Raw genomic sequence first — 285,189 nt, forward strand, 5'->3', positions numbered from 1 at the left:
TTAAATATTAATCAGAGGTTAGAGTTAAAATGTCATCTTAGGCGTATTAACAGTCCTGCAGACACCATAAAAAGCTGTTATTAGATCTGCGGTGCACTAAAGTATAGAAGCTCCCATGAGAACGTGGACAACAATATTTTGTAATGAGTAACATTACCTCGTAGCGTGAGACCTTGCTGCTTTAACGAAGCAATGAAATGTAATGTCGCGCTAAAAAACCAGCTCTGCAGATCTGAGCTGAGTACGAGAGCGCGGCTGCCTCTGATGTTAAAAAACTGTACACTAAGTGTTTTAACTAATGAGGGCGCTTAATGAAATATTAATGCACTATTAAAATATGTGGTATGTGATAATAGAATCCACGACGCTCTATTAGTTCACTGATAAGTTTCATGAACTCTGACGCTGTCCGTGGACCTGAGCACTGCACCATAAATCCCACGCCACCGGGGGTCAGTAGGGGGGTTTGGCACCGACGAGAGCGCCGGAGAGCCAGAGTGAGCAATCGAGAAGCGATGGGTAACATGAATATAATGTGTCATTGAGCCATTAATCAAATCAATCCCCGGGTGGATGATTTGCACGGAATAAAAATGTAATATATTGAGCACGACAAAGACGGAGCTGGATGGAACACTCGCTCAAAATCATCAATTACAGCCGGCGCAGGTTGGACGTGACCCAAGAAACAGAGTGCACTTCCTTCAGTCAGCAGCACACGAGAAGAAGGGGGGGGAAGCATTTAGCAGTCGCACAATCAGGCTGTAGGAATAACTCACTTGTTGATGAGTCTTCGGAGCAGATGCAGGTCGAGCTGTTCCTCTGCTGGACAGTTCGGTTGGGATGTCTGAGAGCTTCAAGACGCTGTGTTGACTCGTGCTGCAGGAGAAATGGTCAGAGAACGAGGTTTGTGTGACGAGTGAATTCTAAGGAGCATCACTGTTACTTCTGTGACTCTGGAAAAATAACTGTGATGACGTCACGCTGGTGTCAACGGGGTGATCTTGAGTCGGGATTGAAAACCTGCGTTATAGATGGGAGACAACTGCTGGGTCTCAGTTCAGGGTCTGCATCCTTCAGAGGAGCATCTGAAGGCCAAATACGTCACTACGACACACAAAGCTCCTCCAGATGCTCCTTCTTTTCCCTCTTCTTTTCCCACCCAAAAAAGAAGAAAAAAAGAGAGAGGATGACGACATCGCGTGGCGTAGATCGTCACTTTCGGGAGCCTGGGTGGCAGAAATCCTGATGTAAAGGTAAAACATCTGGTGACGCAACCAGGAAATGCTCCAAAGGCGAGACCGTCCAAGGTCTCTCTGAAGGACTCGCTTTCAAAGGATGCAGACCTTGAATCGAGACACAGCAAATGACAAAATTAACTAGCAGGTAAGTTCTGATGAGGAAACTATTGCGTTGCGTTCTTGGAATTGGCTTGTGGAGTCTTGTTTCGGCATCACAAGACATTGCCAGCTTGTTTTTCATGGAGCCAGAAGTGACCATAACTCGAGGGGGTTGAACTGGGGTAGATATGTTTATTTATTGTCTGTTTCACTCTTGGTGGCACCATATTTTATAAAATAAACACCAAACTGGGTTTCAAGTCCTATAAATGTTGGGAATCTGACATATTGTCATCATTTCATCATTTCCTGATGGACAAACAAATGAAAAAGTGATGAATGATGAAAATCTGGAGCCATATTTCGAGGTTAAACAACATATTTGGTAACTAATTAGCTAAAGTTAGCATTCCAAATAAAAACAGCTGCTTCTACTGTCATGATCCCAGTGTTTTATATTCTCTTGTTTCCTGTTTTATTTTGAAAGTGTTGCCCTCATGTGTTGCGTCTTGCTTTTCACTTCCTCCTTCCGGTGTTCTTCCTGTTCCTTCCTCTCACCTGTCCTTTTTCCCGCCTCACTCCACCACCTGTACCTGATCGCCTCGTTAGTGTGTCTGTGTGTAGTCTTTGTGTTTGTCAGGTCGTGCTGTCTCCCTCTGTGATGCCACCCTGTGTCTCCCTCCTGTGTCTCCTTGTTGGTATGTTTCTGATTTTTTGCTCCTTGACTTTTCATCGATTTGTATGCTCTTGTATTTTCTGGATTCCTTGTTTTTTTTTAGTGTGTTCAGCGTTTGTTAAATATCTAAATTACAACTCTGACAGTCTTTAGAGGGAGTTTAGATGTGAGGCCCGTCTGTGGAGACGTAGACACTGTGACATAGACGTTATTCACCCGTTACAAGACGGCGCACAGTCAAAACGAATGCGTCTCTGTTACCTTGAGTTGCTTCGAGCGCCTCAGAAAGAAACAGACATTGTTCACTCTCCCTGCCGTCGGTCGAGCTGCCAAATGTCAGGGACTAAAGTTTTGAACCGGGCGACATTTTCCTGTTCGAGTTTATTTCACTGCGCTGAGAGGTTTCATTAACCGACGGGTCAACACATTTTCATAGCTTACAGCTTCCTTTTTAATTGAAGTGAGGAACTGAAAAATAACCACTGAAGAGCTTTTTTCCACCGGCGACGACTGAGGGCTCCGAATGAAAACGTTTTCAGCTCTGCAGGTTGTTTTGCGCGCATCGCCGGCCAACGACCTTGTGTTAGCGGACGGGTGAGAATCATCTTTTTTTTTTTTCTGTCGTTCTGTCTTCTTCCTCCCGCCTGCCTTTTGTCCTCCGCTGACTCAGTGGCATTTACACATGTAACTTTAATTTCGCAGCAGCTTTCATCTGTGAATGGAAATCTGCAGGAAAAAAAAAAAAAAAAATGATTTAATGCCGTGCACAGTGAGCTGCTTTCACTTGATCACGCAGGTCAACCCAACAGATATTGGAAGGATAAGGACGTGTTTTCTTCAGCTGTGAATTTTTCTTTTTCAAATTGAACGGGGAGGATGGCAAGGTAGCTGACGTACTTTGCTTGTGAATGAAGAAAAGAGAGTGTGTCTGAGATGTTGTGTGTTTAAATCGATGCGTTGGGGTCTTCTCCTCCTCGCCCGCCACCCTCTCACCTCTCCCGCCACATGCTCCGAAACAGAGAGAGTGCGTATTGATTCAGCAGCTAAAAAGGCATTTTCAATTCACATTCCATTTAAGCAGCCTTCCCCGACACTTTTCTTTTTCTTTTTTTTTTTTTTACTCCACCAATCCCATTAACCTCACCCTCCCCTCTGGCACCCATCACCCCTCTCGCTGTCTGTTAACCCCGGTCGCTTTATTCTCATCCCATCATTTCTGGTTCAGCTGAGGTGCGATCATTGCCTTTCCGCACACGTCTGTCTTTAGGCGCGATTGTGTGGTGAATATCAGCGTCATCTCCGAGTGTGTTGTGTAAAAAATAAAAAAACAGGATATCTACATCTACAGGACAGCGTCTCTGCCAGTGATCTGCTTTAACAAGCCCGTTCAGACTGTTATGGGCTCAGCTGGCAGCGGCCGATGCCATGCCACAAACAAAATAATCCAAGTCTGTTAAAGAAAAAGGTAAACCTCATTACAGCCTGTAAAAACTGACACCAGGGCGGTCCTGAACGGATGACGAGGCAGCTTTTAAACATGTTGAATACGTCAAACTGAAGAGCGCGAGGAAGAGGAAGCTCACAGAGAGGAAGGAAGGAGCAAGAGCAAAACAGAAAACCACGGCGAGTGCAGCGGTGTGATTTCCGAAGCTTTTTGCTTAGTATAAATTATGAGGCATATCTATCTCCCTGGCATTGTTAAGTGCACCTCCTCGGTATCTGATCTGCAGGGGGCTGTGAGCAGTTTATTAAAAATGGAAGTCATTCTAAATGAGCCTGTAATGCTCAACCCTTTCAGGAAATCTTAATGGATCCCAGCCTATCTCTGACAAGGTTAAATGCTGGAGGAGACGGCGAGAAACGTTAACAGACTAGATTATAAAGAGAGATGAATGCCAACCAGAACCGAGATGCAGACGAGCCGAGTGTGTTTACATGCAGCAGGAGATACGATCAGCTGCAGAACATGCCGAGCTCAAACTGTCGCCTTCACGTTATCGATTCCGTCTCCATGCCTCAATGTTAAAACCAGATTAGCAGACGCGAAATCTCACTGAGATTTACAGAAAAAGTCGCTCTATAACGAAAAAAAAACAAGCAAATGCAGAGAAACACTACAGACGTGAAACACAAGCACATAACAGGAAATATAACCAAATATATAAAACACAGGCAGGTGCAGTAAATAAATCTGGGACGTGTCATTTGTTGACATGGTTTGTGGCTCACGAAGTCAGACAGGATTGATTGATTGCCTGATTGATCCAGATATTATCGCAGATATTCGTTCAGAATCGTGACTCATCTTGGTTCTGTGTGTCTGTCCGACAGCGTTTGTTTGGTTTTGGTTGTATTTTCTGTATTTTCCTGACTTTGCAGTGCTTTTTGTTTTCCCTGAACGCTGTGCATGGGTTGTCAAATTGATGAAGATGTTTTATTCATTTACTTGTGTTTCGTCTATTTGCATGTGTCTCCTCGAGTTGCGGTGTGTTGCGCTCTCAGGGCCACCGTACCGCTCAGCATTTCAACTGAGCTGCACTTCTTCTTCTTCTTCTTCTTCTTCTTCTTCTTCTTCTTCTTCTTCTTCTTCTTCTTCTTCTTCTTCTTCTTCTTCTCCTCCTCAGCATGCTCACTGTACCTCCAAAGAAATCAAGGTGCGGTCCGGCCTGAAGTATCAGTGCTCACCGCTGCTGTTTTGAACTCTTTATTTATTAGTGCACGAAACAGAAACAAGTAGAATCCCGTCAGATCATCGGATCAGACAAACTGTAGGATTAACGTTCAAACAGGTCAAACAGAGTTAACGGACCCGAAGTACAAAATGCAAAATGTTCTACCGGGATGAACTGTCACTTCCGCTCCACGTGGACTACGTGTCCCCCCGATGACTCCACTCAGAGGATAAATTCAGCCTCATTAACTCTGAATAACTCAAAGCAGAGGAATTTGTGGTTCGGCTTGACGACATGAGATTATCTGAATAAAACATCGTCTTTGTTTGTTTTGCGAGGAGTGCCTTTAAAGTAAAGGGCTAAGCTATTCGTATTCATCTTTAATGTCGTGCTCACACGTCCCCATGTATAATGGATAAATGTAATCTGGATGTGCTCACAGAAGCCATGGAAACTGTGCCTAAGTTCACGTCCCGTTATGTGAGCACATCATCCGAGTATTTTTAGCTCGTAACTCCGATAAAACTGTCTGCGCGGCTTTCTGTGGATCTAATCTTCACATCGTCCAAAGTTTAAAAAAGACATTCGGAGGACATTTCTCTAAACGACCTCTTGAACTCTGCTGTGATCAGAAGTTTAAACTACGTTGGGATCTTAAAAGTTTCTAACGATGCCAAATATATGCCAAATATATTCTGAATCATCGTGTTATAGGAATAAAATGAGACACTGAAAACTTCCTGATGCTTCAGATTGGAGTGATTTGCTCACATGAATATACAGACGTGATGATCTGGTGTAGGGTGGGATTGAATCAACATGCAGTGAAATATAAAGAGAAACCCACATTACAGCAGGAGCAGACCCTTCTTTTGTCCGTCAGGGTATCAGACATGGATGCCGTGAATGGCCAGTCTGCCTTTCGGGACACGGGGGCCGCCTTTCAAAAGGACAACCTGTCATGCATTATCATGTCTATCTGTGATCTGGGTCAAGCCCTTGTAATGCATGAGTGCCTTTACAGGCGCACACACCAGGCCGACATGCAGCGCAGAGGATCACCGATCCAGAGGAAACACAATCGGCTCTATTGTGGAGCCGGCGCTGCTCTTTTTAACGGACGCTAAATCGCTCCGAGCTGATGTTTTAATGTGAACAGCTGAGCGCCGACAGCGACGACGTATTCACAGGACACACGTGCTGAAACACAAGACATGAAAAGCTTTCCTGATTCAGAGGCTGGATGCAGCAGGAGTTGTGTGTGTGTGTGTGTGTGTGTGTGTGTGTGTGTGTGTGTGTGTGTGTGTGTGTGTGTGTGTGTGTGGTGAGGCAGTTTGATAACGCACAATGATGGAAGAAATCTGTGTTGTGGTCGCTTCATCACTTATTTAGTTCCTCCTCCTCCTCGGTTGCCTCGCGGACACTCTCATGTATTGTTTCCGGCCTCGGTTGCATCTGATAGTGCAAACATCTTCTCGTGAGAGGCAAACTTTCCTCTGTGAGGCAGACGAGGACGTACGTTTAGTATTCAGTACCTTCAGTTTCCTCTGTTCCTGACCTGCCGTTGTCCTAATTGACGACAAATTCCGTGAAAGGCCTTGACGTGTCTCATTCCTCCGCGGCGTAGAGCTCTGTTGTTCCCCAAAAACTATTAAAAACACATTAATCAACCGCGCTGTCGCAGTCGAGGACTTGTTACTTTATTATGATCAACACAGGCGCTGAAGTTCAGTTTGAGCAGATCCCTAAAATACTTATATGGCACTAAATGTGAATTCATCCGCAGCTGAAAATAGTCCCACAAATCATAGTAACAGTACATTTAGCGACTTACAGTGATTCATACAGTCATACGCTGATGGCGGTGGCTGCAGGAGCAGTTTGGGGGATTCTGGGTATCTTACTCCAGGAAACTTCTACATGGGAATTGAACCAGCAGCCTTCTGATGATAACAAAACAGCAGAAGAAAGTCAGGTATAATAATGAGAGTTGGTTGACAATGTGTAAAATCTATAAACCAACAGCAGCCGTCTCTTTCAAAAGCTCTTGAAATGATCTCCAACTCTGACTTTGATGAAATCGTCCTTAATCATATTAATATGCCAGTTTAGCAAAGCCAGCAGTCGCTTGATTACAGCAAAAAAGGGTCATTTACTGTAAACTTCAGGTGTCAGAGAGACAACATCTGTCCCGCGTGACCTTTGTGATCCCGTGGAGATTCTGGCAGATGTTGCTGCGGACCGGACAGATGAGAAAGGTGTGACGGAAAATCAAACGACGGCAGCATCCAGCGCTGCTCTGCTCCGCCTGGCACCGAGCCATTTACTGCACCAGGGAGCCGGACGCAGCTCTGACCTCCTCGCAGACTCGAGAAAAAAGGTTTTCAGCCTCCTCCTGCCATAAAGCCATTTCATGCAGGTTAGTGGGATATAAAGGACTGTGCTGCACTTGTGACTCCCTGCCCACATGCAGAGCAGATCAGGGGATCGATAGCTGCCCTCAGTCTCCCTCCCAGAGGGCTCCTCCCGGGGAAGCGAGGCCTGTCAGCGCCACTGAAGCTGCTCCCTTAAATAACACCGTTTAAAGGCACCGAACATTTCTATCTCCTGCAGCCCCGAGAACCGTTTCACTGTTCAATTACAGATCGGCTTCCTGCCTCACACTTTACCCTCTCGTCTCTTTCCAGGTCAACTCATTAAATATGTATTTGTTCAGTTATTACCGACCACTTTGCTTCAGACTGCACAAAGCTATCTCACGATTTCTCGGCCCAAACATCAATTCTTATTTTTTAGAAATAAACAGCCAGACACATGAGATTATTATATGCAACAGAGCATCATTAATCATTAGCTAATCTATTTATTTATGTTTTATTTTTATGTTTTGTTGTTTTACGTTTTCCAGAGTTTTCAGCCACATCTTGGCAGATTAACCTGCTCAGATGTGTTACAACAGTGGATTTAATAACATTGCTATCATGTTTTTTCATATCACATCAATACAAACAGGAGCTCTGCAGTTTAAGGAGAAATATTTAATTTAAAGTTTCAGGTTCATCATTTATTTTTGGGTCACTATTAGAACAGGTTTAGCAGCTCTGTACTTCCCCTCAGTCCGTATCGTGTTTCAGCGCCTGTCTCTTTAAGGCCCCGCCCTCCTGAATACCCAGTCTGCTCTGATTGGTCGGTCCATACACGCCTGAGCCAGCACTGCTAACAACAACAGAGCAGCTGTGCTAATTTAACTCTTACGTGCTAAGCTAGCCATTAGACATAAATTATGCAAATACATAACGACTGACGAGGCGTTTAAGGAGCAGTGTTTTCTATGGGAGAGAGGAGCATCTGCTGGTGTGGACTTTGACCTTTTTAACTTTCAAGATCTTTTACATGCACAAGAACATTAAATACTGATGGAGAGGAGAAAAAAATCAAAAAGCACAACAGGCCTCCTTTAATATAAACATGTTACACGTATTTGAGGTGCACGCGGTTGCAGGTATTTTTTACTGAGGTGACACGTGAGGCTGCTGCTCCTGCAGAGAGAGAGAGAGAGATCACAACCTGCAGGTCTGACTGTACTGACAGGTGGTATCACACTCAGTCCTGTCAGACTGTGTTGAGGGCTGTGATGTGTCAGTCCTGTCAGACTACACTGAGGGCTGAGATGTATCATGTTGTCTTTGAGCTCTGTTTACTGTGGCGTGTCCGTCCAGCTCGGCTCCTGACGTCTATTTATTCCGACTGCTGACACCACCTTTAAAAAAAAAAAAAACAAAACAAACAAAAAAAAACCTCTGGAGCCATAAAGCGTGTTGTGTTACTATGGCAACCAGAGTTTTTCAACATGCTGATTATGACGTGTGGCTCCTCACAGTCTGTGAGGGTATAACATCGTTAGTGTAGCTAATTTTAATTTTTTTTTTTTAAAAGGTTGCCAAATGTCATAAAAACAAACAAAAAAAAAAGATAAATGAAAAAATGAGGTTTCGTGGTCCTGCCGGCTCGTCCTTAAGGCGTCCCAGGGTGCACCCGCTTTGTGAGCCGCCGATGTAGAGACTTAATGAGAACCGGAATCACTGGGTTTAATTCCAAATTGGAAGGAGCTCTAACTGTAATTGCGAGTTAACGAACCGTCGAGCCTGCAGGGGAGCAAACAACCAAATAAACAACAAAAAAAAATAAAATCAAAACGAATGATTACAATCTCTCTGTTTTAATGAGACACATCGTGGTGAAGCTGTACATGTTGTCCACGTGAGGAAGGTGCAGTCCAGGTGATGTATGAGGAGACTTCCTGTTAACATCCCCCTCAACAATATGCATCTGTGGTGATTTTGTCTCACTTCCCTGCCTCCAATATTTCTGTCCCGTATGTTGTGGGACGGAGTAAGTCAGCTCAGCGGTGTGGAAAATTAGATCATTAATTGGGAATCACCAATGAGGAATCTTTGATAAGTAATTTAGCGAGTCTTCAGCGGTTGTGGGGGACGAGCTTTATGCTGAGAATAACTCACCCTCCGCGGTCTATTAAAGGATGAGGCCGCCCATAATTTATATTTTGTTATTGTCAATAAATTCCGTGTAAGGACCAAACCGACGAAGCAGTTTCCTTCTTCTGGCTGTAGCTGGCTTTTGCAGTGCCACCTGATGTTTATCTGATGGAGACGGAGAAAAGAGATGTGAAGTCGCACATCGTTCACAACTTCATGCTATCAACCGCTAACGTTAGCAACCTGGGCGCCAAGTGCAGCACCTTCGCTCCAAACGGGGGGAACGCAACATTCGAGCTGTTATCCACCTTAGCGAGCTAGCTAGTTAGCTACTGAGACTTCAACAAACTGGTCCTGCTTGTTTCCATAGAAAGTCAGTAGGGAGACAGCGTCTTGTTACCGGAAAGGTCTCTGGTTCGATTCCGCTTGGTCTGCATGTCGTAGTGTCATTGGGCTCGATGTTGAACCCAAAACTGCTCCTGATGTAAAATCATCCCACGTCATCCCAGACATGCACGTGCAACATTGTGCCTAACTAATAACCTAAAACTTCTAGATGTCAAACAGGAGTAGGCCTTGCATTTGTTAAGGGACTATTTATATATGTGGATGAATACACACTTGGTGCACTAGTGAGTATTTACAGCAGCAGTTTGGATCGACTCAGAACCACAGCGCCCGTGTTCCTGGCACCCGGTGCAGCCGTGTGGCTCATTAATGGATTTTCAGCAGTGTTTCCCTTTTTAAACGCTGCAGCTCTGCGGAGATGAATCGGGCTCCAGCTCCACAAACAGCGCTTGTTAATGTCATCAGTTCATTGTTGGCTTTAGTCTTTTCGCTGGATTTGCTGAAGATAAGAAAAAACACGGAATATCAACAAGCCGCGTTCCCGCCGCCGTCGTCCCTCCGTCGTGCGGCGATGCTGTGCCCAGACGCCTACTTAACCCCGAGCCCCCCCTCTCTCTCTCTTCACCTCTCGGCTTCCTCCCTACCTCGCTCGCCCCGCTGTGCCAGGCCTGCTCGATGCCAAGAACGCTTCACATCTGCCTCTGCAGGGGTGCAAATGATGGCTGGCCATGTGGATTTAAGCAACGTGTGCTTCTGTAAATATTTGGCTGTGTCTCGGCGAGTCCCGCGGGGAGAATGCCACTTGGTATGGCGAAAAAATAACAGGAGGCCCGACTCTCTCTCTCTCTCTCTCTCTCTCTCTCTCTCTCTCTCCACTGTAATCTGAAGGAGTCCAGCCTGACAGTAATTCTTCTTCCTCTCCCCCCTCCGGCAGGAAGAGGATCCCCGGAGCATTTAGCGAAGCAGGAGCAACAAGGACAGACGAAAAGAGAGACGAGAGCAACACCGCTCGTATAAAAATATAATCAAATTACCCACAAGGACGGAGCCAATAAATCCAGCAGTTTGGGGTTTATTAGTTAGCAGGTCGTGTCATTTAAGTTGAATCCGACAGCTGCTTTGGGGTTTTTAGTCGAGCGGTCTGAGTCAGTTCATTTTGTCAGAATGACTGTTATCAGGCTGTAATGGATCAGTACCCTTTGCAGCGCGGTTAGACGCTCTGTTGATTGCATGAATAGAAAAAAGAAAAAAAGGGGGGTATTAAAGTCTGAAATGAACATTTTAACTCTTCCCTCGGGTATTTCCACGCCTCTTTATATCCAGTTTTATTATCCAGCATTAAAACGTATTTCCTTTCCCTCCTCTTCAGGTGCAGATTGACGCCGTGTACCCGACTACTGCCTGTTTTTTATGTTATTTCTTAGTTTCAGTTTCAGATGAAGGAAATGCAGCTGGATGAATAGTTTTAAAGGCAGAATGAGACGTCTGTGTGAATGACAGAGACGGGATGTGATTGTGTTTATAGTCTCTCAGAGAGGTGACACGGTCGGGAAGCACATCGTTATGGTTCCGACAAAAAGAAAAAAACAAGAAACAAAAACCCACTTACCGTCACGCGAATGTGAAATTTCCAGCGTCCTTTCAACGTTGCGTAATTTTCCCTGTTTTGTCTTGCTCGTTTACAATCACGTGATGTGACAGGTGGAGCAGTTTCAACTTCAGTGCTTTAATCTTTGCGCGGTCACAATTCTCCGTATGTAAATGTGTTTAAGACGAAGGAGGCTGTGAGGCGTTTGTAGTAAAACGGGGAGGCTGTGGCGAGATCACGCGCCGCAAACTAAATTTATTATCCACAAACGGTTCTGTGATTGGGTTTTATGAAGTTCTCATATCGGGTCTTGAGGGGTTTTTTTTTTTGTGGGAACTTCCTCCTGTGATGATTTATAACTTCTTCTTTTTTTACTGTGAAAAATATCAAGAAACAGCCCCCCCCCCCTTTAAAAAACTACATGCTTGTTTCCGATCCAGACAGAAGATTGATCCATCTCCCTCTCTACAGGGATCTAATGCTCCAGTTCGACGGGGACATCACACTCAGAACCAGCTGACGCCCGACATGAAGCGTCCTCGAGGTAATCTCTGCAGCGTTTGTTCCCACTTGGTTTAATTTCCTATTCATGTGGGAAACAGTGTGTTAAATGGTCAAACGTAATGTTCTGGTTCGAAACACTGAAGGCTGTGTGGAGCTTCTGTAAGAGAGCAAGACATCGTGCACCAGAAGGAACAGAACTGAACAAAGTCGAACCTGTGAGGGGGGGAAAGTGTTTTAAACCTTATTTCAGGGAAAATCAGACATTTCTCAGCATGAAGTAGCTGCCAAGATGGCCGCCGAGTTGCAAGACTTCCCTTGAAGGACTTTGTTTGGACTCTAGACAGATTTTAGCGACACAAGAATCAGAATCTGACGATTTCTTTCTGTTGCATATTTAGTCATCCGCTCTACATACCGCGAGGACCGGCAACAGAAATCAACTGTGGCCCAGATTTGGCGGCCACGTGGCCGAGCTCTGGCCCAGATCTGGCAAACGGGAACGGACCGCCCGAGTGCCGTCGCTCCACGTGGACTCTGGGCCACATGAGTGTGTCTGGTACATCTGGGAAGTGTTCAAACACGCATTTTAAATGAATAGATTGATTCTCTTGGAAATAACATCATGAATGAAGATGATTAAACTGTGTGACGTCCTGGTTTTCGACCCAAAAGTTCCACTAAACAAACATTCTGCTTCTGTACTGGTTCTGTAGGAGTGTAACGCCCAATAATGTTGAATATCTGAAATTCTCCGGGCTTTGTTGTTTTAGTTTGACATCATCCTGTTTGTCCCTTACTTTGCTTTCTGCTCTGTTTTAAAAACAAGATGACATCCAACAAGTTATTCCGTCCAGACTCAGAGCGAGTCACAGTCTCGTGGTCGTGTGTTGACTATTAGCGCACCAGAACAACCCGGTGATATCGTTTAGTCTGCCCTAATTACTGCGGAGACTTGCCAGATGAGCCGACGCGCTGCCAATTTTTGTGTGGTTTGACCGCTGACATGTGTGACCGGCGACAGATGCGGCCTATTTGCTGAAGTGCACATGTTCATTTCGATGGCGACTCCAGCCGCCGTCGCTCCGCGCGCTCTTCCTCCCCTCTTCATCGTAGATCTTCCTCCTCTCGCTTTGCACTCAGACTTCCTTTTATCTTTAATTAGCGTCTGCTGTAAATGATCTTTGTTTCCACACAGGACGAGTCCTCACACTCTTCGTCTGCCCCGGTGACTTTGACTCCTGCACCGCCACACTAATGGTCCCGTTAATGCTTTAGACTCTAATGTCGACTATCGAGGAAATTTAAGCTCATTTTAGCTTAAAAACGAGACGCAGTTTGTCTTCTGAGAGGCTAAATGAGCGAACGTAAATCAGGATCGTCCAGTTTGCGGAGGCCTTCAAGGTTTTACCATCATGACGAAGGCAAACAGAGTCCAGGAGGACGACACACTTTCATACTGTTTCACTTTGTTTATATGTGGCGGACCCTGCCACCTGGGGACCTTACCTCTGAGAACAGCTTGTTGATTGAATTTCCTTGACTTTCTTCTCCAAAGCCCCACAGATCCCCTTTAAAAGCCGACTCACTCGCTGTCTTCAACACATATTTTGCAGACGGGCCTCGACGGCGACATCTGATCCTCCTCTTCCATCTTCGCTCGCTCCTTGTTTCAAACTGCTGCATCGATACTGCGCTTTCACGTCGGGGACGGAGAGGCGTGTTGTCTGCGGCGGCTGCTGCTGCTGCAGTTCAGCGAGCAGTTTTTCCCGGTCGTCTTGACATAATTCTTTTGTTGCGGTCATTAAGGTTTTGTACCTTGCCTGACACCCCCCCGAAAAGTCAATAAGAACCATTGTAGCTGCTGCGAGGCGGCGGCGTGAGTGTAATCAATGCCAGCACTCTCACCGGTTGTTCACAGCTTTTAGAGAAAAAAAAACGAGGCCGATAAGTTAAGAAAACAGAGGCGTGAATGCACTTTTGGCCTGTTTGTGGTTTGTGGCTAAAACCCGGCTGGGAAACCTGTTTTACAAGGAGTGAAACACGTCGGTAAGTGAGAATTACTCTCTGATCACAGCGCTGATTAAACGACGGTGACGACAGTCCGCTGAACGCAGCTACGAACATCGTTCTGCGTCCTCTCCGTTAAACCTCTGCGTTCACCGCTGACGGCCTCTTACACGTCCGCGCGCCTTGTAGAAGTTGTAGCCGACTGTATTCAGTGATGTAGCGTCCATATGCTCCGTCTCTCTCTATCTGCTTCTCCTTCGTTTTCCCACAGGGCGGAGGAGCTATAAATTAAAGTGGGGAATTACTGCTAACTGTTGGAATAAATTAAGGCGCTTTTGCGTCTGTAAACACCGTCTGACTGCGTAATTACACTCCCACTCCCACTGAGACGCCGCGGAGAGGGAGGATAAGGAAAGAAAATGCGGCAGAGACGGAGTGCAGCGGCGGCGGGAGAGAGAAAAACATGAATGAAATGTCACGAGGGGGGTCACGAATTAGATCCACTCCCTCGCTGAGTCTCGATTGCTGGCCGGGCGCTCCGACAGAAGAAAGGTGGGGGGAAAAGGTGACTTTGACATTCATGATCTCAATCATCACACTGGTCGTTCCGTCCGCATGATATAAAGCTGCACAGTTACCTCTGAATAATCCTCCGAACTGCCGCAAACTGCAGCAGCTTCCTCTTCGAGCGGTTGGCCTCTCACTCAATCCTGCAAGTCTAATTACAACATGGCCCCCGTTAACGGCATATCACATTTAGCGGCACAATAGTTCAGTGGATGGACTAAGAGCCACTTTATCACAATAGGATCTTTAGCAGCTGGCCATAAACAAGAGCCGGACACGCAGCAAACCACAGAGTTAACCTGCGCTACGGCCGGCAGGTAAATTCAATCAGCGCTGTTTTTTTTGAAAATGCGAACACTTCTGTTACGCCCACACGAGCCGCTGACAGCGAGTCACGCACTCACACGCGGTCGTTGACATTAAACTGGTGGCCTTCAACACAGCTGCCGTGATAGTTCCTCTGTGCTCCACCGTGCAGCTCAACAAAGGAAGCCAAGCTCAGTCGACCCAGACGTCCGAATAAATGTTGTTTCTGCAAAAAAAAACAAAAAAAAACATGCAAGCTTTACTTTTGTCACGACGCAGCGCTCGTGCTCCGGTTAGCTTTGGGTACAAAAACCACGAGGTTAGATTGAGGAAGAGTTCGCTTCAGATAGCTGTTGTGGTCGATGCAAACACGGCTCTCGTTAAAGATATCCACCATCATCATCATCATCATCATCATCATCATCATCATCTCTGACACGCACACACAACCGTGATGAGAAACAGCCTGAATAAAACAATCAGCTGCAGGTTCTGTGTACAGCCAGAGAGCCGAGGGCGTCTTTTAGTCAAAATACTTTGTGAAATACTAATAAAGTGTTTGTTTTACTCCTTTAACGGTAACCGAGTGCTGCAGGGACGACGTATTTGGCCTCGCTCCCTCCACATGAAGCCTGCAGGATTTTTCCATTTGATCTTTGATTGTTGACGCCGTTTGACACACACTGTTCAGGCGCAGATGAACATTACGTTTGTGATTCTTGAGGCCTAAACGAAAACCGCCCGAAGCATCTGATGACACTTTACTAAGAACTGATCAGAGTTAAGAATCGTTTGCAACCAAAGTCGGACCAGTGAGACGATGCTGCCGTCCCTCGCCGCCTTTTTAAAGAGTGAGGTATTTACTCTTCGATGCCCGTTTGGTGGATAAAACATGATGGAGGGACTCTTCTGTACGCTGGTGCCCCTCGAACATCCAGACTCCACCACCGATTCAAGACATTCACCCAAAAACCTGCTGACTTAGAGACGAGGGAACCACCGGCTGATAAAACCTGCTGCTGTTACAGGTGTCTGCCTCACCTGAGCATCACTCCAGGACTCTGCGCTCTCTGCTCTCAGATCAGTTTCTCGGCACTGTAATGCTCTCAGATGTTACAGTAATCGTCTCCCAGAGAAACACTGACATATATTTGAAAAAAAAAATTACATCAAATGCACTGCGAAGCGCCGGAGTGCACGATGGCACACGGAGCAGTGAGTAGCTGCATTTTTCATTTTTCAAGGTCCTCCTGAATCATTAATGTTATACGCTGACGCTCTGCATCGCAATTACAGGAGCCACTGATCTCTGCTCGCCATTTCTGCCTCCTATGTAGAAATTTCTGCTTTTTCCACACAATTCAGACGCCCGGCACGTTACGGAACACGATCGCCGGGCGTAAAGACAATATCAGAAGTGTGGAGACGGCGTTTCTCACACCGACATGTGCAGATAAAGACGTGGAGACGAGGGGCCACACCTAATCACACCGGCTGATTCGTGGCGAGCTCTCCAGCTTGACAAGTGTCGGTTTTCTGATTCACGGCTGAGATGGAAGCAGCTGGTCGGAGTCTCGGCCCCACCGGTGGGATTCACAGCGCTCAAGCAGGCCCGGTTCCTCCCACGGCGGGCCGCCGTCCGCGCCCACTCTGGGGACCGGAACAGATGTCCAACCAATTTGAGGAGCACTTTGAAAAACACTCGACACTTGTCAGGGCTCGGACTAACGACGACCGTGATTGGACAGAAACGTAAACCAGAGCGACACGTGGCGAGGACCGGATCAGAGAGGAGCTGTCGTTATAAACACACACACACACAGAAACACACAGGACAACATGGAGGAGGGAGGTGAGACAGACAGAGAGACAGACAGACAGACAGACAGAGAGAGAGATGAAGAGAGTAACATCATCCATCAGTGAGACAGAGAGGAGGGGACAGTGAGACAGGTGTCTGTGTGTGGAGACAGACAGATGGATGGATGGACAGAGAGACAGACAGGCAGAGAGACAGACAGATGGATGGACAGAGAGACAGACAGGCAGAGAGACAGACAGATGGATGGACAGAGAGACAGACAGGCAGAGAGACAGACAGATGGATGGACAGAGAGACAGACAGGCAGAGAGACAGACAGATGAACAGGAAACAGCTGAGAGACAGTTCAGCTTCATGTCTCGCTGATATTCAAATGACAAACAGAGAAAAGGCTCCACAACTGTGCTCCCTCCTCCTCCTCCTCCTCTTTTAATCCTCTCCATCCTCTCCTACGCCTCAGTCTCTCTCTCCTCCTCCTCCTCTGCTCCCTCTCTCCCGCCTCAGACAGACAGACCGGACACATTCCCTCCCTCCTCCCTCCTCCCTCCCTCCTCTCTCTCTCTCTCTCTTTCTCTCTTCCTCTCGTTCAGAGGATAAACCGTCTCTCTGAGAGGACGCACGGATGCGCGGCCGCGGACCGGTCCGGCGACTAATTGCCATAATAAGGCGCACAAGTTCGCTGGAGAGCCAGGCACGTTTTATTCCTCCGTATTACCATGTAGCCAGTGCCGCAGCGGGGAGATAATCGGGCGGAGGGAGCAGTTACAGAGAGGAGAGAGGAGGAGGAGGAGGAGAGAGGAGGAGAGAGGAGCGGATCGCACCAGGCTCTCCAGTCAGCCATCAACCGGAGCGCTCATAATCGCGCTGGCGACAACATATGGGAATACAACAAGGCGAGATCTGTGGTCACACCTGCTCGTGGAGGACACCGGAGGACCCGAGCCGGGAGGAGGTGGAGGAGGTGGAGGAGGTGGTGGTGGTGGAGGAGGAGGAGGAGGAGGAGGAGGAAAGGCGGCCAGAACCGAGGAGGAGACCGCGCGTCGAAGCACCATCCGGTAGGTGAAGCTTTGATTGACGATATGCTCTCCATCATCCGACATGAGCCACATGATAAATACATATATAAATAAATAAAGGAGAGGAGGAGAAGAGGAGGAGGAGAGGAGGAGAGAGGGAGCACTCATCTGTGTTCCACTGCGCTGTTTAGTCCAACAAGTACCGGACTGGTTCGTGTTGTGTTCGAGGCTGATGATAAAGACGATTTACGACCTCTCTGTGCGTAAAGAAAACCCCCCCCCAAAAAACAAAAAACCCCAAAAATTGGATCCCGCGGAGACTCTGATGGAGGCTGCGTGTGTTCTCTGTCAGACTGTGTGAGCAGCAGCAGCGGTTCTGGTGTCGGAGGGGCCCAGTTCTGTTTCCTCTGGGTGTCAAATCAAACAAAGGGAGAAGACAAAAACACAAGACAGAGAGATTCACGGGCTGTGTGGCGCAGAGGGTTCACCCAAAGACACAGAAATTAATCAATTAATAAATAATTAAAAGATAAAATATGATACAGCCTGTTTAACAGGCTTCACAGCTGCAGTTTAGTCACAATCCGTCTTATTGTTTATTGATTTAAAGGCTTTACATGCTGCTCCAGATCTGACTGACAGACTGTAAAGTTAAGGTGAGCTGTGGATAACCTGGCAGCTCCTCCTCCTCCTCCTCCTCCTCCTCCTCCTCCTCCACTCACCAGGTTCCCATTGACTTATCTGACTTGTGGACTGAATTACTGCATATATTACTCCTGCAGCAGCAGCAGCAGCAGCAGCTCTGCCTCCCCTCCCTCCATGTATGCCCATTAAATTGCCATTAAGTTGCTCAAACAGCTGGATGTAATAAAGCAGAAATCAAACGCAACGTGCTGTAAATCTCAACACGTGAGACGGGAGGAAACGATGTAGATGTGGAGACTTTTTGCAGCCCAACGATTGAAAGCTTTCAGGGTCCGATTCTTTGTCCCGGCCTGCTCGAGTGCCGAGGACCACACGTGAATCCAGGAGCAATAAAAAGACACGTCTTGCTTTGCAATAACTCGATTCCTTCGCGATAGACAAACAGATGGCACCTCCCGAGGAAATTCATCTTGCTGAAAGTTGGATGAGATATTCTTGGAGCGACTTCCCCCCCCTTCCCCTCAGTGTGTGTGTGTGTGTGTGTGTGTGTGACTCGCTGGCACCGAGGCCTCTCGTCTGGCAGTAATGATGGCAGTGGTGGTGAATGGCCTTCGCTGATTATACGCCGTTGGGTCTTATGACTTTCTACCCGTGCGAGAGAAGAGATCTCTCTGTCGTGGCACGCTGTATCTCTGCTGCTGATGCTGCAGAGCGCCGCCGGATTGATCTGCAGGAGCTTCGACGACACGCGTCCAGAGATTGTGCCGTCGGGCGACGTCGAGCTCGGGGCACAATGGAGCCTTTAGTCTTTCAAGACGCTCGATCGTCGGCGTGGTTATTGATGAGCTTTGCTCTTCTTTCGGCGTGTTTGTTTGATTTGAAGTTGTCCTTGAATGCTGAGTGATTCTCAGAGCGCTGTCCTTTTTTTTTTTGTTGGCTTTTTGTTCGAGCCGGTCGCCGACGTTCTCTCCAGCTGCAGTCCTGCGCGGCTTCGTTAATTACTTGGTTGCATTAAAAGAAAAAAAACAAACATTTAAAATCGGTTCGCTGTGTCGGATGATTGATGTCGGCGGCGGCGAGCAGCTGTGTAATAAACAGAATAATGTATAGGGGAGCCATTCATGATTGCGTTTCCCCCTCGAGGCTTTACTCTCCGTAATGACCAGCTCTCTGTAAGTGTGCTTTACTTGGCAACCTGTAGCGAATCAGACGGCTGGCGTAGTTGTTGTTGTTGAATCATTACCGCTCGCTTCAAACTGGAAGCTGAAAGGTAGCTTCACTGACGGACGTTTGACTCATCGACGTTATCGACGTTCCGACTGATGTCCTGAATCTTTTGGTCCTGATTCCTGACAGATTAGCTTCAACGCGTCACGTGACGTCAGCGTGGCGCGACACGTTCAGACCTGCTTCCTCTCTCGTCTTTCTACCTCAGTCGCTCCCCCGTCTGTGCCAAGCTACACTGGGAATATGGGAACTTCCTGTCTATAAAACATAACAGCACAGCCATTATATTCATGACAGCACGGTCATTACAGGAACGACAGCCCCATTGTTGCCATTACATCTGAAAAAAATTGATGGTTCTTGCAGCGTCTGCTCCGGGCAGCAGGTGAGAACGTGTCAGAACAGACTGAAGGTGGATTATCCAGAAGACAAAACTCGCACGTAGGAAAGAATAAGTTCGGGTTGATTCTGACAGAAAGCACCTTTTTTTTTTTTTTTTTTTTTTAAGGGAGTCTATTGAGTGAGCTCGTTAATTACAAGGTAAGTCGTTCCAAGAATCCCAAACGTGTTATTTTCGGTGCCAAAGTGTTAAAACAACACTGATTGAGGAGACGCGTGAGCGGCAATTAGCGCCGACTACAAATGATGCGTGCGTAACAACGATAGGTGTAAAACTAAGACTAGAAAATAAATCGTCAAGGAGGAAACTGACCGACAGCTTTGGCTTTAAAGGTGCGATATGTATTTTTCTCTTTGTTTTCACAACTTTAAAAAACTGAATATATAAACTGACCTTTTAAAGGACAACAAAATGTCATGTTGTTGACTTTGTTGGCACGTGGCGGACCCTGCCACCTTCCCACAAGTTGACTTTACCTCACTGATATTGTAATTTCTGCTCCAAAACTACAGACTGCCCCTTTAAAGAAGAGGCAGATGATTTATGTTGTTTAGACTCTCCTCGGGCCGACGTACGTTAGAGCTTTTTAAGGAGTTTGTCATGTATTAAAAAGGGGTTTTTGCAACAGTTTTACTTGCCGACTTGCCTTTTTTTTTTTTCTTTTTTTTTCTGCAGCAGGAACACAAACACAGTCCTTCTCTTCTCCGGTGAAAAGCTTTAGAGGGGAGGAAGGGAAACGGAGAAGGAGAAGGAGAAGGAGGGCTTTTCTTTGGTGTTGTGCCCTCGCCACCGGCCCCGCGCCGAGCCGGACTGCCTTCATCGTTGGCCATGACCACCAATTAATTAGTCGAACATTTGCAGGATAAACAGCACGTTGAACTGCCGCTGACAGAACCGAGGGGGTCACTGGATCGGTGTTGGTCGGGCCCGGCTGAGGGGAGCAGCTCGTGTCAGGATGCGTCTCTTTGCCTTTTTAAGCTAACGGAGCAACTGCAACACCCGTCTCTCCACTTCCCCGCGTCGTAAAGTCTTTTAATTCTGACGCTACACGCTCATTAACCCAAATTACATGCAAATGAAGGCGTCGCATCATCTTCCCCATGTCGCCCCCAACCCTCCCTTTTTTTTTTTTGAGCAGCCATTAGCGTATTTCATTGGAGACGAATTGGCAACGGTGTCTTTTGTGGATTTATCCGGACATTTATTGTAAACTTCCTGCCCGTCCTGCGCAGCAGACGCCCGAGTTTTACGAGTGCTATTTATTTGGCAGGGTGGGAGAGCGGCGATATCAGCACATGCGCTCCAAAACGGAGTCCTTCCAAGGCAAATAAAACACAAATGGACATGTAAACATTTCCAATTGTTGCCTAATTGCCTCTGATTGTTGTAATGCTGATTGCAGAATTAGCATGAAATATTATACACCAACAAATCAATCAATTAGTATTATCCTCCTGGAAGTTATTATACCTTTAAACAGAGCGCAGTCTTCAGTGTGAGATGGAAATCCATATGATTAAAGGTTTGTCTAAAAATATTACACAATCACTTTAATCAATCTAAGTCAGCTTTTTTCTCTATATTATCGTTTCTCTCTGCAGTCGAGCAGGTAATCTAACAGCCACCTCACAGAACAACAAGTGTCTTCAGGTGCTGCGATGCGTGAAATGGGCATTCAAACATGTCATCTCACATTACACGTCCGGTAATGAAGTCGAGCGCTGAAAGCATACAAAGAGACCCGTAATGATCGTTAGTGATTACCTGTTACACAACGCTCGCTTTTCACCGGCGCCGGTGCTCCTTTGAGTCCCGCCATCTGTTTTGACATGAGAGCATCGGGTGTTTTTCAGAAAGATTGTAGCTCTGTGTTAAAAATAACAAACATGTTGATTTGATAATGCCGTCGAGCGCATGAAACTACTCAGAAAACACACAAGAAGAGAGACGTTGAAATAGTCGTCTAATAGTGAGTCGGTAGCTAAATAGCTGAAAGAGTTAGCTAAAAGTATTCGACTAAGTAGGCTAAATGGTGTGAAAAGTTGACTGAATGTGATGTTTTAATGGTTAAAATAATAAGCTGTGTATGTATAAATGCATGAAATAGTTAGCTTAAAGTAATAGGCTAGAATATTAGCTTAAAGTAGTCTAGTTTAAAAAGTGATGAATATATGTTTGAGACAGTTAGGCTAGCTAGCCAATAATTAGCTAGGTGCAATGCATAAATACATGAAACAGTTAGCTACAAGTTGTTGGCTAAAATGGTGAAATAGCTAAAAGGAGGCCAAGCCGAAAGGTTACATTTTTTAAATAGGCTAGTTAGATTAAAAGCTAACTCAAAGGTAAGCTAACTAACTAGAAACTGATGGATAAGTTAGCTTAAAGAAAAGATACGTGGTTATACAAATAAAAGTAATAGGCTCAATGGTTGAGGAAGTTGGCTTAAAGTAATAGGCTAGAATGTTAGCTAAAAGGAGGCCTAGCTTAATGATTAAACTCTAGTTAGCTTAATAAACGTTAGCTTAGAGTGAATGATTAGCTGAAACAATTAGCCTCAAAGTAATAGATGAATGGTTGTAATAATAAAAGTAATAGATCAATGGTTTAAATAGTTAGCTTAAAGTAATGGATACATGTTTTAAATAGGCTAGTTAGCTTAAATTGAAGGATAAGTATCTGAAATAGTGAGCTAAGCTAAATGTTAAAGTAATCGGTCGGCTAAATGGTTGAAATACTTAGCTAGCTATAATGAATACATTGGTTATATTCTCATGACACATTTCACTTTTATATACTTAATAATATGAAGTGCGCTCGTATAGATCCGACCAATCAAATCGCAGGCTGTGGCGAATATGAAACTGAGTTTGTGAGGTCTCGCCTCGCATTGTAAAATTGAATTTTTACGCCAGTGCAGGTGCAAAGACGAGAGACTTGACGATTTCATAACAGCAGCAGAGAGACAAGACAGGAAGCAACTCCCCTCCTCTGCTACGCTTCAGTCCTGCTGTGTGTGCAGAGCGTCTCCTCCCCTGATTACATCAGCTGTGGTGCTGATACAACCATTAGCTTTGGTTCCAGGCTGAAGAAATACGACTTCCTGCATTCATTTAGTCTGTTTGAACATTTGAATGTCTGAGTTTTTTGTTTTTTTTTTTAACAGAAGAAAAAAAATCTCTCTCAATGCCGTCGCCTTGAAAAACAGAAAGCTGTGTTAGCGTTGCGAGTTACCGGGTCGCTGCACTCGGACTGACCGGTTCATTCGTAGAAAATAAGCTGTGTGAGGATGTGCGGGTCACCATCGAATCATCCAATATGTGTCTTTTACTGTTGTTTTTTTTTTTTTTTTTTAAAAGCTGGCATCCTCGAGTCCCTGAATTGGATGTCGAATAACAATGCTGGTTGGAACAGACATCAATAGCTGGAAGCGGCTCGTGAGAGTCTGCCGAGCTGGAATGAAATCACAATTCTTCTGTCTCGAAAGAGCCTGTGTTGTTCTTCCACAGGCACAATATCATCCCCCCCCTTCATATATTATGCTGCCATGTTGAGAGAGCGAATGATGTTCTCACTCGATTTTCATTTGTCCTTCATTTTATGAACTCTGGCTCTCGGTCCACAGATACGTTGATTATGTTCAATGCAGAAATGGAAAAAAAAAATCAAACCTCCTGTTGGAAAGGTACCGAGAAAACACTGAATGAGACCCAAACCAACAAGTTTTAAACAATATATAGCTCGTAAGTGCTTTTAATATCACCATCTTTAAGTTCATCTGAATTAGAAATACATATTTTTGTGGAGTATGTCATTTTGGAGAAGAAATTTGAAGTCAGAATTTTAATATTTACAACACTGAGGTAATAAAACAAACTGAGCATCATCAGGCTGTTCTCAGAGGAAAATGAAGGTCCACAGAACACTGTTAGAGGCTAGAAAGGTGGCAGGGTCCGCCACACGTAAGCAAAGCACAACAGTATGAAACTGTGTGTCGTCCTTTTAAAGGTCAGTTTGTTTATGCAGTTATGGAAACAAAGAGGGTTTGTTTATTCGGTTTGCTTCGGCATGAAAATACACGTTTCAAATGTCTTCCCCGAAACTGCGTAGTGCACCTTTAAACTTCTACACACACACACACACACACACACACACACACACACACACACACACACACACGCTGGGTGGATTCGTGGCATATCGTTCATGTCAGTTAATTAAAAAAAAGAAGTTGTTGATTAATAAAACAAGTCGTGTCGTATAAGCAACGGTTGGAGGTCTAAGCGGCTCATAATTAACTATTTGCACGAGTGATTTTCTGAAAATGTAGAAAAAGCTGCAAGATTCAAAAAAGCTAAAAATGGCAAAACGAGAGCAGCTGATGTTGGTCGAGGATCCAAACGAGACGCTCTGAGGTCCAGAAGTGTCGACGTCGGTAAACACGGACAGTTTTCCACTCGTACGCTGTAAATCACAGAACACGAGCCGAAGCAATGCATGCTGGGGGGTGTGGTGTGTTGGTAATAGAGCCGTATCTGACGTTTGTGGACAAAAACATACACGCAAATTCAGATTCTGTCAGAATCAGGCGGGCTGCAGATCGCTGCGCGGCTGTAAACTGGTGTTCGGGTTGGAGGTATTAAATATTAACGTCTCCCACGAGGAGAAATATGAGCGAGTTGTATCTGCATGTGTCTCGCCCAAGTTGTGTAACATGAAAGGCTTCGAGAAATCTATTAATCTGCAAATCTGCTGCGGCAGCGAGGAGAACATCAAGTAACCGCATGTCAGATCCAATGTTCAGGACGGGCCGATGGACGGTACTTTGAGCCCGACGCTGCCGAATCCTTCTTTTTAGATCAACCGCTGAAACTCTCTCTGTGTGTGTCGGCGTCACGTGACCGCCGGTGTGATCGATGCTCACGAAGTCGGAGAGAGAAGTCGTGACATCACATTCTGAACAGTGCATTGTGTTGTTGTTGTGAGTCCGGCCGGTTCTATTAGAGGCTCACGACGGTCTTCATTCATCATCACAGGGAGAAGAAAACAAGCTTTTTTCTTCACAGCGGCGACGACTGATCGATTAGATGTCACGTATCCCGAATCGATTATCGGTTTGAGTCATTTTTGAGTGAAGACTCCCTGATCCTGGGAATTTTTGGGGAGTTGTGGCACAAAACACTGCAGCTCTGTACTCTCTGTTTAAGCTCCTGTCTCTTTAAGGCCCCGCCCCCTGAATACTCAGCCTCCTCTGATTGGTCGGCTCACACACGCCCGACTCAGCGGTGTTAACAACAACAACAGAGAGGCTGCGCTAATTTAATTCTCACGTCCCAACATGCCATTAATCATGCAGATATGTGACACGATGATGTCGTGTGATGTCACTGCTGACAAGGCGTTTGAGGAGCAGTGTTTTCTGTGGGAGAGAGGAGCGTCTGAACAAGAACAATACTGAAAAAACTAAACAAAATGATCAGCAGATTGTGTTTTTCTGCTTTTAATCCTAAAAAAAATCTGAATGAGTATTTACTCTCTCACAAACCAACATGTGGCATCAGCACTAAAACCTCTCTCGTTACATTTTCCGCTCAGCATGTTAGATTTTTATTCTCGCGCACCGTATGCATAAAACGCCACATTGTTGCACACGGTTAGCATCACGGCGAGCCTCAGGGTGCGTTCGCTTGGACCGCTGCATTAACAATCCTTCGTGTTGTTGCCTGCACACTTCGTAATGTTTTTGCCATGAACATGAAAAATGGTTCGACGCTCCTCTCCTCCCTCGCTTTTCTTCTCCTTAAGCGTCTCTGCTGATCCTCCTCTTTTTTCCCCTCTGATGTCGACCTCTCGTCTCTCGAGCTGCCATGTTTTTTGTTATCATCAGAGAGACAAATGAGAAACAAGAGAGGAAGAAAGCCTCGGGGCCCGTGTCCTCACATCATCGCCACCCCCTCCCTCCCTCCATCTCATTTTTTATCCTCCATCTTTCTGTCTTCCTGAGTGACAGCTGGCAGCCAGTAGGGTACAGTGGGCATGCCAACCCAAGTGCAGATATTTGCCAACTGACTTGAGAAAATACACATTTTGAACGTGACTGACTCATGCGTGCGTCTCCTATCGCTGCTCTTTTTTTTTTTTTTTCTTTCTTTCTTTCTCTGGACGGCTCGTGCAAACATGCAACACACATTACACTCCCCGCTGCCCACGCAGCTTTGTGGCCATTAAAACATGCAACAGTACGTCGTTCACAGACGGCCTGGAAATGGATCCGGTGGGACCGGCTCGGAGGCAGAGGCCACGCGTAAAAGAAAAAAAAAAAAAAGCAGCAGCACAAAGAGGAGGAATTGATCGGGAAGGAAACAATTTCACGTGGACTGATTCTATATTCACAGTGATTCATTAATCTTAAAAAATCATTTACCTATACGCGAATGTTTTATGATGAAGATGTTTGTGTTCGCTGGCCCAGGAAAGGCTCACTGCGATTATTCTGTCTACAGCAATAATTAAGTTCTGCTTTGTTGCTCGTGTGGCTTTTTTTTTTTTCTTTCATTCTCCTAAAAGAAGAAGAATAAGAGGCCGCAGTTCACCTTTAAATCCAGGAGCTTCAGAGCACCGAGCACAAAATAAAGGGAAGACATCTCCTGTAATGACTCTGCAATATGCAAACAGCCCTTTTATTATGCAAACAGCGAGTGCGGTCCTGCACCCTGCTGAGCGGAAAACACTCACATATGGATGTTCAGCTGATAGCGAGCCTGAATGTGTGACACTGAAGACGGGAGGGGCAGCAGTCACCGCGATAGTCTTCCATAATTTTCCACAATTTGTTATTTTTAAGATTTCCCCAGTGGCAGACAGCTATTTCACCCCTCTTCCTTCCTTCCTTCCTTCTTTCCTTCACTGTAAATGGGAAGTGACATTTGGGTCAGTTTCTCTGTAAAATCCAAGATCTGATTAGTGTTTTTTTCTGTTGTTTGTTTCTGGGAGCTGGATTGTAGAATTTAACGACAGTTTTGTGGTGGAGGTGCAGAGGTCAGCGATTGCAAAAGAGGGAAAATTACAAGGCACGAGATTAGATCAAATGTACAGAGAGAGCAAACGAAGACAAAATATATATACAAGCGTCCACGCACTCAATATCTGCTTGTAATCTGGGATTATTCTGGCACAGAGGGATGTCCAGCAGCGTGGAAATACAAGACAAATAGACAAAATAAAAAGAAATAGAGAACACACAGGGGCTCAGACTTTAACCTTCAGGGATAACGCAGGATAGGCATTAATGAAAAAAATCAGGGATCCGGAGATTTGTTGTTTTGCTTCGATGGCTGACACAGAAACACAAGCAGCAACAATCTGCAGGAGACGTCAGAGACATTTCTGTATAAATCTGAGATCTGCGTGAATGTTGGCACCAGTTAGACGTGTTAACATCCAGCCACTGAACGATGATTACTACCTTTTATACCATGACAGACGAGACGTTCATGCTGTCTGTTTTACTTCCTGTCTCTTTAAGGACTCCCACACAGGCTCCTCCTGATTGGTCAGCTGACACACGCCTGAGCCAGCATCGCTAACAACACCAGAGCAGCTAAGCTGACCAAATTTGTACGTGCCAAACAAGCAGATTTTTGTATTTTTCTGAATGTGTGACACGGTGATGTTGTGTGAAGCCGGGACGACTGATGAGGCGTTTAAGGAGCAGTGTTTTCTGTGAGAGAGGGGAGCTTCGGGTTGTTGCGCACTCTGGACGAGAACATATTTGAAAAAATGAAGGAAAGGACAAATGAAAAAGCTCCTTTAAGTCATTTATTGGTCTTCAGTGATGGTACAGTAAATGTCTTTGGGCATTAATCATGTGTTGGTTGCTGAGTTACTAATCTGCTGCCTCTTCAGTGAAGTGACAGATTCATCATCCCTCTCCCTTTCTTATTTCTTGTTATTCAGCCCCTCAGCTTGTGTCTTATACCACGAACACAAAGTAGCGAGGGTGATGGATGTCGTGATGCGTTTCCAGCCTGCACCAGTCGAGCACGCTCCGCCCGCCCTCAGTCATTTAAGTCACACTTAGGTTTCTGTGGTCATTGGGATTCCTTTTTTTTTTTTTTCTCGAGCCCAATGATCAATCAGTCCCGTAATTCAATCCCTCGGTCAATCACGCTCGAATGAATAATTCACAAACCGTCACAGGGAGCTGAGGGAGAAATGGCTCGCTGTTCTTTACACCGCGAGCAGAGCCGAATGGAATCAGCCCTGAAATAAAAACTGGACACGTTTTTTAAAAAAATGTATGAAATGAAACTGAGCGTGTGTGTGAGCGAGCAACACGATCCACATGTGACCAGAAATGTGAGCAACTGGAAGCAAACTGGTCGACACGGATCTGAATTTTGTTTTGACTCCGATCGATTTAACATGTCCGAGACGCCGATCACAGAAATAAAATGTGTCCTGGTGACGACGGAGGAGAAGACGCTGAACATTTAACTCCACTGTCGCTCAGTTCGAGTCGCCAGAATAAAATGTTTCATTCACATTTCTAAAGCGATGCACTTCAGATGACATGGATACAAGTTGGGAGGGAAAGATGACAACTAGATATCCTCCTATCATCTGTATTTGTGGACAAAAACCAAATATTTGAAGCTTAAGCATGATCTTTTCTGAACCCTCACCAAGTGTTTTTTTAAGACAAAGTCACAACATCACACTGAATATTGAAAAGTTAGGAAACGTGGGAAGAGGAAAGGTTTTATTAACATGTGAATCTGAAATCAGACATCAGAAAATACTTTATTAGTCCCACAAACGGGGAAACTTGTGCGTTACAGCAGCCAAAAAGACGGTTCAGTATAACAATAAACAATAATAATGGTCAAAAATAAACAGTTTAATAAAAAGGTAAGAAGAAGAGCTCGAGCAGAAATAGAAATATGATCTTATATACATAATATGTACAAATATAAACACAATCCTGCAGATGTGACACAGTCACGTGTGCAGACAACATTACTGAGTCCGGTTCTGGTCCAGTCGGGGACGAGATGTGCTGGTTTACCGTCCGTCTTCTCTCTCCACTCAGCTCTCTTCTGTCCACTATCAAAAAATAAAAACTCAAAGCTTCTCGGCTCTGTTGTCGTCTGCACAGCGAACAGGTTGCAGTTCTCTCCGACTGTCATCAGAAGAGCAGAAATATCAAAAGGTCCAGAAAGTTTCACTGTTCGACTGCGATCGATGGGTTCCTCACACGGACGTCTGGACAGTTTTCAGTTCTTCAGTTTTTTTTCCTCTCGCAGGTTTTTCAGAAGGTGACACAAAATATTTCTGTGCACCAATCAGGACTTAGCGCCACAGATTCTGGTTCTGTGCTGTCAGTCAGCTCCATCACCCACACAAACGTGTTTTTTTTCCTTTGATTTTTCAAGCATTTAACGTTGTACAGAATGCAAAGTTAGAACAGGAGAATAAGAGAAAGGTGGAGATGAAAATGACTGTAAATCGGTTGATGCTTGTGCCTCAGCGTCTTGTTTTCGGGAAGGTCGCTGGTTCAATTCCCCTGGTCTGCATGTTGAAGTGTCCTTGGCCAAGATAATGAAACCCCAAACCGCTCCTCGTGTGCTTGTCGGCCATCAGTGTATGAATTACTGTAAGTTGCTTTGGACAGAAGCGTCTGATAAACGCCCTAAAATATACATAAGTATATTATGATATTAATAAATGTGGTCTCAAAGTCAAACTGTATGTATATTTAATACCTGTTGTGCATCATAAGCGGTACAATCTTTGTCTCAGGACCATTCAGCCTCACATAATAACTTCCTGCAGCTTAATTTTTCTTGATGCCAAACATTCACCTCGATTTGCGACGGTAAAGCAGCAAAAAACATGAATTATTTGCCCCGTTTTAAAACTTTTTTTGTAGCTGCACAAGACCGGAACATAAAAGCAATCAGAGCAATCTGTTGCACCGCCCACGCTCGGCCAGCTCGCGGCGACACATCAGCCTCTCGCCGTGCGGACGCCCTGTCAGGGTGCAGCGACCGGCGGCCCACACAGACGGGCCGCAGATGGACAGGTTTACCGCTTCTGGTTTCCTTCCCCTCCTCCCGCCACCAGTCCCAGTCCTCTCCCCGCGCTTCAGGCCTCCGTGCTTTTGTGAAATGAAGTGCGATGATCAATTGCGCTGAAAATTTCTCAGAAGGGTTTAAAATGGAGCTCGGTGGCCCCGGTCTGCCTCCTGAATTTTTTAACTTTCCTCTTGCGCAGAAAGACAAATGGCTGCCCTTTGTGGAACAGCCTTAAGCAGTGTGATTGTTAATACTGTGGGTGTTTAATATTACAGAAGAGAGTTGTTAAATATATAAACACGCTACGGTGCATTTTTATGATTTATGAGCTTTTTTTCTTTTTTTGCATCAAACCCCCCCCCTTTTTTTTTTTTTTATAGATATCAGGTTCCTCTATTTTCTGAGTAATCAGCAGAAGCTTCTGACCCGCCGGGAGTCCTTCATGCGTATTTCTACAGTGTCACGGTCACAATCAGTCATATGGCAATGGACCTCTTCCAGAACACACACTCCCAGAGAATAAAGGAATGAATTGATCATAAAAAATAAAAAAAAACCTAAAATGCCAGGAAAACATAAAATTTCTTGACATTGAGGTTATTGGCTTTGTGACTGCAGAGAAGGTTTATGGCAGCAAAGCTCCTCAGAGGCTAAAAGGAGACAAAGGAAGCTAATCTCACTTAGAACGGTAAAATCTGCTATATAGCTAATGAAGTATTATACTGTGGTCAATGAGGTGGAGGCACTGCAGATAGCCTATGCAGTGTGTGTGTGTGTGCAGCAAGTGTGTGTGCTTCAGTGTGCAGAGTGGAGGTTTGTTTGTCGGGGGGGGGGGGAGGACTGCGGTGATAATGCCGCCATCAAGAAGTGAAGTCTTTCAAGGGAGAATGAACATTCGCACGTCAGGACAGAAAAGCGGCAGAGAGGTGAGACATCAGCGCAACAGAACGAGCTCAGGGAGGAAAAATGTGAGACCAGGAATAAGAAACAGAAAGATGGTGAGAAAGAGAAGAATTCCACCATGTGAGCTGCAGAGACAATTGAACTTTCGTTTCTAATGGCGGTCTATCGAGCGCCTCGAGCTGAGTAGCTTCAACATGCTGATGTTCAACATCTGAACCACTGTAGCTTTGTGCTCACATACTCATGTAGACGAAGTCCAGCTGTGGCCAGAACCAAACCAAAGGATCGGACAAATCTAAAATGTTTGCCTGATGACAGTCAGTGCATCATCAGAGTTAAGGTTGGGTATCACCAGGTACCTCGCGATACGATACTATCACGATATTTTGCCCATGATAACGATAATATCACGATACAGCGATTCTGTGATAATCGATGTATTGCAAGAATTTTCATCCTCTATACATCACGATATCTGTGTCGCCGAAGAAATTCAGAATTTATTGACAACACTGAATCCATTTCACGGGAATTACAAAACATTGTCAATCAATTTAACATGAATGACAGCCAAGTAAAACAAAGTGTATACTGCACAGTGGCTCGATAATGTACCTAAAGATGAAATATCGCGATATTTTGGTAATTAGAGTGGCGATCGTTGATCACATCGTCCATTGACCCTATTCTCATGGCGGCTGCATGTCATACTGCTGTGTTGCAGGATGCAAGTCGCATATAAATGAAGGGAATCGGACAAAATGTAATAATTTCACAAGTTCCTGATCGATCTGGAATTGAAAAGACGATGGAAAGTTACGATTCTGGAGGGACGTCAGACCATATTTCAGATTAAAACGTCATTTGATAACCTGTTGGCTAACTTTAGCATTCAGCTACTTCCTAGTTAACTTACTGCTTGATGGTGTTAAATGTAAATGAATTGGAAAATATTGATGCACATATACTTATGGACGCATTTATAGTAGCAGATGGGTTTTTAAACAATGTTGTTTTACCTTGAAATACGTTTGACGTCCCTCCAGGTTTTCACAGTCCCATATCTATTCAGTTGCTGATGCTAACAACGAGTCTCTACATTTAAACAACTTACAACCTGGAAAACAGAAGGATACTTTAAGTGTGATGTCAGGGGAACATGTCTGCTGTGTGAATGTGGTCTGTGGAGATCTACAAGGACACAGTTTTGGTTCTTCAGCCAGAAACCTTTTATAGTTCACTTCAGTTGTGGTTTTGAGCCACAGCAGGCTGCTCGTTTCAGAGATTAATCTCTTAAAACCGGCTGTACGCTACCTGCTCGGCGCCACATGGCAGACCGGCACAGTTAAGTATCGGCTGGGGAACACTGAGGAACATTTGGCCGTCTAAAGATCCAGATCTTTCACTCGAAGCAGTGGTGGAGATTAAGACAGAGCTGGAAAAAAAAAGGAGAGTGAATATTGGATTTGGATTCATCAAGTGGAGAGAAAACACGACTCCAAATGATTCTGATGTCGCTCAGTAAGTGCCGGACGTGTAAACAAACCTCTGTTTGCCACGTCGGCTTGAATGTGTTGTTTGGGTTCACAAAACAGGCAGCAGTCGTTAACGTTAAACTGATGTGACTTGTTTACAAAATAGAGTCTCTTGAAACTGAACCCTGCTGGGAAAAACCAGCATAGACCAGCACCCAAACACAACACATGCTGGTCTTGCTGGTGAACACCAGCACCCAAACACAACACATGCTGGTCTTGCTGGTGTTCACCAGCAAGACCAGCATGTGTTGTGTTTGGGTGCTGGTCTATGCTGGTAAGTACATGCCACTAAGATATTAAGTATAACTTATTATTTATTGACTGTATATTTAATCTTAAAGTGGCTCGAGGTAAGAATTTGTATTTGTTTACAGAAGTTAGCAAGCTGTCAAAGCGTCTTAGCTAGCAGTGTAAACGACAACAACCAGTCTGCACCGCCACCTGCACGGCTAACTGAACTAATAAGCTAACGCTAGCTACAGTTAGCGGATGCTGCATGCGTCCGCGCTGAAGTCCGCCATTAATCCCTCGACCGTATGTTTAATTCAGTGACATCTTTGCAGTGTGATGTCGGGACACGAGTCAAGGTGGAGAGTTGCTCAGTCGGCTCTGTGGAGTCAAGGACACAGTTTGAGAGATGACAACTGTATTTTTCTCAGCGGGAGAGCTCCTGTCATCGGTCCTGGAAATATAGCCGAGCAGCAGGTCTGAGGTCAGAGGTCACAGAGACGGTGTCCGCAGAGATTTTTAACCCCCCAGAAACTAAATGATGGTTGTGTGAAGACCAACCGTTTGAGGTGATTGTGATAAACACCTGGCTGACCCAACAGAGCACCTGGGACAAAATATATAGAATCCTTCTTGTTCAGTCGCCGCGGCTGTAGATGATTGACGTCCTCTCCTCTTTAGATGGATTCACGTCGGGCGACTGCGGCTCTTGAGGGTCCACGGATCACTCCTGAAGGCTTTTTCCATCAGCGTAGGAGTGGATGTGTGATCGGCCGAGCATTGAAATATCGTTGGGCTGCTTTTATTGTTGTCACTTCTGATGAGTGGGTTAGCTTTTTGCATGGCAGCCCATCAATGTATGAATGTGTGTGTGTGTGTGTGTGTGTGTGTGTGTGTGTGAATAGGTGAATGTGGTGAAGTGTTGTAAAAGAGCATTTTGAGTGGTTGGTAGTTGTGTTGTCACGATTCTTGAATTTCTCATTTCAGTACAATGCCATCAAAATCTGAGCACCATGTGCCGCAGGAACGGTACAATATAAATAAAGTTGTATTGGATGTTGGATTGAAATAAAATCAGTATTCATTGTGCTGTGTGTTGGGCATTAAACATTAAATTAGATTAGATTAAACTGAGTTGCGTGGCTGCACAATATATAGTTTCTGAACCGACGCTGCAACATGAGCGAGTGCAGTAGTCACATCACAGAAGCGTTGGGCTGATTTAAATATGTTCACACCAGTTTAATATGAGGCTTTAACACCTGACCTGACTGGTAATAAAGAATTCAATATAAAATATGTATATAAATACTACTAACTAAGAGGAACGTAACGAGAGCTGATGAACAGAGGCAGAATTACAGTCCATCATGTCAACTGTGATCCGACTTAACCAAGTCAGATGCACCACAGTGCCTCTGGAGCTGATCTGATTGGCTATCCTGGGACTCTTGCTAATGAGCCACATGCTGCTAGTTCTCTCTTCTCTGTTCACTTCTTGCTTCACCTGACAAACGCCGGCTCAGTCGGTCGGCACAAATCAAAAAAAAAAAAAAGCTCTGGCAAAAAACCGGAAACCTACCCAACCGTACACGGCAGGACGTGCGATGTCAAGTAAGGCAAATTAACTAAATTGTGCCGTGCTGCAGCTGTTTTTTTTTTTTTTCCTGCTCGGTACAATAGAAGAACTCACACTGTTTTCATTTTTCAGGACTCTAATCTACAACAAGTCTGTCTTATATAATGTGATTTTGTTCGATTTAAGGATTCTCAGATACACGGGAGCTTGTTGTCGTGAGTGACGTGCACTCCAGGCGAATTTATGCATCTTCATATCACGGAAAAACCCAAAATACCGCAATGTCAGTTTTCTTCAGTATCATGCAGCTCAGTGTGGGTCCCAGGGGCCATGTGAGGATACTCCAGAGGCTTTTTTTTCCCACCAAGAATAGAGGAAACCTTGCTAAAAAGCAACGTAAACCTCACCTCCTCTGTTCTTTTCCCTGTGTTCTGCCGTTCTCCATTTGTCAGGTCCTGCCGTATCATTTCATTCTTGACTTTCTTTTCCTGCTACTTCATGTACGGAGTGTACAACAGCCCACTGGGGGGTATGTCAGCATGCGGAGCCATTAAATTATTAGACCCTGTTTATTATGAACTGTGTGGCATACAGAACTGGCTGCCGCCTTTTTAATATTCATGCAGCATGACCGTTCCCAGCTGATGCTAACAGATTAATGCTGTCACATCCGCATGCAGAGCGAGGCATGCAACTACAACATGTGCGACACGTAGCGCTTTAATAATTAGCGCTGCCACGGGTCACGATGTTCCTTAAACATGTGAACGAATGCGCACACACGATCTTCAGATTCGACCGGCAGATAAAGTCTGTTGTTTCTGTGCTGCAGCCTGCTCAGATTGACGCGGCCAGTCGGATCAGCTCGGGCTATTTCTGTCTTTTCTTTCTGTTTTTTTTTTTTTTTTGGGTCCAAGCTCGCTGCGGGCAGGAGAGGTTGGAACACTGTCCGCTCGGCTGAGTGGTCGAGTGAGGGCGACCCGTCACGCAGCCGGGGAAGACTTTTCAGAGGAAAACATTTTTGGAAGGTGAACTGCGCCTCCTGAGAGCCGCAGGCCTCTGAATGACACGGATGAACAACAGACACAGCGCTCAAAACATAGAAAAAAACCATAAATAAATGCAGTTTGCTCCGTGATGAAACGATCTGTGTCTCCGTCGTTCATGCAGCTGTAAATTTGTCGTTAAACAGGCCATCCAGACGAGAACCATCTGTGAGATTAGTCTTTATTTTCCGCGTGCCCTCTGTCCCTCTCTATTCTTATCCTCGCCTAATTTCCTCTCCGTCTCACACGTTTTCTTTTTTACCCCTGCATGTTGACCTTGTCCCTTATTCCACCTCGTTCGATTGTGAGATAGCCCACGACGGTGTGTGTGTGTGTGTGTGTGTGTGTGTGTGTGAGCGAACAAAGAGGAAACACAGAGAGAGAGGGAGAGAGAGCAGTGAGGTGTCCAGCACTTAAATTGCCTGTTTATTTCCAGTCATTGCATCAATTACACTGATACGGCTTACAAATGAATGCACTGCGTGTGTGTGTGTGTGTGTGTGATGGGGGCGGTATAGAAAAACGATAGAGAATGATAGATATGGAAATGTTTTGTGCTGCGGTGTGCGTTTTTTCTGGTTTCCTGCAAGTCACAGAAAAAAAACACACACACACACAAGGGAAGTGTTTTTTGTCTTGTTACCAGGGAGAGCGAGGCAGAGAGAACTCACACTGTATTCTTTGATTGTGATCCGTCCGACAATCAGTGAATGCATAGTGTGAGTGTGTGTGTGTGTGTGTGACGTGGGGTCGGCTGGCGATCAGGAGTGTGATGGCCGCCTCCCTCCCCCTCTCTCTCCCGGGGGGGGGGTGAGGGCGTGTCCGTGACAGGCTGCAGTGATTCGTGGAGCACAGCGGACAGAATTTATCAGACTCAGCCGAGGCCGTGAAGCATTCCTGCCTGCAACTCTGCAATTTGTCTCCCACACTTGGCGTCACGTAACGGCCTGGATGCGGTTTTTGCGACATTCGTTTCTGGCTCTGATGTTTGCACGACGAGGCGTTTGTATGAACAGAATCACTTCCTTCAGTCCGTCCGTGACTTTGATTCGAACGTGTGTTGCGTTCAAAGACTTTCTCAGGAGATCTGCGTCTTTAAAAAACTGACCACTGAAGAAGTGCTGACACAGAACAGTCGATTAATCAATTAGTCAGATGTAGAGCTGCAACTAACGATAATTCTCATTATTGATCAAAACCTGCCGATTACATCCCAATAGGTAGTATATTGTCTCCACGTTGTAAGGAAATTAAAAGCCTGTTACTGATTTCTCACAGTCCGAGGTGTCTTCAGGCGTCCAAGTAATCTTGCAAATGTATTCCCTTTTCTACTGTGTAAGATATTATGTTGTAAAATTATTTTCATCAGTTGTTCGGTCCATAAAATGTCTGAAAATGGTTAAGGAGTCAAGACACCGAAAAAATATTAATTTAGAATGAATTTTACGTAAAAGTTACTGAAATCGATGAACAAAAACATTGGCAATAGATTTAATAGTGGACATCTAATCAAATTAATCGATTAATTGTTGCAGCTTTAGTCTAAAATAATGAAAAGCGTGAAATTCTGACATTTGACATCTGAGTTTTTTAGCTTAAACATTTACTAATGTAATGTCTTGTAACAAAGGTCAATGTTTTACTATCAAGTGTTGCATGCTGTATATTTTGGGGGATTATTAACGGTGATAGGAACAAACAAGTAACTTTAAAGTCTCGCTGAATTAAAATGAATAAAGTTTAATTAGCTCAAGATCAAGTGTTACAGCCCATTACTCTTATTTTGTACAATCTAGCCTTTCTTATCTAACTTACGAACATGATCGTACGTCGTCTCATGAATTCAGGAAGATAATTCTCTCACACTGTCACTTTGTTTTCAAAAAATATTGTTAATATAGAAATATTGTCGATAGGCGCTTCGATGCGTCACCTCGGCCTCCAGAATCCGTGATGGCATTTTCCCCACATTTAACATTTTAAAGCTGAAACAATCCGTGCATTAATCAAAAGATCAACCCAGAGACGAATTGCCAATGAAAAATAATTACTTCCATCGCTGTTATGAAGCCATTTGGTTCTCCTGCCGAAGAAATGTCAAAGTAAATCCGTGTATTAGAGGAAACTACTTTTAATCAGCCGCTGAGCAGCCAATCATACTGGCCCGGCTCATTACTGTCAGAGGCAGAGAGCATGAAAAACACGGGTGACAGATTTAGTGGCCCGCCTCCGTCCCTCTGGGATGCATACACAGTTTTTATGGTAAGGCAAACAATTCATCACGGGGGCAATTCATCAGTGGATAACTTTTAATTAATGTTCAAACGTGCAGACCTTTTAAAAACGCCAACCTCAGCTCGAGTGTCCGCTCTGTTTGCTTCGTCTCCTCAGCGTCCACCTTCGTCTTTCTCCTCCTCGTCCTCAAAGTGTGTTTGGTCTATTTACTCATCCGCTTCCACTTCAGCGCTGCCCCACTCTATTTTCTCAGCTCCTCTTCCCCCTCTCTCCACTCTATATTCCCTCCGTGTTTACATTAGTTTCACTGGCGAATCCTTGCGGCTCAGTCGCTGCCAATATTTGTGTTGTGGTGGATGCTGCCCCCTATTTCCAGCGTTTTATCATCTTAATATCTCCCCCCCCCCCCTCCAAACAGCTCATTTATTTCTTTACATCCTTTATATCCTCTCCTCTCCTATCGCTCCGCTCTCCTCTGCCCCAGAATTAGCAACATCAAGGCCGAGAATTAAAAGAAATGGCCGATCAGAGGAGCGCCGTGGAAGAGGAGACCATTGGAAAGGCTCAAAATGGAGCCGGCACCAGCAAATTGGACAGACATGAGCACGGCGGAAGACGTAGAAAAGTCCACATGAAAGGGAGAAGAAAAGAGAGTCGGACAGATTGATTCTGAATGAAATTAAAGAGGACGAGGGGGAGAATGAGATGAGTAAATTGAGCATTACATACTGCATTACAGTGTCTCTTAATTAGCCGTGTAAAAGCTTTCTTATTAGGACTGATGCACTCCTCGGCTAACGAGGGAAGAGAGAATGCTCTTTCAGTTGTCATTGAGACGGGCCTCCGAGGAAGAAGAAGTGAAACAGCGACGCACTGAATAGGAAAATGGCGAGAAACAACTCGGGGGACAATGATAAAGAAAAAAGTCCGAGCTAACTGTTCGTGTGTAATCATCTCACTTTTGCGCGCTTTGTCTCAATTATCTGTCATCTTTGTCATCTCCCCGGTCCACGCCGCCCTCCACCACCGCCCTGCCAGTGAATAGACATTATGTGCAGCTGCGTTGAGAGTCCGATCACATCGCAGGGTATCTGTGTGTGTGAGCGTCGAGTTGTGTGAATGTGTGTCGAATCACTTCAGCTTCAGGTTCTGCACCTTGGCTGTCGATCACCGCTAAATCACACTGAGGTATAAACAATTTACAGCGCGCACACACACACACACACTCATTTGAATCTTTTATTTACACTCAAACGGAAACAGTGTCGATAGTAGAGCTGCAGCAGCGCAGACAGAACGGAGACTGAACCTCGGCGTGGACACCTGATGTTTTATAGGCTGAATGTATCACTGTATAATTGTTCCCACAGCATGAAGTCACACAGGCTTTAATGAATAGTTAATGATTTGGTAAATACACATATATTGCTCTCGTAATGGAAGTAAGCTGAGAGGATTGATATAAATTTTATGCCGTGCGTTAAATTCCTGAAAGAATCTTTACTGTGGGTTTCATGCAAACCATCATTTGCACTGTGCAGCTTTGTGTTTTGTGATTTACAAGATCTAAGGACAGAATTACGGAGGACGAAATGTGCAGTGCCCTTAGAAAAAGCCTCTTTTCTTTCCCCTCATTGGTCCGCTGACGTAACATAGAGGAGTCTGTGTCCCTGAGCTCGCTACAGCGTACTGTACCGGAGATGTGGTGGTGTCTTCTCTCACTCGCTTTATTTTGCATTTCACTGGTTAAAACATTGTTGTGTTTGTTCGGTTTGTACAAATTCTAGATGTATTTTGTCATCCTGCAGGAAATGGCTTGAAAGCCCACTCTTAAATATAGTCCTTTTAATATTTCTGTTCATGTATAAGTTAAAATAAATATGAGACATTAAATAAATAAGTACGCTTTAGAGGTGCTGGTGTTTGTAATTAACTAAGAGACTGAGCAAGGCTAGCTGTTTCCCTCTGCTAATTGTTGTGTTTGTTCAGATTGTATAGATGGGCTAGAAAGTGTACAAACAACTGGAACATATTCTGTCATCCTGGAAGAATTAGCAAATTAAATAAGTACGTTTTTAGAGGTGTTGGTGTTGGTTTGTATTTAAACTTTAAGGTTGGGGGGGTTCACAAAAAAATAGCTAGAATATATGCAAAACAGAAGCTTAGTTTGTGCGAACATTACTGTTAAATAACATAGCATTAAATAATTAAATATATCCAGTGACTTACTATAAGACATGTAACTATCATAAACTAGTGTTTGTCAGAAAGCTTTTTTTTTTTTGACACATCCAAATGATCACACACACAGTCCAGGTTTCGTGATGTTTGGAGTAAAGCAGCTGTCCTCCTGGTAAATCCTGAGCTCCATCAGAGCCGTCTTAAAATATTTATCAGAAGTCTGAAAATTCTCTTTCCTCTGGATATTCTTCTGGCATTACATCATATTAGTTCTGTGTTATTTTAAAATATGATTGATGACATTTAAAATTCCAAGGTGTAATTTTGGCTACAGCCTCTAGAGGGTTCAGTGAGCCCTCTGAATGCAAACTGTGACATAGGAGTCACATCAATATTAACTAACTCTTGGGAGGACAGCATGTGTTTCATGAAAATCTTTACCTAATTAGCTTTAACATCTTGCTGGGATTTAGAGGAAAAGATTCATCCCTCTTATGTGCTGCCCACTAAGCTACAGCCAGGAGACAGTTAGCTTAGCTTAGCACAAAGACTGAAAACAGGGCAAATCACCAGAAGGCTTTGAAGTCAAAAATACGTTTCCCTGTTCTTCAATCTTTTCATGTTGCTGTCAGCGAGAAAGCAAATAAACTTCACAAAATAATAAATTTCACAGCATGTTGAGTTTTATTCATGTATTTTTGAAAGCCCAATTATAAAGTTCTATGAGTCAAAGTACAAAAGAGACAATAAACTGACTGGGAAATAATAGGAATAGGAATATCAGGAAATAATCATTTTTGTTGAATTCACAAATAATTTGCTGTTTGATTCTTGATTTTAGTCTGTAAATGTAAAATACTGGTAATATCGTGTAAATATATATTGATGTAAACACAATCAGTTCATGGAAAAGTACCACATGTAAGACCTGCATTCAGTGTATAACCACTCTTTTGTCTTAGTAATAGGAAACAAGGCCAAGTACACAGTGGAGTTTGGTTTGACAACTGTCTGGTGGCAGTTATTTTCAGGTTGCTCAGCCATATCGAAGCTGCAGCAGTCCAGATGGGAGACAAAAGAGTGTTTGCTCAAGCAACTGCGTCTGAGTCAGCAGATTTTACACACAGCAAATCTGCAATAGCGGCCGAAGCAGTTGGTTGTCTGAGATCAAACTAAGCGTCGGTCCGGGCGGGAGCGGCGGTGCGGGTGTCACGGTGATTGACGGCTCTTGTTAAGGGCAGGATTCCTGAGAGGAGAACAGCGGCTCAGCCTTGTCAAGGTCAATCGGGAGGTGTTTGGCAGGAATCCAATTGGAGATTTCAGCTAGAAAATTGGAGATATGCAACCCAACCTGTGTGTCAGAGCTGGGAATCAAAAGGTCAGTTAAGTGTCATCGCTATGATAGGAGGAATTATGGGATGCGGTGACAGAGCCAAGAGGTTTAGTGTGGTGAAAGATGATGGTTGTTGCTGGAACCCCGTTGGAGAGGAAGACTCTCTTTAACGATGGCTGTAACGCCACGATGTCTTCTGAAAGCACCGACCACCGGCTGGATGGATGGTGGCCGACACCACAGGCGGCAACTCTTCCAGCAATAAATCAGTTTTCTTGGATCGAGTGATTTATTAATGTCACAGGCCTTGTAGTCACCAGTCAGACAGAACCTGTCCCTGTTCTTCTTGCGAGAGAATCATTTCCAACTTCAACAAAAAATGTGCACTGTGGGGAAGTGCAGGGAAATAAGTTGAACTGTGTTTCATGTCTTGTTGCTTTGTTAGAGATTCTGTTAGAGTGTGTTATGATGAAAAAGTGTATTTGTGTGTGTGTGTGTGTGTTTGTTTGGCTCCGTCACAGGTGTGTGTTTGGGTTCCTTTCTCTGATACATCAACACCGTCTCATCAATCTGCAACAAATAACTCGACTATACGCTTTCAAATTGCGTGCAGTACGTACGCCAAGGGCCAATTATGCATGCAGGAGATTCACCAGTCTTTTCTGTTAGATTCTGTACTGTGCAGATCCATATTAGGCTGACCTTTGTTGTCATGGTAACAAAATCTAGTGCAATGACTGCAGATTGGTTCGGTTTAGGCTGCAAAACTACTCGGTTATAAAAGTTGATGTTATATTCATAAATTTGCAGACGAAAGGAGACATATCATGATCACTTTCAGGTTCATCATTTTATTTTGGGTTTCTGCTTGAACAGGTTTACATGCTTTAGTGCTCAATATGAACACGAGACGCTCTGTTTTAGCTCCTGTCGCTTTAAGACACGCCTCCTACTGAATACCCAGTCTGCTCTGATTGGTCAGCTCAAACACGCCTGACCCAGCAGCGCTACGAGCAACACAGCAGCTGTGCTGAATCAACATCCATGTGCCAAACTAGCTGCTACGCTTTAAATTATGCAAATGTGACGTGATGACATGGTGTGATGTCACAAAGTCGAGGAAATAAAGGTGGGGCTGCCTCCTTTAGACACGTCAATGCTGACCTTTGGTTTCACAGGAGACACAAACACCGTCCTCTTCTGATCTGATCATTCTTGTGTGTGATATTTGGACACATCTGTTTTTCCAAAGAAGTTAATGTGAAGGGGTGTATCACCTGCACACGCACCTGGACCTGGAAAGTCTAAAGTCGTGCTGTTAGGATACAGATTGAAGCAACTGGCCTGGATACATAAGTGGAACGTAAATACTAACCGGATCTTCATGTTGCCCCTGTGTGTCGGTGTGATCTGACTCAGTAGACCTTTGCTGCACCGACATCTGGCGCGCAAGATTGTTTAATCACAACCCAACCGTACGACCGAAGGTATGCTGGAATTAAATCTTAGACGAGCAGTGCTCTCTGCCCAACACCTACAGTAGTTATTTGGCAGCCGTTTCACATTTTTCATCTCCGGTTCAGTGCAGGTTTTCATCCACATCTGTGTTGAGTATTTATCTGCATCAGAGGTGTTCAGACTGTGAGGAGGTGAATGGGACAGGTGCATACAGGTAAACATAATGTAAAGTTAGGTAATGAAGCTGATTTGGGGGGATGCAGTCGCAAAACACAGTTGAGGCAGCAGTGATGGATGTGACACACATAACAAATAAGGTACTTGACAAACCTTAGAGTCCAATTGCTGCAAAAAATATTTAGATGCAGTCTGACACTTTCTGTTGATCTCATTCTCTCTGACTTCCATCCAGAATAACTGTCTGTAAATGTGCTTAACAACAAGAGAGAAAATAAGACCCTCCTTATAAGAACTTGCCTTAGAATTATTGCATTTTTAATGTTCTTTAGTATCAAAGTCATCCTGTGGTAGCTGTTCGTACATTTGTGCGTATACTGCAAACAGGAAGTGCTAATAACTGCTTCAGCGTATGTTTAATGATGCTGAATTGAACAGCAACGCATCCATCTTGAGTTTGTCTTGCTGGGGCTATTAATCTGTGTATTTTGAGTCAAGGTTTTCAGAAAATGTGGCATGAAACGATTGCAAGTGTGAGTTTGTTTGTTGTGGAGAATATTTGTAGAGAGCTCATTTGGAGGCAGCGTGCGCAAAAAGATTAAAGGATAAATGTTAAAGGAGCAAAAACTCCTCTGTAGTTTTTTTAGACGTCTGATCAGATGAGTTTCGCTTCCATGACAAGCGGCGTTAAGTCAAACTGACTGGGAGGAAGATGGCGTGCTGCTGTCTCGTGTCACAGAGCAGCCGCTGTTCGCTGCGAGGAACGAGACCTGATCGGCGTCGATGTGGAGGAGAGACGGCGAGATGAGAGCGGAGGAGGCCGCCGGCAGAGAGTCGAGGCCTCGTCTGGGAAAACAAGAGAGATGTTTGCTGGGGGTTGGAAGCTGGGGAGAGTCGTATCTCATTAACCATTTTTCTTTTCCAAGTATGTGACAAAGTCCTCAAAGGGGAGATTGATACCATTCTGTGAGCTTAGTTTGATTTAACAACCCAAACGACTGTCGCGGTGATACGATCGTCAACCGAGCAGAAAAGAGCCCAGCGTTAAATCTGACGGAAAATCAAAGGGGAAGGGAAGAGATTTTTCAAGTTTGCTGACTTTATACTTTCATAATTGGTATTAAAACCCCTTCAACAGCATGTTTAGTCTCATTTTTTTGATTAAATGGAGGACCAGATCTGATTTATTCGGGAAAATACGCGCAATAAAACTTAAATGAAGAATAAATCACTTAATCCTCTAACCAGGGTAGATTAAAGAAAAAAAAAAAAGTAATGAAAATAGAGGCAGAAAAAAAAAAAACAGCATTCATGATGACATACATTAACAACACGCGACAGTTCAGAGCCGTGCACGAAGATCTCTAATGCCATTACGGTTTCATCAGAGAATGTGACATTTGATTGGCGTCGATGGTCTGCTGCGTTCCCTCCTGATTTCTGTCTGTCACTCTCTCTCTCCACAGAGGACGGATCTGAAACCGCTGATGACGACTAATCGACATCAAAGCCGAGCATAAAAACACGGAGGACAGAGTCGTTCGTGAAGAATAAAGTGCGAACACATCCCTCCCGACGCACCGCCTACTGCATCAGAGTTTTTACGGACCACATCTAGACAAAAGCCGGAGTGGATCCAGTCTGCAGACGTTGAGGGAGTCGTGTTGGGAAAAGAAAAGAGCAAATGGTGCTGCGGCACGTCCTTCCCTGGAAGCCCCACTTCAAAAAGTGAGTATGTATTCGTCATGTAGTTGAAGCATTTGAAATATCCGAGCAGTCCGTTGCTTTTTGCTTAGTTAACCGTTGTTAAATCAAAGTATTTTCTCTGTCTACATTATTCTATTTTAACCCTGTTCTCCCACATATCACCATCACATGTGAGTCACAGGGCGAAGCATCCTCTCCTCTGAGAAAAACAGTTGATTACTTTTATTTTGGAAAATCTTTAGACTTTTATTCATCCCACATCGGGGAAATTCACTTGTGACAGTAGCAGGTAGACACATACAATAAGTACAGGACTTAAAAATACTAAAAAAGATTTAGATAAGAGAGAAAAGAAACGATATAGAAAGGACTATACACTGTGTGCATCATATACAGGAGGCAAAAATGTGAAATTATATACAAGCGTCAGTAAAGTGAGTATTGCCTGATTCTGTTTAAATTTCCACTGTTGAGGAATTCGCGGTTATCCTTGAAAAATCTGTGGTACAGCTCCGTTTTGATCGGAGTGGCTGAAGCTTCGGCTCCCCCGCAAAAAGAAAAAAGAAAAAAAGTGAAATAGGATGTTTGTAGATAGTTTGGATTCCAGACTACAGAATACCGGAAAGGTAAGATGGCCTCCAATTATTTGTCCTTTGTTTGAGCGAGGTCACACATCTCGTTCCTCAACAAAGAGCTTGACGACGGCTGCCGTGAGGGCGACAGTGGTTCAGGGGTAGACACAGCGTTTTGTTATCGGGAGGTTGCTGGTTCGGTTCCCTTGGTCTGCGTGTTGTAATGTCTCCTTTATCTCGGGCAAAAAAAAGCTGCACTCGCAAAGACGACAGCTGGCATCCATTTTGTGACCCCACTCTCGCTAATATAGCTGCTGCTAATTAAGAATACTTCTGATTATAAAGGTTGCAGCATGGTTGAGGCGGCGGAGAGAAAAGAAGGAGAAACTGCACCGAATGGGTGAAATCATGGAAGCCTCAGTGACGGGCTGAAAAGGATTTCCTGTTTCTGCACTGATCCGCTTTCAGCCCCGCAGCAGCCAATCGGAGCGATTTCTCTCACAGACGAGACGAATCTACAAACTGAACTGGTCAAAAAAGCCTCGACCCGGCGGTTCTGGACACAGTGTGTACGGGCCTGAAAGTGACAAACAAACTCCTTTAGGGATTTAATAATAATGAATCACTCAAACATCCTTCTCTACATTATAATCCGTGTTTAAAAATGACTTTATGTCTGTGTAAATGTGACCAACACATGCAGTTTTTAATATATGAACAAACTAAACAAACAAACAAAGTTAGGAGACCTTGAAGCTCCGGCGGATAGAAACCCGGCCAGAGAGGCACCTTGATGGGGGGCAGTAATTAAATTACGAGATAAATGATGCCATTAAACAAACTAACACCTATCAGTAGTTAAATAGTGAGCAGTAAAGCTTGATTATCCCCCCTCATTTTCTCCTTGTGGGCAGGAGGCCAAACAAAGCAATCGCTAAAGGTTACACTAAAAAGGCAGCGGACGTTAATGAAGCACGCTAACTAGCTGCTATCGGTCAGTTCTTTCAGCAGCAACAATGTCGGCCTCGTTTTGGTGAAGAGGGGCAGGATTTTATCTTATTTGGAGCCGGTCCGAGCAGATCTCAGGGTGAGAGCGAGCATCCTGCCGAGCTTCAAGTCGGCGAGTGAATCATTTTGGGATTCAGAGCGAACTTTTTGTCATGTCTCCTGTTTTTGTTCTTGTTTCTGGTTTTTGGTTTCTTGTATTTGATTTTCATCCTTGTATCTTGTCTTGTGTTATGTTTTGCTTTCTCCATGTCTTGTGTCTCGTTTTGCCTTCTCCATGTCTTGTGTCTCTTGTTTTGATCTTCCATGCCCTCATGTGTCCTTTAAGTTCTCCCCTCTGGCTCCCTCTGTCTGTTGTCTTGTTCCCTCCTGGTCTGTTCCTCTGTGCTCCTCCCCCTCATTATCACACCTGGTTTCCTTCCTCCTCTCTCCTCACCTGTGCCTCGTCATGTCGTTAGTGTGTGTGTATTTAGTCTCTGTGTTTCCTTCACTCCTCGCCCAGTCATTGTATTCTGTTTGTTGGATTCTGTCTTGTGGATTTTGTCTTGTGCTTTTTTGGATTCTGTCTTGTGTGTTTTGCTCCATGCTCCATGCTCCATGCTCCATGCTCCATGCTCCATGCTCCAGTCTTCAGTCCCGTTTTGGTATGTTTTGATTTTGAATTTGCCATGTTTAAGTTGAACTTTGAATCTTTGGTTTGTACTTTGTCTCGCTGTTTTCTTTTGCTACTTTGTCTGATGCTTGTTTGTTACTTGGTCTGATTTTTGTTTGCTACTTTGCCTTTGCTCTTTTTTGTCTGCCATTTGTTTTTGTATTCAGCTTTTTAATAAAGCTCGCCCTTTGTTTGTTCCCTTATCTTTGCCTCCTGAGTTCACTGCGTTGGGTCTACCATTCCCTTCCATAGTTTTCCCTTTTACCCCAACGTGACAGAATGACTGGGCCCCATAAAATGGACCCAGCAGTTAATGGCATTGAGATAATCCGTTGGTACCAGGACTTTGTTAATAACCCCACCAGCAGGGCTCGGCAGATAGCGGCTAGCAAACTTTTCTTTCAAGCCTACGACTCAGCCCATGCCTCAGCTCCAGCCTCAGCCCATGCCACAGCTCCAGCCTCAGTCCATGCCACAGCCGAAGTATCTCCTTTTTGGGGAACCCGGCTTGCCTTCAAAGTGCCCCCACCGAGAAAGCGACGAACCCGTCCACGTCCTGGCTCCCTGAAGTCAGGCTCAGGGGCCTCAGCCACAGCAAAGCTCCCAGCACAGGCCGCAGCCGCAGCCACAGCCCAAGCCACAGCCCAAGCCACAGCCCAAGCCACAGCCGCAGCCACAGCCGCAGCCACAGCCGAGCTTCCAGCCCAGGCCTCAGCCTCAGCTAAGCTCACAGCCCAGGCCGCAGCCACAGCCACAGCTAAGCACCCAGCCCAGGCCGCAGTCCCAGCCGTAGCCACAGCCGAGCTTCCAGCCCAGGCCACAGCCGAGCTTCCAGCCCAGGCCGCAGCCACAGCCGAGCTTCCAGTCCAGGCCACAGCCACAGCCGAGCTTCCAGCCCAGGTCGCAGCCACAGCCGAGCTTCCTGCCCAGGCCGCAGCTTCAGCCACAGCCGAGCTTCCTGCCCAGGCCGCAGCCTCAGCCACAGCCGAGCTCTCAGCCCAGGCCTCAGCCTCAGCCACAGCCGAGCTCCCAGTCCAGGCCTCAGTCTCAACCCCGTCGACACCAGCCAGTGGCCCCCAGTCCGCTGACCCCGCGTCACGAGCCAGTGGCCCCCAGTCGGCGGTCCGGTCGACACCAGCCAGTGGCCCCCAGTCGGCGGTCCGGTCGACACCAGCCAGTGGCCCCCAGTCGGCGGTCCGGTCGACACCAGCCAGTGGTTTTCAGTCGGCGGTCCAGATGAGGCCTGTACCTGCACCTCGGTCGGAGGACCGGCCGAGGCCTGTACCTGCACCTCGGTCGGAGGACCGGCCGAGGCCAGTTCCTGCACCTCGGTCGGAGGACCGGCCGAGGCCAGTTCCTGCACCTCGGTCGGAGGACCGGCCGAGGCCAGTTCATGCACCTCGGTCGGAGGACCGGCCGAGGCCCACGCCACGTCTTGTTCATGCACCTCGGTCGGAGGACCGGCCGAGGCCCACGCCACGTCTTGTTCATGCACCTCGGTCGGAGGACCGGCCGAGGCCCACGCCATGTCTTGTTCCTGCACCTCGGTCGGAGGACCGGCCGAGGCCCACGCCACGTCTTGTTCATGCACCTCGGTCGGAGGACCGGCCGAGGCCCACGCCACGTCTTGTTCATGCACCTCGGTCGGAGGACCGGCCGAGGCCCACGCCACGTCTTGTTCCTGCACCTCGGTCGGAGGACCGGCCGAGGCCTGAACCTGCACCTCGGTCGGAGGACCGGCCGAGGTCCACGCCAGGTCCAGCGCCTGTTCCTGCACCTCGGTCGGAGGACCGGCCGAGGCCCACGTCAGGTCCAGCGCCTGTTCCTGCTCCTCGGTCGGAGGACCGGCCGAGGCCCACGCCAGGTCCAGCGCCTGTTCCTGCACCTCGGTCGGAGGACCGGCCGAGGCCCACGTCAGGTCCAGCGCCTGTTCCTGCTCCTCGGTCGGAGGACCGGCCGAGGCCCACGCCAGGTCCAGCGCCTGTTCCTGCTCCTCGGTCGGAGGACCGGCCGAGGCCCACGCCAGGTCCAGCGCCTGCTCCTGCACCTCGGTCGGAGGCCCGGCCGAGTCCCACGCCAGGTCCAGCGCCTGCTCCTGCACCTCGGTCGGAGGCCCGGCCGAGTCCCACGCCAGGTCCTGCGCCTGCTCCTGCACCTCGGTCGGAGGCCCGGCCGAGTCCCACGCCAAGTCCTGCGCCTGCTCCTGCACCTCGGTCGGAGGCCCGGCCGAGTCCCATGCCAAGTCTTGTGTCTGCACCTCGGTCGGAGGCCTGGCCGAGTCCTACGTCAAGTCCAGTGCCTGCACCTCGGTCAGGGGTCCGGCCGAGGTCATTTATTGCCAGAGACCCTTCATCGGCTCCCAGGCCACCAGCTCCCGGCAAAACTCCGTCGGTGGTCTGGCCCAGGCCCTGGAGGGTTTCCCAGCCAGTGGTCTGGTCACCTGTGGGTCTCAGCCCACGCTTTTGCCGCCAGCCTCCAGCGGGTTCCAGCCCTCGCCTACGCCTGTGGTCCCCAGTCACCAGCCTCCAGCGCTTACGTCCTCGCCATCAGCCTCCAGCGAGTTCCAGGCAGCACCCACACCTTCGCCACCAGCTTTCAGTGGGTCTCAGCCCACGCCTTCGTCGCCAGCCTCCAGGGGGTCCCAGCCCGCATCTTCGCCTTCGTTACCAGCCTCCAGGGGGTCCCAGCCCGCATCTTCGCCTTCGTTACCAGCCTCCAGGGGGTTCCAGCCTGCACCTTCGCCTTCGCCGTCGTCGCCGGATTCCAGTGAGTTCCAGGCCGCGCCTACGCCTTCGTCGCCGTCCTCCGGCGAGTTCCAGGCCGTGCCTACGCCTTCGTCGTCGCCCTCCGGCCAGTTCAAGGCCGCGCCTACGTCTTCGTCGCCGCCCTCCGGCGAGTTCCAGGCCGCGCCTACGCCTTCGTCGCCGCCCTCCGGCGAGTTCCAGGCCGCGCCTACGCCTTCGTCGTCGCCCTCCGGCGAGTTCAAGACCACGCCTACGTCTTCGTCGTCGCCCTCCAGCAGGTTCAAGCCTGCGCCTTTGCCTTGGTCCCTGGACTCCAGTGGGCTCCAGTCCTCGCCTCCACCCTCATGTTTGTTTGACTCTGACCCTCCTCCTGACCCCCTCCACCCTCCCGGCTTCATTTGGACTTTGAACTCTAGTATTGAGGGACATCTGGGAGCTGTCCCTTAAGGGGGGGGTTCTGTCATGTCTCCTGTTTTTGTTCTTGTTTCTGGTTTTTGGTTTCTTGTATTTGATTTTCATCCTTGTATCTTGTCTTGTGTTATGTTTTGCTTTCTCCATGTCTTGTGTCTCGTTTTGCCTTCTCCATGTCTTGTGTCTCTTGTTTTGATCTTCCATGCCCTCATGTGTCCTTTAAGTTCTCCCCTCTGGCTCCCTCTGTCTGTTGTCTTGTTCCCTCCTGGTCTGTTCCTCTGTGCTCCTCCCCCTCATTATCACACCTGGTTTCCTTCCTCCTCTCTCCTCACCTGTGCCTCGTCATGTCGTTAGTGTGTGTGTATTTAGTCTCTGTGTTTCCTTCACTCCTCGCCCAGTCATTGTATTCTGTTTGTTGGATTCTGTCTTGTGGATTTTGTCTTGTGCTTTTTTGGATTCTGTCTTGTGTGTTTTGCTCCATGCTCCATGCTCCATGCTCCATGCTCCATGCTCCATGCTCCAGTCTTCAGTCCCGTTTTGGTATGTTTTGATTTTGAATTTGCCATGTTTAAGTTGAACTTTGAATCTTTGGTTTGTACTTTGTCTCGCTGTTTTCTTTTGCTACTTTGTCTGATGCTTGTTTGTTACTTGGTCTGATTTTTGTTTGCTACTTTGCCTTTGCTCTTTTTTGTCTGCCATTTGTTTTTGTATTCAGCTTTTTAATAAAGCTCGCCCTTTGTTTGTTCCCTTATCTTTGCCTCCTGAGTTCACTGCGTTGGGTCTACCATTCCCTTCCATAGTTTTCCCTTTTACCCCAACGTGACACTTTTTATTTGAGATCTAACAACTCCTACAGCTGATATTTCATGCGGGAGGAAAGAAAAAAAAAAACCCACACACTCAAGTGTGTTCAATGCACAGGATCTTTTCTGAGCCCCCGGAGGCGGCCTGCATCTATTTATCCACCCTGATTTCTCATATGGTGAAAGAGCAAAATGTACGTGGCTGCAGGAGCGATGACACAAGACCATATCTGCTTCATTATTAACAAAAGCCTTCTCAAAGCACGACTACATGTTTATCTCACATGAAAACCTTTAAATTAGATTTATTCCACGGCTCTGTTATTAGTTTCCTAAGTTGCATCACGGCGGTAAAAAGGGGACAAAAGGGGATTTTAACGGTTGCCAAACAAATGCAGTTTCAATCAGCCAAAGGAAAGACAAGTATTTATTTTGGCATTTTGAATTCTGTTTGGATGTAAAGACTGTTTAAAATGGGATTAAGCAAATGTCAGTGATTGTATGCCAGGGAATAGAAGAAATAGATAGAAAAGAACAAAAAAAAAATCGCAATGAAATTCAGTCGGCGCTGACGATTTGGCACATTTTGCAGACGTAACACAAACAAGCGACCGGCCAGACACGAGCGGAAGCTAGACGTGATTGCAGAGGGAGGTGTGATGATGAAGCAGGAAGAGAAACTGGGTCTCAGTCTCATTCAGCAGCACCAGAGACGCTCTGACAGGGAGAGCGAAGAAGGGGGAAGAAAAACAGAACCGCTTTTTGGTAAAATCAGTGCAGAATGAAATCGAGGCTGAGCGTTACGACGACGTGCACAAACGTGTTTTTGATCGTGGAAAGCGCGTGATCGTGATCTGACGTGTGAACCGCGGCGTGGAGGGCGTGAAGATCGCAGACAGGCGAGACGAGCGATGCTGAAGGTAGAGAGACAAACGAGCGTGTGACGGAAACTGATCTCAGATCAGCCCAAAATAAAATCAGCCAAACTGCCCTAAATGCAAATATTGTCAGCAGATTTTCAGCTTGTTCCCATTTCACTTTTTCCGAGACTGCATAAACAAGCTGTTTCTCAGAAGAAAAATAAGGATCCCCAGAAGACCGTTTGAAGCCAGAGAGGTGGCAGGGTCCGCCATGTATAAACAAAGTAACAACAGTGTGAAATTGTGTTGTTCTTTAAGGTCAGTTTGTTTATTAAGTTTACTCAGATGTGAAAACATAGAGAGAGGACAAAAAAATCAGTCCGTGAAGATTTTTTCCTCTCCTGATTTGAATTTCTTTCCCCAAAAACTACGTACTGCACCTTTTAAGCTGGATCTTGTCCTGATCTAGAGTCTGTAGTTCTCTTGAGATCAGCGTTACGCGACGTATATCACGTGATGGAGTCGTGTCAGACTCTCATCACGCCCGCCACACTGCCGGCTTCACTTCCTGCTGTAATTCCCTGTAATGGTGGTCGTAACGGTCTCGTTACCGAACGGAGACGACCGCTGCGTAATAATCGTCCCACGCTTGTTCATTCATTCGATAGGTTCATGGTGGAAAACGGCTCCGCGTGTCGATGAACGGCGGCCGATTACTCAACAGATCACTTTCAATTTCCACCGCTACTCGACTCCGACTTGCTTTTATTTTTTTGGTTTTTCCGTCAGCTAAAAAAGTTGCGGGTTGCGAATCTGGTGTCACCTCAAATTAGAAAAAAAGTATCCTGGTGTTAAAACTGGTTCCAGTCCGGTGAAGCTGAATCAAACCACACAACAGAACTCAAGCCAATCACAGCTGTTGTCGTCTCCACATGGTGCAGCTGATATTTTGAAATTTGAAGATCGATAACATTCAACATGAACATTCTCAGGTGAAGGTTATTGATACGTATCCCTCAGAACTGTTAAAGGTTCCATGTTATGCTCGTTTCCAGGTCCATACTTTTATTTTGGGCGTCTTCTAGACACTGTTTTTGTGTTTTGATGCTTAACAAAGACATTGTTTGCTCATACAGTCCAATCCTGCTGCACTTCTATTCATTCTATATCGTAACATGTTTATGTCCAGTCTGTAGTACAAGAAAGAAAGACAGAAAGAGAGACGGAGTATATTATAAAAGTCAGGGGAAGTAACTCGGATAACCAAGTTAAGTTTAACAGATCGTCCAGAATCTGTCAGGCTGGTGATGAAAAGCGACGACAGCAAGAAGCACTTTTCTGTTTACGATATCTGCAGTAAGCTAATGTCGGCTGATATCTCGCTCCAGCTCAAATCGAACCTCCGTAACCATAAATTAAGTGTTTTTTTTCTGTTTTGAAAATCTGTATATGAAAAGCCTTATTATAGTCCTGCTTTCCTGGACAAATTACCGTTATGATGTTAGAACCAAAAGCAATTTCTTGTCCTTGTGACAGCCGCCAGCCAGGTCACACAAAATAACAACTGTCTGGGTTCACAAATGGAAAAACGTTCCTTTTAACGCCAACGTGTCCGACACTTTCATCAAGATGCAGAGGACAGAAATACGGACACGATCGAAACATTAAACCTCTTTTTCTTTATAAGAGGCTCTGGCGCAACTTCTGCCTACAGAATATCGTTGAATACGAACGCGTCTCAAACAAAGGAGACGATGGAAGATGTCGTTTGCAGTGTGACTACGCCTCGACGAGCAGCTGCTGCTGACGCTGACGATGTGAAGTGAACGGATCGCTTTACACTCAAAACGCACGTATATATTTTTCACATCATTACGGCGACGGAGAGACGGTCGGCGTTCTCAGTTTGTCTGGCTGTCGGACCTGCGGTACGGCTGCCAGACGCAACATGACAGCCCCCGGTGAAGGTGTCGGGGAGGTTTTTCATTGATGTTATCTTTTCTGTTTTTGCTTTTCCTGATGCGAAGGTTAATTTTCACCCTGACAGCACAGTGCTGTCGTCTGACTCAGCCGCCCACAGCCCCGCGTCTGTTACTGCAACTCGTCAACCTTGAATTCAAGTTTAACCAATTAAGCTAACCAACCTCCTCTTTTCTCTCTGTCTCTCGTTTTCTCTCGCAAAAAAAAAAAAAAAAAAATCCAATCAGAGTCCCAGCTGAGGCGTGACTACCACAGGCCTGACTCCTCGACTTAAAGGCAGAAGATAAATTTGCCTTTATGAGTCCCCGTTTAAAATGATCAAGTGTGTTTTTTTTTCTCAGAACGGAGAGAGGCGAGACTCTTCCGGAGAATAAACTGCTTCCTCTATTTTATGTAGCACCAACATTACTGGAAAAAACAGCAACATTAAAGGCAGTGAAAGTGATTTCAGAAGCCAGCGAGAAGCTGATCAAAGACTGGATTATGACCGCCGACACAGACTGACACATCTGAAGTTTATTTCCAGCGAGTCTGCCAGGCCCGCGCTATCTCACCGCATCATGCACCAATGTGGCAGCACGGCAAACCTCCCATTTCATATCAAGACCTTTATTTTACACGGCTCCACAGATAACATCCAGAGGCACGTCGGCGAGGTCGGACGTCGTGCTGTTAATTCACAAACAGAGGCAGGGAAAGTTTTTGAGTCCGCTGATCGAGAGGCGACATTTTAAAACTCCAGCCGTGCTAGCAGCTTCATGCTAACAAGAGCAAGCTAACATGCTCACAATGATAAAGCAGACAGACTAGATGTTTAGCAGCACGTTAGCATGTGTGGCAAATTAGCGAGTGTTTGATTATTGATGAATATATTGGACAAATTCAAACTGTAACCTGATAGTTGCATAGATTTAAAATACAAACTACACGGTGTCCATTCAGTCCGGTGAGAGCGACTTGCGTTAGCGTAGCATTTCATAGATTATCTACGTTTTAACGACTTAAACAACCTGTAACGCAGCTGCATTACATCATGTTTCCTGTCCTGTTTCCTGTGATGTTGGAGGAAAATGGCCGCCGTGTGAATAAAGCATTAATTTTCATCTGTTTCCTTCAGCTGCTTACGTGGCTTCAAAAATCTGTTACTCGGGTTAATACTTTAGAAATTTGATGATTTTCCAGCAAAAACATATTGCCTCAAAACTTAATGGTGAAATTATGCAGTTCGATTCAATCAAGATGTTTTCCTTGAGCTACCTGCTGGATTACAGTATTGATCGCGGGGGTTGAGCATGCAGTACATTTGGAACATAACCCTCCCCTGCATCATGTGAGATTTGTTTTTACCCTCTCGCACACACACAGTGCTCGGAGCGTACTGCTGAGAGGGAGCTGCGGCCCCTCTTTGTTAACGCTGAAAGGATTTACCTGTAATCTCGCTGTCTGCAGAACAAAAAAAAAAAAACAAAAACACACACACAGAGCAGCTGAAGAGGATGCAGAGGGCCGCAGCAGCTGCAGTGGAGAGAGGAGAGGACGGGGGGAATTAGACCGGTGGCACGACAGAACGTATTATAGCGCTGTAAAAATAAAACATGTCAGGCTGCTGTAGAGCCGTATATCAAGTCACTTCAGGGCCCGGTGAGCTGCAAACCCACCGGCAAACAAAAACCCTCAGGATAACGGTACATCCCCAACCGTGAGTTATGTCAAGCACTCTATAGCTGCTGCACCGTCTCTATTACGGCTCACTTTAAAAGCTACAACATAGCACGATATGAAGCGGTAATTTCAGGGTCCAGCATTTCTGTTAGGTGCTTTATTTTGTTTCACGGACACTTTTTCTTTCCATATTTATGTTTTTTAAACAACTTGGTAGGTTTTTCTATGAAGCCCGTGTCTATAACACATTATTAATGTCGTCTGATGTGTTATAACCATAGTTACGAGCACTCATGGATATTTATAATGTCTATAACGCATTATAACCTGCAGTACAGTGGGTTGTATGATAACACCTGTTAATAAATACATTTTACAGCATTTTATGCGCTGTAATGTTATTCTTTTTCGCTCAATCTGAAGCAAACAATGATCAATTACAGTGATTAATAACCAGCTTTTACTTTATCACATCTCAGGGATTTTTATTACTTGATTTATAGCATCCAACGGCCACCTGCAATAACTTATAATCACATTATATTGCATTATAATAGTGATTATATTAATGAGAAAAGGAGTATTGATACTTAAGCTTGTAAGTCGTGATAAAATGCTTTTAATGTTCCTGTTATAAATCAATCTGAATATGTGAATGTCTTTAATTATAGATACACTGTAAGACATTATAAGTATGTGTATGTATAGAAAACAGTGTTATAATAAGATAAGATGTTCATTTATTGATCACACCTGGGAGAAAGTCTAAAAAAGAGACAAGACTGAGAGATATTGTAGAGAAAAAATAACAAGATAAACATATTATATATAGTAACTGTCGTTGTGACGTCTGATTGTTTTACAGCATCATCAGTATTAATGAGTACCCTTAACTATGATTAAGCAGCACTACAGGTGCATTATAAGTATGTTCTGAATGTGTTTTAATCCATTTATAGCTTCATGGAATGTTTTACCCCATTGGCCCAGTTTAAGTTCAGTGTTTTACAGTCAGTTTAATTCATTTAAAAAGGAATTTAATTTAATTCTCCGGTGTGTTTGTTCGTGTCATTGAAGAATTCAGGCTCGGTGGACGGTTCGTTTGCTTTCATAATTTGTTTTACAACAACAGAAAATACGCATCTCTTGTCATGCGAACGCTGATATAGACTATATGACAAACAGCAAGAACTTCATTTTCATCAGGAAACATAAATCTTTATATGTATCGCATAACGCCGCGGGTCTTGTGTCAGCAGCTCGGATGAAAAACTCCTGAGTGCAAATCCAATCACTCCTTCATGCCAGCGAATTGGTGCATAAACCAAGAAAAAAATCGAGGGAAGAATCCATCACTCATTAAAGCTTTTTCACATTTTATACGGCGCGGCTCTATAGGATATCTACATGGCATGATTTCGGGGAAGAGAAGATGTTTTTTTTAAAGGACGGTTGTGCTTCTGCACATCAAATAATTTGTAATTACAATTCATCATGAGCCACGTACGCAGGGAGACATCGAGTGGGAGACAATGTGCGGCGATGAATATACGTAGATGGCTTCATTCAGATCACTTGAACATCATGTGAGAGGGACGCGTCTTGTTTATATCTGCGCACGAGTGACAATGAAGATGATTTTCGTCTGTGAAAGAAGAAGCAAAGTGTGGAGAGCGGAATATTTCAGCGTGCGTATTCGTGTCTTGTTTGTTTCTTTTTGCGGATTAAAGTCTTATATTTTTTTGATCTCTTGAAGATTACGGTACATTATTGCAAAGAACATGGTCTCCCAGCAACCTCTGCGATTAAACAAATAAATAGTCCATGCTTTTACGGCCTCTCTTATTTTATTTATTTTTCTTTTTTTTTTTATCTCAGATCCCTCAATTTGTTCCTGTCATCGCCACATCATCATGTTTCCTGTCATCCTTTCACCCCCCTTTTTTTTTCTCCAATCGTTACATCTAAAACGCGACTCATGGACACGGCATGTAAGATAAGCTGTGGCCCACTATTATCTTTTCCCTGCCATCAGTAAAGTGGATTTCCTGATAGATCAGCAAACCCCTTCGGTCATCGCAAAATCCGTTTTTCCAGATTTCCCAGTCCCGTCCCTCTGCGGGGGTCTTAATGGGGGAGCTGGGAGTCAGAGGTCTCGCTCACAGCTGCTTTCTGTCACTCTCTGTTTTGTATGTAAATCGATCCAGTCTTGGGTTCCAGTATTAGATTGGGGGTTGTTTTGTGTACAGTTCTGTGCCCGAGGCGGCCGGCTGTCTGGTGAACACATTACCCCACATCCCTCCTCCTCCTCCTCCTCCTCCTCCTCCTCCTCCTCACCCCTCCACAGATAGCTGAAATGTAGACTGCGACCATATAGATTGTCCCCATATGGGTTAATGTTTTTTTGCGGTTGGATCGTGCATGAGTAGACAAACACACTCCGGTATGTCTGGAGCAGAAACATTCACAGGCACAGACACAAAAGGAGCAGCTCTTTGTGCTTTTGCATCATTATCTACTAGAAGAAAAAGAATAAAATGAGCATCCATGAGGCGGAAAAAAAAACCCCTGAAATGACCGTCCACCATTCTTTGTAGCACCTGCTTAATCCAGAGAATCACAGCTCAATATGCTCCATTAATCCCTCTGGCTCTGTGCACCACTTCAATCTCACACCACATCTATCTTGTTTTTTTTTTTTTTTAAAGGGCTGACCCAAATACCCCAGTGTTCAGACACTCCGCCGATGCTCCTGGGATTCAGAAGTCATCCATTCTTTAGCGCTGCTCAGCCTCACACAACCAACCAGCACTGAAAAACCTCCTCGTCTGCGGCGCGACACGGAGCCAGTTCTTCTCACTCGCGAGATGAATTCATGTCAAATTGCAAAGCGTTTAAACAATATCAGCTTTTCAATTTCAGGATTGATTTTTTAAATTTCTTTTTTCACTCTGTGGCTTCAGCTGAAGTGCTCTGACACCACTTCACTGTGTCGAGAGGTCGTCGGTAGAAACAGACACACGAACCGGATGTTTTAGTTGAAACCATCAATCTGAAATGAGGCGTGAACTTGAAAATAATGCAGTGACAAATGGTGACGTTCTTAATAATGGAGCCATGATGCATTTGTCCTCTACTGAAGCTATTAATCTGATGATGATATCCCAGGAAGACATATATATTAATCGTGGAGAACAGATCATCAGCATGTTTAATACAAATCTTACATGTAGAGTTCTGTAATAATAATAACCTTATCAGGGTTTTAAATGTAGAAGCAAATGAACAGTGGATAGAGGGAAAGAACGACAAAATGCTCTTTTATTTGATATTTTATAGCCTTTAATTTGAGATAAATGAAGTCTGCACACATTGTTTTTTAGTGCAAGTACCTGATGGTCATGACTAACAGCCATAAAGTTTTAATATTGGGTGATAACATGATAATTGCGTGTATATACTGTATATGGAAACAACTGCAGACAGCTAAGAGAAAAAAAACAAATGCAAGTGCAATAAAACTGTTTACTCAGTACCTCGAAATAATCCACAGAAACAAGGACCAGAAAACTGTCTGAACCAACAGACTAACAGTGGATGTGGCAGTGATCGGAGTCCAGAGAGGCTGAGGTCATACACCGGGAAACAAATACTGTATGGCAGGAATGTTAACCTACAAAGAGAAACTAAGACAATCCACCGAACAGGTGCTGAACAAGTCCTGAAAGGGCTGATTGAAGGTGATGAATGCAACTGGCAGGAAACGGAACAACGGCAGGAAGTCAAACAAACTGGCATGGTTGAGACGTTAACGAGAGTCGATGGGAGTCGTCACAACAACGGCTTTTGTAGCCGACGTATACGGACAATATAATAGTGTCCAGATAAGTTGGATCGTATGCTCCGGAAGTCCGATCTAATAATGGTGAAAAGGATCGAGATAAAATCATGATCGCATCAACACAAGATGAGGAATTTGTGCCAACAAGTGGTAATAAATCCTCCATTTCTCCGGTGTCAATTAGTCCTTCAAATGGTGATTTATCATACTTGAAAACCAGAAGGGTCCTCGGAGAGGGCAGACTTCAGCCAGAGCTAATCGTCCACTCCTCCATGATATTCAAATCTGGAAGCAAAACCACAGTTTGTGTCCAGATGTTTTTCCAAAACTATTATGTGAACATATGCTCGTGACAATCTGAAGCCTTTTCATCTCATCTCGGCTGTGCATTTATTATGTTCCTCTAAATTATACATATTTCACATACTTCATGTATTTATGATTTATGAGAATCATACCGATGTACAAATCAAATGCTTAGACTGAAATAATATCATCGACATGGCAGCTTTTTATCAAAAGCAGTTGTCACAGGGAAGAAATGTTTACTCAAGTCAAATTTAAATTTGCATATTGAAGAAATATAAGTAATCCTACTGATAAACAAACCTTTACAGAGGTAATGAGTGAAATGTCAACAAAGTTTGTCAACAAAACTTTCAATATCCCGGTAATGAATGTGCACACAGGCCGAACGATTAATGTTTGGAAATATATATCCAGCAAACTGAACTCCCGGCAGAGTTGTCATTTATTTGGTTAATTATCCTGCTGTCTAACTTTCACTCCTGGGAGTCCTGTAATCTGCATGAGAGCCGACTGGCTCTGGCAGATCACCTCGGATTTGTGAGAAAATCAATACTACAGTCTGACTGCGCTCGCTGCTGTGTGGGCCTTAACAGTTTGACTAATGGCCCTGGTTACCGAAGACTGTGATGGGCTCAAGTTGTCACTGTGTCGCAATTAACCAGTTTCCAAATCCCTGCAGTCAATTATGAACCTGCTGTTATGACACCCGATGCTTAATCAGTAAAAACAGCTAATTGCGATGCCAATCAAGTTTGTGCTTCCTGCAGCACAACTGTGGTGACTACAAATAGTTAATCCTGCTGCAGATGACGTCTTTCCATTAATTTGCATTTGGTTAAACCTTAACAAGACATGAAATAGAAATTTTAATGAAGTGTTATAGTGTCCAGTGCCATCTTGGCTGCCTGATGAAAATTTAGCTCTCGGAGACGATTTCTCTGAGCTGAAACATGTTCTTTGTAAACAATGTTCCGTCTTGATAATGAAAAGTATCTTCAGCGCTGTCTGGCTAATGCAGCCATCTGCCGGCAACTCCTGAAGGAGTTACGGAGCCTCTCAAGATCTCTTAAATAATTTATAGGTGGAGAATATTCTCATGACTTCACAAGGCTTAATTCTAAGTGTAGGATTGGATTTGTCAATTCCAGCGTGGCTTTAAGACTAAATATTCACTCTGCTTTGAACATTCAGTACAGGACACACTGAAGTTCAGTCTTATAACTGTCTCCAATCTTGGATGACTGTAATCACCTCTGCCTCTTTGTGTCTCTTTGGCTTGGAATTGATGGAGAATTTAAGAAGCTGTGATTGGGATTCTCACAGATGAATCCCTGCGTGCTCTTCTTCCTGATGATAACTAGAACACTGCAGTATAGACACAAGACAACACAGTGTAAAAGTGTGAAACTGAGCTCATTTAAATCTCACTGAAACCACCTGGGTTGTCTCATATCACGTGACCATTAACTAAGTCATCTGTGCATCAGCGCTGACTGTGATTTTCTCTTTCTTGCTCAGGGTGGAGGTCACAGGATTGCAGCCCACCGCAGCAGTTTGAGGATTACACACAGACCTGGAAAAGAGAGACAGTGCTAATGTTCACCATAATGGCACCTGTAGGTGTGGCTAAACTGCGGGCTCGGCTCTTTCTGCTGTTTCTTTGCCTGACACTACGTGCGGGCATGCTTCAGTTTGCTGCAGCCACGATACAAGGGTACATCGGAGACAGGGACATGATATGCCCATCTGTATGCAGGTGCGACGAGGACTTTATCTACTGTAACGATCGCGGCCTGAGCTCCATCCCTTCACTGCCTCCTACGGCGTCTGTCCTCTACCTTCAGAATAACCAGATAAACAACCCGGGTTTGCCCACCTCCTTAGAGCACCACCTCGCCGTCCGTGTGGTCTACCTCTATGACAATGAATTGGATGAATTCCCCCTGCACCTGCCACCTTCCGTTCGTGAACTGCATTTGCAAGACAACAACATACGCACTATTCCTCGTAGTGCACTGGCGCGGATGCCCTTGTTAGAGAAGCTCCACTTGGATGACAATTCTATTTCCACTGTCAGTATTGAGGACCAGGCCTTTGCTGACAATCCACGGTTGCGCCTACTTTTCCTTTCACGCAATCACCTGTCTAGTATCCCCTCAGGACTGCCTGCCTCGCTGGAAGAACTACGTTTGGATGACAACAGAATCTCCACAATCCCGACCCATGCCTTCCGAGGCCTCGCCTCACTTAGATGTCTTGTCCTGGATGGGAACCTTCTGGCAAACCAGCGCATTGCTGATGACACATTTTCCCGCCTTTCCAACTTGACCGAGTTGTCCCTAGTCCGCAACTCTCTCCAGACCCCACCTGTCAACCTGCCCAGCGCCCATCTGCAGCGCCTGTCTCTACAGGACAATGCCCTGACTCATATGCCACGTGGTTCCTTGGATGGCATGCGTCGGCTGCAGAGGCTGGACCTGTCAGGGAACAACCTGACCACCCTGCCGAGGGGACTGTTCAAAGACCTGGATAGCCTCGGTCAGCTGCTGGTGCGAGGCAATCCTTGGCACTGTGGCTGCAATATGCGCTGGCTGTACGACTGGCTGCAGGCCCGTGGTAACTCCATCACTGTGAGAGGTCTAACCTGCCATGGGCCTGACAGGGTGCGAGACATGCCTTTGACGGACCTCACAAGCGAGATGGAGGAATGCGAGGTGGTGAGGACAGCGGGGACCAGAGACAAAATAGGTGGAGGTGGTGTCGATAGCTCTACCACTCAAACCCCTCCACAGGGCTCTCTCTTCACCCTCCGCTCAAAACGACCTGGCCTGGGGCTTCCTGACTCCGGTTTAGACTACACTCTGAGCAGCAGTGGTGTGGGGAAGAGCCTGGCCCTCAACGTGAAGCCCCTCTCTCACAACAGTGTCCGTGTTACCTGGAGCGTGGCCCAGCCCAGCTCCTCCTTCAGGCTGAGCTGGCTGCGACTGGGGACAGGGAACGCCATGGGATCAATCACAGAGACTCTGGTCCGGGGTGACCGCCGGGAATACTTGCTTACCTCCCTGCAACCACGCTCCAGCTACATCATCTGCATGGTGCCCCTCCCTACCAGTTCAGAAAGCAAAGGACCAATTTCTGGGGATGTTGACTCTGATGAAGCTCTGGTGTGTGCAAAAGCTGAAACGACAGACCTCAGCCCATTGGAGGAGGAGGAGAAGGAAGACTCACAGCAGATGACAGTGTTGCCCTTGGCAGGAATTATTGGTGGGGCTTCTGCCATTGTATCTTTGGCTCTCATTTTTTGCGTCTTCTGTTGGTATGGACATAGGACTGGGCATTTGTGTCCCCGCGACCACTATACCCGCAGCAGCTCCCGAAAAAGCAAGACCTACGATGATTATATCGAGTCAGGCACCAAGAAGGACAATACTATCTTGGAGATCCGCGGACCGGGCTTCCAGATGACGCCTATGGCGGCTTGCCAGCCAATGCAGCCTAAACCCCTACGAGAGGATTACATCATTCATACCATATTCCCCTCTAATGGCACTGGCCTGTACAAAGGTGCCGACCATGTTTCCAATGCAGGACATGGCACCAACCGTGGTTATAGAGAAGGAGGAATCCCAGATATAGACTACTGTTACACATGATGTACTGTACCAGATCCTGTTCACAGTGTTGTTGGTAAACTGTATAGATGCACAATTTCCCTTCGCATGGACACTTCTGGAGCACCCCTCTGTGCCTTCTTCTTCTGGTCTCCCATTCCAAATGACCTGCTGTTCACTGCACTGAGAGAACTGTATGTGATTAAGTGGAACTGAAACCGTGTGGGAACAGTTCACTGCAGAAAGCAGCAGCCAGTGCCCCAGGTGTAAATGCACAGCTGACTGTTTCTTCACCATCTTAGTAATGGCCTGTGTATGTTTTCTTTTCTGCTCTTTCCCTGTGACATGTAAGCAAAGAATGTATACACTGCAGAAAGGTCAGACTTAGCGTAGGTGCAGGTAGAGTTTCTCTTTCACACACAGGAGCCACAGCAGTCAATTCAAAATGGATTAAGAAATAATAAGAAACTGACATTTATTTTATTTTATTTTTTTTGTATTCCTGCTCACCGTTCATACACAGTATGTAGTCTTTTCAACTCATTGTTCCAAATGCCTCAACTATATTGATGTGCCCTACCAGCTATCCAAGGAAAGGGCTTTGTAAAGCTGTGAATTGTTCTATTTCAAACGACCCAATAACCACATGTCTTAAAGTAGGCTTGTTATTACCTTATTCAGTAGTCGGCAGGGTGAAGATCTTATCAGGGCAGGTCGGCCTTGGTTATACCTCTGGAGATCGTTCACCTGAGAGCAGTATTGTAGTGCTGCATCAGATGAGATGCAGCACGAGTGTGTAGATAATTTCCTCCGATACCGACTGGGCTGTGTTTGAAAAATGCTTTGCTATTTTTATCAGTGGTTTGTTTAGTGATCAAATCCTGCACAGCTCTCTTTATTTATTTATTTTGTTCCTTATGTGATGTTTTCTGTCTCTGCTAAAATTGCTTTTTGTCTTATTTTCACCCTCATTTTTGTCACTACTGATGAATCCCAGCTTTGGTGAAGGATTTGTTTCATCTAAACGACGAAAATACGAGACGCCAAGATAAACATCCCGATGGCTGTCTCGAGGTTCATGTTTTCTTAAACACAGCAGAGTGAATTCTCGAGTGAGACTTTTTATAAAATGTCATCTGGAAAAATTAGACCCCACCCAAAGACTAGCATGTCAGTCAACTGAGACAGAAGAGACCAACCTCAATCCCTCGTCTCCCATTTGTGTGCTAAACTTGTGACTTCAGTTTTTGTGTTTCCTCCACGATCTAAAAGTGACGACGGCGTTCACAGAGAATCCAGACTGGACAAAAATACCAATGTGGAACCTCCTGAGTGAGGCAGACTCTTGTTAGTGAACCCCGAAGTTGGGGGCGAGAACTGTGAATGAAACCGAGGAGACTCAAACCGCAACACTGTTGACCTGCACTGTGGAGCAGCAGCCAAGCTGTGGGAGGGTGGATGGACTTGTGAGGGAGTTTGGGGGTGGGGGGTGGTGTGACTACTCAGTGAGGTGAGTTCATTGATGTTTGTTTTAGAAATGGTAAAGGGCCTCAACTCATTCCACCTCTTTTATTACTGAGCAGCACTAAAAGTGTAAATGTATTAGCACTTAGCAGAGAGCAGGGATAAATGTAATGACAGGCGGGGGGACGGAGGGTAGAGAAACATCTCCAGGCACCGAGAAGGATACAGAATTGATGGCTCTGGCACGGTGGAGTTCACCCATGCATAAATCTGTTTGTCATACTCAGCTTCTCCCCTTGGGTTTATTATTGTCCATCAGTTGTTTACCACTGTGTTGCTTCCAAAGGGGAAACCAATCGTGCTTCCTTGACTGTTCTGCCCGCTAGAATTTTACACTGGCTGCAGACAATAAGTCAGTGGAATGTATATTTTATCTTGCACCCGAAATCACTGGCTTAGACAAACAACATCCTACTGGCCTGGTTAATTCTGTTTTTTGGGGAATGTTGATATAGTGTAATTACTGTTTTACAGTGGGTCGATTCAAGACACGTACTTCCTCATCATTTGTATAAATAAAACCATGGCCACAGCCACATGAATATTTTTTTCTGGTGAAATTATAGAAAGTAATGGTGCCATAACTTTGCGTAAAAAAAAAAAAAAAAAAAATGTGAACCTGAGATATGTGTGGAATTTGCTTTATGAATTCATCTTCAGAGGGGATCAATAAAAAGTTTTATAATCTTGTTATTACTGCAACCTCTCATTTCACCTCATGCTGGAGGAGAGTTTTTCTTTTTTATATCTCATAAGAGAAGTTTTAGTATGGGGGATAAAATCCGTCCCTAAGAAACCAGCGTTCAAAGAAAAGACCTATATAGTGTTTTCATCTGACGGACATCCTGAGTAGCACTGGAATAAACGGTGCAGACTACTTCCTGAGGCCAGACACTTGGATACTAGGTCAGATGGAGCTCAGGCTTCCAAATGAACATCTTCATCAAGACACTTAAGATGAAATAGAGTAATCTGCCTGTGCTGGGTTGAAAAGTCAGCCAAGTTGACGTCTGTGCCTGAGCGACAGCTGGATACACTTCTGACAGAGCCACTTGAGAGACTGAGCGATGCTCGCTGATGGTGTGCAGATCGATGTGGAAATATTGATACTTACAAATCAAAACATTTCTGTTCTAGTATTGCTTTTCACATTAAAAGATTGATATCTAAACTCAATCATTTGGGTTAATTTGTTTCTCTCATCAACAGGGACACAGAAGAAAGTAATTATGCTATCACCAGGATCTAGTCTGAATAGTGCCCACTTGATAGGGAGTACTTTTCCTTCCGCTGTGTCATAAACATATGCAAACTATGGCTCTATGTAGTACAGTGCCACTGTCAGGATAGTTGACGATGTCGATGGCTGACGCAGACGTGTGTGGAGCTTTTTTCAGTTCTCAGAACAACAACAGCTGTTTATGATGTGTGGTGGATCTATGATGTTCTGTGGCAGCAACACAAACCTTCTTTAGCATCTTGAGATTTAATCACAGCAAAGAATATGATGAGGTAATTCAGGAGCAGTCTGAGGAAGAGGAGAAGAAAAGTGCTGCTCGGGCTGCACAGACTTTATTCGCTGAGTCTTTTGGCAGTGGAAAGCTTTTTCCAGGTACAGAGAAGCGAGGGTGTGGCCTTGGTTCAAGTCCAAATCGCTGTTCTATCAAATAAAAGTCTAAAAAGACACACATGATAATAATATTAACGTACTGTCCAGTGTTGAAGCTCTGTATCTCCCCTCTGTCTAAGGACCGCCCTCCCGAAAAACACCGTCTGCTCTGATTGGTTGTCTCACACATGCCTGACCCTGCACTGCTAACAACAACAGAGCGTCAAAAAGAGCGTTCAAAATCAATTCTTACCTGCCAAACTAGCAACATATTATGCAAATATGTGACATGATGACATAGTGTGATGTCACAAAGTCACGGACTTAAAGGTGGGGCTAGTGAAGAGGCAGTTTGAGGAGCAGTGTTTTCTGTGGGAGAGAGGAGTTTCTTAATAAGAATGTTGACTTTGACCTTTTTAACGTTCATGGTGTTTTATATGCACAAGAGCTTTTATAAAAAGAAAAGGCATAATAGATCTCTTGTGAAATGCCATTTTATTAAGCTTTTGTACAAAGTATCAGTACCGTATTGGTATCACTGTTACCAGCTCGGTTTTTTACTTGGTACTATACATCGCTAATGCTGGAATTTAAAGGGTCAATTTGTAGGATGGCAGTTTCAATTCTGTGTCACTTCTAACCACGTTCAGCCTCACTAAGTGGACTGATGGCATATTTTGTACTGACATACGCCTGAGCATACATCTACATCTCTGCAGTGAGTTTAAACGACTGGTCCGCAAACCAGGACTTTTCTCTCAGGCGTTAAGTTACTTTTTCATTAAACTAAGACACAAATCCTTGCAGATGTACAATGGATTAAGAAGTATGCCCACTAGCTTGTTTTGAACGTGGTACCCTCGAGCTCACCCCCAAAAAACAGTTGAATTTGTTGATTACATTATTACAAGCTGTGGACACAGAAGCAACGCCTCACATTTATCTCCTTTGCTTGTAAACAGTGAAAATTGATTGTGTAGTGATTCAGAATCCAACTGGCAGCCTTTTGTGTTTCCACAGGGCTGTTGTGTTTGGCTGCGTCAGAGGAGAGCTTACTCCCAACGTCTGCGGTCTGAACAGTGGTATTATACCGGGTGTTGGACTGATTACGCATTCAAGACAACCACCAACTGTTAACTTGAGGTACAAAATGAAGAAAGTCCAGAAGGAAGACAGCCTCCGTTTGTTACCATGCTACCGTTGTTTAGTTTTGTCTCGTTTTCCTTCTTTAACGCAACTTGTCACCACACATTTGATGACCACAGAGGTGAAACTGACACGCTATTCTTTTTCTGTCTATGCTCATTAGAGTGTGGTGTTGTAAAGTACTGTGAGCAGCTGATCTTCCCTTGCAGAAGTCGACAGGATTATCTTCACCTCGACATACCGGAGCTGCTGAGTCCAGCCAGCGCCTCATTAAATCTTTACTTCCTCCAGCAACTCCTTTTGGCTTTTGGCTAGTTATGGTTGAAGGAAAAAAAAAGATGAAAAAGCACATGAATCCATTTGGTCAGTAAAGAAGGCGCCAAAGGTGTTAAAGAAACAAGAACACATGGATCTCAAAGGACGTTATCTCTGGTTTTCCTGCATCTATTTTCAGAAATCAGCAGCGTTACATCCAGCTATTAGGCTGGAAAATCTCAATCTCAAATCGTCACTCCTTTAGCACTTTGCTTCAAGACGAGGGTTATAGTGTCCAGCTTCTTGTTGGGATAGAGGGGATGGCCACATTAATGTAAGAAAAGTCAACACAGCTGGAGAGATTGGCCAGTCACGACTGATAACTTATAAGGGTCTTGAACAGTTATCCCATTTTATACGGGGGAGATTTCAACCACCAACCCTTGTAACTCTGTTCTGGTGGACAAGAGGGCACAAACTGAGGCGCAGGGGTAAAAAATTGGGAAGAAGTGGAGCACCTGAACTGGTAGATGGTCAAGAAAGATCAATCATTGCCAAATGCATCCTTTGACTGAAGGAAAGCCTCCCTGCCAGCAGTACATATGTCTCTGATAGTGCTTGACATTAAAGTCTTCGTCTCAAGCACCTTTTGTGCAAACAGGGATGAAAGAGTATATCCTATTGTCATGGTCAGTCGGATCACAACTCAAATAACCGTGGCCTGGATGGTGGGCAGTAACCTATTCCTTGCCTCGCATCGAGGATGATTTAATACCACCCCCCCTGTAAATCTCATTGTGCAGAAAGTAAAGAATGAAATATGTGAAATACAATATTGGAAATGAAGCCAAAGGACGGATATTGCAGAGAAACAGATCGGGAAGATGTTGGCAGCGTGAGTTGTTTCAGAGTCTCACAGCAGATGGGCTTGCATGGTTTTCTAACGCAGATGGTTTGATAATGTTTTTCCAAGATTTCAACAGTTAAGGGTTGATAAGCTGGCAGACTGATCATCTTGGATAAGCGTAATGTTATGCATGAATTTTTGGAAGGAACGCCTTGTCTGATCCCCGAAGATCCCGAGGAGCCTGCAACGGCCACATTCACAACACAATTGCTAAAAGTAGAGACAAACTGTATTGGTGGCACCCTGCAGGGAAAATCCCAAAGACGTTATTAAGTTTTCTTTTCTGAGCAGTCACAACGGACTTATCCCAGACCTCAAAGAAGTAGCTGCAACTCATTACCGAATATCAGTTAAGACCTTTTCTTTCCTCTCGTTGTTTCATCTGTCGTCACGAAATCCAATCGAATAGCTCAGAGCCCTGCGGTACAAACACAGAGAAACAGTCCACGGTGGCAAAAATACCATCTGTACCTCTGTAGGTGATTGTGCACAGAGAGGTAACATAAAAGATACAAAGCCAGAGAACATGCTGCACACCTTGCATCAAGCTGATTGTGTTGTGGTACAGAAGTAAACGCCTGTCATGATGCCGACGCAAGAAAAGCCTGAATCGTTTCTCTCTTGGAACTCGCCGTTTCACCCTCGACACAGACCGTGGGCTAACATCTCTGCGATGTACAAACAAGGGAAAGGCCACAACTGCAGATCTGGAGCCAGACGTAATCCTCGTCCCCGAGAGACGGTGCTGGAGCTCACTGGTCTGACTGTGGTGTGATACTGGAACAACACAGAGCTGCTCCTTGTTTAAAAATTAAAACCACAGTCATTGATGCTTTAATCCACTCGAACAATGTAGTGACGTATTTCCCCTTTCTCAGTGTTTTTTCCTCTGTAACTTAGTTCAAATACTTAACTTTGCATTGATAATAGTTTAGTTTATCATGTTCTGAACATGTTTGATCCTTAAGATACACCGACACAGACACTGTTTGCCAAAGCTTTTGATCATTTAGATTGTCATGTGGGATTTTTCAGCTAGGAAGGCTAGCCCGTCAGCTAGCCTAGCTGATTACCTAAAAGCTCTGCATATACACATAACAATGACATAGTGGTAGAACCAGTCAACCTCCTTTATGTCACTTTTTTAAATTCTTTGCAGCTCTTAGCATGTGTCTAGCCAGCTAATGTTTATTAATCTTTCTAGAGGATTAAAAGTGCTAAAAACTCTTTTACAAAAATGCACCGTAAACTATTAACAATAAATACAATGTGAACTGTTAAAATGAAGTATTTTAACTATGTTAGGGATGAAAAAGCACTGTGGACGAACACTGTACAATTACAGAAGGAAAAGGACGCGCAAGCAGATTTAAGATGTTATTACTGAACAACTGCTGAGTCCTTCAAACCATCTGCCTGTTTCGAGGACTCAGCTTTAACCTTCGTGCTAGTCGTCTTCTCTTGATTTGCTAATATTAGCTTGTGTTCTTTTTTTTCTTTTTCTTTCTGACGAGTTAAAGTAGGAGAGAAATAATGGAGACGGTGTTTGTGTGGGCGGGAGCGCTTCTCTCAGACAGCGGTTTGAAGCAGAGTGTTACCAAAGGAAGAATCTGTGCAGCACAAATCTACTGTACGCTCCCTGACATCTGTATGAAGTGCGCTATTTATTCTGAAGTGGTAGTAATCACCGTGATGTGGCTCAAATTACTGAGGTGCTGCTCCAGACTGGAATAAAATTACGTTTTGTAAACCAATTTAGTCTTGCTGTTTTACAATTAGATCAGGCGGGGGGGTATTACTGACGCGGTGGTTCTGGATGGGCTCGGATAGTAAATACATTCCACAGGAGTCATTTAATAAAAACTAATACCATTAAGAAAAAAAAGCTTATGTGCATGCTGGCTGTGTTTGAGCAGCTTGGACCCTCTTTGTGGACAGGTGGTGTGTGTGTGTGTGTGTGTGTGTGTGTGTGTGTTTCGTGCTCAAACTTGGTCGGGATATGAAATAAACGACGGTGCTGGAATGTGATTCTGGGCAGATTGTGCTCATCAGTGTTATCATCAAATCTTCCTCGCTGCCAATCCAGCATGTGATTTTAATTTCAGTTTTCAGTCAGACAGGTTTTTTTAAAAAAAAAAAAAAAGAATTTTGAGTAAAAAAATAAATGAATAAAATTAGAAATAGCTTGCCTACTCGGCTGTTATCAGGAAGGAATCATTTAATCGTATTTCATTCGGTGTAGTTGTAAATGGCTGCCTCTGAGTGATCACACCCTTCCTTTGTTGGACAGCCTGCTGAAGGGAAAAATAAATGTTTCCTAGAGAAGGACGTCTCGTTGCTATGTGATTAAAATATGCGCTGTGGGACGGAAAGGAAAAGTAAATTTTGCTCCCTCGACAGGATGCGCTCGTTTTGTTCAGAACACAGTTTTTATTATAAAAAATTACTCGAAATTCAAAGTTCAGCGCCGATAAAACTCTTTAAAGCTGCTGGTTTGTAGCCGTGCTAGCAGCATTGCTCTGGGGATGCGAGTACACACGCCTCATTACTTTACACGCTGTGGTTTTAGTCATTCATGCATCGAGTCTGATCGCCAGCTTTCGTGGTTGGCAGGCAGAACACATCACCCTCATTAAAATGAAACAATAAAACAAATTTAAATCTGGATGGTTACATCAGTACTTTCCGAGACGGACCACAACAACCAATCAACTCTATATTTATTTATATAGCCCAAAATCACAATCACATTGCCTCAGTGGGTTTTACAATTTGTACACTGAACCCTCGATTAGAGTGAGGGAAAATAAAAACTAAACCTTTTAACAGGGAAGAAGTAAAAGATGGAAGAAACCTCACGAAGAGCCACGTCATGACAATTTGCAATTTGCACTGACAGAGTATCTGATACAAATGATATATATCTGCCAATGAGAACATCCCAGAGCGACGACTGTAAACATTTTAGCCCTTGAGCTCACATATAATGTGCTAACTAACCTCCAGTGGTCTCTGAGGAGGAGGAGGTCCTTGAGGAGGTTACAGAGGTGATTTACAGCGGCTCTGACCACGATGATGAAACAAGGACTGTTTATGTGAGCTTTTAATTCATGTCCAGTGTGTTTGGCGATGAGTTAACGAGGAAACTAAGCTGGTGTATGTCTGTATTATTAATTTTAGCATGGAAATTTTGTGGTCTTATTTTATGAATGTATCACGCTAACATCTCGTACGTATCTGATGGCTGAAGCGAGGGTACAGAGTTGTATTCTGAGACTTGGGGCTGGCTGGACAACATAAAATTCTGGTCGTATCTAACAAATTGCTTCCTATAATACCTGCTCGCTGCTGACCCAGTTTACCAAAACAGTTTTTGTCCAGAACAAGTGCTTTGCAGAAGAAGAAGAAGGAGGACAACAATGAAAGGAGTGGGTGTTTGCGATAGAATAACACCCTCATAAGATGAAGCTGAGTTTGTAAGCTATTTAATTCTGGTCCTGGGCGGAATAACACCCAACACCCAACTGGATATCTAAAAGAAGGCAACACTCTGCATTTTCAAGTCCTTTACTTGAATTAATAAATTAAGAACAACTCTTGAGCCACTGGCCCACTTTTTGAAAACCCGTCCTGTTCAGTGGGATCTAAATCTGCTCCGTCTCAGGTTGGTTTGTCTTTCGGCAGTTTCATCTTTGAGAAATCTCAGTGGATGAGCTGTTACCAGGCCACGAGTCACAGAAATTGTTATGACAAATTCACAGCGACTGCTCATCTTAACATCAAGAGTTATTCTCTCTCCACGACAGATCCGGTGCAGTGCTCGCGTTTAATCATTCGAGACTCTGAGCGGCGCTCTGATATTGTTGACAAAGCCATTCTGATCAAACACCTCAAAGGTAGGTGGTACTGACACATCACTTTAACGGTTCATCTCCCTTCACACTGACTGAACGTATCCATTACACGGATCAGAACATTGTCATCGACTGCGCTAAACAGTTTGGCGTTGACTCCACAGTCGTGAAGGAGCCGAGGACATTTAACATCCAAGCAAGTGTACACGGTTTTATTATGACAGTCTTTAGTGTTTGTTGACTTGGCTCTGACATTGAAAGGTCGAGTGCAATCTAAGTGCAGTTGAATCAGATACCACAGATGGCTCTGTGGCTCTCAGACAGCTGCTGGACGTTACGACGGCCCCCGAGAGTTCACAGATCACAGCCATCAAAGATCTGCATTCAGTCTCCGTCCACAGAGGTTTTAACAGCAGTGGATCAATAGCATCCATCACTCTTCTTTCCTCTTCAGTCATGAGAAACGGTGACGGATCTGCTAAAAATGGGCTCAAACTGTTAGTCAGCAATGTTTCAGAGGCAGAAACAGCCAGCAGTGGGCTGATAGCAGATCTGATTTTATCAAGCACGCTGGTTTCCAGAGGGTGAGTCAGTACTCGTCATGAGCCACGGCTAAATAAGACATCTCTGAAAAAATGTTGACCATCTGCCTGCCTCAGTGGAAAGTGAGACTCAAACATTTTGAAGCCAATTTTAAAGGGAAATGGGCTTTTAATTTGGTGTTTTTGGGATACAGAAGTCGTTCTTTGGAAGCAGCGACTGGCTTCTCTGCTGGTACACTTGGAAGATAAGAGGTGCTGAAGGTTAACGGCCAGCTGCTGGACACAGAGAGACAAAACGTGATTCATCCGGCCGAATTAACACCATGAAGGTTTTTACTGTCATTCATGGTCTCCAGAGGATGAATCCGGATTACTCAGGTTGATGTTTTGGCCTTTAGTGACCATGTCAATGACGTTTTCAGTGTTTATGTCTGGACGGATGGATAAATCGACGTTAGCTTAGCCACCAGCTGATGAGTATACAGTCTATTTCCTGTTCACATCGTCATGCACATGCTTGGTGCTCGGCAGGGGCCATGAAATATGTGTTTTCAGGTGTGTTAGTATGAGATTATTCCTGAAATGTTGCTGAATCGCTGGTCTGGGCGGATGTTGTTTCTGGTTAAAAAGCATGTTTCAGAGGATGTCTATTTACACATTGACGGGGCCTTAGTCGTGTTATTATAACCTCAATCAACTGATTATTGGTGGGCTTTCTTTTAACGAGCATCGGTGATATCGCGAAGGAACGAGAAGCCAGCAGAGCAGCTTCTCTTCTCAGGCTGTGAGACTCAACACTTCACCACGAGTAGTGTATTTTTATGACCTGTGTTGCAAAGTGACAATTAATTTCATCTTGAATCGTGACCAGATGATGGTGGTCAGACATTTACTGATGACGCCCTGCTGCACCGTCAAAGTGTCTCAGCAACCAGTTGTTATTGTGTTTTATTCCCCTTCTGTTCCGTTAACAATCAATCACAGTCGGAGGGGCGGGTGGAGCCCTCGCCGTGACACCTTCCACAAGGTTTCCAACATTTCCTGGTCCATCATTAGATCTTCAGGGGAGCTTTATCTCGTACTCACCCGAGGATCTCACATTGGGGGAGTGTCAGTTTAATTTACTGTCTCATAAAGCGGGGCCCTGTGAGATTTTAATGGTGATTGCAGGCCATCCCGAGGACCAATAACAGCTGAGTGCTGAGATGGGGAGGGTACCTTCATCCTCTGCACAGCTTCACTCCCTTTCAGCCGCTTGATCCTTGAGCTGCATTCTCTCTCTGTCTTCACGGTTGAAGCTCCACTTCGTCTGATCCGGGCTGCTATTGTGATGTCCCCTTCTCTTCATTTCACAGGAAGGACAGGGGCCAAAAAATTACATTTATTATTACCTGCAGAGCTTGCATCTTCACTTCCTCTCCCTGGATAATTGAACTTTGGACTGATGTGGTTGTAATGTATGCACTTCGGATCTGAATCAAGCCATGCTGGGGGGGGGGGGGGTGGTTTTCTTTCTAATTGGCAGAAGATGTGTATGGAAATGTTTTCAATCTTAAACGGCAGGAAGAACCAATAATAAGACTGCCCGGGGGAGGGGAGGGTGAATCCCAGGTGGAATATAACACATTTTAGATGATTAATAGAAACTTTGGAGGATTCTCTGCTGGGAAAAAACGCGTTTCTCGAAGCAATATACAGTAGAGAGCGGGCATCTGTCAAAGAAATGATTCGTTTAGAAGATGCTGGTGTCTTTTCTTTGTCCGCGGATGTGTGTTCGTGTGCGCTCACAGCGAGCGAGTGGGAGAGAGCGACTGAGTGAGCCATTCATTTTTATTGTTATAGTTATTTTATGCAGAGGTGCTCTCATTTGTTAGCACAAGGAAAAGCTTGTGCCCAGTTACGCTTTATATGCACGTTATACTCTCGAACCTGAGGACGCGTGTGTCACTCGTGCAGCCGCCGCGGTGATGTTCCATCTCGTACTTTCCTCGCCGAGCTCAGTGGCGAGGACGGTCTCAGTCTAAGTGCTCCAGACCTCTCAGGCTTTTATTGGGTTACGGGCTCCAAAATTAAATAGAGGCATGTGCAAAGGTTGGGAGGCCAGGGAGGGAAGTCAGACAGGGCCGAGGTAATGTCACTGTGTTTCTGATCCTTATTGGAAGCGACACAAACACAACCTCCCTCCCTCCCTCACACACACACACACACACACACACACACACACGTGCATTTCCCCGTATTGATTAGTTGGATATAAAAAGGGTTGAGGTCAGCAGGCATACGTCTGAATTTCTTTCTCTCTGTCTCTCACACATTTATCTCTGTCTGATTCAATACTCTGCTTCCCTCAGCAGGAGGCCATGCTTCATCCATACATCTCCGACTATCTCCCCCGCCCGACCCGCTCTCCCACTCTGTGTTTTTTTCTCTCTCTCTCTCTCTTTGTGTCCAACTCTTTGCCCTTCACTTGACATACATAAATCAATCAGTCAATCCAATTTCATTCAGACCGAAGCCCGATGGATTCGCTCCTGAGCCGCCGTCCTGACAAAGTAACAGTATCTGCGCTGTAATTACATTCCAAATTAGATGATGTGGTTATGACCGTGGATTTGATTCTGCTCCGTTTTCAGTTATCACACACACAAAAAAGTACAAGGGGAACAAGAAAACACATACGGACGTCTGCAACTGTCCGCATGCGTCCGTATAAAAAAAAAAATTGGCAGCTAAGTTGGTGTAGCATGTACAGAGGCCGTGTCCTCGCCAGGCTTCCAATCCGACCTGTGGACCTTTGCTGTCACTCTAATACTGTCATATCAATACAGCTGAGAGAAAATAGTTCTGACAGACTGGGTCACCCCTTCAGAAGCCTCACAGGGATTTGGTCCACTGCCTCCCAACCCTGGACTCCCACATACGTTGGCGTCCCGATCGTGTTCGCTAACTTAAACACAGGATACGTCTGACATTTAATCCTACAGTTCAATAGAACATTTACAGTTTTAACCGGACTGCATTTCAGCTCAAGGTTGAATCTTTTGCTGGTATAACCGTTTATTCAGCTTCTCCTCATTCAGCAGTACTTTCTGGCAGCACCATCTGTGTTTGTCTGTTGTCGCTCCCAACAGTGAAACAATATATTCGCCCCATGGGTTTGTGATTGTTTCAGGTTCTTGAGATGACTATGGGACAAGGACTTTAGGCTACATTTTGTGTTTTCATCATATTCTTCCAACAGATAATTGCAAATTTAGATGCAAACTCTTAACACGGTTTTCACTGCAGGACTTTATGAGGACCGAACACTAAAATCCATGTGTTTCCTCAAATACTTAGAAAAAACACATTCACATCAGCTCAAATCTTCAGAACCTTCAGAAATGTCTTTACATCTGACAGACTGGACAACCAAGCCTTTCGGTTTCATGACCACGGATGAAAAGAAAGGGTTGATAAATGAAGTGAATCAAGAGCGTGCGGTGCGTTTATGTGTTAGTGTGAACGTGTGAATTAGTGTGAAAGTCGTCACCAAATGTGCAAGGCTTGTAATGAAGCTGAGACTTGTAAACATGACATGACATGTGGAGATTCATCCTCCCAAGTTGTAGACGGTGACGTCTCGCCCACGTGACCGACCTGATTCATCCCTGGCACACTAAAACAAACCGACCGACTGAATTAAACTCCATGTTGTAGACACCGTCTTCTTTTCGCAGCACAGTAGATGAAGCAGGTCTCTTCAGCGCCCTGTCTGATTTAGGGCCAATCCCTTTACAGTAACATCAGGGAGCCGATTCATTAAACAAGCCACAGCTGAACTGAATCTTAACGCTTTCCCTCACAGATGGAGCTGATAGCTGATCAATAGTTGCCAGACTCAATCAATCAGTGACCCACCCCCCCCACTCCCCTCTGCCCCAGCCCGACAACCTCTCCGGTCACTCCCCAGCCCGGCTGCCTCGGCTCCAGGGCTGATTTGTCCTCCAGCGTCTCTGTCGTTTGTCTTTAGATTTCCCTTCCATCTGATAGCGCGACGCTTTTCAAATGCCCTTTGCACATGTCCTCGCCCCCTGTCAGTGATTTATACGCGTCCCTGCTCATCACAGAGGACGCTGCAAGTTCACGCTCATTTGCACAAAGTAATTTAGTGGCATATTCATTTTGTAAGACATTAAACAATTTACCAATGAGGGTGAAATGATGCAGCATTTAATCTGGAGTTGTTTTAAGTGTGCTGTTTTTTTTTTAAAAAGTGCCCATAAAAACATAAAATGTCTTGTAACAGAGAGAGAGAGAGAGAGAGAGAGAGAGACGGCTCTGCTGCTGAAATGATACGGTCCACTCATTTGTTACATTTAACTTTAATAAAAGAATAAGAGCGGCTAAATTCAATTGCAAATGTGCATTTAATTCCACTTTAAAAACTCAAGGCTTTTACACTCAACGCCACATTAAACAACTTCTTATTTCATGCATGATAATGTGATTGAGCTCTTCAGGCCGTCTCAGATGCGCAGAGCCTCCCTCCGTCCTTTTCCTTCGCACATCTCGGACTGCTGCTGTTCTGTCTTTTTTTTTTTTTTTTTGCTTTTTCATTTTCTCATTTGACTCTTGTCGCTTTCCCTCTACAGGCAATTCCCATGTGCAGCAAACTGTGAACGAAAAAAAATAATAATTTCTACCTTCACTCTCAAATGTATGCATGGCCATTTACATACACAAGCATACATGCATACTGTGAAGACAAAAAGTCATTATTATACATGAGCGGGCAGCATCGATGCTGTAGTCATGAATTTATATATGTAACAAACTGCTTGTCATGGCTGGATTGTGAGTTATCGCGGCTGCCACGTGCTTTTTAATGCAGCAACTCTGCTGAGTTAGTGTAACACTGTCGATGAGGTTTTTATGACAGTGACTGCCAACATTTGCAGTCTCTGATTATCTTTACATCTTTCTACATCCACATTAATGTCATTCTTTGCCAGACACACTCAATTGTTGCTCATTAAGAACACAAATGATCAATCAAATCATCCCACTGATATCTTAATCAAGCGCAAGAGAGAAAAAACTACAATAGACTTTTATAACATCTGTTGTTCTCCGTCTTTTAGTACTTCAGTCGTCTCAATGCAGTAATTCAAAAAGCTTACGTGCAATCATTGATCATCTATTTAAAAAGATCTACACATACAAACAGACGATCTGATATAACTGCATTTCAGGGTCTGTTCTCCCGATGAAAGGTTAATATCTTCATCAGCACAGACAGTGCCGGCTGGTGAGTGATTGAACCCAGCATTCTGTGTACTTTGAGTAAAAAAAAAAAACTAAAAAAAAAAGCTAATACTTTATTGGCTCGATCAGCTTGTACACCATCTGCTGACAAAACATGCTCACTGCAATCTGACAACATCCTGCCAAGTACAAAAAGGCAGACGCCCAGCAAAAACAAGGAGCCTTTCTTTTTAAAAAAAAAATCTTTTTCTGCTGTCTTGCATGGAGGAGAAAAAAAGGTGAATTTGTTTCAGACACTACATGAAAAATGTGTGACTTTATTAATCTATACTTGCATTTGTACAATGTCATGGTTGTACAATAACCATAACATCTCTGTTTACTTCCCTATAAGCTTCAGTCTCACTGTGCTTTTCTGTTTACCACCAGGGCACGAAATCTCCCGGGAGAACGAATTACAGACGAAATGAATTAATAAACTCGTGTTTTGTCCTGTTGGCTGTTGTTTCTCCGAGGAAAACACCAGCCAACAATAAAACCACTTGGAATCGCCCATGGGGGGAGAAAGGAGTTGTCTGTTTCCACTTGAATTCAGTTCATTTTCAGGGTAACAGTATTAAAAACCTTTGCCAAAAAACTCCACAGCAAAACATTTTTGTAATTTTAGATATACAAAGCAACATAACAGAAGTTGGACGGTTTTATTACAGTTTTAATTCATGTGCTGGACTATAATTCTAATATAGGAATAGTAGTTACAATCCTATTTCTATTTCTGCTCTAGCTCTTCTTCTTCTTATGTTGTTTATTTATTTATTTTTTACTGTTATTATTGTTTATTGTTATAATGAACTGTCCTTTGACTGCTGTGACACACACAGTTTTGTGAACTGTGCTTCAAGGCTAAATAAAAAAGGACGGGGTGATGGGATGTGTTACGAAGAGTAATGACCAGTTAAAGGTGTATAAATCACACGGCAGCGTGCATCATTAACGGGATCCTGATACGAGAGAGACATGTGCTGTGGTGGATAAAGAAGAATTCCCGCCTCCCTTCATAAGTGATCATAAATCTTTCTGTGCCACAAAATGTCACACAGGTAACACATAATTCATGCAATTCACATGTCAGTGTGGTGCAGACAGACTGGAACAAGGAGCCTCTTCTGCAGGATGAAGCTCCCTCCTCACTGATTTAGGATGTACAATTTAAAAAAGAGAAGAAGAAGAAAAACAAAATGGCGGCGGTTATTGATTAAAACAGCTAAAATACCTCCTATACGAAGATTAACCATGTATCATATGTCTAATATCTTTGATTAATATCTTTCCCTTATGTGCATTATTACATGTGACTTACCAAACAGAAAGAAAACGCCCATTTTGAGAAAGGGGATCTGAAGGGAGCGGCACCCCGGAACAGAAGATGGCGCCATGGATCCGACGGTTGGTTACAAAAAAAAAAAAAAAAAAAAAACACACGAAGAAGACGCAGAAGCGGAAGAGACGTGGCACATATAAACATAGAGGAAGGAAACCAGCTAGCAGCATTCCCAAGTTTTGCCTATGACAGCTCCTGGAGCCGCTTTCCATGGGTATCTGACAGGGACGCATAAATGACAATCGAACAACTCAACCTGAAACGAACGGGACCCGATTAAAGTCCGTGTGTCAGGTAACGTGGGTTTATTCGTCATGTTTGCGTCGGAAACTTCCTCAACTCCAGCAGCTAGCTAGATTAGCTTGCTAACGTCACCTCAACCTGATAACTTCCATAGCTAAGGTAGCAGCTAATGTTAGCTCAGATGAGTGTTGGCTGTTAAAAAAAGGTGACAGCTGGGCGAGTTAGTTGGTATGTAAACATGATTTTTATACCGGATAAACAGACGCATAAACATGTACGATAAATTGTGTCAAGTTTGCTGTAACAACAGCATTCAGCTACAGAAGTGTTCATCACGTCATCAGGTAGTGTGAGTAGCATTTTGCTTGAACCTACTAGCTGTTAGCCTTGTTTGGGACAGTCACACCCATTCATTGAGACTGACAGTAGTGAAACAGTTATCAAGTGTACAAGATGCCTTTAAAAAAAACATTTCATAATTACTTTCACCAAGATGGAACTAAAAACTTCAGAAAATATCTTGTATTCATAATAACATAGGCATATAACCATAATAATACCATAATTTCAGGTAAAGGTAACATACTATATCATGATTTGGACAATTTGAAGATAATATGGCTAAAATGCTGTATGTAACTATTGCAGTAAATCTGGTTGAGGTCAGTTCTTTGGGAGAATAAACTGAGAAACTGTAAACAGTAAAAGCGCAAAAGAAGGCCTGTATGTGGCTGAACTAGAGAATTAAATACCTGACAAATATATTTGCAACATTGCCCACAATGGCCAAATACAGTCAGAGATGTCAGGACATGCATACAGAATACATTGTAGAGATGGGCCGACACCATGATGATGAAAGACACTCACAGTGATTTGTTTGTGCTGAATTTTCATCATCAGGATGATGTTGAATCGAGATAATAGTCCTCACAAATCCTCACATTAATGACTTGGGGAAAAAAGTTGTCTATCATGGACATACAGTCCTATAAATGTCTCCTGCCTCATTTTTAATTGCCTAAGCCTATCGCCACAGCTGAAGGGTTACACATAGTATCCCCCACTAAAACAAGATAAATTGGATGTCTGTAATAGTGTTGTCAAAAATAATTGAAATATCGAAACAATATATATATATGAGTATTATTAATATACTGTTTCAATACCCCTTTTCCATATCATCAGTGCTGTACTGTCTCAATCTCTTTTGTTTGTGACAGCAAATCGACACACACCACCACAGTGCCCATGAAGGCAAACCTCTTCACACCCCCTGACTATGTTTAGAAATCATTTGTCTTAAATACTGTTGTGTTTAGTACACAATTTCGAAACCTTGTTATATTTGTATTTTATTAAAAATCTAAAAATGTTTGCCCTCAATGTTGTCAATCTTTCTTTCTATATTTTTCAAGGTACTATTCATCTACCTTTATCTGTACTGGGGGAGTACTTATTTAAGATTCTTTGATTTTATTGATAATATTGCTATCATTGTTCAACACTTAAAAGGGAGGAAGCTTATTACACTCAGTGTTCACAAGCAGAACATGTGCCTACAGCCTACAGTGTGTCTGGACAAAGGAAATTGAGAAAGTCTTCATCTGTATTCTTCTGTTCTTGTCTGTGTATGAGAGAACATAATGATTCATCGATCCAGTAAATGAAGACACATTCCTCTTGCTCCTGCTCATAAACAGGTGGATGGTCTATAATTTACAGAAACCCAACATGTGATTGTTTGTTGTCAACACAGCGCAGGTGACTATGGGTCTCTGCAAGTGTCCCAAGAGAAAGGTGACCAACTTATTCTGCTTCGAGCATCGTGTAAATGTGTGCGAGCATTGCCTCGTCTCCAACCACAACAAGGTCAGTGGGTGAAAAAGTATCACACGATTTTGTACGTAACTTGAGCACTGCATTAAAAATCTGTTTTTCCACTTTCTGCCCTTCAGTGTATCGTGCAGTCATATCTGCAATGGCTTCAGGACAGCGATTACAACCCCAACTGCACTCTGTGTAATACTCCACTGACTTCTCATGACACTGTCAGGCTCGTCTGCTATGGTAAGATTCCTGAGGTTCTGTTTATTATACACTCGTCTGGAATAAATCATCACTTCTGTCAAGCAGATCCTTCAAACTTTAAAGGGGACAGTTCAGCTCAATGACAAAAAACATTTTCCACCAGCTGTATCTGGAAACGCACGACAATTGAGATTAATGTAATTTTGTTTGCTCTCATCCCTGTTGCTGTGGATTTAAATATTTTTTCTGCTTCCACAGATGTATTTCACTGGTCCTGTCTTAATAACTTGGCATCTCGGCTGCCCCTCCATACGGCTCCAGCGGGATACCAATGTCCCGCCTGCCAGGGTCCACTGTTTCCCCCTTCCAACCTGGCCAGCCCAATTGCTGATGTGCTGAAAGAGCAGCTGTCATCTGTTAACTGGGCGAGAGCTGGTTTGGGGCTGCCGCTGGTAAGGGCCTGTTACAGATAAATCCCTAATTGGTGATCTCCATTCATGACAACCATTAGACAGCCTTCCTGAAAACAGTTCACATTCAGAACTGTGTTTTCTGGTTGTGTTTAAAAGGCTAATTATGCAAATGTTTACAAATGTAATGGAACAAAATGTCATCTTGTCCTGACAGATTGAAGAGCCCGTCGGGGTTCTTGAGGAGACCTCAGCTGCTGATGTCACCGATTATACAGACTGGTCAACATTTGATGGTGAGCGCTGATGTTTCCAACATGAACATATTTAAGAGAACTTGTACTGAAGTGGTTTAATCATCTCTTTTCCTCCGTCGACAGCACAAGAACAAAGTAACGTTTACCCCAGTCAGTCTTACAACACCAGCTTCAGCCCACCACCGAGCTCTGTGCCCCCTCCAGCACAGGAAGACATCGGAGGTCCTCGTAAAAATGGGGATCCAAATACGCAGGAGCATGCCGTGGTCAACTTTACTGCTGCTAACACCCGCGACACAATTACAATACACACAGGTAACACTTTCTGCGTTCTTAGGTCAGCTTTGTGCACATACTGAATATCTGACAAACTGTGTTCAGGGTTCACACTGACTGGATGTCCCTGAAAACACTTGAATTTCAATGGTGTTTTCAAGGTTTTAATAGTGCATTGATTTATTATTTTACAGTCCTTGAAACTGCTTGAATTCATGACTGCATAAGATTCATATTAAATTACTATCTGAATTAACAGTTCCCTTTTTAGATAAGGAAATATGTCAGAGCGTAAATTATGAATGTATTTGAATCATTGAGTCTTTGGTGGGAGCCAGACATGTGCAGGATAGCTAGTTGAATTAAAAATGCTTATTTTCAACCCAAGTGCTGAAAATATTTGAAAAGTGTTTGAATTTGACCAATGGAAAAGTGTAACCTGTTTGTTGAAAGATTGCTTAATTAATTAAGATTAACACAATCTTTTTTTGTTATTCTCTAGCATCGTCACCGAGGAAGATCTACGACACTCGGGACATCAGTCACAGCTCTGTCACACAGATCGACTTTGACGATGACAAGTACCGAAGACGACCAGCGTTGAGCTGGTTTGCTCAAATTCTCAAGTTAGTATTGTGATCCACTGTGGAGCTGGGGACTCTTTTACTGTTTTGTCACAAGTCATAAATCACTTAACATTTTGATCTCTCTTCATAACGCCTTTTTATTTTCTCTTGTTTTTAGAAATCGCACAGGTGGAAAGCGGACGTCTTTCTCCTGGAAGCAGCGCGTCTTCATGCTTCTTCTGGTCGGAGTTCTGGGATTCTTTACATTGATAATCATCATGGCTAAACTTGGACGTGCCTCTGCTGGCTCGGACCCAAATTTAGATCCTCTTCTTAACCCCCACATCCGTGTGGGCAAAAACTGATGACAAGCATCGATTCCTTCTTCCCCCCTGTGTTACACAATGTATAAAGCTGTGTAGATGGAGCTGAAATGGGACTGTCCACCGCAGGGTTAGCCCAGCAGAGGGAGCTGTTTACCCAGCTTGAATGGAATAGAGAAAGAGACGCTCCATCTCCGGCTCTCCACAGACACAGACACTAAAAATTTCATAACATTCAGGAGCAACCCACAAACTCCGAGGGTGACCAACGCCTGGTGAATTCTTTTATTGTTGCTTTGAAAAGCTAATGATGGAGAGAGAGGTAGTATTTATATTTACAATTCCAGCTAACATTATCAGTGATCTTTTGAAGTTGTCCAAGTTTTTCTTTTTTTTTTTTAAGTTCAGTAGAAACTAAACAAACACTGTCGATGTTGGAAGAAAACATCTTTTGCTGGCAGATTAGTCAGAATGTAAATAATTGGCAACGAAAACATTCAGTAGCGTCTTTCTAAACTGAATCCACTCTCTGATTTGATTTGAGGCCGTGTGTGTTTGTCCTTTCAGATTTGAGGTGGCCAGAACTGGAATCAAATACAGCCCACACATAACTAATACATAACTATTTATGGGTGTTTGCATTACTTCTGAAATTGAGTGTATTGCTTTTAGATTTGCCATACGAGCTCCGTGTACATTTTCTTCATGTTTTTTGACTGTCCATTAAACAGGAATATTACAGAACTTCAGTATTATGTTTTTAAACATCTATCATGACCGCCATCATTTATTCTAAAATCAAAGTCACTTTCTGAAATATCATCTTCAATAAGAATAAATATGAGAAGATAAGAACTGCAGGGGTGTCTGCATGTGACCAATCACTGAAAGGATAGTTTCACCCATAAATGAAGATTCAGTCATTATCAGTTCACCCTTGTGAGGATGGAAAAGTCAGGGGAAGTTTAGTTTGTGTTTGCTTGGTCAAATCAGCAGCACCTTTTTTTTTGCAAATGCTCTAACGTTTACGGTAATCGTAATGATCGATAACGCTCTGAAGAGCTGCTGGTAGTGACTGTGGGTCGGACTGCAGTCTCACAATCAGAACCATGAAACATACGAAACTTTTACAGTAATTATTCCTGGTAATAAACTGAAGGTATCGCATAGGTTTCCTTCTGGATTTAAAAGTAAAGCAAGACTTGAGAAAAACAAAACAAAAAAAAAACATTGTCTCCAGAAGTAGTCCAAGATTCATATCCTGCTGAACTCAGTACTTTCTAGACTACTTGCATGCATAATATGAATTACTTTTACTGTCTACTTTTCAAATAATATTTTACCACAATCCTTACAGGAGAACAATAATAATTATTTTTTACTACTAATGGAAAGTAAATTTTTTATTCCACATCAAAGTTGGGCGAAAATAATTATTTTTGTTCTCTGGTGAGGATTTTGATGAGGTATTACTCGAAAAGTACTTCATATTATGCATGCAATTAGTCTATAAAGTACTGAGTTAATTTTTTAATGAGTACTTTTGACTCTTTTTCATCGTGTAACTGTGACAAGATGCTACGTACATGTAGTTTATTCTGAACAATAATTCAGTTTGCACCACTGTAAAATGGTTTCAGTCCAATGCGTTAAGCTCAGACCACCTCTGAATCTTAAATCTTGAAGCTTCAGGTGTTTATACAGCATGTGAGTCATTGCTGTGACATGGATCTCTCTGTTAACGTGAATAACAGGTTTCATAATGACTCACTTGTTGTTAAGATCTTGTTAGTTTGGGGAAAGGTCAGCCCAGCCTGCACTTGAAGTTCTTCTAACTGGTCCGGTTGCATTTATTTGGACAAATATGGAGCTTAATTGAATATTTTGTGCGTTATGTCGTTATCTCATTTACTCAAAGGGTGAGGAATGGACTCTGAATCAAGAAAACTTGGACTGTAGACAAACAGAACATGAAGTAGTTTTTCGTCAGACTGGAAAAGAGGCAGTCGTGTCTCTTAGATCAAACCTGATGAATGGATTCACTGTGATGTTCAGCCATGAAGCAATCCTACAGATATCCTGAACGCTGCTCCCTCTGGTGGTGCTGCTAGCTCCCTGCTAACATCCTGTAAAGAGTAAGTGAGCTCAGTGACCATCAGGTTTGTTCATTGATTGACATTAACTTCATCAATTGTCTACGTGAACTTACACTGGCTGTATATACTCACGTACAACAATTAGTTCAAAAGTTAATGCTTCATACTACATTGTCACCTTCATTCTATTAGAAATATGAACCTTTGTAGCATATTAATAGTCAGCTCTTCACATGAAACAAGATTTGTACTGCTTTGTGTTTTCTGCCTTCTCTCACTCAAAGACGGTTGATATTAACAACTTAGAATATAATTAATTGTGCTTAGAAAATCTTGTAATAACCCTCTTAGAGAGCAGATAACGCTGTTATAAACTCTAACTTCTGCATTCAAACGTTGGCATGTGAGTGTTGGTTGCCTCCTCTGACTTTCCATTACGTTTGCCAAACTGTCACAGCAGTGGGGGGTTCGCCATTGATTGTCAGTGGATCTGAGCCATATTAGATTGATTCGGGGAAAAGCTGCCGACGGCAATAAAGATACACGCTGCAAAATGACAGCGAGGACAACAGATCGGGCGCTTGTGTTCACTGCAGAGTCGTGTTCTGTGTTGTCGGATATATTCCCTGACTTATGAAAATGGTTTTTAGTCGTGAGGGGGTTTAATATAACATCAGGATGTCTTGGGATGTGTAATTGCTTCTGTCACTCTATTGGAGTTCAATGCATTTCTCAGTAGGTCTGAGTTATTAGAGTGCCCATCGCACTGACATAATAGGGACATCCTGGTCAATAGCTTCACACTTTGTAGTTAACATGGATACTGTGAGCAGCATTTGTTGTTCTGTCGCTGCGCCGCACTCGTGTCGACAGTCGTGGTTAGAGAATTATCCTCCCGATCTGTTGACATTTAGGCTGATTTATCCTGACAAATGTTTCATATTCTAAACCTTAACAGATCAGTTTTGACCTTAGAGCTCTCTCATAACAAGTGTCTACACCAGATTCTGAATTCGATGTGCATTAAAAAATATCTTCTATCATGTAAAATCAGGTTCTATTTTACCTAAGATATAAAAACATAACAGGGGTTTATGAAATAAACCATTACAACCATCAGTTACTGCTCATTATGACTATATTGGGGGAGAAAAACCTCTTAACTACTTAAATATAACTATTAAGAATTGATTTAGATTTAACCAATAAAACAGAACTATAGAATGAAAGACCAGATCAATGACCTCTTGGTCAAACCTAAAATATTTTGAGGTCTTCAACAAAAAAAGGTTAAACATTAATTTAGTCGCTCCTTCTCCGAGGTAGTAACATTTTTCTTCTGATCAGTCGTCCATGTAAACGCAGCAACAGAGGTCGCAGCTCCAATACTTTTACAGTCTTACCCCTCATTTGATCTATGTTGGTTAGCTGGTAATTGACGGGTTTGACATTCAGTTTATTCTGAGGTTATTTTGTGACATTGCAGGTGTTTTCGCTCTTTGCAGGTGCACCCTATGACGTCTGTTCGTTACGCGCACCATATGATCACGCCAAGATTCCCCCCGGTGACACTTTGAAGACCAACAGATGTGTTGATGGGAACGCAGGCAGTTCTCATGACAAGGTCAAGAGCCCCCCTTGAAATATAAAACTACAGCCGGCAGATACAGTTACACAGTTTCAAGATTCCCCAAAACTACATTTTTTCTTGATTTGAGACCATATGAATAAGAAGATAGTGGGTGACATCTGACATCCGCCAACAATCACGCCTGAAGTTAAACAGGCTGACAGCTGCAGCGAGACTTCTGACATTTTCTTTCTCTGCTGTAACTACTCTTGATGTGTTGCACTGAATGAACCCCTGTGCAAGATGAGGAATGAATGCTGGAAGCTGGTGTTTTTGTATTAAGATGTCCATCTACAGTGTCATCATGTGCTCAAGGCATCGTCGACAGAAAAATATATCTGAGATGTTCTGAGATCATCTGAAAACCAAACTGTGTTGGCTCATTAATGTTTGGCAGTTTGAGTAGTTTACTGAAGGTGCAATATGTAAGAATCTTAGTTGCAAACATTCAAAAATGAACAAAAGTTATAGATAGATTTGTCATTATGTCACACTGTGTTGCAGAAATGTCTAACTTGCTAACCTGCTCTCCTCAGTCTGTCCCGGTCCAACGCTTCAGTGCTCCGAGCTCCCAGTCAGGGCTGCTAGCTGCACAGCTAATTGAGCTAACTCGCTAACAGCCGCTGCAGTTAGCAGCAGTTAGCAGCAGTTAGCAGTTGCTCTGGTGATATGCAGGTGAAAATGAAAATAGTCATGAGTAGATTTCATGTTAATTTGGGATAGTTTCCATATTTTTTGTAGCCTTTTTTCTTGTCTAGGTTTTATATATATGAACACTTTGCTCTTTTATACTTGTGTTTTTTTTATATTATTAATGTGGGAAGTTTCTAGGAGCTGCACAGAAAATGCCATTTTAAAACTGTGCACATTTAATATAAATGTACAGTATAGTTGTGGTTGATGTTGATCACATTACAGTGTGTTAATTAGTCATGCTGTTATCTCTAAAATTCATGCATTAACACAGACCAGCATACAGTAGAGTGTTAATAAAGGTCAAAGTAGCTGCATGCAACAGCTGGGCCTCATGTTGTTGAAGGGCGAATGATATTGATGTGTGACTGGGATTCACATGTGCTCCCAGTTCAATTAGAAGGCACATCAGAGGGAGAGAGAGTCATTGTGTTTCAATGAACACCACTGTCCACTTCATTCCTGTGGCGGCAGTCAGAAGGTAAGTACAGATGTCGGCTCTCTGGTAGATTACAGACAAATATCTGAATTAACTTCTCTGAATTAACATTAACTTAACTTGTGTTATTATATTTGCTTTTTACCTTACGAAGATCGATTTTGCACAAACAAGTTTGCAAGTTTCAGAGCTCATTTATTTTCTATTTGCCTTTTCACTGCATGCAGTGCTGCTTTCAGTATGTTCTATAGTTTATTTCTATTCACACTTTTGTTCCACAGTTCATAAACATAGAATTAATCACAGAATTACTGTTACTGTTGTCCAGTATAGTTTGATGAGGTATTAAATCTGTGATGTCTAATCAAAATATTTTTCCGTATTAGCAATGTATGACTTAAAAATGTTATAATGTTCTTATTTTAAAGGAACCTTTGTTAACTTTTGTTCAGGTTAAAAATTAGGATAAATAAACAGACATGACAGACTGAACTATGTGTTATTATGCCTAAAGAAGGAAAATATTTTCCCAGGAATCAACATCGTGCTGGTTTCTGAGGACGACTTTCAGCTGCAGCACCAGTTGATGGAGAAATATTTCCGAACTGTTCATCCTCAGGACAGCAGAGGCGTCAAAAGTCGAAAGTCTGAAATGTGCGACCATAAAGAAAAAGACCACAAGCGTGGAAAGACTGCTAACTCAAAAACTCCAGAAATTAAGCACTTTCACCAAAACCAGGGCCATCACCGTCATCGCAACCAGCAGAGCATACATCAGTCAGATGATGACAGTCATGAGTAAGTTTGGAAATGCCTGTCATCATGTATGGAATCTGTGCATGACTTCAAAATAGTCCAAGATATTGAAACTTTCTATATGTTTCTTACTTTAATTTTTAAGTAAGGAGAATTACTAATTATTGATTTGAGAAAAATGATAATTATCGTTAGCTATCATGAGCCTCAGAGAAGCAACCAGTGTGTTATTAACACCCATGTTTTCTTTTTAAAATAGCACCCAGTCAACAGCAGACGACAGCATTTTCAGCGATCATCACCTCGACCATCGACATGAGTATGATGAAGTCAAGACTCATCATTCTCACGCTCACCATCACCATCCCAAGCAAAACCATCGCCATCATTCTCTTCCAGAAACGGCCTTGATTTCCTCAAGTGGTTCTTCATCATCCTCCTCTTCTCCTTCTTCTTCTTCTTCCTCTTCATCCTCTTCATCAACATCCTCCTCCTCGTCCTCCTCCTCATCCTCTTCTTCTTCTTCCTCGTCCTCTTCCTTTTCTTCTTCCGCTTCCACGTCTACCTCTAGCCTGTCTTCTGACTCTAGCCGTGAGAATTTATTACCACTCAAGAAGTCCCAGCATTCACAGTCCTGCACTGACATTTCCAGGAAGCAGAAGTACTTTGAAGGAGACGACACAGCCCCTTTGATAGATAAAACCGGTTGTCCAAATAGGCTCCCCGCCAAACAGGAACGAGAGAAGGGCAAGTCCTCTCACAGTGGCACCCTGAAGAACACTCGGAGGATCACAAGAGGCGCAGGAAATGATGTCCGTAAAGCCAAATCAATGGAGGCTCTCACCAGACCCAAAGACAAAGAATGGCATGGAGATGAGGATGGAAAGGAACCAGAGCAGAAAAAAGGTGAAGCCGTGAAGAGCTTAATGAAGGAAAAAATGAAGTTCTCTGCCTTCCTGAATGAGATCACTCGGCAGGTGCTCAGCCCGAACAGGCTCACCACTCTCGGGGTTACTGATGTTAAAAGACCCAGCAGTCCGGGGCAGGCCTCCATCAGATCCCGTAAGGTGAGCAGCAGCATTGAGAAACTCCGACAGCAGAGAAGTCGACCTGCCAGCGCAGACTCAACAAGCTCCAGCAGGCGCTCCCAAACCAGCAAGCACTCGTCTGGAATTTCTCACTCGAGGTCTTTCCACCACCATCAAAGTCGTCGTTCTGCAGACTCGGCCCATCACATGCACCGAAAGCCCAAAAGCTGCGGCGACATTAGCTGTTTGGAAAGAAGTCACTCCTGGTCTCAAAGTCATCATAGTCGCTCTCGTTCTTCTTCTTACAAGCAACACCACCACCAGCCTCACCAAGGTGACCATCACAGTTCTGGTCACCATCATCACCACAGACGCCACCACAGTTCCGCCTCTCACCATGGAGATCACCATAGTCCCTCTCATCACCATAGGGACCACAGCGACACATCCCATCACCATCGCTATGGAGACCACCATCATAGAGACCACCACAGCCCAGCTCATCACCACCGCCATGGAGACCACCATGGTCAGGGTCATCACCATGGAGGACGTCATAGTGATGCTTATCACCATCCCCATGGACACCATCATGGTCATGCTCATCACCATGGAGATCACCATATTCATCACCATCATGAGCACCACAACAGTCCAGGCCATCATCATAAACATGAGCACCACAATCCAGGCCACCATCATCATCACCATCATCATCATGAAGACCACCACGGAGAATCTCGTCATCACCAGCATGGAGACCACCACAATCCTGGCCATCATCATCACCACGAAGACCACCATAGTTTGAGCCATCAGCATCACCATGAAGATGGCCACAGTCCAGGCCATCATCACCATCATGAGGACCACCACAGTCCAGGTCATCATCACCATCATGAAGACGACCACAGTCCAGGCCATCATCACCATCATGAAGACCACCACAGTCCTGGTCATCATCAACATGAAGACCACCCCAGTGAACCGCATCATCACCAGCATGGAGACCACCACAGTCCAGGCCATCATCACCATCATGAAGACCACCACAGTCCAGGCCATCATCACCATCATGAAGACCACCACAGTCCAGGCCATCATCACCATCATGAAGACCACCACAGTCCAGGTCATCATCAGCATGAAGACCACCACAGTGAAGCGCATCATCACCATCATGAAGACCACCACAGTCCAGGCCATCATCACCATCATGAAGACCACCACAGTCCAGGCCATCATCACCATCATGAAGACCACCACAGTCCAGGCCATCACAACCACGAAGACCACCACAGTCCAGGCCATCACCACCACGAAGACCACCACGGTCCAGGCCATCACCAACAGGGAGACCACCACAGTCCAGGCCATCACCAACATGGAGACCACCACAGTCCAGGTCATCACCAACATGGAGACCACCACAGTCCAGGCCATCACCATCACCAGGACACTTACCATAGTACTAATTCAAAGGCTCACACTGCTGTCAGTCCACATTCCCGCAGGAAACTGGAGTCTCTTTCCAGCAAGGTGGATTCTCCCCGGACTATTGGCAGCCCTTCCAGTCAGGACGAGGAGCAGACGAGCTTCAGTGGCCCGACGTTACATAAAGTACGAAACTTCTCTTATTACTGTACGTCCATAAAGTAATTATTGGCAGGTCAATAGTTGCCAGTGTTATACACGGCTGATTAACTGGTTATGTAACGATGTTCCAACTAATTTGCCTTCCTATTGATTTGGGCACCAGTGTTGGCATCAGATTAGTTACTGGAGAACAATAGATTACTAATCCTGTACATATTTAATGGTGATCAAATTGACATTCCGAATCGTTGTCCTTCGATCTTCTTTCATCCTTTTTTTTGGAAACACTTTGTATTTAAGTCCAAGTCTGTTGGCCATTAAAAGTCTTCATGAGATCATTAACTTATCAACATTGATAAGACATTGTAGTGTAAACAACAGGCTTGCAATTTAACAATAAACACATTTATGATTCTGTTATTAAGTTTATTATGTCTGAAGAGTCTTTAAGCACTTATACTGGCCTTATTACCTATTTACTAACACTTAAACATGACTTAAATATAATTATTACCCCTTTTTTGACTTATAATATTATTTCTGAATGTCATTTGTCTTATCAAAAATCATTTTGTTCCCTTTCATACAGGAGAAGAAGAATGAGCTTGGTACAATCATGTAAGTGTCAGACCATTTTTTCAGTTTTGATTAATAGTAAAAGTCTAAATCCAAGAGACCATCGCCATGATTGTTCTTAGATTCATTGGTTACACAGTTATATCATGGAAAATATTCTTTATCTTGTGTGTAACTGTTCGATCAGGATTCTTCAGGAGCAGAATGCAGGACTGCATCAGAGTCTGCTGAAGACGGCGGTGAGGATGGAGTGTTTGGGAGAGGAGTTCATGAGCAGCCAGAAGCTTCTGGAGGCAGAACTTCAGAGGACACGTATGGAGCTGAGCAGCCTCACGGAGAGGTTTAAAAGGTAAAGACGCCATAAAAACATCTTGTTTCAACCTCCTCCAGTAACATGATACACACTCATACTTTGCAGACACTTGACTCAGAAAATTAGGCTGTCATGAAAATGTCACTAAATGTATGGTACTATTATAGCTTTCTCTCCGTCTGTGCCTTGTTTCAGACTACACGACAACTGCTCCTCCACACAACAGAATAACAGTCTTCTCGAACAAAAGCTTCATTCAGTGGTGAGACTGGAGGCTTTTTTCTACACTTCTTATTTTCGAGCCATAAATATGACACAAAAAATGCTATAAAAACAAGTTATGGGACATGTAGGAGCATATTCCTACAGATTTATTAAGGCAGGCTGAGCGGTAAAAACTCTTGGGGGTGAACATCTTATTTAATATTTCACTTTACTGAAGGTTTATCTGTGGTAACTGTGCCCCCTGTACTTCCTGTCAGACTCAGAGTATGGAAGGAGAACGTGAGAGGCTGAACCATCGTATCTCAGCGTTGACGGAGAAGCTCGCTGATGCGAAGTTCGCCAACAGCGTGGAAGCGTTCACCGTAAGAGCTTTCACCATTCTCCATTTTAAACTCCAAGCAGAGGCTTTTCTAAACATTTTAATAAGTAGGGGAGGGGGGACAGGAAAGGGTGGTGCCACAATGACTGGATTGTATTACTTATGATTTCTGTGGGTATGTAAAGACAAGACCAAAAAATACAAATGAAAGCTCTTCTTCATTTTTAATCAATAAACTAATCAGTTTGTAACCTCTACTTACTGTAGGTAACATCACTGCTACACAAAACCGATCTACATTTTCAGTCAGATGATGGCATTAATCAGGTGGTTCTCCCCATTGCTCCCCCTCCGGCTCAGTTCATGGACAACCACAACTATGGAAAGGCCACAGCCGGTGGGCAAGACCAATCTCTGGGCTCGGTTCCAGAGGAGGAGGAATCGGACTGGTCTGAGATGGGAGAAGATACCCCGCAATTCATAATGACAGGGTCAAACAGAGGGCAAGTGTGGAGAAACCGGGTGGGAGACATGGACAAAGACAGCGAGTCAGGGGGTGATGAAATATTCAGACCACACTCTCCACGCCCGCTGCAGATACCTCACCTCCAGTTCACCATCCATAATGAGAATCTGTCCGATGGCATGACAGGTGATGGCAGGATCTCCACAAGTCCGACCCACGGCAACGCCATCCTTATCCGGTCAGCGAGCCTGGAGGAAATCCCTTTGGCACGCCATCACATGCAGAAGGAGCTCAGGGGCACGGAGGCCATGATGGACCTCCACCACCGAGGGGGCGTAGGCATCGAGGATTTAGATAACGAGATCATTCACCACTGGAGGGCAGGCAACGGCAGGGACACGACTATGGAGAGCATGAGGTCCGAGGCAGAAGGCAGCTTCGCCAATCTGCAGACAGCCGAGCGGATTCTCAACCATTTCATATGCGAACAGCAGCCGGGTGAAGGCAAAGGTCAGAGCAGGGCTGAGATGCACGGCTGGATGGGAGGGCTCCCAGAAGAAGTGCTGCAAGGAGAGCGAACTCAGCTCTGACAGAAACACAAGTGCACCGTTCACTGTGTCTGACATCATAATTTACTCTGATCTTAATGAACTCGGAAAAGTTCAACGACGTTCTGTTTCAGTGGCTCGGTGGTTCAGCCTCTCCAATTAACATGAGGTTTGAGGAGAGCTGACCTTTGAATTCAAACTGTAAGATTTACTTTAATTGCCTGTCTCCAATTAACTTTTTACTTTTTTTTTTTTTTCAGAAAGCATAGCTGGCTCCCTCATTTGTTCCGTGATAAAAAGAAAAGTTATCTGAAATGAATAGCCTAATTGCATTACATAACCTTAACCTTAAAAATCAATACAATCAACATTTGCCAAGATAAACCTTTATTAGTCCCACAGTGGGGAAATTGGAGGCAGATTAAATAATATATATATTTAAACATTATGTGTACCTTGAAACTTACTCTGCAGCTTAGATTTGGTCATGTAATATTAAAGTGTAAATGTAATTTTGATGCATAAATGCAGATGTAGCTGTATTTCCTTTCCTGTTCTTTCATTTCCACAGATATAAAAAGTAGTTATTCTGTTTATTTGTTTGCTGTATTGCATGAAACATTATGTATTCATATAAGGTGTACTTCTTTGTGTAGGTAGCCATAATTATGTGTCGGTGATTGCTAGTTTAATGCTACATAACTGTGTTAAGCACAATCTTAAAATCAGCAACCGTTTTCCTGTTAATTAGTCTGGTTAGCATTTAATAAATGACATAATGTAAACTTACAAAACAGTTATGAAGTAGCTTTTAAATGTATATTTTCCAAAAGCGTTGTCCCGTCTTTGTGTGAAACTTTAATTTCCTCTGATACCAATAATTACACCTGCCGAAAGAAATTAAACTAATTTCTCAACCTTGAGTAGCCGTCATCCATGTAACTCATGTAACATCTAATAAAATGAAAACTGACAACATTTCTTGTATTTCTGATCAACTTCTATTGAAAGGGGATATGTATTGATAAAGATTGATCTAAGGAGGAGTTCTAGGATTAATAATCTCTTTAATGTTCTTACAGTTTGTGTTGTGTTAAGACTGCAGAAAGAAGCAACAGTGAGCTACATTTAGAACGTATCCCACCAAAAATGCCAGCAATAACATTAGCAAGGAAGCAAGCTAATTTTAGCCAATTAGCCTCAGCTTCATTAGCCTGCATGTATCTGGCATTGGTTGCTTTGTCATGTTAGCTGAATGATGAAATGAATTAGCTGGTGTTATCCAGTCAAGACAGTATTTTGCTACATTAGCTAGTCAGCAGTTCGTCTCTGTTAGCAAGCAAGCTAATGTAAGCTAACATTAGCCGGCTAAAACCAGCTTTTTAATATGGTTTACTCTCTAAATTTAAATTTGTTGTCTATAATACCAGCTGATACCTGCTAATACCCTGCTGCACAAGGGCTTAGTGCTAGTTAGCGTAAATGTTAGTATGTTAATTAGTGCATTTAGTTCAGAGCTCAGCTGTGCCGCCTCACAGAGCTGCTAGTATAACAAGACTTGCGTTTTCTGTTTTCTGTGAGTGGACTGTAATGAATATTGGACAGAATCCTACAATGTAGTTTCAGATACAGGACGTGGACTACATCTCCCAAACAGGCTACTAAAGGAAGCTGCCCTGAAGCTGACCTGAATAAGCAGAGGGAAAAGGAAGTGATGGGTCCTGAATCTCATTTTTTAAATACAGGTGTCGGGGGCCTCGTGCTGTCCTGCAGGTTTTAGATGTTTTCCCGCTGCAACACACCTGATTCAGATGAACAGGTCGTTATCAGGCTTTGGTGAAGCTTGATGAGGAGCTAAAACAACAACCTCATGCTCGGCACATGAGCTTTGAATGGTGAATTATTCTGTTTTCATCCCTCTGAGCTCCTCGTGGATATTGTAGGAATTACACCTCTGCGAATATATTACAATTGATCACAGACAATATCATTTTTTTAAATTCACACATATTACAAGAAGCAAAATGGAAACTAAATAAGATGTTTGAATATAAAGTATTCCTGTCGAATAAATGGCTCATCTTAAGTACATATCTCTATTTAAGTTGTGTTGTGAGGGGAAAGTTAATGGCTCATAACAGTATCCGCCTCCCTGTCAGCTTCAATTTGTGTTGTCATCTGTGTCCCTCTGCGTGAGTGATGGGTGCTGAGCAGACAATGGCCTGGATTCACAGACCAGTTTAATAGGATAGGTAGGCATTAGAGGTAAGTCGCTCCCAGCATCCAGGTTTGCCAAATCCAGTGTGCCAAATCCACTGTGGCACAGTGGATGGTACACAGTGGTCGGTGGAGATATCTGGACTTTTTTTCACCACTTTTTGGGGCGACAAATAAGGTGAACTTTGACGCACTACTTGAGATGTGACGCTCTGAAACTTTATTCTCAAGGGATTTGGCACCAAACCTCTCCGACTACAACCGTTGTTGGATTTAACATTAGTTCAAACAAAGCTATTATCATTGCGTTTTTTAAATTTTTTTAATGGCGCTTGCTTTGTTGCTACTGATTTTCAGATTCTGTGGTGAATTTCACTTTGCTCCTCTTCCTCTCTGAGTCTTCAGAGTCATGCCTCTCACCTCTGCTTCTTCCTCACAGACAGAGCACAGCATCACCCCTCATCGCCTCGTCGTTCTCCTTCCCCTATTCCCCCGGTAAAAGGCTCAGATTCCCCTCGCTGCAACCATGGTGGTGATGAAGATGAAGTTCCCCTTCGAGAAAAGGGTGAAGCTAGCCCAGGGACTGTGGCTCCTCTCCTGGAGCGCCACAGTGGCCGGAGCTTTGACCTTCAGCCTGGGATGCATCCTAAAGACCGAGCTCCGAAGGAGGGCAGAGGTATCGCTCACGTTTTACCTGTTAGGTCTATGAACCTCATAATTCTCTGACTTTGCTGGTTTTGACAATTTTTTACATGCAAGTTACCGATAAATTACAAACTAACTAATTACAACTAAAGCTGTAGTTGCTTGCAGTTTGATTGCAAAAGCGAGTAACATGTAATGATTTTGTTTCAAGGTGCAGCTACACATTGTTCCACTACACCTACATACAGTCGGAAGATAATCAATACTCCTATTCACCTTGATTATCCTTATATACATAGATCCTGTTAATATCTACTCTCGGGCCTCTTTGGTAGTTACCAGTCAAATATTGGCACAATCTTTTTGGACAAAACGTGAAAATGTAACAAAGTGTCTTGTAATGTGTCTTGGTACCGTTAAAGAAATGTCCTCATTAATTGGAGGCCAATAAGAGGTTGATAAACTGGTGACCCGGTTTGGACCCTGACTCATCTTTTAATAACCAGGCTCTGTCAATCTTAATTAGCCTGATCGCTTCGGATATTTGAAGCTTAAAATATGTTGACATTTCTCTGTATGTTTATCACTTTATAGTTCACACCACTGATTTTCATCCCATTTTGCACTAAAGGAAACTCAGTGAAATGCATGTTTTGGTTGTTATCCTGACACTAAAAAGAGTTTTTCCACAAATACTTGGTCTGGTCTTTAAAATTTCCATTTTTGCTAAAAATCAACCACAAATCTCTGTTTGTGTAGGAATTCTACTGGGAAAATCTGGATTAAATAAGTGAATGAAATGTTAGGGTTAGGGTTAGGCTGTGATTATTATCTGGTTGGGTTCAGGCACAAACAGCACTTGGTTAGCATGAGGAAGAGATCAAAGTTTGAGTTAAAATATCAGTTTTAATCACCTCAAAAATGACTGAACACAGTTCCGTGAAAAAATACAACAAAAACATCTGCAATTTCCCAACGTCTTGCTAAATAACCCAATCTCTTCATTCAGTGTACAAACATGGCCAAGCCCAGTTTTGCTTACAGACAACTTGTCCATAGTCAGGTGTCTTTTGTCATCATGGTAACAGAAATACGTACTACGTAACACGTAACAGTCTGGTTACGTTATGCAACTAAACCACTTGGTTAGGTTAAGTAGAAAAAAGGTAAATGAAGTTAGTTAAATACATCATTCTGTTAACTTTCAGACATCAGTTAAAACAAGTCAGTGTTGACTTTTGGTTTCACTTTTTATACTTATAATATTGTCACCTGACATCTCTTGCTGCACATGGTGTTAGAATGAAGGTATTTTCCTCAGAGCTTATTAGAAAGATTGGCTTCGGCTTATGTTCATAGTTCTGAAAGTCTAACATCATGTTGTTTGTACGGAAGTTGCAGGCAACCAGGGTGCAACTATCTCTTCACAGCTATCTCGGCATCTTGTCACCACCATCTAACATAGACTGCATCTGAACTACATCACCCAGCCTGTGTTGAGACATAAATGAATCCATGATTCGCAGGAACATACAATGCAAACATTTAATTCTGGCTCTACCGGTCCATTTTAGCTGCAGGCACTGTGCAGAAGGTGTCCTTGAGCAGGACAGCTGAGCCTCATCGGCTTGAAATGAGCCGCTCATTATGCTACTGATTAAACAGAGTTGCTCTTAATTCTGAATTATTACATGGGTGACTGTAATGCTGATGATGAAAAAAACATCACACGTGCATTTTGCAGACCTCAGGTTTACAAATAAATGTTTTTTGTTCATGAGAATAACTTTAGATTCAGGTAAATTCTGCCTCGTGTACTTACAGCCAACACACAGAAGTTATACTGACTTCTGTTGCTGTGATTTACTTACAGGTGATGGATAACTCCGACATACACATTGTGCCCAACACCCTCATGATTGTTGGTCTGGCCTCCTTGGGTATCAACTACTTTGCGTCAAAGATCTGTCAGGATGCTCTGGATGCCGGGCGATTTCCCCGCTGGAAGAACTTCTTGAAGCCCTACTTTGCCGTCTCTTGTTTCTTCACCGTCCTCATGCTGCTGGCCATCATCATGAGCTATGCGATGAAGGGCACTCTGGAGTCGTCTCTGAAGGTCGGCCTGAGGAACGGCATCCGCTTCTACAAGGACACGGACACCCCCGGGCGCTGCTTCCAGAAACAGAACATCGACCGGCTGCAGATGGAGTTCCAGTGCTGCGGAAACAACGACTTCAGGGACTGGTTTGAGGTCCAGTGGATCAGCAACCGCTACCTTGACTTCAGCTCGACGGAAGTGAAAAAGTAAGTTGACGTCTGACTACAACACAACGTCATAAAGTAACATGCTGGAGATCTTATATTCCGTCTGTTTCCTCAGCCGCATCAAGAGCAACGTGGACGGCCGTTACTTGGTCGACGGAGTCCCGTTCAGCTGCTGCAACCCGAGCTCTCCACGCCCGTGCATCCAGTACCAGCTCACCAACAACTCGGCACACTATAACTATGACTACCAGACCGAGGAGCTCAACATCTACCTCCGAGGCTGCCGAGAGGCCCTGGTCAACTACTACATGGGCCTGATGAACACCATCGGTGCTGGAGTCCTGTCAGTCTTCCTCTTACAGGTAAATTATAAGAAGGACTGTGGTGGTTTCAGGCAGTGAGTTTTTATACAGAGAACTATAGGAGTTTCAGGGATGGAACAGCTGGCACGATGTTGTGAAAAGACGCTAAATTTACAATAGACCATATATTTACATGGCAGCCATTTTCTTCTGGAGTCACGCCCAGGGTGGGAAGCCCATATGTCGTACTGTCAAAGTCAAATTATCGTCAGGAATCTGGCAAATTGTCTCATTTCACCTCGACCTGATTAATCAGCAACTGAAAGGATAATACAAAGTGAAAATACGAGGGGACACTGGGCCATAATTCAAGGTAATAAAGACATACTGACAACATGTTAGCTTCCGTTAGACAACAGCTAATGTTATGACTCAAACTGAACTTGCTAGCTAACGATGATAATGATAATCAGTTATGTTGTTTTACCTTGAAATATGGCCCCGATGACCCTCCAGGTTTTTCCAGTCCGTCATCCTTTCAGTTGCTGATCAGTAGATAACAATTCCCTACTTTTATAAAACTTGCAATCTGGAACACAGAAGTTTATCACAATCCCAGAATTTGATCTTCCCACCCTGACGGAGGAAAATGTCCACTGTGTGAAAAGAAAAATTCAATTCTTGCAGTTTTTGTAGCTCAACGATTTCATCATTGAGAATTCTGGCCAGATTCTGAGCATACATCAACCATTTCCTGGTTCATTTATTGCGTCTCATGTGGCACAATTGTTTACAAATTCCACCAATCACCACTTACATCTAAACTTCTCCACCGTCCTCCTCCGCAGGGCTCTGTGCTGGTGAGCCTGCGCTTCCTGCAGACCTCCATGGACGCCGTGGCAGGGAATGAGAACACGGAGATTGAGACCGAAGGGTACCTGCTGGAGAAAGGCGTGAAGGAGACCATCATGGAGTACCTGGACCCTGTGCTCACGTTCTTCCTGCTTAAAAACCAGGTGGAGGAGGGAGACGCACCTGCTGCCCCGGCAACCACCTAAACCACCAACGATGTACACACATGTAAATACTTTTTACAGAGAGAGGGCAACTATTAAATTATTTGATTTTTAAAACACAATATTAATCAGAACATTTCTATGAATTTCACAGATTTTAGGGTTCATGTTTTTTATTGTCAGACGCAAAAGTAACGTACATGAATGAATTCTACATTACTGTTCTGTCCCATTCAAATCCCCTAAGCTGAACTGATTTAACCATGTATTGTAAAACATTTGTTAGCCAAAGTCACGCTGTGTGATCCTCAGGTCACACACAGAAGTTATAAATCCGTCAACACTCCTCAAAATAAATATGCTCAAAACCCCGGAGCACGTTCTTTATTTTTTATTACCGCTCAGTCTCATCTCCCCTGTTATTTACACAAATTAAAACCCTTTTGTTATATTTGTTTCTGCAAAAAAATGACTCCATTCATAACATTTGCGTTGCTACTTGCATTCTCATGAGCCTGTGTCAAAAGCAATAACACGATCACCAAATGAAACAGAAATTTGTGAAGCGGTGTACACAATTTTTCCTTTTTTTTTTTTTTTGTTTGGTCTTACAAAAGCATGAATGTAAAGCTGACTGTAGAGAGACGTGAAGCACAACGGCACTATGACACAACATAACATTTGACTTATTAAAGTTTGAGTTTACTAATTGGAGTGGAGTGACTTATTGCTTCTTCTTACATGCAGACGTTAAACACTGAACTCCTCATGTCAGGCGTCACCCTCCATAACAGGCACCCCGAGTGTCTAACCTCCCCTGAAGCTCTCCTCTCCCTGCCAGTGAAAGGAATGGGATTATGAAGATTGATTAATCTGTGTCGGTAATGCCGTGAAAGCCATCAAGTGTGTCCTTTGTTCTGACACCTTTGCGAAAGCTTTTAATCCAATTTGTTAATACTCGACCTGCTGAGCCTCGCAGTTAGACACCTGCGTCAGGTGGATGTAAGATGCAGAGACACCATGCTGAGGCTTTGTTCGCTTGTAAAACTATAAATACTGAAGTACTAAACACAAAGTGATGGATTTATGTCCCTGATAAGTTCATTAAATTAAAAAAAAGACTTTTATTTTACACCAGAAACAAACAAATAGGTTCATCTTTGAAATCCATTTGTAATGTCAACCCATGTGAATAGTTTTATTAAAGGTCCTTTTAAAAACACGGCTGTGTCTTGAGTGACTTTCTTGGAACAGAAGCGCTTCATTGTAGACGCAGAATTAAACATAAAAAGAATCAGTCACGCTAGTTTTCTCCACGGGACCTTATTTCAGAAAATCATAGTGAATGGAGAAAGAAAAATAATGTTTTGATTCAGTCGTATTGTGACATGAATTAGACATATGATGTCTGTCAATATGAAAGATGATTTTTGATAGGAGAAACTTGCAGTTTGTCATAAAACTAAAGAAATAATGTCACAAAAACTTGTAACAAAAATTGCAGCACTGCGCCTGGATATAATCTCGTTTGCAGAACTGACAAACTCTCAATTTACAAAACTGATTTATTGTCCGTTTTTTTAACCTTTTCTAGTAGCTTTTCTGTGCAGAGTTGGTGGCCATGTTGGTGTTGGTGACGTGTGTAGTTCACTGAGCGGTTTAACACAAAACAAGAAGATATTTTGCTTGAATTATGACTGTGACTCTTCACAAACATCATGTTGTTCTATATTTCTAGATTCATTAAAAATCTCCGTATTGAGAGTTTAACAATCAGTATTTGTTATAATTTTGATTCCCAGGTTTATAACAGCTGTTATTCATGCTATATCTTTTCATTTTGAAGGTGTGGTGTTTAATCTCACCACTAGATGTCTAATATTTCCATATTTTCAGTTGGATATACTGTATAACAATGAGGGTTATTCAGGACTGTAGGTTTAAACTGTATGAAAATATATAACACACTTGATCATTATATATTTCTATATAGTGTCAGGGTACAAACCCCTTAAACTGATACATAATTTAGTAATACAAATTGAGCAATGTCAGACCTACTGTAGGTCACAACTGTGCAATAACTTTAACTTTTGGGAAGGTTAGTGTGTAGTTTTTGTTGAGTGTGTCACAAAGACATGCTGGTTAATGATCATTTTTGAGGCTTTAGCTGACAACAACCTTTACATATTGCTTTAACTGAGTGCATTAGAGTTAACAGGTATTTCTACTCACCTTGTCTGCATTATAATAACAACAAGGATGTAATTATGGCACAATAACACCTTGTTGAGGGACTTTGAACACTGCCACATTCTCAGCTGATTAAATTGTGGTTTATTTGGTTATTCTTTTTTATTTTGTCATTCAGCTGTGAGTCAGTGTCTCTCTGTCTACACTTTAAAATTCTAACAAAAAAACAAATAAAAGTGGTTTGAATTAAGCTGCAAACTATCAGCAGCAGCCTCCAGAGCAGATGAATAAAATTAATCTGCTGTCTGAGCACTTACAGATGCGATGACGTCACGTGATCACGTGGCGCGAAGACGACGCGCTCTCACATATTCGAATCTTTCTCTGACTCGTTCTCGGGATCCGACCATTTTGAACCTGTCCCGGAAAAGGATCGTTCAGAACGCACACAGTCCTGTCGGTCATCGTAATGTCTAACGATCTCGAAACAAACACGTTGGATTATTTGCTCTTAGCCGTTGAACATGTCGTTTTATCCATAAATACAAGGTTTAGAAAGTGGGGTTCGAATCTTTCCCGAGTGGCTGTCACGCCCAGTGAAGAGTCGTTCAAAGTGAGCGAATCATCCGCGGGTCGCACACTCTAACTGTTGCAGCTGCCCGGAAAGCTAGTTTTAGACAACTGGCTAGCCGTAGCCAGGGAAATAACAGCGAAACGTTGACTAGCTGATGTATTTAGCTACAGTATTTACAGAATTAGCAGGATAACATCCAGACAATCGGCTGCAAGTGGAGGGAAATCTACCACAGCTGGCAGGTAGGTGGACGCCGGACACATTGTGTTCCCTCACTTGTTATGAACAGTGTTTTGGGCTGTTGGGTAAACACCGAAAGATAAAATAAGTTAGCTGACAAACCACTTCGAGGGACAAACTTGTCGTCAGCCGGTGACTGGATGTGTATTATTGTGTCTTAAAGTTTCGCAGTAACCCGTTAGTGACACTCTGTTAGCTAGCTAGCACGGTCGCTTGTCTTGCCCTTTTAGCTAACCATATCTAATTAAGTGTCGTTGAATAGTTCCCTGGTATGTTAGCAGCAACCATTGTTTCCGTTTGTTTGGGAATGTGTAGGACAACTTGGGTAGCTAGCTGGTTAGCCCTTGTCCCACGGGCCTCGGGTTATTATGTCTCTGTATTTACCGCCTCTAAAATGTTGGGATATCATTATTCAAACCCTGTTGTTATGTAAATTTTGCTGAATAACAGTGACATGCTGGGGCTAAATCACAACTGTAGTTCAGCAGGGTGAGGTCAGCAGGAGTCGGCTGGGATGTTCTGGTCGTTCAGGGTCTTTGGTACCACTTAGTGGCGCTGGTGCACACTGAGACAGGGGCTAAATTAGCCTGATTACCTGTTTATAGAACCATGACTAAAGGATGTGGATGAGGTTGCATAATGTCAGTGAGGATCCTAATGTTGGTAGTAACTGTCCAGTCATCTCTGAAGCAGTTATTGACTCTTTATTTTAAGATATATTAGGCTAATGTTACTATGAGCACCATACAAACACATGCACATCATCATAGGCCACTCAGGTGAGAGAGTTGTACATAATGTAGATGATTGGATTATAAAAAGTTTTAAATGAAGAAATAGCACATGTCTGTAGGTGTCCCATACCATCACACATGTAGATCAAGCATATAGGATGTATTCTGCATGGATAGATTAGATGGTTGATAATTATAAGGATGCATTCACCCCCAAACTAAAGTCAGGTTAAGTTTTAATGTCCACAAATCATTTCTGGAGCTGTAAAGCAAAACAGCGTTGCAGCGTTCTCCTAAACACCTGAACTATACGGGGACTTAAACATATGATATTCAGAGTTCCCATGTGAAATATCTGATAACACTTATCTTTCCCTGGTCTCCTTTTCCAGTCCAGATGCACAGACTTATTCTGCCTGTCAAAACACATTGAAATATACGGTACAGTTTGTGTTATGTTATTGTGTATTGTGGCTGATTTCGTGTTTGTTCATTGTGTTTCAGATTAGAGATGGAAGGAGATGACTGCAGTTTCCAGCCAGATTCATCGGACGACCACTCGCAAAGAGGAAGTGTTGCTTCCTCTGCGACACTTTCCCGCGGTACGGTGCAGCAAATGATGACAAAGACACAACATGGAGGACCAAATAACTCCTCAGTGTTTCCAAATGTGCATTGTTTGTTTTTGTAGCAAACTGACTTTCCACTTTGAAGTGGTTTTGTTTCCATTGGCTTACTCGTCTTTGTAATATTACTATTTGTGTGTTCTCACAGCTCAAGATGTGCTCATATACCTGTTTGGGGACAGCGCAGTACACCTAACAGTGGAAGGACTTGGCACTGTCAACGTGCAGGAGTTGAGCCGCAGTGTTCGTGATGCTCTTAATATTCCCGAGTCTGTACAGGATGCCTTCGCCCTCTGGCTCTGTTCTCCTCTGCTCGGTAAGAACGTTTCCCTAGACTTTTACAAATGTTGTGTAAATGCTGCAAGTCTTGATCTTTGGCACGATATGTGTCCAGTTGCTTGAACAAGTGATATAGCCTTAATACATAACTGTACTATGTAAACACTATGTACTATGTACTATGTGTTACTCTGTAACATTTGCCTTCTTGTTATTCCCCAGATTTGCAGTTGAAGGCAAGGCATCAGCCATACAAACTGTGCCGGCAGTGGCAGGACCTGCTGTATCGCTTCACTGAGGCCTCAGAGGATGACATATCACAAGGTGAGGGTTCAGTCTGTGTGTCCATGTGTGGACAAGCACTAAAAATTGTACAATTTCGTCGTTTCATACAGAAAGATTTCTGCTGGAGAATCACAAATTGTTGACCATGTATCCACTGACAGAAGAGACACGTGGGCGGCAATAGCAGTGCAAAGCAATAAAAAGACAGATTGTTAGTTGTGTGTCAACACGTCTCTATCAGCTGAACAGTAGATTATTTGTACAAACGATTATACAGTTAAATGAAGTATGGCTCGATGACTACTGTCCCTCATATGAAAAACTCCAACAAAAAACAATGAAACAAAGTCTTCATCCTCTTCAGTCTGCGCCATGATAAACTTTATCCACTACTGAATGCCAGCTTTGGTTAAGATAAACAGTGTTGTGTAAGAGATAACCATGATTACCTCCAAGCTGTGTGTAAATGTCAGTTTATCATAGTGAGAACACAGGAAATGCATTCTCTGATGCTCTCCCCTTCCCAGTAACCTGGTTTCTCAACAGCATGTGAGTCTAAAGCCAAGCACAGGCAGTTCTCTGCAGCTGTTCCCTGTGGATTTACAGCTTTCATATAAATTGCTGGTGCTTAGTGGTTTACTCGGGGTAAATAAAGGTTAAAATGCTGTCAGGTTTGTGAGGAATAAATAAAAGTTAAAGGAGGGAGTTTGCATTGTAAGTAATAAACTCCCACAACAGAACAAGTAAAGTAAAAAGGATGAAACACCTTGAAAATCAAACAACACGAGGAGAGACCACTTGGAGAGAACAAGCCGTCACTGCATGTGAAGTGATATAACTGGACACTTCCCACATTTATTTAGACCACATCAGATTTTTTAAAGTAAAGGACAGATCTGTTGGCTCTTAACACCTCGATCTTCATACAGATAGTATTCAGGATGAGGGATGTTCAGTGAACTCGACCAGGCAGCGTGTAGCTGTGTCAATAATATGGTGACCATTTTATGACATTATATAAAAGTGTTAGTTGATCAATAAAATCATCTGAAGATTTGATTGGTAATGGAACTAATGGTCATTTACAGGCCTCAATGTAAGATTAAATCAAAGCTTCACAGTTTTTCAAGTCTGTCTCCAAACTAAACTCGCTGCCTGTGTGTGTGTGTGTGTGTGTTTGTGTGTGTGTGTGTGTGTGTGTGTGTGATCAAACTATTTTTACTATGATGTTGTAATTGTTCCTCCTGTTCACACTGGCTGTGAAAAGCTTCCTTTCTAATGTGAACTGGAAGGTGACAAAATCCACAGTCCTCATTCTGTATAAAAAATGTGTCATCTGAAAAAGTTCATCTGAAGCTCTTACAGACCTTTCAGAGATGATATTTGTCGTGTCCCTCCACTAAAAATCACACAAAGCAGAATTTGTATGAAAAAAGACAATAGAAATGTACGAACATATCCTCAGTGTGCTGCAACATGAATCTCCCATCTGTAAAGTGTAGCAGATGTGTAATCTATTCATGCATAATGTATTGATAGGGATGCTATAAACACTCATAATGTTACAGTGTCATATAGCAGCAGATATAAAGCTCTACAAGTATGATCGTAAACATCAGTGATCACATTTTATGACCATGAGGAATAACAATTGATATTTTCATCTGCTTAGGATGTTCTTATCGAGGATTACAGCAACTGTCATGATGCAGTGATTTAGACATGGGTTACACAGAACACCATGTAGTTCAGTACTGATGAAGGAATACTGGATGTAAGAAAAGTTGAAATATTCAACTTCCTGTTAATTGGGAGAAGACAAAAGTATGTGGAAGTGTTGGCTGTTGCTCTGTCAGAAGTGTTCGCCACAAAGGACTGCTGGTGAAATGTAACACAGTTTTGATGAGTTGTAAATGAGGTGTCAGGCTCTGACTCAGAGTCTGGTGTTGTTTGTCATCGCTGACAGTCAAAGTAAAACAGCCCACACTTGATTGTTTGTGGTGTGTCGGGTCCTGGCATCACTGCTGCCAAAAAAAACACAACAGTGAGAGCTTAATATTATGGGGAAAAAAAAAGAAAGAAAGGTACCACCGTCTGTCATCAGTATTGCATAATCCCTCGCATGTCGTTATGTTTTGTGAGTGGGCGGGGCTTCCACTGACAGTACAGGATGATGAGTGGGTTGGAGGGAGCTACCACAGCTCTCTCATCCAGTGATGACTGGACACACTTAATATACAATAACTGTATATAATATAATATGGTGCCTGATCCTAACATGTCCTTGTCCTCTCTCTGCTTTCCCCCCCAGATGAACCATATCTCCAGTTCCGTCGGAACGTGTTTTATCCCAAATCTAAAGAGCTGCAGGTACAATTAACCCGAATTTTCTGCAAGAGCATTCATCAGTGTTAGATACGAGTGAATTATTGGGAACTTGGGAGTTTTAGTCAAACTGGTGGCGCACACTTAACTCAGATTGGGCTTTTAGTACATTTTCCCATTAACTGTTGGATAATTGTTGTCATTGTCTCCCTCCTGAGCAGATAGAGGACGAGGCGGTGCTGAGGCTTCTGTACGAGGAGGCCAGAAGCCACATTCTCACAGGTCGATACCCCTCCGACCCCGAACACTGGACGGCTCTCGGAGCTTTGTCTCTAGCTCTCGATGAGGGACCTAATCTTGACAGCCAACAATTTACTACCACTATAAGGTGAGTTAGAAACAAGTCTGCATGTTGGTTTTGGTATTCAAACCTATAATTGAAATAGAAACTGAAAAAAGCACATGTTTTTTTTAAGATATAATTATGGTTTATCTATAGCCACATTAACTTGTTCTCGTTCATTCACACAGTTGTGTGCCATTATTCTGGTTGATCATTAACACATGATCCTGCTTCACCTTCTGTTCTTGCTTGGAGAGCTTTTTGTGAAGTTCACAGTTGTCTTGGTTTCAGTTCGCCTTTTTAGAAAATGAAGAAGGATGTAACGGCCCTGGCTATTATTTTGTCAAATGGTGAAAGGACGCCTCGCTTCAACTTATTGTACGAAAGAAACAAACCGCATGACCAAACTCACAACCCTCAACCTACATATTCTAAAGGGCAGCTGGTAGACTGAGGAGCTCCGAGTGCTGCGGCACAATCAGCGACAACAGGTTGTAATTTGATGAAAATCTAGAGACATTGTGAAAAAGGTCAGCAGTGCTCCTTTTGTTCCATGGGGCTTTGTTTTTCTTTTAGATGTGATGAGAACACTCATTGTGCCATGGCAGTGTTTTACAATTGCTCGTTAGTTTGTGAGTGGTATGTGGAAGAATGCAGAAAACACCGTTTTTGATTGGAGGGAGATGATCACGGCAGCGCGTCAAAGAGACTTGACAAAGACTTGATTGTAATTAAAGGGCTGACAATTATGAATACTTCACAGGACCTACATCTGCACAAAGGAGTGTAGACACTCTTCTTATTCAGGTTACTCTTGACACACATTGCAGGTTGCTATAGTTATTAACATACTTCTAGATAGATATTTATATATTTAAGAGGAAGTGTTTGTTTGCTGACAGTGTTGTCATAATGTCTTAGTGTTTGTCTGTTGTGTCCACTTCCCTTTAACTGCTGTACATCATCCTGAAAATATAATCTTCCTCATTTACTTGTTGCTTAGCCAAAATAGACTATTCAATGTCTGCACTTCATCAAAACAAACAGAATTAGGACTTCATCCCTAAAGTACACGAGTAGTCACATAAATGACATGATGATGGACATGTCCTGAATACAGTCGAATCACATCCTCAGGATATGATGTGATTGGATCACTGAGGAGAAGAACAACACAGATAGCACTTGATAATCTTGGTATCTAGCTGCAGATTGCCAGATCTCTAGGTAATGATCAGTTGACGTCATTTATGACTGAATTGTCCCACTTAGACGGATATTTTTATATTGTGGCATGAGTGGGTGTTATTGAGGAGATAAACATCTTTCAATTAAGCGATTGTGGAAAGGAAAATAATCTGCAGTGTAGAGTTTTTGCAAAATCTGCAAGATTGAAGAAAACGGATGCCTTAAGGAGAAATGTAGAGAATATAGTTGCACACACAAGCAGATTGCACTTCTGCCGGCGTCCTCTTAATTATAAAGAAGGCGCAAACAAAGCAAAGGATTAAACCGTAAATGTTAACAAAACAAATATGAACTGAATATGACAAAGATAGATTGGCAGATATAAGATGCTCTAAATCCAAAACAGCGTAACCTGATTTCATCTCCACAGAGAAAAGAAGCTGTCTTCTTTTCTGCCGGCTCACGTTGCGATGGGGAGCGGAGGTTTGTTCTCCACTCTGAGAGGGAAGTCGAGCCGCCAGGCGGGGCTGGAGCAGAGCCTCCTGGAGGCGTACAAGAAGATCAGCACATCTGCTGGAGACACTCCGGAGCCCACACAGCTCCTACACCAGTACCTCAACACATGTCACACTCTGCCTTACTATGGGTAAGGACTTGAATAATAAGCCCTTTATACTCTGATATTGTTCCATCGAAGTTAGGTTTTGGTTCAATTAATTCACATATCTTCCATCACTTTATGTTTATTTGGTTTTATCTTACCTGAACCACACATACAGGTGCGCTTTCTTCCTGGGGGAGATTGACAAACCAGCACAAGGGATTCTTCAAAGGGGAAAACGCAAAGCTGTGAATGTTGGCATCTGCCTGGAAGGCGTTTATGTGATGGATGTCAAAGAGAAGGTGAGCAGCTGTGTTAGCAGCTCTCTAAATCAACAACACTAAGTGTCTCTCTTCATGCGTGTGCTTACTTGTATAATCATCGTGCACTCTGGAGAAATGTTAGAGGCAGTTGTCTTTTCTCCTCATGATATCTATCCTGATTTCGTCTTGTTGAACACGTTTCCTTGCAGCACGTGTTGCTCGGCCTGCGTTTCAGCGAGCTTTCCTGGGACCACAGCTACCCAGAGGAGGAGGGGGACTCACACATTCTGTGGCTGGAGTTCGACGGAGAGGAAGACGGCACTCCTGTGAACAAGTTACTAAAAATCTACTCAAAACAAGTAAGTAAATGTCTGTGAGATCATGTTAAATTCATAAATCGCATGACAGGATTATACTTCAAATTTAACCACCAATTTTATATATTATGCCCCTTTTCCACTGGTCAACTTAAACCGTCTAAGATCCTGCTTTTGTGAGATGGGAATGTGTAAACTCAATAGAGGCTGTCTCAACTTTGATCTAAACATAAGACCGAGGTGAACACGCTAAATTCTGACGCGTTGTTAACATCCGGTGGTTACGCCTGAATAAAAGGAAGAAGAATGTGTGGAGTAAAAGAGGTGAAATCTTATTTTGAGTGCAAAACTTTGTGCCAACATTACCCATAATCCAATTTAGCCACTGAGTGACATCACAGAAGCAGTTCATCATGTTATATGCAGCTTTCATTTGGAGCCACAAAAGACTTTTTTGAAGACCTGTAAACAGACTTTAATTTGTGGAGGTACCCTTTAACATCTGTATGTTGTCATCAACCAGCATACTTGAATTGCCTCAGACCTGTTGAGTTCATTGTGTCGATTGGCTGTTGATGAGTCATGCCTGTCGTGGTTGACCTCCACTGTTGTTTGAACATCAGTTTAAGAAACATCTTGCTGCTGGAGCGTTTGGTGCCAGGTGTAGTCCTGTTATGAGTGTCTCGCTTCAAATAAGGATACGCAGCGATCTCTAGAGATCACACTGCACCTGGTGTCTGTGAGAGCAAATAAGCCCATTTGTCCTCAAAGGAGCTTAAAACTTGATATTTAAGGTTGAAATCGAACAGTTTTTTTAGCTCACGTGTGCATCATCCTGACTCGATAATTGTTAGGTTGAAAATGAGGGTATGAGCCGCCAGATGGTGAAGAGATGTTATTATGTAACATAGAGACAGTCATAGATAATCACACCAGGCCCTAATCCAAGCCTGATGCACCATCACAAAGTAAAGTCGAGTTTTTCATTATGTGTACCAGACTTAATCAGACTTAATCATTTGTTTGTTTTTTTTCTCCTCTCGACCAGGCCGAGCTCATGAGTGGGTTCATCGAGTTCTGTGTGGAGCTGAAGTCTGCGTCAGAGGTTGGAGCTGCAGCTGGAATGGACGGCGAGGTGAGTCAGTCTCAGCAGCCGGCAGGACAAGAGGGCAGCAAGAAGAACGGGCGTGGAGGACGGCGCGGGATGCTGAGCAGGCAGAACAGTGTCGTGTGCAATCGGGTGCATTCACTCAACACCATCAGCTACGTGGACAATGGTGAGTTTAAAGGTCACATTAACACCTACGTTGTAACATTTCTGGAGTGAGCTTCTTGGAGTAATTTAACAATATTTGTCTTCTAGGAAAAGAAATCAAGCGCTTGAAGCCGAAAAGAGCTGCGTCCTTCTTCACCCGACAGGCGTCTGCGCCCTTGTACTCCGCCGTGCAGGTGACGGAGAGTCTGGAGCAGGGTTAGTCCCTCCGCTCAGCTCGGCCCCCCGCGCCTCTCAGAGACCAAACCTGAACATTTTACACTGAGATTTAAAGACTCGAGACATTTAACTGATAATATATGAACAAGAAAAGGACCAAGCGAGGGATCTAAGTGTGAGTGACAATATTTATCTTTTTGAAGTTGTGTATATTAAGAAGAGTACAGTAATGTGAAAAACAAAACTATTAACAGCGATGCTTCCAAGGTTGAACTGAAGTGGCTATTCGTTAGGTGATTTGTAATTCAAGCCTTAGAGGAATCCTCAGACGGTGACTCCATCATTGACTGTATATCATATCATGACCTTATTGACCCTCCTCCAGCACTCCGGAGCTGTGTACACTGCAAATACTCAAATATGTTAAACCTCATTTGACTATAACCACTGCATTACCTCTTTTTACTTCATGTTTGTTGGAGGTTTAACATCAAGAACACCTCGATATATATATATATATATCCCCATATGACATTAGACGTTTTTGTAACTTCTCCTCATAACACACATACGAGTTGCCACAAACTCTTTACAGTCAGCATGACAAACAGTTTCAGGGGGCCGATCTAAAGGGCGTGTTCCCGACTATTCTGCTTTCTCAAAACTGCCAGTGCCTTGTTCTCGTGAAAGGGTGAAGACACTTTAGAAAAGTAGAGTTAGAATAGTTTAGCGGGTGGTGTTGCAGATCATCAGGAGTCCATATGGGAGCACACTGTCTGGGATGTGGGAGTTTCTTGTAAGTACACTCGTTTTAAGATGTCGACATGATTAATAGGTTCAGCTGGTTATCGTGGAAAGAAAGTGCAGATGTCACGGATAGCTTCTTTTTTTTATTTGTAAAAAGTGAAATGGTGTTACTGTAGTCAAAAACGTGTACAATAATAGGACGTTTTGGTTACACATCCTCAGCTGGGGAGCGTGAATCGATCTGCACCATCAAAATAATCAGATTCAAGGAAATAAACAGCCAAACCATAAACAAAGTTGTAGAAGAGTTAATCTGATAAAAACTCTTTCAAAGTGGATATCCGTGTTCAGATCTTGACATAACTCATCATTTGCTCGGTCAGACCTGAATTTCAAGATTGAACCGATGCAATTCTGCACTTGTGCAACTTTTGACACGAACGAGACTAAAAATATCCTGTTTATTGGTTCTGCTTTAACTGACAGAATCAACAACTCGACTAAACTGCAGCCTACATGTCTGTATTTCCACGTGAAATGATTGTTTTGATTGCAAATACAATCACTCATTATTATTTTCATTGTAACACTATACCGCCGTCATCGTTAAATACTCCTGTGGGTTTTTTTTTTTAAAGGAGCACTATGTCGTTTTTGGAGAAGAAATTCACACTCGTTTACTGAATAAACCAGCTGTTCTCAGAGGAAAATATTGACTCTAAAAAAGGTGGCAGGGTCCGCCAAATATAAACAAAGTAAAACAGTATGAAGTTTTGTTGTTGTCCTTTTTAAGGTCAGTTTGTTTATTCAGTCATGAAAACAAAGAGAGTTTGTTTATTTAGTTTAACACGTTATACATTTCAAGTAAAGGAACATTAGAGGTCCAGTGTGAAGGATTTGTTGGCAAAAATGTAATATAATGCGCACAATTATGTCTTCATTTGTGTGTAATCACCTGAAATGAAGAACCTTTGTGTTGTTGTTACATTAGGATGAGCCTTTTGTCTTCTTGTAGAGGGAGCAGATCCTCTGTTGCACCACCTTGTTTCTACAGTAGCCCAGAACGGACAAATCAGAAGCTGAGAGAGGGGTGTTTAGCTAGTTACGTCTGCAAACTTTACCCACTAGATGCCTCTAAAACCTACACACTGGTTCTTTCAATGCTTCAGTTCATCTGCATAATCAAAAACCACCAAATTCTGAGATGTATGGTCTTCACGGGTTAGCGACGATGTGCTCTGTGTGGATGCTGAAGCCGAACTGATGGAGAACCGCTGTTTGAATCTCAGCCTGTACACCAAAGCAATCCTGTCTATCATGCTGCAGCACAGTTTGCTACCTTAACAACCGAGACGGACGTCTGTATCCGCCATGCGACGTCTCTCTGAACGTCACCCTAATGCTGATACAAGGCAGTTTTTTGTCTTTGCTGCACATTTAAACAAACGAGCTCACCTCACTAATAGCCATGAGAGGAGGTGTACATCTTTCTAATACCGCCTTCCACTTGAACGTTAACGTCCCCGACCTGAGATGTGGTGGCATTATGTATATTCTTCCTGACTTCTCCTGAGCATGATTGTTTTTACCTTTCTATGCTTCGACTTGTTTATACGTCAGCTACAGTCTGTAACCTAACCACGGCAGCAGCAGTCCAATATATTGTTGCTAACTTACACTATGCATGTCACATTGTAGAATAGCCATTCCGACAGACTACACACCATGTGATACTGCACTATTAATATTAAGACACTGTTTATAAATCTTGTACGTCTGCAGATGTTTTTGTATCGTTTGTTAGCTTTTACGAGAGGATATTTTTACTTTCATTTTCATATACTCGTCAGTGTTTGTACACAGTGAAGTGAAGAAGTAGGTCATTTTAAGCATTTTCCAATCAAGCAATCACTTTTTAGAAGCATTAAGTGCCTTTTTTTTTGTTTGTACTAAGTTGTCATCTGAATGACTGTTTTATGAACCAGGAATGGACATTTTCTGTTGTATCTATGGTTTAAAAAAAATACTGAATTGTGTTTTTTGTAATATATTTCACACATTTTTAAGTAGACCATGCATTTCACCTTTTCCTAGCTGATGTGAGTGTATTGATATACTGGATAACTACACTGGGCTGCTGTTGAACAGTGTATTGTGGTTCCTTCTGCCTTCATCAAGACATGTCTGATGCTTTTTTTTTTTTTTTTTAAATAAATGGATGCAAATGGGCCCATTTCTCTGAACATATGTGACAACATGTGTTTACTACTTCACTACCTGAAGCCACACTGAAGTTATACATATTGTCACTGTTGGTACATTGTGTGTGATGGTATAGAGCCAGTAGGTTTTTACCTTTTTACCTATAATACTCACACTTTAGCCAGCCAGCATCATACAATGCTTATTTAACCTTGTGATGACATTGTGATGACAATGCATCTGTTGTTCAAGTTCATTTCATTGGTCAGTATCAGTTCTGACAATCTACAGCCATCAATACAAACGTTCATATAAAGGGGCACTATGCAATTTTGATATTTACACTATGAATTACGTAATAATACAAACTCAGAAATATTTATTTTTTCCATAACTGGTTAAAGAAGTTGTTTTCAGAGAAAAATAACGATCAGAGAACACTGTTTGAAGGTACATAAATGCATATAGCACATGTAAACACAGTAAAACAGTCTTAAACTGTATTTTCCTTTAAGGTCAGTTTGTTTATTTAACCATTAAAACAAAGAGTTCGTATATTTAGTTTGTTTAGCCACAAATTAAATGCCAATGAAATCTTTGTCGCGCATCTTTGATAAGCGCTCATTTAGTTGCTGTATCGCACAGTGACATGCGCAGTGGCACACTTCCGGGCTTATCTGAAAGCCCTACAGCAATCCTCACTTGTATGAGTAGTCATCTCTCTTGGCGACACACACTCTTTGGTGACGCAGCACCAATAGGCTGCAAACCCGGAAATAGTTACGTTGCTAGCTGCTGTGTTGTTGGGAGGAAAAAAGGAGCATTTTTCTCATAACTATCGTAAAAACCCTTCTTATTAAAAGTAGACAGCTGAAACATTAGCCTGTCAGTGACTTTGGAGGTAGACATTTACGTTTCCAGGCAGTAGTTGCCAGTTTTCTGCTGCCAATTGGACGCTCGTCATCTTTGTTTATCGCCGTTTCATCAGTTCGTTTCTCAGCCGGCCGCTGTGCAGAATGGACGATGAGGCCGGCGGCTCGGTGGCGGTGGCGGGGGACGGCGACCCCAGCAGGAGGCGGAGGGTGCACGGCATGCTGAAGCTCTACTACGGCCTGAACGAGGAAGGAAAAGCCGAGGAGCAGCCGGAGTCCCTGGATCCCTGCGACATCAACGGGCCGCATTTCGACCCCGAGCATTTCCTCAACAAGGTGAGAGACCAACAGTGACCAACATGTCACCTGTGTTACCTGTTCACCACAGCGACACAGCTCACATAACGACCCCTGTCCTGTGAGACATACTGCTAACACTGCTGTCAATACCAATTATGATATTTGAATCGTAGTACAATTACAGATGCATCTGAAGATCACTTTGGAATAAAAACACAAAATTGAATGGGATTATAATTCATTTTTAATACTAAACAGTGGAAACATCAACCAGCACTACTTCAGCTAGTGCCGATGGAATTTAATCCACATTTATCTACAACAAATTACCATTAAACATACAATAACTTATATTATGAAAACAGTTTTTGGAGGGGAAATTGATCAAATCCACTGTATTTTATTGCCTCAATTGGCTTTACAATTTCGATTAGATTAGAATAAGGAAAAATTTAACCCCTCTCCCAGGATGGAGCAACATATTATTTTTGACTTTACAGATTTTATTCACAAAATATCAACTTAGAAGAAAGCTGCTTTATGAAAAGTTATACCCAGCAGTGTTTAATTTGACTTTGTGAAGTGTGACGATGATGTTTTCTGTGCCGTGCTGCAGCTCAGACGGGAGTGCTCCCTCGCGGAGCTGATGGACCAGGAGACCTGCATGGTGAAGCAGATCCGCTCTCTGGACAGTGACATGCAGACGCTGGTGTATGAGAACTACAACAAGTTCATATCTGCTACAGGTGAGCGAGCATCTCACTCGGTGCATGTTTGGTGGAAATTGTGCGTATCTGGATTTATTCACCCATCTGTCCATGTTTTTTTTTTTCCAGACACTATAAGAAAGATGAAGAACGACTTCAAAAAGATGGAGGACGAGATGGATTGCCTGTCCGCCAACATGGCAGCAATCACTGAGTTCAGCGCCAGCATCAGTGGAACGCTTCAAGACCAGCACGCACAGATTACGAAACTCTCAGGTGAGACTTAAACAGGTAGTTTGTTGTTGTGGGACTGTCATGGTGGTTATTGTTTTTGTTTTTTTTGACATTTTAATCTCTGCATGTTTAATTTCAGGCGTTCACACTCTGTTAAGGAAGCTGCAGTTTCTGTTTGAGCTGCCTGCTAGATTAAACAAGTGTCTGGAGCTGCAGGCCTACGCTCAGGCGGTGAGATCGCACCGCCGTGCCCGCTGTGTGCTGCAGCAGTACAGCCACCTGCCCTCCTTCAAGGGAATTCAGGACGACTGCCACGCCATCATGGACAAGCTGGCGCAGGAGCTGCGACAAAAGTTCAGGTGGGAATCGCTCAACCTCACATCAGATTGGAGACACAGTGAGAGATTTGTTTGGGTCTGATTTTCACTATTTTCTTATTTCTGCCTGTTTTGTTGTTGTCCTACAGGGATGGTGGCTCAAGTGCCAAAGATTTATCCGAGTGTGTGGAGCTGCTGCTACAGCTGGATGAGCCGGCAGAAGAGCTCTGTGATAAATTTCTGAGCCATGCGCGGTCTCGACTGGAGTCGGACCTCCAGGGTCTGGAAGCAGAGATAAGACCGTACCCGTCCACCTTAGCCCCGAAAGATGCCACGGCACGCAGCTCGTCATCTGCTGCGGCCCCCGGATCTCCAACTGGTACCTCCCCTAAAACGAGCGCCGTGCCATCTCCCTCCTCAAACACTGACATCCTGGAATTCATTGACAGAGGCTGCAATGAATTTGTCAGCAGCTTATGTTTAGTCATCACATCCTATCAGGAACTTTTCATCAACCATGCTCAGAAAGGCGAGCTGGCATCCAAAAATATTCCCCAGATGGCAAATGGGAAGTTGCACGCCTTTGTGGACGATCTGGCTGCTCGGTATTTCTCGCTCGTGGAGCGGAGGATACAAGAGGAGAAAGGGGTCGCAGATAACTCGCTCCTGGTCCGAGCACTCGACCGCTTCCACCGCAGACTTCAGGCTGTGGCCAAGCTGCTGCCAGGCTCCGCCGTGCCGAACCAGGGGACGGGGATTGTGATCCGGGCGGCAACAGAGCGAGTCAAGCAGTACCTCGCTGCCCTGCAGAGCTTCTACATGGACAGCCTGACGGATGTGAGGCAGGCACTGGCCACACCTCGGCTCTCTGTGGCCAGCGCCTCAGTGGCTGCAGGCGGATCTCTTCTAGGGGGGGCAGCCTCTGGTAGAGATGCTCCGACCAGCCTGCCGGAGCTGCTCTCCTCACTGTCCGCCTCGATTCTCAATCAGATTAAGTCAGTGCTCGCATCTGTGCATCTTTTCACAGCTAAGGACATAACATTCTCCAACAAGCCGTACTTCAAGGTGAATAGATTTTGTGTACCTGGCAGTAAATTAACAGATTTCCCCCAAAAGTCAGGAAGTGTTTAAATAATGGTGTGAACGATTCCTTTAATTCATGACATCCTGAACCATGACAGCGTGCTGTTTCTCTTTGTAGGGTGAATTCTGCAGTCAGGGTGTGCGTGAGAGTCTGGTGGTGAGCTTCATAAAGTTTGTGTGCCAGTCTTCTCGCCAGTTCTGCGAGAGCGCAGGAGACAAGGGAGGCTCGACTCCTCCGGCCCTTCTGCTGCTGCTTTCTCGCCTCTGCCTGGACTACGAAACTTCAACCATCTCTTACATACTCACTCTCACAGACGAACAGTTCCTTGCGCAGGTAAATGGCACGTCACCTAAGATCGCTGTAAAAATACAGTATTTAATACATTTCACTGCCGAGCATATCTAACTTTTTGTACTTTCTCAGCATCACAGTCCAGTAACACCCGTCACAACTTTATGCGCTGAAGCCAGGGAGGCAGCACAGAAACTCCTGAACCATTATGTAAAAGTAAGTTTTCTCCTTCAACAGACACTGACTTACTTTTTTTACTGAGAGAAATCAGAGATATCAATGCAGGAAAAATCTGCTACTGTTTTTGCAGGTTCAGGGTCTGATAATCTCCCAAATGTTGAGAAAGAGCGTGGAGACACGAGACTGGGTGAACACCATCGAGCCGCGAAACGTCCGTGCTGTGATGAAGAGAGTGGTGGAGGACACAACCTCCATTGATGTGCAGGTGACAGTTCGTCCTCACGTTTTTCAGTGTTTTACATTTTAGGGCATTTAGCAGACTTATAGTAATTCATACACTGGCGGTGGCTGCCATGTGAGGTGTCAACCAGCACATCAGTTTTGAGGTTTAGTATCTTTCCCAAGAACACTTCAACATGCGGGGCGGCTGTAGCTCAGCGGGTAGAGCAGGTCGACTAGTGATCGAAAGGTCGCTAGTTCAAATCCCGGCTGTCGAAGTGTCTTTGAGCAAGATACTGAACCCCCCATTGCTCACTAGTGAGGGCCCTGCGATGAGCTGGCGACTTGCCCAGGGAGTACCCTGCCCTCGCCCTGAGACAAGGCTGGGATTGGCTCCAGCAGCAACACCCCGTGACCCCATGGAAAGGGATAAGCGGTTACGGATAATGACATGACATGACACTTCAACATGCAGACCAGGGGAATCGAACCAGCGACCTTCTGATAACTGGCTCCACCCCTGAGCTTCAGCCGCCCTAATGAACTCTCTTTGCTCCGCTGTAGGTCGGTTTTCTATATGAGGAAGGTGTGAGGAAGGCGCACAGCAGCGACTCCAGCAAGAGGACTTTTTCTGTTTACAGCAGCTCGAGGCAACAAGCTCGCTACGCTGCCAGCTACACTCCAAGGTAACTCAGACACAAATAGAACAGAGAGGTGATGAAACAAAGTGCGGCTCTCTCACAGCATTGTGTTTGTTTGGTTTAATGACGGCATTCTATTATAATTACATCGTATCAGACTGTGTCAAGGATAGAAGAAACAAGTCTTGGACTGAATTTGAGTGATTTTAATCATATTAGTTTGGCTTCAAATTTTTATTCTGTTAACAGAAACCATGTGAGGCTGAAAATGAGACACAATACATTCTCATAAACCGCATACAATGTAAAATAGTTGTCTATTGTACACAAACATTGGAGTGATTTAATTATTGAAGTACTAAGCAACACAAACTTAACTGTTAAAGTGAAGCACCGACAGTCTAAATATCTGACAGATCGATCATTAAAGCTTCTGTCTTGTATTTCTTTTCTCCACGTTTGACTTTTAATGTGTTTGAATTTATTTATCAGCAGATTTATATACAGCAGCAAACTAATACGAAGCTGATTTACATGAGAATTTATGTAAAATGGATGTTGATCCTTGAATAGAAATAATAGATTGTATATCATTTTCTAGTGTCATGATTAAAACAACGAACTAAAACATGGTCTGATAACATTTGAATACACTGAAGCTGATCTGACAGGACGTGAGTGTGTCTGTGACGTCCTCTACAGACAGAAGTCTGCTGGAAAACTGTTTTTCATCGCTGCCCGCTGCTGCTTGTCTGCTTTCCAGCCGAGGCACAGTTCATCTCAAACATGCCTGCTGCGTGTGACAAGCATAAACAACCAGACACATGCAGCTAATCTGTATTACCTCATTCGGTTCCACAACAGGAGAGGCGGTTGTTGACTTTAATTATAACAATAAGGTTGTTGTTTTTTAATTTCGGATTCAATGGAGTGGTTTCTCCTCTGTCTGCCTGCAGTGCTCCCATGGATACTAATCTGCTGAGCAACATACACAAGTTGTTTTCTGAGAGGATTGACATCTTCAGTTCAGTGGAGTTCAACAAGGTGAGTGCAGGTATTCGTCAGTCTTCGATGAAAGTCATCTGTTACGTACAGTACACTCACTCACTCACCTCTCTACTGTCCCAGGTCTCTGTGATGACCGGAATCATCAAAATCAGTTTAAAGACATTCCTGGAATGCGTCCGCCTGCGCACCTTCGGTCGTTATGGGCTGCAGCAGATCCAGGTGGACTGCCACTACCTGCAGATGTACCTGTGGCGCTTCGTCTCCGACGAGAACCTCGTGCACTTCCTGCTGGATGAGATAGTGGGGAGCTCCGCCCACCGCTGCCTGGATCCGTCCCCGATGGAGCAGAGCGTGATCGAGGTCATCTGTGAGCGAGGCTGAAGCTCAAAGTGCAGCTCTGTCAGCTAGTGTGTGCTCCAAACACCATATCATAAATACAGATACACTGTAATCATGTATCAAAATTAAAACAGTCTCATAATTACTGTTAAATGTTGAATTTATTGATATAGATTCAAATCAAACTGTAAAATGCTTATAAATATCTGTGGCGATCTCAAAACAATGCATTAAGTCATGTTTCTTGTGTTGGGGAAGAGGAAGAGCACTTTGGTTACTGTAAAAACATGAATAAATTGTACAACTTGAATGTGAATTTGGGACAGATCTCTTGATATTCTAGGCATTTGCATTACAAAGTGCACATGATCTTAAAATATGAGTAGAGAAACCCCTCTCATCTCCTTTATCTGCAAAGAGAGACATAATTTAAATTGACATGATTCAAGATAAACATTTGTCCCCCTTGAAGGATTTGTTTTATTAATGTGAATACAGAATCTGAAGGAGAGAAGTTGTGTCCTGTCGAAATCTTGTGTATTAATAAGTCCTTTGATGAGTCTTTTTGCTGAATTATTTGCAATCTGAACATAATCTGATTATGTAATCTATAACACTAACAGTGACTACAGCAGCTGTGTTTTGCCTTCTTAGTTTGCTGATTCTCTTGTTTCCTGTGCATGTCTTCACAGATAAACTATGTTTTGCAATGGTTTAAACATCTACAATAAAAGTGTATGAATGTGAGAATCAAAATGTGTGTTCTTCCTTCATAAAACCAGTCTAATTCGAAATAAATATGTAGTTTTAATTACTTTAATAAGTAAATTCAGGTGTGTTTCACAACATCTGCCAGCCAGCCCTCTGTGCAGCATGCGTGCGACTGTCGCCACCTGATGAGCTCGTCTGATTGGCTGAGCCCTCTTGTCTCCACCCTCTTCTGATGACCGCGGAGGAATCTGATTGGCCGAGAGGTCGTTTCCAGCCGTTAGACGTCCCATCGGGGGGCGTATCCGCGAGCGAGGCTGCTGGATGGATGCACCGCAGTAATCTGAGCAGTCCCGTCAACACCTCCGTGCTAAACACCGGTAAGACACCGTATTTACTGTGTTACAAGACAAACAGTTAATTATTCATGACATACGTCGTATTTATATTACAAAAGCGTTTTATTTTTGTTGTATTTCAGCCTGTTTTCAGTTTATTTTCGCGCCGGCAGGTAACCAGACTAGCTAACAGCAGCTCGAGCTGAACTTTGTCTCGGTTTATCTGTGACAGCAGGGTTAATATTACAACACTAACAGGCCATTTAAAATGATTAAATAAACGATTTAAACATATTTTTCATCATTTCTGACGACAGTGAAACAGTCACATCGCCAGTTCGATCCCATTCTTTAACATTCATTGTTATATTTGTCATTTTTTGGCCTGTGACAGAATATTTGTCTCTTCTGGTCACTGATAAAAAAAAACTCAAAATAAGAAATACTATGATGTACTGTAGACTTTTCCATTCAAAGTTCCACCAAAGTAAAAGTAGGCTACCTAAAGTATCACAAGTGGCAGATTGGCTTGTGTAACTGTTCTCCAAACCATTTTCTAACCTGTCCAGTTGCCACCTGTCTCACTGTCCTGTTAAAAAAAAATCCTCTTTTAAAGGACAGTTTGGTTTCTTCATGTAAATCCCTGCACAACTCTAAACTCAGGAGGAACAGATATAAGCATTAGAAACACCTGTGTGGAGGTGCAGGGCCCTTTAATCTATGATACTGCATTATGTTATACACTCTAAAAACTGATTACATGTCACTAATGTAAAGACAGAGTCACCGGTGGAAGATGTAGCTGTTCAATAAATGTAGTGGTGTCAAGGTGAGGACAACAAAGTAAGCTTAAATTAAACAAAGCTGAATTAATACAAAAAACCAAGTGTTCCAGATAAACCAAAAGACAAAGTAACAACCAAAAGGGCTAAAGAAAAGTGCACATCAATCAAAACTCAAGGAGCAAAAAACTGAAAAGGCGTGACATGAGGAGACGCTGGTGGGAAATTCAGGGTGGCATCACGGAGGAAGGCGGAACGAACTGACCAAGACATGATGAGTGACAAAGGCTAAATACACAGACACACTAAAGGGGGGATCAGGTACAGGTGAGGAGGGAAAAGGACTGGAAGGAGGAACTGAAAAGCAAGACAAGACACATGAGAGCAACATGTCAAAATAAAACAGGGAACAAGAGAAATGAAAAAACTTGGATCCTAACAAGTGGAGTGAAAAGAACATAGCATAAATTTGGAGAATATAGGACAAAGTATAAATGCCTCATGGTTGTATATAAGCTTGCTGCATCAACTATTTTTATTGGCCAATATATTGTCCCAAAGATAACTGCAATAAAGAGACTATTATCATTTTAATACCCTTTGATGCAAGTGTTATAATGACAATCAAATATTAATTTAAGTACACCCTTTCAAAGAGCAATGAAAATTGTAATTCTTAATAATCAGGCATGTGGACAATACTGAAATATCCTAAATAAATTATTATTTTTTTTAAATGAAGCCATGATAGGGGAAACCCCGCAGTTATTCTGGCCTTATATTATCACATTGACTAAAACCTTCAAACGTGTGGGAACACAGCGCGCTATATCAGGTTCAGTGAAACTAATCAAGGTCATGTACATATATTGATAAGTCAAAAAGATAAGATATGCATGATAAGTTGATCTGTAATTATCAAGACAGGCAACACCATTCACCCTTTTACAAGAGACCGTACCATCAAAATGATTTAGACGCTGTTATTTTAAGGTAATAAAATTATATAACATTGCTGTAAGTACATGAATGTAAATGTAGTGACTTTTTACCACTTCTCTTAAAAATGATTTGTGTTAATTTGTAATGAGACTCATACTGTGCTGAGATAAAAGGTCACAATTAAACCTTTAAGAGGGGACTCTTGGTATTAATATGTAAGATTCAGAGGTTAATTGCGGTACGTTTTACTGCAGATTATCACAAGGATTATTCTAAGTGTTGGATAGGATTCATTCCAGAAAGTGTTACAAATAAAAGTTTGTCATCGTCTCATTGGCTTTAACCCACGGCCATGTAATTACTGCTACATGTTTGTTCCTCACATGTATCTACGTGTATACTTTAACAGGAAAGCAACAATGAGGCCCAACAGTCAAGGACTCAAACACAAATCCTCACATGACACAGAGAGGGAGTTCGGAGGAACCCTGGGTGAGTTGCCACAGAGCCGGACCAGCCTTACTTTACATCACTGTGCATCCACTGTCATTTTATGTAAGATGCTTTGCCCTTTATGTAACCATGAACTACACATTGTATAGCAGAAAGTGCTACTAAATTCACCCAAGCACAAAGACCTTCTCTTCATTTCTTCACGTACTGCTCTCTGGTGATTCTTGTTCTCACCTCTCGGCACGAAAAATCACTGTCATGTTGTTGTTGTTGTTAGATTCATTTGGTCAAGTCTGGTATTTCTTTCCAGGCCGCTTTGGTGTGATTAAACTTCTGCCACAATAGAAGAGTAATACGATGGCAACACTTGCCGCAGTAAAGATCCCTCATTTCCCAGCACAGGACTTTTCATTACAGCCCTAATTGAGAATCATCCCAACTGAGATTTGTCATCGTAGATAGGACGTAAAATGAGACGACAAATACTTCACAGCTTCTTCTGCTAGTGTGTGTGATTGAGAGCATCTCCTGCTTTGTTCTCCACTTGTTTTAAAAGTAAAATCATGTTTTGAACGCAACAGCTGAACTCTCAGCAGACGGCAGATGTGACAATACTTAAGTGAACCCCCAGTGTTGTTGCTTCCATACTGACTGTTAACATAATTGTTTCGCTGCTACACAGTTTATGTCAAATGCTTAATTTTCCCTGTTAACATACATTTTGCAATGCTCTGGCTGCTTCTGAGTGTCTAAACATTCGCTGTTACCTGTACTCGTCTCTCAGGTGCCATATGCATCCCTGTTTTTCTTCCGTTGACGGTGCTGTTCCTGATATCTGTGAGTCGATGCCCTGAGGCCAGTGTGCTCAAGTGGCCCCCTTCCCTCCCCTCCACTGACCATCTGTGGGACCCTCTGGCCCTCGTGGTTCTGCTGGGCTGGATCTCTCTGCATGCCCTCCTCTATTTGATGCCATTAGGAAAGGTAAGACACGTTCATCAGGCTGGTAGACGTTAAAATGACATCAAAACCAGCTGTGGTGACGACTGCGCCAAAGAGATGCTGTTTTCTGAGAGCGCATTTTGAACACACTCTGATGAAATAATAATAATTATCATCTTGCAGCCTTCTGTGGAATTGTGATGCGATGATTAGACTGTGTAAACACTGATTGTTTGAATGAATGACTGGGAGCATATTCTAATTAAAAACAAACTAAGTTGTTGAAGCATATTTTTTTGCTGAAGAGCATCTACTGTGTACAACAAGATAATGACACTTATGACAAATGTGCCTTAATTTCCCGAAGCTGCCTTGAGTCAGCTGCTTTAAAGGAATAGTTTGACTTTTTGGAAATGTGCTTGTTAGCTTTTGTGTTGGAGGAGAAGATTGATACCAGCTAGCTTAGCTTGTCAACTAGACTGGAAAGGGAAACAGCTAGTCTAGCTGCACAAATGTTGCACAGTCCCCTAAGCAACATCTCTGAAGCTACATGAATTATTTAAGATTACATCTCGTTTGTTTAATTAGTACAACAGCTTAGGTGCTTTGCTGTTTTGCTGGGTGTGCTGTGCCAAACTTGGAGCAGAACCCAGGTAACCAGCAACCGGAGACTACAGCGAGTTACTCTTTTGCAGCATTACAACAAAAGATGTAATGTGATAATTAGTGAACATCAGATGGATTTATCACCTTAGGACAAAGCCAGGCGAGCTGTTTCTCTCTGTTGTGAAAGTTGTGTCGATCACCTCAGATCTCTGCAAGAAAGCAAATAAGTGTATTTCCCAAAATGCAATGTGTCAGGTTTATCTGTGACACGCTAAAAAGAGGTGTAAAAGGAGTACGAGTGGAAACAAGAGAAAAAAAAAACACTTCAAGAAGTCAGAATTAATATTCCAGACCAAAAGAGACTGGGGCTGCAGAGATCCTGAGTGTAATGAATTGAACATTTAATTTCTTTATGAATATATGCACAGGACAAGTTGTTCTGTGTTCAGATCCATAATGAGTTTCTTCATCTGCAGGTGTCTGAAGGATTAGTGCTGAGGGATGGAACGCGTCTCAAGTATCCCATAAATGGTATCGTTGGCTTCTGTTTTTTATCATTAATGAACATCTTGCTTAGTTTGTGCTGTGAGTAATGGAGGATAATTCTGCTTATTGACAGTAGTGTTCATAGTACTGTAGCACTATTGAGTAAAACTATAGTTGCGGTAATATTTCACAGCTGCTCTCGAGTTTTACTCTCAGCTCTCTACTACGTTTGAGTGCGAACACCTTTTTCACATTTGCCCACTGTTGTAAAATTCACCGCCGTGACTTCTTTTATTTTTAGTTTAACCTCGACACCTTCTGCCTGATCTAAAGTTTACTTAAGTTACACAATCTAAAGTTCCACCTCTTCTAACTTTTACCTCTTTTTATAGCAGCCCGTGTCTTCCTGCTTATCTCTGTCCCCCAGGCAACAGCATTTACCTTTGTTTGTTTGTCTCCCTCAGGTTTTCACAGCCTGTGCATCAGTGGTGTGTTGCTGCTGCTGTTAGTGGGGCTCGGGGCTCCTCTGGGGTATCTGTTTGAGCTGCTGGTGCCTCTGGCAGTGTGTGCAATAGCAGTGTCATTCCTGTTCTCCGTCTACCTCTACATCCGCTCTTTCTGGGCTCCTTCTCATGCACTTGCTTTGGGGGGCAACACAGGTGAGACTGGAGGTTCATCATTAAAGGAAGATGCCACCCTGAAACACAGTTTTCAGCAGAGTTCATGGCGTATTGTCCATTTGTAGGCCTGTTTTAATGTTCGGTTTAGGGTTTTGGTATTCCTGTGGGTAATTATCTAACAGCAGCGCTCTTCTGGAGCCTGCAGGCAGCAGGAACACTCTTTTCAAGTAAGCTGACCCTGCTCGGCTGCTTCAATGCGCTCGGCTGCATCGAAAAAGACAGAAACCTGAGAGCGCCCAGCATTATGATTCAGCTCCTGCTCGCTGATGAATATGTTCGTCCTAGTTTGTGAAAAGGAAAAAAAAATAAATAAAAGGAGCACGCTGCAACAGCATGTTGTTTCCAGCACCTCACTCTAAAATTTAACAGCAAAACGGTAACCTAGTGATTCAGTTAAATTCATAAAGGTAACATGTAAGACAGCCACGACACACATGTATAATACACTGACAACTGATGCCTGTTGTATGAGATTATGTGAGAACCAGGCAGTCGTTAATTAAGCTAACAGACAAACAGCTTTGGAATACAAATGCTGATTAGTTGATAGATATTAAAGGATTAACACAGTTACTGATGAAGCCAATGATATGACGGACTAATATCAACTGTAAACACAATCTTAATTCACTTTCACTTTTAGCTACAGTAAACTGAATACCTGTAAAGCGCAGTTACAGTAATTTGTAATAAAAAGTAATTGAAATCTCTGTCAATATTGAATGTAACAGAAAGTACAGTTCACCCAAATACTGAACTTAAGAATCTGCTTTTTGCTACTTTATACTTCCTCTCCTCTACATTTATTTGATAACTTTACTTATAAGAGATTCAGATTTTTAGTGTTGATAGGCTACTATCGATGGCTACGATCTTCCTGTGGAGTTTCTTGTTAATGCATTAATCTCTCTGTCCCGTCCAGGGAACCCACTCTATGACTTCTTCATCGGGCGGGAGCTAAACCCACGGATCGGAAACTTCGACCTTAAATATTTCTGTGAGCTCAGACCGGGTCTGATTGGCTGGGTGAGTGAACCTGCAGGCATAGACCGGTGCATGCATGTATTGTGGCTTTTTCTCATACAAAGAAGAAATAATGCAGTAAAAGAAAAGAGTTAAATTTGAAAGCTAAAGGAATAAATATGTAACATCATTAATGTGTATTAAAACTTAAAACTGTTGTTACATGTGGAGTGCTGCTTGACAATCTACTTTTTTAATCTTCAGTCTGTAACACTGAATAATTCAATTTACTTGTGAACATTAATCAACACCGACGTTGATCTTTGTCGGAAAACCCAACACGACCAACAGGTGGCGATGTTGCTCTCCCCTGATCGGTCTTTATAATATGCTGTCTTACTTTGACACACTGAGAGTCAGAAACTTTTCTCCCTCCTGACATGACCCAGTGAGACATTTGTTGGAGGACAGGGGTGTTTTCATTATCTGTGTCTGAGACAGAAATACAGATTTTCCAGTAATAACTACAAATGAGGTTCTCCAAATTACACAAGGTTGTTAAGATCCTCATAGAAACAGAAAAAGGATAGAGACATAGAGGAAAGTGTTAGTGTAATGAGTTCTTTCTTTATTTTTTGCAGGTGTATGTATATTTTTTTTTATTTTTTATTTACAGTAAAACCTTTTGCACATCTGAATGCTTTAAAGAGAGGTGCGTGGGAGAGGACAGAAAAAGCTCCCACCAACTGGCTACAGACAGTGTGTGGGAGCTTTTTGCTTCCTGTTGAATGTTCAAACTATTTTCCTTTACTGTCAACATCTTACAGTTGCTGCTGATGTCCCAGATAATGAACATTTTAAGGGTTAATCCAGTGAGGTAAACAGGATGTTGCTTTTATATACTCACTGAACAATCAAACTTTACTGACCTTGACTTCTAAACTCAAGTATTAAATACATTAGGAGGTAAAATTCACACAAAATAACCTGGTTATGTAAATACAGTTTATATAGACGTACATGTAGTGTTAGTTGGTGTTTGTGTCCAATAAACCATCTACTGAATTTATCTACCAATATCTTGAAAGTGCAGGTAAAACATGTTGCCTAAATTCGTGATGTGAGTCACTTCACTCCACCTGTTATCGTCTCAGGTGGTCATAAACCTCGGCATGCTGATGAAGGAGGTGGAGCTTCGTGGTTCCCCCTCACTCGCCATGATACTGGTCAACTGTTTCCAGCTGCTGTACGTGGCAGATGCTCTGTGGAACGAGGTGAGTGGGCCACAGAGTCACAGTTAAAGATTACTTTAGTTTCAAATGTCAGCCCCATAGAATTTTGCAATTGGCCCCTTGTGTTAACGCTAATTATGTTTTGTTTTGTGACTTAATCTGGTGCACTGTGGTGTTACAACAGGAGGCCGTACTGACGACTATGGACATTGTGCATGATGGTTTTGGCTTCATGCTGGTCTTTGGGGATCTGGCCTGGGTCCCCTTCACATACAGCCTGCAGGCTGCCTTCCTGGTTGTGCACCCACAGGCACTAAGTTTCCTCGGAGCCGCCGCTATAATTGCACTCAATGGTAATTATGAGTCAGCTCTTTCCCATTAGGCTGTAATATGTTGTGTCTTATGGTTAAAGATGGCGATGTTAATATTTTTCCCTTCCCCGTCAGGTGTTGGATATTATATTTTCAGAAAATCCAACTCACAGAAGAACCAGTTCAGACGAGACCCTTCACATCCAAGTGTTGCAAGTCAGTCATCTTTCAACTTTTCTTATGAGTGTTTTTAATGTCTTCTCTAAGTGAAGACACATATTCTGTCTTACAGTCTCTCACATCTGATTTCTAGAGATCTGTCTCAGCTTGTGCTGAATATGTGAAGAGGAGGAAACTACATTTCCTCTTTCTGTCAGAATGAAGTGGGAGACTTGAGGGATTTGATCTGAAGTGACATGCACTTTTTTATCGACGACTACTTGCAGGACTTGAGACCATTGCCACAGCAACGGGGAAGAGGCTGCTGGTCTCTGGCTGGTGGGGTCTCGTTCGTCATCCCAATTACCTCGGTGACCTCCTCATGGCCCTGGCGTGGTCCCTGCCATGTGGTAAGACAGCTTGAGAGCCACGGAAAGGCTTGTTGTACATGCAGGTCACAGTTAGTCTTCATTTAAAATGTGGATGAAGTCATAGTTATGAAATCATGTCATGCTGAGTATTAATCACACTCGGGCATATTTATTGTTAGAATTAATGGATGCGTTGGTGATTTAAATGATACGAGTCACAAATCAAAAGCAGCGCTGTACACGGATATTTCATCTACCTACAGTCCATCTGAAGTATGACACAGTTTAAAACATGTACTTTCACCTCTGTGAGAATCTTACTGTGATTAATGGGCGGACAAAATAATAGAAACACCTCAAAGTACAATCCCAGCCTGAGCCCTGCAGTAAATACCAGCAATATTTCAGTCACTCTGTCAGATGTGTTGATTAATGGCAGATTCAAGGTTAACACTTTAATCAAAGGGGTGCGCATAGAACATGACACTGAATCCCATCATGAGCATGTAGAACTCTATATGGTTGTTTTTAGTTGAGTTTAGCCTCCTTAGCTTACTTTAACAACACCTTTAAGTTTTAGTTAGCTTACTTTAACAAGTAAAAATCCCCAGATCACCTTAATGTTAACACAAAAAGCTAAATCATTTCTTCAAGCTTGATTATTAGGTCTGTTAAGTTGTCAGAATATAGACATCTCAACCAGTGTTAACTTTGTATTAAAGGTGATGTAGTTGATCGAATGACATTAAGATTTATAAAGAGCTTTTCAGTTTGTAGCATTGTGAAATACATTTTAATACATTATGGTATCTTTTTCTGATACAGTGCCTGAGTTTTTGGATCAGTACCAAAACTAAACTTAAACAAAAAAGGAGCTCAAGTTCGCTGATGTTACATGTCATCCAAACTCATCACTAACACTGTCCGCCTGCTGTTTGGTGCTCAGAAGGTAGCGAAGTGTTTTTTTTAGAGCTTTTCGATGACCACCAGCTGCCTGATGCAAACACTCACATCACACATCATCGGAGCAGTGAGACGAAATCTAAACACAAAGCTTCAGGCTGGAAAACCGAAACAAGGAGCTCAGAAAGACTAGAAAGCTCTGGAGAGCCGAGGGGAACTATAGAGTCCTTTCATAATTACCTACAGAGCTAAATTATCATTAAATCCGAAATTACAATAACTGACAGATTCCAAAACTCTGTGCTAACAAAACATTTTTGTTGCTTCCAGAAGTATTATATTTGATGTATTGTGATTCTTTGTGGTTTTCATTCCTGTCCGTTTTGGATAATTATACAGTGTTTGTGACTGATGCCGAAGCAATAAAGGCAGCAACAGTCTGTCGTCTTTGTTCCTCTGTAAGCTGCCTTATGTTCCTCTGAAAAACTCACTTCCTAAAATGGTGACTGTCAGACTTTTGTTACAGATGACACATTCTGCTCATTGCTATTCAGGCTTTTTCGTGACTCAGCTTGTGTCGCTCGCCTTTGTAATTGAGATGTACTGTAGTTTTCCGCTATAATTGCTGCTGCAAAAAGTCACAAACCGCTAAATTATGCATTCAGAAAGAGTCATGATGGCGTACTGGAGACGGATGAGACGGAGGAACAGTGGGCACATCCAGGCCTTTTACTGAAGTCACACTGACTGAGAGACAAAAAGCTGTTTGTTCAGAACCACTACAGAGTGCGGTCGCAAAAAATTACCACCGAGATGAATCAGCAGCGGCAACATTAGAGGCTCAATCTGACTGGTATTCACTGCAGGGGCTTTTATTGAATATATATGAGAAGGAAATATACGGCTGTTAGCAGAGGAGGATGGATTCTTGGTTATAGCTTGTGAATATTTACATCAGTAAGAGAAGAAAGTATTATATTTATGGTTTATACTTATAATGGTTACTACAGCTTACAGTCTGCGTCTCTTCTCTTTAGGATTCTCACATCTTCTGCCTTACTTCTACGTCATATATTTCACCATCTTGCTGATTCACCGAGAGGACCGCGACGAGAGACAGTGCCGGGCCAAATACGGACTAGCGTGGGACACCTACTGCCGACGTGTCCCCTACAGGATCTTCCCTTACGTATACTGAAGGGGTGAAACAGACGGTTTTATATACGGGACCAAAACTGTCACACAGTATCCTCCTGACTCTCCACACATACTCAGCAATAATGGAAATCCTTTTTCAGTCGCACAAGTAATATCTGGTGCTCATTTGCAGGAAGCTCACGATTAAATCAGTCTTCAATGTTTTAGAAGCTGTAAGGAATCTGATGTAAGTGGAGTCAGTCTGTATTACATGTGTCTTCTGTTTCCTTGTTTGTAAAGCTGAAACATTCCAGTACAAGAGGCAAAAAACATCTTATTTTACTGGGAAAGTACTTGATTAGTGGTTTAATTGATTTGCTGATTGAAAGGAAATAAGTTGCTAACTATTTCAACAGTAAATTGATTGTTTCAGTCATTGAAAGTCAAATATTTGCTGGTTACAGCTTCTTAAGAATTATCTGCTTTTATTTGTCATTTATGACAGTAGATGATGAGTCTTTCAGTCTTTCTGTCACATCTGGCTCTGGGAAATTGTGATTTTTAGCACTGTCACAATTTTTATCACAACTTTTTATAGGCTATAAGATTAATCACGAAGATAATTGTCAGATTGATCAATAATGAAAGTAATCTTCAATTTGCAGCTCTATTACACACCAGTGCCTTTTTTTTCATTAAGTGACTGACTCACAGCATTTTTACCATGTTTGTGTTTTTACAATGTCTCCTGTTTATTGTTTTTTTTTTAAATGTGTCATTATCTGGTAAATACATTTGAAATAAAAAACAAAACAGACACTCGGTCATGAAGCTCGACTGCATTTATTGGACAAACGGTTGTTTGAATCTTTTTCGGGCCGCGTGGGAGAAAACAAAATAACATTCCATTAAAAATGTGAGCTACAGAAAACTGAATTATTCCTTTTGAATCTACACTTTGCAAGCATGATGGAGACAGTTAATAGCTATTAGCTGCCACCTTCTCAAGCCTGTGAAGATGAGAGCTAATAGCTGTCAGTTTTATAATAACCTTTTCCAGCCTGTTATCAGCGTGTTGAGATGGATTTGTCTCGTTCACCAATCCTGTGGGCTTCTTTAAAGTCTGTCAGGCTTCAGCTCTGAATGCACTCTGCTCCAAATTACTCTGAGGGAACAAACGGGTTGTATTAAGTGAACGCAGTCCGAGGCTCCTGAAAAATGGCCTCAATCACCATGAAAGCAGTGTTCTTTCTTAGAGCATCATTCAGAGGAGGTTGATTCACTGTGGAGGTCACAGGTGGCTGTTTTGTTACCAAACTGTGTGTTTTTTATTTTTTAATGCCACATTTTGAAAAAGGTCTATTCTCTTTCTCTGTTAGCAGCTAATGTAGTTTGTAAAAAAAAAAAAAAAAAACCTGTGCATGCATCAGCGTTGTCCTTTTCAATTATAAATCACCCTGCCACAAATACCGTTCCTCTCATGCTCAGTGAGGTGTGCAGCAGACGACAGCACTCTGCAGATGCACACCTTCATTTTTCACCTTTGGAGCCCATTTACAGTACAGCTGGCCTCGGGTCTCGCCTACACAGCACTCAAGCTACTTTGTGGTGTTTTTCATATGCAAATTGGGGAAGTGCTTGTATAATGGCATGGCTGTGTACGTAGTGGCTGCATTTATGCTATACTAATAAAAGCTTTTTGGGTTTATGTATTTGTACTGCACGAACGTTTACAATCATTTACTCTTGTACAACTCCGTCACTTTGTTCAGAAAAGGGCACGATGAAGTGTTATACTTTTATTCTCATATAAGATTAGTCATTTGATTATTGGCGTGTTTTCTATCTAACTTCACTTCAAATGTCATCCCACATTTTATTTGACAACCGGCAAATAAAGACAATTCACTAATATTTCATTTTTACACTGAAAATCATGAAATATTCAATACTATTTTTATTTACTTTAATGCTAACAAACAATATTCCTCACATGGCAATGCAACTTTTTTGCCATGCTGCCTTTCTGAAGCATGAGTAACGTGTTTTATCTAAACCAATTCAACCACTTCAGAGCGTCCTGAACACAAACCAACTTTATTATAACTGCCCGGAACTTGACCGACACTTACTGCTAACCAGGAGCCATAAGAACAGAGCTAAACACCAGAGTTAGCATACAAGCTAGATTTAGCAACAAGCTACGTAGCTCGACTGCAACATGGGAGTATTACTGTAACCGCCGCCATCTTAGCCTTGTGTTTAACATGTGGGATTAAACATATCAAGCAGGAGTCCTTACCTGTCCAACAGGAAAGCAGCTAACTCTGCGTCGCTCTCAGTTCTCACGAATCCAGCAGCTCCTCCACCTCTGAGATGACGCTCTGGCTCGGTCCAATTCTTTGTTTTTACTCTGCTTTCCTTGGTCAGTCTTCTTATTTCTTCTCTTTAACATGAGCAGTGGTGGAGCATTTCTCTGCTGTTGCCTCTCAGCCATTGTTTACAGTTTGAATTTGGGCTTGAAGGTGTCTGACCAGGTAAGAGCAGGCACTGCGCCTGCGCAGGGGAGGGGGCTTCTCAGACACGCCCCTTGGCTCTGATTGGCTGTGTTGGTCTGGGAGCAGTGTGGGGGCGGAGCTACAGACAGCTGACCTGTATGTTATTCTACTGGCAGATCATAACAGACAGTTTCAGCAAATATAACAAAAAGATAGTTACAGACTACAACTTTAATAACTTTAATTGTAATTCATCCTAAATTAGAGGGAAAAACAAGACCGCACAATATAAATGTTTTGGTAAAGGAACAAGAACCAATAACTAATTGCTCATTAGCTTAGCATATTCTGAGCATATTGGCTATTTATTAGTCATTTCAAAATACTTTTTAATGTCTTATTCTACAACTATTGATTAAGAGTTTTCCCTCAATAATCTCCTGCTGCTTATTTATGGTAGGCAAGAAAGTTGTTGTACATAAAATAACAATAAAGTAACTAATAACAAAAGTTGAATAAACTCTAAATGTAGCAATTATTATAAAGTGTATATTAACACATATTTTTTGTATTAATCTAAGAATGTTATATTTAATAAAGCTTCAGGGGATAATTTTTGCTGCTCTTATACTTTTTTACACACTACTGTACTTTTACTTAATATCTTGGGTATACTCTACTATTACTTGATAGCTAAGAAATTTGGATAAAAGTCATGATGCAAAGCAGTTAAATGTGTCTCAGTTTGATACTGATGTCACATCCAGACAGTGAGACAAGCTGCTGCTACCTTTCCTCCTCATGTCAAGTTATAATGATCTTTTAAGTATTTAACCTCCGTTATAATCAATATTTTAGTAGTCTGTCATCAGGGGTAAAATTAGACACCGTCATGATCATTACAATCAGGAGCAGAGTAGAAACTTCACATATAAAAGCCTCAGGGCCTCATTCATAAAACATAGACTGTGATCCGACCTGAAACTTTAATCTTAAAGTTAGTGGTGAGCTGAGCTGTTCATTCAAAAGAGCATTAAAATGTGATAAAGTAACCTGAAAAGCGTCTCAGGAAATTGACCACATATCAATAACCTCGACCAGAAACAGCAGCAAGGCTCCAGACACATTCATGGTTTATTAATAACAGCATTCACTTTGTTTTTTTTTAGCAGAAGCACATTTTTGAAGGTCACTCCTAATTTTTTTTTTTTTTTCAGAGCACTTTGCACATAATCGACAAACACAAAATGTCACGATTTGTTTGAAGTAGAGGCGTTTAATTGAAAGCGAACTCGGTACTTTAGTTGCGGACGAATGCGGCGGATATTTTCACAAGAGTAGACGGCAGCTGACAGAGTGAGTCACGCTCGAGTCTCTGTCTGGACAGACGATCCAACGACTCCAAATAAAAACACGAGTGTGAACAGGTTCTGACTCGTTCCTGGACTCAAAACAGCCACCGGTGAAGACGACACATCTGCTTCAGCTTCAGGAGGAGAGAAAGCAAAACACGACGTCTTCATTTTGTAATGACAAAACAGAGATGATGCTGTTATATATTTAAAAAAAATTTTTTAGAAAAAATGGATTTAATGAGTGGAGTTAAGTTGTGAGTGAGGCGGTTATTCTCTTCTCTCACGTCTGTTTACAGGATGATTAAAGAAATCTGCTACAGGCCAACACAGCAACTATTACCTTTTTTAATTAAATGTTCTAATTACATAATTAACGCCTGAGTTAAGCTCTCTTTAGCCTTCCTGTACTGTCACTGTCAGTATCGTCAGCTACATGTTTAAGTGCACCATCCTAACCTGCTGTGCGTCCTTATGGTTTCCATGTATCTGCATCTTCTCAGCCATAATAATAATAATAATAATAATAATAATAATAATAATAATAATAATAATAATAATAATATGCAACATCCCCAGACTGCCTTGCATAATAATGAATGAGCAATGAGTGTGTGTGTGTGTGTGTGTGTGTGTGTGTGTGTGTGTGTGTGTGTGTGTGTGTGTGTGTGTGTGTGTGAGACGTTTGGGGCCCCATCAGTTTGTAGCCAGTTTCCATGGCAACCCCTCAGAGTGCGAGAGAGAGGAGGGGAGAGGAGCCGAGACAATTATGGGGGTGGAGGGGGTGCTGGGAAAAAAAAGGAAGAGCCCGGGATGATGAGTGTGTGTGTGGGTGTGTGTGTGTGTGTGTGATAAGCAGGTGTCGCTTACCTAGAAACACCGGGGTCGCCGGGTTGCCACGACAACACGAGAAACTGTTGGATGTTAATGTAGATGTGCTTTTTTTTTTTTTTTTTGCCTCGGGCATCTGTGAAGCCTCGACTCAAAAAAATAAAATGTGTGTGTTGGTGTGTGTGTGTGTGTGTGTGCGTGTGTGTGTGTGTGTGTGTGTGTGTTTTCTGAGTGAGAAGCCTCAGAGTGAGTCAACAGGAATCACTAATACAATTTAGTTTCCATGGTGACAGCGGGGGAACGATATGTCCTTTTTTTTTTTTCTTTTTTCCAAACAAGAGGGGAAGACGCCAGATCCATTGTGGCTCTTTTTCTGCTTTCCTCCGCCTGAATCATTATTTAGACAAAGCGATAACCTGGCAAACCTCACAGAACCGACAAACGGGTCCCGCCGAGCCGCCTCAGAGACCCGCTCAGCACGTCTCTGCTCACTGCTTGAAAACAGAAGAAACGACTGAATCTCAACATCAAAAATGACAGAACATGTTGAATGTGTTGCAGCTTTTTCAGCATTTTCATCTTCAACTTTCTTTTGTTTTTTTTAGTCCCCTGGCTTCTATAATTTCAGTACATCGACTTGCTGCCTCTCCAGCAGCAGCTCTTCTCACATCAGCGAGACATTTTCAGGGTGTTCAGTTATTTCTGCCTGAACGTCTCTGAAGCCACTTCTAAATGCAGCTGTTTTTTTTCTCTCTCCGTGTGGCACTTCGCCTCCTAATGCACCACTCAGTCGCCCCCTGCTTTTCAAATTCCTCTCGTCGCCCCTCAGGGTCGTATTTTTCTCTCCTCTGGGCACGTCTGCATGCCTCCTCCTCCTCCTCCTCCTCCTCCTCACAGATGGGGGGAAGAAGGAGAAGTAGAAAAAGAAGTGACCCTCAGCAGAAACAGGAAACAAAGAAAAACACTTTGCACTCATCTTTTTTTTTTGTTTGTTTTTTGGCATTACTGTTTTATTAGAATATGGCATGAGAATCGCTGTTTTTATTAACTGTACATCAGAGTGTGTGACCTAATAAATATAAAGAAATCCACCAAGTTTTTACTGTAGCGTACATTGATGATAAATGTATAAAAGACAGATACAAATAGATATACTTAAATACAGTTTTTTTTTTCTAAAATGCTTCGTTTAGAACGACTACATAATGACATTCAACCGAGCTGCGTTTTCCTCCTCGTGTTTCCTGTGCTTTAATAGTGATTGTCCCGACTCGACACACTCACATTTTAGTTGGCAGCGCTCTGAGGTCTCAGTGTCCTGCGATTATTGTACTGGGAACATGATTTTGGCACAACATGTCCTGTGTCTCTTACACCGACAGACTATTAAAAGTGGCCTCGGACGAAAGTAAAACGCGGCAGTCTGGTTGAGATTCAGAGCTCTGAAACTCTCGTTAGTATCAAAGTGACGTGAAAAGGACCGTGATTGACGTAAAGTGTGTGTGTGTGTGTGTGTGTGTGTGTGTGTGTGTGTGTGTGTGTGTGCAGCAGTGAGGACAAAATGTTTTTTTTTAAAACTTGAACATTTTCTGCACTGAAGCTGTAATCTGACATTTTAAACAGAATAACCTGTTGACCTTGCCTGATATCTCTGACTAACTGGTGTTGTGCTTTTTACGCAACGTAGTTAAATGTGTTTGTTTGTTTGAGCTGTGTCGATATTTCTAATGGTTTTGTTTTTTTTGAAAATTTACAGGATGCTCTTTGTCTGGTTGTCCACGGCAGAGCGGCCATGTGGACAAAAGGACAAAAACTGAGTGGAGGAGTTTTATTTTTTCATTTTGCATTTCAAGAATAAAGTCGACATTTCAAGATTGGAGGTCGACCGTCTGAGACGACATCAAACATTTGACAGCCTCGAGCAGATGAACTGGTGAAACTGTAAATTATTTCTGTTTCACACTATGGAGTATTGGAGTTTAAAGAGATCGCGCCGAAAACTTTGTCTGTTCGGAACGAAAAACCACGCGAGCATGAAGAGGTGTCCACACTCCTGCAAGCTGTCTCGACATTTCAACTTTTTTCCTGAAGTACATAATGAAAAAAATTAAAAAATAAAACGTCTCCCTCTCATTTTTTCTCCCCTCATCCGTGGCCCAAATACTCTTCGGTAGGTTGTCAGACTTCCTGTCTGGTTCTGTGCAAATCGACGCGTTCGCTCTCGTCAAAAATAGACTCGGGGAGTATTTTTGTCGCTGCAGACAGATTTCTGTGACGTTAAACACCTGGTGGAAGAAGCGCCAGGAAACTATGAAGCCAACTTTCATAACTGTGTCCTTCCATCATCACGTGATGCTTTGGGGCTCAAAAATACTTTGTCCAGCAGCTTACTTTGTGAAAGAAGCTGCTGGAAAACAGTGGAGACACTTTTTGAGCAGCGTTATTTAATAATTTTGTCTCTATTCAAGTTAGCCGGGCACTAAACCAGAAGTTAGCCGGCATAATTCTCCAGTCACACAACATGCAAGATCGTGGTAATCTAACTTGTTTGGCTTCATGTGTCACTGAGCAGCTTTAACAGAAATTATCCAGGTTTTAATGTAACATACTCGGGTCGGGTGGAACCGGGAGCGTTTTCTAGAACGTCCGCCATTAATCGGTCACTGCGCAATTTTTGAAAGCGACGTATGAATCATTTAAAACAGTTTCAGAGTGGGAATTTATTCAAAGGATGAGACGGATTTATACGTTATAATTTTTTCTTACTGTCAACAAACCTGCGAAAAACAGCAGAACCAGTGCAGCCTGTGAAACTAATGTAGATACTCACTAGTGTAGCAAACGTTTATTCATCCGCCGCTGAAAATAGTCCCAGAGAAAAACACCATTTTCTCGTTTGTACAGAATTTGCTAAAAAACTACAACGTCCAGCTGTTTAAGGAAATTATTTAGGCTATCTTAAAACTCTATCAATATATTTGTGATTAGTTTTTAATACTTATATAGGCCGTGGTTGGTTATAGTCTCATTATCCTACAGAACTGCTATTTGATTCACATTGATAATATTTATATTTATGTGTGTATCTGTATTTTGTGATGTTTATTTAAATCTCCAGGTGTTATTTTTCCTGTTTTATAAAGGTGCAACATGTAAGAATTTCATTTATATTACTCATACTTTATTTAACGTTAAAATAATGATCTAAAAGTATTAAAAGAATGTAAAGAAATAATAGCTTTGATGTTATGATGTATACGTGTTGTGAAGCTAGCATGCTAACTAGACACACAGCTAACTGAGCTAACTGAGCTAACGGCAGCTACACCCAGTGGTTGGTGATGTTTGTTTTGAGCCAGGTGGCTAATTCTTACTTATTGCACCTTTAAAATTAAATGTAAATCAGACCTGATCATCAGAGTATTTGTCGTTGTTGACTTATCAGAAGCTACTTCAATAGGCTGCAGTATTCGAGACATATTTTCCTCAGTGAGTCTCGCAGTTGATTCACCAAACGTGTCATCACCAACCATTTAGTACACTTCGGAGCCGACGTACGTAGCTCCGTCTACCGATGTTAAAATCACACATTTGAACCATCACTTATCTACAAATAGATCAAACTAATGAACACATGACAGCAAAGGCAGCACCATCTCAGGAAAAAAAAAAGGCTTTTGCTGTTTACACGTCTCGGTCATCGTCGGCGACATGAATCTGTTCCTCCTGTGAAACCGTATGATTGCACTGAGACGACTTCACACTCGGGGGAATAACTTAAACATCGTCATAAATCATTAATCGTCTACGTCTGCCACTCGCTTCCCACTCGCTGTTATTACATACACTGAACACCGCCGCGTCGTCGTGACTCATGAATCATATCACATTGCTAGTTTGCTGTTTTTTAATTGCTTTTTGTACATGATAATTTCTATATTCTACCTCGGATCAGAGAAAAAAGTTGCTGTGCTAAAACGACTAGAGTATAGATGCAGATGAGTAAGAGTAAACTTCACGGGAAATAAGGCGCTCCCTGCACACTAAGAATACAACAGAACTAACTATTTTCTCAAGGAACAAAAACATTGTGCCAAAATAAAACAAAAAGAAAGAAAAAGGCCTCACGAAACTCGGAGGTGAAGCGAGCACTTTTCTTTTCTTTTTTCTTTTCTGCTGCTTGATTTTGGCACAACGTTTCTCCAGATATAAACTTTTGGCTTTTATATGTATGTTTTGAGCGTGAGGCTCTTTGGAAAGCATGAACCTAGCATGTAGCACAAAAATACGTCCTTACAGCTACGGACATACTTATTCTGAATGCACACTACAAGCACTGACCCTCCGAGTCAAACTTACATGATGAATTCCCTTGTCGTGTTTTGTTACGGTGTGAAATTTGAGTTTTCTGCAGAGGCTGGCGTCGAGTCCACCGCCCTGTTTTATTATTTCCCCTCCGCTTTTCTTACAGTACGGGAAAAAGTTCTCCTCTACATTTCACATTTCAGCCTGTGTCGTAACAGTTTCACGTACTTTGCTATCAGAGGTGACGCTCGTCTTAAATACATGGAATGATATCAGATAACAATCCTGCTTTTTAAGAGTTTTCAGAGAATTACAGACGTATTGTTTTCCAGCCCCTTTAGTGTTTTCGGAGATTCACAGTGAGTTGAGCGACTGGATCGGTTAAGAGCAGCATGGGGGAAACTCCAGCCCTTCAGAATATATATTGTTATTTCATACAATGGGGGGGTCAAAGGCAACACAAACACCTGCTGCGTCTCTCCTCTTTCCTTTTTTCCACTTTCATTTCAGTCCTTCCATAAGGATGCGTCCAGCCGTCCGACAGCAGTATCTGGGATAAAGCGATATCTAATGGAGCGGAGGCGACCTTTACATTCACATTATCACTCAGACTGGTCTTCTGGTTTTTGCCCCAAAAGTTAGTAGATCGTTTGAAAAAACCCGCGCCGGTGATCGGAGGAAGGATACGTGGAGTGAGGAAGAGCTGACGTCTCCATCTATTCTGTTAATTAGTCTTTCTTGTAGTTTCCTTCCTTTCTGTTCCTCCAGGTCTCCCGTCTGCTGTTAGAAGCTCACCAAGGCGTAGACCATACTTCATCAGGCAAAACAGATGGGGAGAACAGGGAGAAAACACTGATTCCACTGCTTTTCTGTGTCTTTTAAAGGTTCTTTCAACGTCACAACGCGTGTAAATTGCATCGCTGAAACCCAACCAAGCAGCGGTAAAATGATAAGATTGTGAATTTGCACTTACCTGTAGAGATAATAGAAGAAAGAGAGCAGGTAGAAGCCCAGTTTGCACCAGGACTCCTTCTGGCAGTAATTGAGGATGTCGGCGTTCATCACGCTGACGGGATCGTACATGACCTCTGACCCGTCAGCCGGCCGGTGAAAGAACCTGAAAAAAAAAGAAAAAAAGGAAGCAGATCTTTGGCTCGAGCTCACACTGGCGCAACGGAAGCTGCTTCACCAGACATCTGTTATGGGACCGTACCTCCACAGATGGTAGAAGAGCAGCGGGATATTTAGGCCAAGTGTGACCCACTCTCCGGCACACATGAACATCAGGCAGAAGAGCCCGTGGATGGAGTACTCCGGTACCACCAGCTGAAACAGAGCAGACGCAGACAGTCGGCTTATAGAAACTGAGCAGATTTTTTTATTCGCACTGCAACAAACAACTCCTGGAAAACACTGTGCTGTAACTACTTTCACAGAGAAGGTGTGAATGTTACTCGTGGCTCTCCGCCGCTACAAATATAGTTTCCAACACGTTCAGACAGGATTTTAGATGTCAGCAGAAGCTGATGTGGTTTGAGACTTATGCTTCAGGTTGATCCGATCGCTTGCTTGCCTGCAGACCTCTGAATCAACGAGCTGTGAACACAACACTGACATATCATCACCTGTTGAAAGCTAATTTTCAGGTTTTTGTGTGCATGCTTTAATGTTAAAAACCTTGTATTTCAGTGGCTGTCTCTTTAAAAGGTGCAACATGCGAGAGTTCAGGGAGCAGCATATCGCCAGAGCAACCGCTAACTGTAGCTGCTGTTAGCTAGTTAGCTTGGTTAGGCGTGCATCTAGTGGTCTGGGCAGGAGCAGGGCTAGCTGGTTAGCATGCTAGCTTCTGTACATATCTTAGAAGTCATAACTGTTATATCTTTGCATTCATGTGATTATTTCAGTTCATTTTTGAATGATTCAAATACAATTCCTATAAAGCACCCCTCCTAAAAAGTCAAGTCTGCTGTGATTGGTCAGCTCTCACAGGCCCAAGCATGCTCCGCCCACTGTGTTTCCACGTGAGCTCTGACTCTGACAGTCACTGCTCAGTTGTGACTTTACAACCTTCAGTCCTGCAGCTCGTTTGAGTCTCCGAGTATCTGCGTGAATTGAATTTTTGTAACTTCCACAGCTATAGATGCTGTGGAAGTTACAAAAATGCTTTATATGCCCTGCTTTATAATTTAAAAAGACGGGATAAAATCACTTTCTACAGAACTCCTGTGAGAGAAATGTGCTTTATTTAAGCTGATAAATTCTCCACTCTGAACAGCAGCTAGTTGCTAACTCCATCAGCTGAGGGTGCTCTTCTCTACGGAAGAGTGTCAGGTTCAGGGGTGATGAAAAAAATAAAATAGGCTGGAGGAAGTCCTTTTTATTTCCATCATGCACTTCCAGAAAAAAGTCTAAATGTCAAGATTAAAGTCGACCTTGTGAGACGACATCACAAAGCTCAAATGCCTCGTGTAGATGAACTGGTGAAACTACTTCAGAGTCCACTTCAGAAACAAAGACATTATCTCTCCTTCTGCTCATAAACACAGTGAAGTTGTCAGTTTGAGGACTTTGAAGCGATTGTGCCGAAAACTTTGTCAGTTCAGAAGGAAAAGCCACGTAAGCATGAAGAGGTGGCCGTAATAATGGAAGCTGAAATTGAGACGACGTAGTAACAACAGAGCAGAGCTGTCAGTCGCCCCCATAACTGGATTTGAGGGACCAGAAAAGTCGACTTCATTCTCAAAATGATACATTTTGTTCCTCATCCCTGGCCTTAATACTCCTCCGTAATTCTCTGTATGTTCATAGATCAGAATTCGTAATGTGGAAATGTTGATTATAGCCACTTAAAATAAACATCTTTATCAATATCGTCGACGGAGCAGATGCGTCACCTCTTATCAGGCGGGGGACATAAAACCCTCTGGGCAGAGAACAAAATGTCAAACTGAATAATGTCGTGGAAACAAAATGGCAGCTTTAGTCTGGTTGCAGGACGGGACTGATCACCTCTGGATTTAAAACGTTTCCTCTCTATTTGCTTCCTGCTCTGCGTTTGTGGGCGACTTCTCTGCACCTTATCTTCCTCTGCAGCAATTAAAACTAATTGAAACTATATTTTGCAGTATGGAAATCATGGCAAACAAACATGCGTCATCAGATCGGATGTTTAGAAAATGCACAACTTCTGCTCTGATACATCGTCCTCGTTGTAATCTGATACAATCAAACGCGCCGGAGTGGAAGTATGACGCAGCAAAAAAATGGGAATACTCAAGTTAAGTACAAACACCTCAAAGAAGTACTCGAGTAAATGTACTTTTCCAACACACACATGTTCAAACATGGCCTCTGTAAATGTCACATTTCATGGGAACAGTCCGTTCGTTTCTGTCTGACATCCTTAAACTACGTGGCGAGTGTGTCGACAGTGTTCCTCGGTCGCTGTGCGGCTGCAGAGCTGTGATGGTGGGCTACATGTGAAGTGAATCAGCGTGCGTCACAATGCCGAGAAAGAGAGACGGACGGTCGTTTCTGTCAGAAGCACCTCAGGTTCTCTCATCCAGCCGCAGCAGCAGCAGCAGGTGAACATCGACAATTACTCACCCGGCGAAGAAGGTTGCAGATTCTCTCGATATTGAGGATCCGTTCCCTCTGCGGACGCAAAGAAAACGTCTGATTAACAGTTTCTTCTCACTAATCTTGTCAAAAAATCGTGCAGCAATATATGTTTATAATCTGTATATGAAATACCCAAAGTAAAACATCTACATGTTGAACTTTTATACAGTATTTTATGCTGTTAAGTTAACAATATAAATGTAGTTCAGTTATGTAAAGATACAAGTTTATCACAAATATGAAATACTTTTAATAAAATGTGGATATTACACATTTATACAAGTATATATTTATATGTTTACATGATTATATATGTGATTTATGCCAGCACGTGTTATTTACATACATAAACATACATATTTGTCTATGTACATTTATTTTATATATAATTTAATGTATATTTATTTGTGTATGCAATGTCACATACCTATTAACTGTCTGTTTAGCCAATTTCACCTGTTATAGTTAAATATATTCTTGAATCCGAACATGTAAAATTAACTCTGCGCCGTAGAGAAAAAGATTTAAAGCTCTGAGGACAGCGATGATTTGCACTTTGAGTCCTCACTGTGCTTTTTGTAGAAATGAAATACGTCCATCTTCGTCTGTTTCGCCTCGTTAGCAGCCAGCGGCCTCGACGCTGATGTTTTATTTAAGTTCCTATTGATTATCCGGCAAGACAAACGAGATGCTCGTGCTTTCGTTGCCTCACCTTTATTAATCAGCTGACAGAGGTGATAAATAAAAGGAACCAGTATCCAGATAAATCACTGACAGATTTTTAATCAGTTTCGCTTCGTATATCATACAATATTTGAAGTGGATGAGCAGAAATGCTGGTGTTTGTTTCCTTTGTGTGTACTGAAGCATCAACACTACTTGTAGTTTCAGTATAAAGGACCTTGTGACGTCAGGCTGCACCTTTCATGAATCTGTGCACATAAATTCAAACTCAGTGAGCTGAATCTACAACATCCAGCCTCTCTGGGTCATTCTCCTTTTTGTTTTTCTTGCTTTGTGCACCTTAATGTAAAGAAACACTCGGCGGATGCTTCAGCTGAGCTTAAATACGCCGCACGGTTTCGTAATTGCACCAGTAAATTCTGCTTGGATTTTATCGACTCGAGCCGCTCTAAAGTGCCCTAATTAGTGTGAGGTCATCCGGGTTTCACGCTGAATATTTAATCATCACAAATAAGGAGACGCGACTGCAGACGTGAATTAAAGGCGGTGGAGACTTTTCACAAAAATTTAGAGCACATGGAAGCGACAGGAAGTGGGAGGTGAGAGCGGAGGCCATTAGCCAATCACGATGCATCAATCAAAAGCAACATGTCTCCCTTTCAGACTGTAACTGTGATTAATGCTTCAGAGACACATGTTCTGTCTCCTCCGTTAGGTCCTCTCTTTCTCCTGATTTCTCTCCCGCTGACAAATATTTACAGCGTGTGTCTTTTTCTCTCTCCGGCAGCAGGTGAGCACACACACGGCGCCGCTCTCTGAAATAATTGCTGTTTATTTTTCAAAAGGCCGTCGCCGTGTTGTTTGTTCTCCTCTTGTTTGTGCAGTTTATTGATTTTTTTTTTTTTTTTTTTGTGGTGGTGGTGGAAGACTTGGCGGCATCACATCACATCCCGGCTGATTTGTGTTTCTGTCTGAACGTATCTGACAAGCTGACGTCGGTGACGATGAAGCTCGTTATCGATTGAAAAAAAAAAAGAAACACCTGTACAATTTAAATCCCCCAGAGAAGCCTCGATACAAATCCTGCTGTCACAAATCCCCTCATCACCACCTGAAGAGGGAAAACAACACGTCCACTGTGCACTGAACGCTCACGACACGATGCGACTGGATTGCATTATATTTTACAGGTGTTGCCGTTATTGTGTCCACCCCCCCCTCCCTGCTTTGTAAGCTGGCGTGCCTCCACACTCCCACAGTCGGCTTTCACAGCTTCCTCTCCCACTCCTCATCGCTCTGCAGTTCAGATGCAGAGGTCACATGATCGCTAGAACATTAGCTCACTTGTGAAAAAGACACTCAGCTGCTGCTAACTCGTTAAACTGAACGAAGGCCAATTAATGCATCGACGACACTCCGCCAGAAAATCTTATTATGTGCAACATGCGCAGATTTTAGTTTTGAAGGGACACTGTGTAGTTTGTATTTAGGAAACAAAACAAAATGAATAAACAAACTGTTCTCAGAGTTTTGAAGCTAGAAAGGTGGCAGGGTCCGCCACACGTAAACAAAGCGAAACAGTATGAAGCTGTGTCGTCCTTTAAAGGTCATTCTGTTTATTCAGTCGTGAAAATAAAAAGGCATAAAAACAATGAATAATGCACCTACAACGCTGCTTTGGGTCGTTCAGTTACACGTTCAGAAGACTGTTTGTGTAGTTAGAAGGGTGGCAGGGTCCGCCACATGTAAACAAAGTAACACAGTATGAAGCTGTTTTGTCCTTTAAGATCAGTTTGTTAACTCAAGCATGAAAACAAATAATTTGTTCATTTACTTTATTTAGGCACAACATGAAATGTGTCAATAAAAATCTTTGGCTTCTAATTTTAAATTTCAAAATTTCAAAACTTATTTACAGTTATGTGAGGGAACAAGAGTCATAATGTTTTCTAAAAGATGTCTATGGAGTGCGTTGCAGAGATATTTACTGATGCTAGCATGCTAACCAGCTAGCCACGCTCATAATTACCAAAACAAGCTGCACAGCTAACTGAGCTAACTGAGCTAACGGCAGCTACACTTACGTACGAATTCAAGAGGTGGCCAACTCTTACGTATTGCACCTTGAAATTAATATAAACAGCTTTTTAAGTTCCATATTTCACTTTTAAATGATTCATCACTTTGGGTATTTTGTGACAGAGTATCTAGAGAACTTGCTGAACCTGAATCTTCCTCAGGTGAACATGTTTGCGCTCATCACTCTGAGGTGAAGCCTCGTATCTGCGACGGCTCGGTGTCTCTTTGTGTAAACGGCGGGTTCATTTGCATCAATCTCTTCTAATTGATTGAGCCGAAACGAGCCGCCGTCTTTTTGTGGAAGGTTGATTGCTTCAATCTGCATGCAGATGAAGCGATCGAGGCAAAGCGCTGCCCGTGGATGCTGCTGTGTGGACGGAAGCGGGAAGTGTTTCTTCAAAGAAGTGCAAATATTTGATGTTGATGATCTAACGGAGGGGCTAAACCTAAAAAAAAATGACATGCAGTGATGCCGTTACAGCCGTGAAACGACACTGTTCTGTTTTTTGTTTAATTATGGGCTCTTTTTTAGGGGGATTTCTGCTTCTGACTGATATGTTTGGGGTCACGTGAGACATGTCTGGATGGGAACCCCCCCAGTTTGTACTGAGCCTTCATGTGCAGATCAGTGAGTGGATCTTCTTGGAGCTGAACAGAAGAGATTCCTGCGTGCACGTCGAGGTTTGATCACGGTTGAAAAGAAAGGAAACAGCAGGGCTTCTTACCGCTCTGGTGGGATTGCTCTGATCAATCGGGTTTTTGAAGTCTGTGCGAAGCTCATCAAACGCGATGATCTGAAAAAAACAAAAAACAACAGACGTGTGAGTTTAGTTACCTTCAGAACAGCAGCGAGAGCACATAACTGTGACGTAAATACAGTAAATGGAATAAACACGAGACGTTCTTGTTGTGTAATCCTGTTTGCACTCGAACTCGGAGCTGCTTGCTGGCTGCAACTCGTTACAGCTGCATCTCGAGCACACATGGTGATTAAATGTTGAATGAGAACATGTATAATTACTGACAGCCCTGCTCTTTTCTCCTGACACTGTATATAAGCTCTGATTGTGCTCGCACCATGAGTCATTACGAAGCTTTTTTTTTTTTTATCTCTCCGGAGCTGAAAAATCCTGGATTTGAACGCCACTGACGCAGCCCTGATTAAATAAATCGGGCGCATTAAGGCGGCTGGTGTCTTCGAGCGAGAGCAATCTGGTGCCGAACCAAATTTAGAAGCTGGATGGAGGAGATTTAAATCAATAAACTAATTAAATATCCTTTATTTCATATTGCATTAGGCTTGATTAAATTAAAAGTGGCACCGCTGGGCCTTGTTAGAGGCACGCACCATTTCTAGTTTCAAAATTTGTACCAGTCTCTTAATGGAGTTCACATCTGAGGGACCCTGCAGGCATAAAAAAAGCTGTCAAGGTTACTTGTTTTTAATAATATCTAGAAATCTCTCCTCTGATTAATTTTACTAAATCATTTTTTTTTTTATCATGCACTTGAGGGAACATCAATCAACCTGCTGTGCTTTTTCATATCTGCTGCTGCAAATCAACTCTTTATTTACGTAATCACAACCTTTTCCTTTAAGTTTGCCATATATGCAACAAAATAAATGTTCTGTTGAGTTTATCCTGTGCAGTCTTCAGAGGATTTTGAGCTGAAGACACCAGAGGAGAAAACAACCGTCGCCGTCTCTTCGGCTCGCCGTGATCGTTTCTCTCAGCAGCTCCCTGATTAATAGCTCCATTAAAAACACTAATAATTGTCAGTGTGAAAACGCCTCCTGCTGCGCTCATCATCACTTCAGCCTCTAAAACAGCTCTGCTTCACTTTGACGGCTCGTTGAAGAGCAATAAAAATAAAATAAAAAAAACAACAACAACAAAAAAAAAACCCGCAGACATTATTCTCAGATAAGTGAGCGTCTGACTGACACGGTGAGACTCCGCCGGTCCTCCTTCACACGTTGTAAACAGATGCAGTTTCCATGGAGACATGGTGAGCCCCCTCAGCGGGCGCCATGGTTACTATAGCAGTGAACAAGCGCCCTGATTGGTCGAGAGCCGCATGGAATCGGGGTGCTGTGCCCGTGGGTGGGTGGGAGGCAGACTGAGGGAGCAGAATCGGTTTGATATGCGTTTTCAATCACATGGTCGAGTTGCCGAGCCAGACGCCGATTCTCCCCCCATCTCTCTCTCTCTCTCTCTCCCGCAGACACACCGACTGACTCATACGTCGTCTCACCCACTTAGTCAGTCGGTACGTTAGTCATTTCAAGTCTTATGTTCATAATGATACGTTACGTGTTTCACTTTTCCCAGGGAGGGGAGGGGGAGATCGAACGTTAAAGGGAGGGAAAAAGGATCGAGGCACCAACTGCTTGTTTGTTGACTCGCCACACAGAAAACGTCGCCTGTGTGATATCTGTGCAAATTCCAACCCCAGAATGCCTCGGGGCGCACGGATTTCTGAGACTGAGTCTGGCAGCGAAATGTATGATCGCTTGTGTTTTCGCTGCCTCCCTGTTCTCGTTTAGTGAACCTGTGACAAGGTGTTCGAGGAAGCGTTTGTTTGTCGGCTCTCTGGGAGCTCGGGTTCGGCTGGGAGTCTGTGGTTAAAGAGTTGTTTTAAAGGGGTCAGAAAAGGTCATGCGGCGCTTTTTCCAGGTTTCGTTCGCCCCCCCCTGCGAGTCGAGCGAGGTCAGAAATGTTCCTTTTATCAGCTGCAGGGGAACAAAAAGTGTCACTCGGTTGGCTTTTGAGAGCCGATTCAAAACGTCAGTCACACAGAAGTACAATTACACGGAGGAGGTTTTTTTTTTCTTTGACTGACATATTTATGCATGTTGTTACCTCAAGAGGACCTGAGCCAGGTGTGTGTGTGTGTGTGTGTGTGTGTGTGTGTGTGTAGGTGGATGTATTCGTCTGCCTGTGTGGGATGAAGTGTGGACATTTTTTTGAGTTTTCTGAGTGAGTGAGTGTGTGTGTGTGTGTGTGTGTGTGTGTGTGTGTGTGTGTGTGCGTGCGTGCAGTGTTTACGCCGCCACTCACCTGCCAGATGACGAAGAAGATGAGGGCAGCGCACAGCACCAAGGTGAGCATGTAGCAGAAGGCCGCAAAGGTGAACGCCATGGCCGTGCCAGCCAGCCTGACGACGGGATGGGTCGAGAGAGAGGAAGGGAACCTTCGCCCCTGCTCTCTGCCTCTCAGGTGGCCGATGCCCTCCTTCTCCCTCCTTCTGTTGGAGGTGGTTATCGTCTGTGTTCGGCCCCCCCGACGCGAGCTGACTTCTGTGTCGTCCAGGCAGGTAAAGCACAGTTTTAGCAACAATCAATAATCAGCGTGAGCGGCGGCTCCACTCGCTTCCCCTCTCTTTGTGTCCTGTTGTGCAGCTCACAGCAGGACGACCTCCCTCTTCTTCTTCTTTTTCTCTCTGGCTTTTTCTTTTTTTTTTTTTAGGAAGCACTTATATGTTTCTGTTCACAGCCACATTTGTCTGTTGTCGCTCCTCTTCCTTCAGTCTCTGACAGGCAAAATGTCTGTCTCCTCCTCCTCCTCCTCCATGTAGTTTCTCTTTAGACAAAGCCTACACATTTTTTTTTTTAAATCTTTCTCGCAACAAAACCACAAAGTGTCTGATGGCCGACAACAGCAGAAGCGCAGGACTCTCGTCGACACTAAGAGCACAAGACAGCGAGGATCATTATCGTCTACGATGGTTTTTATGGCTTGTGATAGTTGAGTAGTTGTTTTTTTTTTTTTTGTCTTATGGCTTTCAGTTCATCTGTTGCTCCGGATCATCGATGACACACATTTTCTAACATCACATTTAACACACTTGTAAACAAAGCCACAGTTTAGCAGATTTAAATTGTTGTTATTTACACGGACGGTCTCAATTCATAGACGATTCATCTGCACATCGATCCGATCACGTGCTGAAGATTCAAGGTGTTGCTTTTTTTTTTCTTTTTTTTTTTGCGTTTTTACACGTATTATTCTGGCAAAGCAAAAAACATTAACTGGATGCTGCTTTCTTAGAATAAAACAACACAAAAACACAGCAAATCAGATTTTTTCTTTTAAATAAAGCAACTATTTACACATCTACGAGGGACTTTGAGCACAAACACCTGATGGTAGTTTTGAGTCAGCCTGGATCTTAATATCGAGGAGAGAATACCTGCGTCTGGCCGGAGACTCTGTGCCTGCTGCCACCGAACAGTCCGCTCTGTCCTCGTCTCTGTCAATTCGGGTCGGCACCATGTCAGAACTATTCTCTGCTCTGCATGTTTCCCCTCAGACGTCTCCGGGAAAGCATCTTGATCTGACATGCAGGGGTGAGATTATTTCATTCTGGGAGAAGAAGAACAAGAAGAAGAAGAGGAGGAGGAGGTAAAAGAAAAAAGAAACAGGGGAGGGAGATTTTCAAGCAGAAGGCTGCAGGACATCTACATGTTGAGCCGCACTTATTCTGAATTTTAAAATCACTCCGGTTAAAAGGGAATAAATCTCCGCAGCCCCTCAGAAGTCATAAGTTAATTAGTCCTCCTCGTCTGTGAGTCTTTTCAACAAAAACAGAACCTGAATGTGTTTTTTTTTCCTGAGTCTGCCTCTCCTGTCTGTCTCATCCTCTATTTCTTAGACTGCGAGAGGAATATTTCTATCACGCTTGATGTGAAAACGCTCGACCAATAGCGTCGCTCCCTCCTCCTCCTCCTCCTCCTCTCTCCTCCTCCCTGTCTGTCAGTCTCCCTCCTCTCTTTGCATTTTATACATTTCCATAATCCCTTGTTCCCCCCAGAGAGTGATGATGAGGGGGCAGGGCAGGCTGGAAAATGTTTTGTTTCTTTTTTCTTCTCCTTTTGTCTGCATCTCTCTCGCTCTCCTCCCTCGTTCCCTCGCTCACCAAAAAAGCCTTCAGTCACCCGTCATCTCGTGAAATGTAAGTCTGATTCCTTCGAGGGTGTTGCTCTCAATCAGCTGTCATTTCTCTCAGTTCACGTCTCTGTGAGCTCTCCGCCCGGCGTCCATTAAATAGCTCAATTTCACTCTTTGTTCCGTCTCATTTTTGTGCCTTTATAAGCCACCGAGCAGCCACATCTTATAATATTTTTAAAAAAATTTAAATATCACTTATGCTCCATGATGATCTGTACAAAAGTCTGTGAGGATCAACTGCCCACATGAATACTTCAGCAGTGTCTCGTACTTTCTGTGCTGTTTAAATGGAAATGTCAGGACAGGAGGGATGATGTAATGCAGCGGTGTCTGTCTGACACAACCACAGTCCTGTAAGATGAGCTCACCTGTGCTTTTAAAATGGATAATGAACCTGTTAGTCAACGTTATACAAAAGTGTTTTTCCTCTGAGAACAAAACTAAACAGTACTTCAGCAACTATTTGTCTTTTAACAACTTTTAGCACTTTTAACTGTTTATTCGTTACATTCAGCTGGTTGTTAACAAACCCTGATCTATTACTTTTAGCTAATTATTTCCTTTTTCTGTAAGGATGATTGGCAGCACACATAAAATCATGTTCACCCCAATTTGCTAATCGTAATGTCCTCCTTAGTGGAAGTATGAAAAACTATGAATCACCATGTCTATTTACTTGAGGCAAGAGGTGTTATAATGATTGATTTTTATTTGTTTACCCCCCGGCAAATGCAGGCGTGCTCTCTGGGGTGAAAGTAACCTGGTTGGGAAGAAGAATTTAATCGATGTCTTTAAGTCTCGTCAGCTCCTGCACACCTTTCCTGGTAAAAAGTGTGTCCTGTTCTACCATGACAACACGCTGCTACTTCTCACCTTGACCACGAAGGTGACACTACTCTATAGAGTGTATAGTATAGAGCCGAGTATCTGTAGTTTATAGTATGGAGACTCAAGACGAAGCTGACTGAGAGAAAAAGATGCATTAACAAGTCGAGTTGATACTTCAGCACCACGGACAGCAACATGGATTCATCAGAACGCAGCACAGTCGATATCTCAGCGCCGCGGTCGGAGCTGTGGATTTTCTAATTTGCACAAACCTCAGTCAAGATAAAGGATCAATGACTCAGGCGGATAGACCGACATATTCAGATGAACTCCTCGAGCCCCTGCTGTCTCTCTGCTTCTAGGGGGATGTGGGAAGGGAGATGGATGGATTCATCAGATGTAAACAAAATCTCTACAAACCGACCGAAATGGATGAAAGAAAAGGCCGTTATGCTACACATGTCTCTCTGGATCTGCCAGCCTCTCTCAGTCTGGTCTGCTGTTACATGACTGTACATACATAGCCTGGATCCAGACCTCTGAATCACCGCCCACGTACTTAAAGTGAAAAAAAAAAAAGCCGGTTCCCTGTGATTATCAGACTCGTGTATACAGCAGCGAGCTGAGCATGAAGCTGACGGCTCGTCATGGTGCGAAAGAATTCAATCTGGGTTACAGCACAAAGCTTTGATTGGGGGGGGGAGTCTTCAGCAATCTGGGTTAGTTTGATGTAGCCATCAAATAGTTAAGCAGAGGTCCCGGGTCTATTTTAGTTCACTGTGTTGTCGGGGATTCCCTGCAGTCTGGTCAAACTGTGTCAAGATATTATTATTAATGTCAGTTTCTTTCTAAAACAGTTTGGGTTGTCGCACCACACAGTTAATGAGAGACATAAATGCTATGTTCACAGTGAGTTACCAGTTTTTTTTTTTGTTTTTTGTTTAGTTGAGTCATGTAGTTAAATGAACTGCAGTTAGCTGCCACAGGAGCTGAAGGCTGCCAGACTGAGAAGTCCTGGCTCGGAGAATCACTAACGCCAAACATGAAGAGTGTCTGGACCCAAAACCACCAGAAGAAATCCAAGAGGTTCGTCCCCTGGCTGTCAGGGTGAGCGCTTAAATTCCCTCCATTTGCTCTCATTAAAAAAAAAAAAAAAACTTTTACTCTTAATTGATGTTCAGCCACATGAGATTAATAACTTCTGCACACTGAGTTAGAAAAGTGCAGCAGCGTAAATGTATTCTGAATGAGTTTGCTGCTTTCTTTAGGAAGTTACAATCAAATCTAAAGATAAACCTGTTCCTTTCTACATTATTCAAGCTGCCTATAGGAAGTATTCCATCTTCTGTACTCCCAGGTGATGAGGTCAAGTTTTTTAATCCAGTTAAAGTTGCAATATGTAAGAATTGTGCTCATAAATAGAAGTTTTGTTTTATGTTTCAGAGAGATCTACTAAAGTTAGCATGCTAGCCATGTCTATGCTGTGTAAACACCAACGCTGCCCTGTTCCTTGTGCTCCCTCAGTCTAAACCGCTGGCTGCACGGCTAACTGAGCTAACTAGCTGTGTGCAGCTATGGTTAGCAGCAGTTAGCGGTTGCCCTGACGATAGGGGCAATGTTAGGTTAGGTCAAAGTTAAAAATTGCTTGAGGTCATACGTCGATATTTAGAGATGAAAGATTGAACATGAACATTCGGAGAAGTTAGCTGGACTGTCATATGTATACTTTGTGTTTACTGTAGGTTTCTGTATCAATCAAGTACTACAGTGATCTATTGGTCACATGACAGGACTGATCAGCAGACTGTTTTACACCTGAAGTGAAAATAACCACAAACGTCACCCTGGAAACAAAAGACTGATCAAGAGAAGGATGAAACGCCCTCAGTGATCAGCAGCATTCACTGCATGCACAGACTGATGTGTTACTCGGTAATCAAACCTCTTGTTGAATCCTGAGGAGAGGCTTCATCTCTTCACACCATCAGTCTGCAGACGTGCTGCTGGTGTCTCATCGGTGGCACAAGACTTCCCACTAGTGGAGACACTTAGTGGCTGCAGCGGCTGATGGACTTCATGTCTGTCACACTGCAAATTGCATTACATGAAAAAGACCAAATACTTCACAACATGGCTGAATACATACGTTGCAGTGTGGCTTGATGTTCTTGATGCCATTTTTTAGATTTCAGTGATAGCAAACTCTCTCAAGATGTATGCAGCTGCTAACTGTAGCTGACAAATACGTGAAGAAGAATGAAATGAATGCATTAAATAAAATGTAACTCTCCCTCGTTATGATCATGTAAATCTAATTGTAGCTTCTCCGCCAGTTAAGCAGATCTCAGAATAATGATAATGGTTTTACATTGGTCTGGCTTGAGTTGAGTGCCGGACTCAGGCAACAGCTGGTTTGACACATAAGCTTTACAATAATATACATTGCTTTGTAATAAATCTGTTGGGTGAGGTGGATTTTTGCAGCCGCTGCAACGACGAAGAGACTGACACCGTAACTCACTCGTCAGGTTCGAAATCTGCATGTGAAATTTCCATGAACATTTCTTTTTTAATTGGTGCATCACTGCTAAATGAGGACGGACAGATTTTAAATTGTCCACAAGATGGCAACATATGATGAGCGGCAGCAGCAGCGGCGGCAGCAACAGATGGCCAGATTAGGTGTCTTTAACGGCAGAGATGATTTAGAAATGATTCACACTCTAAAATCCCTCCAGTGATTTCACCGTGTTTTCGCACATGTTGGCTTTAAAAAAACACCTGTGTTTTTGATGGAGGGGGTCGCCTCAAATCCTCATGAGTGAGCTGAGGATCTAATGTTAGGCATAAAAGAAAAAAAAAAAGTAATTCCTTCTGCATGTAGAGTCGATGATCTACTGGTATGATTGCAGGCTGGACTGATGACTCATTAACCTCAGTCACAGTAACAGCTTGGTGAAGTGAACAGCTGAGGGCAGTGTTTAACGGGATATCACATCTATTACCAGATAGCAGCGCCATCCTCCAGGGGACGGACGGGCGTTTAAGCCATCAGATATGCCACCAGTGCGCTAAGAAAACGAGATGGGGTCGATTGAATGCGTCCTGACCTGCCGCCCAGTGGGTGTAAATGAAAGGGGTTTGTTTTTTTCCTGACAGCTTTATCGATCACCTCGTCAATGCCAAAAAAAAAGCAACAGAGCAGCCATAGGACGGTACAGGGTGTGTGGCACGGAGACGTTAAAAGCTAATGCATAAATTTCAGACTACAGCGCCCCACTGACAAGTTTACGATACCAAACAGCTTTTTTCTTTTCATTGTGGTGAAGAAGAAGTTGTTGGGAATCAAAAGAAAAGCTCCTGGAGTTTCTCGTCAAACAGGAGGCAGTTTGTCCTGATCAGACTCCGGACAATCTGTTCAATACACAGCTCACTCATCAGGTATACAGATGACACCCTTTTGGTTTGTTGTGTCACACGAATAAATGCGTTTCTATTGTGGCCTAATGGCAGGAAGGAGACCAACACTAATACTCCATTTTGTTAACTTTGATGTTTGCATCTCTGTGGGATCAATAAGGAATTAAATCCTCAGTTGCTGTCGTATTAATGATGTAAAGCAAACACGGAACACTATCACATTTTTTGATTAAGCTAAAAATACACGTACAAGTGTCTGCCAAAGAGAAACGCTCAGCAGGACCACCACCGCCATAAAGATGTCCTTAACATCCACGGATACACCAACAGTTACCATAGCAACCACAATAAATCTGGTAAAAACGGTTTTGCTTCTTTTCAGTCCACAAACGAGAACATTTGTCTTGTGTGCCCTTTTAAATGCAGGTCAAATAATCCTCAAAGACATGTTTTCTTTTTTTTGTTTTTGTTTTTTCATGGAAGTAACCGGTTGCTTTGCATTAACTCTTTAGCATGAAGTATCACTGGATATTGATTTTGAAAAGGCGTTAACAAAGAGCGACTCGAGGGCTGATATTGTTTTATGTGGAACAGTTGTCTCCTATTTAAGAAGTGCGTTCACTAACATCTGAATTGAGACACCATGTATATCATAGCAATGTGTGTGTTTTGATTAATACCTTCAACTACTTGTCTGACTTTTGAATTATTAACACACAGCAGAAAACACTTCTGTTCTGTTTTTTAAGGGTTGTGCTGTTCTGCAGCCACCTGTTGCCATCTTCATGTGTAGAGTTATATTTTGGGCTTCTTTCTGAAGATTTTGTAATTATGGCTTTGAATCAAATCATTGTTTTGTTGTCTACTTGGACAAAGGTCACTTTTGACTGCTTAATCATCAAACAGGACTTAAGAGAAGATGAATGATAAAGTAAATTCATAAAACTGAAAATCACAAACTGAAGCAAACACCTACCAGAAACAAACAAAAATACTGTGAGAAGATGTTGTAGGGATCCACTTTTTGGGATATTTTTTACATGTTTATTGTTCACCAGAGTTTTGCAGAAGATCAAATATCTCAGTGAGAAACTCAACCATCCTCAGCATCATTTAATTATCTGTGATCCAATGAACAACCCAACAAATTGCATCGAAGTCCTTGATTCCATGACTAGAGGGCCCAGCTGGAGAGGAAATCTCAGAGGACCAAGTGGCTGTTTTTCAGGACATAACTGACAAAAGGTCTGGCTTCTCGCTGCAAAATGGATTTCTCTGATGTCACATCGGAAAGCTGGTATCCAACTACTGTGGTCTTGTCTCGCAGAAGACCAAGGACACTTGTTCTCACTAATAATGTCATGGGAGTTAATTATGAGTGATAAGCTAATTAGTCACATGATGACACCTGAGCTGAGTTCAGTTTACTGATGGAGATGGTGAGATGTAGTTTAAAGCTCAGGAAGAAGGTAAAAATAATCAATGTACAGTGTAACGTAATCCAACACAAAAGCTTTGCCGTAAAGTCTACTTTTAAAGATTCCCATATTGTTCGGTTTTTGTTGACATTGTCACTATGCTGTTAATTTGTTTATATGTTTTAGCACTGAGGTCATGGCTAGTGGAAGGACAAAGGATTTCAGGATATATTTTATATTATGTCAATAACTGTACTAACCCTAACTGCTGACAAGTTTCTTATAAGTGCTTACAAATGTCTTTATCTAATGTATTTAATGTATTCACAATACTATTATTTACACTAATATAATCTAATTAACACATATAACTGGAAACATCACAAACAGCTCAGGACAAGAAGGATCTACAGCGGCCAACTTAAACTGCCCAGAACATCACAAATACTCATCTCTTTTACCCTGCTGCTATCTGGCAAAAGATACAGAAGTATATACTGCTGTACCACCAGACTACAGAGCAGCTTCACTCCTCGGACTACACAGCAGCTTCACTCCTCGGACTACGAAGCAACTTCACTCCCCGGACTATGGAGCAGCTTCACTCCCTGGACTACACAGCAGCTTCACTCCTCGGACTACACAGCAGCTTCACTCCCCAGACTACACAGCAGCTTCACTCCCCGGACTACACAGCAGCTTCACTCCCCGGACTACACAGCAGCTTCACTCGCCGGACTACACAGCAGCTTCACTCCCTGGACTACACAGCAGCTTCACTCCCTGGACTACACAGCAGCTTCACTCGCCGGACTACACAGCAGCTTCACTCCTCGGACTATGGAGCAGATTCACTCCTCGGACTACGGAGCAGCTTCACTCCTTCAGGCTGTGAGACTCCTGAACTCATCCTCAATATTATTTAAAATAGATGTAGCAGGACTCAGGGACTCACTCATTATTTCCTAAAATAAATGTACTTTGTATGACAGTGTGAATTAACATCTTTTAAGGCCTTAAAGGGACCTTATTACCAGTTAACTAATGCTTATTGCAAGGACCTTGATACAAAGCAATACCCATATAATTCTATTAACACATTTCACCGAACAAGCTCTGTAAATATAAATCTTACTAGTATGTCAGTTCTAACTAATGTTACTCATTCTGTCATCTGTTATTCAGTGTTGAAGACGATCTGAGGTGCTGTCCCTGGTGCTGTCTGATGGATAGTGACATTATTCAAGCTGACTGGTCCGTGACTGACATATCTGCTAATTTGAAGACAATGTGACGTGATGTAAGTGTGGAGGGTCCATCAACATCATGGCTTACACTGAGCAGCACCTCCTCTCATAAGCTATAGGAACATAGTGTACTGTACATCCCCATCTGCCAACACTTACAATTAGTAAATAAGCAAGCTACAGTGGTGGTATTTAGTGTTATATAAGATAGATTGTGCTAAGATTTAAAGGGAAGGATAAGCAGCACTAATAGTCGTTAAGTGTTTTCACTTGAAAGATCACATTTATTTTTTTATATAAACTCATGCTATTTAATCTGATATTTGAGTGTTTATTCAAATTCATTTAAGCATTTGGCTGCAACTCACACACCTCAAAACTCGAAGAAGAGGGTCAATCACTTGACATTAGCGAGGGTGAGTTATGTTTTACGGGTTGTGTCAGCGTTGCAGGACAGATACGCCAGAAAGTCAAGTGGGACAGTTACTCATGTGTTGTGTAACGATGGTATGAACACAAAGCTGTAAATGACTTATTTCATGTGAAGTATCTCCACAGGCAATAGCGCAACAGCTCTTCCTCTCATTAAACCGAGTTTCCAATGTGCTGCACCTCCGCATGATGTTGGGGGTGTGTCCCCTCCCCCGGTGCTTTCTCTCCTCCAGATCGCAGTCTAATCTCTTTTATTTCTCTCTAAGGTTTGCGATAATCATCCCTTCAGGTGGGGGGAATCTACAGCTTCCACTCCTTATTACAGGCAATCATCCACCAATAAAAACTAAATGAATTTTATCCAAATGAAAGCTATATTTTTAGCTTTGCTACCAGTGTGGCTCTGGTGAAATCGTTCTGTCAGTCAGTTGCTCAACACTTCAGGAGTCAATGATTAGTATGCGCTGATAAACTGATGTCAGGTTTACATGTACAACAGAGAATGTGAGGGTAATAAGTGTAATATGTTAATGTCACATGATAAAGGTCAACATGTTCACATTGAATAATTGTAAACATGCCTGTTGACACGTTACCTGCTGGCATGTCAGCGTTCTAACATCAGGATTCAGCTGAAAGCTCTTTTAGCTCACAATCAGCACTAATGGATAATGGAGGTTGAGCCACGTCCACATAGGATAATTACTTTTTTTTATAGATTAAGATCCTGCCTGTCACTTCTGCACTTACGCTTTAGGAGACACGTGAGACGGATTTTTGAAAGAAAACACTGGTCAACATCTGTGCAGCGGTGGTCAGGATATCCTGACTTTTAGCCACCTAAAAGCTGGATACTACAAATCCCAAAATGCAACTCAGTCGCATCTTTCCTTAGTCTTTCATGCTGTTACAAAGTCAACACATACATATATCTAAACAAAACAACATACATCATTGTTCCCAGAACAACATGGCTGCTGCAGTATACCAGCGACAGGAGAACCGGACCTTGCATGTGGCGATCAGACTTTGGTTTGGAACCTCAGATGGTCAAACTACGTGGTTAGGTTTAGGTAAACATGGTGGTTTGGCTTTAAATAACTATAATAGATATATAAATTTCAGTTACGTAATGCGGACAAGGCAACTTAACTATGTTAGTAAGTTAAAATAATGGACCGTTGTCTTTTGTCCTCACACCAAACAAGAACAGAAGTCTCTGGAGTGAAAGTTGTCCTTCGAATGCAGACCTTGTTGCTATTCATGGCTGACTGCCTTTACAGCAACTACGAAGAAGAGGTACAAGAAGAAGACTCAAGACAACTAAAGTCACTACAACGTCATCAGGATTGTTTTCTCAGCCCTCTTAGTGCTATAGAAGATACCTTACAACCATTTTCCCTGGCTGAGAAGAACTCCGAGTAGTAGTAGACTGACCTTTATGTTTTAAAATTGGTGGCTTTTACTGCGACTACACCCCGAAGGCCAAGCTCCTTATCTTGTTTGACCACACCAGCGGTTAAGACTTGGATGGCGAAGATGTTCCCTCCATTTTTCACCTGCTCTGGAATCTCGTTTGCTGGTGAGTGATGAGAATAGAGCACCGCAGGGTTGACATCGCCGTGGTTCCTGTGACAAAAAGCCGACGGGAACTTTTAAATTGGATTTTGCATTATCGCCCAAAATAAGCTCAGTGGCAAACACGAGTTCATTATGATTACAAACACTGTTCAGCAGGATAATCTTCATAAATCAATGACACTTTTAGATATTTTTAGGCGTCAAAAGCTCACATTGGGCTGTTAATGACGGCATGACTTTAACATTATAACCACAAAAAGACATAAAAAGACGGAGTAGTGAGAAGACAGTAGGATGTTTGAGGCGTCTCTGCGTGTCTTTTTTTAAGATAAGTAAATGCTCAGCAATTCAAACTGACATGTTTTGTGTTGTAGAACATATCTTGAGCTTGTGATAAGGGTTTTACATAGCATTGAGCAGTTATAATGTTTATATTGGCCACGTGAAAAACAAGACCTTCCCCGTGTCTCATGGCTGCCCTTACAAGCATGTGGACGATTTGATCAGTGCTGCTGGACTGTGGACGTCTTTACGAAAGACTCTGGTCTAATATTTTCCGCGACAGCCCAACTGGTTGTGACTATGTACACATTCTTGAGTTCGTCTCTGTGCCGCTAATAGAAAGCAACTTTAGCTGACGTTAGCTTAGAAATAGACGTCCGTCCTCCAACACAACAGAAGTTCTGCAGAACACCTTTAAAATGAAAACCTCATCAGAACCAACTAACTTTGAGACGAGGGAAACAGAAGCACAGATGTTAACTTATTTTCAGGTTTTAGGGCTCGTTCCTGAACGAACGCGTGCTGAAGTCACACCCCTTCAGTTGGACCTCATGGGACCTTATTTCGTAACAAGTGATTGTAGAGAGACAAATATTTATTTGATCCTGCTTGAACCATGTCATGAATCACACATATGATGTTTGTCAATTTAAAAAGATCATTTTTTCAAGTCAAGAAAGTCATCTATGTTTGTGTTAAACCACTCAGTGAACTACGTCGTCTCGCTCAACACTGCCGTGGCCGCCATCTGCACAGAAAAGCTTCTAACAAAAGATAAAAACCACAATAAATCTGCTCATATTGGCGACTGCAGTTACGGAGAGGTTAACGTGTTGTTTCTGCGAGATGCTAATACACAGGAGACGACGTCACTGACGCGACTGTTGGGTGTGTCGTCTTTATACGTATTTAAGTCTTATGTTTTACAACAAACTGCGTCTTTCTCATCTCATTCACACACAATTCAAACGGGATCAAAAACACAAAGTTGAGGGGGGAATAGAAAAGGGGGCGTGGCTTCAGCTCTACTAGACTTTTAGCCTAGTTTAGATTGTTTCTGTTCCCCCAAATGAAAACAACCATTAACCCAGAGTTCTAATATTACAGCGTGTGTGTGTGTGTGTGTGTGTGTTTAATCTCCTCATCGTCCTCTATGTCTATCAGCATCTAGACTACAGCAATAAAAAAAAAATAAAAAAATACAAATAAAATCCAACCAGCAGCCCACAACACACCTACAGGCATCTCCGAGTCTTAACACCTTTTCCGTCTCCTTCTTCCCTCAGCTGACAGCAGGTCATGTGTGCAGGTGGGCTGATGACGATAATGAGCAAATTATGATCATTCAGTGTTTGAGGCGGTCATTTCATCCCGGACTCCTGATGCGCAGTCAGTCAGTCAGGAGGAACCAGCCGTGCGTGTAGCGCGGTGTGTGAACGTCTCCTCCCCTGTTTCTGCAGTGTTACTGCTTTTTTTCTCCTCTCCTCTCCGCTCATCGTTTTTTTTGTGCCAATGCTGCCCACCGCCAGAGTAAGAGACAAGACTTTCCATTTGCATAACACCAACACTCCTCTCTTTCTTTCTGTTCTTTTCCATCCCTTTCCTTGCTTGATATCCATCTTGTCCTGATCCGTGTGCTTTTTCTGCGTCCTCTCTAAATCCCTCTCCATTCATTCACGCCTACTCTCATGTGCGGTCCTGTTTTTTTGGAGGGGGGGGGGTTCTGTGCGCAGACAGAAGAAACAAGAAGAGAGATTGAGTGTCTTTCTCACTCAGTTTCATCCCTCAGATTGACAGTTTGACTGACTGAGACGAGCGGGACGAGGAGAGACTCAGTAATCTAATTTATTTATTTATTTTTACGCATCAACAATCGCACGTCGCCTGGAGAGGATGAAGCTGGAAACGCATTGTGGAAGAAAGAAAGGTGTCGCCTCGGTGTGAAGAAGAAGAAGAAGAGGAAGAAGAAGAGGGGGTCTGATAACTAATCCCCACAGTGTTAAGTTTGCTGAGGTAGGGTAACCTGTCGGGAGGGGGGGAGAATACCGGAGGAGCACCGGTGGAAAAGCTACGCGTCATCTCCAAAGACAGGCAGCGCAACAAGCCAACACCATTACGCCAGCCAGTGTGGATGGCACACGGGGTTGTCTTCTTCTTCTTCTTCTGTTGATCTGGTGCAGGGGGCAGCCACGCTGAGAACAGAGTCCAGCTGAGATCCAGGGCTTTTCTTTTTCCTGTGAGTATCTGTAGGACTGCTGTGCGCACACCGAACGGACCCGTCATGCTCAGCCTACTGATGGGATAATCGGCTTTTTTTTTCTTCTTCTTCTTTTTCTCCCCATCTCTCCCTCTTCGCTCTTGCATCTGTTAAACATTTTCACTTGTCTCCTGTGTGCAACAGTGATGTCTCACCTTAGTGTTTCTACTCTCTCTGCTTCTGCTCCCCAACATATCCGGATTTTAATGAGCTTCTTAGAAAACTCTCTCCTGCTGAATCTGTTCTGCTGGTTTTCATGCTGATTATGGAAACTCTCCTTTTTTTTCTTCTACAGAGCGATATGAAAGATAAGTTCATCTCCTGAGGCCACAACTTCCAACCCAGCACCGACATCTGAACCCAGGTGAGTGCTGCACTTTGGGTGGAACATATTTACCAAGAGATGAAGTGTATTCCTGCATGAGCATCTTTGTTTTCTTCTCCCTCCATTGTGTTGAGGCTCTGCAGACAGAAAAAAAAAGCTTTTCATTTCTGGCTTTCAATTGTGTCTTTTTCAAAACACAAGGTCTCAAAGAAGTCGTGTCACCAGTCGGTGTCTGTTTACACGTCGTCTCTGCTTCACTTTCCCCTCTTGTTTGGTATTTTTATGACTTTTTTTTAATTCCCAAGACGGCAAAGAAATGACATTTATGATGAGTCTCATTACAAGTTGAGTCTGCCATCATTTGAAACAAACAAACAAACAAAAAAAAACTCCTCCATCGCTCATAAAACGAGAGAGTGCTGCCATCAAAGTGTGACTCATTATGTACAAGTGTTTACTTGCCAACCTGAGACCTCTGCTTACCAAACAGGGATTAAATCCTCATAATTCTGTGTGGGTCAGGTTATTCTTTTAAAGATTTTCTGGATGAAGTTTGAGAATCATGAAAGGTTAAATGACAAACTGCGAGATGGTAAAAAGAGGCATCCTGTTGGGTTTTTAATCAAGATATTCGTTTTGAAGATCAGCAGAGAATCTGATTTTTTTTTTTTGTCCCAGCTGGAGGTTTTGCATCCTTGGAATCTATTAAATGTCTTTTGATATGACTCAAAGATTTGCATATTATCACAGGAAGGTGAACGTTTATTTTGCCTTTGTTTGGTGTGTATCTTGTATTCCTCAGGGAAACAAGTACCGTTAAGTTCGGTTAAGCTTGTTGCCCCCCTGCTGATTTTGAGAGAGGAATGTACGTAAGCACGTACGCGAGAACATAAAAAATATGCAGTCAGCTCTCGTCTCTATAGTATTGACAAAAAAAACCATGTTTTATTCCTGTATTCCCACCAGTTGGAGAGCTCGCGTTTACCATAGAAACGTCACCCACTCAAAATTTGTGCAGGGTTGTGTGCCAGAGAAGGCAATATCATATCATATCATATCATATCATATCATATCATATCATATCATATCATATCATATCATGTTGTCACAGTGTGGTCAAATATTCGATCCTCTCTAAATTACATCAAGTGTACGATCATCTACTTGTTTTTTAAGAGCTTCAAACCAGTGGCGGAAGCAGGATGTTTGAGTGGAAGGGCTGAGAAAATAAAAAAATGGAGCACCACATGTGTGCAACGGCATCCAAGAGGCGTTAGCAGCATCGTTTCGAATAAATCCTCCCCTCAAACTCCCTGCAGAGAAATCATTATCATTATTTGGATTAATCGATTACATTTTAGGGCATTTAGGAGACGACTTACAAGTAATTCATACACTGATGGCGGTGATGGATGTCAGGTGCAGTTTGGGGTTCAGTATCTTGCCCAAGGTAACTTCAACATGCAGCCCAGGGGAATCGAACCAACGACCTTCTGATAACAAGACGCTGGTTCTGCCCAGTGAGCCTCGCCGCCACATTGGAAACAGCTGCCTCTTTCCAAGAAGTAAACTAAATCTATCTACGGGTGCCTGGAAAGCTCAATAATCAGCTTGATGAGTTTAATAACAAGATGCTGGCTCTTGTAAGTAATTGTCGAGTATTCTGATTATCGATTAATCAGCTTGAGTAGGAAAGAAAAAAGCTAAATTGTCTGATTCCAGCAGCTTAAATTTGTCCGACTGTGTGCAAACAGGACATTTAAGAACATCATCTTGAGCTTTCATCCACAATTTTCGGCGTTTTTCCGACCAAACAACTTTCAGATCGATGAGGAAAAAAAACATCCAACAATGGACGAACCGACATATCCAACAAGGGTCACGTTTCTCTTCTATTGCTGTGATCCGAACGTCAGTATTCGCTGACCTTGCTTGATGTTTTTCTCAGATCTGATCAGCAGACAGGTTGCATGAAGCTGGTGCGCAAAATCAATCTGTCATTTATTTTCTAAAACCAAAACACGACAGCTTAATTTCTTCATCGGCGCTGCGCTGCCTCACCATCAAACGTAGCCTCGATTGAGCAGCTCGGAGGGAAGATTGCAGCTTTTTTTTTTTTTCCCTCTCTTGCTGCATGTCAATGAGAGCATGTGCTGTACGTAAAGCATTGTCAAATCTCCTCCGGCTGGAGGTAGGCAACCCACTTTTTGAGATGGAGATGGGTCTTAAAATTTTAATTAGGAAGCACCCGATTACACTCCTTGGCGTTTTTTTTCTTTTTTTCCCCTCTCTCCCTCCCCACCGTTCACACCGATGCAGATGTTGATCCTCTGGACAGCCTCGACGCTGCACTCTCGCCCAAGATGTTGATGGCCGTGCTGCTGCCAAGAAGAAAACCACTGTGAAATTATTTTAAGTTGTCCCCTGACATAGTTTAAACAGCTTACGTAAGAGGAAAAAAAAAAGGGTTTACTACATTTCTTTTAAAGCATTAAAACAATATATTGAGGAGATTGAGAGGCGTGCTGAGCTTCCACGAGAGAGCAGGATTGTTTTTCTCCTTTGAATAATCTTATAGTATTTATATCAGTTGGTCTGGGCTTTCTAAGAACAACTGTTCTTCTTTTGTTATGCACGTTGTCAGAGAAGATTATTTTTGGACTCCTACCTAACCTCACAGTACCGGGTGGACTGAGTCACCTTTTCCCTCAATACTACAGGTGCAGAGGGTTACGTTTCTACTGCCGCTTCACACAGAATGACCACATTACGTGTGTGGGAGTGTGACAGGGTAGTTCAATGCCAATGACTCAACTATTAGTAGGTGCCAATATTTCTGGCTTTCCAAACCTCGGAACGAGCAAACTGTTGGATCCCACATCATTTACATACAAAAGAGTTACGACTGCGAGGACTTTTGTGATGTAAACCTTTGCTTGTGGAGGTTATTTCAAGAGCATCTGACGTAGTTAATGTGACGATCTCATCCTCCACACGAATTTGTTTTTCTCTTTTCTCTTTCAGAGGCTTGTGTTAGACCTCCACATGTGATGTGGATTGAACTCCGGCATCAGGAGACTCCGAGCACCGTCCCGCCGCCATGTTTCTGCCCAAGCGCATCTTGAATCTCACGCCATCTTTCACACCATGTATGTTCATGTCCGTCCTGCTGGTTCTGCTCCCAGGAGTCACCCATTTCTCCCAGGGCAGCGCCAGCCACGACGATGCCAACAGCACGCCGGGCAACTGCTCCAGCGAAGGCAACTGCTCCGATGGCGTGGTGCTGCCCATGTGGAACCCCCAGAACCCCGCGGTGGGTGACAAGGTGGCGCGCGCCATTGTTTACTTTGCGGCCCTCATCTACATGTTCCTGGGAATGTCCATCATCGCAGACCGCTTCATGTCGTCCATCGAGGTGATCACCTCTCAGGAAAAGGAGATCACCATCAAGAAGCCCAACGGTGAGACGACGACGACAACCGTGCGCATCTGGAATGAGACGGTATCTAACCTGACCCTGATGGCCCTGGGCTCGTCGGCGCCGGAGATCCTGCTGTCCGTCATTGAAGTGGTCGGCCATAATTTTGAGGCTGGAGCTTTGGGCCCCAGCACCATTGTGGGCAGTGCCGCGTTCAACATGTTCATCATCATCGCGATCTGCGTCTACGTGGTGCCAGAGAATGAAACCCGCAAGATAAAGCACCTGCGGGTGTTCTTCGTCACCGCCGCCTGGAGCATGTTCGCCTACGTCTGGCTGTATCTCATCCTGTCAGTGTTCTCACCCGGAGAGGTGCAAGTTTGGGAGGCCGTCCTCACTTTCTTCTTCTTCCCTCTCTGTGTGCTGCAAGCTTGGATTGCGGATCGCCGCCTGCTCTTCTACAAGTACGTCCATAAGCGCTACCGTGCCGACAAGACCCGAGGCATCATCATCGAGTCAGAGGGAGACGCCATGTTCACCAAAATGGACTTGGAAATGGACGGCCAGGGTGTGAACTCCCACACTCATCCCAAAGAGGCTTTGGATGGGATGCTGGAAGGAGTGGAGGAAGGCGGAGGGATGAGCGCAGAGCAAGACCAAGAAGAAGAAGCCAGACGGGAGATGGCTCGCACGCTGAAGGATTTAAAACAGAGGCACCCGGAGAAGGACATGGAGCAGCTGATCGAGATGGCCAACTACCAAGTGCTGGTCCAACAGCAGAAGAGTCGCGCTTTCTATCGCATTCAAGCCACGCGCATGATGATCGGAGCCGGGAACATCTTGAAGAAGCATGCCGCCGACCAGGCCAGGAAGGTGGTGAGCTGTCACGAAGCCAGCGGTCAAGAGGAGGATCCCAACACCATCTACCTGCAGTTCGAGCACTCTCACTACCAGTGTTTCGAGAACTGTGGCTCACTCAAGCTGGCGGTGACGAGGCATGGAGGGGAAAGCGGCTGCACTGTGAAGGTAAGACGAAGTAATAATAGGAATACGGTAAACACTCAGGGTCAATTTAAAAATCATCCTTCAGCAGCTTGAGGTGTTGAGAACATTAATAATTCAGACTTTTATTTTTCACTCCATCCATTGAATATTTTATAAAGCCTCGTTCTCTGTTTGTGGCCCACAGGTAGATTACCGCACGGAGGATGCGACTGCTAATGCCGGATCAGACTACGAGTTCGCGGAGGGTACTCTGGTCTTCAAGCCCGGCGAGACGACGAAAGAGTTCACCGTCGGTGTCATCGATGATGACATTTTTGAAGAGGATGAGCACTTCTACGTTCGCCTTAGTAATCCACGCATCGTGCACCGAGCTGAGGTCTCGGTCCTGGAGCCGAGCTCCATCACCTCCAGCAACAGTACGGTAGGCCTCTCCCCCCACGTCCCTCCAAAGGCGGCCCTGGGGAGCGCTCACACCGCCACGGTTACCATCTACGATGACGACCACGCTGGCATTTTTACATTTGAGAGTAACTCCATGAGGGTGAGCGAGAGCATCGGCAACATGCAGGTGAAGGTTCACCGGACGTCCGGGGCGAGGGGGAAGGTGGCGGTGCCCTACCACACCGTCGAGAGCACCGCCAAGGCAGGGGAGGACTACGAGGAGGTGTCGGGCAAGCTGGAGTTCCAGAACGATGAGACCATGTGAGTGACGCATCTTCTTCCTCTTCTTCTTCTTCGATGTTGTGTCTTGTTGCTGCTTCTCATCACTTGATCAAACATCACAGCCCACACGCTGTTATGTTAAATAGTCCTTCTAGATTACAGTACGTTATCTATTCTGATAAAGATAAAAGGACTATTTTCATGAGTCATAGATACGTTCACAGCGAGAAGTTTAGATCTGACGTGGGAGGATTAGAGGATATAATTGTGAGGCAGATAATGAAACATTGCGGCTGATGTAAAAAGGAGGAGAAGAAGAAGAAGAAGAAGAAGAAGAAGAAGAAGCTGCTTTCTGTGAATGAATTAACATGAAGCCATCTGGGAAATCTTTGGAGGTTATATGGGAGTTCATTGTCATGCAGAGCAAATGAGAACTCCAGAGCAGAAAACAAAGGGGAGTGTAGGTTAGCGGGAAACGCTGGAGGAAATAAAATAAGACAGGTGACACGCACAGCAGCACGGAGGGGGTGAGGGCTGAGCAGCGGCTGAAACAGGCGCATGTGATGAAGCCTGCGTGATAATCTTCAACAAAAGGATTCATGGATGCACCAGCGGAGAGAAGCAGATAAAAAAGAGAGAGAAAGCGGTGAAAGTGCGATGTGTTTCTCTTGAACGCCGTGTTGAAGGTTCGGTAGGATGACGAGTGCGCTTGTAGTGTTTGTTTTTTTTATGAACCTGGCAATTATCAACAGCAGCGTTTTGATATTTTTTTTTAGCTTTGAAAAAAAGAAAATGCCCGCAACCGTATCAAGCGCATCGCAGAACGATTCACAGCGAGCAGAGGACAAAACAAAAGGAATAAAAATGTGTCAGATGAATCCGTCTGTGCGAGGAGGATTTCAGGGCTTCGTGTGGAGGCGTATTGTGTAGGTCGGCTTGAGTGGGAGGAGAGGCAGGTGAATACATGGTGTCAAAGAGAACGCAGATCTCCCTATTTGTCTTTTTGTGCAGTGCAGGTGCGATTTGAATATATTTGTCCGTGTTTGTCAGCGCGGTTGAGCACGTTTATCTGCACCTTCGTCTGAGTGTTTCTTGTGTGTGCGTCTAACCCACTTTAAACCCACATCAAACAAAATGTTGCTCCGAAGGGGGAAAACTGGAAAGAGCTCCTTGAGCATCCAGTGTAATTAAAGGGAGTGAAGAGGGGTTAAAGGAGTCCCAAAAGTTCTCAGCGTAGCGCCAGCAGCTACAGAAGATGCAGTTAATGAGACGGCGGTGTACAGTGAAACAATGTGAACTGAGAGGCTGGCAGCTCGTGTCTGCATTCATACGGAGAGACTCGAGCATTCGATAAAATCCCTCACCTACCAGAGCCAAGACTCTGCTCATCTGACCGTAACGAGCTGACAGGAACACAAGCATCTGCACACTTTATATTATCTGGAGTCATGCTTCCCCCAGACAGTCGGCATCCACGCAGGAAGGGAAGGACGGACTGTGGCGATACGGCAGAGTGGCACAGTCTGCCAGCACAGAACCGGAGAAAACCCAAACATAGCGGAAAAAATGCCAAAGCTGTCTTCAGCTGCTGCGGCGCTGCTTTGAATAACAAGGACTCAGTGGCTCAATGTGTATGAGATTTGGTTTAAAATATTAGAAAAAAAAAATACTGAAATCATAAATAGAATGTGAAAAGGCAATGCTAACCAGCTAGCCGCGGTCATGACAAGGCATTTCTTCTAGCTCCTGTGCTAGCGGTGTAAACGCCAATACTCCGTCCGTCTAGCTGCACTGCTAGTCGTGCTAACACGCTAACAACATGTTAACAACAGTCATTATAAATGATGTAAACAGACTAGCAGTTAGCAGCTTCTCCGGTGATATGTTTGTCCTTATTTGTTGGGTGTTTGAATTCAACAGACGCCCACAGTTCTCACACGCTGCACCTTTAAAAGCAAAAATATCCCAGACTTGATTTATTTATTTATTTTTCTCTTCTGGCACCCCGTCAGTGATTCAGTCCGATGTACATCGACCTGGACATCTTTTCGTTTAATTGTGATCACATTATTCATTATCAAAAACTAGCAATCAACAATTTTGCTTGCGTAGCCAAACATCTCGTAAATGTGACAAGACATAAACGTAGCAAGCTAGCTAATATTACTTAAGTTCAACAGCAGAAAGTCCAGCTCAGCATCTGTCTTTAAGACTTTTATTTCCTGAAATTCTTGCATTAGAGATTTAAGCCCAATCCTAATACACCTCTTGCCTCAACCATTAAGCCCTACCCCTCTATTTTGCACTTCATTCCCAGGAACAGGGTGTCCAGATTCTTGTCAGTGCTAAATGGCCGTAAAACAGACATTAAGTCACATTTTTATCGCTCATTTGTGCTTATCAACTCCATATTTTTTAGGTATTTAATGTTATGTGACGCCCGAAATGTATTTGAAGTCAAGCAGCTGAGTTGCTGCACTTGGCACCGTTTAGCTCGCTGTGCTAACTACAGCAGCAGTTTACTACAGACAGTTTACAGCAGTTAGCCATTAGTTTAGCAATAATTAATGGCCGTTGTGTCGGTCAGGAGTATCTGTAAATCAGCAGAGCGGCCGCAGCACTTACACTCACCAGTCGACCATCGGTATGAATTTGAAGCTGCAGAATAAAAAGGTTGCTTTAAAGTCAAATGCAGGAGGAGCACTCTGATCTGGAGTGAAGGAGATTTGACTTGGATCTGGAGTCACAGTTGACGGGTCCAGTTTGGGTCAAGTCACAGCAGCTTACTTATCTTTTTGGCCAGCTGAAATTTTTTTAATCTGCGACACCTGCTGCCAGAAGGTCAGAGAAGAAGACGTTTTTTATCGTGGAAGACGGCAGCACTCATCTCGACTCGACTCACATAGATGTTTATCAAAGTTTGTGTCAAGTCATTGAAGCCAAAGTTTTCCAACTGAGGAGAAGTCTTTTCTAAAAGATGACATTCTGTTCGTGCTCGACGCTGCTCGGATGCTCGAGTCGGACTGAATTTTTCATGAGGTTGTTTAATTTGGAGGGCTCAGTCGGTCCTGTTAAAGACGGAGCCGAAACCCCCATCAGCGTGCCTTTTTGAGCTGTCATCTGACAAGCTTTTTCAGCTTTTGGTAGGTGCGTATCTGTGTATGTATTCGTGTTTTCCGAGCAGCTGAGCTTGCAAACGCTCCGTGTTAAATGTGTGTCTCTGCTCCGTGGTGCTCAGCAGGCTGCCAAAGTTCATCCCTCAAAAAAACAGAGCTGGCTTTTCTTACCCGAGTGTTTCCCTGGGCGCTCGGGACAAAGAGCTGACACTCGGCAGCAGGCCTCCAGGCAGCCCGATGTGTGTGTGTGTTTGTCACAGCGTCTCTGGCTTTGTGTGTCTTTGTGTCTGTGTTGCATCTTGCCTATCGATGTTTGAGAATGCAGAGGAGCCAGAGGAGGAGGAAAGGCAAGTTTGTAAAGCTTCTGACGTGGAGCCAGGAAGAAACGGTTTTAAATTCCAGGCGTGCAGTTAAAATAATAATTCACCATCTCAGCTCTGCACTGCAGTAAATAGATTATGATGTACAGACACAAACCTCAGAGCCAAAATAAACAGGCTTGACACAGAGAACCATTTTACATTTCAGTGTGCTCGGATTAGAGGAAGAAGATCTGCACAGACCCTTTGATGCTTCCTCCTGTATCTGTTTTTGTTTAGCGCCTCTAAATGTGTGGCACTAAACACACCAGTTGAGGCTGAGGTGGAGAACGGGGGCAGTTACATAAGCAAAGATAAAAAAAAAAAAAAAAGAGATGTGAGGAGATCACCGGGAAGAAATAGGGGAAATCAATACCTTGATATTCTTTATTTCTCACTCTTAATGCAGTCCGGGATCAGTAACACGCTGAACTTCCTCGCAAAACATGGATGAAAGCGGAGCGGCAGAGAAAAGGTCCGACACAGATGAGATGCTCCCTGTTGTGAAAAAACATCCAATCTCGTATTTAATCATCATGTCTCGTTGTATCTCTTGATATTATTAGGCTGTTGCTTTTTAGCCAGCGGTGTGTCTCTGGGGAAGGAAGCGTCTGTCACTTGTGTTGGTCCCACACTTGGGTCCAGACTGAAATAACTCAGCAACTACTGGATGGATATTGTGCCGATAGATTTGTTCCTGACTCTCCCCTCTAGCGCCCCAAGCAGGTCGAAGGTTTGGATCTGTACACTTCAAACCTTTTAGATCGGATCAGCACAAACATTTTACCGCTGTCGCTCTCACATCTCTGTGGGTCTCCAGGCAGGAGCACACCGGCCCAAACGCTGGACGTCTGAAACATTCGGGGAGACTCAGACGAGCTCGGGAACAAATCTGTTCGGTGTGTCTAAGCGCTGTGTGTGGGCGGGGCAGAAGTGACGATGGTCTGCACTCCATTCCATCATTTCTTGTTTTCATGAGACTTACTGCATCTCTTGCAAACGCAGAACGTACACGCTGCTGTGTAGTTAGCAGTAGTCGAGGCGCTATGTAACCAAACTCTTGGGTTCGGCTAACTGGGCAGGTCAAGTGTCAGCATGTCATACTGGATTAATGGATCCTTCACAGGACTCTGATGGGGGTGATGAGAGTTTGAATACCAGGTACAGTCAGATTTTTTCACTGGGATTTGATTTAAGACTCGGTGAAGTTATTTTCTTCAGGTGTTTTTAATAAAATATTCAGTTGCAGTTTGGTTTAGGCAAAAAAAAACTACTTGGTTAGGTTCAGGAGAAGATCCAGGGACATGAAATAAATCTGTTTGAAGATATAATCAGGAACATGACACTGACTGACGCAGGACGTAAGGTGTTGTGAAATATGTTTACGAGGTGAATCCCTAACTACCTGGAGACGTGAGAGCTTCAATCATAGGTTCAAACCCCGGCTCCTTGTCTTGCCTACTGCACATTTGGCCAATCACAGCGTGAAAATGGACTCAAATGTGATTATCACTCTCAGAAATGGACATGTTCGGACGCTCTTCAACCATCTGATGCTCAGTCTGAGGTCGCTGGTTGCCTCTTCAGTCTTGTTGTGCTATTTATTGCTTTTCCTCTCATCTCACTCGTCTCCTCCTCCCCCCTCGGCGCTCATTAGTTCAGATATCATTAAGCAGCCGTTCGCGGCTAGTTGCCACACAATATCTGCAAGTTATCACAGATAAGATCGTATATCATTATTAGTGTCGAAAAGCTTTTGTGCTATATAAATATCCTGTAAATAATAATAATAATACTTAATATTTTATCCTCTGTTGTGATGGGAAACATATCTCTGGGTGCTGCTGCTGCTTTTCTTCCCTCGCAGTCAGTCTGGTAGATCCAATACTTTGCTCAAGGACACTTCAGCAAGGCAAATACATGCTGGCACACAGGTTTGATCTATAGCTCTGTATCTGAAAGGCAGTGAGGACATTTGACACTCTGTCAAGCACGTATGCGTTCACTCACTCACTCTTCCCAGCTGGCTTTCGTGTCTTTTTTTTCCTTGTCAGGGCTCTCAGGAGGGCTGGAGAATATCCCAGCAACAGAGACTCTCTCCCAGGGTGAACAAAAAAAAAAAAAAAATCACTCGCACTCATACCTGTAGACAGTCAGGAGCCTCCGTTTCTCATGACTTACTGGACCGACTTCTGCCTGTGGGAGGAAACCGGAGCATCCTTAACAAACCAACGCAGGATGTGGAGGAGAGGGAAACTCCAAATGAAAAAAGGGTCACAGCTGCCTGGTCCTTTTTTTAAAATTATTTCTAGGAGGTGACAGTCTCACCTGCGCCTTTTCTTAGCTTTTATATAACAGGTTAATCCGAGTTAATGAAACCTACACTTCCTCTGCAGTCACCAGGCAGCGAGACACTGACGCCTTCTCCATTTTTATTCTGACGTTAAAAGAGCCAGCCAGACTTTTCTTCAGCGTATTCCACGCACGCAGCAGATATTAGCATTGTTTCAGGTGGAACAGCGATCAGATAATACAGTCCACGCCTTCACACTCGTGCGTGACGGATACGATATCACGGTGTCTCAGAAACTGTCCCAGGAATGGAGCTGGCGGGCAGCACACAGCGAGGTGTGATGAGCAGCAAAAACGAGGACTTTTCTGTCTTGATAGAATCTTGTAATGAGAGTTTACATTGACCTGCAGAGATACGGAGGGCTCAGGAGGCAGAACCGGGTGGTGCTGATAACCCGATTCTTTACCAGAAGACCATTTTTAAACTCACATGCAGGGGAAACAAACACATGCAACCCATGAAACCGTCAACATTTGTAAAGGATAGCAATATCAATATGGTTCGAACAGAAACTCCCCCAAAACTCTTCGTTTTCACATTTGTGTTTGTGTAATAAAACACAAAAAAACATGCAGGATGCCTTCTAAAGTCCTGTCTGACGCTCTAACTTTCAAAAAAGATAACGTACCAACTGGAACACTCCTTCTACAAGAGCTTATCAACATGGCCGCTCTGGCTGCCAGCTAGCAGTGAGCTAACGTTACCCACACAAACAGCTCACTCGTCTCTGCTGACCGCTCTGCCGGTCCGGATTGTTCGGCTGCAGGAGGTTCTGGTGGCCAAAGGTTTTTTACTTTTGGTCGGAGCCATGCAAGCTGTTCTTCTCTTTTCTTCAGTCTTTACGCTAAGCTAAGCCAGCAGAGTGCTCAGGCTAGTTTTGTAGTTGGGAATAAAACTAGTTTTTTAACTAGTCTGTTAGCTCGTTAGCAAGTAGCTAGTGATCTTGGTCTGAGAAGCCACGTGGAAGTATTGTTGTAAAGTTTAAAAAGGGGTTCTGTGGAAACTTCTGTGTTGTGCTGGAAGCCGTCGTTAATTTACGTTAGCGGACTCCATTTTTTAAATTAACGTTAGCTAATGTCGCTCTCTGAAAGGGGTAAAAAACAAGCTACTCCACAACATACAGCATCACGTCCTTTGGACTGTCGTAGTCTTTTTTTTTTTTTTTTAAATAAAAGTTTTAATAAGACCTTCAACCTTTTAGCAGGTCGTGTTAAAGCCAAAGACATTAGTAGTTGGAGGCGGAGCGTGCTCTCCCTCCTCATCACCACACTTTCACTCCTTTTGTCTTCTTCCTCTTTCTCTTTTCGTCACCGGGAGCACCGGGTTTGGTAGCTTTCCCTGCTCCAGCATTGCCAGTAAACAGAAGCATCCTGCGTTCACACATTAATGAGCAGCAGGAGGAGGAGGAGGGACATGAGGTCACTAACCAAACACTCTAAATGAAGATAAAATGCTCGATGATGAGGCGCTTTACTTTTCTACGAATCAGATTCTTCAGCTTCCCAGGCAGCTGCTCGTTAGCGGCGATTCAACCAGGTCGCTTGTTAATCTCACTTCAGTCGTCTCTCTGTCGCCGAGTTTTGATTTATTCCCTCTCTGTGTTGTTATCACCCACCTTCTGTCTGAAACGAGTGCAAATGAGCATCAGACTCAGAGGTTGAGCTCTAAATTGCCACCTAATCAGCCTAATTCAGTCTCTGAATCGACTCCCCTGCTGCCACTGCTTGTTTTTGTTTTTTTTTTGACAGCGTTTCATTTCTGGCTTCTTCTTCTTCTTCTTCTTCTTCAGGTTTCTCTGGAAATGTAAATGTTTGCGAGCGGCTGCATCCGTCTTGATGCGCTCAAAAGCAGGACGTTCAGTATCTGCCCGAAGTGTGATTTAATATCAAAAGTGTCTGCTGCTGCTGCTGCTGCTGCCTGAACGCGGTCCATAGCAACTGGAACCATCACACTTTATTTTAAGGCTTTAAAAAGGGAAACTTACTTGTGTTCCCGCACATATCGCACTTCAAACACCATCTCGTTTTAAAAAAGATAAACTATTTTGCGCCCATCGTAAGAAGAGGACTCTAGGCTAAACTGCGATTCCCTTTTTTTTTTGTTTTATCCCCCCCTCATCCTCCTCCTCCTCGCTCCCACAGGCATGACTCTCCCTGACATTAGACAGCCGATGACGCGCCATTTCGTGTATTAAAATAAACTTCTTCTCTTCTTGCGAGCGAAAGAGCTCTGCCTGCATGTTGTTGAATCCTGAGTGTATAAGTGTAGACAGAAATAGACAGCCACCCACATATCATTAGGGAGATGGAGAGAGAGAGAGTGAGGCAGAGAAAGACTGGCGGTGACAGCGGAGGAGAACGAAGCAGGGTTGAGGCAAATATGTCGGTCAGAGCTCCGACACCGCCGTCCTGCAGGGGCGCCTCAGATCTGAAGGGGCGCCTCGACTTTAAAGCGTCTCCCTTTAACCTGCCTGCATTCACACACAGGGAGCCGCGTTAATTTCCACGGAGAAACCAGATAATATTCCCTGTGACTTCTAACTTGGAGTGTGTGGGAGGGGTGTGGGCTACTTCACTCCTCATCTCTTGTGCTCTAATGGAATTAATGGTGTAGAGGGAGTCCGCCCTCTTGTGGGGTGCAGGGAAATATATATATATATATTTAATGTTTTTTTTAATTTTTTGCTGTACTACATTTGTAAATCTGTTTTTTTTTAAAAGATCTCCAGCTTCCATCTGCTTATCTAACAGCCCTGATTCATTGTGTAGGCAGGCTACCTCTTGGCTACGCTGTTTTTTTAAGCCGCTCTCGCCGGTCGCCCGGGATCTATTTTGTGATTTAATTCCAGGTTTACTCATATTGGAAAAGCTACCAATGTGCTGACACGAGTTGATTCATCCATCTCTCTTTCCAACCCGTCATCCTCTCCTCTCTCTGTTGTTCCTTCACCCCTTTTCCAGGAAGCTGCTGAACGTGAAGATCATCGATGACGAGGAGTACGAGAAGAACAAGTGTTTCATGATCGTGTTGGAGGAGCCCATCCTGCTGGAGGTGGGACAGCGACACGGTGAGCTGAGGACACAGACGCCTGATTATTCTCTTTCCCGGCTCAAAAAAAAACAAACAAAAAAAATACATATTGCATCGCTTCCACTCTCCACTTTATGTTTTATTTAAATTCTTGTGCAAAAGCAGTTTGTATCCATTGAAAGAAACTCATCGGGATTAGATCGGATGCTTGTGGTCCCTCCGGTGTGTGTGACGCCCTTTAAAATATCTTGGGATGAAATAATTAAATCAAGATTGGAGCTAAAAGGGAAAAAAAAAGGGCCTAATTGAGTTAATGTTCTGTATTTCTTCACACAGCTGCAGATTAATCATATTTTCTTAAAAGTACTTTGACAACATTACAAAAGGAAAATAAAAGTATGATTTCAGATTTGGTATTTTGTCTCCCTCCCTAAGTGTTACGCCTCCTTGGCCCATATAAATCCAAGCTTTTATTATTATTATTTATATCAGTATTCATATGAGGGGCACCCTGAGCATTTTGTAATCAGATTCTGATAACAAGCATGACTTTATCTGTCACAGCGACACGATAATCAAACTGGTCACGCAGCACGTTTTTTTGGATGCAAACGTACAAAAAGCTTGTTTTAAAAAAAACTACCTGAAATCTTGTAAAATTAATCCTGATGTCACCTGTGAACTTTTACCAGGAGACACCAACGACAACAAGACGAAGATGGAGCCGGAGGACGTGTCAAAGATGGGCTGCCCCTGTCTGGGCGAGCACACCAAGCTGGAGGTCGTCATCGAGGAGTCGTATGAATTCAAGGTAAAACTTTAATTACACGCAGTTTGTGGAGCGGCCAACGCGACATCATCATTATCCCCCAGTGGGGAGCGTTGTTTCAGTACGCTACACTAATTAGAGCTGCAGGAAGGGAGGCTGTTCGAGGGACGAGGGCACAAAAACGATCTGTGCAACCCCGACACTTTGTAGTAAAACACACAGGGAACTATTAACTGTTTAATAATTTAGAGGCAACTAAAGGTCGACTTACTTTACAGCATGCAGCGCAGCCTCGTCTCCCACAGGGGGCGTCCACGGTTGAACTCGTGCAGCGTTCGTGGTCAAAGATCAAAACACACGACCAATATTAGTCACATCACAATATTTTGGGGTTTGAATGTAAGACATGAATATTTAAGCTAACAAGGAATGTGTAATAAATTATTAGTGCCGTGCTCGTCAGGAGAAGCTCTGCCAGTGGAGTCATTCACTCGTCACTTGTCATCAAGTTTAAAATCGTCTCACTTAGCCGCACTGCAGCTTTTTGTAGGGATACAACGCTGATTATTTTTTGCACTTCATGTCTGTAAAAGTCAAAGGTTTTGGTTTTTGAGAGACAGATCAAAACAGAAACGCTCAAAATCGATGCAGCCGAGGCCGAGATATCCCCGAGCCATGTTTCCCCACAGCACAGCTCAAGGATGTCTATCTGAACACGCTGCCTGCCTCTTAAATATCCATGTATTTTAAAAGGCTGCAGCCGCTGTAACCTCCCCAGTTTTTTCTGGAGCGCAGGCTTGAGATAACACTGATAACATCACTGTGACAAGACTCCCGTCAGACCCACCGACGACGACGACATTTTCCAATTTTGTGCGGTAATCTTCTCTCTAAACTGAAATGTTGGTCGGGTGCCCCTTTAAGACCAATTCTAAGCCGTAATGTGATATTGCACTGATACTCTGGGCTCCAGTTTCATGTGCTGATACTTGCAGCTCTTCTTTCTGCGCTGGTGTGAGGCAGCTTTATGCTGGCTGCGTGCCTTTTCATCCTGAGGGATCGTGGGGTTTTGTGCTCCCCTGCATCTGTTGTGGTGACTCATTGTGCACCAGTGGCGGGAGGAGGGACACATTTGATCGTATCTCGAAGTATCATTATGTAAGAATGTATTATTTTTGTGGTTTGGCGGCCCGACCTGGCATAAATATGCCCAGAAATGACCAGAAACTTCAAATATTGCATACTTGGCCTCGCCTCTTCCCTTTTGCATGGGTCCTCTTCTCTTCTTAGCTTCCACCATCAGCATCTGGTCAGGGGGAGTCAGTTAGCTGCATGGCTAACTGAGCTAACTGAGCTAATTGAGCTAACGGCCACTACAGTTAGCAGCCGGAGCAGCAAGTAGAGCATCTGTCCATCAGGAGAGTTGAAGTAGAGCAGCTGAAAGGACATCGACGGGAAAACCAGAAGACATTTTCTCCACAAAATATGATCCGATTTCAAAGATTTAGTTGGTGATGTGTGACTTGGTGCCGTGACTTCTTGCAGGATGTTGCGCCCAAGTCAGTCGGTGCAAGTGAGCGTTGCATTAAAAGTTTATTTTTGCCGTCGGTGTCTCTGCAGAGCACGGTGGACAAGCTGATCAAGAAGACGAACCTGGCGCTGGTGGTGGGGAGCAGCAGCTGGAGGGAGCAGTTTGTTAGCGCCGTCACTGTCAGTGCAGGTGAGTCGCGGCATCCTGAGATGTCTCATCAGTTCATCCCTCTGTGACCGGACTGGAGGAAGATTGAGCCTGCAGCCCGATCTGGATCCCACCAGCTGCGTCTCACCAGCTCAGCTGTCGAGCTGCTTCTCCTTCTTTTTTTTTCTTTATAAACTTCCTTTTAATAAAATGCCTTCGTTTGACATTGACTGAATTTTTAAAAAAGCCTGAGTTAACCAGTAACGAATGAAAAAGCTCACACAAACTCAGCCTGCAGCCTTTTTTAATCCAGGTTCATAAAAAGTGCACGATGTGGTGAATTCCTCTTGTGGCTCACCCGCTAAATTAATGGCTCTGAAGAATTTAGGTAGATGCACCAAGTATGGTGAACCCTTTTTAATTTGCCCTTTCGAAAAGCCGCTCGCTTAGCTTCGTGAACCTTTTATACATGCACCGGAGCACAAAGCATTTTTGGCTAACAGCTGCCTCAGAAACACCAGAGATGTGTCGATTTACGCTCATTTCTCTCATTTTTTCTCTCTGCGGTTGCGTTCAGATGTTCATGCAGAGAAGCGTGTTATATATATATAAATAGAAAGGACGCTTCCGGCCCGTATGCATGTCTCATACAGTGAGTCATCGCTATATTTACAGATTAAATGTAATGATTTGAAAAGGTTAGCTCCCACACACTCGTCAAGTGGCGTAAATGCAGCCGTCTGAGATGTTGTCCAAGTTGGTGTAAAAGTATTGTTGTGGTTTGTGCGCCTTTTTAAATGAACTGAGATGATACTTGAGCATCTGATTCTCTGAAACAAGGCTCACATTCGGCTTTCTTTCCTCAGGATGTCAGCGGAGGAGGGCCTACACTCATGTTTTCTGTCTGTTCCAGGCGACGACGACGAGGAAGAGAGCGGAGAGGAGCGCCTGCCGTCCTGCTTCGATTACATCATGCACTTCCTGACAGTTTTCTGGAAAGTCCTCTTCGCTTTCGTCCCGCCCACCGAGTACTGGAACGGTTGGGCCTGCTTCTTCGTGTCCATCTCCCTTATCGGCGTGCTGACAGCCGTGACCGGGGACCTGGCCTCTCACTTCGGCTGCACCGTCGGTCTCAAAGACTCCGTCACCGCCGTGGTGTTCGTGGCCCTCGGCACCTCTGTTCCAGGTGGGCGTCTGTCGGACGAGCCCTGAGATTCCTCTGGGTTTTTTTTTTGTTTTTTTTTTGCTCGTGCGGTGGAAGCAGCTGCTTGGGGAGACTTGTGTAACCTCAGCTTCAACCTGTGCTGTCAGTGAATCTCCCCAGAGCTTCTGCCCCGAGCATTAACACGTTGTAAACTAAAGAGAGCGCTGTCTCAATTGTTTGTTTTCTCTCTGTGCTGCCTAATTGTATTCCCACTTCACGGAGGGCTCTGAACAATGCCACAGAGATACACAAATGAGAATATGAAAATGAGTTCTTCACAGTTCGTAGCCCCACACGAACACATTCTCTCCTTTAAGTGTGCAGATGTGTTGTGCCTCACATGAATAAGTTAGAGGTTGATGATCAGGAGCATCCACAGGTCGGGGGGGCGTATCAGAGGACATGCGTTCACACTGGTGGGCAGAGAGCATACGAGGTCGGAGGAAAGGAAACGTGACAGGAAACAGGAAAGTGAGATGACGAATGAGATGAAAGGAAAGAAATGAACAAATGAAGTGAACTACCAAGAGTGAAGGGCGTCAGAGGAGGAGCTTCAGCCGCTGTTATGTTTTTATTATCATCTCTAAATCTCTTAAATGTTACTGCAGCGCTACCGTTACATTAGCTGATCCAACTGGGCTCCTGATAACTACATGAGGTTATTACATTTATTCAATAAAGAGCAGTGAAAGCGCAGAACCCCTTAAGTCATTGTTGGTGGGTTAATGTTATATTCATCTAGATATTTTTAGATGTGTTGGATTTGAAGTTAATTGCTCTGTAAAATGTAAGCAAATGTGTATTTTGAACCCGAAAACAGTCTATATATCAAAAGGACTGTGCCACAAAGCCATTATGAAAAGATCATCAAATGAATTTTTTATACTTTTAGCTTTTTAATATCTTCAAATATGTGAACCGGATGAAATTACAAATGTGCACATGATCTTTCTCATGCTAGTTGATCCAGATAAAAGCCCCAGTCCATGAAGCTAAAAGGAACCAGAATACAGGAAATGGCGTCATTTAAAAATGACAATTTGCCGTTTCGCAGAAGGTTACATGTCAAGACTGTTTATTGATTGGACAGTCTGGGCTCGTTACCTGGTCAGAGTCGAGCCAGCTAACGTGTCACCATGATTGACAGCTTGCTGCTCGACCCACCGAACAACAAACCCAACAATCGTCTCCAGCTGCCTTTAGCTTAGGGAGCAACAAAGCACATATATTAGTCTTGATTTACAAATTTGCCTAACTCTACATCAGAAAGCAAATACGAAAGTGTATTTCTCTGTGTGTCACACTCACTGGCTGTTAAAAAAAACACTGCAGAAGGAGCCCGGGTGATGTCACCCATATGTTTCTGGAGAGCCGAATGTAAATCTCGATGTGGGCGGATCCGGTCGTTGCCATCTTGGCGCCGCCTGACTCTGCTTAACTGCAGCTAATCCAAAAGCGGGCAAAGAGATGAAGCGTGGGTGGAGCTGAGGTGAGCCGAATGAAGCCTGGCCACTAGAAAACACGTCCACCTAGCTGGAAGCCGCCAAGCTAGCGTGCTAGCTTCATTCGCACGGCTAAAGAGATGCTAATTCCACCTAGCGTCGTCTGTTGAGTCTCTGGTGAGTGCTAACTTTAGTCAGAGGCTGAAGTGAACCCGGAACAGAACAGCAGGCACCAGCTGGCAGACCGGAACCAACTGAATACCCCCCGTGCCTCACTGTGGTGGTCGCTAATGACATAAAAAGCCCTCTCTAAAGCCAGTGGTTTGTTTTGTCCATTCTGGGCTACTGTAGAAACATGGCCATCACATTTTAAAGATGTTTGACACCTTCATGTTCATGTATGTTTTATAAACCCTGATGTCTGTGTTGTTGTTTCATTAACTTCTCTCCTTCCTCCGCAGACACGTTTGCGAGTAAAGTGGCGGCCATCCAGGATCAATACGCCGACGCCTCCATCGGCAACGTGACGGGCAGCAACGCGGTGAACGTCTTCCTGGGCATCGGCGTGGCGTGGACCATCGCGTCCGTTTACTGGCACACCAAGGGCAAGGTGTTCAAGGTGGACCCGGGCTCGCTGGCCTTCTCCGTCACCGTCTTCACCATCATGGCGCTGGTGTGCGTGCTGGTGCTGCTCTACCGCCGGCGTCCCAGCGTGTCGGGCGGGGAGCTCGGGGGCCCACGGACACCCAAGCTGATCACCTTCACTATGTTCCTCTGCCTCTGGTTCGTCTACATCCTGTTGTCGTCGCTGGAGGCGTACTGCCACATGCCTGGCTTCTGAGACTGAGGACGGCGCACAGACACGACTCCTCTCCTGGTTTTTACAGTCTACCGAATGTGTTTTCTCTCTGTTTTTTGTCTATTTTCACAACAAACAAAAAAAAAAGGTTTATAACTATTTGTATCATTAGTTATTATTGATACCGCACAATATCTGAAAATTGTCAGACGTTGGAACTTTGCTGCCACCCTCCCACACTATGCTGTGAAGTTTAGCTTTAGCCACTGAAATTGAACCTCTTTCTCAGCTCTTCTTCCTTTTTGGGTTTTCTTCCTTTTGTTCCACGGGACATTTATCTAAATCATTGCTAATCGGCGTCCATACTTTCTGTCACTTAACACGTTAAACAAAACAAAAAAACAAAACAAAAAAAAAAAAACCTTCTGGCATCACGTGTCCTCTGTGTGTGGACAACTATTTGAGTTATTCAGTGTGAAGGAAAGCACAAGATTAAAAGACGGTGGTGCATGGGGCGACATTATACTCGACATTTACACGGAATCGAAAAAGGCTGAGGTGACGTGTTACAAAAACATATACGTGTGTTGATATTTATTACTCGATCTATACATTAATTATTCATTGTGCATCACGTAGAAGATGAACATCGTGCGTGGGAGTTTTGTGAACGAGTAGGTGTGTTTAATTTCTTGCACGTTAATCAGATTTAAGAGTTTTCTTGGTAATTTTTTTTATTATTATTATTTTTTTTAAAGAAAAAAGTACTGTATGTAATATTTTTGACATGGCTGTTGACGTGTTGACGTGTTCCCGTACATGTGAATCACAGCTGTGACATGATATTTTCACTGCCTGGTCCCTTTTTTTCCACCCCACGACGCTTTTTTCTCAGTCGGTATCACGTTCGACACAGCTGGGGTTAAAAAAAAAAAAGACTTCTTTCTCTTTAGTTTTTTTTTTTTACATAATGGAGCAGAGTGCCAATTTTAACTTGTACAATGATGAATTAACTCTTGAACACATTTATGATTTTTGTGTGTGTGTGTGTGTGTGTGTGTGTGTGTGTGATACTCTGCCCTTCAGCACAAATTTGGCGAAAGGCAACTGTGTCGCTGGTCTGAGCGCGGACACGATAACAAACACCAGTTTTTCTAAATCTGTCATTCTGACACTGTGACATTTTCTTTTTTTTCCCAACATCACTTTTAGAGAAAAAGCACAGCAGGAGAGCCGAAAGTGGGGAGAGGGGGGGGAGGGGCCACTTCCACAGACGACCGACTGTACGAAAGGTTATTAGGTCGCGATCGGATCAGAGCACAATCACCGGCGAACAGGTGATCCATCGTGTTTTGGATGTGCTAAAAAAAAAAGAAACAAAAAAAAAAGAGAAGACGTGTATTTCAGTATTTCCTGAGTGTCTCCTTTGTGTCGCACAGCAGTTGTTGATATGAAGTTTTGTTTTTATTTAACCTAGAAAAATCTTGTAGAGCCATATTTATTGTAACAGTATTACAGTAGAGGTATTTATATGATTCATTTTAGTTTTATTGATATGCACGTTTAATGTATTAAAAGAAAAAAAAAAAGTGGAAATAAATGTTGCTGATTTATGATGCCGAAAGTTGTCGTCTTAATTCTGTTCGCGTGACCTCAAACTGATTGAACTGCTGGATGGTTGAAAAGTGAACAAACACCTGAGCAAAACACACAAAAACAGGATGTTCTGATGATAAAACGCAACCCACGGCAACAACTCTCAGTCCTCAGACGAGTAGCAACAATACTGCTCACAAGTTAAAGGATAAGTTCACCCAGAAATGAGAATTCGGTCATTATCTTACTCACCCTCATGCTGATGGAAAGTCCGGTTAAGTTTCATTTCTGCAGCATTTTTCCCTGAACAGCTCCAGCAGACGGGGACTGAAAACAAAACATAACACGGCTCCAAGTGGCTCTGTGAGGCGTGATCCAAGTTTTTTCAGGGAAAACCCAGAGATCCCAGACAAAACGTTTGCAGCATTGTGTTGTTTTCTGGACTGATTGCAGTGGATTCAGATCACCTGTGTGCAGCTCAGGTTGTTCCCCTCTCAGCCAATCAGGGTGTGACGACGCCCCCTTTTGTGGAGGTTTGAAGACAGGTAAGAATGACGCCACTCTCGCTTCATTCTAGATGAGTGAACTTCTGTTTATTCTTCAGCCCAGCTGAGCGACAACAAAACTCACCTGTCAGCTCGGCTGGTTTATCTTTCTGAACCTGTTTAAACTCGAGCCCCTGTACACCTTAATCTTTATTCCTACACATTATTAACACACTTTTTAAAGATTCAATCATCACTGTAGCTTCTAAGACTGCACGTCAGGGGTGTAAATAATGTCTTTTTTTATGCTAATATGGGATCTTGGGGCTTCCAGAGACTTTGAATACATCAGGCGAGCTCTATGTTTTTGGGTTTTTTGCAGCAATCCTGTTTTTGTGGACTTCACTTTACTTACTTTCAATCAGCATATGAACTGATTTAGTTGAAAGAAAGCTGGTTTTGAAACTGTCTCATGTCCCAGATGTGAGCGAAACACAATACAGGTGCTCTTCATCACCTTCCCTTCACCTTCTTTGCCTCCATCCGCCCAGTTTTTCTCTTTTCCCAGTTGTTACCTGAGGATAGTGACCGCCTCGTCTTGTCCTGATGGCAGATGCACAATGATGCCTTCACTCTGCAGCCCGATGGCAGAACCGCATGGCGCAGTAAAAAGCCGGGCTTACAGGAAATGAACCTGCACCCAGATGGAGCCGTTCGCCTTCAGCCTTCACGCTGTGCAGCCGGCATTTTTCTCCAGCGAAGCTAAAAAGTCGACGACTGCAGAAGTGAACGTGCTCACCTGATGTGTGACAGGTGTGGGCCAAGAGGATTTCTGAAGCTATTTGATCACCTGACAAGCCGTTCTGACGGAATTCTGCAGAAAAAAAGTGCTAACCGTCAGTGATGTATTATGTATAAGTTCAGATTAATATTTCATACGGTGCGTGTGGTTTTCCTCCAGTGCCCTCTAACGAAAGGGTCAAACGATAAGTCAGTAAGTTTTGAGATAACTAATGAGGGTTGGAAAGTTAAAAAAGGAAACACACACACACACACACAAGGCTTTGCTGCACACATTTATAATTCACTTTGTGCACTTTTCTTTCTATATTAAATATTGAGGTTGACTATCATCAAAGTGCAGCGTTAAGGGAGGACGGAGCTCCACTAACGAGGCGCGTCAGCGGAGAAAACGACCTCTGAGCGCCGTCACGCTTGACGTTTGTTTCGCCTGGCGACAGATTACACAAAATCATCCGAGAGAGCAGGGAAAAAAAGAAAGTTTTGACGTATGAAAATCACTTTCCCTCTTTTATTGCACTAATTCCAAACACATCATCTGGGAAATGAAGCCCAGCTGTGACCGAATTATCTTTATTTCTTTGTACTTCTGTCGTTTGTTCGATTACTCTGCGCAGGATAAGTTATTTTTCATTCTGCTTCGTTTGCAGGGTCACTCCTGAGGACGAAACGCGGGTCAGAACAGAACTTCTTGTCTTGATTTCCTGTCGTTAGCATCAGTTTGACAAGAACACCGAGTCACACTGCCTAATACTGAGTCATAGAGACATTGTGCCTAAAAAAACCTAATTATTTCTGATATACATTTACATTATAATCATCATTTCTGTCTCAAAACGTAATAAATATGCTAATAGTCTCCGGTGAGTGAAGTGTTCGCACCAGCCTGGTCACATCTAACAGCATTTTTAATAAAGGCTGGCTCGTCTAAATTATTGTTCTGTTTACAAAGATCTCTTCGTACGAGCCGTTCGTTTCATCAAGGCTCACAAATACTGGATTATTATTTGTCATCCATATTTCCCAGCTCTCCCATTTTGCTGTATCGAGCGGGAAATGAGCCATGGACTTAATATGCGTGCACACGCTGAGGCTGGATGTTTTTTTTTGTTTTGTACTCGCTGCCAAGCATGCTGGGAAACGCTCCAGCCCCCTCAGAAGGAACAAGCAGGTAAAGACACCGGCTGATGACGAATTTGTTAAAAAATATGTGTGAAGATGAACTGATCCTGTGGTTTGTTTGTTTTTTTGTCTTGTTCGGGGTCATTTATACAGCAGCAGTCTGAGTTCCGGGTTGTTTTTGTTAAACTCTTTTTCCAGATGAGATGAGACAAGTTGTAGGAGGAGAATTGTTTGGAATAACTGCAAAGTATTGGGTCAGATTAATGCAGAATAAGAGGTTTAGTTGGTAATTATACAGGCAGTAAGCTAACAAGCATTTAGCATTTGTACCCCTTTATTGCATCGTTAAGTCGGGCTAACCCGTAATTACTTTGTTCCACTGGCTGTAAATTGCAGAGTGCATTGTTTCTTTGAATCCTGTGGGTAGTTTCAGCAGAAATAAGAGAAGTGTAATAAGATCTTTAGTCTTTAATTAATGTTCCACGGCCCGTGTAGCCTGTCCGGTCACCTTTAAACAGTTAGTTTCCACATATCCAGTGAGGAGCTGGTTAATACAGGGGAAGTTCACCTTTATCAAGCCTGATATTACACATAAAATCACAGAATATATTCAAAGTATGTGCACGAAATACTGCTATATTATCATGAAAGTATGTTTACAGGTTTTAGTTGAAAATGTTATTTAAAGGTGTTAGTTGCTCTGGAGGAAGCTGCATGTAATCTGACAAACTACCTCCAGAGGATATGTCCATAATGAACATATTGCCCACATTACCCACAATGCAATTTAGCAATTGAGTGACGTCACTTGGGGCAATTCATCAAATTACCTGCAGCGTCCTCTGGAGCCACAACAGAGTTTAGTTTGGCGGAGTTATCCTTTAATTTTGCGTTCATGTTCCCATGCCAAATCATACAAAATACCAATTTCTACATAATGTTGCTTTTAAAGGATTGAACAAACGAGACATATCAAGTTGATTACTGAGCTTTAGACGAGGCCGTAGATAGATTTAGTTAGGCAGCTGTTTCCAATATGGCAGCTGTGGGTCACAGGGTAGAGCTAGCATCTTGTTATCAGAGGGTTGCTGGTCCGATTCCCCAGGTCTGCATGTTGAAGCGTCCTTGGGCAACCTCCAAACTGTTCCTAATGCGCTGGTCGGCACCTTGCACGGCCATCAGTGTATGAAAGTGTGTCTGACATGAGTCGCTTTGGACAAACGCTAAATCCCGTCATGCAGTGTTTGTGCTAAGCTGAGCTAAGCTAAGGGCTAAGCTAGGGGCTGTTAGCATTATCTCACGGTGCACTCGAGCAGCAGGTGCTCAAGGAACCAGGACCAACACACTCTGCAGCACACGTCTTTCTTACGCTCAGAAAATCCTCAGCAGAGTCTCCAGGCTTCCCTTCGCCGCTTCAGCCGGCTCAGAGGTGTCACTTTGCTCCTCCTGGGAACGGAGGGAGTCAACACAAGTCTGGCGGCCGATCGTGAGGTAACCTCCTAATCAGACATAAAGAGGTGAGAGCAGCACATTGAAATTCAACGCTGTCCCTCCACGGCTGCCTGACCTGCTCTGAAAATGAAGGCGAGTGTGTGCACCAGTGTGAAAACCTCCTCGTAATGAAACCTCTGCTGTACAAGACACGTCAGGGCGAGATAAAAACTCTGTCAAATCATTTCAGCACCGGAGAGAATGGGTCATTAAGACGGATTACATAAAGGACACGAGCTCTTTGTGCGATCGCAGGTCATTTCTGCTGGATCACAGTCATCGCCACGGTGTTTAACGGTGACGCGTTAAGAGCTTTACAGATGTTTTCGCTCACACTGTCTCATTTTACGCCGCAGGTGTCGAACGCGATAACTCACCTCATCAGATATACACGTCGTGACATTACCAAGTGTTAGCCGGCGCTGGTGGATCTGAGCTGTTGTTGTTGTCTTGGCTCACGCTGTTTAATTGCAAAATTTTTTACACATGAGATTCCCCCCAGCTGTGGATTTGAGCCCAGTGGGTGAAGCGTTTTCCGGCGAGTGGACGAATGTGTCAGGAAGTCGTGGCAGCGGCGGGATGAAGAGGGATGACTCTTGTCGGCGTGGAGGCTGCGAGACATTTCAGATGGTTGCATGGAGATTTACTCTTATCGGGCACAAGCTTTTGGTGATCAGAGGGGTCGACGCAGAGGTTTGCATGGGGTGGGCCGACCCGAGAGACCCTCAGCCAGGGCTTTTATCCAAAGGCTGCAACCGGGCACGGGCCATCAAAGTACCGGCTGGTTAGCATACGGTTTTTGTGCCAAGTGGCTGTTTGGCACCGGCTGGTTGACGTCTTTGTCGGAACGGAAGCAGCATCTATGGGAATCTTGGTTTTTTTTTTTATGAGGGCCCAAAAATGACTCGGGGAAATGAAATGTGCCGGTGTCAGAACAGAGAACAGACGGCAGGTGAAGGCTGGACTGTGCTGGTGCCGGTCCGATAGATAAGGTCTTTTTCTGGAAGGCCGTTAGAGATAAAAAGCATGCTGGGAAATATGAGGGGAAACAAACACAGGCTGCACGTTTCTGCTGCCACGTTTCTCTAACTGCTGAAGAGTTGAGTGGCTCGGTTCGGCCCGATTGAGTTCATACAATAAGAAGATAATTTGTGGTCAGCGTGACGTCTCGTCGCCTTGTGAAGAGAGAAAAGAGAGAAACGACTTTGGAAATAAGATCTCATACAGTTAATAACACCAGTGTGAGTGTTTTAGAGTGACTTCTAATGGTTAAATGAATTAATTCGTTAATTAAGAGCCGAGAAAATACAAATTGCAACACTTGAACACAAGTGTACACATACCTGCCAATATTATCTTCATTGTTGCTAATTAATTAAAGAACTGATTTTTTGTAATAGATTAATGTATTAATCTATTTATTCATTATTTACTTTTTAGATTACTTTGGTATGTAATAAACTGTCACTGACATTTATCAACAGCTATGAAACATTTTAAAATCATGCTTAAATCATCATGCATCAGTAATAATATCCCAAAAATATAATAACAATGATCATGTTTTTATTAATTTACACACTACCAGGTACAAATCATGATAAACTACAGTGACAGAAATGTAATGTTTATATGAGAAGAACATATTTCCGTTATGTTTCTGAGTACTCGGATCATTTAATTGAGTAATAATAGCAATAATCAAACACAGTAAAACTATAATTATGTTTTCTTTGGGGCCGTGTACACACACAACAAACAACACGACTTAACGGCCACATGTTTGTTATTATGCTCATTAATTTAGTCCGGTATTTATTTAAGTGTATCTAACACAATATTCCACAATTAATTTGACTATTTGTGTCTCCACTTCCTCACATTTAGATATTTAAATAGAAAACTTTAACATTTACAGATTCTTCCTCCAGACTTTCGACACCACCGAGATCCTTTTTTTTCCGGCACACTGACACTAATGATGTCACGAATCAATAAATGAAGACGTTTCTCTTCAACGTGTCTTTAAAAATATGTTAAATACACTATATTACCAAAAGTATTCGCTCACCTGCCTTTACTCATTCTATGAACTGAAGTGCCATCCCATTCCTAACTCATAGAATTCAATATGATGTCGGTCCACCTTTTGCAGCTATTACAGCTTCAACTCTTCTGGGAAGACTGTCCACAAGGTTGAGGAGAGTGTTTATAGGAATTTTTGACCATTCTTCCAAAAGCGCATTGGTGAGGTCACACACTGATGTTGGTCGAGAAGGCCTGGCTCTCAGTCTCCGCTCTAATTCATCCCAAAGGTGTTCTATCGGGTTCAGGTCAGGACTCTGTGCAGGCCAGTCAAGTTCATCCACACCAGACTCTGTCATCCACGTCTTTATGGACCTTGCTTTGTGCACTGGTGCACAGTCATGTTGGAAGAGGAAGGGGCCCGCTCCAAACTGTTCCCACAAGGTTGGGAGCATGGAATTGTCCAAAATGTTTTGGTATCCTGAAGCATTCAATGTTCCTTTCACTGGAACTAAGGGGCCAAGCCCAGCTCCTGAAAAACAACCCCATACCATAATTCCTCCTCCACCAAATTTCACAGTTGGCACAATGCAATCTGAAATGTACCGTTCTCCTGGCAACCTCCAAACCCAGACTCGTCCATCAGATTGCCAGATGGAAAAGCGTGATTCATCACTCCAGAGAACGCGTCTCCACTGCTCTAGAGGCCAGTGACGGCGTGCTTTACACCATTGCATCCGACGCCTTGCATTGCACTTGGTGATGTGTGGCTTGGCTGCAGCTGCTCGGCCATGGAAACCCATTCCATGAAGCTCTCTGCGTACTGTACTTGGGCTAATCTGAAGGTCACATGAAGTTTGTAGCTCTCTAGCAATTGACTGTGCAGAAAGCCGGCGACCTCTTTGCACTATGCGCTTCAGCATCCGCTGACCCCTCTCCGTCACTTTACGTGGCCTACCACTTCGTGGCTGAGTTGCTGTTGTTCCCAAACGCTTCCATTTTGTTATAATAGAGCTGACAGTTGACTGTGGAATATTTAGGAGCGAGGAAATTTCACGACTGGATTTGTTGCACAAGTGGCATCCTATGACAGTTCCACGCTGGAATTCACTGAGCTCCTGAGAGCGGCCCATTCTTTCACAAATGTCTTGTTTCACAGTCTGCATGCCTGAGTGCTTGAATTTATACACCTGGGGCCAGGCCAAGTGATTAGAACACCTGATTCTGATCATTTGAATGGGTGAGCGAATACTTTTGGTAATATAGTGTATGATTTAATGAAGGCAGCTGATGTTCTTGTTTCTCTCTGTCTGGCCCTCTAGTGGCAGGGAGGCAGTATGGACGTATCCAGGACTCCTGTACCTGGATCCAGGCCCGGGTACTGGACCTGGTTTCAGTTCACCTGAGACGACTGAAATCTTTTGGTGTCAGAGTCACGACGACAACATTCGTATGAACAGCCGCTCTGCTTCTGCTACGACTGCGTGGAGAGAAGGGGGGTGTTTTTCTCCCTCACATCAGCTATTTATTATATAAATGTTATTATTTATTAGTTCCTGTACTGAACAGTAATCTGGATTAACGACCTTTGCTCTGTTTTATCTGGATAATTAACAGAGTCGACTGAAAGTTGACTCACTGGCATCAGTGGAGCAATAAGAAAACTGTGACGTGTGATTTTAAGTTTTTATAACATGGTTGTATTTTCTTTTTTTAATACCTTATCGAACTTATTCACTCAAATGCATCTATAAACATCTATTTGCATCTATTTCCTTTTACAGATTTTAACATAATATTATTGTATTTTCATCATAATTTTCACACCGATATCAACAACGTATTTTATTTCTTCTCTTTGATTATTATATTTCTGTCGTCACCAGGACCATTTTAATTTTTACACCAATTTCTTTAACTGTATTTTATTCTGTACTCACTCGTTAATTAGACCATGATCTCAATGTGACCTCCCAGATTACATATATAAAGTATTGTGTTTAATAACTTTAGCTGTTAGAATTATATGTAATGGAATAAAAAAGAACAACCTCAAACTTTGTCAATGTCATTATTATTATTATTATTATTATTATTATTATTATTGTTGTTGTTGTTGTTGTTGTTGTTATGGCTGTTGTCATTATTATTATTATTATTATTATTTTTATTATTATTATTTTGCAGTGTTGTTGTTTCAGCACCTCTTCTTCTTCTTCTTCTTCTTCTTCTTCTTCTTCTTCTTCTTCTTCTTCTTCCTCCTCCTCCTTCTTCCCCACCAGCCCGCACGTGCTGCGTGCTCGCCCCTGAGCCCCTTCCTCTCGTGCGTTTCGCCATTGGTCTGGGATGATGTCATCCACAGTGAAGACAATAGAGCCCACCTCCCCCCCGTCAGTGTCTCCTCACACGCGCACCGCCGCTCGGAGTGACACACGCGCCGACGTGACGCCCGCTGAGTGAGACAAGCACTCCTGATGATGACATGTTTGTATTTACCTGCCGACCACTCTGACACTCCTGCAGAGCTGCTTCCACCGACCGAACCAGCTTCTTCGTCCTTTGGTTTTAATAAATAACAATAATAATAACAGTGATAATAATAGATGGAGGAGAGCAGCAGGCGGGGAAGGTGTTACACATCTGGATCGTACCAACGCGTCGGGTCGCTCCAGACGCGAGGATCTGTCCTCCGCTGCGCATGAATAATGGATTCACTACAGGACTGCCGCTGTTGATGTAAGTCACCTTTTTTTTTAAAACATTCTTTTTCACTGTCGTTACTTATCGTTGTGGTCGCTCCGCTCGGCCTGTGACTCCCCTCCTCCACCTCCTCCTCCATCATCAGCTCTGAATCTGCAACATTTACGCGTTAAATCCGTCCGAGCGCGGATCCTCGTGTGTCACCCAGCGCTGCACGAAGGAGGTCAAGCTTTTTTATTCACTGCTGCCGTGATATTAATATTAATAATAATTATAACAATAATAATAAAGCGTGCAGGCGGTTTATTCATGTGCTGCAGCCGAGTGTGGACGAACAGATGAGCTGCACGTCCAGAACCGGATCACAGAGAGTGACTGAGTGAGTGGACGGACCGGCCTGCTGCTGCTGCTGCTGCTGGGCCCTGCCGCACACACACACACACACACACACACACACACACATCAGCTTCACATCTCATCATGGTAAAGATTCAAAGAATGTGCAACGAAAGACGCGATTAGAAATTTAAAAAAAAAATACAGATAAATCCGGATGTGCGCCATCTAGCGACGGTGGCGCTCATAGATTTTCCACCACTGGCCCTGCAGAGCAACAATGCAGAGGAAGAGTGTGAATATTAATAACTGTGGTTCTGGTTTTGGTTCTGCGGAGACGCCGTGCAGCAGAATGTGAGTGTTTGTCAGTCAGATGTGCAGAACCGCCTGTCAGATTAAAGAAAAAAACAAACTGAAAAAGGCAGGAACGTTGCAGAGGATGCGTCTGTCATGGACGTCCGGCATGCTGAATCAAACACACGGCGCACTGACTGATGGAGCGCAACGATTTGTTTTTGACACTCAGCTACAGAAAAAAAAAAAACATGAGCCGTGATCAGACGACAGCAGGTGTTTAACGTAGAGAAGAGTCACTGCAGAGACGTGTAGGAAAACATTTTTAAACTGTGTTGTTTGGGAGAAGAAATCCAAACTTGTATCGTAAATATTCACAACATCAATAAAGGAAGAGCTCCTAAGGACGGTGTTTGAGGCTAGAGAGGTGGCGGGGTCCGCCAAACGGCGTGAAGTTACCCCGCTGAGGTCAGTTTGTTTGTTTAGTTTTGTTCAGGCACGAACAAATCAAGTCAAACAAGATCTGTCTCTTCTCATTAAAAACCCCCCGTCCCCTGGACGTCCAACCCAGCAGAGTTCTGGATGTTATTCTGGTTCTGTTTGCCCCCACTGAGACTAATCATGCAGCTCACAGTTTGAAGCTGCTCTGAGGTCAGATGTTGGTTATTTCCCGGCCTGGATTTATACAGTAGACAGAGTTGACTCACTCTTCTCGTCTGCAGCCATTACCGGGCCACGGTGTCGCGTTTCAACGTACCGAACGGATGAAATCGAGTTTGATCTTCCCCACTGACAGAGAGACTGAGATCTTACAGACTACATGACTGCAAAGATACGATTTAAAAAAAACATACAAACACTAAACTGATTAACTCTGGATCAGTCAATTGAGAGTGAAACAGGGTGATGACTCATGACGATGTACAAACTAAACTGCTGACGTCATCTTCTAACAACAACAAGTTTGAGTCCTTGTTTCCTGTTTCCTGGTCAAAACATTAAAGAAATCGTGGGAAAAAAGATCCGCCGTGACGCCCTGAAGCCACATTAACTTAAGGCCGAGTTGACGTCTCCGCATGTCAGGAGCAGTAAAACTCCGAGACGTGACTGTTCATCCGTCAGACGAACGGTGACGTCTCTTTCGCCCGCTGCACGATGAGATCTGAGTCTCTGACGGCTGATGGATCAGACGGAGCAGGTGGACAGTGGATGCATTATTCAGGGTTAGAAAGCGATCTGTCATTAATTATACAACGAGCTACATGTAACTAATGCAGTGTAAATGTGAGTGTCATCCGCGTACGTGAGCGATTAACGGTGATTGCTGATGTTACATGTGCTCACAGATCTTAACTGTCATAACACACCAGTTCCTGTTTTAAGGCGTTAGCTGCTCTCGCTAAGCAGGCTAAGCAATAATAATAGTTAATCTGTGAGTGGATGCTCCTCCCAAGTGTGTTTTTATAAAGGGTTAATAAACCAGAGGTGTTTGTTACAACAGGTAAATATCCAACAGGGATGAAGGTGGTGTTCTGATGTTTGGAAATGTTAGCTTGTTTGTTAGAAATGGCCAGAATAAACTGGGGAAATTAAAGATCTGCTGAAGAAGAGAGGAGCCCATTTTAGATGGGAAAGGAAGGTAAAGGCAGCAATGTGCCGTCTTGTGTTTCTAAAACGGAGGTGTAATATTCCTTCTTTGCCAAAAAGCCGCTGCTCGGGTAGGTGTAAACATGTGACATGACGTGAAGCACAAAGTTGGGCGTGAACAGTGAAGCAGGTCGAATTTGTCTTCAAAATAAGAGCTTTACATTGCACCCCATTGGAGTTTAGAGCCGGGTTCTTAGCGGGGGGGGCTTTTAATTTGAAATTAGCGACCGTTAGCAGCTCGCCGCTACAACAAGCTACAGAGACCGAGGAGACGCTGCATCTCCTGGATCTTGACGTCTGCGGATGAAGTGATGGACTGACTGCTGTGATCAGCTGTTTCCTGGTTTTAAAACTCCCCCGGCTGTTCACTCGATTAAAGTATCCAAACTAGATGTTTACGAACGAAGGATACGCCGTACCAAGTGCCAGTCTTGGAGAAATGACAAGAAGGAAAAGTGTCAAAGTTATTGTTTTTTTAGAGTTCGCCATTTGTAAACTGAACAAAAATAAATCACCAACCAAATAAAATCCCAAACTATCACTTAGCAACACACAAGTAACAATTCAGATTAACACAGCAACTTTGAAATTGATTCAAATTCTACTGTTTTTTTTTTACGTTAGTCCAACAAATTCCCGTTTAAGTGCTTGTTAAAGAGTCGAGACGCTGCTTTAAGTCAGTATTTAGTGTGTCGGCCTCCTGAGATCACAACAAGCTCCTGGATGTTAAAACATGAAATAATAAAACATGTCACCAGGGCTTTTTTTTTTGTGTGTGTGTTGTTCTTTTCAGACAAAAACCTCAATTACCCCGAACATTAATAATGATCATTTCATTAAGCGTCCTTTTTCTTCTCGATGTTGATGCTGCGGGCCGACTGCGGCGCTGAGGGAGACGCCGTCACATCCTCGGGTGTCTTTCTTTCTCTCTTTCTTTCTTGTGTTGTTGTTGTTTTCATGCGCAGTCATACTTTCTTTTTGTTGTTTTGTTTTTTTTTCCAAAGATATGAAGATGGTCTGGCGTCGGATCCAGAGGGGGAATAGAAACAGACTGTTGTTTTTCCGCGCTGCGCACTAAACAGATGTTGCTGTTGATTTCTTTTGTTCGAGTTGAGCAAACCGCTGTCGAACAGAATTATTGTTTTCATGTTAAGGTGGTTTTGGGCCCGGATACACATTTTTATAAAGAGCTGGACCTGCGTGGCGCTTGATTCCCTCGCCTGCGTGTCTCAGGAGGGCAGAAACCGGAGCTCAGAATACACGGTGTAGTTTTCATGCTGTAATATTAGACCTCGTTTGTACAACGATTACGTTTATTACTGCACGTCTGTGTTTGTTTGTGTCCTCAGTCGTGGTGGACAGGAAGAGGGTTTTGGCACGAGCATCCAGCTGCATTGAGATTTAGGATTTTCCAGTGAGAGCTGATTGGAGCCATCACTAACCATGACAGTGCGCTTTTTCTTTCTTTCTTTTTTTTTTTTTAAAGTCTTCAAAGAGTTTTAAAATATATTCAAGGCATAATACTGTTCCCTCTTATCTGTTTTTGACAGAGGGCTCAAATCCTCCGCCGAGCACAAAACCTTTCTCTCTAAGCTGCTTTTGTCGGTTTCTATTCTCGGCTCTCTATTTTTAATAAATTGGAGGTCTCACTTTTTTTTACATTATTGTGGCATTAATAGAAACGGCGGAGCTGATAGAGGAGATTTCTGTAACTGATTAGCTTCGTTCCCTCATTAAAAGATTAGATTTTTCTCGGTCAGGAATTTAAAACGTTGCCCTGCAGCCAAAGTGCCAACAATCCCCCTTTTTTGTTTCTACCTATGAAATCATAAAATGGCAGCTGTGAAGGGTTTTAGATGCTTTGTATCCTTTTAAAAAAAAGCATTTGTCTTGAGCTGAATAGTAAAAGGGAAAGAAAGAAATGGCTGAATGTCTCACGCTGCTCTCCGATTGGCCGGTTTGCGTCCGTCGCTTCCTGTCCGCTGACTGTGGCGATTAGATGATGTGATTATTCTGACTTCGCCCTCAGCAGCCTGTAGTGGTGCGAGCTCTGATGAGACACTGAAACAAAGCAGATTACAGTATTTTTAAAAGAAAAGCAAATTCAGCCACATGCTAACGTTCATTAGCAGTCGTCTTAAAATCCTTAAAAAATTACCTCACAAGACAACCTACAGTTATTTTACACGGTTTGATAATGACGTAAATCAACACGTCGCTCGTCCTCGTGTGTCATTATTGTCGCTGTTATCACGGCGTCGATGACAAAACTCGCTGAGTCACGACCGAGTCATCGCACGCAGCGGGAATCATTTCCCTTTTGTCCCGAGTTAATCTGACATCATTAGACGTGTAAAGTAATCCTGATTATCCTCTGAGTCACGATGACATAATTCCGCTTTCTGTCGCCGTTACGACGCTGAGCGATCCTTTTGTTTTCTTCTTCTGCTGTCTCACTCCACTACAGGGCAACTTTAAAGGTGCACTGCGTAGTTTTGGAGAGAAAGATTTTTTTTTTTATGCCTAAAATAAACAAACTGTCTTTGTTCACGCAACTGAATCAACAAACCCAAACAAACACAAGTTCCTACTGCTTTACTTTGTTTACATGTGGTGGACCCTGCCATCATTCCACCTTCAGACAGTGTCCTGGGGACCTTATTTTCCTCTGAGAGCATCATGTTTATTCAGTTATGGGGGAAAAAAAACATTTCTTCATCTATATTGTTGTAAATATTAAAATCCTGAGTTTGAATTTCTTCTCCAGGAGTTTTGATGTTAACTGAAAGACGTCTGTATCTTGTGCTGCAGAGGTATCTGTTAGAGCTAGCATGCTAACCAGTTACAAACTCCCAGTCTGGACCACTAGCTGCACGGCTAACTGCGCTAACAAGCTAATGGCGGCCACACATAGCAGCAATTAATATTCCAACCCTTATGAGTTATTACAGTTGACATGTAAACATTAAATATGTGCTTCAGATCTTGTGATACAGCAACATTTGTATTGATTTTATGATGTTTTATGATATACATGTAAATTATTGTACATTTCAATGAGCCTGAAGGTTTAAATGTTATATGGGTAATAGGAAAATTAGTCAATCCAACTATTTTGACAGCCGATGAATCATTTCAGACATTTTTAAAGCAACTTCTGCTGCTTTCAGACTGCTGGTTGGACAAAATCAGCTATTTGAAGATGTCAGTTTGGGCTCTGGGACGTTGTAATGACATTTTATGAACTTAACCATTAATCTATTAATCATGAAAGTAATCAGCAGCAGTTAATCGATCGTGAAACTGAGACGAATATGAGCTCACGATGACTCATGTTCTTGCTGCTGGTAACTGAGTGACTCCCGTTAATAGAAGTTAGAGGTTGAATATCTCATTAAAATGTGATTTTCTCCCAGTTTGGCGAGCGGCCATCTGTACGGGGTGCTCTTCTCGTCATTATCATTCATATTTGTGCTTCACTCGCTGCTTCTTCCCTCTACAACTCATTCTGCTGCTTTTACAATTAATATTTCCACCCCGGTGGATGTTGAAGGGGAGACCCAACATGTTTCTTTAACACCCGTGTCAAGACGCTTTGTGTTTCTCTCGAACAGACTTTAACCTACAGAGCGAATGTATTTTTTAGTGTTCAGCACCAGAGCGTCTGTGTTCTGATGCCTTAACTTGTTAAAATTAAATCCCAGATCGCGCCTGAATGTTTAATAATGTTCGGTCTTTAATAATTTCCTGCTTCTCTCTGATGATTTGTGAATAAAAAGCCTGTTTTTGATATCGACATCTGTGCAGGCCGAGCAAACTCATTTATTCCCCTCGTAGCATTTACAGTAATTTACCTAAATCTGTTTTATGTGTCAGCATTAAATCTGAGTACGATGAAAGCATAACTATAAAGAAGAAACTGACTCAAGACAGCTCACACAGGCTGTTTGCTGGTAAAAGAAAGATAATAAACATCTTACATAAACCATATATAAATATGTGTTTTAGCACAAAAGAAAGGTCAACACGTCTTTACAAACAGCTCGGTCTGCTGCAGAGCTGATGTAGTGGATTACTTTTTGTTTGTTTGTACATTTAAAGAATGAAAACAGTTATTTTTTTGAATCCAAATTTAAAAGGAACAGTTCAGCATGTAGGAAAATCTGCTTGTGAGCTGAGAAGACTGACACCTCCAGGAAACGGTTAGCTTAGCTTAGCATAAAGACCGAAGGCGGGCAGAAAACAGGTCAAAACCTCTAGAGCTCGTTAATTTACCTGTGAGGTGATGTGACTGTGAGCTTGACTATATGAGGATGATGCGTCTCTGTAGGCTAACCAGGAAGTAGCATCGCCTCGGATCCCTCGATAAAAACTCTCCTATAAACTGATTAATTTGCAGCCGATAAATTCAGACTTGTGTTCGGTTTAAAGACGTTTAATGTCCCCGACAACCTCTATAGTCTCATGTTGCCGCTTGTGAATGACGGATGTAGGTATTTACTGACACACGTCGTAGAAGAAAACGTCTGAAACTCTTCAGCTGTGTGTTAACAGCTGTGTTTATTTCAGGCGTTAAACCAAAAACATGTTAATTTCAAGACGAGGGAACTGAAAGTGTGAAGACGCTGACTGATTTCTGGGTTTGTAGGGACTCATTCCAGACCGTCACGTCTCCTAATATAGAGTAAAATTCTTTATATTATCAAACTGTTCCTTTAATATGACTTGTGATAGCATCAGACATTGTTTACTCTGAGTGAAAAAACCTGCTCATTGATTTTCAGTCACATCAGCAGCTCCTGTGTGTGGATGTGCATCCGTCAGACTCTGTACCACCAACTGTGTCGCCCTTAAAGCTGCTATTATTATTATTATTATTATTATTATTATTATTATTATTATTATTATTATCATGAACATTAGAGTTCTCCTTTTCGCGCCCGTAGCTCTTGTCTCCATCTGTCAGTTCGGTTAAGTGTGCGGACCACCATATAAAGAGAGAAGCCGACTGGCCCTTTCTGTCATTTTGTGGCGACTCAGAGCAAAAACACGAGTGAAAAGATGGAGAAAAAAAAAAAGTGGGGATGCGGATTGTCCTCTGACAGAAGCGGCCTGCACATCAGCCTCTGGGGAAAAAAAACAAGTGACTCAGACGACTAATTTTTTTTCCTCCTCCTCTCGTCCACAATGTAGAAAAACCTGTTTGACTCTCTCGTGCAGCAGAGGACGGCAGATTTTTTTGTTTTTTTTGTTTTTTTTGCTGGTGTCGTCCACTCTGCTTGCGTGGGTTGTTTTAGCTGTCAGGTGCCTCTTTTTATTTTGATGAAGGAGCCGCATACAGCCGGGGTGGACACAGAGAGAGAGAGAGAGAGAGAGAGAGAGGGGGAATGGAATAGTCTGCCATCAATCTTGCACAGCCAGACAACCATCTGCTCCCAAAAAACACCACCAGCCCCCTCAACAGCTTGTTTCCCCCCTCGCTGCATCAACTCTGCAGCTGGAGACTGACTGTACCGAACACCACGCGGCCCAAAACCTACGCTGCGATAATCTTTATAGTCTGCTTTCGGCATTAATTCCTCCCCCGGCGCTCTGCTCGCTTCCTGTTCTCCTTTTGAGGACGCGATTAATGAGTTTTTATTATCACCGCACAGGTCACAGGTGTGAGGAAAAGTGTTTGCTGTGCTGCAGGTTTTTTTTTTTGTTTTTTTTTTCCCTGCTCAGGTGTTTAAGGAAAGTGTTAAATCATCTGGAAGAAACAACATTAGTATGTGAGCCGCTCTCTCTCTGTCTCTGTCTCTCTGTCTCTCTTCTCGCCGCCTCTCATGCCCGCGAGAGGTAAAGCTGTTATCTTTACTCTGCTGGTGGGGAACCGGCGGGTCGAGGGAGGCCGTGATGATCTCCTGCTGTAGGCTCAGGCAGCGCTCGCTTACGGGAACCGAGCGGCACAACTTCTTCTTCTGCTTCTTCTCATTCTTCTTCTTCTTCTCCTCCTCATTCTTCTTCTTCTGCTTCTTCTCATTCTTCTTCTTCTTCTTCTTCTTCTCCTCCTCATTCTTCTTCTTCTTCTTCTTCTCCTCCTCCTCATTCTTCTTCTTCTTCTTCTTCTTCTCCTCCTCCTTCTTCTTCGTCTTCTTCTTCTTCTTCTTGTCCTTCTCCTTCTTCTCATTCTTCCTCTTCTTCTTCTTTTTGTCCTTCTTCTTCCTCCTCTTCTTGTTTTGTTTTTTTTTTCGTGGATTTGTTGCTGTTTTGTTCATTTGTTGGTTTCGTGTTTGTGTTTTTCCTTCTTTGCTTTCTTGGTTGTTCAGTGCTGCTGATGCACTTCTGATTTTGAGAAAAAATGTGATAATTTTAAATCAAAGTCTCCTTCTTCTCCTCCTGCTCCTCCTCCTTCTTCTTCTTTCCTCCCACTGCCTCAACTTCTTACCTCGACTCATTACACTTTCATGTGCTCGACGTTCTGAAGCGCCCGTCGTGATTGTAAATCTGAGCGTTCAATCCCTCAAATGTTAATACTCACCTAATCATGCTCGTACATTAACATGTGCCTCTCTCGCCTTCATCCATTCTGCAGCGTTCGTTCGCTCAGCCTGCTGTCTAGGAGCGAATGCTGTCAAAAACATTCCTCACAGGAGCCTCGGTGGCTGTTCTGCCTTCGGTTTCTCCCTCAAACGAGGGTTCATAACTTATTCACAGGTTACCGTCGTCCTCTGGAGTCATGTATGCCGAGCAGATGTATTATGCAATCTCACATACGGATACGAGCGCTGCACCTGGGTCTTGGCTGTGATTCTTACAAAAAGGGGGATGAGCGACGTATCAACGCGAAGGTGTAGGAGTTTATTATTGTGCCTGGCTGTCATGTGCAATATCTCACATTTACAGATCGTCTGATGGTCCGTGAGACATCAGTGTGGGCCACTAAATTGAGTTACTTTATTAATTTTTCCTTTAGTCACCGCTGAGCTCGTTTTCGTTCGTCTGCTCTGCTCTGTGTTGTTCACAGCTGTCACATCGGCTGATCTGGGATCTGGAAAGTGAAGCTATTAACAAGACGGCCATTATTGTGAAAAAAAAAAAAAAAAAAACCTGTCAAATCACAAAAAAAAAAAAAAAAAAAAGAACAAGTCTGTGTCTTTGATCAAGCGAGCAACAGCTTCCTCCGTTTGACAGTTTTGTTCATTTTGTACCGTTTGGCTGTTAAAAGACGGTCGCTGCGAACGCACAACGGCACTCAGCGTTTGTGTGTCGGCAGAGCGAGTCGCTCGCAGCCTTTCATCCGACTCCATTAGCGCGTTAGAAAAAGACAGATTAATTGGGACTAGTCAAGTGGAGTGATTTCACATAAACACAGTTAATTAACCACAATTTCAATTAGCCTCCTGATCAACAGACGCACAGTTTAACTTTTTTTTTTTTTTTTTTTATGTGAATCATGTCGCTGTCTGCCTCCAGGTGCAGAGAAGAAAACGTACAGTGTGATTATTTTTGTGTTTTAAGTTTTTTGGGGAGGTTTTCTGTCCAATGCAAAAAAAAATTCTGATGCAGGAATTTGTTTGTATGATTCCAGAGAGATTTTTTTAAGCAGCTTCATCAGCTTTTCATCATGTGTTTTCTTTGCAAAGTGTGCTCGATTCACCGCAGTCGCACAGTCGGCTGGAAGCTCGATCAATATCTTTACAACACGGGGGCCGCCCCTGTGTCGTAAAGATATTGATCGGGCTTCCAGGCTTTTCATATATGTGCATTGTTAATGTTTTTATGCAAAACCATGGTAAGAAAACTAACAACAGCTGCCGTATTTCTGTAGAAGAAAAGAAAAATATTAAGTTTAATAACGTGAAATTGTTAAAAATGTTACTTTAAATGTAAGATTTTCACAACACAGATGTTTTTTTACAGGCCAGTCAGATGGTGTAATGTCTCTTAATGCTTCTCTGTAGTATGTAAAGAATGATATTTTTTATTTTATTTATGTGCATTGCTGATGTTTCAAAAGGCTTCGCTGCTGCGCTTCGCCGTGACTGTGAGTGAGTGAAAAGGCCTGCAGTTTACAGTGTGTGTGAGAGAAAAGTGATCAGAGTGATAGTGACTTCCACCATGATAAAACTGGGTCAATGTAACCCTCCATCCCTCCATCCCCCCCTCCACCACCACAGGCAAGGCTGAAAGAGGAAAAAAAAAAAAAAAAAAAAAAAACAGAGATGAGGATCCCGTCACCAGACTCTGTGCGTGGATGTAAGCATGGGGACGCTGGAGCGCGGTTCGCTTCCTCCACGGGTCGGTATCTGTGTTGTGTCGGGACCTGAAGGCGTCCCCAGATTATTTCTGACGTGCCCCCTTCCCTCCTCCCCCCTGAAGTCTGTGCTGCTTTAACAGTTGTCACGTTATAATCTGTCCCCCTGTATTTTTCTCTCTCTTCCCACTTGGTTTCTGTCGGACGGTGTCTTCCTCTGCTTTCTGTTCCTCCCTGTGAATCTCTGGTTCCTCCTCTCCCCCCTGAGAGATTCTGGATAAATATGACTTGAAGGGTTTAAAAATGAAAATCCACCTTAACAAAGACTCATTTTTGATGTATGTGGTAGTTAAAGTCTAGGTTGTTATGTTGAACAATGTTATTGGAGGCTGGTACATTTCTACGTTCATCTATTGAGAAAGTTTCTTTATCTAAATGTATCGCAAACCTACTTTCTCACTTACCTTCGTGGTCTGTAGTCACATAGATCGATCCTATTATCGATCTCCGTAACTTCTACATTTATACCTTTGCAAATAAAATTATTTCAATCGCAGTACCAAAAAAACATTATTCACCGAGAGGTCTTTGGGGCTTTTAGAGCTCAGCGCTGCCGAGAGCACCACGAAATAATTGTGTTCATTTCTATTTTGGATGACGGCAGAAAAATTGTGGATCTCTCAAAATCCTGGGGAAATAAATTATCCGCGTAACTAGATATAACTCGAGCATGAAAAACATGTTGTCATATAGTAAAATTAACTGACCACTGACCAAAAACTGACCAGCTCACCAACGTGCTGATGGAGAAGTCAGATCATTTCTGGAGCTTCACGGCCAAAAAGCGTCGCAGCATTCTCACAAGCAGCTGAAAAATGGGTGAAATTCCAAAATTGTTATGGAACAAAAATGTTATTTACATTATTTTTAAAGCCAAAATCTTCACTGTAGCTGCTATGATGAAAGCATCAGCTCATTAACCTGTCAGAAGTGCATCAAGGGTGTAAATAATGTTTTTAAAATCCATTTTATGTTTATTTTTGGTTGTTTTTAATAACATTAAAACAAGTCCCCATCTTTTACAGTTGTTTAAAAGAATACTGAAACACCTTTTCTTGGTCCAGAAATGTTTTATGGACTAAGAAACATCATATGACTTTTCAATCAGCACACGGATACACAGTAGTAGAGCAGATAATGAAGGAATTTTCATTTTGGGGTGAAATAATCCTATAGTAGTAAGTCTGCAGCCTTTAAGGTATTAGCATGCTAACATTTGTGCTAAACACAAAGTGTAGCAGCTAAACTCAAATATAAGACTGATGGTGCTAAATGAAAAGCTAAGGCGTCGCCACGGTAAAAACAGTTCATTCCCCAAAATTAAAAATATGTCAATCTCATGCTCGCACTGGAGGAGAATTCATCCTCCGGGCATCTCGAGCGTCTGTACAAAATGTCACGGCAAACCACCAATTAGTTCCTGAAATGCGTCAATTCCGGTGGTGGACGGAGCTGCTGACAGGCAACGCTGCCGTGCCGAGAGCCGTGGCTAAAAATATAACCTCCTGATCCAACACATCAAAAGGTAAAACCCTGAAGTTCTGGAGTGCTAATTACAGGTGGGTCATCAGTTTACTTGTTACGATCACACGAAGAACAAAGACATCAAACACGAGGCCGAGATGCAAATACACTCGACAGGGAGGAGAATGAATACTCGTCACGTCGGCACTAACATACATCACAAGTTCGTCCTTCAAACTAGACGTCTGCACCTCGACGTCTCAGCTGTACCTTGAGCTCAATGCCAACATTAGCATGCTAACAGCTGACCCACTGCGCCTACAGCGGCGCCACCAGCGGAGGCAAAAAGTAAATTAAAGTGCTTCATCAACCAAACAACTCCTGTGTGCACCGAACACCTCAGGAGGATTCGTATTTAACCTTGTGTGTGTGTGTGTGTGTGTGTGTGTGTGTCACAGGGAGGATTCTCACTTTAACAGCAATAATTTTTCATCTTAATGTTTGAGAGCAGCCGTATAACGAATGTACCGAATTAATATAAAACTTTAGGTTTTTTAAGTCCTGAAGTTTTATGTACCAGCCTGTTAATTTACAGCATCCATCAGAAAAGGGTACAAATAAAAAAAAGCTCTTCTTATATTATGTGTTTTTACCACAAAGTGCATATTTATAATCTACAGTCAGTTAATCTCTTTTTGCGGTGTCATGGTGAGAAAACGTTCTCTCCAGCCGAGTTGTATCATTGTGTGTGTGTGTGTGTGTGGTGACCTTCTGTTTATACCATGGCCTGGGAAAAAAAAAAAAGCTCATTTTTCTAATTGGCCCAAAGGAGTCGGTTGGTTTAGTTTATCCCGGAGGCCGAATGAGTGAGTGAACGAACGGGCTCGGAGCGGGAAAGTGTTTCATTTCAGACAATCACGCGGCTCTTCAGCATTAAACAGGCTTCACAGTGAAGACGCCCGCTGAGCCATTAGCTCAGTCTGAGGTCCAAAACAAGCAGAACATTCCAATTTATTCCATTTTTAGCCGCACGTACACATCAGGGAGGCTTTCGGATGTGCATTTGCGGCTTAACTGCAAGCTTTGGCATCATTACAGAGCGGCGAACATGCGACTGACAGCTATGTTTCACGGTATATTTAGCCATGACTTGAGTCGGCTTATTATGTCATGTGACTCGATGTGTCTTGCTAAGAATGAAGACGCATCAGAGGGGTGAAAGTCATTTGATGCCGCTTTTTTTTTGACTTCTCACTGCCATTAGGATTAGTTGGGATTATTAGCTGCTGACATCAAACAGGTACACCGTTTTGCACAGTGATATTACTTGTAAATAGTTTACATTTAAATGTCAAACTCCTATAAATAAAGATGAGCATTACATGCCTGTGGAGCGGCCCTGGTATAAGCAGGTCAACAGACTGTGACGTGCATGTTTTTAAATGGATCTGGAATCACTACAGTGTTATCCATCGCAATGAAACATGCACCTCAGTGGGTTTTCTCTGTGTTCAATTTGTCCTTTCATTTTCAGCACAAGTGAAAGGAAACAAAGTGAGACATGTTCGTGCTGTCATTCTTGTTGTTGGTTTTTGGGGTTTTACTTTACATTTGGCAAAATTAATGACCATCAATCTTGAAATAAAAACAGAATAAAGCTCACAATTATGTGTAAGCACCACATGGTATAAATATTAAATAGCTGCATTTGTTCTGCGTTTGAGTCTAAACCACTGGAATGTAAAGTACAACCCACATTTCCTGCGTTTGTCAGATTAAAGTAATTTCCTGAATTTCTCTCTTTTCTGTCTCTCTCCTTCTTTATTGGACAGCTTTGCATAAACCCAGATGCCTCCCCTGCCTCTTGATGAGCGCATAGTGGTCATTCAGCGCCCTAAAAACTTAGTCCTCTGCGAGGCTTCTCCGCAAACCATCCCGCAGCACTCCTCCCAGATATCGGCCTCTTCCAATGGACACGTCGCCCACCCTCCCCATCTCCACCCTTCTCAGTCCCATTTCTACTCACCCTCCTGTAAATCTCTGACTCTGGAATGCAAGCGCAGATCCTCCCGCGTGCAGAAATTCAAGGCCGACCAGCCTGTCGTCCCAGCGGGTGTCAGACACATCCCTAGCCACTGCCACAGCAATGGCACAGTAACTCTCGGCCCACGGCTCCCCTCCCACACTCATACTATTGATATCAGGCTGACATTGGACAAAGGAGGACGTGGAGGAGGATTCAGCAACTCGTTAGGACGCAGCGGAAGTGTTAAAGGTGGCAAAGGGAAATGTGCCTCTTCGCCATCGGATCAAGGACAATGTGAGAGAAAAACTGGAACTGCAGGGAGGCCAGGTGGAGTCGAACACAAGCCGCCGCGAAGCCGCTACAATCAGCTGGCGTCTTCGCCCGGAGGCGTCCTACAGTTCGTCCCCGCTCAGGCGCAGCAGCATAAGTTCAGGAGTGAAAGGGAAAAGGAAAACACCAGTTTTTCAAACAGAACCGACCAGGAATTTCCCTCTCTAGGCCACAGAAAGAATTCCAAACTGGGAACTGTCCATCAAAGCCATAATAGTCATAGTCTTCCCTACCACCACAACTCCGTCCCCGTGCCTCATGCTGCCATCCTAAACTCCAACTACTCCTCCTCCCCTCCCTCCCAACCCTCCCATGTCCCGATCTCCTTTCAGCAACTCAGCCAGCCGCACCCGTCCCGCAACAGGGATCACCGCCCTCACATCCTTCATGGTCTACCCCTCTCCCCCTGCTCCTCCCACGCCGGAGGGTTCCCCAGCCCCGACCACACCTGCACCATCGACTGCACCCACCCGTTCAGTTGCGGCTGCTGGAGGTTGGTAAGATGCAGAGGGTGTAAGAGCCACTCAGCAAGCTGCCAAGGAGGTGGAGGAAGCTCGTCCACCTCGTTCTCCTGCGTTCACAATGTCGGAGCAGTGAAGAAAGGAGGCAAAGAAATGGGCCTCAGAAATCTGGGTGGGTGTCTTTCCACCGCCTCCACCTCCAACACCTCCTCTTCTAACAGCACTGTGTCTGACTGCCGAGCAACCCTGTTCAAACCCCTCCGTTGTGCCTCCTGCTCTGGTGAGGCCGGGAACTTCGAGAGTCCAGCTATCCTTCGCAAAAAACTGGTAGGAGGATGCCTGCCCTGCGCCCCACTAGCCTCCTCGGCACCTCTCCGGGCAATTCAGAGCTGCGTCACAGGCTGCAACCCCAAAGCCTCTCAGACAGGCAGCTCCACCTGCAGCTACTGCAGCAGCGACCCCATAGTGGTGACATTCAACCCTCGCCGAGGCAAACCCCCGGGAAGAGGCGTAGGAGCAGCTCATCAGATGGGTATGTACCAAGCTGATGATGACGACTACAGCGTGCGCACTATCTGGCCCGAAGAACTGGCCAAGAAGATGACCCATTCCAAAGCCCAAAAGAATCACTGTGCCGGGATGGGAGGAGGAGTCGGGAAAACCTGCGGAAGCCAGGCCCAAAATGGCAGTAACGGAACAGGCCTCGTCCTTCTGGACTGTCAAAACCTCCAGGAATACGCACAGCCTCAGCTAACAGACCATGCTGGACGAAGGCGGCTTCAGCAGGGGAAAATGGCCGCCCTCGATTTTATGGGCCGCAGGTCATCCGGGTACGACGATGGCCGGAGCTCGTTGAAGAGGCTCCTGAACAAAGGCGATGACGTAGGGATGGGCGACGGTCCTGAGCAAGACGGAGATGCAGCATATCCACGTTCCCCTTCTCCCCGCTCTGCCTCCCCGCCATCACCTGTGTCCTTCTCGCCTCCGCCGTCCGCCCCGAGCACACTCATCAAACCCAAACCCTGGCAGAGAGACAGGGAGGGAGGACATTCTCTGCCGTCGGCTCAGTCACTTCACCTGGCCCTCAACTCTCTGAACAGAGAGCAAGATGAGGAGAACAGCAGAAGTAAGACATGTTTACAATTCACCTGTGCAAGCGGTAGAATATCTATAATATCTACAGTAGAAGTAGGTAATTTTCCACTGCAATCACTGATATAATGCTGGGTCATCTTGGGTTGAATGTCATTTAGCTGCATTTCAACCGCCCTTATATAACACAGTTGTTCATGAAAAGATCCCAATTGGTTTCAATGTGCGACTGGTGTTCCTTTTAGGGAGTGCAGCCCGTCTGTGTTTGGCATATGCTGTCATGATTCTGAGCCCGCTCCTCTTGACGTGTTAAATAATTTTTTGCCGTGTGGTTTAAACAGATGCAGCCACATTCAGCAAGATGTTTTAGCGAAGTGCTAATGGTCCTGACCGCTTTAAAGCCAATAAACACAGCTAATTAGCTTCCAGACTAACATGACACACTTCTGAATCAGTGATTTCATTGGTTGATTTAGTAGTATGCATGTAACTGTTTCTACGTGTTTCTTTCTCTCGTCTTCTTCCAGTGCACCTTTCCCTGCCGCTCTCTTCTTCATTGCCGGCTTCCCTGTCCGATGAGAGTGTGATGACTCCCGATGCGGAGAACGCCGTCATCAGTCCCATCCTGCCCTTCCTGTTTCTGGGGAACGAGAGAGACGCCCAAGACCTGGACCTGCTGCTGCGCCTCAACATCGGCTACGTGGTCAACGTGACGACACACCTGCCCCTCTACCACGTCAACTCTGGACTGCGCTACAAAAGGCTGCCGGCCACCGACAACAGCAAGCAAAACCTCCGGCAGTACTTTGAGGAGGTGTTTGAGTTCATTGGTGAGATTCTGATATATCGTTGTATTTGTGACGGTACGCTGTAGAGTCAGTCCAGCGAAGAGAGTAGTCAGCAGCGTATTGGCTTGGTGAAGTGGCTGTAGGTGCGAGGAGATTGTAGCCTGTACCAACAGAGTAATACATCTCACGGTAACCTTAACCCTTTAAACCCCAATGTGGGGACCCTGGGGTTTTTAACCCTAACCCCTAACCCTAACCCTAGAAAATTGGCTTGGGCTTCAAAGGTTAAAGCTGTTGTGTTTCATTACCTGCTAGCTGGCCACCAATAGATGTGTCTAGGATCGAAACACCTGGGTTTTGTTCGGAGCTGAGACTTGTGTGCAGCGTACCGTCACCTGGGCTAACCTAGCTGTTAAAGCCCCCCACCCCAAGATTGTCATTGGCCCCCTTGAATAAAACATTTCTGGATGCACCCCTGGTTAGCAATCACTTAATATGTACCTCCAAATTGTAGACTGGCAGCTTGTTTATCTACCATATTTTATCTTCTACTTGCACATACAGATTATTTGATGTTTGGAGTTGTTGAAAGGTACCTTAGATGGAATGTAACATGGGGTTGCATGTTGGTTTACATGCCCAGACAAAGTACGTGAAGTTGGGAAGTCCTGAAGATTTGGTTGTGTGTGTGTGTGTGCTACCTTTTTATATCTTTTGGGTATTCAGCAGTGAGTTAGTTTGTTTCCAAAGCTGCTGCCTGTTGTGTTCCTGTCTACTGAGGTTAATTATAGAACCTGCTCATGTCGCCCACACTGAAGGTAGAAGAGATTCACCTTCAGACAAGTTTATATAGCGACTGTCTGAACCACAAACCTTAAATAATGTAGGAATATGTCATAAAATGGCTTAATTCTTTAGGATGTACTTTGTGTATTCACAGCTGGCTAGCATGTTGCATTGAGACAGTTTTTTTTTACTCCTTGAATTCAGCTTAATTGAGCTCATTTGTTTTGTTGTTCTCATCCCCAGAGGAGGCATATCAGAGTGGACAGGGAGTGTTGGTGCACTGCCAGGCGGGCGTTTCCCGTTCTGCAACCATCGTCATCGCCTATCTTATGAAGCACACCCTCATGACAATGACAGATGCCTACAAATACGTGCGGAGCCGTCGTCCCGTGGTGTCCCCGAATCTAAACTTCATGGGCCAGCTTTTGGAGTTCGAGAGGGACCTCAACTCCGGGGTGACTCCTCGCATCCTGATGCCTAAACTTAACGGTGTGGAGACGCAGGTGTGAGATAAAGGTCAGGGCTGAGAGGGCTAACGAGGAGAGATTAAAGTGGCATTAACGTGAGAGTGCAGCCGTGACGAGGAATATTACAACTGGGAAAACGAAGGGCATTTAGTGCACTTTTAATACTGTGAAACACGAGACAAAAGACTGGATGCTGCGGTTGTTTAGGTCGTTAACTCTTAGACAACGTGACCATCATCCAGTACACTGTTTATATAAGATAATGTGCCAATATTTTGTATAGACCTGACATCACTCTCAGATATCTCTTTTGTTGTATTCTGATGGTTCTTCCGCTTTGTTTCCCCGTCGTTTACATTCAGCCACAAACACACAGTGACTTTGCTGCCATTAATCGTTAAAGATGCATGCAGAACGGAAACGCAAAAAAATAGAAAATAATGGAACGTACCTACTTCATCTCCAACGCCGCCACATGTAGCAACACACAGGTTATTAACAACACAATGCACTTTACCTCCCATGCGTTTGTTTTTCAGTATCGCCAACGACAAGAAAGAATCTGTCGCACAGACCTCAGTCACTGTTTTGTGTTTTTTTGTTTTTTTTTGGGTTAATATGATCATGTTTATGCGAGAACTGTGCAATAGAGAAGCACGGACCTAGACGGTAGCATTGAGTAGCATTTTACCTGGAAACTTATCACAAAAAAAAGCAGACGAACGGATTATGGAAATGTGTAAGAATGGTTTTATTTGAGTGCAGCAGCCTGTGTGTTAATAATCCGAGAGCTTTGCAGTTAAAAAACCTCTCGCGTGTGACAAAAAATGCAAAGTACAGCCGTTATCAATCGGTGTAAATGTGTCCGAAGAAGCACGACGCGTTAAGACGCAGGTGAACACACTGACGTGAGCTCGTTTCGAACACGAACAAACAACTCAACAGTTATTCCAGAGATTTTTTTTATGCTTTTTATTTTTATGATTTCCAGGACGTTTGACTCCAGGTGTTGGAGTCAGCAGGTGTTTTTATCTCCTGCTGTTACAATGTGCTTTAAAAAAAAACAAAAACAAACAGACCTTCCCTCAGCTGTGCACTTTTTATTTTGTGGTGAATGCGTTATTTTTTTTAAATTAATTTTTACGATGTTTCACGGTGCACAGACGGATGTTTCCTTCAATTTAAAGAGCACGCGGTGGCCACATTTAACATCCTCCTTAATTGGGGGAATTTCTTTTGTAATTCTTGATTTCTTGCTTGCTTGCTAAGTTTTATTCGAGAACCAAGTACCAATTTGAAAAATGTATACAGCGTCCAGTATCCTCCCTTTGTCACGAACACTCTTAAAGCCAAAATCTACTTTATATTTAGTTACTTTAATATGTGAAGGAGAGAATAGATGATTAATGTTCCTTTGCCTTATTGTCCTTACTGATCTTCTTAACTATGCCCCTGGTTGACTATGCATGTTTTATTACGAAGGCTTTTGTTTTGGATCAGAGAAGGTGACTTGATTCACTGTGAATTATTTCTTTCGTATGGTTATATGGTCGAGGCCTTGAGTCCCAGTTGTAGGTTCAGCCAATCTGCACAGTTAATCTTCTGGGTCGGCAAAAAACAAAACAGGGCTTTGGAAATTATTAAATATGGGGCTGTTTGAAAGTGTGTTTTTATGACAGAGCAGTTACCAAACTGTACCCACGAGAGGCCCATAAATCAATTATAATGCACAAGGTCAGAGCAGATTGCCTTCTGTGTTGTGCAGCTTATAAAATCGGGGGCTATAAACTCCACGAAAAACGCTATTTGACTCGCAGAGCTCCATAACTTCCTGTTCAAACTGCACATTATATCAGTAAAATTGATGTTTTCTAATCTGTGAGCTAAAGATGAGAGTTACTTTGCACATTTTCTACGCTGACGCCACAACACACTTTTGATAACATGCAGTCATTTTTACGAGTTGAGCGTTTGCAACGGAGGAAAAATGGTTTTTTTTGCTGCGGTGGATCAAATGTGACGAACGTGTGGAGAATAATTCAGTTTATGCAAAAGAAGGTGAGAGAAGTTGTCGTTTTAACTTATCTGTTAAATAGGCGGTTGTGCAGACTGACAGGGACACTGATAGTCCAGCAACAGGCACACAAATATGTTATTGATTAATGATCATTTGACACACTTTGGGTTAAAGGGCTACTCCACCAGTTTTACAGCATTAAAGTGTGTTTACAGTTTTGTAGCAGATGTGAAGAATGAAGAAAGAAGCTGCGTGTGATCTGATCAACTGTCTCCAATGACACTACGTTGAATTGTGGGTAATGTAGGCACCAGGTTTTTAGAAGTATCCCACACTGCACACTAACGTGTCACAGCTGTTTGTAAACCAAGATTTTCAAAATGGATGTCAACTTGTTATGCCTCCACGCCGGCGGCAGCCACAGTCGGACGAACAGACCAGACTTTGGTGGCCAAAAGGTTAAAGGTCACTGAGGACTCATGGCTCCCTGTTATCTTGCACACTGAGGTCATTACTTCAAATATGGCAGAAACTTTGACTTAAGGAATTTGGTGGATTGAATATTTTTGACACAACTCAAGAATTAATACGATAATCATGATACAAGTTTACACAAATGTCTGATAAGATAAAATAATGACGTGATAATATTTGCCTACATTACCCACAATGCAACTTAGCCACTGGAGGCAGTTCATCAAATTAAAATGCAGCTTCCTCTGCGGACACAAGCGATAAACAGATACAACTTTTTAATGTGCGACATTAGTGGAGCTGCCCTTTAAAGAGGGAACGTACAGAACTCGCTTGTGTCCAGAAAAAAACCCAAATAAATTTAAATTACAGAGGCTGAATTTAACCTCCAAGCTTTGTTAGTGTTTCTTTTTAACTTCTTGTCATATTTGAACCCGAGTCGCCCCCTTTCCCAGATTTAAACTTAAAGAAAAAACGCCCTGTGACGAGTTTCTACAACCAAAATGCCTTCGGTTCAGTTCAGCCGTGTGTCGTTTCGCTCCTCGACTTTGTAAAATGATCCTGACTTCTTGCTGGTTGGATTTATTTTCTGGCTAAGTGACTTTGATATAGGCTATATATTTTTCTACAGTCAAACTTCTTCATCATGTCGGTTATGCACATACTGTTTTTTTTTTTTGTTTGTTTGTTTTTTTTACATGAATCTTTGTTTTGTACGAAAGGCCATTCAGGGCAGAACGACATCTTCCAACTCCGGACAGGTTTCAGCTCCACTTGCTATCAGACCTCAGTGAACGTGGGTCCACATCCTGTTTGTGCCGCTCGCCTTTTTCTTTTCCAGCCGGAGAGACTTCAACCAAACATGCTGTTCACTCCTCCGGTCTCTCCGCTCACAGTAGGTGTAGGATTAACCTTTTGCAGAGGGCCTGTTGCTGTTTTTATACAGACTTTATATGCAAAATGGCTGTCGGAGTGATTTCTTTTAAGTCCACGGCGTGCGGACTTCTCGCCGTGTCAACGCTGACCTCAGTCGTTTGTACTCAACGTCAGAGACGCGTCGAAAGGAACATTTTCTCTTTAACTCACACAAACTGAAGGGCCAGTGTCTCTGTGAGCGTCAGTGTGTGTGTGTGTGTGTGTGTGTGTGTGTGTGTGTGTGTGTGTGTGCAAAAACCTTCTGTTCAAGAAAAAAAAAAAAAAGAGGAACCGTTGTTTCTTGTATGTACGATAACTTTTTTCCAGGACGTTGTATATCCGTGCTTATTTGTGGCAACTTAATTACTCCTGTTTGTATTTTCTTGCTCATTTTCAAAAAAAAAAAAAAAAGACATTTCCTTGTACCAAATATTCAACTGAAGGACACGGATTCAACGATGATGACGTCGATGATGATGCAGAGATTCAAGAAAAACAAAAAGCAGATCACCTCCTTCCTTCCTAACAGAGGGGGTAAGAACTCTTCAGGTATGACTCTCGTAGTAACGCCGTGCTGTTCCGTCCTGCCTCCTGCCTCCTGCCTCCTCCAGAGACCCGAGAACTCATGTTATCTAACCTGTGATGCTCCTCTGTCGCCCTCCTCCTTTTCATAACGGATTGTTTCTCTTGAGCAAATGTAATATTTTCATATTGTAGTAACCCGGTCCCTTGTATTTAGACGACGTTTTTACCTTCATGCACTGTGACTAATATAATGCTGCTATATCACAAAGACTTTTTTTTTTCTTTTTCTTTTTGTACGCCACGTTTTAGCCGATGCGAAGTCGGAGGACATCGCTAAAGGCGCCCCGGCTTCACATTCGTTCCCAAAAATTCAATCCAAGCTTCTTCGTGCTGCCTCGACGCAGCGTATTAATCTCAGATTGATCGTGTGCACAACCGTAGGATCTGTAGCTCCTCTCGATGGTCTTCCTCTACAAGCATGATAGACAGAAAACAGACAAATGTAGCAGTAAACTGTTATTTCAAGGCCCGTCTCATCGCTCAGTGTGCTTCGTTGAAACTGCGATGTTGCTTTTTCTGCAGCAGTTTTCATTTTGCCCTTTAGTTTAACGCCTAATTAGGATTATTTGACAACAACCTGGACTCGAACCTGTCAAGTAAAAATAATTTATTCTGTAGCTGAAATATGTGAAGATGCATATTTGTATCACATGTTGCCGTGTGTGATTAAAAGTGCATGTGTGTACGCAGCCGTGTTGACGTGCAGCACATTAAGATTTGCTTAAATAATTGGGCGGAAACAAACACATTTGTGACCGGATTAAACACAGATCTCAGAATATTTCTAATTATTTTGGGGGGATTTCACATTGTTGGCCTGCACACTTACAATTAGCTAATTGTACAACTTTATTCAAAACTTCAAATGTAATAGTCTCCTGGACTTAAATAGACATAATGAGTTTATAAACAGTGCAGGTTGGTCCAAAACTTTGCGGCTAATTAAAAACATCTCAACAACTGTTGACGTTCCTAGAAATGGTGCACAGACATTCGTGGTTCCCAGATGATGCATCCAACCAAATTTTCATCATCCCCCGACTTTTCCTGCAGCGTCACAACGAGGTTGGCTTCCTTTAATTTGAAGAGATCTCTTAAACGATTGTGTGAACTGCCCGTAAATTTGGTTTCGGACATTCATGGTCCCCAGAAGATGATTTGTAAAAACATTTTAAAACGTATGTTTATCCAGTACTTTGTTGTTTTTTTTTTACCAAATGTCTGCAAAAGTAATAAAATTCCTTTGAGCCTCAGCTGCGCTTTGTGTTTGGTGCTAATTAGCACTAATGCTAACACGCTAAAGTGCGGTGTTTAACATGTGTGTGTTCTTAAGATGCTGCTTCTGTCACTGCACATGTTTAATATAACTGCGATACAAATCTGAACATGTTAACACAACCTGCATCTGTCATGATTTGTTTTTTGACAGGCAACAATCTGCCACATGTAATTCTCTACTGTGCAAAAATATATATATATATATATTCTGTTTACGGCACATACAGTATATAGATCATATGTAATTGATCTCATGTTACAATGTGACGTCAAGTACTTTTAAAAAATGGAATTGGTAGACGAAATTAATACTGAACAATAGTAATGATTGTTACAATTCCAGTCATACATGCAGGATTATAAACAGACCTCTGCAGGCGAGAGAAGGAAGAATTTGGGGCTTTTTGTGTTGTAGATGTTTGTGTTTCTGACGTCAGAGCTTACAAGAAAACTGCATTTAAAGAAAATGTTTGGACCCGATTTAATTTGCCTCCTTATGAAAAATATATTCTCAGCTTCCAGGAGCTTTCTGGGCAAACAGACTTTGAGAATCTCGAGTAGATCTCCGACTTAAAAGTCCTGAAAAATGAAAAATAAAAATGCAGTGTAGCACAAAATAATATGCAGAACAGCCGTGTGGGGTTTATGCTGACATACGCTTCAGAGAAACTGTAGTTAACAAAGTCAAGATTATTATCTAAAATCTGAAATACACGCAGGCAGTGAGATGTTTGAGGATCAGAAACTAGTTTTAGAGTTTTTTTGACAGCAGCATTCAGTAAAAGAGACATGTGGGATTTGATCACTGGGTTTAGATGCGACTGTACCACGCTGGCAGAACAGCTGATGGTCAAACACGCTGCGTAAAGAGATAAATTTAAAAAAAAAACAAAGTCTTTCAGAGGAGTTCAGCTGCTCTTCGGTTCACACTCCTTCTTCTTCTTCTCCTCTCTCTTCCATTTCTGTTCGTTTTTAGCAGCAGCTCTGAATAATTTGGTTCCTGTGTTGGTGACATGATTCGAAGATTTCCCCCATCAAGTGATTTTAATTGCTGTCTTGTCTCCTCATCTGTTGGTTATAGATGAATATGATAATGTTACCTTAAATAGCATCCTAAAGTGTGCAGTGCAAACAAAAAAAAAAAAAAAAACAAAACCTGATGGCTGGATTGTGAAGTTGTTCTCCATGTTAATTTCTAGTAAACACACTGGAACTGGCTCTTTTTGAATAAAAAAACATTTTAAAAATTGAAGAGAAATAATCATTTTGGGGAGTTTTCTGTTTTGTTTTGTTTTTTTTCTATGTGAACACATTAAACAGTGTGACATGCCGGAGCTCCTCTCTGCTCGCTGATCACCAGTCAGGAGCGTCTATTTGTGGTCCGAGTATCGAGCTGTTGCATTACCGTCAATACGAACGGCCAATTGCGACTGACGATTCGGATGATCACTCCACCCAGATCTGCTTTGCTCATCATTGCATAAGAGTTGGTGTGTGTTGGCAGCCCCCCGGGGGGTCGGATCGATCGGGGAGAGGTTAAAACAAACTCACTGTCTGCCTCACAATAACCGCTGCAGATGAAAAGCATGTGGAGCAGGAACCAGACCGACTGTATATAACTGTTTGTTTTACATAATGTATCTTTAAAAATCAAGTTGCAGCTCTTCTCTGTTTAAACCGATTCTCAGTTTTTTAGCCTGGAGTTACGCTCGAGGTGCAGAATAATAATTGTGTTCGGACATTCAAGGTGCAAACTTTTTATCTAGCTCCATCATCAGGTCAAAATATGTAACTGTCCAACTCAATGAGCCTAAAATCTGCAAAGTGGTTGCAAAAAAAGCCTCAGCTGTACTTTGTGTTTCATGCTAATGAGCAAATGTTAGCATGCTAACACACCGAGAAGATGTATTGGATCTGCTGAAATAAAACATCACCGGCTGATGTTATAAGCAACATCGTGAGCATGTTAACAAATGAACTCGTCAGCAGCAGCAGAAGGTTGAAACACGTACGTTTCGTTCTGCTGCTTATTATCATAAAGTATCATCTGCGTATTTGCTGATGACTTTATTTGTTATTTTGTGATTTTGCTTGTCAGCATTTAGCTCAAAGCTCCACTGTAGCTAAAGACTGAAACACGGGAAGCTGTAGCATGTGTGAATAAGTGAGTTTAAAGACATTAGCGTGGGTTTGTGCACGGCCCAGGACGGGAAGGTTCTGCAGCGACGGATTAAAACCACCCAGAACATCACTGATAACCAGCAGCATCGGTGATACGTGATACGAAAATCAACAACAGCCACCATTGGACAAGTGATACAAGAGTCTCTGCTGCAGAACAACCAGTCAACAGAAATGCTTATGTGAGATTTGCTAATCCATCTACATCATTTCTGTTTCTGTCAGCAGCGTATACCGACTCCAAACATCATCAGTACATCATACAATGTTTAAACATTTCTTACGACGTGATGAGGAAATCTTTTTTGGTGAATGTTTCTACAAAGGCACAAAATGTCCTCTGAACTCTGGAAACTGCAGCGATTAAATTTTCCTCCAAAACACATTAGACATAAAACATTCAGTCGTACAAAAGGAAACAGGTTGCACATCAAGTCTGTTGGCAACAATCTGCACAATAACATAATATTTTGGCAGGAACTGAGATATAAAAAGAGCTTCTTTTTTTTTCATCAAATATAAAACCATAATTACTGATGTGTTGCTCATCCTGAATGCTATCACCTCCGTCCACTGGACAATCAACGTTCAGGTACGTAACACAATATCTCATCAGCTCTATAATTATCACCCGGAGGGTCTCACACAATAGTTATTATTATAGCGGACGTTTAACTGCTCTCATGGATGCAGAGGCCATGTTCGATCCTGGAGAACATTTAGATGCAGCAGTTGTGTTAAAAAGCCCCCAGTCATCGGACATTAACGCTCACAGTCAGACAGATAATGCATCGTGCACTTACGCTCTTCGATATCAACACCGCAGTTACAACCGAGCCTGAAACATTCCCAGCATTTCGGTGTCCGTCCGCCATCGGGGGGTCCAATCACGGAATCAATGGCCCAAATGGGCTGAAATGAAAATCATTTACCAACATTGTTTCAATATTTATTGACACGAAGCCCCGAGGCAGAGAAGTGCACTATCTGCTGCACGGCTTCACATCAAAATGTCAACAAAGCATCGACGGGGTCACGCAGAGGTTTTATTCCAAAGAGCGGTTTGGTTTGTTTTTTGAGAGGCAACGATAATCTGCACAGGTGGATTACAAGACGGCTTTCAGGTGTGTGAGGTCAGCATGAGACAAATCAAACTGTGTAATCACTCAAATCTGTCAAAGCAACCTGATTTAATAAATTACTACTTGCGTCAGAGACTGAAACTCGATTTAAATCAAATGAGAAAGAAATCAAGTGAGAAAACTCGGGCTGCCTCAGCTCTGAGGTCCCCAGACTTGAAGGCTCCAGTGCACCGTGACAGTAATTAACTTCATCTTAATTAAGGATTATTAATTAACGTCATAAATATATATAGCATAAGAGATAATTAAACATAGGAGGAGGGTTAATGGTGTAACTCAAACTATGGCTGGATTTTGGAAAGACATCTAAAGTTCACAGCTCACTTGTGTGCCACATGATCACGTCTAACCGTGATGTTTTTATAATTAAGGCGGCGCGTTATGAGATAAGTTATTAGCGGGATGGGGTGCACCCACACTAATTACAGCAGAGCGCAACCTGCAGAGATGAAACGGGAGCTCTGGAGGACCATCTGCTGAGCGCTTTAGACTCGGCCCTCGCAGCCGTGTACTGGTTTGTACCTGCTGTCTCTGTTTTTATCAGTTTGTGCCAAAGCAAAAAAAAAAAAAGAAGGATTAAAACCCCAGAAATTACAAGCCATGATGCCAACATCCCTGCGGAATTAAAATGAGGATTTGAATAAATATATTAGTATTTTAGAGTTACCTCAAACAGAGATATGTGATATTTGTAGTCTGGCTGTTGCATTATGGGTATTACAGCTAAAACTACTTTTAATCTGCTCACAGCTACAGTATAGAGCGATAAAAAGACTCTTGCTACATAAAAATGTCAAAGTAAAGAGTTAATTGTAAACTGCAAAGCTTGGAAAGCAGCATAATGGATGACATGATTAGTGGCGACACACCTTTAATGTACTGCAGCCATTAATCGTGCCGTTAATCACAGCTGTGCAGCTCAGTGAGTTCCTTCTTTATTCAGGAGAGTCGTCCTTAATGTTATCAGTTACACCCGTGTTCCTCCTCCTATGACACTTGGATTTAATAAACAGGGCTTCAAGTTTCAAATCAATATATTTCTTTGTTTTAGTCTAAGAAATAAACAGTTTCTTGGAGCTGCTGATACATTTTGAGCTAGTTAGTTAGCCATGTTGATCTGGTCAAACCACCGACACACAGTCGTGAGATAAAAGCTGTCGAACTGTTTGTGGCACTTTTTTATCTTCCCTGAAATGCTTATTTACTGCGCAAACCTTCTCCTGACATTTCACTGCTATTTAAATGTCATGGTTTCACTTATAACCTGTTTAATTCTGAAGTTCTCTCCTCGTGTGTTTTTCCTGCTTTTCATGTCCTGCCTTGTTTCCTGCTCATCTGTCTCTCGTGTGTTAATTAGTCCTCAGTGTTTTTCTCGTTTTCAGTTCATCTGTTTTTGTCATGTTTGTCCTGAATTCCTGTTCTGTTTCCTCACATCAGCCCTGTGCGTATCATCTACCTGCCTGTTTTCCTGCTGCATTTTTGTATTTTTGTTGTTCTTGTGTTTTCTGTCTGCTGTCTTCCGTCTCCTGCAATTTGACCTTTGATTTTGGATCGTCTTTATATTAATAAAACCCGCATTTGTTCAATTACCTGCCTGTCTGTGTGTCTTACATCTGGGTCCCTATTTTGTCTAAAATACAACATCAAATGATGAAGAGAATTCACCTCTGAGAATGAATTTACTCCAGAGAGGAGGTGAGATTTCTCCACCATGTCCCCGTAAACAAATTATTAGAATTCCACTCACTTGATTTTGAAGCTTGGGGGTTCACATTTCTCCCAGCTGGTTCATTAGGAGCCGCCTTGTGGTCTTTTGCAGATCAGTGATGCAGTCAGATCCTGCCAGCATCATCCAGCAGATGGAGTCCTTCAACTGAAGCAGCAGCTTATGAATCCAAATAACCTGCTGCCCACTCTGTCCTGTCCTCCTGGAGCGCACCTGCAGCAACCAAGTCTGAAATTAGTCATTTGTACATAATAATAATAAAAAAAAAAAAATGTTGATGACAGTTTTATGGAGATAAGTCATTTCATATATACTTGTAACATGTGTAAATAAATTGCAAGTTTTTGTTAATTTATTTTAGTTTTACATATTTTAAGTGAAATTCGTGGGAGTAAAAATCAACCTTAAATAATCAATATTAATGAAGAGGCAATACATAATTTTACAAACAAAAAGCATGGGAGAAAGAAATAGTATAATCTCACTAATCGTTTTGTAATGTGACTATAAGATAAAAGATATGAATTAATTAATCATGCTTCGAGTTTGTAAAGACTTCTCACCACCAAACACTAAGCCACAACAACGCAATTTAACATTTTCTTTCATTTTATGTACAACGGCAAGCACGAAGGACAAATGAGCAAGAACGCCCAACCGCCGCCTCGCTCCCAGAGATAGTAAAACTACAAGATGGGTCACTGCCGGGAAAGCGAAGCGACGGAGATCATCATGGCGCCATTAGCTTAGCAAAGATGGCGCCGGGGCCGTTTTCGTAGACGTTAGCTGCCGGTTAGCAGCCGTTTCTTTGTATTACGACGACGTAGAAGATGTACTTTTGTAAAATAACATTTAAGGTGACACACTTATATATACAACGCTCTGCTTTTTCACTCAAACAGTGTTACGACCTAGAAAGAGCTGTTGTGTCCGTGATGCTAACGGAGCTATTTTTCTCCACAGGGTCTCTGATCTGAGAGAACACGCACATACATTCATTCAGTATTCTCCTACAGTCAATTCACCCTTCTTGTATTATTCCTCTATTTAAAAGGGACTGTGTGTGTGTGTGTGTGTGTGTGTGTGTGTGTGTGCGTGTGTGTGTGTGTGTGTGTGTGCTATGGATGAAATGACTGCCTGATTTACATACAAGCCCTCATGTAACAGTTTGAACTATGATGTAAACCACTACACTTAGACTGCAGCAGTCCCCATAGCAACAGAGGAGAGGGTGGGCATCATCACAAAAGGCAGACACACGTAACGACCCAGGCCTCTTGAGTTCACATGACAAGCTGTATACCATCTTGTAGCACTACAAAAACAAAACAACAAAAAAATAACACACACACACCACATAGCCAACATCCTGCTCCATGTCACAGGTTTGAAACCAGAGAGATTCCAGTTGGCCCCAATTTCCCAGGAGCAGACATGGTACGATCCACCCTCATCTGAAGACCATCACACATACCTCCCCCCCTCCCTCCGTCTGGCAGGTACCACTCACCACCGAGGGGGGTGTGTGTGATCCTAACCATCCACCACAAACCTAGTGCTCATTGTGGCAGAATTGCAGTGCACTGGACTGTACAGAGCAGGGTACCATCCAGGCTGTTGTCTGTGAGGGGTGGGGTCCAGCTTACACTGACACCACCAAACACAAGCCGACAGAGGGACACCAGAGAGAGGCAGAAAAAAAAAATTGTGGAAAAGAGAGAGCGAAGAGAGAGGGGGGAAGATTGCACCTGAAGAGGAATATTATACGGGTAAGGAGAAAAAAGGAGGCTGATGGAGGGAGAGAAGGGAGAAGACAATGGGGAAAGGTCCAGAATGGTTCAAGTAGATTCGCTCCTTTGCTTTTTTATTTATTTATTTTTTTTATCATCCTTCCTGTTGACAATCCATCCTTTTACACATTTATTCTCAGTAGTCATTATTTCAGCAGTGTGTGTGTGTGTGTGTGTGTGTGGCTGCAGTGCTTATTTCATTCTACATTTGATATGTCTCTGGTTGTTTGTGCTCGTGGTGGGAGAATCTGTGGGCCACGGTGGGCAAATCTGACCATTTGGCCCAGTTTACATGTCTCTCATTTTTTGTTTTTTAAAAATTTGCATTTGATGAAGTATGAACGCTTTTGTTGCCATGTAAGATGACATAATACAGCAGCTGTGCTCGGTCTAATGACACAATATTGACAGATATTTATACTACATAGCTGGAGACTGGCTGGTTCCATGCTTGCTTTCTTTTGCAGCCAAAATATATAAATAAGCAATAAAATACTACGTTTTTTCAGCACAGGTATTATCATATATCACATTATAGAGCTATGTGATGTCACACACGTAGTTAATTTGAACAACCACGTAGGATGGTGTATTAAAAGGCTAATTTTGCTACCAAGAAGCCATGCTGTGATTTCTGCATTTTTAAAAAAAAAAACAAAATGCAGACATTTTACAGGACGCACATTTTGTTTTGCTTTCTAAAATCCACCCGTGAAGCTTTAAATGCTGCTCTGCTTGTGGCCAGGATGAAAGGAGACACCCCAGTGAACAGCACCATGAGCGTCGGCCAAGCCAGGAAGCTGGTGGAACAACTGAAGATAGAGGCTAGTTTCTGCAGGATAAAGGTAAGACAATCTGAACACCTCCGAGTCCGATAGTGTGGCGATAAGCTACAACACAAGGGAAGCAAAGGTGGGGAATGGACGCTGAAATTGTGCTGTATGTTATGCTCCTGTCATAATGTTGAAACCACACGAGCTTCAAATGATAAATACACAAACTAAACCTGCCCTCAGATTAAAAGAGACAGATCTGACTTGTATTTGTAAAGCCTCACATCGCAGGTATAAAAGGAGCGTTTCTGACAAACTCTCATTAAAAGACAAATCGCTGTGAAGAGGAACAAAAGCAACCGGTGACCTTCTCAGATGCACTTCAAGTCAGTGCTGCTCCTTGGAGAGTTTCCAAATGGTGACTTTCATGTTTACGGCATCAAAAACAACCTTTGAGAGGCACCAAGAACAATCTGTCAGCGTAAAAATTAAGTAAGGGGACAAACATTTATATGCTAATAATCATGTTTTAGATAGAAACCCACACCACAACATTCAGAGGCATCCTGGGACTAAATTAGGAATTTAACCCACCATTGAACTTGTCAATAAAAAACATACAAACTGTAGTAAATCCCAGTATTCATATACATTACACTCTTTTTTTTCAGCTGTTATTGATTCTGTATTATTTCATTTTCTATTTTTGTGCTCGCTGATGTATCCTGATGCTTTGGTCACTGCATTCTTCAGGTGAATCAATACATTTCAACCCGCTCACCTTGCTGGTGTTGTACTTATTCACATTTTCTATGTCCAGACACATTCAACACTCAATTTTTTCCACATTTCGTAGAGAAATATTTGAAACGTTCAGTTTTAGTGTTTGAGTGATATTGCTAAGTCTTCATTTGCTAAATTTGAGCTTAAGTCAGTGACATGTCTGGACTGAACACATTCGTTTGAGCCTTTTGGAGCCAAAAATGGAAAATAACTCATCACAACCAGAGATCGCACAGACATAATGAATCTGTATGACTGAATATACACTGTTAGTGTTTGTACTTGTGAAGCCACATATGGGGGCTACATACTGTCTTAACTTTAAATGACAAGGCTGCTACTAACAACAATATTGATTAACAGATGAATCATTTGGTCCATAAAATATCATAAATTGTGAAAAATGCTCCTCACCAGTTTCCCAGACCTCAAAGTGACGTCTTCAGTTTGCTTCTTTTGTCAAACTAACAGTTCAAAACCCAAAGATTCATCACTGACTGTCATAAAATAGCAAAGAAAAGCAGCGAATCCTCCCATTTAAAGTGTAACTCCTCGAATTTTACACATTAAAGTGTGTTTACAAACCTTGAGATGTGTAAAGAAGGTAGTATAAAGTATTTTGTGGCTCCAGAGGATGCTACATGTAATCACACATTGCATTATGGGTAATGTAGTTGCTAGGTTTTTAACTCATTATAGACAGTTTAAAAACAAATAATCAAAATCAATGCAGCACAACCAGACATCAACTTCTTTTTTTTTCCAGGCCTGGTGCCTACATTACCCACAATGCAACCGAGCTCCTGAGTGACATCACTGGAGGCGCTCAGTCTGATCAGCAGCTTCCTCTGATGGCTCAAGACTTTAAACTACTGTTTTAACTTATGCAGACGCACTCACCAAGATATCTGAACATTTTCCAACTTGTAAGAATTGTCCGGCTGCTCAAAACAAACGGGGGGCAGCACAACATCAGGGTAACAGCTAACTGCTGCTAACTGTAGCCACCATTAGCTAGTTAGCCGTGCATGTAGTGATTCCTGAGTGGGAGTGTTGGTGTTTTTATAGCATAAGCACAGGAGCTTTGGACTGGGAGGGGCCACAGCTAGCTGGCTAGCATGCTAACTTCAGGAACTGTCTCTGCAGTACAAGACACACAAAGTAAACAACTGTTATTTCTTCACATCCTGTTGATAAATTTAATTTTCTGGAACTAGAATTCAACTAACAGTCTTACATATGGCCCCTTTCATGTGTAAAATTGGTGGCGTTAACCTTTAAGACCCTTTGCATGAAACTGACGATTGATCGATAACACAAGTTGGCATTTAATTATTTAACTGACGAAGCGGCTCGACATTAAACTACAAACACAAGTTAGATGAGGGTTTTTCTAATATGTCAAAATATGTAAGATTATCCAGACTGAGCCACTCTTGAGGCCTCTAAATGCACCACAACCTCTGACCAGAGATCAAAGTACGAGGCATTATTTTCACTGTTATTCCTGTTATTGTTTGTTGAAATGTGTCCCGATCCACCTGGACTCTGACCACCACCCTCCTCTCCAGGTATCAAAGGCAGCAGCCGACCTGATGGCGTACTGCGACGCACACTCCTGCGACGACCCCCTGATCACCCCCGTGCCCACCTCAGAGAACCCCTTCAGGGAGAAGAAATTCTTCTGCGCTCTGCTTTGAGACCAATCAGGGATTGTTGTGATTCAAAAAGTACAACTGTACAGTATGTACATGTATGTACAGTGTGTACATGTACGGTACTTCCAATCTAAATAAGACATCAATGTACTATAGTAACCTTGCATAAAAGCTGCCGATGTACAGTACATGAAATCAAGTACAACACTAAATTCTTTAACTGCTAACGTCTGTCTCGGTGTTGGAGGGGAAGAGCAAAAACAAGAATTTGGAACAAAACCTACACAGTCAATCAATAAAGAGTTATTGAAATGATAAGACATTTAGAAAAAAAAATAGCTATCATCGGGTGGAAAACACAGACATTTCATGCTCATATATATATTTACAGGTAACTGCCGAAAAAGGAAACAGTCGGAGCAGTGAGCGTCTTAAACAGACCCAGGAACAGATTCTAACAGTGTTTGTTAACTTTGAACTAATCCCCACACGAGGTCTTTAGATCCTGGTGGTGCTGCAGGTCGAACATGAGGCTCCGATCAGGTCAGTTCTCGTAAATATTGACCAGACATTTTAAATCTGAAGAAAAAGTCAAGCCTATGTTAGGTCATATCTGAGTCAGAGCGGCGTGTATCCGGAGGTGATAACACTCTCCTACAGATTAATGCTCATGTTTCCTGTTTTGGCAGTTACTTGCATCTAAGGACAACAGCTGTTTGAGTGGATTATTATCATATTTTTATTTTTTAATTTGAAGGTTTTATGAAGATTTTAGCATTTCTTGCTCATTTCTATACTTGTTGCTGTAGTGTGGATGTGGACGTGTGTGTGTTTGCATAGGTGCTACTGTGAAACTTAAGCAACAATTCTGAGCATTTGATCACCGTCAGATCCAGATTTTATAATTCAATATAGCACACAGATCCCAAAAACAAAAAAAAAACAAAAAAAAAGAAAAGAAACATTCCAGGGGTTATGGACATTCAGTATATGATGTAAGCCATTAAAGCAAAATCAGCTAATCAGTTACTATGAGTCTGTTACGTGAACAATTTTCTATTTCTTTAAAAAGGCAAAAAAAATAAATACAGCAGTTATAATGTACTTTTAAAAAGACAGGTGTGCATCGTCATTTTAACCAATCAGGTCTGAGAGGTTCTCCAGAGCAGAGGGGTCCAGAAAATGTAGAGGAAGCGCCTGATGTTTCTACTTATTCATGTGACGTGAGGACAGATCGCGACGGACTTTAAGATTTCACTTTCTTCGTGGTTATTTCAACACTGACAGTACAGACGGTGGTTTACTTCTGTTAAATCATATCCTCACACACACACACAAAAGAAAACTGATCATCATTTTGGAAGTTCCTTCAGACATGATCACCGTGGCAACTTTGCAAATCAACTTTTTGGGACACCCCCCCTGCTCTGGATCATTTACAAAATTAACACATGTATTTTCAATATCTTGCAAATGTCGAATTTGGAGCATTGGCAAGAGAGTAACCATGGAATATCAGGCATTGAAATAAAGTCTCCTGTTATCAAATGGTTTCTGTTGCTGTGATTTTATTCATCAACGCATAAAAACAAAAATACAAAAAACCACCCTCATGTCCAAATCTGACACATTGCCCTTTTATTTTATGGTTTTGATAATAACAGCAATATAAAAACTGAAGCAATATTTCACAGTCAAATGCAAAACACACGAGACAGTTTAAAAAACAAAAAACAAAATAAAAGCTGCTAGATAACGATTTCCTCTTCAAAAAGCCGGTGATGTGTCAAAGAACACAAGCGTGGACGTGCACTACTGCAGATTATAGATTCATCTAACATGGATTAAGGCATCTCATGTTTAGAAAGACAGTCAAACACAACAGAACATTATTAAAATCCAAGCTTAAGAGTTAACATTTTTTGAATCGTTGGGTCTTGAATCTGGACGATATATTGATATTATCCCATTGCTGTGATGTCTTTTTCCTTTAAGTGATGTTGTGTTTTGTATCTTATCAGCCTGTTCTACTTCTTGGTCATAACTATAGGTTTGATTTATCGCCCAGTCCGAACATTTATTAAATGCTTTTGAGATATTTAGCATGTATACAGTTCCATCCCTTCATTTTTGAGATTTTGTGCAGAATAAGAAACAAGATTCTGTTGAAGCTTAAAATACAAACAATCATACGAGTTCAGCAGGTCAACTACCTTTAGCCTCTTTACTGTTAATGAGCAAACAAACAGGGTGCTGACTGATTTACTCTGATTAAAGGACAATGGCATATCTGTTATCAAATGGTTCCTGTTTCAATCAATTCTGATTTCAGTATCATCTGGCTTGTAAAATAGCTTCTTTAAATGTAAAGCCTGCAGCTCACTCATCAGCAATAGACGGACACGATTTCTGACAGCGTTCGGGTTTGTTGCATGGGCATCTTTATTTATATACAGTACATCATCTCCATCTTTAGGTTCCATCAAGGTTTCAGCAGACCAGATGTTGTCATCTGGCCGCGCTGCTTCAACATGTTCCAGATCACAAGTTAAACGCTTTCGTAATAAAAACACATCGACCGCCAAGACCGTCACGTCACCGCCGGTCTGAGGTTTAGCTTTTGTAAAATCATATCCTCTGCAAGACACTTCAGACAATCCACCTCTGCGAGAAGTAATTTAAACATCGTTTGTGGACAGAACATGATACTTAGCTGTGATATGATGTGAGAGTTTAAAAAAAAAAAAAACACATCTTACATCAACTTTCCAATGGGTTCAAAAAAAACAGCAAAATGGGGCAAAAGGCCTAAGAAGGTGAGTACAAATATGAATATGGGCTGTACTGCTAAGTCATCACGCTAGATAGAAAGAAATGCATGCCAAACTGAAATCCAAATGTTGCTGAAAGTTTAAACGCAGAACAAACGAGCCATGTGTAGCTTAGCAAGATAAAATCTTCCTCCATGACCAACAACAGATGAGCCATACATTTAAAATTCAACATGCAGCATTCCGATCATCTTGGGTAAACATTAGTACTAACTTAAGCAGCTCTTTTCCCAAAACTGGAAACTAACATTCAGTCTTTTCACAGCAGACATGTTGACTTGTCAAACACAGATGTATTCATGTTAATAAAGGCTGATACATTTGGATGTTACCATTGTGGCTCAGTGATGAGACTTACTGGTAAACTCTAGAGGAAAGACGCCATTAATCTTCTTGGAAACACTTGTGATTTTACTGCTGTGACAAGTCAAAATGCTTGCTGACAATTCACAGACGAACAGATCCGTCACATCTGTAATTATCCATCCAAACTACCATTTTAATGGCAATATAAAGAATGACAAGTAGTTCTAGTTTAACAGTCTCCAACTGTCTCTAAGGCCATGAGATGGGCGTGTCCGAGTCCCATTAAGGGGTCGAGGGGGTTCAGAAATACACTTACAGCTTTAAGTATAATTTAAAAACAAGCTGACGTCAATAAAACTCAGTGTCTACAGTGTCAGTTCACATATATGGTGTAGCTGAATTGAATCAATATGAGTGAAGAGGTAATGTACAGTTTGGACTTCAGACGTAGAAAACAGTGGCGATTGCTTTATAGGAAGGCGTCACACCATTCTTTAAGACAGCCGTAGCAGTCACCTTGTTGCTTTGAATTCGCCTGGCAAGTGTCCTTCAGCCAGTCCCGGAAAAGCTCTTCGTCTTTCTTTAGAACCAGGAACTGCCCGAGGACGACGTACGCCTGTGGAGGGAGAGATGAACACACAACAGAAAGTCAACGGGCCTGTTGTCAAATAGCAAATGTTTCATTTAATTGCCAATGTTTGTTTTACCCATTCATCTATCTTACATGCTACACAGTACAATGGCACAAAGCCTAGTTTCAGTCCCATTTGTCTTGTTAAGGCTCCTGCATTATAATGTCAATACAAACTCAACACTGCCAGTATCAAATTAAACCTCTCCATTGTTTCAGCAGTCAGACGGACATCATTTGAGTAACCTGTCAATCGGGTCACGCTTCATTTTAATCACCAGACGGCAAGCATAACAATAACCTGGTTATTTTCATTACCATTATGTTAAGGTGAGTTGAAAATCTATGTACTCAAGGCCACATTAACAGCTGCTTTTCTACAATGCTTTTCTGCTGCGTAAGTGTTGTACTGATTTAAAGACACTGATTCAATTCCCGTGATAATACCACCACAGCAGCAAAGATAAGCACTTTCTATAGACAGAGCATTCTACATGTTCGTCGATTCTTCCCAAATGTGTTTATACTAGATTAAAAAGTTTAAAGAATCCATTCAAATCACCTTGTCAAAACCTTTCTCCTCCAGTCTTCCGCCAAGGGTCCCTCCAATGCCAGCCAGAGCCGTCACGGGCTTCTCACCCATCGGCTCGGCCACGAAATCTTTATGTTTTTGGGATGTTGACGACATGGCTGCTACGTAGGCACTCACAGATCACCAGCTGCGAAACTGTAACACAGAGAAAGCAATGGACATTAAAACAAAACAAACTGAAATTCATGCAACAGGGCAAATGACACAATCAATTTAAACTTTCCCAATCACATTTTCGCAGGAGAAAAAAAAACGTCTGACTCTCTTTCAGTTGAGTGTTTTCATCCACATTTCCCTGTAAGCAGTCATTTGGGAACTTAACATGCATGAAAATGAAACTGAATTACCTCTAAAAATAGAGGACAAAAGAGGTTAGGATTACTGCCAATAAGTCTCCTGGATTTGAATTAATTTGTTAGTATGTAAACGAGACACGCCCGAGCTTCGCTTTGCATGAATGAAAGTCTTCGTGAGTTCAACCTCACGTTGAGTTTCGTTTCAAACCCAGTATGCAAATAACTAACAATGAAAGCCATAATAAGACGGGCAGTAATAACACTGCCTTGTTATTCTACTGTACAGAGTAGGCCTGTGAATATTCCAGATTTAAACTCCAAATATTAAAGTTATGGTCTGTTTGCTGGAATCAATCAAGTTGTTGTAAACGTGTGAAGATAACAGACATATCATGAGTAAAGTTAGCCAACTCTGCGACAATAGCGTGTTTTTAATGGTATCAAAGTTCCCTCGACAGAGATCCTGATGACTGAAAACGCGTTTACACTGGTGAAACTATCGCTGCCTGCTCTTATCCAGCATCTAAACACCTTCACATCGAAACTACTAGCAATAATTTCCGACATTAAATTGCGCGCGCAATGCATCCTAGCGCTACTAGCTTTAGCACAGCAAGCTAACGCTAACTAGCTTTCTACTGTGTAACCGTTAGTTTCCCTTCTAATCGCCACTGCTCGTAAACACTGCTGTGTGTGTGTGCTTTTTTTAAAATATGACATGGTCCTGAAATAATCCTCCACGTAGCGCAGTCGACTGAGTTAGCTCCGTGAAGCTACAGCGAAACATTAGCTAGTAGCTTTGAATTCAGGCGCGTCAACATTAACGCTCACACGGCGCGTCGCTAATAACTCTTAGCAGCTTCTCACCGCGTCGTGCTACTTTTCTGCCTGTGACATATTTTAGCTGCTGACCTCCACAAGATAATTTTAATGTGCCTGAGTATTAACATACCTTTTATTTGTGTGAATAAGCCGTGTATCACCGTAGTTCGCTCAACAGTCGTGCACTTTCTGTTTCTGTCCAGGCACCGGCACCCACAATGCAATGCGCTGGTCTCTTGCGTCATTACGTCACGGAGTTCAGTAGAGGTGAATTCGGCCCTGATGATTGGCTCACAGGATAAACAGGCTTGCAGGCTTTGCAACAACACAATCAGTGCTGTTAGCCAAGTATGTGTACACATACAAGGAACATTAATGCGGGTTTAAGTTGCTCTTAGTATTACAAACAGTTCAAAGAACAATTGCCATGAAGATAGACAGACATACAACTCTGAACAAGGACACCCGAGCTGAACAAATATAGGCAAAATAAACATTTAACTGTAATAATGTATGTACAAGTTGTTACAATAATGCAAGGGTGCAAAGTGCAAAGGGTGCACAGGCACCGGCAGCAATTCATGGTTTCCTCTGATAATCCAAGAAGCACTGATCCCGTTTTATGTCATGAATTTGTTTCTTGCAATACAAGCGACTAATAAATAAGTTGCGTTGAGTCATCTAAAAAGAACTAAGGATTAATATATACAGGAGTTACCCAACACATAGGAACAGCTCCCAACTCATGTATACGTATTAAACCCTTATTTAAAAAATGCTCAGATTGCAAATATAGTCTTCTGTCTTACATATTTATATCCTATTCATCACATTCTGATAATGGGCATTTTATCCTAATGTATTGTTCACCACAGCTCTTATATGGGATATTTTATTCTCTCACACACACACACACAATGAGCAATACGGGAATTGGTGATTATTGCTTTCAGGGTGAACTTTATTTACTCACATGTAACAGTATACAGAGGATGGTGTGTGTTGATCTGGAGTGCCATTTATGTCAAAGTTGTGCGCATTAATTACCTTCCAGCTCTGTATTTGCATCCGTCTTTGGGTAAAGGATGAAGCACTTGTAATGGGTTGGGATAGGGCTTTGTTAGTGCAACAGTTACAGGAACTCAGGGTTCACAGTTTTTACTAAGCTCTAAATAACTCTACAGGTCAGACAGAATACTGGAGGCCAGGCTGCAGGTCAGCCCAGTGCCGTCAGGCTCCACATTGATCTTCTTCACGACTCCATCCTCCACCAACATCGAATATCTGAAACACAAGTGCTCTGTTATGAACACTGAATATAAAAATAGGATCCAGACACTGACTACAATGCTACTACTGTAAAAAAAAAAAAAAAAATGAATGGCGATGTCTTCAGCATGAAAAGAGTCCAGTGGCAGAGGTTGAATAACTCCTAAATGCTTAAATCAGTCTGTGTGCCACTTAAATAAATGGTGATAAAAATAATATCAAGCACTATTATAGTGAGTAGGAGGTGATTTCCAACACAGTGATGAGTTTAAACTGGCTTTAAATGATAATAAAAAGATCAATAAACAAATGTATCTGTGAATCTGTGAATTGGGGGAGGCTGAAAAAGGCTCAACAATCAATCATTACCTCTTGGATCGCTTGTTCCCAAGAACCTGCACAATCTGATCATTGTCAAGCAACAGGTCAACTGCCTGAGAGGTGGAAAAAGAAAGAGACAGATGAGTGAACATAGTAACATTAGATGTAACTTAAAATATCCCAGACATTTAGTTTTACCTTAGTAAAAGCTCCAGTGGGATCAGCCAGCATCCGAACCTGCAGGAGAAAGTAGAGGGTCAACTTTTATCAATATCAGAAATATTATAGACCATTTCATGTCTCTTTTTAGTACACTGCTGTATCATCAACCTCTTTATTCTTAAACAAGGCCACTCAGAAACCATAAGGAATCTGACACCCTAAACTGACTTGCTTGTTGTCACAAAAACCAAAAGCTTGAATGCAGTAAGAATGCCTCTCTTGTGCAAACAGGCCAGTGCACTAAAATTATGTCTACGTATCAACTACGCAGTCCATACCTTGCCATCTGTTCCATGCTCTTTTCCCCAGGCAGCCATGACAAACGCATCATTGACAGAAATGCAAGCGACCTCCTCTATTCCTTTACTCTTCAACTCGCCGGCCTGCTCCACAAAACCTGGGAGGTGAGTCTGAAAGTAACCAGAGAATCACAATGTCAGCTGATGCAAAGAAGAAGATTGTGTGCAAACTGCAAAAAAAAAAAGTAATGACATCGTGGACTCTACCTTGGAACAACCAGGGGTAAATGCACCAGGTACAGCAAAGAGGACCCCCTTCTTCCCCTTGAAGAGCTGATCCATAGCCACCTTATTTCCTGGCTCCCCCTCCTGCACCTCCACTGCAGGGAGTTGCTCACCAACCTGGCGGGGGATTGCGAAGACAGTGAACAAGAGAGTAGACCACCATTATCAAATTTACCATACAATCTGTTGATTCATTATGTCAAGAAAGTGTCGACAAACACTCACAGCATACAAAACACTACACAGACCATTTTATTTTTGTATCTGCGTTGTCGCTTTAAAGCTGAAGCTTCTTGCAGAAAGCAGACTGATGTGCTCGGTTGTTTTTATTTTTGTGTACAGACAAACATCTGCGACAAGAAAGTTCAACTAAGCACTAATCATTTCCACATCCACTCAACCTAATCGCCAGGAGGATTATCTGAATAAACCAGTCTGTAATTAACCCTCTCAGGAGAGTACAGCCTGGTGCCTCAGTGGGAGATGCAGAGCAGATAATTGAGATGTGAATTGTTTCAGGCGCGCAGTTCAGCCTGCGGCCACCGGGGGGCGACAAAAAAAACCCACCATTATCACATGCTGGACACTCGTTAAAATGGCCGAATGCCTAAAATTAAGTCTGACATTGACGGACTATTAACTGACATACGTTTAAAACCACACACATGGTGTGAACTGACGAGGATAAAATATACAACACACATGAAAATAAGCGTGAACGCTGACAGATGTGTGCAGTGGCAGCTGGGTGACACACTTTTAACCATAGCTGCAAGTTAACCCCGAGTTACACGTCACTATTTTAAATATATGCACTGACGCTATTTAAAAACGTCTCAACGCCTGTTTATTCTGAACTACAAAAAGTTTTTCCAATACGATATATTTCGAGGTGACTGTGTGGCTAAATATAAAGAAATTATGTAAATAATTAGATAACAGGGCGCTGATCGAGTCAGACGACATGGAGCTTCTTGTATTGACACTTTGCATATGATGATGCGTTCAAATCAACTCCAGATCTTCCCGAACAAAACCACCTCAGTCGTCCCAGGTAACGGCTGTCATGGCGACGGTTTAAAGAGGGACAGCTAGCACGGTGAGCTACACAGACAGATCGATGCTTCGGGTGTAGCAACTTTAGCTGTTTATATGTAAAATAGTACAAGTACATACATCCTAACGTCTTTGGCACGAGCTATGTTAGCACACACGGCTAACGTGAAGCTACACCTGTGCGAGCCTCACCTGTATCGGCATCCTGGCGATGGGAGAAGTGTGGATCAGCCGGACGCGCTGGACGACGCGGGTGTTCCTGATGAGGGAGCCTGTAATGGACAGCAGCATCGTGGCTCGCTATTTAACTAGCTAGCCGGCTAGCTAGCTGCCGTGTTCAGTTATATGTCACAGTAATGTCAGCTCTGGGAGGATATGGTGTCCTGCGTCCCGACTCTCAAAACACGCCTCGACCTGCGTCTTACTGTAACTCTACCTGTCCTGTCACTGCCTGCCTGAGGTTTGGCTGCCGGGACTCACTCACTTAACCCGAGCTACCAGATTTGGGGCCTGCTGCTAAATCTTTATAAACTGCGCCATCTGCTAGCAAGAAGCCCACATGTCTAAAGTGGTGTTCATCAACTTGAGCTACAACGTTGTTTTTACCTTTACTGATTTATTTGAACGCAGCAGATGGAAAACTGACTTTGCAAATCTTCTATATTAACTGTCTATCAATACTTATGTTAAATATTAAAGGTGCAGTATGTAGATTTGGTAAAGACATTTAAATCACAAGAGGAAACCCCCCTGTTTTAATGCCTTAACAAACGACATATAAACAAACTAACCTTTGTTTACATGTGGCGGACCCTGCCACCTTTCTGGCTATACAAACAGTCTTCTGAATGTGTGCTTCAACTCAAAGCAGTGTTAAAGGTGCGTTATTCAGTTGTTTTTTTTTATGCCTTTTATGTTATAAACAAACAGACCATAATCATTTTACTTTGTTTACATGTGGCGGACCCTGCCTCCTTTTTAGCTACACACAGAGCTCTGGGGATCTTATTCTCCTCTGAGAACAGCTTGTTTACTCGGTTATGGGAAAAATAAACATGTCTCTGGATGTACTATTACCTCTTTAATATTGTAAATATTAAAAATCTGAATTTGAATGTATTCTCTCAAATGACACAGTGCCTCGTTAGGTGGCTGTAGCCGTCTTTAGCTATAGTAAACGTAGTGCTGATTACAAACCCTGAGCCTGTTTAATACCTTAGCTCGTGCACAGTCATTGGCAGACATGTCAGGTTTATTATAGCCGCTTTCATTGCCGATTCACCAAACTGACTCCTGCAGTCAAAGTGATGCAGAGCTGCAAACATTAACACACACACACATAATAATACGGTCAAAATATTAATCATGAAGTTGAGAGTTTTCAGCAGTAGTCTTTATCACACTGTCCCAATCTAATAAACACACACATACATACATAAATATACACAGGGAGAGATGACACCGGTGATGTGTGGTGGTGGTGGTGTGTCCATTTATTACACAACACGAAGCACCTACAGTAATCCACTCCCTGTTGCGTCAGACAGTGGAAGATCTCACTTTTTCACAGTGATTTTTATGTGGACATGTTTTAGACAAGGACATCAAACTGCTTTTATCTAAAAAGAAACAAAAACGGAAAAAAAAAAGAACAAGAAAAAAAAATAGCCTACACACAGAAATTCACAGCCAATATCACACACAAAAATAAAGCAGTGTCAACAAACAACAGTAAATTGAGTAAAAAATAGAATTTAATCATTTAAATAGTCTTTTCAAAATACAAACATTGATTTGAACTTCTAAATAATATAACGTTTAGTTGCTATTCTTCATTATAACTGGCAATGTTAAATGTACACTGTGGCTATACAAGGAAATGTGTGAGGTTTGGTAATTTATTGTATTGCTCATTTATATTAATGCGCACATATTTAATAAAACTACAAATGACTGTATAATTTTTAACAGTGACACATCAGATGACCTTGGCTCCGACCTAACCCGGCGTACCTAAAACCATATTGTATGCTATTGAAAAAAAAAAAAAAAAATCAACCCTCGTGTAAGTTATTATGAAGAAACGTTAACAGCTCTAAGTAGACTCTGGCATCTCTATTTATTTGTTCTCTTCAGATTTGGGATTACAATCTGAGAAATTAGGTTAGTCAACGAATCAGAGACCACAAAATCTTTTTTTTTTAAGATGTCAGGAACATGTAAGCTGCAACCTACGAACCACCAAAGTCGAACCGTTTTCAATTTGAACCGGCGTAAAAAGGACCTAAAGTTTGCAAACTTTGCGCCGTTGCTCGTGTGAAACCATGCCAACTGCAGGCCAGCCCTTCCAGTGTGAGACACTTTGTACCACGGGGAGCGTCTTATGAAGCATGATCAAGTGAGCCGTCAACACCGAGAAAAAAAAAATAAGTTGTGAAAACAAAAAGGAGGAAATTATCTCTGGTGTTTTGCGCAACTGCAAGACATTCAATAAAACCCAACATTGACAAATCAAAAGATCAACAATTACATTTGTCTCCACAGTTATTTGGCCATCTGGCTTACTCCGCCTCCTGAGGTAGCCCCTCTGTAGCCTCACCATACTGCTAAAATCTATAGAGCCAAGTAAATTGATCCCTAAAAATGACAATCAGCTTCAGAAAACACACCACTGCTCACATTAAAAAAAAAAACAAAAACAATTAGTATTCATAATATCCTGAATGGAAAGCTTCAATTCAATACCAAACCCACAACAGTGTCAGGATGTAAATAAAATACCCTTAAATCCTAGAAAGGAAAATGTATGAAAAAGCAAGTTTCAAGTCTTTACAAATTTCAGAACACTGTAAGCTGCACAAATATAATTAAAACGGGGGAAAATGTTATCACATTTGCTGGCTTTATTATCTTCCACTATAAATTGCATGTTTCTGTTTTATTTAAATGGAACTGTACATGGCTAAAAGATCAATGGCCCTTTGGCCACTAAATATTATATTTACTCATCTGACGTCACCATCAGATGCTGTAGCCTTGCATTGCATGTGAAGCTTCCTACAATGATCACTTCTATATTAAGTATACAAACCTGCTGAACAATGAGGCGGACTTTCAGGACACAAGTTTTCAACACCCCAAAAGGAAGATGTTGCATATGTTGCATTTCTTGCAGCCCAGAGCCCAAAACGGCTACTTAAAGTTAGTTCAACAGATGCACGTACACAAAGGAGGGATCTCACATTGAAACAACCGAGATCTTTTTTTTTTTTTTATGCTTAGTTCTCCACCACTGCAGAAAAATGCAGCAAAAATCTCATCATACACGCATCAATCATATGAGTTAGTGTTCCGACGTTATAGTCCACGAATCAAACAGGTCCGTGAGGTCAGACCATTGTTTCTGGACAGCACAGCTGCTGAAGTGGTTAGGTCTAGTGGAGGAGGAGGAGGCGAGTATAAAAAAGCAGATGAGGCATATGCATTTCTTTTCTAACCGCTCTTGTTGCCACACTGGCTTTAATGTCAAAGAGTCGTGTTCTTCCCTGATCTCAGTGTAGCTCATTGGTTCAGACTGCACACGAACGCACACACTTGCTGGTATGGAAGCCAGTTTTTTTTTGTGTGTGTGTACCAACAGGATTAACATACAACACTGAATATATTACCCTCCAAGTAGAGCATTTCACGAGCACACAATCTTCATATGCACTTCTCCTGGACTACAAATCGATTGCACAACCTTTTATAAAGAATCCTGCACAGACTATGTACACCAGTGGTTTCCAACTCCCATATTTAACCCCAGAAGTGCTCGAGTTTTCTTTTCCCCCCCGACCCACACCAGCCTTTCTACTAGAAGTTAGATTTAAAAAGAAGTCAACACTTGGGCTCCTGAGAGCTGAGAACTACTGATGTACACACACAGCAGCCGTCTCACCAGTTTATCCACATTTTAAATGTGACAGACAATAATCGAGTTGTTATATTGCTTTTAACATATTGCAAGTAATTCCTATGAATTTGCCTACAACGGCACACTAAACTATAGTAAATAAAAGCACTCCATGTGCATGTCAATCTGACCCTGTCCTGGACCCTCAAGCCTTTCTCCGGATATGTTGTTATGGCTTTCATGAGAAGATGTTGCATTATTTTTTGAAATGTTCAAAAAGCCACATGGTTGCAGTCTGTTCATGGGAACCTAAATGATGTTCTTCAGCGGTTGTGCAACTGCAGATCGATGCTGTGATGAAACACGCCATGAAAATAGTTGATACTGACAAGTTTTCTGGCATTTATGTTATACGTTGTCACTCTCTGATCTCGGAGCCTTTTACAGAAGTTTGGCAGTTACATCTTACTATCAAATAACCAAGACCCACTTTGGGACATGATTACAAGGTTTTCCATTTCTCATATTCTTTTCCTTTCTCCATGTAGCTTAGGGGGAAAGGACCATTTTCCTCATTATTAACTCTCTAATATAATCTTTCCTTTCTCACAAAACCACTCATCCACTCTTGAAGACTAGGTCTCTGTTGGGTCTTTCTCTGCGTCCTCTTTACTTCTGCTGCTATCGGCTCTAGGGAGAGTCCATCATGGCTTCCAGCATCTCCAGGAATAGTTTGTGCATGGGTACACCACCACGGGTCTTGATGCTGTAGAAGGTGGTGAGAGCACGACCGGCAGTCTGTCGGAGGAGAGGCAATGTTAAAAGGAGACGTCCTGCCCGCTGGGGATCGTCTGGGCGCCGCTGACATTCCAGCTCCAGCAGGGCCTGGTGGAGGAGGTCCCGCAGCTTCTGCACAGCCTCCATGTCCTCGATGTAAACAGAGTCTGACAGAACAGCAGGGAGCGCGTGGTTAGGCACAGAGCAGGGTGTTTTCTTAATTTTCTAAGCTTTTGTCACAGAAAGAAAAGCCTGTGTTGCCCAGTAACACACAGACAACACAAACTAATGACAGGCTTTGTTTACAAAACAAACAGTGGATCTGTACTGCGAGCAGGACCTGCTGCATGATCTGCTGTTGACAGTAATACTAAGTGATTCTTTAAGGGAGGTCGACATAAAGGTTACGACTGGTAAACCTGTCACAACTATTTCTAGTCTTCACTGTTTGTTTTCGCAAAGATAGATTTACCTGCCAAAGACTAGAAGACTATTAAGAGGTGTAAATATTATTATTTCTTAATTTTGAAGTAGCATTTACAGCACCGAACACTGGCAATACAAGGTCTATCTACACGCTGTGATAACGTTCTGTTTTGAGAGATTATAATGCAGAAAAAGATGCATTAGGTAATTATCATTAATTATCAATCATTAAATTCCAAGTAAAGTTTACTGTTCCTGCAAGTGCATTGCTAAATATCCTGCCTCCTTTACATAACTTTGACAAGTGTTTGATAACCAGATTGTTGCAAAAAAACTAAAATGTGTGTATATCGTGTGAGTTTTTTCACCTTAATGTCAGTGTTAGTATCGGCCAGGCTCTACTAAATTTAACAAACACCTCTCAGTATGACAAAATAATTAAGCAGCACCACAAACTGCAGCCACTAGATCTAGATCACCTCTCTAAAAAAAGGTTGGAACAAAAACTGAACATCGTTACCTTCGTAAAGGTTGGAGTTGCTGATGTGTTAGATTCAATTAATCTTTGTTAATGCTTTACCTAATAAATTAATTGATTCGCTGGAAACGGAGTGAAAAATTAGGTATTTAGTCGAGGTGGTAATAAGCTTAATGATATTTATCAGAAAAATTGAATAGCATCCTCTGATGTCGGAAACCCTGATGTTTCAGTAGAAGTTTCCCTTTGATCTTATCATGGCAAGAGATATGAAAAACCCACAACGTCACTGTTAATATGTTGTGTAATATTAGTTTGGAGTCATCAGGTAAATGTAGGTCTGCCAAAATATTAAGTACAACCATGTATGTGTGTATAAATTTTCAGTTTCACCAGAATAAGTACCTGAATTAGTGAGAGCGATGGCTTTTAGCATGACAAATTCCTCCCGGTCCACGTTTAGCGCCCTGAAACGGCGAGCGAGTTGACTAATTGCTGCGTTTAGCTCCGTCAGTCCAGCAACACGTGACATTTCCTCATCAAGGACAAAATCCTCGGCGAACACCACCTCGTCCTCGCAGCCGAGCGAGCGGTACGCTACACCCAGCACCAGCACCTCCAGCCACACTGACTGCAGCACGGACATCTGGTCTGCTAGGGACAGTGACAGGAAGCCTGCAGTGGAATAAACACAGAGAGTGAGGCTTTTAAATGAGGAGGAGGCAGACTTGCAAATGGTCTTTACAAAGAATGAGGCGACATACTGTAGGCAGCTGGTGACCAACTCTAGCTTGTGATACAGTTTAACACTGCATCAGTTCAGTGAGAACCTCCTCTTCTAACTCAGCACGCACACCGATAACGTTATTTATCCTGACCATTTTGTTTAACCTATTTAGTTTGTTACACCGATTAGGTGGTTTATAAAGCTCAGTATTCTAGTTCCTTAAAAATAAATGCAGAAGTCTGACTCAGACATGACGCAGCAAGTTTCTCTCTGTGAGATTCGATCACTGCATCCCTTCCACGCTATCACTCGCTCTTCACCTCCATGTTATCCTCTCTGCATCTCTTACCAGGAATGTGTTTGGCCCAGCCAATGATGACGACCAGCTCACGGTCAGCAAGGTCACAAAGGGTGGTGAGCGTGCGCTGGGCTGTGTCGGGCTGCAGAGGGTCGGGCATGGCAAATAACTTCTCTGGCTCTGCCACCAGAAGGTGGGACACGATGATGTTGGAGGAACCTACGTCACAAAACAGACACAGCATGGATTAACCTAGTGCACAAATCATTCTCATTATCTTAACTTATACGTAACATTTTGTTTTAAATATGCTGCTCTGCACTGGTTTTAACTGTGCAATAAAATGCACTATATTCATGCTGCAGATTACCACAACCATATTTCAAATAGGCTTTAGTCCTGTTAACTGACCTCATGTCAACAGACACATAATCTAATTTCTAGGACTTATAATGAGAATTTTGTGTTTTGAACTTGCTCAGCTCCAAGGACATCAGAATTTGTGCATATTGGTAATTCACTCTTGAATTGTCTGAAAATGTACAACGACATGTTCTGGCAGTAGAGGGCGCTGTTTTCTAACCGATTCCACTTCAAGTGTGTGTTGTGGTGCCAGTAAGCTCCGAGTGTCACATTTTTTTGACGGACACTCTGAGCATCTCAAGTTTAAAATGTAAAAACTCAGTGCCGTATGCCAGCTGATACTGTTTTACCTAGCAACAGCAAGACGCCTTTCAATGCAAAAAAAAAAAAAAAACTAAAACAGAGATTGACGAGAATCAAATACCGAATATAGTTTACAAGCGGGGAAACGTGTCGCTTTGACTGACAGCTGCCATCCGATAGTAAACCAAAAATAAGCCGTTGTTGCGTTTCATCTCATCTGATTTTCTTAATAGTATTACACCACGCAGCCTGTTGTAGAACAAAACACTCATGACAAGGCAAGAATATAAATCCCACCTTTTTCACTCTCCTTTGTCAGCGGTAGAGGGGCACTCTGGTATGTTGCATTCTCCACTTCTGGGCGCCTCTTGTACTTCTGCCTTCCACCTCTGACTCTGTCAAGACGGACTCCTACATTGTGAAAAATCAGAGCAGTTCTAAGATCAATGCGGGGAAAACAACTGCACATTTAAAATATCAGCACAAAGACTGTTCACATATAAATAAATAAAAGAAAAAGAACCGAGAGCGCTCACCCTCTTTCAGCATGCCTACTTTGAGGCACTTGGTGAAGCGGCATGCCTGACAAGCCTTTCTGCGCCTCTTGGTGATCTCACACTCGTTCGATGCTGGACAGCTGTATTCGATGTTACCTTAACAGAGGAACAGAAAGCTTTACAGTTAAGAGGATGGTAAATAAATACAAGTATGAATGAGCATATGATATGGATGACAACCACCTCCTTCTGTTTCTTACATCCTCCTGGTCTTTAAAACGTCTACTCAGGCTAAAAATCATGTAACTGTAGAGTGTTCTTGGTCTTGTTTAACAGACCAGTGCAAACCAGAAGGGGTGGCAGTGCTCTAAAGCAAGTTTAAGTATAGTACCATTAGTCTATGATGGGATCCTATGTGGCTTGTCTATCCCACTTTGTGCTCTTATGTTTGAAAGTTAAATAAAAGCTTTTAATGGAAACCTGGCAGTGAGCAGCTGTATGTGGAAAACTATAATCCAATAATGGTCTAAAATATAATTTGCCAAATTGTTTCCTGGGAGGTGGTGGTCAGTAGTGTCATTTAACTTGATGACTATCTGGTGTCAGAGTAAAAACATTAGGTGGTCACTGTTGTTCTGCTACAAAAAAAAATGAAACACACACCTTGGATGGTTCTCTTGAAGAACGCCTTGCAGGCCTCGCACGACGCCACGCCGTAGTGGTAACCCGAAGCCACGTCCCCACAGACTAAACACAGCCTCTTGGGCAGCGTGCTCAGGGCGTACTTGCATCGCCCTGCTCCGTTTCCAGTGGAGCCCTCCTCGGCCCCGTCGCCACCCTCGTCCTTGAAATGGCACCGCAGAGCTGGCGTGTAGAGTGGCGGGGAGTAACGCTTAGCGCCGTCCCCTCTGGTTCCACCACCTCCGCTTTGAGAGGAGTCTGAGGAGGCTCCGCCGGGGCTGGTCCGACCTCCCCCGCCGCCCTCTGGACTGCTCGGTTCCGCCTTTATGTAGACATCTGACCGACGCTCCCTGGAAGACATGATGCCTAGAGGGGACAAAAAACACAACAAAGGTTAAGGCATTGACCTTTAAACTCACGTCTTTTCAAACTACTATCAAGCCACCAGGTAAAACAAGACAAAAGTAAGACTTTTGGAGCAGCACAGGTCAGAATATGAACATGTGAACAGGTACAAAGCATAGATCTTCATAATCACAATCACTGCAATCTTCTAAGTGTCTGAATTTTTTATTCCTTCATATTATATTCCAACAAAAAAAGAGGTGGAAAAGTGTCTGTAATGCCACATCATACGCCACAGGACCAAACTGCTGCCTCAACACAGTCTCCAAGCCCTCACATCAACTATTAGAAAGCTTTACTGATTGAACATATGGCTTCAGATTATCCATATGGCACGGTTGAGGGTAAATGCAGGACTTGGAAGGAAAGAGCCAAAATCAAAATGGATCCAAATTTCCTAACTGGGGCTGAAGACCTGAAGTTAATGTTGCCTTAATCCAGTAAAAAAAACAACCGCATGTGGCATTTAAACCATCATCTAAGATCAGTTAAAGGCCGACTACACCAAGTGACTACTAACCAAGTTCCCTGCAGTTATATTAAGATCATGGTCAAATCTCTTAGCTGGAAGCATGAGCTGCGTAAAGCACAGAATTTTTGCATTATGAGCACACAAACGTCACAAAAGACCTCCTTGTTCCCGCTCTTGTTCTCAAGCAGCACTTCATCTCTGTGGTGTTTGTGCTATTTTTTTCCTTGGTTAGGCTTTATAAGCCATCAAAATATATTAAAAAAAAACACCTAAGATTCACCAAACCAGAAACATCCACGCCTAAAATAAAACCATACAGTCCTGGAATCATCCCCTGCAGTGTGAAGTCTTTTGTCTGTGACATTTCTAGACATTAAAATAGCCAAGGTGACTGGATGAAGGTCGCTATGCTCGTGAACAGTGACCGCTCTTCCCTATTCAGACACATAACTTCTGTTCAAGTATGGCAGTAAGAGCACTGCAGCACCCTGCCTGCCAAACACTGTCTGTACTTCTCTATTTCATTACAGGAACAAACACGGTAAATACTCCATGCTTGCTATGAGAGGAAACGCGTGTCCGTAAATTAAAATACAAACCACACAGGCGGCTCATGAGTAGAGAGATTATAGTTAATATGCAGTATATCGCACCTATAACTTCTTAAATGAGCGAGAAACATCTGTGGCACAGTTTCAGTACTGCGGGGGCCACAATCACCGACTATATCATTAAATCTATTAGTAATCTCTAACAATTACCTCCTCTATCTCTGTGAGAGTGCGAACAACAATGAAATACACCTCCAAGTCTTAAAAATATGTCTCTCTCAAACGCCCAAGATTTGTTGGTTTTCAATCGATTATCCAAGGTCAAGATTGCGGCAAATGTGAGAATCAAACTGCTACCAAGTTAAGACAGTGTAACACAGACAGACGCTGATTAAACCGTATTGATTCAAAATGTTGCCCAGATGTTTACTGAGGGAGACAAGAGAACTCCTCATGACAAAAATCCTTATGACAAGAGAAAGAAGAGGTTTAATTTCTTAAGTGAGCGTCCAGTTGTGACCTTCCAGCAGCCGACTTCTGTCGGGGCTCTTAATGTCAGTCGTACATCGTGTCCATTATGAAGAAGATCATTTAACTAAAAGCCGCCTGTAGTCGTAACAAATGGCCATCAAGCATTCGAGTAACTGAGCACGGTGACCACCAGAGACGTGCATGATTAGCACTTAAATGTCATTCCTTCCAGGTCAAATACAAATAGAATTGTGCCTTGGACGGAATAAACACAACACATTTTCAATCAATATTTAACCTAACGTATTAACTTGCAGAGCCTGACCGGTGTATCAGCGATATTAACCTATCTCAGATGTATTGGACTCAGTATGGGGCGTATAAGTTGTCGAATACACTTTTTCATTATCGAAATGTAGAGAAAGAGTCTTGTGTTTGACAAAGCACATTTGAGAGATCGCTGTCAAAAAAGTGGAATTTATGTGTATATTCTGTGTATTTCATAATGTCGGACAATATAGACAAAAATATCAGAATCTTTCTTACTCCTTAATATTGGTATCAGCATTGGCCCAAAAGAATCGAGGATCGGTCAGACTCTCCTTGTGACCTCTACTCTGCCGTTCCCAAATTATGGCAATAATTCATTCACAAGTGTGTAGTGAGAGTGTACAACTACTGCATTTCACCTCTATAAGGAGGCCCAGTCAGTTCATTGTCGAGCCAAACAAAGACAAATTGTTAATATTTCATTGTATTGTCTGAAATTGACTTTTGAGCAAATTATGACAAATGTAGATCCCTCTGTTGTTAAAGTTAAGTTAGCAGCGCTTCAGTTATCAGAAAAGACGAGTGAAAGGGGGGCAGGCGGTCAATATGGCATGAATTGTAATTTGTGCCACATCTGTCCGCGGGCTTTAACTCGTCAATGGATACATTAATGCAGAGACTCCAACGATTGCGCTCTTGTTCCAACTTGATAGATCACTGTGTGAAGATGACCAGATGAAATCTCTGCAGCCTTAATGGCCGTTGATGGAGTTAAGACCTGAGAGTGACTTGAGATTTTCATGTGTGCACAACGCACATACAAGGCAATACACTGTAATTACTAACAATTTGTTCCTCTGTTATCAGTTGGGCTGATAATCTGTGTGCAGAGTGTTGCAATATTTAAGATGCATTGCTTATAGCCAGTTCAGTGTGTGGATCCTTTGCCCCGACATTAAATTCAGCTGTGTGTTCTGTACACACTGGATCGGGTTGCCACCGGCCTAATTAACTGAGTAATTGTCTGTTTGATTTGCAGATTTCACTACAGGTAGGCACTGACATGCTGTCACTAAATACATTAACTACGCGCTGGTTGACAGTCAGCAAACTGTGTTTACGGCATATAAACAACCAGAGCTCGATCCTGACCCGTGCTGTTAAGTCTGTCAATCTGCATATCTACGAATGTGTTATATATTACTCATTTATAGACATCTATAATGACAACTGTAAATCAAAACTACTAAACACTTCGACCTCCATCCTTCACTCTGTGCACGAACATGTGATTTGAAGGTGATCAGAGCTCAGGTGTCTAAAACTGCACTGATGCTTTCATGAAGATTAAGAGTAATTTCCTGGATGCCAACGCTGTGAAATAAAACCACAGGCAGTGTCGTGTGTTTTACATTCACACATGACAGTATCTCATACAGGGAGTTACGGCAGTAGATTAAGACTTTTTACCTGCCATCCACTGAGCACAGGAGGGGACATAATACTTTCTCAAGATATCACTCACTGCAAGCCAAGTGTGCCTTTAATCATATTTCGTCCTGCCGCAGATAATCCACTCCTATAGTAGCTGGCAGTCCACACTTTCTGTGGAGTTTGCCCCCTCTGGACTTGATTGTAGCACTGTTTGGCAAGCAGCAGGGGGGTCACAGCAGATCCTAGCCTGTTTAAAGTTTAGCTCGCTTTGCACTGAGTTTACAAGCTGAGGGGAATGGATCAGCCAACAACATCAGGGCTTGTACATGAGCCCAGATAAATCGGAAAAAACAACAACAAAGAAAGACAACGTGGTAGACATTAAAGAGAAAAAAGGACCCCTCCACCATGTGCACCTCTGGCCACTTCCACATCTGCCTCGCCAAACGTGGATCATCGGTGTCAGTGAAGAAACACGTTATAAAGCACGCAATAACAGCTACGTGGTTCCTCTAAATATTGATTAAAAACACATTAAACTGTGCCTGAAAGCATGTGAGCTGGGCTGAAGTGCTCTGTTACCTATTTTAACTCGTCATGGAAACGCGTCGTGTGTGCTGTAAACTAAACGTATCAGCATGTTTTTCTTTTTTTTTTCTTCTTCTTCTTTTTTTTTGGCGTAGCAGTTAGCATTAGCTTCAACAACAAGCTAGCTAAGCTAGCTAGCAGCGGCTAGCGTTAATCCTGACTGACCAGCTCTCTCCTCCTGTGGCCGACGGGTTATTTTTGTCACTCTAACCCGGACTAGGCTGCATCTTACCTGATAACGGTGACTAGTATAGCACTTAAGTCTCCCAGCGGCGTGATATCATGGCACAGGTTTAAGGAGAAAATCGCTCTGCCAGACTGCCAGCGCCTTTTGCTAGCTCGTGTCGGCTTGTGTGTGTGCTGTGCTGGGGGAGATGGGCCGGGCTACAATCCGGCTTTCTCTAAAAACACACTGCAGGTAGATGATTGTGGATGGAGCTGAAACACTGGAGCTCAAGAGGCATCCTGACTGTGTAAAGCTACTTTTATTATGCTTTTATGCAAATGCACTTAACTTTGCACGACATTACTCTACACTACACTTTATTATGATGGAGGGGCATCACAAAAAGGTCACTGTTAAGAGCTAACAGGTCAGAAATATGTGCAGGCCTGATTGTAAACTTGATAGAAGGCTATAATAAGATGACTGGCAACTGTCAGAGTGTGACACATGAATCAGAAGTCTAATAAATTACTCAGGTTACTAATAAATTGCATTCAAGTAGTCAGTTTTACATTTGCTGCAGAAAGCATCCCTAAAAACAAAGACCTTTAAACTTATGGCACCACTGAGGCCCGCTTACATTGATATTTATGATTTCTCTTCAAGATTTTCTGGGAAATGCTCACAATGATTTATAACAGTGGTTCTCAAAGTGGGGGTAAGGGGACACCCAAGGGTCCTGGAAGAAAAAAGGGAGTATGTTTTCACTCCATTTCTATCCATTAGTAACGTAAAGACAAAATGCATGACTGTTTTTGGTCATGAGTTTCACACACTTTCTGTTGTAAAACATCTAAAAACAAAACTGTTATTAGACGATGGACTCTGGGATGCTTTCACTGTCGATTCAGGGGTCCTGGACATTTGCGTACCTCTGATTTATACAATTTACAACTACTGAGCTCAAGTTCTGTCTTCAATCGTTTCTGTGTTTGTGTTTACACACTATGCTGTTTTAGCCAATTCTGGATGTAAATTAGAGGCCAATACCCTGAAAAAATCCTTCTATAATATGTATTTTGCTGCAGCCCTACACCTCCCCAGTGTTTTCCTTAAGAAGATATTAACATATGGAGGTAAAAGTCCACCACAGCCTCATAAGAATGACCTCGGAGGAAGTGAACACAAATAATCCTAGAGAAAGCATAACATAATACATCATCAACAGAAAAAGGTGATGTAAAAAAACAGATTACCTGGTTGCTGAAGTTGAAGCCTATATATCAGTGACTCCCAGCGGCAGCTCAAGAGGTGCTATTGCTTTCAGTCGAAGTGTGCAGATCTCAGGACACCTGCGAAGTAAGAAAAGGTTTTTATAAGTGTCATCAAAGAATTTACAGCCAAGTCGCTTTTCATGTTCGCACCTGCAACCTGTCATTTTAAATGCCACAACTCTACACACTGTCCCGCCTCACAATAACCATGATTTAAAAGGATCTTTACAATAAATAGCAGTGCCAAACTTGACACACACCAGCTATGTGTTGGCAATAGTTTTTGTTTCCTCTGTGGCAAGTCAGGCGTATGGTCGTAACTGTGACTTGTCCTTCCTTGGATACATATTCCACTGTATCTATCCAGGTTTCTGCACGCTGCACGAGTACCCTCCCCCTTACGCTGCGTGACAAACTCCAAAGGTCACAGTCGCAGGAATGCTTGAAGGACAGACAGAGTAAAGCCAACACCTTGTCTCTCACTTATACAAAGTCATAAGCCGGAGTTTGGCGATAACTCTCTGTAAATAATTGAAGAAACCAGTTTAATATACATTAATAAATAAAGCCTTTACATCCTGAACCATACCGTAGTCTCAGTTACGCTTCAGAGTGTTAACACAACTGGCTTTTGCAGAAAAGAAGACATCATTTAAAGCCAAATTGCAGCAAAGAATTTATATTAAGCAACATCAGACTTGAGCAATACGACTGCAATTTGTGGAAACAAGCCTCATTCTTTACAAGTGACCAGAACTTTACTTGCCTTAAGACGGCATTTTAAAAGACATTTCATTTGACATGAAAGTGAAGATTTTAATCATTGCAGATGATTAAACAAACCACAAAATGTATTTGTGCTAATTCTTCTGATGCACTTTTCCCATATAAATGCATAAAGTGACACGTCAAAGAGCACAAACCAGTCCTTTTCCTTTTGGTCTTTTAATGGTTTTAAAGCTATCTTATCATAGTCTTGTTTGGGGACATTGACTCTGATAAGGCATCACACTTGACTGTACATTAAACTCAGTGTAGTTTGAGGCTTTTTTAGATGCGGCGCACCGTGGAGACGGAGAGAACAGCACCCAGGGGTGACCTTGCCTACTGATCTCGGACCGGTGAAAGGTTAATTGCCAATAGTGGATTATGCCTTAAGATCGGTGACCTCAATCCTGGTCAAGCAGGCTCGGGGGTCTTGCACAGTTCAGTGTATTGAGATAGAAATTTTAAAAAAAAAGCTAGAATAGAGGGTTAAAACACACATTAAATGCACACACAAAAAAAGTGTGTACAGTTGAAGAAGTGGTCGTGCATTTTAAGTGAGGACGACACGCTGTGATCCTGCTGCATCGTGGACACTCCAGGGGGCTTTTCACGCTTAATTTACTCAAGAAGTCACCATGCATATCATATATATATTTTTATATACATTTCTGTGCGGCTTATCGTCGATTAGCGCCATCACATCGAGTGTCACGGCGTTTATTTACGTGCGAATCAATCAGTAGCCTACGGATGTCGTGTAATCCGGACAGGAAGCGTTTCACTGCACATTATTACACAATCTTATTTTTTGCTTAATATTTATTCAGCAGTTCGTGCCGCCCTTTAAATAACGTGGCCACGCGAACTTAGCTCTGCCAGGCGAATCGTGCATGCACATCAGGCTCCCGTCCAGACAGCTGACATCCCCACTATTTCAAAATAAGATACAAAATAAATCATAATAATAAAAGCCCAAACCCACTCTCTCTATCGGTGTAATGTAAAGCAAGATACTTACTGGGAGATGTAAAAACATCGCAGGGTTGTGTTGTTTTTTTTTATTAATCTGAAGTCAGTCAAGTCTCTGCGGCTGGCAAGTCCACTGTCGGTTTGACCGGTTTAACGGCGCTGTCCAAGCCTCGCGGGGTTCCTCACATCGCATCACTACGTTAACCGTGTAGATGAGGCGATAACAACAACCGGCGACACGGCGTCTTGTCCGCCTGCTCGGTTCCGTACGCTGGTGATATATAAATTCTCGTCTTCAAGGCTGCCACAACCGAGGTTGTAGTTGGACATCGGCGTCAAACACTTTCAACGGCGGACACCGAACATCCGGCGAAGAGCGCGTTTCACAATAAAACTCACGACTCGTAAGAGCTTTTTTAAACGCACTCCTGCTGGACGGCTACCTGGATTCTAAAACAATAAAGCCATCTTTTAAAATACGCAACATACAGACACACACCAGAATCATACAATTAGCGAATATTGCTAATATTCAATATGCGCAAGCTACGCGACTTCCGGTTCCCGCCTTGGCTTTCGCCCGCTAGCTTGACGCAGCTTAGTGACGTCAGCCCCTTCTCCCCGCCCCCTGCCCGATTTGCGTCCGCTGAGTCTCCGTTACGTCCGCACGCGCCCTCCACCCACGTCATCAGCATTATAATACGGGCCTGCAACTCGTGAAGAAAAAAAAAAAAAAAGATATGACCCAGTCTGCGTTAATCCTAATGTAACTTTCTATTGACCTTATTCTGCACCTTGTGCTGGTGTAGCATTTTTTAAAAATTGTATTTATCCTGGTGCTTTTAATCTGAAATAGCCACACTGTTAAATATTATGAGAGGCTGTGAGGATATATATATATATATATTTTTTTTTTAATTATTATTTCTGTTACACGCTTGAGGGGTAGCGCTCTGCAGGAAAAGGATCGGAAGAACAGGCAGCACGCATGTTCCCTTACAGTAGACTAACGTTACTACACCTCTGTGGAAAATATAGTCATGCTGTCGGTCTTGTGACACTGACCGGCTCACTCCACCACTACACTATCTGGACAGGAGCCAGGGGAAGAGGAGATCAGGAGATCAGTGGGATAAGAGGAGGGAGATAATTAAGGGATAGTAGTCTGAAAGCAAAAGGAGAAGTGCGAGAAAGCGCTGTGAATAAAATGACGTGATTTCAAGGGCGTGCTGTGTGTTTTTTTTAATTTACGTTCAATGTAGATAATAAAGACAATAACGTGGGTTTCCGTCCTGCTGCGTCTGGAAATAGGCTGCTCATGCGCCTGCGAACAGCTGGCACACCGAGAGGAGAGGAGACAAGTTGCCAGAGAGGAGTTGACAACCTTGTCCAGCAATTTAACAATAAAAGATAATTAAAAAAGAAGAAAAAAGAAGAAGAAGAAGCAGGGACGCTGGATTGAAACACAATACAGTCGCTCGTGCTGGTGACGCCTTTGGACAAGACTCCAGCATTCACCTGGCAGCAATTTACAGACCAAATAGTCCAGTCTGTTCAAAACCAATAAGCGCTAAAGCCACTATTGCATTACACTGGCTGTGTCATAAGTGCAGGACAGCAGTGTGTGTGTGTGTGTGTGTGTGTGTGTGTGTGTGTGTGTGTGTGTGTGTGTGTGTGTGTGTGTCTTGGCGTGGTCACATGTGTGCAGCGGGCTCGGGGCTCGGGACAGGGTTTGTCGTGGTGCGCGCATGAGAGGAAAAACTGACGGCAGTGTCATTGCGACCTTGAATCAAGGTCACCGAGTCTCTGCTGCAGACACTGCAATTCTGCGGGGCTGCATCACACTGCTGCAGAGTCTGCATGATCATCCTGTTAGAGGCGAATCCGAATCATGCCACATCCATTAAAGATCCACTCGAAAAACCGTGGGATTGGACTTTGTTACAGGCGGTCTGTGTTTTGAGATTTACTGCGTTATAGTGTGTATGTATATATAGGCTATATTCAGCTGTCTTTGCATGTGACAGTGTGTAGACCAGGATCTGTGTTTGAGGGGTAGAAACACACTGTGAATGCCACCTGGGGTCTCCGGGGTGCTCCTAACAGCAGGTCCTGACCTCAGACAGGTGTCAGCTGATAGGCTACATGAATACTAAGAAGCCATTGTGGCTGTGTTACACAAATAGCATTGGGGGCACTGCATCAGTGAGTCACAGATAACACAACTGATGGAGAAACTGTCTCCACCTCTACTACAAACACCGTGATCGTTAGAACAGATTGTAGTATGAATGGTTAACGACCGGGTTTAAGGATTTGACGTGATGGTTTTCAGTTTGTCCTGGTCCACAGCTGAGCGATCACACGACTCTACCGTGTCTCTGCTCGTGTTCCTCGCTGCTTTTATATTAAGTTTGAGGTCGATGTCTAGAAATATGAGAAGCTGTTACGCTAAATTGGAGATCAGATCATCATTTCTTGTAACGTCATCACATTATTCTTTAGGAATTGTCAGTGGAGCTTTGAAGAAGACGCTTTGCTCACTCAGAGGATGTTTCATCCATCTGACCAATATTTGAATTATACAATCTCAAGGAAATAAAATATCTTTACTGGCCTTGTACAAGCAGACCCACGAGAATTATGCAGTTAAAGACTTAGGTAAGATACCAATTGAGTAGTAATACGGAAACAAGCTAAAGATGTTGAGTCTTTATTGAAACACAGTGTAGATGGATGTATTGATCCCAGAGGACTGAACACTATAAACAGTATGTGTGCAAATGAGTAACACACCAGTACAGTAGGCCCCTCCAGGATGCCTAATTTAGGGTGGATTTTCCCTTTAACTCAAAGTCAATCTCTAGCCTACATCAGTAGTTTTGCCCTCTAGTGGCTGCAGAGGGGAAACTGCAGCAATGACGTCACAGCAGCTGAGCGTGTGTCCTCCACTGAAAGGTCACCCACTGCCACAGCACATCATCGCTGTCGGCTGACTTCCTGAACGCTGCCTTTCTTTCCCCCCCACATATCCTTCAGGAAGGATGTGTGTCACGTTCCCACAAAAAGGTTAGACGCACAGTCAACCTGCTCCTGGGCCCCCTTTAAAAAATATTTTGCCTACTCATCATAAAATAATAAACAATGGCAGCAGGGCGACAGAAGGCGGACAGCAGTTTGTCTCATTTCCAGCTAATTCAGATCGGCGAGTCAGTTTCAGTGAAAGACGCTGAGCGTATCCAAGAAGTCAGCTGTTTAATTTAGTTTTGGGCCGTCTCGGGGAGGGAAACCTGTCAGTGTGTGCCATCTGCTGGTTGTGTTCACAGACAGGAATGTGCAGAAACTGACTCAGAGAGGAGGATTACTGCCAACATCAGCTCTTCTGTTTTAAATGTTTTGCGACATTATCAGCTTCTCTTTACAAAAACATGACACAGAGGAGAAGCTGCTGTACCGTGTTTGTCCTTGGTGCCTTTTTTTTTTTTTTTTTCAAAATAGGAACACTACGGTAGAGTTTCCAGTGGAGTATCGCTTACATGGACGAGTTTAGCAGCCACAGAACATGCTTTAAGGGCCGCATTGACGACTTGAAGGACATTTACACTGTGTGCAGTTCAAATCCTGCAGCAGAGGACAAGCAGGAGGATGATGGGATGGAATCAGACACAAGCTGCTGCAGTGAGGACTCAGTCTAAATACATGGCACACTCTGCATGTGAGCTAATGGGATGCCCCCTGCGGTCTGACCTGTCTAAGCACTGAAGCCAGGTGAATGTTTTCAGCCTGGCCATGAAATTACAAGACGCTTTCCTCCCTCTGCGCACACAAAATAATCCCCTTGTGACATTTTAGGAAAACACCACGTTGGACCAGCCATTCCTCGAGCCTTCATCATGTCAAAATGTACATTTTTCTAGCACTTTGCTTGGTGATTTCCCCATCAGCCACTCGTCATTTGTTTTGTGCTACTTAGCAAATGCTAGCATGCTCATAGTAAACAACACAGCCACTCAAATTACTGTAATTAAGTCATTCTTCTGGGCTACTGAGTATTTATATGTATCACTGAATGTACTTAGATACTTTTAATATCATAATGGAGCACTGAGCACAATTTGGATGAATATCTGAACCTTTCATCTGTATTTTTTGCAGCCAATAAGCTGATCTGATCACAGACAGACCAATTAAAACTCTGACATATTGACAGAATAACAAAACTCTGCAGCAGACGCAGGTTTTTTAGAGGTGACCGCGACCACAGAGTAATTCATTCTGAAGATATGGAGAAGCAGAAACCTTTGTACTTTTCCTTAAGTATCATTCTAACACCAGTTATTTTACTTGTAACATCTCCTCACATCAGAAAGAGGTGGTGGTCAATGAAAAGACTAAATTTAATTTTGTAAAAGACGAGTGACTTGCATATTTTACCCTGATTTGATCCAGGAGGAGGTACAAGCTCTCAGCCGCGATGTGACTGATTCTGGAGAAGAAACAAAGATATTTGAGCTGAGTAATCGAGTATGATAAGAGGATATATTCCAGTCCATGGATGATCCTCATGATGCTGCCATGGTTACAATAAGTGCGGGACCCATTTTGTTGCCAGATGCTGGTTTTCAGTGGCGGGATGATTCCTGTTTGGTCTCTGGAGAAACATTTAAACCCTCAATTGTGATTCGGCTCTCCACATGGCACCTAAGAAATGTTGACCTACTTTTTCATAGAAGAATAGGACGTGTTATCTTTGTGCATTTACTCACTGAATGCTGTTAAAAAAAAAAAGTTTGCTCAGCAGCTTTTATCATGTTTGCTTTCATTTAAAAAAAGAAAATCTTTATTACATAGATGCAGTACAGTGGGATTAGTGCATTTGGCCATCAAAATGCAAATATTATGGCTGTACATTGTATTTAAAAAAAAAACTTTTCTTAAATACCAAAAGAAAAATGTACAAGAGCGTGTTTAGTACCCGTTTAACTGTTGGCAGGATTAAAGAGAAACTGTCTCGGACCAAATGAAACCTCTCCTCATTGGATTAGTAAAAGGCTGGAGACTTTGTGTTGAGAGAGAGGAAGTGCAGTTCTGCCCTCGGCCCAACAGAGAGCAGTAACTCCTCAGAAAAGTAATGGGAACATTGGCATAAAAATCACAGCATCATATGTGACTGAGGCATACACACTCGCATGCTTAGAGCATTTAAATGCAAAACCACAAGTGGGCTAAGGCTTCTGCAGCAGGATTTTGACAAGCAAGTACATGTACACAAATAAAATGCTGAGAACGCTGAGAAACTCCGCTGAACACGTCTCATATCGCGCGAGTCAATACTCGGGCCAGCGTTTGCATTGTCTGTATTCAGCTCCCGTCTTAAGGCTTCAGTGGTGGATTTGGTAGATTTGGAACCGGTTTTGGGTTTCCGTTGGGTTCCCTCCTGGCCGGGTTGGAGCGGTTCCCTCTCGGGCTTCTCGGTGGAACAGGTCTCCTGTGGCGTCTCCTCTTGGGATGGCGAGAACGTGCAGAGATGGGTAGCGACGTATCCAGCAGAGGGTCCAGGTGCAGTTTACAGCTCTGAGTGTCCGAAGACTCATCGATAAACGCGAGGTTCTCCCCAAAGTAGTCCAGAGGCTGAGACAGGTGCGGGTCTGGAGGAGTCGCCTCCTTTTCACCCTCTGCTGTTTTCTCCTCAGGCACTCTATCCGTCTGAGTCGCCTGAGAGTCTGTTTCTGATCCAGAACCTGATTCGTTAGAGACGGAGGAGGAGGTGTAAGATTCAGACCCGGTCTGACTCACATTCTGGTCTTCTTTCCCCACAGCGGCCCCGTTAGCTGACACGCTGTGACCCTGACTGCGAGTGCCGTGGCGGCGCTTTCTCCGACGACGTTTGAAGGGGTCATCGATTTTTCCTGGAATGCGAAAATCCACCGACATGTTCTGGATGTTCTGAGTCCAGTCGGTGGCGTGAGCTCGAAGTTCCTCCATCTAGAGGAAGAGGATGAAACCAGAGGTGACGGAGAAGAAGGGGTGGAGAGAAGACGTGATAAAACAGACGTGAGAGAAGAAGAAGTACCTCGGCTCTGGTCTTCTTGGATAGAACCCGGAGCCAGTTCCCAATCATCGTCAGGATGGAGGCAAAGTAGGCGAGACCCAGCAAGATCCAGAACCACACCAGAGGCTTGTACCAGTGGTCACTGCCCGCCAGTCCAGAGTCCCCTGAGAGAAGAGACGAAGACGGAGTTAACAGAAGCATCCAACCATCCATCCATTCATCCAACCATCCAACCATCCAACCATCCATCCAAACATCCATCCATCCATCTAAACATCCAACCATCCATCCATCCATCCATCCATCCATCCATCCATCCATCCAAACATCCATCCATCCATCCAAACATCCAACCATCCATCCAAACATCCATCCATCCATCCAAACATCCAAACATCCATCCATCCAACCATCCAAACATCCATCCATCCATCCATCCATCCATCCAACCATCCATCCATCCAAACATCCAATCATCCATCCAAACATCCAAACATCCATCCATCCATCCATCCATCCAAACATCCATCCATCCATCCAAACATCCAACCATCCATCCAAACATCCAACCATCCATCCATCCATCCAAACATCCATCCATCCATCCATCCATCCATCCAACCATCCAAACATCCATCCATCCATCCATCCATCCAAACATCCAATCATCCATCCAAACATCCAAACATCCATCCATCCATCCATCCATCCAAACATCCATCCATCCATCCAAACATCCATCCAAACATCCAACCATCCATCCAAACATCCAACCATCCATCCATCCATCCAAACATCCAACCATCCATCCATCCATCCATCATCCATCCATCCATCCATCCATCCATCCATCCATCCAACCATCCATCCATCCATCCACCACCAACCCATCCAAGCATCCATCCATCCATCCAATCATCCATTCAAACATCCATCCATCCATCCATCCATCCAAACATCCAAACATCCATCCATTCATCCATCCATGTAAACATCCATCCATCCATCCATCCATCAATCCTCTTTCTGTGGAGAAAACACACATTTAGCAGGTATTACACAGCAGAGTAGATGATCAATAATTTATCTGTCATAAGAAAAAAACCCTGAATAATTGATGAGGTGAATGAAAATTGTCTGTGCTAAGTGAACGTGATGCATCACAGATGACAGGAATGTTTATGCACGACTGATTAAGTCAAACGAGCAGTGCGATGCTTTCATAGAACAAGTAAAAAAAAAAAAATAAGCAAAAGCAAGCGAAAGTGAAAATATAACAAAGGCAACGAAAACAATGATTCTGCTCCGGCTGCTGTCAGCAAACAGGGAAATGTTCTGAGGAAATGATTCTTGAGCAAGATGACATGAAATAATGTTCACCAAGACCTCCTTCATGTATTATTCTCAACTTTTCCCACAATGTAGAATTTGTGGTCAGTGTTTTGGAGCTTCTGGTAAAGACGGTAGATATCCGGATAAAAAATTACAAATATCTGAATCTCATCCATCCTCTGGTCACTAGTTACAGCTGGATTAACAACTTTAGATGCAATGTTGGAGTTGGATTTGAGAGTCAGCTAATCTCTCATCTAAAATATATCTTCATCTGAATGCACATAAAGGTAGAAAAAAGCTAAATCCTTGCACAATGACAGTCGATGGTCTCTGACAGAGTCCTGACATGAACCTCTGCCTGAAACAGCACATTTACTGGAGTCTAAATATAATTTGTTCTTGTTATATACGGGGGACATTTCTCTGCTTCTCCTCCGCCTGACTCTAGGGAAATACTGCACTTTCTAGCGAACTCCATTAGTCATCATAGGTTACTTACAGATTATGATTTTTGCTTCCAAAACTTGTGACCATCTTACACGATGTGAAGCTCCTGAGTAAAACTAAAAAACAGCTTTGCCTCTCAACCAATCAGTCAGTTTATCAATGATGAGAAGTAGGATAAGTAAGACAATGAGTAGGCTGCTCTTTTGCTTTACTCAAAGGATCTGGAACCATCTCAACGCCCATTCAGTCATGCAGTAAATCAGAGAAACGTTTTGGTATCCCTGCCCACTTTATCCAATCAGAGCAGAGAACTCCTGTCAGGATCTCCCTGATTGCTGCTGTGTCTGACGACGACAACGGAGCATTCATGTGGTGATGGAGGGGAAGTGGCTACTTCAAAATGAACAGGAAGTTAGCTAAAACAATGATAACAGCCAACAGCAGCTTTAACTTAAAGTGAAACTCTCGCCAAAATGCAACGATCTCCAAATGTGACGTAACGTGGAGGACAGTTAAGGTGGAACGCTCCTAAAGCTTAGTTCCATATAAATGCACGGATAATTTGTTGAAGTTGAAGTTGAAAAAGGAGCCTCATATGAGAAACAATACTAAAATCAGAGGCTGGAAAAGTCACGTGAGATATCGCGTAGACAGTTGTTGCCAGAAGACAGTAGTTCCACCTTAATTGTCCTCCATGTTAAGTCGCATTCGGATATCGACACGTCTTGGCGTGTTGCCATGACGGCGGCGAGCGGAACAAGCTACTGCTAACATGAGCTGTTCAAAAACTTTCTTTTTAGTAAACTCTGTGTACACAAACAATGTTCTCAATGCTGGTGTTCATGTGTAGTGACCCTGGTGATACTACGAGCAAAGTTTCATGTTGTGTTGAGACTTCTTACTGTTTTAAAAATAAAGATTTTGATGCTATCGTAAAAGTGCCCGTAGCACTCCCACTGAAAATGAGTTTGACCCAAAAACGAAAATACGGTAAATCTTTGTGTCATAATTATGCTTTCACACAAAGGTTTGACTCATATACATTCACAAAAAAACAGCTGTATACCTGCAACATAGTCTCCAAACCCCACTGTTGTCAGGGTGATGACTACAAAGTAGGCCGACTCCAGGAGAGTCCACTTCTCCACCTCCTGGAAGACGAAGATGGGCACGGCGACAAAGAGCAGGCAGCCCAGCAGGATGGACAGGACGGCGGAGATCACCCGCACGATCGTCGGACTAACTCGCCATTTCTGTCAGCAGAGTGAAACAAGGTAGTCGAGGGAGGTGAGACGGATAGAGAGAACGTACAGGAGGAAAGATTGAATGCTCTGTTCAGGGTCTGACCAGGAAGAGAGTCTCTATTTTGGCTACAGTTTTCCTCAGTCCAGTACCCAGGTGGTCTCCGACTCCGGCGAGCAGGATACCAAACAGCGGGATTCCCACCAGAGCGTAGAAAATGCAGAACAGCTGCCCGCCTTCTGTTTTGGGGGAGATGTTTCCGAAACCTGGACGTTGTGAGGAGACAAAACATGTAGAAAAAAAAAAGCTCAGATTAAGGTCACAAATACGCCATCAGAATTTATCGATGGTTCTGGTGGACACCCACCGATTGTTGTGATGATTGTCCCTGAGAAAAAAAAGGCACTGGCCAGATCCCATTGGCTGACGAAGGTGAGGTTGCTGCTGGGATCCACACCTGCACCGACGGCCTCCACCACCTCCTGGGATGGGACGGTGGAGAAGAACAGTTTAAGAAATAGTTCAATAATTGACGATAAAGATCTATCGATTAATTCAGCTGTATAAAGTGATTCGACCATTTGATCAGCCTGAGTTTCTTTTTATTGTCCAATTAAATTTCTGTTTATCACTTGACGAATCAGCTGCAGGGCTTTAAGCGTTCCACAGTAAATGCTGTGCTGTAGAAAATGCGCCGTCACTGCATCAGCAGTCAGCGACAAAGCAGCGACCGGTGATCTATAACTGTGTCGGCTCCGTTCTGTCCAGAGTTTATTGAACCGCTGCCAGCGCAGATAATCTAATCTCCTCATCTAATTATCTGTTTTGTTGTCTGTTGCTCCTCGAAGACGTTTGTTAGCTCTGAATTTAAAACTGACAATGATGAAGCTGTGATCATCTGTCGGTCCCAACTCATTTGGGAAAACTGATTCATTGCTTTTATATTAGTTAGTTTTATAAGATTTTTTTTTGTAATTCATTGGGTTTTGACACATATTTACACAATATACAGTTGATTAATAAAAGAAAAATGATCCACTCCATCAGGATTTTCATCAGGATCCACATCAAATTGTCCTCACCTAGATTTCTTTTCATTCAAATCCATGCAGCATTATTCCCTAAGAAATTAACAAAGATGTTGATGAAAGATGACAACGCCCTATCCCGTAAGTGAGAAAGAAAATCCTGGCTCGGCACCAAAAGTTAATGGGGTCTAATCTGGGCCAAGAGCCATCCAAGTTTTGTGAATATCTGTGGAGTAGTTTTTGTTTAATCCTGCCAACAAACCAACAAACACAGACGAAGAAATAACCACCTCAGTGGAGGTAATAATCCATGATTGTACCAGGTGGGACCAGGTGACAGCTGTGACTATAACGACAGGTAAATACTTCAGGTAACTGGGCTTTTGTTTTGAGAGTAGATCGACTTCAACTGGTTCACGTTAACTCGAAGGAATTCGGGGTCGAAGGGTGAGTTGTGAGGTCAGTCATGCTGTCTGTCCACCACAGCAGGGAACATGTCAGAGCAAAAATAAACAACTACTGTCTCACATTCTGCTCTGTGAGACTGTTCAGCTGAATTTAAACCACATTATCTAACAGAGGAGATTATGCTGACACAGCTGACTGTGCGACCCTGACGACCGGTTAGACCACATACACCTGCGCACCTGCACACCTGCACACCTGCGGCGTCACAGTCATCACAACACGCACTACCAGCAGACGCAGGATCGACCACGTGACATCTCAGTTCACTGAAGTTGAAAACACACTGCAAGTCGGACGGGACTCGAGTCTTTTGAAGATCTGTTGACACGTCAGCTGACGGCGGTTCTGTGGAAACCCGAGACACAATGCTGCTGGTGGAACAGAAGAACATCGTGAGAAGAACAGCTGTTCCCTCATGATCGACATGACTTCAGCTCTTATGTAAGCTGTCAGTAGGCGCACATGTGCTCAGGTTTTTATAAATGCGCTATAATGACGGCTCATCTGAACTATTCTAATAATCTTTTCAACAGCACCTAACAATAGATACAATCAAATCACAGGCCGCTTATTTACTGACTTTATTCATTGTTATCTTTTTTTTTTTTTCTCAAAGTTGAATATTTAACTGTCACTGTTGTTGGTTTTATCTATGGAGCCCCAAAGTGTTCAATTTAAGAAAAGATTGTGTGAAATGATTAGAGAAATTAATATATTATTATTATATGCTGTTTAATATTGTGTTTTTTACATTTTGTAATATGAAACGTCTTCCAATGGCTGAATTTATTCCATTATAGCATCTTTTTTTATTTCATAATGTCACTTTTACGTTAGCTCCCGTTAGCTAGAGCGACAATAGGAGCTAACTGGCTTTATTTGTTTGTCGCTTGCTAGCTTGAAAGTAGGCTTGACAACATGAACAGGAAGTTGAGAGGGCAATGATTTTTACCGCCATCATGAAAAGTGATATCATGAAATCAATCTTGACCTGAATTTTGAGGTGTCACTGAGAAAACTGTTAAATAAAAATCAAATTTTAATCAGACACTCTGAAAAAAAACCCATCATTATTAATGAACAGAGTTGTTTTCTAACAGATTATTTTCAACATTTTTGACCTATTTATGTATTTCAGATAATTTTCTAATTTCAAAAAACATATTCACGTGATTATTTCATAAAATCTGTTATATTTCTTAAAATCTTAAACACGTTAGGGTGCCATATTAATTATCTGCTCCCTGCTAATATCATGAACGATAATGCATGTGTCCTCGTTAGCCTTTCATAGTCTTTTCATTCAATCAGCACAGGATGCACGACAGGCTGCACCATTTGCTTCTGTCACGTCCTTCAGCCCCTTTAACCTCTTTGTAAATGTCCACCGCTGCATCTTTAGATCGCTTTCCAGGCTAAAACTGTAATTTACAACTGTCATTCTGGAGCGAGGACAAACATCTTGGGATCACGGCACCGCTGCCAACTAGGCTCGTAACGCTCCACCTGATCAGATTTCATGTATTTACACACACACACACACACACAAACTAGACTAGACCCTTCCTTACATAGCGGCCCTGACCACACCTGTTCTCCGGTCAAAAGTTCTGCTGAACCGCTCCACTGGGTCACAGAGAGCGCAAACCGTCCAATGCCAAACACTGAACAAAATGTTACGGGTCGCCCTGACGACCCACAGAACCAACTGGATATAAGTTGTTCTGTCAAGAGTCAAACAACATCCCATAGATTATAAAATACGATGCGGAGTCTGTTTGATATCCGTCAGACGGCAGGCCAAAATATATTTTTAGCTACGAGAGGTGGTCAGTCTGTAATCTCCAGATGCTCTCCGGAGTTTGTTTATACGTAAACAACAACCTGTGGTTCTGTTGCTGAGACCCTGTACGCTGTCGGACAGAAGGAGATGATCAATGAGAAGTGAACACGACTGTATTATTAAAGAATATAGAAGAATATCAATCCATTATCTATATCCGCTTATCCGTTGGAGGTTGACAGGTGTGGCTGAAGCAGCATAGCAGTTTTAAGGGATATCATTGCATGAATTGTAATACTGTTGGCGGTCATTATGTGATAATAACAATAATAATAATAAAATAATAATAACAATTATCATTGTTGTTGCTGTGGCTCCTAAAGAGGATGGATGTTATAATGTGTTGTAATCGAGATCCTGACCCATCAAACATCCTGGAAAGTGACAAAGTTACATTTTTCGCTATAAATTACATAGTTACATGATCGCCATCAGTAAACTGGACCCTGTCTTACTCTGTCACTGGGAGGTACGGAGGCTATTTTCTGGGGGAAAGTTCACTGAAGTCTTGGTCTGGAGGTCTGACCATCACGGAGATTCATTTTCATTACTAACATTCAGTGAGTAAAAGTGTTTGCTGGTAACAGACGCTGACTTTCAGGCTGAAATGTGACGAAGAGTCGGTAGGACAGACAGGAGGACAGACAGGAGGACAGACACTTCTCCACGTATATCCGCTGTAATTTTTTCCTCATATAAGTTGCCGAAGAAAGTTGCAGTTACTACGTTACTTTTGTTTGGTCCTGTAAGCTTTGTTGAGAGGATCAAATCATGAATAAAACATGTTAAGCTCATCTGGAAACATGGCCTCACACACGATGGACGCTCTCTGCTTTTTGTAGCTGGTGATGTTCTGGATTGCCTGCCACATATTTTTAGTTTTGAGGTTGGCCCTCTCTCTCCGGTCCTGCCTGATGTCTCGGCTTTGCGTAAAATAACCTTTAACCTTTAAAGTCATCTATAAATCAAACATCTGTCACATGTAGCAGTATGATGGGCTCAGATTCATTTCAAGTTGTTGATCTAGTGGTCAGGACCTTGAATTAGATCTAGTGGGTCACAAGATGATTTCTGCAATAAAATAAATACGTTATATATAATAATACCCAGTAAAAATCCTTCATAGATCTGAGAAGGAAAATTACTGCTCGGTATAAATCCGCTTATAACTCATGAGGCATCACAAACAGACATTGCTTAATTTGAAGAACAAATTCCAGAACAGGTGACAATCTGCTTAAGGTTACACAAAACTGACATTAGGTGGTTGTGATGTGCCACTAACACGCTCAAGATCATTTACAGTCTTTGAATTGAAGAGGAAGAGGAAGAGGCACCAGACACCACCCACCCACTGGGAAACTGCAAGAACAGAGGGGAGGGGAGAGACTACACCTCAGAAAGGTGTCTGTTTATCTGTCAAAACACAAATCCAGACGGTGATTTTCTCCAGCGTACCTCTATGAGATCCTGCAGGTTGTCGGGGCCGACACACGTGAAGTTCATCAGGAAGTCCCTGCGGGCGATCTGCAGCTGCATGTGCTTGCCTTCCTCTCGCGGAGCCTCCAGGGCGCGGAACACCACGGCTCCCAGCACCAAGTACAGGAGCACCCCGGTGAGGATGGCGAGCAAGGTGGAGCAGCGCATGGCGACGCCTCCACCGATTCCAAACGAAGACTGCTGCTGCTCTTTGCCAGCCTCGGTGCTGGCGTGGCCCGAATCCCAGCTCTTGGAGCTGAAAACATCAGCAACCACACAGACACGAGGGGGGGGTTTCACACAGACCGACCATTAGCTGCACATGAGGCATTAAATGGATTCAAGCCTCACCACACTGCAGACATACAGTCAGCGCAACATCTCTGACAAAGCGGCCTGACATTCGAACAGAGATCATCGCATGTGTGGCTGATGATGAGCTCACCTGCGAGTCCGTTTTATTTGTTTCCAGTCCTTCTTCTCCCCGGGCCGGAGGATGTTGTCCCTGGATCCGTAGCCACTGGGGAGCCCGTCCGCCTCACACTCTGAAGGAGGGGACACTAAACAGAACCAAACACAGACTTTTTTTTATATCTGCTGTTTCGGATCCAATGCACTTACGTCAATAAGATAAAACAAACAACTAAACTCCCCCCACCCCCCAAAAAAACCCCACAAAGCTGTCGGCAGTGAGGAGAAGCCTCGACAAGAGCAGCCAGGTGAAGCTGTCAGGTGTGGTGAAGATTTAACTGCAGATACCTTTAAAAAAAACAGCAGATGTAAACCTCAGAGAGCTCAAGTCATTTCTGTAAGTGTTGAAGAGGCTTCAGATGATGTCCAGCTTCTTCGGTGTGCTGATGATGATGCCGTTCATCGACGGCTCAAAACCAAGAAGGCATTCTCATTTCAGAGTGAAACTGGAGCCAAGGCTCTGCACGCTGATGCATCTTTACCTTGTTAAAGCGATGGAGCTGAGAAACTGATAGATGTGTCGGACACTCCCTTTGTTTTTTTTCCGGAAGTTTCAGAAACGATTTAAGAGGGAAGGATTTGATCATTTGGACCGGTGGGCCTGCCACTTCCAACTTCAGTCTGCATCGCTGGACTGCAAGACCGATTAAAAATGTACAAATAACAAAGAGAAAACCAGCTCCTCGCTTCTAAAGTTCGGTGACTGCAGCTCTTTTCGTCAGCAGGTCCGTTTGGTCCTCGTCCAAAATTAGAGCAATAAACTGTCGCACGGTGACAGCGAAATATACACTTGCTCCCCCGAACAGTTTTACAGCTGCTGAGAATACACAAAGACACTGCCCACTTACCAAATTGGACACAATGCAGCAAAAAATATAACAACTTGTACCTGGCACAAGATTACTTTAAATACCTGCTTCTTACATATATTTCATGCATTTGCACAAAACATGTGTAACAGTCCATGTGGGTCACAGTCTACTCTGATAGTTCATGAATTATGGAAACATAGTCAACACATTTAACACAAATGACTGTTTAAAATGCTCATTCAACATTTACCAACACACACCGAGCGAGATGCACGACACTGAAACATCTACTATGCAGTCTGTCTGCTGTACACACCTTCCTCAGATTTGCAGACAGACAGATCACACACACAGCAACTACTGGACAAAAGGGAAATTGTCCTACGGCTTGCATTAAGTGCCAACAGTGCTGCTGCTGCTGCTGCTGCTCACAGCCGTAATGATCCTATTTGATTAGCACTTAGAGTCCCTCAGGGTCCGTAAAGACGCACGGTACCAGACGGTCCCGCCCGCGTGTTTCTTACCTCAAAATGAAGGCTCATAGGAATCCGGAGTACCAGTCGCCTCATGCAGAGTGTTTCATGGGTTCAGTCAGCCGCATACAGGGAGGTGTGTGTGTGTGTGTGTGTGTGTGTGTGTGTGTGTGTGTGTCTGACTGACTGTGTGTGAGGAGGGAGGCTGTTGCTGAGCCCACAAACGAAAAAGATACTCAATCAAACTGACTTTATATAGAGAGAGTGAGAGAGTGAATTAAAGAGACAGAGAGAAAGAGAGAGAGAGCAGTTTGATGATGATGAGGGTGAAGATTTTAGGATTTCTTTTCCTCGGCTTCCTGTTTTGTTTTGTTTTTTTTAGATCAGTTTGTTCCACCGTTCCGACACTTTCCTCCTGTGAATGTGTGTTAGAGCGTCGTGCAGCAGTCACGTCTCTGCACGCTGCCAAATATCTTTATGAGATCAATGAATCTGAGAGATTCACCGAGGTCCGATTGGTGTTTCACTGCCGAGTCCATGGCGGGGGGGAGAAAGCCAGCTCAGCCCTCCTTCACCCTCCTCTCACCATCCCATCTTCCTCTCAAACTGCTTGACAGAACTGCTGCTGCCCTGTTTCCCCCCCCGTGTGTGTGTGTGTGTGTGTGTTTACAAGCGTTGGGATAAGGTTTCTCGGGCAAATCCAGGACACTGAAGTGGACTCTCAGATGTTCCCCCTCACACATCAACCGGTTCACGTCAGGACATTTTTTTGTTTCTGATTCCCGGTTTCAAATTTTAAAGCTCCTATGAATGAAACTGTCGGACCGCCAACATGGCAGCAGTCAGCGACGTGCTATATAAAGATGCTGTGGAGTGATGGCGGCCTGACCGCTGTGCGTGTTTACATCCGAGCCGCTCTCTGCGCTCTTTGCTTTGGTAGTCGGAGCTGATGTGTAAGTGAGTTAACATCTCTGCTGTCAGTAGCGAACAGCTTGAGGCGGCACGATAGCGAACTTTGTTTGTTTGTTCTGCAAATGTTGCTAAATGTTGCATATAGCACCTTTAACAGTGTCAGAATAATTGTGATTACACTCTGGTAACCCTAATCGCAGAGTAGTATAGTTTTTAAATCTGTGTTTTCTGAGCCAGTATCAGCATGCTAACATCCTCAGATGCTCGTGAAAGCGATGCTAACATGCTAATGCGACATCAGAGGGCCTGTACTGTTTATTCTGTGCAGCTTCTTTGGTTAGCATGTTAGCGTCCCATTGCTCGAGTGACAGACGTGGTCATTCCTTGTGACGTGCTGCGTGCACAGACCATTTGCAAATGGCAGCCATTTTCCTCTGACATCACGTCTCGGTGCGTTGTGTTTCACCACTTTCACCACCATTAGTGGCTGGAAAGACATCCAAGGGCTGTAAATGAGTCTTAAAACCCAGAAGTCTGTTTGCATTTTTTGCATTTCCAGCTCCCCTTGTCTCAAAGTCAGTGGGTTTTCGGTTGATTGCCTGAAATAGCGAGAAGAACCTGAGCTGGAGACCCGGCTGGGGCGGTGCCGTTCTGTGCGGACCTTTGGATTGTAGTCTGTGTGGAGTTTTCTCCAGGTTGTCCGGCTTCCACCCACAATCCAAAGACATGCAAAAATCCCTGGACCAGTCTATAAAAAGTGAAAATCTGGAGGGACATATTTCACGGTGCAGCAACATATTTGATAAACTTCACCACGTTTGTACGACTTGCAACATCAGCCCAGCGTTCGAGCTTCCCACCCTGGATGTGACATCAAAAGAAAATGGCCGCCATGTGGATGCAGTCCAGGTAATAATAAATGTTAATCGTTGTTGCTAATTTCCTTGGTATCTTTAGAAAATGCAGCACAGCCCTGAAACAGCGAACCACACAGCTGTAAAAAACTTGAGGCTGAGTCATATTTTGAATGAAAATGTGGTAACAAACAGGCGGCACGGTCGCATGGGTGAGAATAAAAAAGCCAAGCTGGCGAATATCCAAGACGATGCTCAGTCAGGAGAGGAACATCGCTGCGTGAAGAGATCAGATATATCCGTCTGTTACTCAGCTTAACAGTTTAAAGTAAAGCACCAACGGGCCACTTAATACAGAGCAGCCAAAGCACTGATCTGTGTAATCAATCAGAAGAATAACAGATTTTAACGACGGTCTCTGTGTGTGTCACCACAAAGAGGAATGAGAGTTATATTCTACAGCTGCTGGGCGGGTTCGGAGTTTGGACGACGGTATTCAATCAATAATCATTCCAGCAACGCTCAGCATCCTAATCAGGAGTGGAAAGTAACAAATTATTAGTCACAGCTTCAGGGGCCGGGCTGTTTGTTTGGGCATGTACATAAATGGTTATGTACGTGCCGCGGATGCCACGTTTAATCCTCTTACAGCGACCTTGTACTGTTAACTCGTACCGGCTCCAATTCCAAGTCCATGTTTCATCTCGCAACAATAACTCAGCTCATCTCGCTTCGGGCCTGATATACGGGCCCAGACACACGGCAGCCACCGCTGAGAGGAACAGAGCAGAAACACAGTGTTCAGCTGCCAGGAGGAAACTGGATTCATACATATTGTATGTTTGACACACAGGCATATTTTAGGACCCGGAGATCAGAAAAGTCCAAACAAACGTGCTGTTTTCATCCCGTGAACCGATTGGAACCGGTTCTGTTGAACGCTGTTGAGTGATGAGTGTGTGCGGCTGTTCTTCTGTGTCACAGCGACTCTTTTTTTTTTTTTTTTTTTTACGACACCTTTCAAAGCTGTCAACGAAACCTCCGAGGTGGCCAGAGGCTGGTTAAACATAGGAAAAAGACTCATCAGACTCTGTATGTGAGTCGTTGTTCCGGCTGACATCACGACGTCCCCACAAATAATGTCAGCGTGTTACTGATGAGTCGTCTTTCGAGTTCATCCGTGACCTTCGCCCCGAACAAATCTGCCATGTCCGTAATTTGTAAAGGATAAAAATCTCCGGCAACATAAAATGGTCATGTGATGATACGAGTCGCATTAAATTCTATATCTCTGTGATTTTTGTGTCGTTTTTCTGCCGCTGTGTTTTCTCGTGTTATCCCTCCGTCCATCCCGTTCTTGTGAATGTTACTTCTCAGGAACGACTTCACAGAAGTTCACTTAGATTCGGAGAAAGCACTGAGTACACTTTGGTGCTCAAAGATCACTGCGACCTCACAAACCACGTCAAGAATTCATACACTAATTTTAAAAAAAAACCCTCACAAAAATGTCTAATTAGATAAAACGATGAAGTGATGATCAAAGGTCAACTTCAAGAGTTCATCATAATGATCTGCAAAATATATTTTTCTGGCCCGTCTAACGTTCATCTCGGGTGTTTTCCTGGAAACTGTGGTAGTTTTGTGGGTCCTGAACACACTTTATACTCCAGCGTACTCTTCTGAACAGCAGGGAACAGCTGTGGTGTGAGGTCGGCCATGTTGACGCTTTAAAAGCGACGAAAGAGCAACAAAAGGTCGTCACGTTCAAGTGCAGCCACAGAGCCTGTTTCACTTGATGTAAATGAGCTGTAGCACAGGCACAAAGTAGGGGAACTCAACACTTTGTTATAAATGCGGCTAATTACGTCAGTACGTTTCCAGGCTGAGGTCAGCGGAGAGCAGTAGCTGGGTGTGAACAGGCCTCAGAAGTTTAGCTCTCCCTCTCTGGAGGGGCGACTGTGTGTGATGGACGGCAGCTGGCAGGCCGACAGATAAACAAAGCTGCTCTGTCGCTGACGGCTCGCGTGTTCGCGGTGCTGCTGAACGATGAGGACTGAAGTTTTATTTGCAGGTATGTTCACATGCTGTTTAAACCTCCAGCTCAGCAGCTAACCGGCTAACGGATGTTAGCGGTGCACGTTTCCCCTGGTAAGTGTTTGTTTGCTCGCTCGCGCAACGAGTTTTGTTTCTATTGATTTAATTGTAGTTTGACTTTCAAGATTGATTGAATAAATGTTTACTGTAACTCTAATTTCAAGCATGACTCTGCGAGCAAACTCAAACCGAATGGATTCTCTATGTATTTATTAATGTTAATTTTAATGTGTTGATTGGACTATTTTTTTTTTTTTGCACTGCCAGCCGATCACTCTTATGATCCTCTATTGATCAGCACGTCTGACTGGAGGAGATGTTTGTCACAAACCTCTGAGAAACACGAGTCTGCAACTTTGATCGTATTAATGCACGCAGGACACAGGAATGTAAATCCTGAAAATGTAATAATGTAAAATAGAATGAATGAAATGTTTATTTTACACCTTATTAAAGTTAAAAATCCACAACTGTGTTTTAAGTACTAAGATCAACCTTCAGCTCTCCCTTGTGTAATGTTAGCTTTAGCTTAGCATTAGCTTTAGCCAACATTAGCATCACTCTGTCTGATATTTAAGATCCGCTCTCGTCTAATGGACGATCCGTGCTCGACCAATCAGCATCAGGCTTCATTTCCCTGATAGGAATTTTAGTTTTAAAGCATCTCTGTGTGACGACAGTGAACCACCTCCCTCTGATTTAATTTTAGATTCTGAATAAAAGCCTAGTGTTTACATTTCTACACATTATGTCAGCGTCATATGCTACTTGCACACGTTACATTTCCACTACGTTATCACATTAGGCATTTAAAAACAAATGTTATGGCTGTAAATAATATGTGACAACAGCAGCAGTCAGGACATTTTATTACATCCAGGTCAAGAAGGTGTTATTACCTTTAACATTACGTATATATATTGAATTTCCACTCAGGTAAAGTGCAACATTTCATCACAATTTCAGGCACAATTACATTTTGGTGAAATTATTACATTATTATTTAAATAAACTGTATGTGATGGTATGTTGTGGAGCTGAACACACGGATACAAACAAGGATTTTTTTTAATGTTGAGGGAAAAAAATACATATATATACCCACTAATGTACACAAGCTGGTATTATAGCTACACATTAGAAAAGTGTAATGTATTTAGGAGCGTTTGTCAAATGATGGTGTACATTAAATAATGAAATCGAACATGACACATCTGTCTCCATCTTTCCCAGCAAACACCTGGTGCTTGATCTCTACTGGCTGAGCGGCAGAATTAGATTTATATTTTCATGCACTCACCAAATAAACCGTTTAAACACATTTAGCTCCTTCAATTCAATCTGTGTGAGAGCTGCTGTCTCCCTGAACTCAGCCGGGACTGCAGCGAAACAGGTGTCTGATTGCTCTGGCTGCATAAATCACGACAGTGCAGTGTGTGTGTGTGTGGAGCTTTATGCAATATGATTATTTATTCTGAGGAAAAATAAATGCAGTGATCAACGTTGATCAGAACGCTCTGAGTAAATACACCGGGGGGGGAAAATACTGTAGGAGAAGCAACATTTTGTAGTTTTCTGCATCGCTCACACAAAAGTTTGCTTCCGACTGAATAAATCATCGTCAGAAAACCTCTTCTGATGCTTCATCAGTGGGGAAAACGCTCCAGAATACAAATGTCGCTGCTTTTTCTATTTTACAGGTCAATTATTCTGATGGTATCACAGCAAAGCTCCTGCTCAAAACATGCAAAGACATCTAAGAAATATAAAAGATTTCTTACTTCTTGCAGGTTGATGGCTTCTATTCCAGGTGTCCTTCTTTTAAATGAAGATAAATTAATAGCGGTCCAGAAAAACAGAAGATCTGAGGAGGGACAAACATCTGGGAAGACGCTCAAGTTGATTGATCATAAATGTTCTCCCAATTACAAGTACGGGAAGGTGGTGGTAAACAAAAGACAGGGAGGCAGGGGGGACAGCAGGAACGTGATGGGGGGAGGAGGAGGAGGACCACACTGCTATTACGAGCACTTTATTTTCAATTAAGCCTTCTTGCATCCACTTTCTGGCATTTTTGATGATGCAGGGACTTCTCGGACTGGAAATTGATTGGTTAGCAAACGTCGGCAACTTTGGTTCAATTAATGGCAGACGCACTTCCAACCTGCAGCGAAAAAGGAAACTTCAGGAAAAATACATTTTTTTCACCCAATGTAGCCGCAGAACAAGTATTTTTGATTTTGCATGATGTAAAGTGGTGGAATCGTGTTTTTGAACGTTTGAAGTAATTGCCTGTTAACTTGCTTATTATATTTACATGTATATTAATAATTCAAAAAGCACATACAATCAATAAGGCTTTAAGAAGAGTGTTGGATGTGGGGACGTACGGAGCTCCTACGTGATCAACAATGAATAAGAATAAAAGGAAATAACACTGAGTAAAGATTATAAATGAAACAATTTGTTGTGAGATGATTCCAGAAATTATTACACTCAACTCGTTACTGTCATTTTCTGTTATTATTTACAAGTTAAAGCAGCTGCAAGGAGTTTTCACGACGTTGATTCTGGCGACCCCTGTGGACAGAAGCGGTATGACCACAAAGATTTTTGACCTGCTACAAGTGTTAATTTGTTTTGGCAGTCAGTTAAAAAGACACAACATACGATTCATACTTTTTTTCTTTTTTAAACTCCCACTGTTTGTATCTAATTTTAGCTGTAAAGGATCAAAAACTAATATGTCAACAGCAAAACAACAAATGTTTTAGGAACATTATCTGCACAGTAATAGCAGTAACAGCTAGCGACTGTTACCACCATCTCTTTACTGGGATGCTAGTTAGCTGGCTATGTAGCCTAGCAAGGCTGTTAACGAGATTGTAAAAGGTTCATTGGCGTACATGTAAGCTGTCTTTATCTGCAGAAGAAGCCGAATGAGGGAGTCGGACTTACTTCGGCCTTGTTGTTGCTCGAGCTAACAGAAGCTAACAGGCTAAAGTTTGGTAGCAAAACTCCAGTGTCATCAGTCAATAAAAGGTCTCTGACAGTTTAAAGGCAAACTTCTGACTCTAAGAATCACTTCAACTTACCTTGAGCATAAATGTACATTAACAATAATAAGACAATGAATCACAAACAAGCATTTTGATCAAACAGCTGAAGTATTTCAACATATTTTCAGTCATTTTAATGTCACCTCTTCTCAGGACTGTGTGGATGTTTATTTTTCCTTGACTATACTTTTAGTTTCGTTAAACACGCCATAACTTTATACGTATAGAAGCTTTAATGATGTTGCATCAACATCAACATCAACCCGGGCGGAAGTGTTAATCAGCCAGAATAGCTGGAAAACACCTGTGTGGGTGTGTCGGGCCTTTAACACATTAGGAAGTACTGGAATATCTGAGAAGCTCCAGTTCACTGTTACACCTCCGATCGATTCTGCAGGGAATCCACTTTACACTTAAATCAAATCCATCCCGGTACTGAAAAGCTTTTTGAATCCAGAGAGGAAGTCAGCATAACTAAAGGAGGGCGTGAAGTACGACAGAGCGAGAGAAAAGATCTTACAGGATGAGAGGTGTGTGTGGAGGTGGAAATACCTTCACGTATCAAAATGACGCTGCAGACGGATCTACGGCAGTTAGTCGGGTGACAATCCTCTCTGGGTTCATCACAACAGGCAACATTCATTTGATCCTCCATTAAAAAGAAAAACACTTATTAGAGCCACAGCTGCTTTGGACACACTCAGAGTCATACAAGATGTTTCTGTTAACGGTAACCAATAATTATAAGACAGTAATAACCTGAGATGTGATCATTTTGGTTCCCTTACTCGACCTTTAAACCCAAACAGGGCGAGGAGAAGCAAACTGCACAGCAGGAGCAGAACGATGTTCATGTTACAGTTTCCTTTTATTGATAACAGCAAGCTGGTAAGTCTTTTACATTGACAAAATGAATGAAAGTTGTAGGAAACACACTGAGATGTACTCCGGTACATTATTGCCTATTGGCCATTTTTTCTTTACATTTACACAAACTTCTCAAACATCAGTGAACGCCTCTGTGTGGACGTAGAACTATTTATTTATATTCCTCCGTTATAATAAAGACAACAACTGTTCAAATTCAAGTTGAGCAGCGTTGACTCGTCTGTCTTGAGGATGATTTAAAAACCGTGTTCATTCCAACAATCAGGATGAAAAATAGTTACAAACTCGACGACTTGAGATGCATTCATGTTTTTAAAATTATTGATTAGAAAAAGTTCACAATCGCACCGACTGCTCGACGGCTTTCAACCGTTCCGTCCATCTCATTACAAAGCCTGAATGTGACGCCCTTTAATATGAAAGATTCTACGTCTGTTCATCGATTGCTCTTTGAATATATGTTAAAAAACTAACATGATGAACAGATGTCAATTAAAGTTAATTAGCCTCAAATGCTTACAAAAAAAAAAAGGAAAAACAAAAGCTTTAAATGTGGAATGGAATAAAGACCGAGTGATCCATCTGCACCATGTTTAAAAATTAACACCCTAATAAATATAGAAACATCATGTGGAATGCATAAATTATATATCTAAGAGGAATTATTGTGAATATGAAGCACAAGCAGCAACTAAAAGTTTCACAAATAGCCTTGCTGGTGACGTATTTCCTTTAGGATAAGAGTTTGCATTTTAAATCCCTCCGGTAATCCTATATAAACCTGAAATTATCATCTGAGCTGTAGTTGAGGAGGACTGTGGGTCTGCAGGTGGATCAAAACAGTTTGATCATGCTCTCTCTGGACTTGCCGACTCCGACCCACTTCACTGAAATGAGAAAAAAAACAAAGACGAGATGTGACTGGCAGGTTTGGCAAAGGGGGAAACGGTTTGGCTGCAGTCGCTCCATTAATCCTCTTTACGGACCTGGCACTTGCAGGAAGTCCTCGATGAACCGAATGTAACTTTGGGCCTGTGACGGCAGGTCCTCGAAGCTCCGAGCCGCCTCGGTGCTGCAGCACCAGCCCGGCAACGTCTTGTACTCCACTGACACCCGTGTCAGAACGTCCATGTTGGCTACAACAGAAGCACACAGTGAGCGATGAAATGTTTTTCGTTCGGGCTCTTGCGAGTAATTAATTGTGGAAATGTCAGCGAGCACAAGAAAAGAGCCACTTCATCAAACATCCAGAATAAACCACAGCCGTGATGAATGCACTGTATAAAAGGGGAAATCAGTGTTAACGTGAAGGTCGAGAGCAGCTACAGTGTCATATGAGGCAAAAACAGGGAAGTTGTTTTATCATTATCTGCATTATTAGCTTAATAATTCAATTTTCTCCATTAGGCAGCGGCAGCAGAGATACAGGAGATAAATGCCCCTTCAAATCTGCTGCAAAAGAGATTTTTTAAATCCCCAGCTGTTGCATTTCCTGCCACTAAAAGCTGACCCGTGTAAAATATGGAGCATAGAAGCCATGTTTATTCACAGGAAACCAACATGTGTGGAAAATAACCCATTAGAGTGAATACAGGTCCTAAAGTTCTGTCATTCAAACCTTTATGGATAGAAGAATCATCTTAAAAATTCAGTATTCTCAGTCACACATAAAGCAAATATTACAGTTGCTCATGAGTGTCAAACATTCACAGATGAGCGAGGATTTGCAGTGTTTCTAAGGATTGTTTATCTTTGAGTGTGTGGGGACAAGACGAAATTGAAAAAGCTATTTAAAGATGTTAAAGATGTTTTCTGTAACTTCATTATTTTCCTGGTGTTTTAATCATAATTGACAGAAAATGAAAATAACCATCCGTTGCAGCGCTGCAGTCATCGGACTCTGCTCCGTACTTTAAAGCAACACAATGCACTTAATTATACTAATGCCTTGTTGTCGACTTGTTAAATTCATTATTTTTTTCCAGACAAACAGGCCCACCTATAAACCAGTTTAGTGGGAATGACCTACCGGGAAAACTTGGTAGAGGTTCTCCATCAACGTTATAGGCCACGCCCACTTTAATCTCTGGCAGCGTGTCCAAAATGTCCAGCTTCGTCAGCGCGATCCTGCAAAAAAGAAGAATAAAGAAGAGAAAGACATAAAAAACAAGAGCCAGACAGTTTGTATGACGTCTGAACTAACTCCAGTAATCACATCAGCACGTGAGGATAATATTCTGAAACGGTGTGATGGTTTCTTACGCAGAAAAGCCGTTGACCATGTGGGCGTATCGGACCAAAATCAAGTCCAGCCAACCACAGCGCCTCCTCCTGCCCGTCGTCACACCGAACTCTCTGCCTCTGGTCTGTAACAGGTCTCCAGTCTCCTGAAACACAACAAGGAGCACATTCTGTCAAAATCAACACAAACAATTCAGACATTATAAGCAGACATTCATTTGGTCTGTTTGGATGCCGTTATTTGTTCGAGTTTTTCCAGTAACATCCTGTTTTCACACGCTCTCACATGTGGAAGCTGACCAGCACAGCCGCACTGCTCCTCTGTCAACACGTGAGCAGCTGGGGGTTAAGTGTCTTGTTAACGTGCACATCTAAGTGCAGAATCAGCTGACATGGATCTGACCACAAGTCTGCCCTCTGAAGCCTCAAGCTGCCCGCAACACCTGAAACCCTGATGATGCAACTGAGGTCCGACAAGCTTAGTAATACTTCTCTAATCAGCAGGATCTTTCTCATTACAACACTGAATATCAGCCTTTTCCAAATGTGACTTTACTCACATTGTCCTGCTCTGTCGGGAAAGCACCGACGCCCACCCGGGTGGTGTACGCTTTGACGACACCGTACACTCGGCCGACGTATGATGGAGGCACGCCGAGGCCGGTGCACACTCCTCCCACGGTGCAGTTGGAGGACGTCACGAAGGGATAAGTTCCTGAACAGAGACATATCTGTCAACCTGAGGAGGCACAACATCCATCCAGCCATCCCCATAATTAAATTCCTCAAACCAAGCGGTGCTCACCAAAGTCGATATCCAGGAGAGCAGCGTTGGCCCCCTCCACCAGGATTTTCTTGCTGGGTCCATTGAGAGCTTTGTGCATGAAGTACACCCCATCAGTCACCAGAGGACGCAGCCGCTCTGCATAGCCCTGAAAAACAGGGACACCAACACATTTTTAGACCATCATGAACAGAGTCTGTGGTAAAAATATCAAGGCCGAGCAACTGAACTCTGTCATATGTGAATCTGTCAGTGTTTCTCGACTCCACATGATGACTAGTCTTCACCTTCAGCTGCTCCAGTTCACCATCGATGTCGATGTTGAGGTTTGGATACATCGTCAGGAAATGTTCTGCCAACATACGAAACCTGTGAGAAGGAGAGAGTGTGTTCGTTAAAGTCTGTGTGTATCCCTGTGTGAGCACATATAATTCGACTTTTTTCACAACATAACCTTCAGGACCACGTCTGTGCGTACCACAGCAAGGTGTTGCCACCTGCTGGCAGGATAAGACACTGAAGGAAAGTGTTAAAGCGCCTGACAAATAAATCTGCTCATATTGTTAAACTGTAAACACCAGAATGTCTTATATTTCCTCCCACACATGAAGAGAATTGCTTTGTATCCCTGAACTCAATCATAAGTTCAGTGATCAAAATCTGACATAGGGCCTTCAAACACTGATCAATAATGATGTGGCAACATATAAAAGAAGTTAGAAGGGTTAAAAAAACTCACTTGTCCTGGAAAACCTTGAAATCTGAGACCAGGTCACACACTCGAATACCGTTCCGAGCTGCTTTGGAGGAGTAGGCAGGACCGATACCCTTCTTGGTGGTTCCCAAACTGGAGTAGAAATAAAACCACAATGTTAATAAAAATTATTAACAGAAAATAATAATTTTTAAACTGATTTAACAGGATACACTGTAATATGAACCTTGATTGAAACTAATGAGTAGATTTACTTTTTCCCTTCTTGTTGCTGCCGCTGCTGCTCCTGGATGCCATCGACAGCTTGATGGAAGTTGAACACTAGAGGAGGAGAGAAGGGACGTCAATAACAGAACATTTCTAAATCCAATACTACATTAACGAAACTTTTACTCACCAATATGGGCACGATCAGAAATCTTTAACCTCTCCTCCCATCCTTGTAATCCTGCATGCAACACAACAATCCCAACATTAAACGTCAGCGCACCAGGAAGACCTTTCATCACAGCAGCAACGCAGAGGCGTTACTAATAACAAGAAGTGTGGCTCTCATCTGGTATGTCAAAGTGTCACAACATGAACTTTCGGCTATGAGTGTAGAGGGACGGCTTCAGCGTCTGACAAACAATGATAGAAACTGTTTACTAAGCAACAGCGGTGTCTCGTGCCAGGAGATCTGGGGTTTTTAAAAACATGAAGATATTTCTCATCAAGGTAAATAGCTGTCTCGCATTATCAGCACACAATATGCCCCCACCCCTCGTAAATTGTTTGCGTGGCTGGATTTTGGGAACCCAGTGGAAAAAGTAAACAACAAACAATATGTAAGCACAGTGCCGTAATTTCCTAAATTACACCTGTGCTTCACCTGTTCGTCTGATTCTGCCTGTCTGGACATAAACACTGAAAAACAAGGAGTTTTCCAAAGGTCTGTGTTCACTGACCTAAAGTGTTTATGTGAACAAAAAAGCTCAAAACAGATCAAAAAAGCTGCGTTTGACATTATTCCAATTTCACTGCATCTCCCCCATTTAAAAGGAAACCTTACCTTTGCCTTTCTGCAGGTTCTTGGCAGCCTCTTCAAACAGACCTGGCAGGTGTATCACCACTCCGTTGCCTGTAATGTAAAAATCCTCATGAGTAATAACTTCACGGAAAACCACATAAGACATGTTTCCTGGTTAGCAGCCAGCTAATATTTTCCCGAGGTTTTATTTAGATAACTCAACCTATTTCGATACTGAAGTGTCCCTTTAATGTTTCCTCTTTTCATGTTTTTAAAAATAGTACTGAAAGGAAAAAAAGCGGCTACTTAAAAAAGAGGAAATGCAAAACACTTAGAGATTTAAATGGTGATTCCAGAGCAGCAAAGCAAAAACTGGGTTTACTTGAATTCAGTTTATTTTTCCATTCTTTCGTTTAGTTTCACCTTTAGTTAACCTTTGTGTAACTATGCACACTCTGTGTTCATTTTACTATATATATATATATATATATATATATATATATATATATATATATATATATATATATATATATATATATATATATATATATATATATATATATACATATACACACACACACACGCATACTTTGTTTCCTAGCAACATTTAGATAAAACTAACTCATTCTTAATTCAACAGCACTGCAATAAATCCTTCCTTCATTAAGGCTGCACTGTTTAATTTGAGAGAGGCCATCTTCATGGTTATTCTGGAGATTCTAGTTTTATGTGCTTCTGTTATTTAAGTCAACCCTCATTGATATTTGTGGAGTGGACGGTAAGAATTAGAAACAAAAATGACTAGAAACATGAGTGAACAAGACTTTAGATCAGCTTCAATCAAAGAAATACGACTAGAAGCTGTTGTGGCTCAGGAGTAGAGCCAGCGTCTTGTTATCGGAAGGTCACTGGTTCGTTTCCCCCGGTCGGCAAGTGTCCTTGGGCAAAATACTGAACCCCAAACTGCTCCTGATTTGCATGGCAAGTGTATGGATGCATGATTTGGACAAAAGTGTCATATAAATGCTCCTAAATGCCAACGTAAATAACTTAGTGTACCTAATAAACTGGACAATCTGTGTACACCAGTCACAACAAGAACAAGCGCTCTGTCTGCTCTGGTTTACACACTGATAAGAGTCATAAACTTTTTTTATCGGGACCATTTATCTTCCCGCCACCTTGAAGTGTCTTTCAAACCTGAGAAACAACAAAAGGATTTGTGTCATACCGATGAAGGAGACGGCCTTCTTGTTGAGCACTCCGCTGGGCAGCAGGTGGAAGTCATACTCCACCGAGTCCACCACCACCGTGTGACCTGCGTTGTTGCCCCCCTGCAGACACACAGAACAAACATGAACACATCATGGTGGGAAGTTCTGATGACAGGCAGCACTGAGGGCAAAGTAAACAAGACAATCAGTCAATACTGAGGGCAGGAGCAGTGTCACGGTGCTGCACACCCCATCTGTTTTGATTGAAAGATAACCCAACTGCCATTTTGTTTTTTTTTCCCTCCATACATGCTACTAACATGGCATGAAGAGGAGAGGAAGAGGAACAGCTGGGTAACAACAGGCGGTCAGCTGCCTTACATAACCGGATACGTTCCACCGGATACAGGGTATGAGTGTGAGCTGAATTCAGTCGCATTTTTTCTGATCCGACACGAACAAATAAAAACTGGAATAAAACACCAGGATTAGCTGTACTCATTAGCATCAACTTAGCACCTCTACATCCGGGAGGTCACACAAGGTGGTTGACGTCGTTAACGGGTCATGAATATTTAACGGCTGCTTAACGGCTGACTAACGGTAACGACGTTCGCCAAACAAAAACTCAGCAGACGTGTCAGTTATATAACGTCTTGTGAAGTAAAATGGTGACCGTGAGATTAAATAAAACAGTGTAAGATGAGTACCTGGCACCTGCAGACGATATCCGCATCCATTGCGAGCAAGTCCACAACTTTTCCTTTGCCCTCGTCGCCCCACTGCGCCCCGAGCACGACGGTCACTTTGTTCTGAGGCTCCTTCGGGACGCGGAGAGCCGTAACCTGCGAGGGGCACTCCCGTGGCCGCTTCACGACCGGCTCCCCGTTCAAGGAGACCGTCTCCCGTCCGTTAACGTTAGCCATGGTTTCGTCGGATGCCATGCTGCTGAGCCTCCTTGTGAGCAGAACCGGAATATCGTTTTACCGCGTTTCTCTGCGTCACGGGAAGTGCTGGGCCGCCGCTCCACCGCAAGATGGCGGTGTTTTCTCTGAATATCAAAACTTATCTATTTAACGATTTTTTTCGTCCCGTAACTCTGTCAGACTGACTTTAAGCCATTAAGTGACACTTATGTATTGTGTTTGACTCGGTTTATTTAGTTTAAACGAATGTTTATTGAATTAAAGACCATATATAAAGACCTGAAGACGTTAAGATTCACAAAGAATATGTAAGGATACGTATGATTCACTCCCATGCACTTCCGCCTTCGTTTTAACTCTCGGTCCTTGGGCACTTCCGCCTTCGCTTTACCTCGGTCCGGCCTTACTCTGCTTCTTATTGGCTAGTACCAGTTGTCATAGCCTTACTCTGCTTCTTATTGATTCATCCCGATTAAGGCCAACCAATCAGAGGGTGTGGAGTGGATCTTACAAAGATAAACAGTGGGATCAATAATGACTGTGATGATTGTAGCCTCTGGACATACTGCACATCTTTACTTTTTCCTTTAAACCAACTTAATCCAATGTTTTCTACCTACCAGGCCAGAAATGAGGTAGCTATTCGTCATGTCTGATGCCTTTGTGACTACAACCTACATTGATTTAGTACTGCAATGTGTGCTTTATGGTTGCTTTATCTACTGCTAGGTGGCAGCAAAAGGCAGCATTTTCAAATTAGGTGTATACTTGTCAGGCCCCTACATGTACAGGCCCCAACCATCCCAGATCATACTGTTATTTTCCTGTTTTAATATTCTACTGCACATTTTGATGAAAACCCAACAAACCAGCAGAGAATATTCTGCTAGTGCTTGGTTTTCCAGAACACAGCTCCTCACATCTGCCTCGTCTTACAGTTGTTGTGGTTTTGTAATTATATGTGGTGGTTTAATTAGTAAACTCTGTCATTTGCAGTTGAAGTGATTTGTATTTTTGTCATCATTTTGTAGTAATGTGTGAACTTAACTCAAACTCCGGATTGCCTGCATATATTTACATTTTTTTTATGAGATTCTGGGGAATTTACATGCAGTTTTGAGGCTATTTAAACCCAGCCGTTAGCTGTCTGTGGGATCAAGTAGCTGCTGTATGATCCCACAGACACGCAGGACCTGAACTAAGCTAAAAACAGGCAACTTTTTCCTGAGCTTTGTCTGAGGGGAGGCCCACGGTCTCACACTTTGAAAAAAAACCCTAACCCAACTTATATGTGAGGCTGTCCATGTGGTCTGTAAGGAGTCACTGTGTATTGTGACCATGTTGCACGATTAGCTACCGTCCACACGGTGACACTTGAGTAAGAGGTACAAATGTCGTCACTCATGATAAGTCACTATGAGATTACTCAGATGATGAGATTAGCAGAATTATAAACTGTATTATAACAAATATCCAAGTCTCTCTGAACATGTGCCAGTTCCCTCCTCGCTTATATAATGGAATATTGTAACCAATGAGGACGACACACATGAATAGGACAGTGACACCACATGACTACAGACCCTTACATTTGCTGAATAAGTCCATCAAACAAAATCAGTGAGTGGATGTACCGGAATTATTCTCCAACTGAGCACTGAAAAGTTATTGTTTCTGGCCCCAAACAAGATTAAAAAGCCTCACCTTGAATCTGTGACCCTAAAATCTACTAATCATGCCAGAGATCTTGGTGTATTTATTGAATTTTGACAGCCACATAAGGACAATTATAAATCCAGAGTGCCGCTGCCAGAATCCTCCCTAACACCAAGAAAGTGGAGCACATTGCACCAGTCCAGAGGATATATTTTTCAAAAGGTCACCATTACTCTTTAAAGCATTAAGTGGTGCTCTCTGAATGGTGCTTTACAAATCAACTTGCCCTGCCTTCATAAATGGTCAATTATTGATGGAACAGAATGCAAAAGTGAAGTTTGGTTATCGGTCATCGATGTTTCACGACGATGATCTTATAAACACACTAGATTTTGTTTTCAGGCCATTATTAAGTCAATTTTTGTGTTGACATATTGTAATTTAACAGTTTATTTCATTTTAAAGATCTACATGATCAGTTTAATGTGAATATAAAGCTTATTCATGTGATTTTGGGTCCTCTGAAATGTCACAAACTGAACTGACTTGTCTCCACGAGGCTGAAATGTACAGTTGAGCATGATGTTGACACTTCCTCATCCCAGTTCTATTTAAACAGTGATATGAGGTCATTAAATGTTTTTTTTTCTGAGGTATCGTCATCCTCACTACCCCTTTAATGGCCCTGTGATTACATTCGTATATCATAATTATGTTTGCATAACGTTCTGTCTCTCTGCTATCTCTCTTGTTTATGTATATTCAAGGTAAGCTGTTTATTAAACGCATATCTGAATGCACTCGATGGCCTCCAGCAAGATTTACCAGTCAAAGGAGATAAATGACAGACTCATCTGCACACAGAGCAACAAATTCAGATTTATTTATTTGTAAAAGATGCTTCAGAAACAACAGCCATGAACGTAAAAAAGTCACAAAAAGTCACCAGTTGTAGGAACGTCCATGACACCAGAAGCTTGTTCGTGTTCAGCAGGACGAACGCAGCAGTGGCCTACAGAACTGACAGGCAGATGTTACACTCACTGGCTGTCAATTCATAGGTCATCACCTCGTGCCCCATGTGGAGAGCGAAACATCCCAGGAAGTCTTGAGAGTTGAGGTGCTGCGTTGGGCGTCTCTCTGCAGGTAACAGCACCTCCACTGGAACACGCACAGCTTTTCCACATGGAGTTGCTGTTACATCCAGCGAGCACCTCGGGCTCAACCTCTCCTCCGGTCCTTCTTCCAAA

General features: G+C 43.1%; 16 protein-coding genes and 2 long non-coding RNA genes across 33 annotated transcripts; 11 read left to right on the forward strand and 7 right to left on the reverse strand.

The window, feature by feature from the left end:
* The first annotated feature begins 1,926 nt into the window (after window positions 1-1,926).
* Window positions 1,927-64,739, forward strand: flrt1a (fibronectin leucine rich transmembrane protein 1a). 4 transcript variants are annotated; one of them, XM_037120426.1, is made up of 5 exons: window positions 6,876-7,107; window positions 11,592-11,664; window positions 27,137-27,228; window positions 43,832-44,093; window positions 60,430-64,739. In XM_037120426.1, exon 5 carries the CDS (start codon window positions 60,507-60,509, stop codon window positions 62,562-62,564), a length of 2,058 nt encoding a protein of 685 aa, XP_036976321.1. In that variant the 5' UTR covers window positions 6,876-7,107; window positions 11,592-11,664; window positions 27,137-27,228; window positions 43,832-44,093; window positions 60,430-60,506; the 3' UTR covers window positions 62,565-64,739. The 4 variants fall into 4 exon arrangements, with proteins under 4 accessions (XP_036976320.1, XP_036976322.1, XP_036976321.1 ...); XM_037120425.1 differs by lacking the exons at window positions 6,876-7,107; window positions 27,137-27,228 and adding an exon at window positions 1,927-2,038; XM_037120427.1 differs by lacking the exons at window positions 6,876-7,107; window positions 11,592-11,664; window positions 27,137-27,228 and adding an exon at window positions 1,927-2,038.
* Window positions 64,740-76,707: 11,968 nt separating this feature from the next.
* LOC119031827 lies at window positions 76,708-79,081 on the reverse strand. The gene is made up of 2 exons (XR_005078707.1): window positions 78,967-79,081; window positions 76,708-77,014 (listed from the first exon to the last, which is right to left on the reverse strand). It is a non-coding gene; the product is annotated as an uncharacterized LOC119031827 (long non-coding RNA).
* A 45-nt stretch (window positions 79,082-79,126) lies between these two features.
* On the forward strand, window positions 79,127-83,842 carry zfpl1 (zinc finger protein-like 1). Of its 2 annotated transcripts, none has more exons than XM_037120565.1 (8): window positions 79,127-79,281; window positions 80,990-81,102; window positions 81,189-81,300; window positions 81,520-81,713; window positions 81,889-81,967; window positions 82,052-82,243; window positions 82,707-82,830; window positions 82,949-83,842. In XM_037120565.1, the coding sequence occupies exons 2-8, from the start codon at window positions 81,001-81,003 to the stop codon at window positions 83,133-83,135; spliced, it is 990 nt and encodes a 329-aa protein (XP_036976460.1). In that variant the 5' UTR covers window positions 79,127-79,281; window positions 80,990-81,000; the 3' UTR covers window positions 83,136-83,842. The 2 variants fall into 2 exon arrangements, with proteins under 2 accessions (XP_036976460.1, XP_036976461.1); XM_037120566.1 differs by having other exon boundaries at window positions 79,133-79,281; window positions 80,995-81,102.
* Window positions 83,843-90,561: 6,719 nt separating this feature from the next.
* On the forward strand, window positions 90,562-94,756 carry si:dkey-273o13.3. Its single transcript, XM_037120124.1, has 7 exons — window positions 90,562-90,899; window positions 91,004-91,355; window positions 91,921-91,949; window positions 92,095-92,256; window positions 92,416-92,482; window positions 92,703-92,807; window positions 93,125-94,756. The coding sequence occupies exons 1-7, from the start codon at window positions 90,562-90,564 to the stop codon at window positions 93,818-93,820; spliced, it is 1,749 nt and encodes a 582-aa protein (XP_036976019.1). The 3' UTR covers window positions 93,821-94,756.
* A 517-nt stretch (window positions 94,757-95,273) lies between these two features.
* rom1a (retinal outer segment membrane protein 1a) lies at window positions 95,274-100,937 on the forward strand. 3 transcript variants are annotated; one of them, XM_037118477.1, is made up of 5 exons: window positions 95,274-95,673; window positions 96,435-96,671; window positions 98,514-98,944; window positions 99,021-99,267; window positions 100,056-100,937. In XM_037118477.1, the coding sequence occupies exons 2-5, from the start codon at window positions 96,522-96,524 to the stop codon at window positions 100,263-100,265; spliced, it is 1,038 nt and encodes a 345-aa protein (XP_036974372.1). In that variant the 5' UTR covers window positions 95,274-95,673; window positions 96,435-96,521; the 3' UTR covers window positions 100,266-100,937. The 3 variants fall into 3 exon arrangements, with proteins under 3 accessions (XP_036974372.1, XP_036974373.1, XP_036974374.1); XM_037118478.1 differs by lacking the exon at window positions 95,274-95,673 and adding an exon at window positions 95,697-96,043; XM_037118479.1 differs by lacking the exon at window positions 95,274-95,673 and adding an exon at window positions 96,081-96,173.
* A 1,946-nt stretch (window positions 100,938-102,883) lies between these two features.
* Window positions 102,884-114,613, forward strand: frmd8 (FERM domain containing 8). Its single transcript, XM_037119925.1, has 11 exons — window positions 102,884-103,232; window positions 104,469-104,566; window positions 104,739-104,906; window positions 105,092-105,193; window positions 107,466-107,524; window positions 107,701-107,867; window positions 109,441-109,656; window positions 109,790-109,913; window positions 110,084-110,233; window positions 111,240-111,468; window positions 111,555-114,613. The coding sequence occupies exons 2-11, from the start codon at window positions 104,476-104,478 to the stop codon at window positions 111,665-111,667; spliced, it is 1,419 nt and encodes a 472-aa protein (XP_036975820.1). The 5' UTR covers window positions 102,884-103,232; window positions 104,469-104,475; the 3' UTR covers window positions 111,668-114,613.
* Window positions 114,614-115,291: 678 nt separating this feature from the next.
* On the forward strand, window positions 115,292-121,284 carry vps51 (VPS51 subunit of GARP complex). Its single transcript, XM_037119581.1, has 11 exons — window positions 115,292-115,780; window positions 116,361-116,490; window positions 116,581-116,727; window positions 116,825-117,044; window positions 117,152-118,067; window positions 118,204-118,419; window positions 118,510-118,593; window positions 118,688-118,822; window positions 119,341-119,462; window positions 120,374-120,461; window positions 120,546-121,284. Exons 1-11 carry the CDS (start codon window positions 115,589-115,591, stop codon window positions 120,804-120,806), a joined length of 2,511 nt encoding a protein of 836 aa, XP_036975476.1. The 5' UTR covers window positions 115,292-115,588; the 3' UTR covers window positions 120,807-121,284.
* A 383-nt stretch (window positions 121,285-121,667) lies between these two features.
* On the forward strand, window positions 121,668-132,593 carry tm7sf2 (transmembrane 7 superfamily member 2). Its single transcript, XM_037119582.1, has 11 exons — window positions 121,668-121,852; window positions 123,944-124,026; window positions 124,772-124,968; window positions 126,009-126,063; window positions 126,483-126,677; window positions 127,621-127,724; window positions 128,816-128,935; window positions 129,078-129,246; window positions 129,340-129,420; window positions 129,651-129,773; window positions 131,675-132,593. The coding sequence occupies exons 2-11, from the start codon at window positions 123,954-123,956 to the stop codon at window positions 131,833-131,835; spliced, it is 1,278 nt and encodes a 425-aa protein (XP_036975477.1). The 5' UTR covers window positions 121,668-121,852; window positions 123,944-123,953; the 3' UTR covers window positions 131,836-132,593.
* A 4,839-nt stretch (window positions 132,594-137,432) lies between these two features.
* On the reverse strand, window positions 137,433-152,006 carry cnih2 (cornichon family AMPA receptor auxiliary protein 2). The gene is made up of 7 exons (XM_037120736.1): window positions 151,339-152,006; window positions 150,207-150,445; window positions 147,870-147,938; window positions 144,367-144,414; window positions 141,974-142,086; window positions 141,734-141,877; window positions 137,433-141,571 (listed from the first exon to the last, which is right to left on the reverse strand). The coding sequence occupies exons 1-7, from the start codon at window positions 151,487-151,489 to the stop codon at window positions 141,544-141,546; spliced, it is 792 nt and encodes a 263-aa protein (XP_036976631.1). The 5' UTR covers window positions 151,490-152,006; the 3' UTR covers window positions 137,433-141,543.
* A 10,672-nt stretch (window positions 152,007-162,678) lies between these two features.
* Window positions 162,679-185,340, forward strand: slc8a4a (solute carrier family 8 member 4a). 5 transcript variants are annotated; one of them, XM_037120056.1, is made up of 9 exons: window positions 162,679-162,834; window positions 163,857-163,925; window positions 166,911-168,330; window positions 168,494-169,011; window positions 177,761-177,867; window positions 178,523-178,641; window positions 180,220-180,319; window positions 181,191-181,463; window positions 183,385-185,340. In XM_037120056.1, the coding sequence occupies exons 3-9, from the start codon at window positions 166,987-166,989 to the stop codon at window positions 183,762-183,764; spliced, it is 2,841 nt and encodes a 946-aa protein (XP_036975951.1). In that variant the 5' UTR covers window positions 162,679-162,834; window positions 163,857-163,925; window positions 166,911-166,986; the 3' UTR covers window positions 183,765-185,340. The 5 variants fall into 5 exon arrangements, with proteins under 5 accessions (XP_036975951.1, XP_036975952.1, XP_036975954.1 ...); XM_037120057.1 differs by lacking the exon at window positions 162,679-162,834 and adding an exon at window positions 162,870-163,540; XM_037120059.1 differs by lacking the exons at window positions 162,679-162,834; window positions 163,857-163,925; window positions 166,911-168,330; window positions 168,494-169,011 and adding an exon at window positions 169,635-169,658.
* An 8,327-nt stretch (window positions 185,341-193,667) lies between these two features.
* Window positions 193,668-218,447, forward strand: si:dkey-175m17.7 (dual specificity protein phosphatase 10). Its single transcript, XM_037120061.1, has 4 exons — window positions 193,668-193,978; window positions 207,812-209,922; window positions 210,416-210,718; window positions 211,706-218,447. Exons 2-4 carry the CDS (start codon window positions 207,828-207,830, stop codon window positions 211,969-211,971), a joined length of 2,664 nt encoding a protein of 887 aa, XP_036975956.1. The 5' UTR covers window positions 193,668-193,978; window positions 207,812-207,827; the 3' UTR covers window positions 211,972-218,447.
* Window positions 218,448-223,836: 5,389 nt separating this feature from the next.
* Window positions 223,837-230,000, forward strand: gng3 (guanine nucleotide binding protein (G protein), gamma 3). Its single transcript, XM_037120069.1, has 3 exons — window positions 223,837-224,016; window positions 224,783-224,882; window positions 227,165-230,000. Exons 2-3 carry the CDS (start codon window positions 224,784-224,786, stop codon window positions 227,291-227,293), a joined length of 228 nt encoding a protein of 75 aa, XP_036975964.1. The 5' UTR covers window positions 223,837-224,016; window position 224,783; the 3' UTR covers window positions 227,294-230,000.
* On the reverse strand, window positions 229,670-233,018 carry banf1 (BAF nuclear assembly factor 1). The gene is made up of 3 exons (XM_037120068.1): window positions 232,860-233,018; window positions 231,582-231,746; window positions 229,670-231,004 (listed from the first exon to the last, which is right to left on the reverse strand). The coding sequence occupies exons 2-3, from the start codon at window positions 231,705-231,707 to the stop codon at window positions 230,858-230,860; spliced, it is 273 nt and encodes a 90-aa protein (XP_036975963.1). The 5' UTR covers window positions 231,708-231,746; window positions 232,860-233,018; the 3' UTR covers window positions 229,670-230,857.
* A 644-nt stretch (window positions 233,019-233,662) lies between these two features.
* On the reverse strand, window positions 233,663-236,887 carry prdx5 (peroxiredoxin 5). Its single transcript, XM_037120067.1, has 6 exons — window positions 236,314-236,887; window positions 235,048-235,182; window positions 234,820-234,951; window positions 234,518-234,556; window positions 234,368-234,432; window positions 233,663-234,013 (listed from the first exon to the last, which is right to left on the reverse strand). Exons 1-6 carry the CDS (start codon window positions 236,410-236,412, stop codon window positions 233,908-233,910), a joined length of 576 nt encoding a protein of 191 aa, XP_036975962.1. The 5' UTR covers window positions 236,413-236,887; the 3' UTR covers window positions 233,663-233,907.
* A 704-nt stretch (window positions 236,888-237,591) lies between these two features.
* esrra (estrogen-related receptor alpha) lies at window positions 237,592-252,512 on the reverse strand. 4 transcript variants are annotated; one of them, XM_037120062.1, is made up of 8 exons: window positions 251,984-252,512; window positions 250,180-250,275; window positions 244,549-244,932; window positions 243,925-244,041; window positions 243,686-243,799; window positions 242,774-242,941; window positions 242,103-242,372; window positions 237,592-240,960 (listed from the first exon to the last, which is right to left on the reverse strand). In XM_037120062.1, exons 3-8 carry the CDS (start codon window positions 244,925-244,927, stop codon window positions 240,707-240,709), a joined length of 1,302 nt encoding a protein of 433 aa, XP_036975957.1. In that variant the 5' UTR covers window positions 244,928-244,932; window positions 250,180-250,275; window positions 251,984-252,512; the 3' UTR covers window positions 237,592-240,706. The 4 variants fall into 4 exon arrangements, with proteins under 4 accessions (XP_036975957.1, XP_036975958.1, XP_036975959.1 ...); XM_037120063.1 differs by lacking the exon at window positions 251,984-252,512 and adding an exon at window positions 250,458-250,476; XM_037120064.1 differs by lacking the exons at window positions 250,180-250,275; window positions 251,984-252,512 and adding an exon at window positions 248,990-249,333.
* A 4,234-nt stretch (window positions 252,513-256,746) lies between these two features.
* Window positions 256,747-273,316, reverse strand: LOC119031425 (potassium channel subfamily K member 4). 3 transcript variants are annotated; one of them, XM_037119886.1, is made up of 8 exons: window positions 273,229-273,316; window positions 266,274-266,388; window positions 265,808-266,084; window positions 261,378-261,492; window positions 261,116-261,276; window positions 260,835-261,021; window positions 258,008-258,150; window positions 256,747-257,919 (listed from the first exon to the last, which is right to left on the reverse strand). In XM_037119886.1, coding segments are annotated over exons 1-8 (1,611 nt in total). In that variant the 5' UTR covers window positions 273,230-273,316; the 3' UTR covers window positions 256,747-257,307. The 3 variants fall into 3 exon arrangements, with proteins under 3 accessions (XP_036975781.1, XP_036975782.1, XP_036975783.1); XM_037119887.1 differs by lacking the exon at window positions 273,229-273,316 and adding an exon at window positions 267,636-269,453; XM_037119888.1 differs by lacking the exon at window positions 273,229-273,316 and adding an exon at window positions 266,588-267,245.
* On the forward strand, window positions 270,466-275,925 carry LOC119031427. The gene is made up of 2 exons (XR_005078589.1): window positions 270,466-271,501; window positions 273,238-275,925. It is a non-coding gene; the product is annotated as an uncharacterized LOC119031427 (long non-coding RNA).
* Window positions 275,356-282,452, reverse strand: adssl (adenylosuccinate synthase, like). Its single transcript, XM_037119890.1, has 13 exons — window positions 282,068-282,452; window positions 281,375-281,477; window positions 280,186-280,254; window positions 279,532-279,582; window positions 279,389-279,455; window positions 279,159-279,266; window positions 278,707-278,788; window positions 278,441-278,567; window positions 278,196-278,350; window positions 277,657-277,781; window positions 277,424-277,521; window positions 276,381-276,530; window positions 275,356-276,281 (listed from the first exon to the last, which is right to left on the reverse strand). Exons 1-13 carry the CDS (start codon window positions 282,299-282,301, stop codon window positions 276,229-276,231), a joined length of 1,422 nt encoding a protein of 473 aa, XP_036975785.1. The 5' UTR covers window positions 282,302-282,452; the 3' UTR covers window positions 275,356-276,228.
* Between the last annotated feature and the right edge of the window lie 2,737 nt (window positions 282,453-285,189).

This window comes from Acanthopagrus latus, chromosome 13 (genome assembly GCF_904848185.1).
Source record: "Acanthopagrus latus isolate v.2019 chromosome 13, fAcaLat1.1, whole genome shotgun sequence".
Taxonomy (NCBI): Eukaryota; Metazoa; Chordata; class Actinopteri; order Spariformes; family Sparidae; genus Acanthopagrus; species Acanthopagrus latus.

Coding starts and splice junctions, on each gene's coding strand:
- flrt1a (XM_037120425.1), top strand. CDS start 60,507: ATGTTCACCATAATGGCACCTGTAGGTGTGGCTAAACTGCGGGCTCGG.
- zfpl1 (XM_037120565.1), top strand. CDS start 81,001: ATGGGTCTCTGCAAGTGTCCCAAGAGAAAGGTGACCAACTTATTCTGC. Junction 81,103..81,188: donor TCGTCTCCAACCACAACAAG/GTCAGTGGGTGA, acceptor TCTGCCCTTCAG/TGTATCGTGCAGTCATATCT. Junction 82,831..82,948: donor TGGTTTGCTCAAATTCTCAA/GTTAGTATTGTG, acceptor TCTTGTTTTTAG/AAATCGCACAGGTGGAAAGC.
- si:dkey-273o13.3 (XM_037120124.1), top strand. CDS start 90,562: ATGAAGATGGCCACAGTCCAGGCCATCATCACCATCATGAGGACCACC. Junction 92,257..92,415: donor CTCACGGAGAGGTTTAAAAG/GTAAAGACGCCA, acceptor GCCTTGTTTCAG/ACTACACGACAACTGCTCCT. Junction 92,483..92,702: donor AACAAAAGCTTCATTCAGTG/GTGAGACTGGAG, acceptor ACTTCCTGTCAG/ACTCAGAGTATGGAAGGAGA.
- rom1a (XM_037118477.1), top strand. CDS start 96,522: ATGGTGGTGATGAAGATGAAGTTCCCCTTCGAGAAAAGGGTGAAGCTA. Junction 98,945..99,020: donor AGCTCGACGGAAGTGAAAAA/GTAAGTTGACGT, acceptor CTGTTTCCTCAG/CCGCATCAAGAGCAACGTGG. Junction 99,268..100,055: donor TGTCAGTCTTCCTCTTACAG/GTAAATTATAAG, acceptor CCTCCTCCGCAG/GGCTCTGTGCTGGTGAGCCT.
- frmd8 (XM_037119925.1), top strand. CDS start 104,476: ATGGAAGGAGATGACTGCAGTTTCCAGCCAGATTCATCGGACGACCAC. Junction 104,567..104,738: donor CTCTGCGACACTTTCCCGCG/GTACGGTGCAGC, acceptor GTGTTCTCACAG/CTCAAGATGTGCTCATATAC. Junction 109,914..110,083: donor TGATGGATGTCAAAGAGAAG/GTGAGCAGCTGT, acceptor GTTTCCTTGCAG/CACGTGTTGCTCGGCCTGCG.
- vps51 (XM_037119581.1), top strand. CDS start 115,589: ATGGACGATGAGGCCGGCGGCTCGGTGGCGGTGGCGGGGGACGGCGAC. Junction 118,823..119,340: donor CAACCTCCATTGATGTGCAG/GTGACAGTTCGT, acceptor GCTCCGCTGTAG/GTCGGTTTTCTATATGAGGA. Junction 119,463..120,373: donor GCTGCCAGCTACACTCCAAG/GTAACTCAGACA, acceptor GTCTGCCTGCAG/TGCTCCCATGGATACTAATC.
- tm7sf2 (XM_037119582.1), top strand. CDS start 123,954: ATGAGGCCCAACAGTCAAGGACTCAAACACAAATCCTCACATGACACA. Junction 126,678..127,620: donor TGCTTTGGGGGGCAACACAG/GTGAGACTGGAG, acceptor TGTCCCGTCCAG/GGAACCCACTCTATGACTTC. Junction 127,725..128,815: donor GACCGGGTCTGATTGGCTGG/GTGAGTGAACCT, acceptor TTATCGTCTCAG/GTGGTCATAAACCTCGGCAT.
- cnih2 (XM_037120736.1), bottom strand. CDS start 151,489: ATGTCAGATCAAGATGCTTTCCCGGAGACGTCTGAGGGGAAACATGCA. Junction 150,446..151,338: donor GAGTCTCCGGCCAGACGCAG/GTATTCTCTCCT, acceptor TGGACGACACAG/AAGTCAGCTCGCGTCGGGGG. Junction 141,878..141,973: donor CTCTTCTACCATCTGTGGAG/GTACGGTCCCAT, acceptor TTTTTTTTTCAG/GTTCTTTCACCGGCCGGCTG.
- slc8a4a (XM_037120056.1), top strand. CDS start 166,987: ATGTTTCTGCCCAAGCGCATCTTGAATCTCACGCCATCTTTCACACCA. Junction 168,331..168,493: donor AAAGCGGCTGCACTGTGAAG/GTAAGACGAAGT, acceptor TGTGGCCCACAG/GTAGATTACCGCACGGAGGA. Junction 180,320..181,190: donor CGCCGTCACTGTCAGTGCAG/GTGAGTCGCGGC, acceptor TGTCTGTTCCAG/GCGACGACGACGAGGAAGAG.
- si:dkey-175m17.7 (XM_037120061.1), top strand. CDS start 207,828: ATGCCTCCCCTGCCTCTTGATGAGCGCATAGTGGTCATTCAGCGCCCT. Junction 209,923..210,415: donor AGATGAGGAGAACAGCAGAA/GTAAGACATGTT, acceptor GTCTTCTTCCAG/TGCACCTTTCCCTGCCGCTC. Junction 210,719..211,705: donor GGAGGTGTTTGAGTTCATTG/GTGAGATTCTGA, acceptor TCTCATCCCCAG/AGGAGGCATATCAGAGTGGA.
- gng3 (XM_037120069.1), top strand. CDS start 224,784: ATGAAAGGAGACACCCCAGTGAACAGCACCATGAGCGTCGGCCAAGCC. Junction 224,883..227,164: donor CTAGTTTCTGCAGGATAAAG/GTAAGACAATCT, acceptor CCTCCTCTCCAG/GTATCAAAGGCAGCAGCCGA.
- banf1 (XM_037120068.1), bottom strand. CDS start 231,707: ATGTCGTCAACATCCCAAAAACATAAAGATTTCGTGGCCGAGCCGATG. Junction 231,005..231,581: donor AGGAGAAAGGTTTTGACAAG/GTGATTTGAATG, acceptor CTCCCTCCACAG/GCGTACGTCGTCCTCGGGCA.
- prdx5 (XM_037120067.1), bottom strand. CDS start 236,412: ATGCTGCTGTCCATTACAGGCTCCCTCATCAGGAACACCCGCGTCGTC. Junction 235,183..236,313: donor TCGCCAGGATGCCGATACAG/GTGAGGCTCGCA, acceptor ATCCCCCGCCAG/GTTGGTGAGCAACTCCCTGC. Junction 234,014..234,367: donor GGGAACAAGCGATCCAAGAG/GTAATGATTGAT, acceptor CTTGTGTTTCAG/ATATTCGATGTTGGTGGAGG.
- esrra (XM_037120062.1), bottom strand. CDS start 244,927: ATGTCTTCCAGGGAGCGTCGGTCAGATGTCTACATAAAGGCGGAACCG. Junction 243,800..243,924: donor AGTAGGCATGCTGAAAGAGG/GTGAGCGCTCTC, acceptor TTCACAATGTAG/GAGTCCGTCTTGACAGAGTC. Junction 242,942..243,685: donor GACAAAGGAGAGTGAAAAAG/GTGGGATTTATA, acceptor TTTGTGACGTAG/GTTCCTCCAACATCATCGTG.
- LOC119031425 (XM_037119886.1), bottom strand. Junction 266,085..266,273: donor CAAATAAAACGGACTCGCAG/GTGAGCTCATCA, acceptor TGATGTTTTCAG/CTCCAAGAGCTGGGATTCGG. Junction 258,151..260,834: donor GTTTGGAGACTATGTTGCAG/GTATACAGCTGT, acceptor CTCTTCTCTCAG/GGGACTCTGGACTGGCGGGC.
- adssl (XM_037119890.1), bottom strand. CDS start 282,301: ATGGCATCCGACGAAACCATGGCTAACGTTAACGGACGGGAGACGGTC. Junction 281,478..282,067: donor ATATCGTCTGCAGGTGCCAG/GTACTCATCTTA, acceptor GTGTGTCTGCAG/GGGGGCAACAACGCAGGTCA. Junction 276,531..277,423: donor ACCTCTACCAAGTTTTCCCG/GTAGGTCATTCC, acceptor CTTCTGTTGTAG/CCAACATGGACGTTCTGACA.